The sequence below is a fragment of the Drosophila erecta genome, unplaced genomic scaffold, assembly GCF_003286155.1.
Source record: "Drosophila erecta strain 14021-0224.00,06,07 unplaced genomic scaffold, DereRS2 tig00000055-arrow-pilon, whole genome shotgun sequence".
NCBI classification, from domain to species: Eukaryota; Metazoa; Arthropoda; class Insecta; order Diptera; family Drosophilidae; genus Drosophila; species Drosophila erecta.
Window position 1 is genome coordinate 6,843,821 of NW_020825200.1, and position 264,317 is coordinate 7,108,137.

At 41.3% G+C, this 264,317-nt stretch overlaps 23 protein-coding genes across 42 annotated transcripts; 13 read left to right on the top strand and 10 right to left on the bottom strand.

Annotated features, from left to right (window-relative positions):
- Positions 1 to 13,566: 13,566 nt before the first annotated feature.
- LOC6541124 (neural cell adhesion molecule 1) lies at positions 13,567 to 83,195 on the bottom strand. Its single transcript, XM_001968885.3, has 20 exons — positions 82,423 to 83,195; positions 74,109 to 74,582; positions 52,951 to 53,077; positions 50,307 to 50,424; positions 48,109 to 48,202; positions 47,881 to 47,994; positions 47,291 to 47,494; positions 46,331 to 46,476; positions 43,802 to 43,946; positions 34,244 to 34,374; positions 33,213 to 33,372; positions 30,567 to 30,669; positions 28,649 to 28,760; positions 28,412 to 28,493; positions 27,136 to 27,277; positions 25,309 to 25,490; positions 24,028 to 24,215; positions 23,760 to 23,868; positions 22,852 to 23,096; positions 13,567 to 14,906 (listed from the first exon to the last, which is right to left on the bottom strand). The coding sequence occupies exons 2-20, from the start codon at positions 74,311 to 74,313 to the stop codon at positions 14,232 to 14,234; spliced, it is 3,282 nt and encodes a 1,093-aa protein (XP_001968921.2). The 5' UTR covers positions 74,314 to 74,582; positions 82,423 to 83,195; the 3' UTR covers positions 13,567 to 14,231.
- Positions 35,984 to 41,645, top strand: LOC6543014 (protein strawberry notch homolog 1). Its single transcript, XM_001968886.3, has 3 exons — positions 35,984 to 39,674; positions 39,729 to 40,911; positions 40,969 to 41,645. The coding sequence occupies exons 1-3, from the start codon at positions 35,984 to 35,986 to the stop codon at positions 41,501 to 41,503; spliced, it is 5,409 nt and encodes a 1,802-aa protein (XP_001968922.1). The 3' UTR covers positions 41,504 to 41,645.
- Positions 83,196 to 86,505: 3,310 nt separating the features above from the next.
- On the bottom strand, positions 86,506 to 100,663 carry LOC6541973 (dual oxidase maturation factor 1). 4 transcript variants are annotated; one of them, XM_026979109.1, is made up of 8 exons: positions 100,606 to 100,663; positions 96,952 to 97,084; positions 95,340 to 95,539; positions 94,745 to 94,802; positions 94,501 to 94,635; positions 87,929 to 88,360; positions 87,249 to 87,840; positions 86,506 to 87,119 (listed from the first exon to the last, which is right to left on the bottom strand). In XM_026979109.1, exons 3-8 carry the CDS (start codon positions 95,502 to 95,504, stop codon positions 87,077 to 87,079), a joined length of 1,425 nt encoding a protein of 474 aa, XP_026834910.1. In that variant the 5' UTR covers positions 95,505 to 95,539; positions 96,952 to 97,084; positions 100,606 to 100,663; the 3' UTR covers positions 86,506 to 87,076. The 4 variants fall into 4 exon arrangements, with proteins under 4 accessions (XP_026834910.1, XP_026834909.1, XP_001968923.1 ...); XM_026979108.1 differs by having other exon boundaries at positions 96,952 to 96,955; positions 100,352 to 100,657; XM_001968887.3 differs by having other exon boundaries at positions 100,352 to 100,657.
- An 8,659-nt stretch (positions 100,664 to 109,322) lies between these two features.
- Positions 109,323 to 110,347, top strand: LOC6541225 (dynactin subunit 5). 2 transcript variants are annotated; one of them, XM_026979267.1, is made up of 4 exons: positions 109,323 to 109,469; positions 109,559 to 109,858; positions 109,927 to 110,157; positions 110,245 to 110,302. In XM_026979267.1, exons 1-3 carry the CDS (start codon positions 109,422 to 109,424, stop codon positions 110,146 to 110,148), a joined length of 570 nt encoding a protein of 189 aa, XP_026835068.1. In that variant the 5' UTR covers positions 109,323 to 109,421; the 3' UTR covers positions 110,149 to 110,157; positions 110,245 to 110,302. The 2 variants fall into 2 exon arrangements, with proteins under 2 accessions (XP_026835068.1, XP_001968925.1); XM_001968889.3 differs by having other exon boundaries at positions 109,927 to 110,347.
- On the bottom strand, positions 110,292 to 111,199 carry LOC6541257 (ankyrin repeat domain-containing protein 49). The gene is made up of 2 exons (XM_001968890.3): positions 110,949 to 111,199; positions 110,292 to 110,884 (listed from the first exon to the last, which is right to left on the bottom strand). Exons 1-2 carry the CDS (start codon positions 111,082 to 111,084, stop codon positions 110,373 to 110,375), a joined length of 648 nt encoding a protein of 215 aa, XP_001968926.1. The 5' UTR covers positions 111,085 to 111,199; the 3' UTR covers positions 110,292 to 110,372.
- A 519-nt stretch (positions 111,200 to 111,718) lies between these two features.
- On the top strand, positions 111,719 to 112,482 carry LOC6543227 (protein Dr1). The gene has a single exon (XM_026978877.1). The coding sequence runs from the start codon at positions 111,856 to 111,858 to the stop codon at positions 112,405 to 112,407; it is 552 nt and encodes a 183-aa protein (XP_026834678.1). The 5' UTR covers positions 111,719 to 111,855; the 3' UTR covers positions 112,408 to 112,482.
- LOC6541952 (probable tRNA(His) guanylyltransferase) lies at positions 112,427 to 113,716 on the bottom strand. Its single transcript, XM_001968892.3, has 2 exons — positions 113,385 to 113,716; positions 112,427 to 113,335 (listed from the first exon to the last, which is right to left on the bottom strand). The coding sequence occupies exons 1-2, from the start codon at positions 113,608 to 113,610 to the stop codon at positions 112,620 to 112,622; spliced, it is 942 nt and encodes a 313-aa protein (XP_001968928.2). The 5' UTR covers positions 113,611 to 113,716; the 3' UTR covers positions 112,427 to 112,619.
- Positions 113,717 to 113,885: 169 nt separating this feature from the next.
- LOC6541296 (mRNA cap guanine-N7 methyltransferase) lies at positions 113,886 to 115,762 on the top strand. The gene is made up of 2 exons (XM_001968893.3): positions 113,886 to 115,172; positions 115,231 to 115,762. The coding sequence occupies exons 1-2, from the start codon at positions 113,972 to 113,974 to the stop codon at positions 115,311 to 115,313; spliced, it is 1,284 nt and encodes a 427-aa protein (XP_001968929.1). The 5' UTR covers positions 113,886 to 113,971; the 3' UTR covers positions 115,314 to 115,762.
- A 1,377-nt stretch (positions 115,763 to 117,139) lies between these two features.
- Positions 117,140 to 117,947, bottom strand: LOC113564106. The gene is made up of 2 exons (XM_026979063.1): positions 117,860 to 117,947; positions 117,140 to 117,804 (listed from the first exon to the last, which is right to left on the bottom strand). Exons 1-2 carry the CDS (start codon positions 117,899 to 117,901, stop codon positions 117,259 to 117,261), a joined length of 588 nt encoding a protein of 195 aa, XP_026834864.1. The 5' UTR covers positions 117,902 to 117,947; the 3' UTR covers positions 117,140 to 117,258.
- Positions 117,948 to 121,277: 3,330 nt separating this feature from the next.
- Positions 121,278 to 139,827, top strand: LOC6542139 (gamma-aminobutyric acid type B receptor subunit 1). Of its 3 annotated transcripts, none has more exons than XM_026978908.1 (17): positions 121,278 to 122,363; positions 126,363 to 126,617; positions 130,444 to 130,578; positions 130,655 to 130,825; positions 130,884 to 131,100; positions 131,158 to 131,323; positions 131,384 to 131,627; positions 131,692 to 131,841; positions 134,570 to 134,712; positions 134,774 to 134,897; positions 134,980 to 135,096; positions 135,161 to 135,368; positions 135,428 to 135,684; positions 135,745 to 135,882; positions 137,083 to 137,269; positions 137,396 to 137,462; positions 137,777 to 137,816. In XM_026978908.1, the coding sequence occupies exons 2-16, from the start codon at positions 126,366 to 126,368 to the stop codon at positions 137,434 to 137,436; spliced, it is 2,550 nt and encodes an 849-aa protein (XP_026834709.1). In that variant the 5' UTR covers positions 121,278 to 122,363; positions 126,363 to 126,365; the 3' UTR covers positions 137,437 to 137,462; positions 137,777 to 137,816. The 3 variants fall into 3 exon arrangements, with proteins under 3 accessions (XP_026834709.1, XP_015015362.1, XP_026834710.1); XM_026978909.1 differs by lacking the exon at positions 121,278 to 122,363 and adding an exon at positions 122,929 to 122,972; XM_015159876.2 differs by lacking the exon at positions 137,396 to 137,462 and having other exon boundaries at positions 121,290 to 122,363; positions 137,777 to 139,827.
- LOC26525990 lies at positions 131,848 to 134,563 on the top strand. Its single transcript, XM_015159939.2, has one exon. The coding sequence runs from the start codon at positions 131,886 to 131,888 to the stop codon at positions 134,511 to 134,513; it is 2,628 nt and encodes an 875-aa protein (XP_015015425.1). The 5' UTR covers positions 131,848 to 131,885; the 3' UTR covers positions 134,514 to 134,563.
- LOC6540746 (angiopoietin-related protein 6) lies at positions 135,891 to 136,871 on the bottom strand. The gene has a single exon (XM_001968895.3). It carries the CDS (start codon positions 136,761 to 136,763, stop codon positions 136,188 to 136,190), a length of 576 nt encoding a protein of 191 aa, XP_001968931.3. The 5' UTR covers positions 136,764 to 136,871; the 3' UTR covers positions 135,891 to 136,187.
- Positions 139,828 to 140,559: 732 nt separating the features above from the next.
- LOC6542438 (protein yellow) lies at positions 140,560 to 142,890 on the top strand. Its single transcript, XM_001968896.3, has 3 exons — positions 140,560 to 140,970; positions 141,641 to 142,046; positions 142,107 to 142,890. The coding sequence occupies exons 1-3, from the start codon at positions 140,738 to 140,740 to the stop codon at positions 142,782 to 142,784; spliced, it is 1,317 nt and encodes a 438-aa protein (XP_001968932.3). The 5' UTR covers positions 140,560 to 140,737; the 3' UTR covers positions 142,785 to 142,890.
- Positions 142,794 to 143,962, bottom strand: LOC6542294 (anamorsin homolog). The gene is made up of 3 exons (XM_001968897.3): positions 143,682 to 143,962; positions 143,096 to 143,592; positions 142,794 to 143,033 (listed from the first exon to the last, which is right to left on the bottom strand). The coding sequence occupies exons 1-3, from the start codon at positions 143,815 to 143,817 to the stop codon at positions 142,920 to 142,922; spliced, it is 747 nt and encodes a 248-aa protein (XP_001968933.1). The 5' UTR covers positions 143,818 to 143,962; the 3' UTR covers positions 142,794 to 142,919.
- A 541-nt stretch (positions 143,963 to 144,503) lies between these two features.
- LOC6543402 (suppressor of hairless protein) lies at positions 144,504 to 148,110 on the top strand. The gene is made up of 4 exons (XM_001968898.3): positions 144,504 to 145,400; positions 146,074 to 146,954; positions 147,012 to 147,219; positions 147,285 to 148,110. The coding sequence occupies exons 1-4, from the start codon at positions 145,011 to 145,013 to the stop codon at positions 147,597 to 147,599; spliced, it is 1,794 nt and encodes a 597-aa protein (XP_001968934.1). The 5' UTR covers positions 144,504 to 145,010; the 3' UTR covers positions 147,600 to 148,110.
- Positions 148,111 to 149,841: 1,731 nt separating this feature from the next.
- LOC6543016 (myosin-VIIa) lies at positions 149,842 to 162,910 on the bottom strand. 5 transcript variants are annotated; one of them, XM_026979796.1, is made up of 12 exons: positions 162,693 to 162,910; positions 158,403 to 158,504; positions 157,377 to 157,637; positions 156,671 to 157,020; positions 156,404 to 156,604; positions 153,945 to 156,339; positions 152,438 to 153,888; positions 151,585 to 152,371; positions 150,960 to 151,525; positions 150,757 to 150,903; positions 150,574 to 150,694; positions 149,842 to 150,498 (listed from the first exon to the last, which is right to left on the bottom strand). In XM_026979796.1, exons 2-12 carry the CDS (start codon positions 158,418 to 158,420, stop codon positions 150,292 to 150,294), a joined length of 6,504 nt encoding a protein of 2,167 aa, XP_026835597.1. In that variant the 5' UTR covers positions 158,421 to 158,504; positions 162,693 to 162,910; the 3' UTR covers positions 149,842 to 150,291. The 5 variants fall into 5 exon arrangements, with proteins under 5 accessions (XP_026835597.1, XP_001968935.1, XP_026835596.1 ...); XM_001968899.3 differs by having other exon boundaries at positions 158,403 to 158,507; XM_026979795.1 differs by having other exon boundaries at positions 162,530 to 162,910.
- A 469-nt stretch (positions 162,911 to 163,379) lies between these two features.
- Positions 163,380 to 163,965, top strand: LOC6541982. The gene is made up of 2 exons (XM_001968900.2): positions 163,380 to 163,745; positions 163,802 to 163,965. The coding sequence occupies exons 1-2, from the start codon at positions 163,380 to 163,382 to the stop codon at positions 163,955 to 163,957; spliced, it is 522 nt and encodes a 173-aa protein (XP_001968936.1). The 3' UTR covers positions 163,958 to 163,965.
- Positions 163,966 to 164,417: 452 nt separating this feature from the next.
- Positions 164,418 to 165,914, bottom strand: LOC6542602 (transcription elongation factor S-II). Its single transcript, XM_001968901.3, has 2 exons — positions 165,570 to 165,914; positions 164,418 to 165,507 (listed from the first exon to the last, which is right to left on the bottom strand). Exons 1-2 carry the CDS (start codon positions 165,633 to 165,635, stop codon positions 164,632 to 164,634), a joined length of 942 nt encoding a protein of 313 aa, XP_001968937.1. The 5' UTR covers positions 165,636 to 165,914; the 3' UTR covers positions 164,418 to 164,631.
- A 1,114-nt stretch (positions 165,915 to 167,028) lies between these two features.
- LOC6543085 (ATP-dependent RNA helicase vasa) lies at positions 167,029 to 179,329 on the top strand. Of its 2 annotated transcripts, XM_026978517.1 has the most exons (9): positions 167,029 to 167,194; positions 170,740 to 170,802; positions 173,801 to 173,841; positions 173,895 to 174,144; positions 177,496 to 177,752; positions 177,812 to 178,555; positions 178,635 to 178,848; positions 178,912 to 179,192; positions 179,261 to 179,329. In XM_026978517.1, exons 3-9 carry the CDS (start codon positions 173,821 to 173,823, stop codon positions 179,312 to 179,314), a joined length of 1,821 nt encoding a protein of 606 aa, XP_026834318.1. In that variant the 5' UTR covers positions 167,029 to 167,194; positions 170,740 to 170,802; positions 173,801 to 173,820; the 3' UTR covers positions 179,315 to 179,329. The 2 variants fall into 2 exon arrangements, with proteins under 2 accessions (XP_026834318.1, XP_001968940.3); XM_001968904.3 differs by lacking the exons at positions 167,029 to 167,194; positions 170,740 to 170,802 and adding an exon at positions 171,304 to 171,364.
- On the bottom strand, positions 169,128 to 173,489 carry LOC6541912 (plasminogen activator inhibitor 1 RNA-binding protein). 3 transcript variants are annotated; one of them, XM_026978518.1, is made up of 4 exons: positions 173,391 to 173,489; positions 172,316 to 173,081; positions 170,412 to 170,678; positions 169,128 to 170,198 (listed from the first exon to the last, which is right to left on the bottom strand). In XM_026978518.1, exons 2-4 carry the CDS (start codon positions 173,019 to 173,021, stop codon positions 169,681 to 169,683), a joined length of 1,491 nt encoding a protein of 496 aa, XP_026834319.1. In that variant the 5' UTR covers positions 173,022 to 173,081; positions 173,391 to 173,489; the 3' UTR covers positions 169,128 to 169,680. The 3 variants fall into 3 exon arrangements, with proteins under 3 accessions (XP_026834319.1, XP_001968938.1, XP_026834320.1); XM_001968902.3 differs by having other exon boundaries at positions 173,311 to 173,445; XM_026978519.1 differs by lacking the exon at positions 173,391 to 173,489 and adding an exon at positions 173,230 to 173,311.
- A 649-nt stretch (positions 179,330 to 179,978) lies between the features above and the next one.
- On the top strand, positions 179,979 to 202,832 carry LOC6541960 (anoctamin-8). 6 transcript variants are annotated; one of them, XM_026979025.1, is made up of 18 exons: positions 179,979 to 180,505; positions 180,708 to 181,099; positions 193,048 to 193,300; positions 193,420 to 193,790; positions 193,923 to 194,215; positions 194,281 to 194,436; positions 196,740 to 196,875; positions 196,939 to 197,069; positions 197,135 to 197,416; positions 197,475 to 197,804; positions 197,945 to 198,307; positions 198,375 to 198,466; positions 198,732 to 198,869; positions 199,224 to 199,485; positions 200,034 to 200,132; positions 200,590 to 201,103; positions 201,224 to 201,369; positions 201,429 to 202,798. In XM_026979025.1, the coding sequence occupies exons 2-18, from the start codon at positions 180,844 to 180,846 to the stop codon at positions 201,672 to 201,674; spliced, it is 4,068 nt and encodes a 1,355-aa protein (XP_026834826.1). In that variant the 5' UTR covers positions 179,979 to 180,505; positions 180,708 to 180,843; the 3' UTR covers positions 201,675 to 202,798. The 6 variants fall into 6 exon arrangements, with proteins under 6 accessions (XP_026834826.1, XP_026834827.1, XP_026834830.1 ...); XM_026979026.1 differs by having other exon boundaries at positions 179,979 to 180,104; XM_026979029.1 differs by lacking the exons at positions 198,732 to 198,869; positions 200,034 to 200,132 and adding an exon at positions 195,017 to 195,082 and having other exon boundaries at positions 179,979 to 181,099; positions 201,429 to 202,832.
- A 12,704-nt stretch (positions 202,833 to 215,536) lies between these two features.
- On the top strand, positions 215,537 to 219,281 carry LOC6542129 (zinc finger protein 362). The gene is made up of 2 exons (XM_001968907.3): positions 215,537 to 216,693; positions 218,312 to 219,281. Exons 1-2 carry the CDS (start codon positions 215,674 to 215,676, stop codon positions 219,137 to 219,139), a joined length of 1,848 nt encoding a protein of 615 aa, XP_001968943.2. The 5' UTR covers positions 215,537 to 215,673; the 3' UTR covers positions 219,140 to 219,281.
- Positions 219,282 to 219,806: 525 nt separating this feature from the next.
- Positions 219,807 to 224,384, top strand: LOC6541524 (protein shuttle craft). Of its 2 annotated transcripts, none has more exons than XM_026979071.1 (5): positions 219,807 to 220,538; positions 220,604 to 221,997; positions 222,309 to 223,376; positions 223,446 to 223,797; positions 223,860 to 224,384. In XM_026979071.1, exons 1-5 carry the CDS (start codon positions 220,215 to 220,217, stop codon positions 223,959 to 223,961), a joined length of 3,240 nt encoding a protein of 1,079 aa, XP_026834872.1. In that variant the 5' UTR covers positions 219,807 to 220,214; the 3' UTR covers positions 223,962 to 224,384. The 2 variants fall into 2 exon arrangements, with proteins under 2 accessions (XP_026834872.1, XP_001968944.1); XM_001968908.3 differs by having other exon boundaries at positions 220,607 to 221,997.
- The last annotated feature ends 39,933 nt before the right edge of the window (positions 224,385 to 264,317 follow it).

The window sequence follows — 264,317 nt, forward strand, 5'->3', positions numbered from 1 at the left end:
AAAGCGACTTATATATAGTGTCACTATTTTGTCACTTTGTTTTATTTTACAAACGTATTATTGAAAGGACTATGCAAATATATTACTTATCAATAAGTGATGATTTACACTTCTCCTACGCAATCACATCAATCTAAATACTTGGTCAACAAACAAAGCGATGAAGATGTCAAAGTGAAACGAGTTGAAGGATCTGCAGCCCCGTTTTCCGTCAGAAATTTACTTCTCACTCCATTTTCCACGAGGCCCTCTCGCATAACCCAGCGTTTTTATGACTGCAGTAACTTTGCGCCATAAAATAGGATTTCCTACTGAGCCTATTCACAACTTTTCGCATTAGACTTAAGCGCAAAGCCCGCTACCAGTTCGCCACATCTCCTCCAGCCCTCAGAGCTCCCCTTTCGACCCCCTTTTTTTGGCTTGAAAGCGCGAAGCGTTTGCCTCTTGGCCAACACAGCATTCAGGGCAATAAAAAACCTATACACATGTGAAATGTGAAATTCTGGCGGGATTTATGGATGCGGCGCCTTTCGCTTGGCTGTTTGTATTTTTTGTAATTTTCTGTTGCGCTTTTTCCCCATTTTTAATAACCAGTCAGACAAACCGACAAAGCCAAAAAACCAACACCCAGCTCCTCGCGTTCAGCTTTGCGGTTTTAAATAAAAGGAAATAAAACATTTTAGAAATATTATTTTAAAGAATTATAAATATGTTGATACTCTCGAAAATTAGATTGGAGTGGTTTTGAATTAAAATTGCCGTTTTTTTAGTGTGAAATTAGGATTTCGGTGCCATTCTCACCTTTACGAACGTCCAGAAACAACGCGGCATTTTAATTAAATAAAAAATTCGTGCGAAAACAATTTGAAGAAATAAATATTTTATGCTTCGAGGCGAGGGAAATAAAAACTCCAAACAGTTGAAACGTGTTGTGACCAGCAAATTGAGCGAAAGCCCGGTTAGGAAATCAAAGGCTTTAGCCCCAGATATCCTTTTAAACATTACCAGCCGTGGAGATGGGCCAACAACAGCAACAATACCAGGGAATTGAAGAGGCAGGCAAGCAAATAAATCAATTCTGATAATATCGTGCGTGTGGCTCCCCCACCCGTTTTATAATAAAAATGCTTTATATGTTTTGATGCCGAGGCCCTGGCGCTTGGCAACTTTCGCTTTTCCCCTTTGCTGCTGATGGCCTTCAAGAAAATCCCAATAAATTGAAAAACAAAATCATTCAATTCAATGGCGGCAAATCAGGCGAGTGGGCTTGGCATCTAAAAAAAAAAGTAAAATAAAGGGTTTCCGTTGGGGAATTGGGCGTGGAGCAAATAAGACATCAGCATTTTTGGGTTTCCGGTCGGTAATGCCAAGTGAAAAATTCGAGCATACATGCAACATTTCACGTTGATATTAATAGAGCCATTATATAAGTATGTGGTATTTGTTTTACAGCCTACAAGTTTTATGTATTGAGTGCAGTTATAGATCACTATTTATTTTTCGCATCTGGCAAAACATATATATTTATTTTTTGTGTACATGGGTTTACCGCATGTTAACCCATTTTTAACCCATCATCGAATTTTGGCTGAACATAACGTAATTAATTTTAAATCTTCAACAGGTGTCTGAAAACTTTTCCCTTTTCTTTTTATTTTTTGGGGATTTCCCATCATCGGGCCGCTGCGTAATGAGAGGTGAAGTCATAAATTAACGGCAAGCTCGAGAGGCTGTCACAACTTTGACCTTCGCCGGCTCCCCAGTTTTAATTTAGTTTTAAGCCCCAACAGGAGATGCTTTGGGTGCAAAGGTCATTGTTGTTGCTATGTTTGTTGCTGGCATTGCGAAAGTTTTCAACTTTGCCATAAAGTTAAGTGGCGAACATTTTAGGCGCTGTCGAAAACAACAAAGAAACTAATTGACTTGGATTAACGCTTTGTGTGTGTTGTTGCTATTCGGTAGTAGTGTAGTAGTGAGTGCTTCTGCCACTACTCCCATAAATCCATCAGCGAAAACTTTGGACACTAGACAATTTCGTCTCAAGGTTGTCGCGTGGTCGTTATCCTGGCAAATTCTCGATTCGTTGGCCTTGCTTGATAGTTGGCAATATTGCGCATACGCCATGTGAGCAGAGCTTGAAATCCCCATGCCACACTCATCTAGATTGTCTGACTATGAGCTTTAACTTGATCCAAAAGCCGAAAATCAATAAGCAAACCAGCACACTGACCACGCCCCAAATTGGCAACGCCTTCCGGAAAGCGTCTTCCGTTGATTCCTGCTGGCGTCGGCAAAAATTTATTGTGTGTGAAAATGTGTTGACTTCACTCAAAAGTTGCTAGCCCAATGCCAAGTTGGATTTATGTATATACAACACCCCCTTTTGTCGTTTCCCATCTCCTGGCCTCGCATGTGGCTGTGATGTTTGGTCAAGTTATAGTGTGCGGCTCTTCCGCCTTCTCGAATACCCCAATCCGCCCCTTATACATTGCAGTCGCACTTTCCTTGGATTTATTGCCTTTGATGTTCAAACTCCTTTGGTTGGCTGCCTCCTTTCGCTGACTGGGCTTTTGCAGAAAAATCTTAGATATGATTTTCTATCAAAACAAATGATGTAAATGGGAAACTTGAGCTGGGAAAATGTCGCCCGTTGGCTATTAAAAATCACTTTGAGCAGCCGGGCGGAAGGCAACAATTCACTCATGAAAAAATTATGATAAATTGTAGTTTAATCTGCGGAAAATTATGCAAATGTAAGAAATAAAACAAAAGGCAATACATTTCGAAAAAACTAAACTTTGAATGCTCTTTAGAAAACGTTAGATATAGAAACAATTATACAACTGACCGTCATTTAGCATTTATGTAGAATATAATTTGTAGTAGTGCTCTTGGCAATTATATCAAGCAGCATTAAGGCAAGAAATTATAGAAAACTTTGCGTACGATGTATGGTTTTATATACCCAGTATTTAGAAGAGTATTAATTCCACAAAAATGGGTTATGGCCAAACCCCAAAAAAAGTAAATTGCATAAAATGTCAGCGGCCTCCGAAAAGGGTTACCCAAAAAGCGGGTTTAGTCTCATTATTTGAATTTTTCATTTATCATTCTGGATTGATGTAAATGAAATGAAAGTGGGATTACGCCGTAATCATTAGGCTGGTATATTTTCCATAGCAGTAAAAATAGGAAATAAAATTAAAGACACCTAGTTAAAGATGAATTTGCTGTAAAACATAGCGACATATTACATTTTTTCAGACTTAAGAGCTGACCACAGGATGCTCACAAGGAGTTTTTCTCGCGACTGGCCGGTCTGTCAATAAATCAAGCGCCCAAATGAGGACCGAAAACAGGCGACCAACTGTGAGTCGGGTGGAAAATCTAATTGTAAAGTTTTCGAAAGCGGGCCAAGAATTAGTAAACTCCAACATGCCGCTCTGTCATTATAAACACAACGGGGTTTCCAGAACAAACTCACAACAAAACCGCCAGACATCGCCAGAGCCACAAAATTGCCAGGACCTTCTGTTCACGCTAATCCTGTCCACCGCACTGAAGTCCTTGCCCCATGTTTCCTCCTTGGACCCCTTGTTTGCTCGGCCGTTTCCCTGGCTGCCTTTGCTCTAATTTTAAAGCCATAAATTTGATGGCCTTTTGAGCGCTTAAAGTGTTCTCAGCAATGTCGAATATTTGATATAACAATTATATAAATGCCGGCTGCTTATATGCATCAATGGGCAAGCCAAAGTCCAAGTCAAGGCCCCAAAAAGGAGAAGTCAAGGCTCAGGGGGCAGTCTCAAGAAGAGATAATAGCTGCGGGCAACGGAAAACATGGCCAATTCCTTCAGAAAATTTTTATTATATTTTATAAGTCTATCAATGGGGCGGGTTAAAGCAACGCATTTCAGGGCTGAAGAAAAACTGTGGGCATTGAAGATTTTTAAGATTTGTTAAATAAAATTGGGAGTACGAATGTTTGGTAGTTCCTTAAAGTAATAAAAATGAAATAAAAAATTTAGATTATACGATTATTTAACTACAGAGAAGTACTACTTTGCAAACTTAAGTTAGCTATTTTACTATTAGATTCACATTTGCCTTATTCTCATATTGCATCCAATATATTTCATATTTAAATTGCACAGATTCTAATTTGTGGGTGCACATATTATGTGATGCCGATACGATTTGGCAGCCCTGAAAATGGGAGCAGGAATGCGTTAGTCGTGTCCGTGGTAACCGCCTGCTAAAAATGCGCAGCACAACAAATCCCCAAATCCCCGCCAGCAAATTTATTTTAATTCACTTTTGGACGCTGCCTGTCGCTCTGTTCTGTCCCGTTTCGGTTTGAATTCCCCTCTGTTTTTTTGGATCTTGTTATTTTATTTTTTTTTTTTTTCGTTCTTTGGTTTTGGCATTGCCAATTTCCTGAGCCCCAAAACTTTCCACGGCCAGTGGTCCGATGTGAATGCTGCCCACATCTTGGCATGACACTGGGCGACATTGAAATGAGCACTTTAGGCAAATAGGGCCGTGGGCCAGGGGAGTTTCTCCAGTATCGGGGATTAGGGAATTGTGGGTATTGCGGGTATTGCGGGGGAATTCGGGGAGCCGAGAGCCCACACAACGGACTAAACAGCGAAAACAGAAGTCGTCACTGTGTTATCAAATGTATTTTTATGCTCTTTTGATTTTTATGACCACAGCGGAGCAGAAGTTCTCCGGGCACTTGATAAGTGAGCTGGGGAATTGGTTGTGCCCCCGGGGCGATTATTTTGCCCGCCGCTTATGACCCAGTGGCAGTGGGAATAGTTTGTGCCAGGGGCTACTTAAAATTAAACAAATTACTTCGTCTGACGGTATTGTTTGTCCAAGTGCTGTCGTCGATTTGTCCCCGCCATCGTCATCGTTGTCAACGTTGTTTTTTTGGGGATATTCCATTGCCATTTCTCGTTGGCAGGCGCGTGCTGAAATTAAATGTGCCGTGAAATAAATCCACCAGCGACACACAGCCAGGCCCTCAGACCCAAAAAGCACTGCCAAATGTCCTTCACAGCGAGCGAGTCTGAGTGTCATGCTGTGTGTGTGTGTGTGTGTGTGTGTTGTGTATCTGTGTGTCATTAATAGAAACAAAAAGTGAATTGAATCCGAAACCAAACAAACCGGAGTCGGAGAATTGCTAACAAGCCGTCGCTCCCGAGGGTAAAAACAAAGATAGGAAACAAAGGCGATGCTGGTACAAGGAGAATTACAATTATGGCCGGCCTGAACATAACCGTTCTTTAATGGGGATTAGGTCCATTCAAATTATTCAACAGATGTGCTCCAGGATGTGCAGAAGTACAAAACGTTTTAATGCCAAATATCCATTGTGCCATGTAGCATTTATCATCCCGCAAGGCCATCGGTTTCAATGCGAAATTGTTTTCAATAAAAAAATTTAATATTTACTGTTAGCAAACAACTTTATTTTCAATTAGCACAATTTACGAAACATATTATGTTTTCAACTAGATATTCGTGCAAATGTTGTACTTGTCGCACACTTATTTGTAACATAAGACGTGGAAGTCAATTTTTCTCAATCGAAACATGAATTGTCTCATTAAAATAGGAGCTTTTGTCAGTCAGCTTTTTTTTGTTAGTAAATTAATTGAAGGGAGAACTAAGTTGTCCTGCCAACAACCGAACCCCCTCAATGGGCATCCCCCACCCGCTCACCATCCACTTAACCCATGAGTCCTGGCCAACCGCACTGAGAGCGGCTGGAAACCTTGGCAACAACTGCCAAGGAACTCGCCCAGCCACAAGGATAACAACATTTATGCGTGCGTGTGTGTGCGCCTTATTTATCTCAACACAAAGATGACATTTGTGTTGAAACAGGCAAATTAGTATTTATTGCTTTTTGCTGCTGCTGACATATTATTTTATTTGTTTAATTAATTTACCAAAAAATGACCACAAAGCAAAACCATCAGCATCCATGTGTGCTTAAGTGTATGTGTATCTGTGTGTCCTTGCCGCTTCGTTGTCTTTCCTCAACGCTGTTATGTCATATGGCATATGGCATTCGTAATAAATAAGCAACAGATAACCGAAAAGAACAATTAAAAGGGAGCCAAAAACTTGGGGGCTCGTAAATTCTGCTGCCTTAGCTTGAGTTGATTTAATGGTTTTGCTTCCCCTTCGCTTTTCTCTCACTTCATCACCATCACAGTCCCCCCTCACACACACACACACACACACACACACACAGAGTGTGTCCACATAATTAAATCAACTAAATATTTAACGGGGCATTTTGCTTGGCACCCCTCGTTCATCGTCCTTATCCATCGACTTGGATTTTTATTACATTCCAGGAACATTAAGTGGGCTAGGGCGGCGGAATTCCAGCAGTTCCTGCCCATAAATTAACAATCGCAACGACAAAATTATATTAAGTAAATCATGTGAGGACAAGCCCACTTGGGCATTCAGGCTCTGTTTAAGAATTTGGTTTTGGTTTGGCTTGCTTTCGATTGTCTTTCCAATTGTATTACCAAAATAATTAAGTGTGGACTTGGAGTTCTTAAAGCTTGTGTATTATATTATATTCAATGATCAGTTTTCGTGGACTGGAAAAAAAGAATCGAGGAGTTTACAGTTTCTAAAATCCCGATTTCGTAAGTGCATTATAGACCCAACTTTGTTTAAAAGCCATTTACCATGACCAATATTTTTATTGTAAGCGGGTTTGATTTTTTTTAAACATACCATACATTTCGGATTCTGTGAAAAGTGAACTTTAGTCCGAGTAATCGTGTTCCTAGACAATTACTAATCGCATCTAAGTGAAAACGAGCATTTTATATAAGGCCGTAACTTTGGCTGGCATTCTGGGCGTGGCAGCAATGTCAATTCTCGGAAGCCACTTGCAACTTTGTCACTTTATGGGTCACAACCGTTTGGCTGCATTCGCTGGCGGGAATGAGTGGTAGTTGGTGGCTTGTTGCCTTCTGTTATTGTTATGGCTAGTGTTGCTTACAGCTTCGCGATGTCCATAATAAAGCAAACATATGACAAGCAAGCAACGAGGGAATTCTTGGTAGAATCGCCAGTGTTTTGCCCGGCAGGCAAAAGCTGGATGAGCAGCCAATAAAGTCCAAGGAAGCCGAACAAAGTCATGAAAAATGTTGCCGAAAACACAAAAACATCCGTAGAGTGGCAGCCAGAGAGGGGCAAGGATTTTTGGTGGAAATGCCACAACGAGGCGGGAATGTACATATATCGGTGTTATTATTATTTTTACTGCAAGGCATTCGCATAAAGGACATAATCATATTTTTCATCAAAGTCAGCAGCAGCGATAAAAGCTACAAACATACTCAAATTCGCCGACATGCACACATACATACATTCTGCTCATCCTTTTCCCTCTCATATCTATTCTGCAGTTGCTGTCAACATTTTTCATATCATAAACACTTTTAGTGTTGATATTACCAACAATAACTTTCACGCTCCTCACAAACACACACACACTCACACACACGCGCACACAAGCTCAGCAGCAAGGATATTTGGCATGAGCGACACGCCCACCCGTCGTGTATCTGTGAAGGTTCATCCTTTCCCGGCTCGAATTTGGGTTCTTGTGCCCCTGACGCGACTCTTGCCCCAGATATTGCACAACGAAGTGTTGGACTTCTGTGGAAGCAACCAATAATGTGGTTGACTTTACGCTTGTACGTCCAGTCTCTTTAAGAGCATCTATAGATCTGCACTGTTTTTTGAAAATATGAAAAACCCAAGAATTGTTAAGCGTAGTAATGGACGGCCCATGTTACACAAAAGGCATTACAAAACATAATTTAATTTAATTGCCTTTCAGCATTTGTGACACAAAGTGAATTGCAGAACTAGAGAAGTCGGTACAAGAAACTAGATTTGGCCACATTTAAATGATAAACCCTTCAAGGAAAGACAGAGAATTGGGTTTATAGCAGTTATACCTCGTTATTTCTACTCTTGTACCTTTTTTATTCTTATCCTTGGCTTAACGTGCAGTAATGCGGTAACTTTATTTCGTCCTTGTCTGCCGGAGTGAAAAAATTATACTCTATCAAGGACTCAGTAAGCAATAAACACAATGAGCAATTGAAAAATTAATATAAAATATTGACATATATTTTACTTTTAGGATTATTATTATATTGCTCCACGTTCCTAAAATAATTTGTATTATGTTTAAATTTGATCAGGCTTTTGATTGAGTTAGAGCATTGAAGTTTGGCTTGGCAGCGGAAAATGTCCTTTTTTATTTGGTGTTTGCTCGCGTACTTTTCATTGTTGTTTTCAGTTTTTTTGGTTTTAGAGAGATAATTACGAAAAATGTTCTGCGTGCCTCGTTCATTGCGCGATGGGCCAGGCATAATTATGACTCCTGCCGGGGCTTTCCCACAGGATTCGTGGGGGAAAATGGCAATAAAGGGTTAGTGTGCGGCACACTTCTTTCCCCTTAACAGTTGGGAACAATTTTTATTTTTCGCCATCACTTGCTTCGTTTCGTTGCGTTTCGTTTTGCAGCTTGCTTTTTTATGTGTGGCGCGTGTGTTTTGTTTCGTGGAAAATTTGTAGCTTCTTTTCGCGAAGCAGTCCGCGTAGATAAGACATTAAAAAGTGGCAGCCACCGCGGAAGGAACTTTACAAGCAAGAGCCGAGATAAGTAGGGAAAATGAGAAAACCGAGCGGACCGAATAATAATGCAACACAGGACAATTGTCGAGCTGTGCGGCGGAAATCAGGGTTTATGGAAATTTTCAATTTGCTAAGCAAATAGCTAGCCGGAATCGATTTGTGCTGAATGGACAAACACATGTTGTTCCGCCTTTCCTGCAATCTACCCATCTAACCATCTATCCCATCCTGTCGCATATCCTTTGGGTTGCAGTTTTCGGTTTAGATACCGAAACAGAGGCAGTCCGTTCAGGTTCAGCATCAGCATCAGTTTCAGTTTCACTTCCCTCTGCCTTTGTGGCGCCTCCATACCTTTGATGGGTTGCCAAACAGTTGGAATATGATTTTTGCAATTTTCGCATGAACTCAACCAAAAAATTAAACTTGACTACACTGCACAAATTGTAAAGTTTTTAATACGTTCGGGGGCGCTACTCCCTGGTGAGGCAGTTGCTCCTGTCATGGTTGTCAATCTGTGCGGCACAGCCAGTCAATGGAAGGAAAAAAATGTTGTTGCTCCGCCGTCGTCGCTGCTGCCACTCCGCCACTCCGATTCGTTGATACTTGCAACGTTCCACTTCGGCCCATGTGTGCGTTAAAACTTTTTCGCCCAGCAAAATATTTGAAAATTATTTTAATTAAGGCATTTTAATTAACACATACACGAGCTCACCCACACACTGCCTTATTGCGTTGAAATATTTGTTTTCCCTTTTTTGTTTTCGCATAAATTGTGAGGTAAGGACGACTTGGCAACATCTCACCATGCCGCCTGTTGACACAAAATTTAAATTTATTTTTCTTGTCGCTTGCGTGATTATTTTCACAGTCTATTGAAATAAATTGGGTACATGTGCTTTCGCAGCGTCCTTGGCTTATTAATAATAATTATAAAACATTTTTATAGAATATTCCAAACAGCTTTAAAGTAACTCAAAATCAAGTCAAAATGAATATCCCAAAAATGCTATCCCAAAAAGTATACAACGTACAATTTTTGTAAGTCAGAGTAACAGCAAGTGAATGCAACTCTTAATTAGTTGATCGTATTAATAATAATATTTGCGTTTAACAAAAAAACTTCACTGATAGTTATAAAAATAATGAAATGCAAATATAAATACGGTTTCAATAAAAGGCCTTGTTGTTTTTGCTTAAATCGATACAAACAACTGATTCAGTGCTGAACACTGCGGCTTGAGATAATTTTTATTTTTAATTTATAAGTTTTATATAACAATATTGCTCCTCTGCCATTAGTTCAACTCCGGTAGGTCGACGAAACCGAGGCATGTAATTTATCGACATGGAAACCTACGTAACTGGTTTTTCCTTATATACTTTTATATATAAATATATGGACATATATACGTTTCTACTTTTAGGCCAAACGCAAGCGCTTAGCCATAAATTGTTGCGTTGAGCGACGCACGGAAAAGCGGAGAACGGCATGAAAAAAACGAAAATAAGGAGTGAGAGCCGCTCCGGAAAAGCCGAAAAACTCAAAAACAAAGAGCACATGGAAGGAGGCCGTTGCGCTAAATTTCATTTCATGCAGCGCTGCGTTTCCAACGACATCGAGTCGCCTCCGTTGGGGTCAAGTTGAAAGTGTAGGCCGAGATTTATGGCTTCGCCAGTGGGCCATCCCCATTGCCACCCACTGGGAGCAGCGCCTTTTGCTGCGATTGGGTTGACAAATTTGCAAAATTTGTGCGGTCGCGCGCGGGTTAATTGAGTTCAAATATGCAATTACATATGCATTTGTTTACGGCGATTATTGCGGCCTGTCAGATGATGCAATAAATCAAATAATAACCGTGCTGTTTTAATTAAAATGGCCATGCTAAAAAGCGCTTGCAAACAAGTAGCGCACACTTACGCGTCCTTGCCCATTAATTTAGCATGGCAAAAAGTGCGGTTGGTTTTAAATGAAAAGCCGCTAAAAAAGGCAAACCATCATTACAATTCAAATTATAATAAATTCTAAATGCCTTTATTATGAATGTGACCTTGGCCGCAGGGAAAGCGAAATATGTTTCAATCCTCCACCTTGCGCTGGACGCACTGAACGTGCGAAGTCATTTGAATGCTAAAAACAAAAACCAATATTAACTTTAAAACTTCCGTCTCGTTCGCGCTGCTAATTGCGTTGACAATGCCCGGAACAAAGAGGTCAGAGGGCAAAAAAAAAAAGAAGGAAATACGGGGAGGGCGCACTGCAAACGGAAAACGGTCGAACAAAGAAGGCGGCCGGGGCGTGACTCGCCTTCTGCTAATGAACATCGATTTGGCCTCAGCTGCTCGAAAAACGCTTTTCCCGTAATCGAAATCGGAATTTAAATTGACTCATTAAAACGGAGCAAAAAGCGGGTCGCACGACAATTAAACAAACGTCTCCCCGCCCCTCAAACTCCCAGTTTCCCCCGGCAACCGCCCGCCCAGTGGAAAACCCCCATCTCCACAACTTCGATCCTGTTCTTAGCCCCCTGTATCCCCCGACATGGGGTCATTAGTTAATTTGCCAAAGCGGCTTCCCTGCGGTAATACTCTGCTGGCGGCTTTGGCCCTGCAAGTGTTATAACGTTATAACGTCGGAAAGTTCGATAATGAACAAAGAAAGCATCCGGCGTGGAGATTGGGGATTACTGGACTTTCCCCTTGTCAATATTGCATTAATGCTGCCAGCGAATTTTATTTGCTCATGATGACCAAATGAAGCTGTTCGCTTAAGCTTATGTGTAATTTAAAACACATTTATTAAAATTAGGGCGTCTATGTCTGGCGGAGATACTATAAATAAATATTGTTTTCAGCTATATCTCATGAAAACTGGAATCAGTTTAATGGTTTATGGACATGCAAAAATCGATATATATATTAGAAAATGATTATGTTAAGGCCATGAAGTCCAGACTACCCCATTTACCCTACCAGTTTATTGAAAACTTTCTGAGTCAATCAGCGGAGAGATTTCTCAACGGGTTCAAGCTTCTCGCATCACTGACGTCAGCCTGCCACTTTTGTCATTTATAACGATGCCTATTAAATTTGGCCACTGTCAAGGACGAGCTTTGTCCCCGTCCAGTAATTTATGATTACCACCCCCAACCAGGACCACCTTCTCGTATTTTTTTTATATTTTTTTTCCATTTTTTTCCCCATTTTTTTTTCCTTTTTTGTTTATGTTGCCTTGGTGCGGTGCGTGCCGAGCCGCAATCTGCCGGGGCTATTAGATTTTATTGAGCCGCTGATTTACACAATGCGCTTCAATTCAATTCGCTGGTCGCCCCCAGGAGTTGGGGCACTGAAGCTCTGGGGCGCGGTGCTAATCGCTAATGGAGGGAAAACGGCAACTGTAAACGAGAATCTAATTTTCACACATAGTTGTGGCGGAAAAATCAATATGGCCACTATGGCGAGCAAGTCTGGTCGAGTACAACAGATAGCATAAGTCACATGCATAATTGAATCGAAGTTATTTGCTTAGATTTCACTCCTAAAGGCTTTCTCCATTCGAGGGCGGTGCATTTATTTATCTACATTCTCTGACCTCCGGGTCAGTTTTCTTTGCGTGGCTTTATTCTTTCGTCCCCTGTTATTATTGTTGTGTCTGGGTAATTTCTGACACGTGTGCAGAGATTTCTATTAGCCGGCGACATGAAAGCAAATACCAATCAAATACGATCAGAACAGTACTATCAGAACTACATGTTTGGTTATTCAAAGGTCCCTGCTTGTCAGGAGGTTAGCTTAAATAATTGTGAAATGGCTAACAACGTGAAGGACATGGCTTATTTTCTTTTTAATTTCTGTATTAGTTACTGGCATTATTAATAAACGTTTCAAACGCATTCATTATCATAGCTTACGCTCCATGCCATATATTTGTTAATTAATAATTAACCGAATACCTCTGAATTCGGGAAATCCTATATTAAAATGCCTATATACATACCATCTGCTACTATCTGCCGCTTTTTGTTTTCCCACTGAGGCCGTCGATTCAACTTGGCTACCACGTTCCATTCGGTTGACCACTTTAGTTGGCCAAATGGGTGGGTAGGCGTGTTTGGGCCGTCCAGCCAGCCAACCAACTACGTATAAATTTGATTTACTAATGAGGCAAGTCCGGTGATGGGGAAAACAAGGGACCAGGAGCATATGAAATTTTAAGTAGTTTTTTCGCTTGGCACTTGCGGTTTGTCTTGCGGGTGTTGGGAATTGTGGTTGGCATGCGAACCGCAGGAACGGGTTGAACCTCCCCGTTTGAGTGGCGATTTAAATTGGCCAAGTGGGGCTGGAAAAGATTTCGGACATGTGTCCACAGTGTATCCACAAAAAAGTGGAATTCAAATGAAAACCAACCATGTTGGTTTCAACTTCCAAATTAGATTTCAAACAAATAAGTTCCCACCGCACAGGGTTTTGCAAATAATTAATTAACTCTTTTGGTTTTTTGTTGTTTTTTTTGTAGTTGATCTATATTTACTTTTCGCCCTTTGTTTACATTCCAAATAGTCAATTTTGTTTTTGTCACACTATCTTTGGACTTAGCTTAACATATTTATTGATATTTACGCTTAATTCTGTTAGCCTAGCACAGTTTAAACTCTTTCAATTTCTTTGATCTAATTTATCTTAAATCTAGCGCTTTTCTCTCTAAACATTTAACTTCAGTATTTCTTGTAGCTCTAAGCAGGACTGTTTGCCGATTTAGACACCGACTCAAACATAAACTTTCATAAATTTACAATCATTCATATTTATATACAACAATAAATGATATTTAGGTGTGCTTTTTTTTCTTTTTATACATTTTTCCTATACTCTATGCCACGAATATATATATTTTATATACAAGTATGCCTATGCTGTTTACTTTTCATTCGAAAATATTTTAGCTATTAAATATTTCGCTACTAAATTGTTTGAGTCTTTTTGAAGTTTCCTTAAAATAGAGTGTGTGTAACTGCATGGTTAAATGATGTTAATCCAGTTAACCATATCCAATGTTTGTTCGAAAAGAAATCCACTCCTTGCACTTCAGTTATCAAGTTTCGTGTTAAAATGTTTTCAAATGCAAGGCATTGAGCCAATTTTAGCGTCTAAAATAATCGAAAAAACTCTCAAAATAAGCATTGATATTTCATTTTATCTGTCTTATTTTGATATAACAACGGATATGCTATTGAACCAGAAGATATGATGTAACTTGTCAGTTAATGACAACTACTCCCAGCATTTACATTGCACTTAAATTTAGGATTATATATGCACAGCACCTTAACGGATAAAAAACAGGCTTCATATTCCCAGAAAGGTCTTAACCTATAAGATCCTTTACTGAAGTAAATAATACAAGGTAGTTACATATTTTACACACTTTTCCATAAATAATCATGAGTTATTCCTTTTTTTTATTAAAATTAATCTGAAAATGTCCACAGTCCGGTTTGACATAGATCGATATTCCTGCAAAGTAAATACATATCCAATCCTCGAACTTAAACGCAACTCTCGGGCACTCGCTGCGTCATAAGGCAGTCCTTAATCGCATTTATATTGATGTTATCGTCCAGATCCTGCGAGGAGTTGCACGAGGTAGTCGCTGTTGTGGTGGATCCCACAACGCCCATCACGCTTCCAGCACTTCCCATCAAAAGACTTGAGCCGGAGTGGTGTGGCTGCTGGTGGTGCGGGTGGTGGTGGAGCTGCTGCTGCTGCTGGTGGTGATGCCTGTTCAGGGTGGCGGTGTGGGTCGCTCCGGCTGGTACCCCACCACCAGGTGGGTGGTGAAGCCGCCCGCTGGCGTAGGCGTTCAGTATGTAACCACCGCCGCTGCCGAGTCCCGGTGGCAGTGTGCCCACACCGCTACTGTGCACCGCCGGCTGCAGGTGGGCCGCCAATGTGGCCGTCGACGACAGCGAGGTGGGCGACCCGATGACCGTGCCACCCACTCCCATGCCCAAGCCCACGCCCACACCCATGCCCATACCCATGCCCATTCCCAGCGGCTTGCCAAGGCCGCCCAGGATGCTGCTGCTGGGCGAGATTACGGTGCTGCTGCATCCACCGCCCACTGCAGCCACCGCCGCCAGCAGCTGCGCCCGTTGCGCGTTGATTTGATTGTAGGTGACAGTTGCATTCACCGCATCGCCGGACAGCATCGTCGTCGTCACCTGCAAGGCAGAGAGGAGACATATATACACTCAGAAACAGCAATGTGACAACTGAATCTTAAGAAATATTCATATTTTAGATGTAGAATAAGAACATAGATGAATGGGAAAAATCAAATGCACAAATATATGACAGAGAAAAATTAAATGTAAAAATATAAAAATATGAAAAAATATAAAAAAGAAAAATCAAATACACAAATATACGAAAGAGAAAAAACAAATTTATAAATATATTATATTCAAGAGAAAAATCAAATGTACAAATATATTCAAGAGAAATATTAAAAATTGTATACTACCTAGGCTGTATTAAAATTTTCAGTTTTTCTGCAGTTTTCTTTAAAAGATACCATTTAATATATTTTCTCTTAGTGCAGCCATTCTTGAACTGAAAGTAATTCGAATGGAAGCAACTGCGCTTTACCAATCTAGAATTTTCCACGCGAATGGAATGAAATTCTTATGTTTCCCGATTCCCTGAACAATTCTCAACTCAAAGAAACTAAAAAAAAAAACAAGATACAATGCTATAGTCGAGTTCCCCGACTATCAGATACATTTTGTAACTTTTTTAATATCTACAACAGCATCACATCAAAAAAATTACAAAAAAATGTTAAAAAAATAAATTTTTAAATTTGAATGCAGTTTTATAGAGAATTGCACTAGAAACATTTAGAGGTATGCCACTTCAAAATCCGATGAGAATAAGTTGAGTTATGGAGTATAGAACTTAAGCCTTGTGGCATTTTTTAATTTTTTTGAATTTCTACAACATAATCAAAAAAATTACAAAAAAATTAAAAAAAAATAAATTTTTAAATTTGAATGCAGTTTGTTAGAGAATTGCACCAGAAACATTTAGAGGTATGCCACTTCAAAATCCGATGAGGATAAGTTGAGTTATGGAGTATAGAACTTTAGCCTTGGGGCATTTTTTAATTTTTTTGAATTTCTACAACAACATAATCAAAAAAATTACAAAAAAACTTAAAAAAAAGAAATTTTTAAATTTGAATGCAGTTTGTTAGAGAATTGCACCAGAAACATTTAGGGGTATGCCACTTCAAAATCCGATTAAAATATGCTGAGTTATGGAGTTTGGAACTTCAGCCTTGGGGCATTTTTTAATTTTGTTGAATTTCTACATCATCACATCAAAAAAATTACAAAAAAACTTAAAAAAAATAAATTTTTAAATTTGAATGCAGTTTGTTAGAGAATTGCACCAGAAACATTTAGAGGTATGCCACTTAAAAATCCGATGAGAACAAGTTGAGTTATGGAGTATAGAACTTTAGCCTTGGGGCATTTTTTAATTTTTTTGAATTTCTACAACAACATAATCAAAAAAATTACAAAAAAACTTAAAAAAAATAAATTTTTAAATTTGAATGCAGTTTGTTAGAGAATTGCACCAGAAACATTTAGAGGTATGCCACTTCAAAATCCGATTAAAATATGCTGAGTTATGGAGTTTGGAACTTCAGCCTTGGGGCATTTTTTAATTTTGTTGAATTTCTACATCATCACATCAAAAAAATTACAAAAAAACTTAAAAAAAATAAATTTTTAAATTTGAATGCAGTTTGTTAGAGAACTGCACCAGAAACATTTAGAGGTATGCCACTTAAAAATCCGATGAGAACAAGTTGAGTTATGGAGTATAGAACTTTAGCCTTGGGGCATTTTTTAATTTTTTTGAATTTCTACAACAACATAATCAAAAAAATTACAAAAAAACTTAAAAAAAATAAATTTTTAAATTTGAATGCAGTTTGTTAGAGAATTGCACCAGAAACATTTAGAGGTATGCCACTTCAAAATCCGATTAAAATATGCTGAGTTATGGAGTTTGGAACTTCAGCCTTGGGGCATTTTTTAATTTTGTTGAATTTCTACATCATCACATCAAAAAAATTACAAAAAAACTTAAAAAAAATAAATTTTTAAATTTGAATGCAGTTTGTTAGAGAACTGCACCAGAAACATTTAGAGGTATGCCACTTCAAAATCCGATGAGGATAAGTTGAGTTATGGAGTATAGAACTTTAGCCTTGGGGCATTTTTTAATTTTTTTGAATTTCTACAACAACATAATCAAAAAAATTACAAAAAAACTTAAAAAAAAGAAATTTTTAAATTTGAATGCAGTTTGTTAGAGAATTGCACCAGAAACATTTAGGGGTATGCCACTTCAAAATCCGATTAAAATATGCTGAGTTATGGAGTTTGGAACTTCAGCCTTGGGGCATTTTTTAATTTTGTTGAATTTCTACATCATCACATCAAAAAAATTACAAAAAAACTTAAAAAAAATAAATTTTTAAATTTGAATGCAGTTTGTTAGAGAATTGCACCAGAAACATTTAGAGGTATGCCACTTAAAAATCCGATGAGAACAAGTTGAGTTATGGAGTATAGAACTTTAGCCTTGGGGCATTTTTTAATTTTTTTGAATTTCTACAACAACATAATCAAAAAAATTACAAAAAAACTTAAAAAAAATAAATTTTTAAATTTGAATGCAGTTTGTTAGAGAATTGCACCAGAAACATTTAGAGGTATGCCACTTCAAAATCCGATTAAAATATGCTGAGTTATGGAGTTTGGAACTTCAGCCTTGGGGCATTTTTTAATTTTGTTGAATTTCTACATCATCACATCAAAAAAATTACAAAAAAACTTAAAAAAAATAAATTTTTAAATTTGAATGCAGTTTGTTAGAGAATTGCACCAGAAACATTTAGAGGTATGCCACTTAAAAATCCGATGAGAACAAGTTGAGTTATGGAGTATAGAACTTTAGCCTTGGTGCATTTTTTAATTTTTTTGAATTTCTACAACAACATAATCAAAAAAATTACAAAAAAACTTAAAAAAAATAAATTTTTAAATTTGAATGCAGTTTGTTAGAGAATTGCACCAGAAACATTTAGAGGTATGCCACTTCAAAATCCGATTAAAATATGCTGAGTTATGGAGTTTGGAACTTCAGCCTTGGGGCATTTTTTAATTTTGTTGAATTTCTACATCATCACATCAAAAAAATTACAAAAAAACTTAAAAAAAATAAATTTTTAAATTTGAATGCAGTTTGTTAGAGAATTGCACCAGAAACATTTAGGGGTATGCCACTTCAAAATCCGATGAGGATAAGTTGAGTTATGGAGTATAGAACTTTAGCCTTGGGGCATTTTTTAATTTTGTTGAATTTCTACATCATCACATCAAAAAAATTACAAAAAAACTTAAAAAAAATAAATTTTTAAATTTGAATGCAGTTTTATAGAGAATTGCACTAGAAACATTTAGAGGTATGCCACTTCAAAATCCGTTTAAAATATGCTGAGTTATGGAGTTTGGAACTTCAGCCTTGGGGCATTTTTTAATTTTGTTGAATTTCTACATCATCACATCAAAAAAATTACAAAAAAACTTAAAAAAAATAAATTTTTAAATTTGAATGCAGTTTGTTAGAGAATTGCACCAGAAACATTTAGAGGTATGCCACTTCAAAATCCGATGAGGATAAGTTGAGTTATGGAGTATAGAACTTTAGCCTTGGGGCATTTTTTAATTTTGTTGAATTTCTACAACAACATAATCAAAAAAATTACAAAAAAACTTAAAAAAAATAAATTTTTAAATTTGAATGCAGTTTGTTAGAGAATTGCACCAGAAACATTTAGAGGTATGCCACTTCAAAATCCGATTAAAATATGCTGAGTTATGGAGTTTGGAACTTCAGCCTTGGGGCATTTTTTAATTTTGTTGAATTTCTACATCATCACATCAAAAAAATTACAAAAAAACTTAAAAAAAATAAATTTTTAAATTTGAATGCAGTTTGTTAGAGAATTGCACCAGAAACATTTAGGGGTATGCCACTTCAAAATCCGATGAGGATAAGTTGAGTTATGGAGTATAGAACTTTAGCCTTGGGGCATTTTTTAATTTTGTTGAATTTCTACATCATCACATCAAAAAAATTACAAAAAAACTTAAAAAAAATAAATTTTTAAATTTGAATGCAGTTTTATAGAGAATTGCACTAGAAACATTTAGAGGTATGCCACTTCAAAATCCGTTTAAAATATGCTGAGTTATGGAGTTTGGAACTTCAGCCTTGGGGCATTTTTTAATTTTGTTGAATTTCTACATCATCACATCAAAAAAATTACAAAAAAACTTAAAAAAAATAAATTTTTAAATTTGAATGCAGTTTGTTAGAGAATTGCACCAGAAACATTTAGAGGTATGCCACTTCAAAATCCGATGAGGATAAGTTGAGTTATGGAGTATAGAACTTTAGCCTTGGGGCATTTTTTAATTTTGTTGAATTTCTACATCATCACATCAAAAAAATTACAAAAAAACTTAAAAAAAATAAATTTTTAAATTTGAATGCAGTTTGTTAGAGAATTGCACCAGAAACATTTAGAGGTATGCCACTTAAAAATCCGATGAGAACAAGTTGAGTTATGGAGTATAGAACTTTAGCCTTGGGGCATTTTTTAATTTTTTTGAATTTCTACAACAACATAATCAAAAAAATTACAAAAAAACTTAAAAAAAATAAATTTTTTAATTTGAATGCAGTTTTATAGAGAATTGCACCAGAAACATTTAGAGGTATGCCACTTCAAAATCCGTTTAAAATATGCTGAGTTATGGAGTTTGGAACTTCAGCCTTGGGGCATTTTTTAATTTTGTTGAATTTCTACATCATCACATCAAATAAATTACAAAAAAACTTAAAAAAAATAAATTTTTAAATTTGAATGCAGTTTGTTAGAGAATTGCACCAGAAACATTTAGAGGTATGCCACTTCAAAATCCGATGAGGATAAGTTGAGTTATGGAGTATAGAACTTTAGCCTTGGGGCATTTTTTAATTTTTTTAAATTTCTACAACAACATAATCAAAAAAATTACAAAAAAACTTTAAAAAAATAAATTTTTTAATTTGAATGCAGTTTTATAGAGAATTGCACCAGAAACATTTAGAGGTATGCCACTTCAAAATCCGTTTAAAATATGCTGAGTTATGGAGTTTGGAACTTCAGCCTTGGGGCATTTTTTAATTTTGTTGAATTTCTACATCATCACATCAAAAAAATTACAAAAAAACTTAAAAAAAATAAATTTTTAAATTTGAATGCAGTTTGTTAGAGAATTGCACCAGAAACATTTAGAGGTATGCCACTTCAAAATCCGATGAGGATAAGTTGAGTTATGGAGTATAGAACTTTAGCCTTGGGGCATTTTTTAATTTTTTTGAATTTCTACAACAACATAATCAAAAAAATTACAAAAAAACTTAAAAAAAATAAATTTTTAAATTTGAATGCAGTTTTATAGAGAATTGCACTAGAAACATTTAGAGGTATGCCACTTCAAAATCCGATTAAAATATGCTGAGTTATGGAGTTTGGAACTTCAGCCTTGGGGCATTTTTTAATTTTTTTGAATTTCTACAACAATTTGTATAACAACAGTGCCACATGGGTAAAAACAGATTTTTGCTTTACCGCAAACAGTTAGGCTATTATTTAAAAAAATAGCATGGATTCAATTTGAAATCCCCTTGACGCTTGAAAACGTATTCTGCAGATACATTTGTGAAATTTGATACAACGATGTTTTGATCTGCCTCTCACATCCGCCTCCGCAATCCAATTAGCTTAAATGATTATTCCGAAATGCTCGATTTTCGACTAGAACATCTAAAATGCCGACGACCAATACTTTGTTATTTTGCATTTTATTTTTACCGTCTGGCAAAGCGAAATGAAATTCTAATTGAAATCTCAATGCAATTTCCAGGTGTCGGGTGAGTGGGAGGCGAGTGTATGGCGAACACTGGCATGTTCGGCTGTTATGGTTCGCAATATTTAAAATTATTTAATTAACGAATTGAGTTATGCTGCGATTGCCCACTGGCCGCCATTGCCGCCCATCCAACCGCATTTTAAGCCTGCCTGGAATGGTAATTTAAATGTAATTGAAATCTGCACAGCAAATCCCATTTACAGAATGAAACAAAAATTCCCTTTCAGCCCGACTCCGTATCCGATTTGGGCCCGGAATCTGATACTTTGTTATCTGGTTCCGAATGCAATGCGGCACGGAGTGGGTGGAAAATAAAACAAAAAAAGAGAAACCGCAGAGTCGACTGATTTGCCAGCTACTTCTGTTTCGGCGTTTTTCTGCATTGCAAATTGGTTAGCGCCCAGTGGGAGCATCGGTTTTTCGGGCTAATGTTTTTGGCCAGATTAGTGAAATATAGTGAAATACTCGTACATATATTCGCGGACTGGCAGTCAATTGGTCATGGCCGATGCATATGGCCGTTTCCCGACTCTAATCTCGTTCGCACAGCTTATGGTAATGGCTTTCTGGGATCTCGACCGTTGTCAGCGCATAAAGTAGATATATGCATATACTCGTACACATTTACATTTGAATATTCATATGTGCGATATTCAGACTGGCGGGGGTTGGTTATAAATAAATTCTAATTGCGAACTTAATGAAATGAAAACAAATGTGTTTTTGGCCGACACTCTAATCTCGAATGAATGGTCTGGCAAAAAAAAAATAAAGTCAACGTGGTAATAATACAATTTATTATATGGCAACCAATTGGCATGGTAGGGATTTAATTTTTGGGGCAATAATTTACTAAATGATTCAAGAGCTATTCGAAATCTATTTACTGAATTAAATGAAATTGAAATGCATTTAACTCGATCGAAATCCCGTTTATATTTCCTGAGATTGCTTTCTTAAAAAAATGAGATTCCGTGTGCAACGCATACTTCAGCACACCTGTTGCCACTCTAAGAGCCACCCACATCCATCAGCTGGAAAAACAAGCTAAAAAATTGCAATAGCTCAGGCACTTCTCCTCACGGATTTGGCCATCCGACACAAAGTTTCATGCTCAATACAAATGCAGAGCAAAAATTGATTGATTACGGCCCTCTCAACATGATATATTGTGTTTTAAAAATCTCACAATTACCCCACAGCCCACCCTGACTAGTGTAGGTCGTAGCCACGTTGCACGTTATCCCCCGATTTAGCCAATGGATTTTTATTTATAACCTGAGTGGCAGTGGAGAGAGTGGGAATTTCGAAGGAGCCGTGACAGTTTAAAAGCTTTTTTTAATACAGTCGGGGGTGTTCGGGGAGTCCAAGATGAAGGGCCAACTGACTGCCGGTTGCCGGTTGCCGGTTGCCAGTTGCCCGGGATTCTGTTTAGCAATTTGACAATTTGAGTAGTTGATTGCTTTCAGTGCATCGCCCAGATTGCCAGGACAAAGGGACAAAGGGACAACGGGACCACGAAGTCTGGGCAATAGAAGCCCAGTTAATACGAACCGCAACTGACAACTGACAGACGTTAAACGGTCCAACTGGGCTGGCTTGGATTTTGGATTCGAGAGCCATCTGGACTACCTTTCTGCTCCGAAAGGCACTCACAGCCAGATTGTTGGCAACAAAACTTGCCAAATCAAATTGCATTACAGAGAATGAAGCAAAGCACAAACGGCAAAAGAGTTTGTCTAACTTTCAACTGCAGTTCTATGCCACAAGATTGAATGCGCCAAAGTTGTCACGTTTTCATTATTTCACAATCCATCTCTAGTGATGAGGTCCTGGTTGAATTTCTCGCTTAATAGCCACTACTATCAAACGAATTGGTTTTATTACATAATAATATAGGAACATAATTTAATGTTAAAAAGGAAAGAACACGGATGTAAAAAAGTCCACAAAATTACAGACTTTATAAAATTATATTATATTATATTATAAAATATCGAAATAACTTAGTTTTTATATAAGATACTATATAAAGGGATTTGACCCAGTTCCTTGTCCCCGAAAATACAATTTCACCAGTGGCACAATCGCTTGGTTGAGTACTTACGTTGCCATTGGGTGACCACTTGGAGGCACCGCCTCCTGCCGCCGCCGTGGCAGATGAAAACGGATGCCCATCTGTGGCAGATGCGGACGATGTGGCGCCTCCTGGTCCTGCCATCGCTGATGCGGCCGCCGCATTCGCGTTGGCCACCACCGCCGTGGAGGTGCTGCTCCCGGTGGCGGTGCCAGCGGTGGTGCTGCCCACGTTGGAGGCATTGCTGCCACTGCTGCCGGCGCTGCTGCCACCGACTGCTTGATTGAAATTTATTGATGAGCAGCCATGTTGCGGGGTCGTGGTGTCCATGTGTTAGATAGGCGGGCACCGTCGTTAAAAATATTTACGATTAAAAGAAAATTGCATTGGTTGATTGGATTGGATTGGTTTGGTTCGGTGTTATTTGGTTCAGTCGATGTGGGTTGGATGGGTCGAATTGTTGTTGTGTTGATGAGATTGATTACGATTGCGGGTCGCCAAAGAACAACGGATGCGCCGGATGTGCAGATAGCGTATTGCCATTGAGATTGCGGGTCACATGAAAGTAAATGTCGGAAAAGTGGCCATAAAATTTGATTAAAGTTTAATGCTCGAAGTGCACACTATAAAAAAGCTGCTTTATTCCCGGTTACTTCAGCGGACACTTGACTCGCGTGGGGTGACATTAAAAAGCAAACCGAAATTGAGCTATACGCGCAAGTGACTCCTACTTGCCCTACACTGCACAAAATCGATGAAAAAACGGCTTTACTTTCAAAATTATTTGTCAAGTTGTTAGCATTAAAAATTACTCTAACTTATAGTTATTTATAATCATAGAAATGATTATCTGCCTTCATTAATTATAATATATGTTCGTCACAAGCTCCGCACAAGTTGAGTGTCCCCAAAGTGGCAGCAACTGTTTATAATCTTACCGTATTGCGATGGTATTACGTCCGGATCACGTTCGTCCTCAACCAAATCCTCTGATGATTTCGTTTTTATGTCCGTGTGCTGCCACCGCGGCTTCTCCAGGTTGCCGCCCTACGGGGAAATAATACGTACATTAATTGCTCGAAAGCCGTCGGGAATGTGAATGCAAGTGATGGATGAGGGCATGGATGGTAAATGGTGAATGGTGAATGGTGAATGGTAAATGGTAGGTGCAAAGTGGCAAATCCTTCAACTAACTGCAAAACATACCTTGAAGACATCGCTGGGCTGGGCGGTCACTCCGGCGGCGGTGGCCTTGCTGCCATGATGACGATTCCTCCGCAAATTGTGCACAAATGTCACCACGAATATTCGTATCGCGATGGCCACACCAATAATTATGATGGTCAGGACACTGCCGACAATCACCGGCGACAATGTCAGTGTTACATCGTCGTCTGTTTGTTGTAATTCGCGTAATTACGGGTTGACAATCGTCGTTCATAAATCATCATCGCGTTTAGATAGATTCCCATCACAACAGGCCCACGTATATCAAATTGATTGGCGATGGAAGTGGTAGTTAAGGCATTCGATTCCACCAACGACCAGACGTTAAATTTGGCGACATGTGACGGTTTTATTTTTAGACAACGAAAAGAGCAAAGTGTGATAAAGCCATTAGAAGGGGACGTTCGATTTTGATTAATTGGTTAGGCGGCTAGTGGGCGTATCCCTATATAAGTCGCTATTTTTATTGCGCCATGGACCAAATGTTAATGTGTTGGCTAAACTGATTAAACGTGATTTACTATACATTTTAATTGCACTGATTTTCTGGGTAACTAGGTTAAAATGAAATTTTACAGAAACGCGAAGTAAGTGGCTTTCAAATGTGTGTAATTTAATAAATCCAAGAACAATTTCTGTGAAATGGCTCACTTCAGTGCGACATTTTCCAGAACACTGCTTTTGTGGAAACACATTCTTACACATTTCTTAAAATTTATATTAAAAAAAAAAAAGTATGCATGACTTTTTGGTGAGGGAAATCTGCGAAAACTGGTCGGCTGTTCAAAGTCTTGAAGGATCAGTTAACATGTTAAAAAGTAATTTTACACATGTTTCACGCCAAGGCTGATGGCAGCATGGCGTGTGTCCTTCAGGCAGGCATGTTGATTGGAGTAAGTACTGCAGATGACTGGCGGAGGAGCCCACCTGTCAGGTGTCACAGGCAGTGGGACTGAGGGCTTGGGCTTGGCCTATTGCCTGTATGGGATTAATGCAGGCAGGAAAATCAGAATATCAGGATATCAGGATATCAGGAAATCAGGAAATTTCAGGATAGGCCAAAGAGCCGATATAATTCTCTGCACCCAGTGTCCATCAGCTGCGAGCTGCTCACTTGTCAAAAGCATAAACCCGCCCACGTTCAATCTCCAATGCCAAGCGTGCCAGCCTTTCCAGCATCCTTGCATCATCCATCAATCATGGCAAATTGTGCTGCTCGTTTTTCGGTGGCGCCATCTGGCTGCTGGTAGTGCCACTCACCTGTCTTGTAAGCTGTTGAGCCAATTATGAAATCGGGCAGCAGATAAGCGGCACTGCGGCCCTTCTGGTTGTACGAATAGATGCGCAGCCGCAGCGAATTATTCTCCTGGACCATCATCGAGGTCAAAGTGTCCAGGTTCTCCAGCGAAAATAGTGCCTCCTCGGCGTTGCTCAAATTGAATCTGCAAAGATGGATCAGGCGGACAAAGGGTCGGTTATTGGCCGGAGGGGCTCGATATGATTGCGAATTAAATCAAACGAAATGGCCAGGAAATCAACGGCATTAAGCCCTTAATCAAATGTGCCAGTGTATGTGCGTTTGTGTGTGTGAGTGCGGCCTGAGTAAAATCCAATGCCACAAATACTTTTTGGCAGCCCTTTTCCTTTGGCATTTTTACGGCTTTTTCGCTGGCATGTTTTCCTAACCCCAAGCACTTTTGCTCCCCACCCCGCCACCTTCAATACTCCAGTCCTCATAAGATATGCGCTCTTTCCAATCATGACCTCAATTTGAATTTGATGCCTCGGCCAACGAATGCGGCTTTGACTTGTCTACCCTTCGATTCCCGGCAATCCTTTCCTCGCAAAAGTTCTGAAATATTAGGGTTCGATGTCTATATATATTTCTGCTAAACATTTTAACATTGATGACGATGTTTGCTGCGCTTCGTTGTGGGCTTCAATTTCCTTCCGTTTTCTTTTTATTTTTTATTTTTGTTTGCTTTGACGATGTCTTTGTTTTTAATAAGATATGTTTATTTGGCTTGCTTGAAACCCCAACGAAAATTTGGCATACATTTATGAGAAAGAAAAATGAAATGGAGACAACCCTCGCATAATGTTATGTGCGCATATGAATTTCATTTCCCTATTTACCATAAGCATGTATACTCATTTAATAACCACTATGAATGCAATAGCTCAAGGACCCATTTCAGGACAAACAGCCTGCCCAAGAGCGAACTGCTTCACGCCTAATTACACACCTATATGTATATGGAGTGCTATAAATGTGCACATATCTGGGAGGTGAAGGCACTTGAAACACATTTGCCCCATCTCTCACCCAAAACTATTATTGAATAAAATCATGCTGGTACATCTGTCCTTGTGAGGTGTCAAGACCAGATATCTTTCCACTTGGGGATGCGGTTGTGGAGCTGGAATGGCATTCAGCTAAGCATGGTCGTTATTATCAGCACTGCCACAAACTTAACTGGGCATTTAAGCCTATTATTCTCGAGCAGTTGTGCGGAGTTACTCGTTTGTCAAGCGCTGATTGCAGCAGTTGGCAATGTTTTTAAAAACACGTATCTTTTAGTAATCACAATAAAACAAAACCGAATTAAGTCACATAAAATTTTTCATTATAGTTAAGCTTTAATAAACTAAAAATCAAATCGATGTAACAAGTAACCTCAGCCCAGCCTTACGATAAATAAAATTATAACTAATATACGTGTACGTACAAGATAATTCTCAAAGCACCTTGTTGAGATTAGGGATCAGAATTATAATTGATATTCCCAGCAGGTAATTTCGCATATTTTTATTTGATTAAAGCTAGTGTTTCTATAGCAGCACAGAGGTCAAATGCCACGCACATACATGAATGCGAAATGTGCTTTACCGGAACGATATGGAGCCCCATTTGTTTGACATATGTTCCATATCTGGGCGCCGGGGTCAACTTGGACCGGACATAAGCGGCTTAAAATCAAGCCCCCGAGCGGAAGTGAAAGGGGGCGATGGGGGCAGTGGGGGCCAGTGGGGGTGGGGCATCCTGAGCCTCTGGCAGCTGTAGTTATAGTTGATTAATATGCTTACCTGGTGATGCCGGTGCGTGTTGAAAACATTTCGAGCACAAATATTTGCGGCAGTCCACCGTCATAGCCCGGTATGCACTGTATGTCAACACTCAGTTCAGTTCGGTTGAAGACGGTACAATTGCTGACGGCATTCGGCAGTGCTGGAATCGGAATGGCATTTGCAGTCCGCACACATTCGCATCCAAAAATCAGATTTATGTTGGTACCCGTTACGCAGGAAATTAACAAGCAGCAGCAGCAGCAGCAGCAGCAGCAACAGCAGCAGCATCGAGAAAAGTCAAAGCGTGGAGCATGAGCATTGGTTTTGGCTTTGTTGGTTTCCTTTTTTTTTTGCTTTTTTTGTGAATTGAATCCCAATCCCCAGGCTCCCAAAATGCACAATGGTCCACAACTCTGGTTTTGTTGGCTTTCGGTATGACTCTGCGCCGGCCGTCCGGTTATCCGGAGGCATGGATTGCCCTCCAGTTGGGAGTACTCTGTGTTTGGCTGTGTTTGCATGCGGCATTAACATGTTAAGGTCAAATTGCACGTAATGAAGCAATGGCAACAAACCAATGGCATAGGAAAAGCCGGCACTTGCCACTCGGAGTACATATGGGGATTTTGGCGCTGACACAAGGAGGCTTTGCACACTGTTGATTCTTTTGGCAGTGGCAAGAAATATGATACTTTTTCGGCATTATCCAAAAACAAAGCTAAAGCTTAGGCTTTTCAGGAAATTCTTCTTTTCTACAGTTCTTACAACTTTGATAGTTTTCCCTGGATATATCCTTAAGATATATCTGCATTATATAGGGTTATATATAGAAATATAATACTTTTTCGGCATTATCCAAAAACAAAGCTAAAGCTTAGGCTTTTCAGGAAATTCTCCTTTTCTACAGTTCTTACAACTTTTAGAGTTTTTCCTAAAGATATATCTGCAATATATAGGGTTTTGTATAGAAATATGATACTTTTTCGGCATTATCCAAAAACAAAGCTAAAGCTTAGGCTCTTCAGGAAATTCTTTTTTTCTACAGTTCTTACAACTTTTACAGTTTTTCCTGGATATATCCTTAAGATATATCTGCATTATTCAGGGTTATATATAGGGATATATAATAAGGACATGTAATAAGCATACATATGCTTTCCGATCTACAAATGTAAGTACAACCATTGCGATTTGGCTGCTACTAGTTGTGGTATAGGAATTCTTAGGCAACGTGCAACCAGAGCTTGTGAACCACTGACAGAGAGCACATTCTTACCAATCTGAATGCGAAACTTACCGGCTAGCACCACTTGGAAGAGGCAGGGATGCTGCTGGGTGCCCACCTCGTTGGAGGCCCAGCATGACAGTGTGCCATAATCCTGCGAATACATATTTATTTATTATTTAAAATGCGGCTCTTGCTTAATTGCCCGGAGCTGACTTCGGTCTCCACTGTGGACATAGCCAAATATATACATATACATATATACATGAAAGGGGGAAAGGGGGGAAAGGGGGGAAATGGCGTGTTTACCTGATCTGTGACTGGTGTGTACTTTAAAATGCTGCGGCTGCCGTTCACGCTGAATCGTTCGCTGCCCACGTCCAGAGTTTCGCCCGAGTTGTTGAATTTCCAGCGAAAAGTCCTGCAAAATGTTTGTGCACATGTGTGAGTAAGTTGCGTTGACATTTTGACAGTTGTATGCGTGTGTGTGTGTGTGTGTGTGTGCAGGAGGCAGGACGAGCGACAGCGACGGAAAAGGACAGGTAAAATGGGGAGCTGGAGCCGGCGAGTGAAACATGTTTGCGAAGTTTTTCATTTTTAAAATAGCTTGTTAAAATATTAAAGGTTAAGCGGACACACAGCGAATGGAGGCAGGCCCAGTCCTCGGACCGAAACTCACACATTTGGAAGCCTTTTAAAAGGTTAATTATCGCTGGCATATTCGGTCGGACGCTTTCGCATCTTGGCGGTGCCAAAATAAACGTAAATCAATAAAACAGAAATCCATTTAAAAAGCAGAAACATACAAGAGTGAAAAGGTGTATGACATCAATAAAAGACAGAAAATATGCGGGCCGATTGATGCAACACATAAATGCTCAATGTCAACAACAAGGCCAGTATTATTGATTTATTTCTGGTAATTAATCAAGTGAAATGTTCCATATAACTTCTCTTTGCGCAACAACTTTTAATTCCACACAATACTTCTGCTGATTGAAAAACAAAAAAAAAGCTTTACTATTATTTCGTAAGAAACTGATACATCTCAATGGCATCAATCTATATTAGTTTAATATTATTTCGTAAGAAACTGAAACTCAATGGCATTAATCTATATTAGTTTACTGATTTGGCTGTTGGGACAGAAAAGCTTTAATTCTTAGAGTTCCGCAACAGTTTCGATTAAATTTTAATACATTAATATGGTGTGGTAATACATTTTTTACCCCGCCGCTTGTCAGGCGCTTAAATGCTGATAAATTAACTTGTCGCCCTACTGTCGGTCCTACTTCCCTCGCCCCTCAAGCGCCTTGAAGCTGGCAGCAGCTTTTTAATGTTCACGCTCTGCTCCAGCCAGTTTGCTTCGATATTTTCCCGTTTTCCGACCATTTTCCCCCAGCCAGCCAGCCAGCCCGCCAGCAGCAGCCACAACAATTACACGGCGCCGCAGCTGCCTTGGCCTCGGCCTCGCATATTTTCCGCCGGCTAATGATTAATTATTTTAGCATAAAGCGTCAGCACAAGACGCAGCACAACAGCGCAGCGGCGAGGAATACATGCAAAAAATTTGAAATTAAATACAAGACAAGACAGTGACTGGGACTGGGATGGCCTCAGAAGTAATATACAGTGCACAGTATACAGCACAGAGATCTCGGACTGAGCAGGAGTGGCAGCTGGCCGGGCCTCGGTGGTGTGGCCTCATTAAAAAAACATTAAAGAGGGCCACATTCTCGCTGTCCAACTAAATCCAAGCTACGGCGAATGGCGATGTGGATGGCAAGCCAGTTGCACATTTAAAATGAATTAAAATAAACAATTTAAGGTCCGGAGAAACGAGTAACAAAAGGAAAAAAACAGGACGGCAAACAAAAAACCGAATTAAAAGGGAGAATCGCATGGAAAAACAACCAACAAAATACAACAAATGAAAATGGCAACAAAAAATTGTTAAATTTTCTCACATTTCCTACAAAATAAACAGCATTTTCCGCTACGCACACACGCGCCCGCACACACACACAATCACAATCATTTGTCAATTTTACCAACTTCCTTTCAACAGGAAACCGGAAGCAATCGCCTACAAACTCAGCAAAAAAAAACAACCTTTACGAGGAGGGGGGACTTAGGGCTGCAGGGGGAACAGGGGGAACAGGATAAGCTGGAAGCTTTTTTCTGATATTCTTGCTGTTGTTTTGCTTTGTTTTGTTTTTGAACTTACCGCGGCGGCGGATCGGCTTGAATTTCGCACACAACCTCGACGGTCTCGTCCTTGGAGGCGCCAATTAATATCACGCGGTCGGCGTGCTTGCACATGGGCGTGTCTGTAATAAGAAGATTAAGACAAGTCAGTCGAGAAAATAATGCGAAACGGCTCAATAAAGCACGTGGAAATGAACAAAGAAACTGTTTTAAACAATTATAAGATATAAAAGACAATTAGATATGTAATTCTGTTAGCTAATGAAAACTTGAAAGCATATATTAATCTAAGAGTTATCTCACAAACGCTGCGAAACAGCCAGCTCATCAATGCCAACCAAATACCAAATAGGCTCGTCAGAATATTCTGGCAATATAAATTCAAAATAAAACCAATCGCCGGAAGCTTTGTCTTTGTAAAATCACAGTCTCTTACTTTCGGTCGTGCACCTGTTGAGTAACCAGTCAGATGCCGCGTATCACCGGCAGGACATTAAAATGTCCCGAAAATCGTTTGGGAAATGAGCCGGAGTATTTGGCTTGTGTGGGCGTGGCAGGTGAAAAACGCACAAAAGTGATTTAGACAGCAGGGACCGACCGAATGAGCGACGCCTTCGCATCATCATGTCAGCCAGTCAGTTAAATGGAAGGGGGGGGTGAAAAAAGGGGTCGAAAGGTGGGAAAATGCCGATGGAAAAGCCTTCGAGTGGAGGCACCGGACCCTTTTCTCGTTTACGGAAAATTAATTAATGTGGCAACATGATTTAGTACTTGCCAGGTAAATAGGCGTTCCATAAATGTTAAAGGATTATTAGCTGACGGCACACGTGGCGTATGCGTAATTTGCTGTCGTCAACGTGCCAACTTTGTCGTTTTCTCTTTCGCTCCCAGTGTGGCACATCCGCTCGCACATTTTTGGAAGGCAACTTGAATTTCTGATGAATTGTTTATCTTCAAAAATGTACACAAAAACCGAGGGGCGTAATTAATTAGCCGGAAAATTACTTCCAATTCGAGTAACATTAGCTAATGTTGTTGTTGCCAACTTTGGTATTATACATATTTAAAGGGTGGGCAAAGTGTGTGAAGTGATTACTCAGTCGCTTTGCTAATTAAGCCGCACTTGAATGGCTGAAGGGCAGGACCCACCTACATAGAACTGACCGAAGTTATGAGCCAAATTCAATGGGATACTGGGTGGGAAAGCCACTTGGCTGAAAGGACGAAAGATATATAGCCAAAATGAAGCCGCATTAGGATTTCCATTTGGTCTATGGCTCAGTAATATCCCTTTCATTTATTTGAATCAATTATTATGTAACTCGTGTAATGTTTAATTATAACCTTATGCCTGTAGTGCCTCATCATCCAAGTTATGCATTCAACTGACTTGGAACTGCGCTCATGTGGCTCAATCAGCACGGAATTTAATCCCAAATTTATGATGCACTGCTAAAAAAAACCCAGTGTGCCAGGCACTGCACTTCCAACCAGTTCAAATGTTTCTTTCTTTTTGTTGTGTTTTATTTTTTAAAGTTTTCCATGCTCCTAAAGCGAAAGTCTTGATGAAAGCTGCATTCTTTTTACGCAGCCCAGGCAGCTATAATTGAATGATTTGAAGTTGCATTCTGCAGTGCACGTAGTGTACAAGAATCCTTGACGAAGACACTGGCAGGAGGCAAAATCCAGCTAGTGCGATGGCGGCGCACTCCATTTAATTTATGGCTCGCAGCAATGCGCCTGTCAAAATATGAGTGTCTGTGTGTGCAGTACTTGAGCTTGAGCGGCAATTTGTATGGCTCAGAGCTGGGGAAAAGCACTGCTACACAGCTACATGTGTTTCGCTCAGCACCAGAATCCGGCTAGACTAAGCCAGTAGCAGTGCCAGTACCAGGACCAGTACCAGCACCCGACTCATTACAATCATCCTCATCATCATCACCATCCCCATCAGGCCAGGCGTCTCTGTCAAATTGCTTAAATTTGGGGATGGATTTTTAGAGTGGAGCTGGGGGGAGGATTCAGGCTCCATAAGCTGCGAGGCAGCAGCAACTTTTCGCGGGCTGTTAAATTGAAGAATAATTCCGACTGCAGTTGCAGCTGCTATGAAATATGGCCAAAGCCAACGCATGTGGCAAGCATATGAAATTCGCAACAGCGCTCCAGACAAACGAAGCCAAGCAAAAATGTTGTATTTATGCAAAGAGCGGAATGAAAAATATTTTTTTTTTTTTTCCCCAGCCTTGACGTGCAACTGCGCCAAGACTCCTCGCCTGAGTTGTAAAACGAAAACGGACGGAGAACAGTACAAAACAGGATAAAAAAAAATACCAAATAAAAAAACAGGAAAAAATATAAATAAGAGCAGCCCTGGAGAAGAAAAAGGCAAATTGCAATACATCAAATGAGTCGTGGCTGTGGGGGAAAAAAGAGGGCTTAGTCGGGGTATGACAACTGCGACGGCTGCAGCCCTGACTTTATGATAAGAAACCAGAAAACAGACGAGCTCCGAGTGGCAGGAAAAGATGGGGCACGAAAATGCCAGCGTTTTCCAGATAGATGATGCATTCAAACAAAGTGCCGCCTGGCAAATTTATGATTAAAATCGCTGATGCATCACTGTTCCTGTTTAAAGGGTTGGGTGCAGGACTAAAGGACTACTCACATTTCACCCGCAGTGGCAACTGATTGCTGACCGTCTCGCCCTCGTCGTTTATGGCACTGCACGCATAGTTCCCGGCATAATGCTTCGTAATCTTCTGGAGCACCAGGCTCTGATTCGAGCGAATGACGCGGGCGGACGTATTGTGCTCCAGATGAATGCCCTGTAATCAAATGGTAACATTATGGTGAACTAGTATTGTATTATATAGTGGACTGGTTGAATCAATAACATGGCTACGCTGCTTAAATGGTTTTCCATGGTGTGTTCTGGCTATTTTCTGACAACTCTTTGCAGAGGGGCTCAAAGTAATTAGCACTCTGAAACAATATCTTAAAATATAAGAGGCTGTTGCTGGAGTTTCCGAGTCTGTAAGTCTATTAGCAAAACCGAACTAATGCAGTAATGGATTATTCAGCCAAAGTGCTGCCCAACAATAATCCGTTCTAAAGCCACTCGGGTTCGAATTTCAATTTGCCAAAATCCGCTAAGCGCATCCGAAAGGCAAAAATTCCACACACACACCCTGGTGCAAAACACACTTCCTCCCTGGGGAGAGGAAGTGGGTTGTTGGCCGTAGTTTGCCGTGGTAGTGACTGGGTGGGATGGGAACTTGGCCTGAGTGATTGCCAAGCGACTGCGGATTGCAGTTGAGCGACGGCAAAATCAATGCCGCAAATCCCAAAACTATTTTACCCAAAATGGCACCACCACCACCACCACCACCTATATAGCCCACAGCCGGGCCAAAGAAAACCACTAGAATGGAAATGAGCAAATGCAGATCCATGCATCAGGACATCGTCGGCGGTCGACACTAACGGAGGAGCAGCCACCTCAACGCATACGCAACCTGCCATGTTATTGGCACTTAACCAGAACCGAATGCAAGGAGCCAGCCAAGCAGACGCCTTTCAGGGATGCCACCCGTGGGCTGGGGATGGAGCCGGAGCCGGATCCAAGTGGATGGATGCCCGGGTAGGTGGCACTGCCCGGCTCACTCCTGGCCACTACTCGAACCCACTGCGACCTACATTATGCAACCACAACAGTTTCCGCCATTGAGGATTCGATTGTACGTGACACTCGAAGTAAACATCATCGCCTTCCTTGATATCATCCGGTGTCAAAGTTGAGCCCAGGCGCAGCGTCACCAGGGGAGGATCTGCAAAGGGGAGCAAGGGAGGAAGACAATTAGCCACTGGAAATCAAATAATAATATCCTTAGATGGTAATCTAGACTTGTACTTCGAACGGGTAAACACACTTTAGACAAAAAATACTTTGAAAATCAGTCATATAATATTTAACACTTATTTATATATCCTGCACAGAACATAGCCTTAGAAATACTAAATAAGTTTCGAAATAAAATATTAACTCAATGTCTTAAACCGAAATCTTTTGTTTTATTCATGCCCCCAAATTGTTGTGGCACACATTTTCCCGTTTTGCAACTGTCTTGTCATCGCCTGGAATCCCGCACACTGTCATGATCAAGCTTATTTAATAGTTTTTGCAAATATGAGCGATTTAGAGCAATAACTGGAACAAAGTGAAGCATCAGCCAAGAGTTATGAGGACATGGCAACGACAACCCGCCCATCGACCGCTGTTTGCGAACATGTGTTGCCGCTTAAGTCGTTTGAATTTGCTTAACGAGCCACAAACTTTGCGACAAACGGAGACCAGAAGCGGCAAGAACCCGGACCCAGACAAGGAGACCCAGTGCCTGGACTGGAACCGGGAACGGGAGCGGGACTAGGACCAGGGCCACGAGCAGGAGCAGGAGCAGGATCGGGGAAAAGGGGGACGCACGTGCCAACCTTAATATTGTTGAGTTATTGGCGGCCAAAACCAAACGTCGACAGTCAAGAGTTGGGCAAAACGGAACCCAAGACCAGACCCAAAACCAAACACCAAGCCAAAGCCAAAGCCAAGCCAAAAAGTTCCCTTCCGCCTTCCGCCTGGAAACTTTAGAATGGCCTGGAAAACTTTTGCCCAGCCCGTGTGCCGTTTCCCCGCCGCCCACTTATGTAGTCCTCCTTTGCCACAAGCCAGTCTGCCAATCAGGCAAAGTGCCCAAAGGGCTGTGAAAACTCTTTCGCTGGAAAAGTCGCGTCGCGCATTTCCGCACACATGTTGCAGGCCATTTTTGTGATTATCATTTACCGTTCCACCACGGATACCCTTGCCCCTTGCCCCTTGCCCCCTGACCCTTGCCACCGTCTTCCCTGCCGCAATCTTCCAGAGCCAGCAAACCCGTTCGTTTCCTTGGCCCAAAACGACCATCGATCGATGGCGAAACGGAAGTCAACGGTTGCTCAGAATTTATGTGCCATCGTGGGCTGTTGTGTTATGCCAACTGACTCACGGGATTTGCCACGGGCTGCAAATCTTAAAGATATTTTGGCTACGAAAGTCAAGAAAGTTCTTTCTACGATATTTGAATTGGTTGCAATACAATCAAAGGAGTACTTTTAAATTAGCGGCACATTCTTTTGGAAACATATTTGCATTCAAGTTCGACTTTTTCTTTCAAGCTAAAAAGGAAATAAAAACAAGTAAGCCCTGATTTTTTGTCCGATTAGTACTTAACCTAATAGGCTATGAGAAATTGGGAAAACTATAGTCGCTCGAAATAACACAATTTTCCTCAGTTGATGAGACTCCTTTCCCCAGTGCATATCGGCAATTGAAATAAATCGTAAAAATTAAAAAAAAAACGGAAAACGAATAAGTTTTCTAAAACCAGTGAGTGCGAAACTAACAAAATGCCTTGTACCAGAAGGTCGGCCAGTTCCCGACCACCACCTAACCAGGAGAACCAAGGGGCCCAGTTCAGACGTCGTCCCTATTCCCGCGCTAGGGCGACTCCATTGGACGAGGCCACCAATCGCGGCGCTTCGTATGCAGAAGGCAATACGAAATGCGAGACCAGTACGAATTCCAGAAATATTTCACAGAAGGGGCAAAAGCCACAGCTAATGACAGAAAGTGAGAAATTTGATCCGGGGCCGAATAGAAAACGGCAGGCAGCAGCCAGTGCTTCCAAAACCTCACTTCTGAACGCGTCAGCGGGCGGGCCAAATACCAAGGATGGCCCACAGGGTGTTAATTATAATAGGCCACTTCGAAATAATTCGCGTAGTACGACAAATAGTCAGTACTACACGGACGATGAACAAATGTTGCCTTCGCGTGCCAAATCAAACGTATCCAATCGTGCGAGATCCGTGCGTGAAAGTGCACCAAATAATGAAAATGTTGAACCGGATGAAAATAAAATTTTCAAGGTGCCGGAATGTTCCACCAATATGTTTTCGGCAAATCTTAAGCAGAGGACGTCAACGGCTCAAGAAAATCAAAATAAAGGTCAGAACCTAAATACACGCAAAGAAAGCTATGTTCCAACACATTTTGACAATAATGCTGCAAACTCTAGCCAAAATAATAGTGCCTGGTACTCGAAGTTGCCACAGCCCACTGCAGCAAGTATGCCGAAGAAGAAATTGGATCCGGAAACCTGCTACTTTTCGGAGTCGGAAGGAAACACGTATATATTAAGACGTCAGACTGAGAGGAATTTTTATTCCAAGCAAACCGGTTACCAATCGGAGACAGAAGGCACAAATGGCAGACTTATGCAGAATGCTAGAACTCAAGTCAACCCAAATGCACAAATACAATACACTTCCATGTACGGCCAGCCGGTGAATTTAGTTATGTCAGAGAAGGCCAACCAGCCCACTACAAAGATGGACATCGAACAAAATCTGCCGGCGAAGGTGGTGTACGTACATAAGCCGAGTGCAGATGCATCGCGTTATCATCCGGCTGAGTATAATCAGTTTAAGAAGCCAGAGCCGCCTCTTCCACCCACCAACTACACCTATCAGAGGGAAGAGGTCAGAAAGGAACCAAGTTACAGCTCCGTGCAGCAAAAGAAAAATCAGTTTGTAGATCAGCCGCCTATAAACAATCAAGCACAAACTAAAGCCGATCGTAATGTTTGGAGCAATGATATACGGCTTTTAGAAATACTTTCTCAAGCTAAGAAACAGCCAGCCAATAGAAGTTCCAACGATATTAGTAGCCCTAATGCCCAGAAAACCCATGATGCTGGTAACAAGGAGCAGGACGAGATCGACATACGCCTGAATGGTGAACTGGAATCTCTGTTTGCAACTAAAGAGCTGCCACGACCAGCTCCAACTCCACTGGCTAAGACTCCCACGGAGCTGAAGACAGTTGAAAGAGCACACACGCGGCCATTGAATGCCAAGAAAATGGAATCTGAAATTGATGCACGCCTCCAGGCGGAACTGGATTCCTTGCCCATGGTTGCGGCTGACGATACGAATGAATCCCCAAAGGAGACAGTATATAAAACTCATCCATACATCTCTGTGCCTACAGTCAAGTACTTGGCGGAGGATAAAGTACTTCTAAAACCGAATCCCGTGGGCATTTCTTCACAATCAGCAGCACCAACCAATTCAATGGCCAAAAATGCGATGGAAATGGGAAACGCAGGCGTTCAGTTGGTAAATAATCCGCTTGCTGCGCGTATTTCCATCGATCAGCAGCACAACTTGCAACAAGGACCGATAGTCACGCGACTTAAGAACTCACACGGTCAGGATATAGCCGTCAAATATACCACTGGTCCGAATGGATTAATCACCAATGTGCAAATGGTGCAACCAGCGATGGGAATTGGCCAACTGAAGGTGACCGAACTAGAGAGTTTCACGGCCAGCCAACTGCATCAGCTATTGCAGAGTGGTCATCCCTACATGGCCTTGCCCATGACATACTCGGGTTTTCCAGGTGCTATGCTACAGGATCCCTTGAAGACGAAAACACCCATATTTCCCCCGGAACAAGCGGTCGAGGATGAGGAGGTCGACTATGAGGAAATAGGCGTGGCGGACACCTTTGCAGCCTACTGGCCAAGCAAACTCAAGTTTGGTAGAGGCCATCCCGATGCCGTCGTGGAAACGGCCACTCTGTCATCCGTTGAGCTGCCCGATATAACCTACCAGCTGGCCCTGCCCTCGAAGACCACCGAGTGTTTGAGTGCCCTGCAGCTGGAGGCGGTGGTCTATGCCTGCCAGGCTCACGAGCAGATCCTGCCCAGCGGCGAGCGAGCTGGATTCCTGCTGGGCGATGGAGCTGGTGTGGGCAAGGGGCGCACCATTGCGGGCATCATTTTCGACAACTACGTGAAGGGACGAAAACGCGCCCTTTGGATCTCCGTCTCCAATGACCTCAAGTTCGATGCAGAGCGGGATCTCGCCGATATAGGAGCCCATGAAAAGATCCGTGTGGCGGCCATCAGCAAGTTTAAGTACAGCCGCATTGATTCCGAAGAAAATGAGAACTTCAGGCGCGGTGTGATATTCTGCACTTACACAGCTTTGATTGGAGAATCGCTGACGGCCAACTCGAAGTACAAGACTCGTCTGCGCCAGTTGGTCCATTGGCTTGGCAAAAAGTTCGAAGGCGTGATCGTCTTCGATGAGTGCCACAAGGCCAAGAACCTTAGCCTGATGAATGTTGGCAAGTCCACCAAGACGGGCACGACTGTTCTGGAGCTGCAGAAACTGTTGCCAAAAGCCAGAGTGGTCTATGCCTCGGCCACAGGAGCAAGTGAGCCCCGGAACATGGCCTATATGGTGAGACTGGGCCTATGGGGTCCAGGTACCGCCTATCCAGAGTTCTACGAATTTGTGAACGCCGTCGAGAAGCGCGGCATTGGAGCCATGGAAATCGTAGCCATGGATATGAAGCTCAGAGGTACCTACATAGCTCGTCAGCTGAGCTTCAAGGATGTGAGTTTTCGCATTGAGGAGGTGACCATGCCAAAGGAGTTTCGCAAGAGCTATAACCTGGCTGCCGAACTCTGGGCGGAGATAAACAAGAAGTTCCAGAAGGCCTGTCGCCTGATGTGCATCGAGAATAGGGTGCAGAAGATAATAACCTGCCAATTCTGGTGCGCCCATCAGCGTTTCTTCAAGAACCTGTGCATCGCCTCCAAAGTGAATCATGTGGTCAAGATGACGCGGCAAGCCACTCGAATGGGCAAGGCGGTGGTCATTGGCCTTCAATCGACAGGGGAATCGCGCACACTGGAGCACCTAGAACGTCATCATGGAAAGCTGGTCACCTTTGTCTCCACCTCCAAGATGATCATCCAGTCGTTCGTGGAGAAGCACTTCCCAGCACCCAAGCGCGACTCGTTTCACCATCTGCTGAATACGGGTGAATTCGAGCCGGAGGCACGTTGCCGCCCATCTAGACCTAAGAGGTCCAAAATGAATCCCGATTGGTTCGACGACGATATGGACGCCGAGGCGGGCGAGAGCGACATCGAGATGTACGAGAGCAGTTGGACTGCGGATGAAGAGCGTATCAAATCCGGACGAAAGCGTCGCGGACGACCGCCGAAGGCAGACAAAGGTATGTGGATTTAGAATAATTGATTATGATTATTATAATTATGCCTCGAAACAGTGGAGAAGATAACCATGCAGGAGCGCATTCTGCAGCATCTGTGCAGCAATATGCGGGCCCAGGATAACGAAGGCGAGCCCAGCTACACCTTCGACAATACCAAGCCCCAGAAGGCAAATATCACGGAGCGGGATGTGGAACGCTGCATCAATATGCGTGAAATGCTGCTGGAGAAAATCGAGATTCTGGGCAAGAGATTGCCGCCCAACACGCTGGACAAACTAATCTCCGAACTGGGTGGCACCAACTTGGTGGCAGAGATGACGGGCCGCCGCGGCAGAGTGGTGCGCTCCGAGTACGATGGCTACAAGTATGAGCCGCGCTGCGAGAACGACTCCTCAATGGACCTGGTCAATTATCGCGAGAAGCAGCGCTTCATGGATGGCAGCAAGCACGTCGCCATCATTTCGGAGGCGGCCTCCAGTGGAATATCCTTACAGAGTGACAAGCGGGTTTCCAATCAGCGGCGTCGTCTGCACATCACTTTGGAACTGCCATGGAGCGCGGATAGGGCCATCCAACAATTTGGCCGCACCCATCGCTCCAACCAGGTGAACTCGCCCGAGTACGTATTTGTGATCACGGATCTGGCCGGTGAACGCCGGTTCGCCTCCACGGTGGCCAAGAGGCTGGAGAGCCTGGGTGCCCTTACCCAAGGCGACCGTCGTGCCACCGATGCCCGCGACCTCTCCCAGTTCAATATCGACAATAGCATCGGTCGCAGTGCCCTGGAGAATGTGATGCAACTTCTGACCAGCGATAAGCCACTGGACCAGTCTCAAGTGCCACAATCCTACAAGGGTGACTTCCTCTACGACTGCTGTGTGGCAATGGCCGGCGTGGGTATGATCAATGTGCGGGAGGAGAACAAGGTCAAGGTGTTCAGCGTGGAGAAGGATAGTAATAATATATCCAAGTTCCTAAACCGCATCCTTGGCTGCCGTGTGGAGGTGCAGAATGCGCTATTTAAATTCTTTCTGGACAAGATGTACTCACTGATCATGCAAATGAAGCGCACAGGCCGCTTTGATCTGGGTATACTCGACCTGGATGCCCATGGGGCCAGTGTTAAATCCATCAAGCTGATGAGATTCATCAGGAATCACGCCACTGGAACGGCGGCCACCGAACTCCACACGGTGACAGTGGAACGTGGCATGTCATTTGAGACGGCACTTGCCAAGTAAGTTGAGCTTGACATGGGTACCAATTATTTCGCTAACCCCTAAAACACCAATAGATACCGAAAGGAGGTCCAGCACGAGCACGAAGGCTTCTATATTCTACAGCAGCTGCGCCAAAACAAGAACTCCTCAATTCTGTGCCTGCAGGCGCCGTCCAATTCATCGGATGTATCGAAGATCAATTTGCAAATCTACCGACCCAATACAGGTCCCCAAGTGCGTCTGGAGACGCACGGCTCCATCTCATCGCGCTATGTGAAGGTCAGCCCGGAAGAGGCCCAAAAATACTGGGTACAGCAGTACGACCTGTGCTTGAATATGTGCTCCCACGTCTACTGGAATCGCACCTGTCCCATGCCGACGGGCTGTGAGGTGGGACTCCGGATGCGCACCTACCATGTGCTCTCCGGATTGATGCTACCGATTTGGGACCGAATCGAGCTGATTATCGTCAAGAACGGACACAAGATCCAGATCATACGCGTGAAGACCGATGTGAACAAGAAGATTGTGGGTACGGTGGTGCCGCATGCCGTCTACGATGCCCTGGTGGCCGATTTGTCCACGGATTCCATTGTGGAGATACATTAAAATGACACCGCCCACTGCACGATGCCGCACACAGCACTTCTATTGCCACTTTAAAAATATCAACCCAAATTGTGGCATTCAATGCAATACATGTGGCGTAAGCTTTCGCTTTTTCTAAATTCCAGGCACGCTCCACCAGCTCCACCAGCTCCACCCAGGAGGAGCAATCCGCCCATGTTCCCGGCCATAAACAATGGCCACAGAAGCACATACGGGAAGACACTTACAGCTCGTCTGCGTGCGTATGTGATTCATATGTATTGTCTGTATGCTGCGGGGTCTGCCTCGCATACACTAAACAAAAAGATACAAAAAAAACACACAAATTTTTTTTTTTTTTTAAGATTTGGATATGTTTTGGTTATACAAGTATTAAGCAATTTTCAAAGCTGTCAATTGCAGACCATAGAACGGCATACATATTCCCAAAATCTGATTATAAATAAAACTACTTTGTATTTTATTTTGCCGCAGTGCCGTTTCCTTTCCAATCCTGCGCTCTTTGGGGAAGTCTGTGATTGCATTCCATGTTTTGTCTTGTTTCCATTGCTAGGAGACCAACTAAGGCTGCCCCGCTCGGTTACATTATAAATTTTAAAACGAGCCACTCGCTTGCACCATGCCGCACATGCGAGATATAAACAAAATTATACAAAGGCGGGGCATGAGATGGGCAACGCGTGGCATAAACCATGACCAAATGGCCTTGGCAAATGTCGTGCCTAAGGAGCCAAAACGCAGTTGGCATAATAACTCACGCGTGATGCAGATATCGTATTCCAACAGCACTGGCTACAAAAACACAGACATAAAGATGCCTAGGCATATAAATTCAGTCGTTATCTAAATAAGAACAAACTGGAATTTATCTGCTCATGTGTGCGGATGGAACTCTAATGAAGTTATGGCAAGTATTTAAAATATTTAATAATTTCAAGAGGAGCTTTACAATACTTAATTTTCCTTAAGTTTCTTTGTGGAATTAATTTTTATTATTATTATTTACGAACACACTCCGAAAACCTTTTTTCTAACGATACCATGTGGCCTTATATTACCATTTGATTTATCTTTTGGTGTACATCAAAGTCTAAGATACATGTGTGAATTTAAAGATATATTCGTGAGATTTCGCGAGCCTGCCCCAACAGCAGAATTTTTTCCAAAACACAAACATTTGGGCGCACATTTATGTGTATATGGCTACGTGCCGATCATAAAGTTTATTTGCGCCAACGTAGCAACAAACACAACACCGTCAATTGCCTTAACGTGAGCAAAAACAAACAAATAAAAAATAATATTCTAAAACATAAAATATGAGCCTGCAAAGTATGTGTGGGGCATAAAAAATATAATCATATTACGCCTATACACACATCCATATGCAAAAACACACAAGCGAATACTTTTTTTTTGGGGCGTAACCGAAACTGTTCCGCGGAGGCGTGGCAACCTCTTTCAGATTGAAGTAAAGAAAATATTCATATTTTAAGAAATGAAAAGCAAGGAAATGCTATTACGTGATGCCCTTGTGATGCCAAAAAAAGGAACGGAAAGGAGGACGAAAATGTTGACTGTGGCATACATGGCGTATACGGAACGCCATTGAGTTCGATTCGTTTTCCCCATCCGACACTTTTGTTTCACACTTTACGATGTCCGCAGTACTTTCCAGTTGTGTTTTTCGATGCTGTGGAATACGAATTAAAGTGGCTTAAAGTGGAAATTACAATTATTGGGAGATTTCGTTCAGCCTGCAGGTGAAATCCGTGGGCGGTAAAACCATTTCGGGCCCAGTTTCGGATTCCCACTTTAGGTCTACTTTGCAAAAGTTATTTTTTATTTATTTTTATTGAAACGGGGCCACAGGTAAAGTCCTTCATTTAATTTAAGCGACTGCCATACATTTTGTTAGCCCACATATTTCATTTGAGCCAGTGGAACCCCTCCTGGCCACCACGAACGCTACAGTGTTTTGGCCCTTTGGCAAATTATTCACAATTTGTCATTTGTCTTTGATTTATTTGCATTTTAAAGGCTTTCAACGGCAGCGATAGCGATGGCGACATCGCCGCCGTAATAAATTTCGGCCCGGTCTTGTTCGGAGCCCAGGACTGTCTACCTTTTGGTAGCTGTCGGCAATGCCCTTTCTTGCCCCTCATCCGGCTTTCATTCCTACGCTTTTGGCTTCTTCGGTTTTTGCCCAGCGCTTCCTTTTCTTTGGGGGGGAAAGCCTTCATTTGCCACATCCATTTCACTCATACTTTAGACTTAAGCACAATTTGTAATACTTACAAACGACATTCAATTTCCACATGGTCTCCAAATACAGGCCATTCACATTTGGATTTTCCGCACGGCATGTTATCGATTTGCCATCGTCGTCTGTGGTCGGCACAAAGCTCAGCTCGGAGCGTGTCGAGTTCTTTGATATGTCGTCCTGCAAAAAAAAAAGAAAAGGAAAATAAGGGAAATCACAAAAAATATAAGAAAATGTTGCTGCATTAATTAAGTTTTACCGCCAGCCAATGCCTAAGACCCTGGCTCAGACCTTGCCTTGAGGCAAAAGTTTGGTCTCCTTCGGTTTTTTGCGTGCAAATTTGTTGAAATATTTTATGTTTGCAATTTAAAATTTATTGGAATGTTTGTTCGGGTTTTATGTGTGTGCGCCACGTGTGTGGGTGTCTGCATGAGTGTTCTCTGTGTGTGTTCTCTCGGGGTATTATAAATTTAATGGCAGACAGGGACACCAACAAAAGGCGTCACACAATTAGTCGATGCTCCGCCCGCCGCCCTTTAGTTGGTATGGCCATAAAGTGTTTTTCCCCCATTCCTCGCCATGTGGCTCGCTTTGTTAGCACTTTGCACATGGCTAAAATCGCTCCAAGGCAAGGCATTTGCCAGATATGTGATTTGGTGTTCGGGTTATGTGGTGTTCGGGCTGGGGTGTTAAAGTGCTGACAGTTAGCGGGAATATAAATCCTTGCCTTTAGGGGGCGAAATATGATCGATTGGATTTAATTTGAAACGATTTGGGGTCACTTTTGCGGGGATAAGAACTATAAGAAATACAACAAATGTAACCAAAGCCTAATGGCCCGAATTGAGCATCCAATACCATTCAAATAAAAAAAACTTGGCTTAACTTTTTAATTGAGCCTTTTTGGGCATAGTCAGTAAATAGGGTTTTTTTGGTTGCTAACGGCGTTTTGAGAACCTCCACAAGCCGTATCAGTGTAATATTTAAAAAATTTCCATTTTGCAACATGCTCGTTGCCTGCTGCACAGGCTATTTCCATTCATGGGCCAAACTTCTCAATTAGACCGTCTGCGGAGCTTTGATTAATGCCTGAGGCATCCACAGCTAAAACACTCCGCCTGAGCCCACCCACAACCTGGCAAAGGGGAGCAGACACAGACATATATTAGAAACCCCAAAGTAGGGTACGAAAAGGCATGTAAAACATGTGGGATGGCAGGACCGAGGACATCGGACGGCGCGGTATTGGCAGGGGGTGTGGGTTTGGGACCTGTGCCGCATTACGGCAACTTTATGCTACATGAAAACTACTGAAAAACATTTCCGGTCTTTAAAACATTGGCTGGCTGGCCCAGGAGCTGGCCCAGTAGCTGGCCAAAACGGCAAAGCAATCAGCGTGTATGCATATAAGCGGATAGACATGGACATAAACAACGGCCCAGACCGTAGAGGCCCGGGTTAGGATATGGCTAACCAGGACTCGACTCAGCTCGAGGTTCCGACACACAAAAATGAATTGCAACAAAATTGCGCCAAAACTCCCATAAATTTGTCGAAAGTTGAAGAGAAAAAAAGCAGGGAAGGAAAACAACAAACAGAAAACTCCTACACAGCTCTAATGTTTGCGAATACCCTACAAATGCGTTTGATTCTGTAAGCTGAAGGGCTAGATATATGTTTCCTTAAAAAAAAGTGCCAAATATATAATTTCTATAAAAAAAATTTCTATGTTTCTATAAAAAAAGGTGCTAACTATATGTTCCTTAAAAAAAAAAGTGCTAAATATATGTTTCTTTTTAAAAAAAGTTGTTTTGTATGTACATGCCAAATCTAATTGAGGAATAAATAAAAAATAAAAGACACTAGATATGCAAATTTTCTGAATTTATTTAACTACCAGGAGATTTATACCATTTAACCAGCTTGGAAAACTTGGAAGCAACTCTTCTCTTTAGAGAAAAATCACTATGAAAACTAGGCTGAAACCTGAACCAGTTCAGTTGGCCGGACTGCAAGTCGTTGAAAGGGTACAAACAAAATAAAAAAAGTAAAGCAAAAGTGGGTGGGCCAAAGCAGAATGCAAAGCGGACTAGAATCGTTTGTGTATTGTCGAGTTTATATCACATTATCTGTGTTTATTCTAACCAAGTTGTGGGGCTGCCTTGGCTGGGGGCACAGGACTAGGACCCAGCTGCGAGTGTGAACCACGCCCAGGGACAACAAGTGGGTGGTGGGCGGTGGGTGGTGAGTAGTTCAGTTTCAGTTGCTGGTTCAGTTTCTGGTTCTGTCTGTATCTGCACTATGGCCATCCAACTGAGGACTGCGGACTGTGGACTGGGCACGTGGGTGGGTCAGGAGTTACGAGCTCCGTTTGTTTGGCATGACTGTGCAAACACAATAAGTTATCGAGCTGAACGTGAGTCAGTCAACAGCAGCATGGAACCGGCGGCAGAGACAGAAGCAGCCAACTAGCTGCGTCAATTGCGGTCACTCCACTCCATGGAGAGCCCCTCCACAGCTATTTATACAAATATATATATATACATATATATACTTCCACTCACCTTTGTGCGTCGTAATTGCCGCTTTCCCTTGTACCAGGTGATGATGGCATTTGGCCGAGAGCCGGAGGATTCGCAGGACACCTCGTAGCGGCGATCGGCAATCATCGAGCTGGGCGGCTCCAGGATTTTCACAACCAAAGGCTTCACTGCAATGGGACGGGAAGAACATTCGATTCAATGCAATTGTAATTAAAACTGTTTACCATAATATTTCATGGTCTCATAATTGCAGTTCGTTTTGTAAGGCAATCATTTTGGACACCCCCCTGCCGTTTACTCAGCACAATGGTAGGGCTGTGTGCTTGTGCCACACAGTATCAACAACAATTTGTGTCTATTACGACTCGACAGCTCTCAAGTGCTGCACTTCCTGGCAGGATTATGACTTTGTCCGGCCCTCCGATGCCGTGTCTGCCGCTCGTTGATGACTGGACTCCTTGAGCTCCTGCCGCATTGTGTTCCACCTGGCTGGATGTAGTGAACCGAGGGTTCTGCGAACACGAGGGCCTGACATTCGAGAGTCGACGCCCCCATCTGCTATGTTGCTTCCTCGTCAGTTGGCATATAATTATTAAATGGCCCTTATAATGCTACATTTAACATTATGGCAGCGTGCGTTGGCCCAGAAGTCATGCTAGAGGTTTTGGCCGTTTGAAATTTTCTATTTTCTCTGCTTTAAAATTAGAACATACATATCGATTTTTTCAAATAATTGCGCACTCCCTTGTTCAATTTAGTATTAAATTATATCAATGCAAAAGGGGAATATGTAGCATATAGAAATACCAAGGGTTTTAAGGAACATGTGCACCTTTTGTGTAAATAATCGCCCCATTCCACCCCTCTTCTAGTTGGCTACTAAAGTAGCGAAACGCAGATATTTTACGTGCTGTCCAATTTACCCGACTTTTGACAAATGTATTAAGGGCATAGAGCCCGACCACCATCAACGCTACTTACAGTGCATATCCAGTATGAAGCTCTTCTCCTTGGGCTTATCTAATTGCGTATTCAGTGCCTGACATGTGAATACGGAATTCAAATCGTTGCGCTGCACCGATGGCCACAACAGACGGTTCTCGATAACATCGCCGGAATTGTGCTCGTTTTGATTGTCGACAAGCAGTCCATTTACGAGCCAGCGGACTTGCGGTTGCGGCCGACCTATTGGCATACCAAAGACAAAACAGCAAAAAACGAGAAAAAAAAAATAGAGTGGGGGAACAAGAAGTTAGTAAACCGGTTGTAAAAACGAAAAATGGTGCAAATTAAAAAGTCAAGCTTGAAAAAATACCACAAGCCAAGCCGGCGAGCCGAAAATGTAGTGAAAGCCAAAGCAGAGCACAGACTTTGTGATATTTTCATTTGCAGTACACTTTCTTTGCTTTTTTGCCGGTCAAAGCTTTTAAGGAAATTAACAGGAAATTGTCTAGCCGAGCATACGGATATGGCTCGTATGGGTGTCTGTGTGTGTGTGTTTCTCTTGTGTATGTATGTGTATCGGGTATTGGGGTTAAGTTCGTCTTTTGTAGTCAGTCAGCTCGACTTACCGCCCACCACACGACAAGTGATAACGATATCATCGCCCTCCTGCTTGGGCCCCAATTGCGTCCCATTCAGCTGACGACCCCAACGGTCCAGGATGATTGGCTGCTCCGGAAGTACTAAGGGACAAACAGGATGGACGAAAGAACAACACAGATGGATGGGTTTTTCAATGAGAGACTCCACTCCTCATGCATACACTTCGAATGCTTCATTTTATGGCCAACACTCACTTATTACTGACAAATTGAAACGGAAACTTTGCGTTTGGCTGGTGCGAAAATCCACACGACAACGATAAATACCCTGATCATGTCGCTTGATATCCTGCAAAAATTGTAAGTTATTACTTGTGGTTATTTTGTGTTTGGATGCAAGTGGGTAAACGGGGAATTAGCATGCACACAGTCAACCAGAAAACCTGCTTTCCCAGCCATATAATTTTCAATTATTGCATGACACTTGAGTTTTTGCGGTTTTCCCTCGAGTGGGCTGCAAATGGCAGGAATAGAAGTTGTCGTTTGTCACTTATCCACAAGAGTCCTTGTGGGCTTTTGCAAAAACCTGTGTAGTGTTCAATATATTTTTCAGCACATTGTTCTCTCAGGAGCTTTGCTCTTTTTATTCGTATTCAATCACTTATTTAATAATTTAATTGAGCGAGGAAGGACTCTTTCCATTTTTATGTGCATTTCAGCCGCAATTTTTCCCTGCAGCTTAGAATCGAATCTCAAAATCTGTGGGTGTTAATCCGCTTCTCTAAATTTAATATTGCAGAACTGATACGGATTTCATGCACATTCAATGTGGATTATATGTGGACATTTTTCTGAGATGCAATCAGGTATGTGGAATTTCAAAAATTCTATTTATTCATTCTTCGGGTAATAATTTATATTCGAATTTTAAATAAAAATCTAGGCAATCAAATTATTGATTTAATGCTTAACAGCTTTCTAAGTGCTACTTTTTTTTAGTTAGAACACTTGCTTTTTGATCAAGTTGGTCATGTGTAAACTATTAATTACGAAATTTGCGAACTGATGACACCCAATGGAAATACTTATTCGTTCGTTGAGTTTGATTCACACATTGGTGTGAGCAGACTCTTTGACCTGTTTTAGCACGAAGTGAATCAGACGCTTTGAAAGCAGACTCTTTGAAGTGCCATTGATTATATGAGGAGTAAATAGCACCGGTTCCTACACGACAACCACTCATATATCCTTGACTCCTGTGTTCGCTGGCCGCTCATAAATTGCGGCAGGTTAATTGGCTCGCAATTGAAACGCAATTAAAATTCATTTATAAGCTCAGCCCCAAAGCCACGCCCCGCAATCACAGACCAATTTTAGCACATAATTCATAAATAACAATTTTTGCAAAGACTCCTTACATTTCGCTCACCCTGCTAAACATTACGAGGACTTTTCGCCTGGCGTATTTATGGTGGCTGACTCTTCGTGTGCATTTCACATTCATTTCGAAATGCAGCTTGTTAACGAAGCCCCTTCCCCCACCAAAACCCCCGCATTTCCGCCAAGCTGGCTGTTTATTACTTAACTCACTTAAGACCTTAACTAAGTTGGCCTTTAAAAAGTCAAATGCCAGGGCAGAGACAAGCCCAGGGCAAGGAAATCCAAGGCGAGACGATGCGATACAACGAATTGAAGTAGCAAACACATTGCATAAGGACGAAGTACGATGCTATGTTCGTTTGTTGGTATGTATCTACGTATTGCATGACAGAAACGCTAAATCAAGTTATCTGTAAACATGCAAGACATTAATAAACATTTCGCGTGCGCCAGGCAATTTAACAACTTTTGATATCTAAATTTGTTTTCCACATTCCATTCAGTTTCTCGGCGCTTCTTAGCCATGTTTTCGCCATTGCTGCTTCCGCTTGTTGGTTGATTCTCTGTTTTGGCCAAATCTGTGCTTCTCCTTTTTGATGTTTTTTGGTACGCATTTCAGATTTCCATTAACTGTAGAACACCACCGCTTTGTGGGAATTGTATCTCAAATTGCATTTGTCCGGCCAAAATAGAAGGTTATAAGCCCAAAATGCGCTATTCAAAAAATGAAAGTTTCACTTCCGATTTGTGCATGTATTTGTACTATGTTATTTCAATTCTTTTTCCCTACATTAATTTGCCATTTTCTGGTTGAACATTTATTTATTTAAATGCGCATCTATGCGAAAAGTTTATATATAGTCAAATAAGCATGCCCATTGGCCCATAGAAAGTCTGCAAGAATGCATCTTTTCAGATGCATTTCGATTAAATGCATTATTTAATTGCAGGTAATTTGAAATGTTTAAATCCCCGCATTTATTTCACTATCAAGCGACACCACATCCGCCCCGCCGTACACTGAGCCAAATTAATGGGTACGGGTATCCACGATTCCCACGGGTAAAACTCACCTTAATTTCCAAGGTTGCTGGCTGCGAGTCAAAATGGAATTTGGCACGTGAGCCAAAAACTTCCGGTGCTGACCAATGTCGGGGCTGGTCCCGGCTCTCCTTATCGCGGACATCGAAGCTGGGTGGGGGGGGGTGGTAAAAGAGAAACGAGATGGAAACACACACAAACACATTAAATAACATGAAAGCCTTGAAAAATGCCCCGCCCATGCCCCCATTAATATTTAATGTGGGCGGGCAATGCGAATTAAATCAAGCCCCAAAAATTTCATCCAGCTCGAAAATTAATGAAATCCATAGCCAATATAATTCAACTCCCCGCTCAATCCCGCGTTTTCCCGTTTTCCCGTTTTCCACACGCCTCTGAACTTTTCGCACGAAAATTAGCGTAATTTATTTTGGCTTGCTCATTAGGCAGCGTGGAAAATGCGATGGCGAACATTGTTTGTGTGTAAGGCCTTGCCAAAATGCAATTTATGTGCTGCAGATAAAAATTTCTTCTTTTTTTTTTGTTTTGCTTTTTAGGCATTTTGCTCCTCAAAATTGTTCTGCAGATTTAAGCCAGCGCTGCATTTAATGGCCTAAGTTTATGCCTCCTGAGAGTTTCGAACTTTCCAAGTGCTTTGCAATTTCAAAAGACAATAAACCTTGGAATGAGCGACGTTGAAAAAAAATATTTAAAAAAATGCAAATGAAAAGCAACTGATATGGAGCCAGAGTTTAGTTGGCTATTTTTCTTAATTAAAGTATTTGCGAAATTGTTTAAAGCAAATAAATAAACATGATAAAAAGAGCACTGTTGGCTAAAAATGCACACTCGCTCTCAACGATTTCAATTGTGATCGTATTCAATTAAAGCAAATGATTTTAAATGGAAATAATTAAAGTACGTGAATTATTTGCAACGTTACATTGGTTTACATTCAATTTCATTAAAGCCAACGCTGTCAATTAACGTTTTTCGTTTCGGCCATTTCGGGGCGAAAAAAATTCGTATCCTCAAATTTAAAACCAGACTGAGGTCTCTCAATCAGAAGAGGTCCTTTTCAGCCACTCTGACCCGCTGTCTCTCTCTCCTTTCTGAATGGCTCTTTCGCTTTCTACCAAATTGTTGCCACTGCTGTTGCCATTCCAGCTGCGATTGCAGCCACTTTTGAATATTTCTGCGGCGAGCTGAGCGTTAAGCGCCCCTTTGTATGCAACACACAATAATTTATGCGGGAAGCCGTCGAACTTGCACTCGTTGCAAATGCAACAACTTAATTGCGGCACGGCCAGCAGCCGACTCAAGAGCAGAATGAGGGCCAAAACCCCCTCTCCCCTCTGCCAACTTTAACCCAAATTTTAATCGCCGTTCCTTTTTTTTTTTGCATTTTTCGTCGTCCTCTGCGACGCCGTTTTAATTAAAAACTAAAAAACAGTTGCACTTTGCTTAAATGGCAGCAGAAGCGCGAAAGAAGGAGAGCGTGTGCGCAAGCGAAATGGCAAGCCAGTGCCCAAGTTAATAATAGTTCCACAGGAGCCTATGCAGCAAATGTTTATGCCCAAATAATACGCAACGGGAACTTGGCTGCCAGTGACGCGACTGCATGCAAATTGAGTGTATTAAAAATGCACCGGCGGCACCAGGAGGCGGTGATGAAAACTAAGGAAAAAGAACGTCGAGGACGGAACAGGATGTAAAGTGCACAGACTGATTGAATTTGGGAATACCCTGAAGGATAATCGAGTGGGGGTTGCGGCCAAAGTAGGAAATCTAATTCCAGTGGGCGGAAGACTTCGAAAGTAAATACAATTTTAGCACAGTAAACTATTCCAAATAGGCTGTTTTAGATTAGACCGTTCTATGGCTAAGGCATACTAATGCTTTATCAAAAAATTTATTTTAAAGTTGCATATCCTAATATGGCTCCCTTAGGCATTCTGGTAGGCATTTTATTGGTCTTCTGCACTGGGAGTAACAAATTATGCTACAAAATTCAAAGCGCTTCGACACAGCCTAAGCTACCCTAAGCGCGGGCAAAAGCAATTATGTAGAGCAAAAAATCTATGGTTGACAACCAAAGGGAGCAACGTGGCGTGAAATGCCGTGAATGCAATTAGAAGCTAACACAGTGCAGGTTCTCAGCCAAGAGCCGTCCATGGCACCGACTTTGGTTGACTGGCGATCTGACCAGCGTTTACTTGGCAATTTTACCATAATTTAATCTTCGCTGCCCGTCGACGCTCTACTTGAGTGTTTTCGCCCGCATTCCTGTGGTTTGTCATGGCCCGAGGTTAATCACTCTAAATTAGGTAAACATAATTAAGTTAATACCCAGGCGCAGACAGAGGAAAAACAAAAGTCAAACAAAAAAAACCGGGGGAAAAAATGAAACAAAAACAGGTGGGACGCTAAGCTAAATCACACATCCTTCAAACGCACACTGGCACACAGGCAAGCAAACACACACACACACACACGTACAGGCATACTTAAGAAGGGGGGAAATCATAGCATACTTATGTGCGCCAGCGCCCCAAACGATTTAAAAAAGGTACCAACTCTCGAGACTCTCGTTTGCATTTAATTATACTTGTATGTGTGCTCGCCCGCCCAGGCCGAGACAATGGCCCAATTGAGATGTCGTCCTGCAGGACTCACCTATACAGCGGTATGCCGGCATTATCGCGGAACCAGAGCACCATATACACATTATCCAGTGGCTCTGTGATGGGACAGGGCAGCGACACCGATTTACCCTCGACGGCATCAATGTCCTTCGTTTTCACTGCGGTTCCGGCCAAATTATGTTGTCACGATTTTGGTTCGTTATATGTTTTTGCATGCGGGGTTGGTCAGCATCAGCGTCGTTATGAAAATAGAAAATAAATGCGTAAAATTTGTTAATTAAATGCTCCATTTTTCCCAACTGCTCCCCATCGCATGCGTGGCTGCTTCGTTGCGAGTAAAGCTTTTAGCAATTAAATGTTGATGGCGGCTTAATTCCTACGTAATTACAAATGCGTAAATTTGAGCCGCCCTTTACGGCCCCCAAAACATTCCGCACCCATTGGCTTAGCAACTGCCTGCGGGCGGCAGCGGCCATGTTTATTTATTATGCATGTGCAAATGCGTGCACCAATGTTTTTTCCTCTTTTGGATTCGACAGGCTTTTAGGCCCTTTTATAGGATCAAAGCTGGCAAAGCTCAACAAGCAAAGTTAAAGTTTGCGTTGGATAGTCGGCAAAAAAACACCCACACACCAGCGAAATTAAAGCAAATAAGCATATTCCATTATAGTAATTAATTTTATCATTACAAACAATATAAAGTACCTAACTGTTTTCGATTAAAAAATAATATGCCATGTATATAAAATGTGTGCCAGAGGATTGTTTTATTGCCCATGTGCTTAAAACATGTTGCAAAAACGAAAATGTCCAAGTTTTCACAAACGAAACGTTTTAAGAACTAGTTGACATATCGCTGTATTTATTTATCTCGCTAAGTCAGCTGAAATTTAATTGTTTCTCTCTTAAATTCCCCTATTTTATGGCTCTATGCGGCGTTTTAGCTGCAACAACATTTTGGCATTGAATCAAGCCACACAAAAGCGGCAAAAACAACAATAGCTGTCACATGTGCTGCGGCTTTTGCTGCTACTCTTGTTGTTGCCGCTGTCGCACGTCATCTCGTATCAAATGTGTATAGATAAAAGTGTATATAAATATAAATAAAAATGTCTGCGCTGAAAATATTTCGCATCGTATCAAAAGCAAAAGAGGCCATAAAAAATCGCTGTAACATCCTTCACAAACGACATCCCCACACCCCGCTAAGCCTATCCCTTCCCGTTTCGCTTCCCTTTCTCCATTGACTTTATGTGTAAATATGAAAAAATGTCATTTTATTGCCACAATGCGTCGAAATTTTGTGAAAATTTATTGCGCATACGCAACGTTGTACAATAAATATGCGCTTAAATGCCCCCAAAATGTATGGGCATTGCTGTGGGTGTGAGATGCTGTGGGTGTGTGCGTGTGAATGCTTCAGTGTGTGCGTGTGTACGTATTATGCTTTCTCTGTTTGCTTAGCACTGCCGCACAGCATCACAACCAGCAGCGATTCAGTCTGAAATCCTTGAAAATCTTAAAACATTTGGCAGCTCTGAAGAATGTCAACGCTCACGGCAAAATTCTTCAAAATCTAAACAACATTTTACGCAAAATCGTTATTCTTAGGGCGTTTTTGGGTTGATGGTTATTAAAAGCAATTAATAAAACCCGATATTCCAGAAAATGTTGAATTTTTTCGTTTGCGCTTCCACTAGCTGAGTAACGGGTATCTGATAGTCGGGAAACTCGACTATTGTTTTATTAAAGTGCCAAGTACGTGAATTACTTAGAAAAGCCTAAATGTTTCAATGAGATAAAAATATTAAGTTTCAGAAAAATTCAACACCATTTGTACCCTGCCATTAGTCTGGCAATTCTATCTGCTTGCATTCCAATGCATTTTCTGGGCGATGGTGCATCAGAGAAATGGCAAGGTGAAATGCATATCGTTGGATGCATTGCTAAACGACTGGAAACTGCTCAACCCTTCTCTGGCAATTTTCAAAATTGTCTGCTTGGCTCTCGCCTTTTTTGGCTGCATTTTTGTGTCGCCTTTGGTTTTGGCCTTCACTTAACTACAGCAGCCAGCTCGACAGCTCGTGCATGTTAAAAGCTATTTAAATATGCTCTCTTTGAATGCCTTGATTGGCTTACTTGGGCTCTCTCGCATCTCGGGATGCCATGCCGCCTGACCTCTGACCCCTCTAGCCTGCCCGACTCTTTTGGCTTGACTGGCGTTCGGTTTGCGTTGGCTTTTGGCTTGCCTTGACTTGGCTGCTGACAAAAATGGAAAGAAAGCCAAATGAAATAACAACGAACGTAGATGGAGCAGTGAAGTGCTGGAGCTGCATAACCTTTTTGCATGAATTAACCCCATAACGACCAATGAGCATTGACGGCTAAAGTGATTTTGCTTATCGAGATCAAAGAAAGCGATTACCAAAGCCATTTGCTGGTACTTTTGCAAAAAAAAAAAATGGTATGCGTTTTAAAAGCAATCTTTTAAGCTTCATCGTTTTTATTTTCAAAAAAGTGTTTAAAAGTTTTTCATTTCATTTACTAGAATTCAGTTCATATACATTACATACATTTTAGTTTTTATTTATAACATTTCTAGAAAAATCTTTTATACATTTTATAGAAAATGCAAAATCGTTCATTGTCAAGCTATTAAAAATGGTTTATTATTACCCAAAGGCAGTTGAGATAGAATCACTTAGGACTTCATTGGTGTAGGCAAATTTATGTAAATTGAGCTCTTGCTGCCGCCTGTCAAATTGCAGCATTTCGTTGCAATTTGTAACCTCATCTCTTGCCATTAAAATCTGGCTAGTCTAGGGTTAAGCTAACCTCAATCAGTATCAGCTACCGCACATACAGACAACCACACACTGGCACAGTCAGTAGACACAACAACCACCACAATGCCACGCCCCATCGCATTCCACAACGCCCACTGCCACGCCCCATTGGCAACACCCGCACTCAGAAGCTTTCTGGTGATGCAATTTCAAATGCAAAACTTTAATGGAATTTTGTGCTGGCTGTGTGCATGTGTGACAATAGTTTTGCACAACTTGACGCTCCCGCAACTTTTATGTCAAATGCATTTCGCACATATTTTGTACCATATTTCGAAGTGCTGGGGCGGGGACAGCAGGACCTAGGCACAAGGATTAACTTCTTGTCATCCAGTCTAATTGATATTTAACAAGGAGTCTCCAAGCGCCCAGTTATTTCTAGTCATATAGACTTAATTGTCGAAGGACCTCGAGCCCTGCAATTACCATCAATGGTAAACTTTACCATGACGCAACTACTTTCTCCATCTCTACGGCTTAATATTCTTTTTACGGCTAAATATTCATTTTTTTTTTTTTGTTTTTAGCCATGTTTGGTGACATTAACACGTCACCCGACTGAAGCGCAGTTGTTTGCTGTGGCATTTTTCGATTAATCGTCGTCCTCATTAGTGGTGAAAATTTTTATGATGACCCATGGGGCTCGAAGGCAATTGCAGCAGAAGTGGGTGTGGACATGAAATTTATATCCCAGCGCAGTTTTCGTAGGCGTACGGTAAAAGGTGATAGGTAAATATCAAAGGAGCTTTGGTAGTTTATATAAATAGATTCAGCTAGAGCACTAAATAACATTATAAACTTGGTTGATTTAGCTGCAAGCTTTCACCTATTTAAATGGCAAATAAAATGAATCATATTCTTCTTAAATTAGATAAAACGCTACAAATTATGATTCACCCAGAAAAGGCTTTAAAATAAAAGTCCTTTAAGTTTTCCCTACTTGTTTTTCCCATAGCCTAATGAGCAATTTCCGACCACTTCTGTGTGCATGTCGGTTGACTTTTTGAGCCGCTTTTCTGTCTGCTCCACGTGGTCGGCATTATACAAATTACGAGTATTATGGTTGGGCATTAAGTACGCTGCTGAAAATTAACGTACATGGTGTGTGTCCTGCGGTCAGACAGTCAGTGGCAATCTTTTACGCAGAATTCCACGGTTTCTGGCCACCAAAAATCCCCCTCTTTCTCTCGACGTGAATGTATGTTTATTGTGACCTTTTTCATTGAGTTGGATTATCTGAAGGGATTGATGATATTTACTTATCCAATACCCTGGCTGTCTGTGACCCACTGAATGGCACATGATTGTCGTCTGCAGAAAACGCTGTTTTGCAAAACTAAATAAAATGCGAGGCAATAAAAAGGATGAATGGCAGACAGCCAGCCAGCCAGACAGCAGCAAGGAATAAAAAAGGTTTGCTTTTATTATATTATATTTCAAATTTAATCAAATTGAAATTTGGGTAGGACAAAGGATAACGACAAACTGGCAGACAGCCAACATGAAAAAATTTAAATAAATTTGCCAAAGGAAATAGTGACCAAAATACAACGCTGACTATCAGCTAAAAATATTCAAATCTAATGATATTTTGACATAAAATTCAATTAAACTTTGCAAAAACCTTTTATTGGATTTGTGGCTAAAAATGCAAATCGAAGTTGCTGCCGAGCTATTCGATTAAGAATTGAAATTTTTACGTTTAAACTTGAATAACAATAAAATAATATTTTCTGCACAATGCTTTTATACTAGCGAAAAATAACAAAAATTACTCAAAGCTGAGTTTACATGATTCTATTCTTATTTAATTAAAAGTAAACATTTTTCTTTTGTGATATTGTAGGACAATATTTCTACCGACTTATGTCCACAGGGGCAGAACCCAATAAGCCAAAAGACAAAACTGCCTGCTCAGTTTCTCTACGGATGTATCACAATAATCATTAAAAATCAGAGCCAGAAAAACTGGCCGATAGCAAATGTGATACGATTGAACATTGCGAAAATATTTGAAATATTTTCAGCAGGACACGAATGTTATATATAAACGATTGCAGCATTCACATCACTTTTGACCAAACTCAAAATGGCATCAAATGGAAAATGTTAGCCAAGAAAATCAATATAGCGAGCAGGGGGGGCAGCATCTGCATAAACAGCAGCAAGAGCAGCAACCCCAGGAGCAAAAGAAGCAATCGGGCAAACAAGTAAGCCCAGTTTTATAATAAAGTAACAGAAATCTGCTGGATCGCCTCCACTAGCCTCTCTGGCTTTTTGACCTGACCTGGACCAACAACTTTGAAACAAGGCTTTGGGGTTTCCTGTTGTTGGATAGTTGTGGGCAAATCAAGTCACTTGTCTGCTGGGGCGACAGGGGCGTTTTCAATTTTATGCTAAACGCTGGCAATGGGGCATTTCTGGCCAAAAGAGTAGAGTGCGGCCAGAAAGTTCAGAGGTGCTGACCGTGTTGGGGGCTAAAAAAGCATAGCGAATATTGAATTTGTTTTAAATGGCAGGCATAATGAGACGACAGGAGTTGGCAAAAAGTTTCCGTTGTCTATTTCCCCACCAACAGCCGACCAGCAATGTCCTGGGGTTCAGCAAAGGTCCTGGTTGTGGCCAGAACAGGGCAAGCCAGGCCTGAACGAACAAATTTATGGCTCCTAGGGGTGTTTTCAATGCTACCAAAATTTAAATATAATTTGTTTGGCTGACTTTTGAATCGAAAAGAAGAGATAAAATGTTTAATGGTACATTTATTAGAAATTGGGGGAGACTTTTTCCTTACCACAAATCGCAGTTAAATACCTAAATTTAATATCCAATGCAAACGATCGAAAAGGCTTAACTAAATCTAGGCTAAAGCAGTTATATAAAACTCGCTTGCCGCAAGATGCATTTCAAAACGAACGTTTTTAATTGGAATATTTGTGGAAAACAACCAATTCCCATTTCTTTGTAAAATGTTGTTAAATATACATTGTAGAGTAAGCCCCTTTGGTAAATTTTCAAAATATTTTGAACGAGATAAGCTTTTACTCGATTTTCTTCGGGCTTACCCAGCCCAGATACCTCTGTTGGATTTTCAATTGGGCCAATACAAATTTTATGTTTTCTTCGCCCCGTATGAGGGCAATAAAGTTGTACGAAACAAACTTAAGTCATCATGTGCTTGAGCTCGTATTCCATCTCAGTTGGACTTTGGAGAAAAGTCTTTAAGCTGGTCGTCCTGGCTGCAGGCTAAAGCAAAATCGACTTAATAACCCGAGCCACCTGCGACCTGTGCCCCCTGGAGAGGTTATGGAATGGGCCAGAGATTTACATACTAACATACTACAGTGGTGAGCCACAAAATTCAACCAGCTCATAATCTTAAATCTGGGCAATATGATGGGCGAGAGCAGGAAAGGCAATGTCGAAGGAGCACAGAGAGAGAATGGCTTCAAAACTATGCGAGTTCTGGATCGTAGATGGAGTAAAACGAGGCTTTCGGCCCGCTTTCTGTTCCTTTTGCCAAACGCACACATAATGATATGCAAATGCGAATGAATAAGTGTGCTGAAGTGTGCCAAGTGAGCAGACTAACGCTTATTCAAACATACACACTCAACCCCTGCACTGAGCAAAACTACTCTTTGTATTTTATACCAAATGTATGGTATACAATTTTTTAGGCAAATAGCAGTTAAAATATTTAATACTGCTGACCAATTCTTTTAAATGCAGTATGTAACCTGATTTGAAGAGTTATTAACAAACAATTAGTTATAGCTTGGTATTTATCTACTAAAAGTTGTATTTCAAATGTTAACAATTTTGAAGACTGTATTTTTAATATTTTTACGAGCATTCACGAATATTTACGAGCAAGGAATAGCATTATTTTTTTCCAGTGCACTCAGAACATCAAAGCAAAGGCGAAGGCCAACTCAGCTAGTTAGCAGCTAGTGGAATATGCGAAGGAACTCCTCCATTGGGTTCGACGTTAATGAAATGTGCAAATGTACCAATTGACCAAACCACCAGCCCCAAAAAACCTCCCCGAACAGCCAATGCCAATAGCCTCAAGACGCTCATTTAGTCATTTGCATATTAAAAGCTTTTGTCGCACAAAAGGTTAAATCAAAAGATAAAGCGTAATAATTTTTTGCGCCTTTTGGCTTCCTTTGCTTGCGTTTTTTGCTTTTTTTTTTGTTTTTGGTCTTGTTTTAGTCCTGTGGTCCTTGCCCCAGCCCCGCCCCTTTTCCGTGCGCCCCTATAGTTGTTAACATGCGAATCGAGTCGCGTTGGTGTAGATTGGCTGCAGGGGGTGCGATGCGGTTGATGAGATTGAGGGTGTCGGCATGTGCGTGTCGATAAAATATTTCGCTTTGACGCTATGTAAACACTTTTGTGGCATTTCTGTGAAGTTTTTTCTGCGGGCCAGCGCCAGTTATGATTGAAGTATAAATGGGGCGACTGGGCGGGTGAAATGTGGATTTCGAGGGCAAAAAGTGCCAGAAATGCGAATCAGAAGTTGCTGGAAGTTGATTGGGAATACGAGTATGTGGGTTGTAATGATTTGTGTGAACGCGAATTGCATAGAAATATTTTGAATAGTTTTTGACAAATCCCGAGTCTTAAAACATTCCGTTATACATATATATATCCCTAAATATAAACTAGGTAGAAGTAGGTGCCAACACAATGCTTGGCTAAATTGCTCTATTTATGCATCGGTGAAATTCAATGAAAGCAAACCAAACGTAGCAGCATTATTTAATATTTTCTACTATTTACTACCTGGCAAAAAAAATATGAGTCGTTATAAAAGTTGGCATTAATTCTACCAATCACTCATGGATTATTTCTTCGGGTCCATTTATCACAAGGCCAGCATAAGCTCTGAATGCTGTCAATATTATATCGATTTATTTGTATGTTCTTTTATGACCCAATAGGACGACCGCTGAGGTTTCAGAATATTACGAGTAGTGGCCGCAATTGTTATGTGTTAAATCTGGCGATGATCTGAGCAGACTTAAAATGCCACTACAATTGCAGACAGCTGCTGCCTCGAAATGTTTAGCTCAGCATAACACAGCGATTGTTAGCACAGAAGACATACAAATACAAATACACAGAGCCGTCTATATGTTTATATATACATATGTGTGTGTACATCCAATATCCATTCCATACACTTCCCGCTTTTATGGCCATAAAGTTCAATAGCGAACCCTGGCCGCAACAAAGCCCCACCCACAGGATTTTTGCCAGCAGCTGTGCGAGCTGACATGATGAGCGATTTTAACACTTGTGCGGCAATAGGTTTAAAGGGGCCGAGGCAGAAATATTGCAAATATTCAACCTACTTTCCTATGACCTTACCACACCAACAGCGACCATGCCAGCGGCAACCATCAGCAGTGGCATCAAAAAGAAAACCAACGCGAAACACCGATGTGTAGTTATTATGATGGCTTTTGTACCCCGAACGGCTTATGGCAGCTGGAAAGTATGGGAAATGCTGCGAAAATGCCAGGCTATATGAAATGGGACTACTCTTTAAGTTGGCAGCCTATGCTAACCCAACAGGAGTTACTGCTCATTTGAGTGGCTTACTGGCAGCGTATTACAATACTGACTATCATATTTAAGTTAAATATATATACATAACAATTAAAATTACAAATATGCAGCAAAAGAACGCTTTAATGATTAATTTTCGAATTGGATTGTGAATTCTTGGCTACCCGACTGCAGTTTAGAGTGCTTATCAAATAATAACAGAAATATAAACGCTTCTATTTTATTGTTATGTGTCAGCAATGTTGTTTCTTGCTGTCGCCGATGCCACCGATGGTTCTGCGGAGTCAAAAGCCACATAACCAACTGGCAATGACACTTGACAGCCCACACACACACGCACAACCCATACACAAGGATCCGCGTAAGGACATGTTTACATTTCCAACAGCGAACCACCGGCGTACGCGCATACATATAGCACATACATGATAAACATCAATAGCGAAAGTAAGGGAAAAAAATGAAACCAAACCGTCATAAAAAAAGATAACATGTTATGTTTTTGTTGTTCGAGTCCTTGGGGGGATCCTTCTCAGTGGGCCAATGCCTTTGCTGTGAGCGTTGATTTGTTTAGCTCTGCTGGCGCAGCGTATTTACACTGAGGACTCCCCAAACACAATTACTTTTAATTTATTTGCGAACCGTAAATGCGTGCTGGAAATCCTTATAAGCACTAGCACTCACATCTCTGCCAGGGAAATATACGCGAATAGCGAATTAAATTTAATTAACTGAGTCGGGAAGCTACAGCGGCAATAATTATAATGCTCTTAAAACTTTAAAGCCCAAGCTAAGTGCCAAGCTATAAAAGAAAGAGTCAAATTATATCGTAAAAAATGGGGTCATCTGTGTCTGGTCCATCTTCATCCGTGATCGTAATTGAATCCGCATTAACTGCTCCTCTTCTGCTCCAGCTCGTTTATCCTGTGGATGAGGTGCCGCACCATCAGGATATAATATAGTTGAGATGTCAGGACACTAAAGCCAAACTAGCCAGCAAGAGGACTCCGGCACTCTCACACACATGAGACGGCGACTAACGAGGTCAATTGTAAGTTATTTCCTCTCCGCCATCAACACAGGACGTCATATAAAGGAGCGGCAGGATACAAAAAAAAACAGAAAAAAAAACCAGGCGACAACAGAAAGACAAAACAAGAAAGCAGAGAGTAAGCTGAGGTCCAGACCAGGAAATAGCCCAGCATGAATATCATTAATGGCAAAAGAGCGTTAAAGGTCATTGTTCCTGTTAGCCTTCCGCTTTCTGCAAAGGCAGCAGAAGTCGAGGAGGTAAAGTCAGCTTAGGCCAGAGCGAAAAACTAACTCATTATTATGATTCTTCCTCTCCGCCTGGCTCCGAGATGTTTTGTGAGGATATATGTGTGCCGGGGACTTAGCAAGAGGGGATTAAGTTATGACATCCATGAAGAGTTATGCTAAAGGAGCGCATTTCCATGAAGCAGTAACGAACTGCACATGCTTTAAGTTTTCTCATAAGTTACATGCTGCAATCTTCAAGATACAAAACCCACAGTCTATGACTTCTAATCCTACATAATTTAAAGTTATTTTCTAAGCTCAAAACTTATAACCATCTAACCATCTGTGATGGCACAATTCCCGTTTCAAATGCCATCAGAAAGTGCAATTTAAATTGGCGCAAGACAAAAGCAAAACAAAAACGAAGCAAAACTATAAGCAGAGTGAAATTGTGTCACCTAATTTCACAACAGCTACGCACTTTTGCACAGCACAAATATCACACATACGCCCCGTATGACAATCCCTCAGACTCTGTTAAAGTGGAATAGGTATGGCAAGGGAGCTGCAGAACAAGAAGAGGAGCATTTGCATTGAATATGAGTTGCAGTTGAAGTTGTAGTTATGCCTGCTGTAACGAAAAATGGAATTTTCCCTGTGCTCAGACGAGACGGAGATATAATTGTATGCATATTTAATAATTCATAACTTTTTCTAGATCACCAGAACTATGAATATTCATGCATAAGAAGAGTTGACGAAAAGTAGGTTGCAATGGTGTGGAAGTACAGTAGTCACCCGAGTCGCAGACCACAAGAAATTTCCTTTTCCAAAAACTTACGAAGAATAAAAACAGCGGCAATTTGCAGTCTTATTTTTTGAGTTCTTTTCCGACGAACTTGTGGCAACCCAATTTTGTCACCCCATCTTCGTTCGCTGTTGTAAAGTTGGTTTTTAAAAAGTTTCCCTGTCGCCAACATTGTCGCTGCTCTTCTAGCCATATCTGCAGCCACTATAAAGCTATACTATTATTTTATTCTTTTTGAGATTCAATTGTTTAAATTTGGGTCAATGTGTGTGCTCCGAAAGTGAAATGGAAAACGGCTGACTGACAGAGATTCCTCTTAGCTTTGTCTCCGGGCGACAAACAAACGAGCAACAAAAGGACATACGGAAGGACAATGGCAACCGAAACATTTCACATACGTGCTCTGTGTATATCAGTGCCAGGTTGAGTCCTATTATGTATGGCTAGAAAAAACACACACACACTTGCACACACCCAAAAATACGTAAAGCCCACAACGACAAATTTTATTTTATGCAAAATAGTTATGTGTGCGCTCCGTTGTACAATATAAAATTTTGTTGTAAATGTTGCACGTTTTTGAGTGGGTTTTTTTCTTCAGTTGCTGATATATTGATTTTTGCATTTTTAGGTCGCACGATGTTGGCTGCTCTATGTGTGTGTGGGTGTGTGTGGAGCGGTAAAGTTAGGCGGAGGTGCTGTGCGCGCCACACACGTTTAATGAACACAGATTTATGATACGAGTCACCAAACTTGGCTCCAGCACGAACAACCCGTCCTGGGAATTTGGGTTAAGGTGACCTGCGCTCTGCCCAATTTGCCCTAAAATCTTTATAAGTTTAATGCTGCTGCCAGCCAGCCTCACGATTTCAATTGATATGTATTCCAATTCTCATACATATTACTCTACAAGCGCAGCGGCTAATTCGGATGCTTTGATCTTGTGGCCCCCGCAAAATGTTGTCTTAAAAACGCCCGTTGGCTTATCGAAACCTCCCTCTATAAGCAGAATAACCCCAAGCGTTGCCTACTTGTCGGCCTAACAACTCGACCCCAGGCTAATGCCGAACTTTAAAGCGTTAAGAGGCGAAAGCAGCAGGTCTGGCAAGCATTAAATAAATTTTTAATAAAGTTTTGCTCTAGAAATTGTTATTTTTAGCAGCGAACTGGGGCAGTGTCAGCGGGAGTAGTTGTGGGAGTAGATAAAATATGACATTTATAGCAGCCTGAATACGTAAAAGTTGAACGCACCCCAAGAGCTTGGATAGCCGGGAAATCAACAGCGAGCTGAGTTTTATGTGGCTTATGTAACCCAGCGGGCGGGTAGATGAATTTGATTGTGGTCCAATATACATATATATGCATGTATATATAAATATTTCATTCGGGACGGCGGTGGTGGGATGGATTGAACCAAGTTTGTTTTACGACGAGGTAGAGTAATACGATGATGTATCCTCTATGCCAATAGATGTAGCTGGGGGAGTGGAAGGGGGAAAACCAAATCATCGACTTCAATGCATATTCAGGTGAAGCCACTTATTTGCATAGCCAAGCTGGATTCACGCATATATAAATATATACCCCATTGGGCGAGAGCCCTCTGAAGTTTTATTAAATTTTTGCCACCTTGGAAACCCGGCACTTGGATATGTAAATTACACATGAACAAACAGCAGGAATATTACTCGGAGCTAACCATTCTACAGAGACAGAAAATTCTCAAATTTGCAGCCTGGAAAAATCGAATGTAACCCAAATCAAAGTTGGAAAACTAAACTCATAATTGAACAAAGATCAACTTCAAAGTAAGATTGAGTTGCTTGAATATATACAAAGTTAATATAATGTATCTTTCCTTAAGTGATCGTTGTTTTTGTAAGTGTACACAACGGCACAGACGTGGAGACAAAGGACATTTACGCCAACACCTTCTAATCAAGCAAAGAGCTTAAAATAAAGTAAAGCCAAAAAGAATGAAATGAAAGATATTATGAAATTTGAAAACACACCCTTGCACACACAAGTTCTACAAAAATAGCAAAAGGCACAAAGGATTTGTGTGCGAGTGTGTGAACATGTGTGCGAGCCTGGCGAGCCTGGCAAAATGGCAGCCCTTTTTGGCCAAAGCCGAGCACCAAGACAGAGGCAGATATGGTATAAATATATACAAAGCACACATAACTGTCAACCTATCCTTATCCGCCCAATACACCCCATCCCCACCCTCAACCAGCCTTTTGGTGCGTGTTTGTTAATGAAATGTTTGCCTTTCGCATTTAGTTACGCTACGTTAGACACTTTTGCTTATTAGTGCAAAGCGCAATTTAAACGTTGGCCAAAGAGACAAGAAGAAAAGTGCTGCAGGAGAACGTACAACTTGGAATGCCCTTAAATATAGCAGTTTATAAGGCCATTTGAAGGTAGTGTTCAATCGGGGACTAACTGAAAATTACATGAAGCAGAATTGCATTTTCACATCTATCCTATGCTTTTCAATAAAATCTCATATTTCATGTTTTAAGGTCAAGAAGGGTTAAAGTCGCAGAATAGCTCTCCGTAGAAGAGTATGTATTTATACATTACCAACGTTTAGGCGCCAACAGGCGACATCAGCAACGAACAAAAAGAGACGGAGACAATGTCCTTGTATTAAGTTACGACAAAGGCCAAAGGCTCTTGTTTATTTCCCTGCTCCTTCCTCTCCAACTTTTCCGACTTGTTCTTCTTGTTTTTCCCGACTAAGGTTCAAGGTTATAGACGTGTGGGTCCTTGAGTTCCTATTTTTTGTTTGTAGATTTGGCGCAGTGCGATAATTTCGCCAGAATACGTAAAGTGTTGTGTGTATGTGCACGTTTTTTGGGCAATTAAAAATTAAATTGCGCATACATCACGTACAAAAGGCAAGAGCAGTGGAAAGAGACGCCGTGCCTGGCAATGACTTTTAAAGTTTAATTGGACTTTGAAAGCCGCATTGGGAATCCGAACAATATATCTGAGGAGGCATTGAAAGTAATATTTGATAAGCTGAGTGAGCACGAAAAGATAGGAAAATTGTTTACATTGAAATAAACAAAAAAGAAAGGAGAAATGCATATTTCATTTGGCAGACATCGAAGGATTTGCTTCAAGTGGTAAAACAAAAGGCAAAGACTTCGTAAAATTTCAATCAAAAACTTCAACATAAATTTAGGCCACACTAGGAAATGTAAGTGGCAGAAACTTTCAAAATCATTTATGTAAGTCTTGGATCTTAGCTAAACAACGTAAAAGTAAGTTAGATAACTTTGGCAGAAGCATCCACTCATTCATCAATTTATATTTAATCCCAGGTCTGTCGCTGAATTGCCTTCGATGGCCACCACCATAATCCCTCAGGCTACCTTGGCAATTTCCAGTTTCCTTCGAGGTGGCACTAAAAACGTCTAAACGTCTTTGGTTGCACGGCTAAGCCGCAGCAGGTCGGAAACACCTGGACTGGCCCATAACCACAACAACCTCATAGAGCCGGCCCACTCTGCAGTTTATTTAAATTAAACCTTTTTTTTCACACAAGCATCCGCTTGGCTGGCTCTTCTTCGGTGTATTTTGCTCGCTTTTTTTTTTTCAATTAACTTTCTAGGCCAGCCGCAAAACAGCAACAAAATAAAGGCAGGCAGACAAGCAGCTGTTGATGATAATGATGATGACGACGATGTTGGCGACGACCGAGTAGAAGTCCAACAAATTGCGAAATCCCCTCCAAGCCACACCTTCAAGCATAGCACCTAGGGCAGGGCAAACATCTTTCTAGCCCTTTGGCCAGGTGAGCTCAACTTGACTATGCACTCGGTGCGTATACTTAACGTAGAACCGTAAACCACTAAAACCACCAAAGGAAAACATCGCTGCAGTACACAGTCTCGTCGTCATCGTCAAGAGCCATAGCCGTTTGGTTTGCGTAGTTTACTGGCCAACGTAGCATTTTATTTAAACTACAGTTAATTTTCGCTAAAACATTTTAATTGTATTTTTGCAATCTGTCTCTTACAAGTCTTCCGCAGGGTCGGCCAGTGTGGAAAGAATAACAAGTGGTAGCTAAAATGCTGAAGGGGCAACAGCAGTCAAGGCGAAAACGAAAGGGGAACATTGGGTAAAGGTTAAGGGTCAGCAGTTTAATATGCTTGTATTTGAATTTCCTATGAAATTGTTTAAACACTTAAAATATGCGCATTCTCTGTCAGTTAACTCATAACATAAATCACGAACATGATTTGCTAGCTGCGCCCCAGTAAGAGAGTTATATAAGCTGTCTTAACCACATTAGTCCAGTTCCCACCAACTTGGAACCACTGTGTTTGGGTTTTTCGGTTAAGACCAAACACCCTGAGGTCTGAGGTCGCAATGGCCAAAGCCACTACCATTTTTAATGCAATAAAAGTCAACTTAAAATATGCAAATTACGGTAGTTTCGGAAAATTTGTGCAGGCTCCGTTGGAACCGCGAGGGAGGGGCAAGCGAAATGGAAGGTTCAGAGTCGCCGACTCTGAGGCTTATACTAAACTTCTTGGTAGTCCACTCTGTGGCAGCCTGTTGTCATTAACATTTCTCTGGGCCATGGACTTTTAATTGTGTCTAGGACTGTGTCTGCAAACGACACGGTCTCCTTCATTTCTGCTACTGGGTTTTTTGGGGCTGGGTTGGACGACCGGGTGAATCGGTGACCTCAGGCCGTGTCACTCGGGGTGTCCTTTAGCAGTTGGCCCAAGACATTAATGTATATTAGTGTCGCAATAAATTAAAAGCATTTTCCTGTTCATATTTCATCAAATGCTAAAACTCGTTCTGCTAAATCTTTTAATGAGCCAGATAGCATTTACCTTATGGCAGGGGAATATTGTTGCTTGTAAATAACGCCTATCAATAAAAAGGTCGGCCAAAACGGGTGGCCAATCAGCCGAGGGTCGCCAACTCTTGACTCTGCGGCTCTCGACTAAGCTGCTTAGCCGGGCGAAGGTGTCAAGTTTAGGAATCAATTACTACAGAGTATGCAAATGTGTTAGCCCTGTCTCAGGGCCTTCTTAACAAACTTTTCACGCGGCTTACACATAATGAAACAGTAGTCCTTTGGCAGTTAAATCGATTTGCGAAGGCCAGCACTCGCAGATAGCATGGATTGCTAATGCTTGAAATCATTTTCCCTCGAATGGAAAAGCAGCCACATTTGCAATGCAATATGTATTTCGTTCCAGTGAACTATTTTCGTATGCTTTCTTTGATCTTATAGCCCTCCTACGAATCGAAGCTCGGGAATTTAAGCGAACAAACATTGCTCGAGCAAAAGCTTTGCTGGCATTTCCTGTTCCCCCTTCATTCCTTCCGAATAAAAATCCAATGAGCCATTAGAAACACATGCCGCAAGTGAATGTTTGTGGGGCACATTCAAAGCATATTTTTGAGGCTCCGGCGCGTGTTTTGCCCAAGTTCACAACTTAAATTACGCAGCTAGCACACGCACACTGGCACCCCAACTTTTTGCCCATTCCGCCGCAGTTCATAGCCTTTGATTGATGAAGAGGCAATTCGTTGGGAGAAGCTCGTCGGCCACGCCAGTGTTAAACACTAATGGCAGCTTAAATTAGATTACAGAAGTCTCGTTTTCCCCCAAAAACACGTTGGTTCAAATGGTGGAGTGCCCGAGCATGACCAACGCATTTGCAACAAAATCCCCCGCCTCCATTTCCACTAGCATTTGTATTTTATAGCGAGCGTTTTTCTTTTTTGGTTGGAGTGCCATTTATTTAAACTATTCTTGCTCGATTCCCGTAATTCGACAAAAGTGAACCCCGCCAAAATTCAGCTGGTATCAAAAATCAGCTCATAAAAATCGCACAAAAAGACATAAATAAGATTTATTGTTATAGTTTGCCACCCACCTCACACTAGCGCACCTCGAACAGACGGGCTTTCAATTGCCATTACGTATACGCAGCGTGTGCTGCCAAATGTCCAAACGAGTTTTCTGCTCGACCCCAGCTGTTTGGGCTTTTATATCGGTGTTAAATTTCACGTAAAAAGTGCACTAAAAATTAAATATAAATATTTGCTTAAGGCCATTGAAATACCCTACAACCAAGTTATATGAGTTTCCAATACAAGTTGGTTGCTTTTCTAAGCGGATTGTTTACCAACTTACTGACAATCCAGGACGAATGAAAACATGCCTAAAGAGTTAATCTATGAGGCCAGTTAATACTATATATGAAGTACAGCTGTAGATTCAGCGTATTAATTAGTCGTTGTAAATAAGTTAAGTGCTCTAAGATTTAGCTCTCATGTCGTGTTAAAGTCAAAACACGAACCTAAATCCTTTATTATGCAGATAGCACGGCAAAGTTGGGGGCTAGCAGCCCTGCGGAATTTCATGGTTACAAATAGTTAATGTACAGTTAATTATTACATAATCACTAACCAACACGAAATGAGGCGGAGTACCCCAATCTGAAATTCTACACAGTAGGTATGGTCAAGTCAAGTACATTGACTCGCCATATACATTTATTTGTGCTTCTCACATTTATATTGTTTTATTTCCAGCCTGATCTCCCTATCCCTCCACTTTGTCGTATGTTTGCTGGCCATAAATATTAATTATAAAACACGATATCCATTATATAGTTCCTCAGGCACGAATTCATCAACATCAAGAGTAGAGGCAACCTGAAGGGGTTGTTCGTATGGGCTTCCAGGTACTCAATTTGAGGGTAAATTACCTATTGCTGAAGCCCTAAATGGGCGAAGCTTTGTTTTGTATGGGTAAAAGTGTTGTCCTATTTTGAAATTGCCTTGCCTATATGGGAATTCAACGTAATTTTATTTATTCATCAATGGAATCAAATCCCAAACGTAAATGGTTCTTGGCTCAGGTAATTGAATTTCTTGGTAAACAGTAATTGATTTAGATTTTAAATAAATTACGGTTGAAGTTTTAAACAGGAAAAGTTTTATTCCAAAACACTCATAATTGTAATTACTTCTAAATGGTGGTCAATATTTGTATTCAAATAGTCACAATAATCATAAATACAAATAAAATGGTTCCAGATTAATAATTTTTGATTCAAGGTCTTGGAGTTCTTAATACTTTAAAATGTCCTTGCTTTTTTCCCAGCAGTTCATTAAATCGTGGCCACCTTAAATATACACATTTGGCGAACACCTTTAAAAATTCAAACAATATTTTTTATTTGGCTTGTTGCGCTACCAACGCAGCAGCGCTCTTGGCCAACATGGCTTTTCTCATTTTCTATGTATTATGTTGTAACACCGTAAAATAATTTATGGCAAATGAAAGTCACAAAAATGGGCGAACAGGCGGCAAGGCAACGGAACCAAAAGTTGGTTTCATGCGCCATTCAACAGCCAGCTTTCTATTACCTTTCCCCTTCGCTCTTTCGTAAACCCTTTTCCAAGGCGAATCTTTTGAAATGGTCGTAGTACATTTTTGGGCGAACTAAGACGAACAAATACAACCAAAAAGGCGCCTTGGCAGGACATGTAAACTTTCATTTTCTCCGCGCTTTTGGCCAGAATTTTCCTTTAACCGTGTCGAGAGAAGGTGCAAAAAGAATGTACGGTTTATACTTTTCATGTATCAAAGCTTTTGTGATCATTCGTCTAGCCTTGCTGCCACGCCCCTTCGCTCTACAGCCTTTTGCGCACAAAATGCTTTTAGCATTCTTTTTTTTTGGAAATTTTGGGCAGCCTTTGTTTTAAAAGCTTTTGTTGCGCATGCTTTGAATTTTTTGCCTCTGTTGCTGCTGCATTTTGATGTTTGGCGAAAATTGCGCGACAAAATTCACAAAGGAGCCAAAAATGCAGCGAGTCCTTCCCCCATCAAACCAACGTATTAGTTTCAACAAAGCCGGGAGAAATATTCGCGTATAAGCGTAACAAAAGTGTGCTTTGCTTTTGGGATCTTTTGAAAATCTTTGAATTTCACTTACAGCCAAAAGGAAGCTATCTTCAGAAAGCTGTAGCTTAAATGCCCTTGCAGTAATTACATATTTAGACAAGAAAGATAGCTAACTTCGGCTACAACAACCCATGTTTTCTTCTCCATTACCGATTACGCTTTTTCTACTGCTGCTATATGTTACATGTTTATATCTGAAGAAACTGATGCATGCCAAACTGAAACGCTGAATCAAAAGTGACGAAGATACATTTCCTCCCACATATTTCTCGACTGTTCCGATGGCAGCTATATGATATATATAGCAATCAATATACCCTCTGCTACGGTATAGGAGGGTAAATAAATCCCTTTTCAAATATTTACACCGCCCCCATATTAAAAGTGCCCAATATAGAAGTTCACTCCCCAATTTCTTAATTCATTAGGGCCCCAGAATCGTGGGCGTACTTCAATCCCATCTGTTCTATCAGTGAGCACCTGTCAACCTGCTGTCAATTCATCCCTGGAAGTTGCCTCCTGCACTGCGAACTTTACAACTTCCCCTCAACGGGGTTTGTCACTCACTTAAGCTCAAACTCCGAAATTTGATTGGCAAAAGTATTTTTCTAGAGCCTAATTTGTGGTTAGTGAAGCAAATACCTGGAAATGTTTTAGTTTTGCTACCCTAAGGGTGTAAATATAGAATCAAGTTTCATGAAAATGATTTCAAGCTTTAACCTTTCAAACTGAAAACCTCTTGATTATGCTAGTACACAGAACTGAATCAATAAAACTGTGCTCTGAAAAGGTGAGAACATTCCTATTTGTCAAGATTGTTGGACGAAAAATCATAAAACTTGTCAGCGGCCACTAAAACCTCACAACTGCATTGTGAAAATGCTACATGCTACAAGTCAACTATAAAAAACCAACTCAATTTCCAGCCACACAAAGCAATTTCAGCGGTTGGCTGGCTTGGACGCCCTATGAGGGGTTAATCCTTCAGCGTTCTCGAGGTTACAATTTCGCCAGAAAGCGTCAATCGTCAGATCCCTCGCTTGTTTGTTTTTGCTAAAGTTTTCTATTTTTCTCTTTTTTTTTTTGTTGTGGGGGGAGGCGTTTAAAACGTGCTGGAAAAGTTTAGCGCCCAAAAATACGGCAAAGGTGATGCCCCCTAAGCATTTGGCTACTGCTGCAACTGAAAGCGTTGACAAGTTTTTGGAAATCGTTGGCGCTGGCAGAAAGGACATTCGTCAGTTAGTCAGTGTGCCAGTCGAGTTTGCCAGTTCGTTGCATACTTTTGGCCGCCTGTTTAGCCGGAATGCATTAGCAGGCGGTGGTGAAGACAAAAGGAGTAGTAACAGGCGAAGGATTTCCCAGGCAGCTCCTTAAAGATTTATTATAGCCACTGTTGTTGCTGGCTACTTTCGGGTAGGTTCCGAGTGATAAAATGCTTGACACTTTTCTAAACGGCCAAACTTTTTGACTGCCAAGAGATTGTCCCTCTTCCCATTCTGTACTTTTTAATGCTCCATAATGCTTGTTCCCTTCAGCTTCAGCTACATGGCCAACCCAGGTATCTTAGCCCTTTCCCAGCTTTACTGGCCTTTTTTTTGCCACAGTTTGTTGACACTGTCTGGCTTAGAGAGCGCATAAAGTGGAAATGATTTACACAGTTCACCTTGCTGCTGTTCGGGGTGCGTGTGTGTTCCTACATCCTGTGGGCATAATAAATAGCCCCAGCTTTTGGTCTGGCAGTTTTGTCAAATAGCTCTTCGGAGCTCAAAACACCTAAAAGCTGTTGTTTTTTTCCCCCCTGCCGACCATGCTCAAGACCTTACCAAGAACTCCCCATGGAGGGGCTTAGCTCGCAATTCTACGCAGTGCAGAATGGAGCGCGTGTGACAAGTGCAAAAATCTTGGGAGTAAAGTTTTCAATCAACTGCGCAAGTTAGCATGGATTTGATTTGTGGCACTTTTTGTCCTTCTTCACAGCTTAAGAACGTGGTTTTTCTGACGTCACTAGCATATTTATTCCTCCTTTAGATTGTATATTTAGGTACTTAAGGGCGTTACAGGAATTGTGCTCAACTGTTACAAATACAGTGCCCTTTATAAATAGGCATAGTAATTATATAATAAGGCACACTAATTATTCAAAAATCATAGTCATTTTCATGGCTCAGCTCCCTAAAACGATTCCCTAATATGAATCAAATATGTCCAAACTTCCAGCATCGCTTTACATTAGCTTACATCGCATTACTTTAAAAGTAGGTGTTTTTTTGCTGTTTTTGATGCTGCCACCTTCATCTGGAGTTATAACTATTTGGCTGTCCCATCCTGTTCAAAATTCTATAAGCATTTGCTTGGGTGCTAATGGACAGTTTAGAGAGGCAACCAAACGAGAAGCTACTCGTACTGTGCAACTTCTAGCTGCACTCGGGGCGAAACTTACAACGGAGCGAAATGAAATCATAAATGCCAGGACACGTGCCAGGACAACGTGCCTCCAGTTGCAACGAGGTGTTAAAGTTTTTCCTCCCCAGAGTTCAACTCCTTTCTGCGCTCTTCTTTTCTTTTTTTTTGGCAACACCCGACGAGTCGCGAGTGGTTCGCAGTCCAAATGCTGGTTAGTTAAATATTTAAATTTATTTATTGGACTTGGCTTGGCCGCTCCCTGCAGCCACGGCCATTTAAAATAATCAAAGAAAACTATAAAAAAAAGAATGTGTAATAACTAAGAGGGATAGAGGTGGACTTACCGTGTGAATCCTTCGAGGATATGCCTCCGCCGCCGGCTCCTCCTCCGCCAGGACCCATGCTGCTGCCTCCGCCGGACATTCCTATGCCGGAAGTGGAATGCAGGCGCGCTAATGTGACCGGCATTAGCAGTGCCATCGCCAGAAGCAGGACCATAAAAATTTTCCACATTGTTAACGTGGCCATTTGACTTTTATTGCACTTCATTTTCCCCTTTCTCCGCTTCTCCCTTCTCTGTCTTTATATATATATACTTCTTATAATTTTTCCTTTTTGAATCTACGTTCTCCGTTCAACCTTCGCCCGGTTGTTGATTTTAATTTGATGTGACTTAAGTTGGATTTGGTTTGCAGATTTGGCGCTGCAGTTTTTCTTTCTTCTCGCCGAGTTCACCAGTTTCAGTTTCCCGTTCGTCCTTCTAATGGAAGCACATTTTCGATTTTCTCCTGTCTCGGTGCTTTTCTCGGTGGCAGCAGCTGCAATTGTGGAAAGAAAAAAAATTAAGAGGATGGGGTGAATCCATTGGTTCCATTGGCTTGAGTATTGAAAGTTTTTAGTTTGGAGGCTAGTTAAAAAGTTGAACAAGTTTCTTTGCTCTTTTATTCCACTCCCATTTCATATATATATATATGTATATATATATATGCCTTAATTTTTTTGGTTAAAGTCAAGTTGAAGCCGCAATTATCGAGTTGTAAGGCGACGCGCCCCGTTAAGACCTCACACAGATGTTCATGTTCACAGGGTGGGGAAAAACTCAATTTCGGCCGGGAAAGTTTCTCAAAGAGAGATGAGCAAGTTCGTCACCTTGCCGAAAAGTTTGGCCGTTTCTGGAGGTGAATCAAAAGGTGGTTTGACAACATTAGTCATGGAATTTAAAGAGAGTAATTATTGAAGCGAGAGCTTAGAGTGGAATAATAAAATATTACGAGTCCTAAACTTTTAATTTTGTTGGCAAAACCGGCGGCTTGCATAATAAGGTACATTTGGTTCTTTCAGGATTACAACTTATAACAGAGTGGAGATGGCTTATAATAGCTAATTTCCTGAAATCGACCTTGAATATTTAATAAAATGTGAAGAAAAAATAAATGCTTTGCTGGGTTAATGATAAGGCATTGAGCCAAAAAAAGTTCCCCTTGCCGTTCATCAAAACCTACCTCATTCCAACCCCTAGACTTGCCCTCTAACCATCCTTAGATTGGCAGCGAAAGATAAAATTCGCCATAAGCAACATTCAACAAAGGACAAGAAATATGGTATTTTACCTTGAGAAACAAAATAACTGACATAAAATAAAAGGTTCGGAAAGTGGCACACGACTGGAGAACAAAAAAGTCATCCCATGTATCTCCCTTTCGGAAAAGATGTCCCCAGCATATAATAATGATTTGCAAATATACATATAAAGCAAGGGGTATGGACGCAGCCCAGAGGTGAAATGCTGACAAAGGAGGAAAAGGTACCGCCAATAAACAGACACAAAAGGTAGCCAGAGAAGGCACACAAATAGATGATGATGGAAAAGATGTTGCTCCCAAAACAAAAAAAAAAAAAAACACACAAAAAAAGGCAAATCAATAGGCTGCAAAGCGGTGGGAAAATATCAACCCAAAGTTGGGTCGAAATTTTTCAAGTTTTTCCGTGCTAAGGAATCCCACACTTGGTATCCTGCCACTCCCACCATTTATACCATTGTCATTTTGTCAACGTGTCCGCTGAGTGTCGTGAACTTGGCCAAGTGAGGGTGGAACCTGCCCTTAATAATGATAAGAATGTAAGACAGCGCAATAAGCGACCAAAATTATGAGCCAGAGATAAGCAGCAAGAGGAAACTGCCGGGAAGGTGCCAATGTGAGGCAATATAATAATAATAAAAATAATTACAAAGGAACTGCAAGAAAAAAAGATTGCACCGCCCCCCTAGCAGGAGAAATAATAATGATAAAACTAATGGGCCGACTGGCAATTATAAACAAAAAAAAATTTGCTCATACTTTGCTTGTCAGAAAAAATGGTTGCAAATATATAAACTGTGAGAGGGGGCGAGGGCTCAACTTGAACTACACTTGAGCAATTTGCGCACAGTCGAGTGCGCACATTAACCCACACAAAGAACGCGCACATACAGTCCAAAACAAGCAGCAAAAACAACAATGGAAAATGGAAAATGGCAAAATCAACATGGCGTACAGTGAGCGGAAACGGAAACGTTGGCCGGCCGAGCTAGCGACCAGCAACAGAGCCATCCAACCAATAGACAAACATAGAGAGGCAAGTTGCGGGTCCAAGGGAAACCCAGGGAAGACCGAAAAAATAAATACAAAAACATGGCAATTCGGAAAATAGTCCGACTAAGGAACTCCCTTGCTGCATCTTAATGTACAAGATGATCAGATAATGAACAGCGCTGCCTTAGAAAGGGGTTCTTCCAATCAGATCATTAAAGTAACAAGCGATTTAAGCGTTCTAGAAGATTAAAGCTTTAAAGGCATTTTAAGTAAGCGAAGATTTTATAATATATTATATATGCATATCCATAAATGCGTGTTTAATCAGCACTTTTTCGCTATGCTTTTTTAATATTTAGTTTCACTTAACCAAGTAGATCTAAGGCCTGAGCGAAGTCAGCCAGCTACGGAAAGCAGGGAAAAGGGCATTAAACATAACGTTGGAGTTAGAATAAAGAGATACATTTGATGGACACATTTTATTGCATGCAGTGGCCTGTCGCTGTTTCCATTCAGTGGCTGACAGACTGGAGAACTGGGGAACTGAAGTGCCTGGGGCAAGGATCTGCTGAAGCCAAAGCGAACATACTCATACACAGACCATCTAGACGAAATACAATAGTTGTGGCACCATCACCCCTTCTGCCCTTCTGTCAATGGCTGCCTAGCACTTCCTGACCCTCGCGATTGCTCCCTCTCACTCTGTGGCCTGTTGTAGTTTATTATTCCCGCCAGCCTCATTCTTTTCTATTTGGTCTAAATAAATTTTTATCATGTGCAAAGGGCCATGGAGAACAAACAATTCCGTAGTGCCTTTATCTCGGACGGACTCTGGCTAGTCCGTCACTTCAATCTGACATGCACTTGCTACCTCATTCCGAACGCCAGTCACTCATTCAGTTATTCATTCATCCACTTCCTTCCGCAAACCCCATTTGATATACCCATCCACAGGATTCAGCCTGTTTCGCCTGTTTCTTATAGCCTTTGTGGTTATTGAAGCGATCATTCGGAACATGCACAGAGGTTTTTCCCTATTTTCTGCTTTATTCCTACCCCACAGCAGTGCCCAAAAAGTTATTAATGGCAAAAACGTTTAACATGCGAAAAATTTAAGAAATTGCTTTCATATTACGACATTAAAGGAGGCGCGAACGATGCGATACGATTGTACCATATCTGATTTTTAGTGCCGTTGAGATTAATGCTTCGGGATAAAAGTACATCTATAGAAATAAATCTATAGCCATTGCCATATACGAGTACGAGTATGTATGTAGGGACAAGCCTTGGTTGACACATGGCCAACACTTAAGCCACTGGCTTTATGCCTCAGCAACCGTTGAAATTTATGTCCTTGCACAGGAAATATCTTCTCATGTCGTACTTCCACGCACAAACGCACATTTATGTATAAATATTTATGGTTTATATGTACTTGCGGTCAGCCAGACGGCGTCAAATTGTTTTCGATGTTGTGGCCTAGTTCGATTAACTTTGATGGCTGAGTTAACGATAAATGTGAGCAACGTTTTTCTGTTATCACGCATATCCGGAAATTTCTTAATTTTATTTCCAATTCCTTGAGTTACATATAGAGTACAAGAAACAAAATTTGCGAAAGGCGAAAGGTCATGAAATGGATTTAAGCAAGGAAGAGCCTTCACAAATCAAACAGATGCCTCAAAACGGGGACAAAAAGACAGAATTAAGGCAAAGGAGATTCCTTCTATGTTTTCCTTCCCCTTTTCAAATATTACCCTACCCATGGCTGATTCAATAAACTTATGCAAATATTCAATTTGGGGAAGTTTTTTTTGACAAATGATAAGGCCAAACAAAAGGCAGCCAGACAAATAAAGTTTTCACACCCGAAAAAGGCGGTTGAATAGGGGATAAGGAAACAGATATCCGGCGGTTTGCTTAGGAAAATTAAAATGGTACGCACATATACGAGTGTATATGTATGTATGTAAGCATGTACGGGAATAGGGAAACGGAAGCCAAAGGAATGAGCGGAAGTGCAGAGTTCTAAACAACTTTTCACCGGGTTTTCCATCATGTAAGGCCCAACAATCCACCTAAACAACTTATTCCTGGCTCACAGAGCAACATTTCCCTGCCCATTTCCCTTGTATAAGTAAACCGAAGTAAATTTCAATTTAACCTTCATCGGGTAAAACTCATTTATATTTATAAATTCGCCGACAACGATGCAGGCAAAAAGAATAAAATAAAAAACAGTGAGAGACTGAGAAAGAGACGGAATATGTAACCAGTATAAATAAATGCCAGGCGATGGGTGCGGGGGCTTGGAGGGATAAAAGGGAAAAACACAATAAATAAAAATGCGTGTGTCTGTGGTGGCATAATAAAATTGCACCAAAAGCAGAAACAACCCAAGAAAACCTACACAGCAAAACGAACACGATCCACATTCAAAGAAAACCCAGAATATGGTACAGGATAAGGTTAAGGACGAGCTACATACGTAATAAAAGTGAGGCAGGCCCAAACGGAAGTGCGGCCAAAAGGGATAAAAATCCATCAAACTTGCAAATAAGCCACAAGACGAGCAAGATGAGTTTCTGACTTGCCTGTAGAAGTCCATATAGTATAACCGAAAATGGATGTACCACTGAGCTCTGCCCTCAAAGAATTCCCTTGGCTAAAGGCGGACATTGGCATCGTAAAAGGCAAAAAATATTGCGCAAAATAATGTTTCATTTCGGTAAAATAACATACTCATCATTGAATATATACAATATAAATGCAATGAGCCAGTCAAAGCAGTAAAGGCCGAAATGGGTAATATTCGACCTACGTTTCATGGCGAACTTGGGTGAAGAAAGCACTTTAACTGCTTAAATTATAACTGACCCGAAATTGCTATGATTAATTGCAGGCATTTATTAAAATTTTACGACATTAAGCAATCTATGAAAATTGTTTAATTATGCATATTTACACATTGATCATAATGTGCTTGGCATTTATGTGTGCCTCATGTATGCATTTATAATTGTTAATGGAATATTTAAATATTATATTGAAATTAGACTATAAATGCGAACGACTTTTTTTGAAAAATTATATTGCGGCGCAGGAATAAAAAAAAAATATATCACTTAAACTTAAAACACCTTTTAGGCGAATTCTTTTTTGGCACAAATCAATCATTTTAAGCAATGGCAGACTTCTTAGAAATGGCAACAACTGGATAAATTGCTCCGAACGACTCCAATTGCATTTGCTTTTCCAGGAACATAACAAAACTCCCAAAGGACTGTGCTACCTACTGAAAACATCTCCGGCAAAAGGTGAAAATTGTTTTGGAATCATCGCAGACACAGCCAAAGTCGGAAAATTTCAGCGCAGACATCTGTTTGCTTCTTTTCTGGAGCAATTTCGTTCCATGCCATGGTTTGTTTGCTGTTTGTTAATATACAATTTTTATGCCGTTTCATTCTCTTATTGTTCAGATCGATTACGGTTACAAGTGCCAGATACTTGAGCGTGAAATTCGGCGGAAACCGCACGTGTCTACCAGCTGCCTTTTATTCAAGTTGATATTTCTGCTTTCCTTTTGGATAGTCTGTCATTAGGAAGATTGATTTCAAAAGCGCGGAAAATTTCCCCAATAGCAGCAGCTTTTGTTATGTGAAAAGCTACTTATAAGTTACTACAGGAAATGGAATTTATGGAATTGGTCATTATGTGCTGGTTAGCTAGTTATACAATACAAGTTACAACAATACTCGACTGGATAAATCATATTTTTTTAGTTGTTAGTCGAACTTATTTCGAGCCTTTATTCTAAAATATCTTTACTTTAATACCAAAAAAAACATACTTTCCGAGACCCTTGTACACTTCAATTGAAAAATGTATCTTTCAATGCCAAAATTCAGCACAACAAAACTCGGAGCAAATACAAAGATTTTCATTTCAATTTGCATTAGTGCAGAAGGCAAAGAAAAACTTTCTTAATGCACGCATTAAAAAAGAATGATGAAATTGCATAAAACTTTAACTGAGTTGTAAGTTGTAAGCAAAACTGCGGTGGTTTGAAGGAGCAGTGGAAGGGTAAAAAGTACATTAAAATCACATTAACCCGTCAACGGTGAGGGTTGGGTATGCGTAACTTTTGTTTATACGTTTCGGCTTAATGCCTTTTTGAAGTAAGCACACACTCGTGGATAATGTAATACGTACTCCTGATAAGCCATATATACTATATGTATATATATGTATATATGCATGTCAACTAACCCCTAACCGCTTATCCCTTCGGGGAATATACATTTGCCCTTTCCCATTTTCGTTGGACCCATTGCACGTAATTGACTTTTCGCCATAAATTTGTACTCCAACAAATGCAGGCGGCATTCAACTCCACAGTTTTCCATTTCCCCCTCCCAGGGCAGCTCAATTAGCCATTAAGCTTTTCGGAATTGTCAAAAATGTTTTAAGGGGGCCAGTAGAGCCAGCGAGCCAATCAAAAATTCAGCCTACGCACTTGTATCTCCACATTTCTATCTCGGCATTTGTATCTGCCTGTGGCAGAGGACAACCAGAACTTGGTTCGAAAACGCACACCCCTTCATCGTTATCTCTATGTATTTTTGGGGGTAGCCGTGCGTGTCCATTTAGACGCTTTGCATTGGCTCGGCCGTTGGCTCATTTGCATATTTTAATTGTCCAAAAATGAGAGTGAAATTTGTAAAATCAGTGCCGGACTTAAATATTAACATTGCCAGCAGTTTTGTAATTTCTCACTCTTTCACTTCCATTTACTGAACTAATTTATTTATTTTCCCTGAAACTAAGCAGCAAATGTAAGCAAGTACTATGTCTTTGGAGGAGTTTGAAGGGGAAGGCCTGACGTTGTCACTTTTCTCTAATGAAAGACGGCATGCAAATTTAATAAACAGGCGAAAGGCATGAAATTTGGGTCCTCTTCAGGTGGGCTGTTCGCAACTTTAGTTGTCCTCAGTTCGGCGGAACTGCAACTTTGGGGCACTGGCAGTGACTGCTCTTCTTGGCAGTGCGCCAATATTTGAAAGAAAATGTAAGGAAATTTCAAATTAAAATTAATTTTCATTAATTATCTGGACGAAAATGTACCACTCATTTTTAGATGAGTATAAATAACATTCGCTTGAAGTGATACAATAATTTGCTTAAAGTCAAATAAGTAATGAACATATCTTACTTAATAAAACAAAATTAACTTACACTTTACTCGAGCGGCGAAGCTAAGTTCAAATATTGGTAAGAAGTGTTGATATTTTACTTCTACAAGAAATTATCAGAAGCATTTACTTATCTTTTTGAAAGTCTTTTTGTCCATTTTATACCACTACTTTATTTCGCATTGCTAGACAAAGGAATGGAAATAAAAAAGATGAGCAAGACGGACAAAAAAAAACAAGTAAATAAACTTTAGGCAAAAGTTTTTGGCAACTTTCTGGCAGTCAGTTGGCGCATTTTAAGTTACGGCAATCGACCCAGTGGCGTAGCGAAAAAGGGAAAAAGAGGGGTATCACGGGGGAATATAAGTTGCGAGCGACTAGGGGAAAAGTGAAGGGGCGGCTAAAGTGAAAAACTGGCGCAGCGAGACAAGAGCTTAAACCGCGAATTCCACAGCTTCAACACTGAGAAAATGCTTGCCATGTCTGCCATAAAATAAACCTTCAAAATTAAAAAAAAAAATAATATAATAATAATTTAATAATAAAAAATAATAAACCAAGTCACTGCCGATAAGTTTTCTTGTCTATGCACTGGTCTAAAAACAGGGCCCAAATAATTATCTCATGTACAATTTTTAAACTACAGAGCAATTTAAAAAAAAAGCCAACATTTCAGTTTTTAATGATACATGTACCACTGACAGTAAGAATGTAACAAGAATTTAATAAAATGACAAACGAAATTAATGAATTCCTAAAAAGTTGCAGGAAGCATAGTTTTTCTCTATATGCAGCAACTGCGAGGGCGGGTGGCAATTTCAACTTTAGTTAGTCAACTTTTGGGCAAAAAGTCACACTTAAAGAGCAAAAAGTGAGCTCGTCCAACTTACCTGGCGAGCAATTTAAATTTGTCCCACGCAGGATAATCCCTTATTGCAGTTGTTGCTATTTGTGTTTGCTGTTGCTGCTGCTGCTGCTGCTGCTGCTGCTGCTGCTGCTGCTACTAATATTGTTGCTACTGTTGCTGTTGCTGCTACTATTATTGTTGCTACTGTTGCTGGACTTTTGTCACGCACAAGAAGGCAGTAGTGGGCCAAGCCAACTTTGAACTGACCACGTGACCATCAAAACACAAACAAACACACGGTAACGAGAATACACACACACACACACGCCGGGCCACACGAACAACAAGAACGCACACACACAACGAAGACACTGGGACACTTGCAAATACTTAGTTGCTGGTTTTAATGTATGCCCCAAACGAGAACAGGGCAATTAAAGCGCCTAAGAGCAGCCGTAGTGTAGGAGCCTTTGTGTGTGCAACAATATCAGCTGATCGTTGAGTGAGTCGCATGATTTTATTTGCCTTTATTATTCGTAAACCAACAGCACGCAAACCCCAATGCAGTACAAAACCCCACCAAACCAAATTGGAGCAGGTATATTCTAATTAGCTCTTATTGATTTCGATAATTGGTCCTTGCTGGCGGTATGAGATTTAGATTTATTCGCGAAACAGCGCACCCGATTCTCTGTGTATGTGGGTGTGAGTGTGTGTGCAGGACGAGACCCGATAACTTCGCTAATTCGATGGATGCCGCTGCGAGCGTCAGCATCCCTGCAAAACCACGTTAAAACAGTCCGACGGCTGAGCTTCAACTGAATCGGCCTGGCCAGCTCAGAGCCCCACAAAGCCCCACAAGCCCCAAAAGCCCCCCTCCCCGCCGGAAGTCGGCCGCCCGAAGCTCCGCATCTCGGCAGCCGAACGCCGAAAACGAGCCCGATCCGAGCTGCAGGATAAGAGCCGAACGCAGCAAAGGATAACACGAGCGCGAAACACGAGCATCTCACAACAGCTCGCTCACAGCTGAGTAAAGAGAACGAAAGGAACTGTTAGCTCTCTGTGCTAACGAAATTAAATTATTAAAAATTCTATCGCGCACTTTTGCTAATATGCTTTGCTAATAATTTAAAGGAAAGGAAATGCATGTAGTAAGCACAGAAATAAATAAATATCTAAAGAACTTATTAGCAAGCCTAATAATAATTATTTTCGCCAAAATAAGCTAGGAATATATTATTTATTACTTTATGCACCGTCTACTTTTTTACTTTATGAATCTTACAAAGTTTTGCTGAAAAAAGCAATAAAATATGTATATTTTTATTTTATCTTCTCTCTCTTATCAACCGCTCATTATTTGAATTTTGATTTTTAGAAATTAGCGATAGGCATGGGAAATTTTATTTATTAGCTGAATTCAAAGTTCAAAATCGCGTTAACACAGAGTAACAATAAAAGAGTAAAACTCTTATACTTTCCTGAATTTTGGTATAAATATGGTTTCTGGTCTTGACTAAGCGCGGACTCCAACCACTATGTAAATATGTAGTGTAAGATGTAAGGATGTAAGACGTTGAACATTGTGTAAAATTTTTGTGCAGCCGATTTTGAAAAGTTTTCAGGCTAACTTACTGCTGAAATTAGAATTAGTAAGAACGTTAGTTAATAAAAAGCTAAAGAAAATGGTTACAGGAATTAATTGCTAGCAAGAAGCAAAGCCAATACTAAATAATTGAACTCTTGATTTGACTTTGATTTTTTCCTGTAGCTTTTACCTTTCCATCCGCCACCAATTACAGATACAACCCAATCAAAACTACAGACTACCAGCTAATTAACTGCAGAGTTACCTCATCCTTTTGCCGAATGCCTCCTTCCAGTTTTATCAGCCATCGCATCCCTTTTAACTGCAATCACTCAGAGTAAAAATTGTCGTCAAGATACGTACAAAACTCATACAAGACGCGTAAAAAATGGCAAGCGAAGGAGGCAGACACAGAAAATAAAACCCGAAAATGAATTGCAGCGAAATGTTCAAACACACTCTACGAAATTGACTTAAATAAATAAATGGCATAAAAACAAAGACAAAAAACATGCGCAGCAAGAAAGTGAATCGAGAAGCTGGGCACAACGACGTATCATAGAAACAAAGTGCATTCCCAGTAGGAAAATTGGGTGGGAAATTCCAAGAGAAGAGGCGGGGTGGTTAGGGGAGGGGGCGTGGCCGGGCTGGGTTGTTGTGTTAGCTTGTTGCAACATTTTCATTTCATTTTATTCAGTTCAGTTCAGTTCAGTCAATGCAATGCAATGCAACATTCGAATGCAACAATTGCGAGTGCAGCAAAGACAGCGCTTAGTAGCTCATCCATTTTCATTTGTATTAAGCAAAAGGCAAAGGACATGACCAAGTTGCCGAGGAAACTCGATCTCCTCGCGCACTCCGCTCGCGTGAAATAAAAGCGTTGACATTACTCAGCAAATACTTGTTTGCTTGTTGCCTTGACAAAAAGTCTATAACCCCCATAACCCCCTTTAAGCCCTCCCATAAGCCCCAAAAAACCCCCTTCATTTCACCATTTCATGCTTTCCCCGGGGCTGCTCGTTAGCACAGCTGCCAAGTGAATTTATCTTACTCTCCCACGAATGCAACTCGATTGCATTTTATTTTATTTTTGCCCTCATTGTTTCTGTGTGGCATATTGGACGTATTGTTAGCCCCACAATGATCGATGCAAATTGATGCGTATTGTTAATGGAATTTCTTCCATGCGCCAAACAGTATGGAAAAGTATGCAACACAAATTGGGAGGAAAACAATGGGCAAACCAAGAAAACATATTGACAAGCTCACATTCGGCTCACTCTCTAGAAATTTTGACATTGCTGTGATTTAAAAGACAAAATGTTGGCAGAAACTATAGCATTTCGATTTTCTTGATTTATTTATGCAGCTTTCAAGCATAATGTTGCAGGTTGCAGCATTTAGACGATTATTTAACCACCCAAAAATACCTTTCTGCGACCTTTCACACTTTGAATTCTTTCAAGGAAAATATAGGAAAGGGGAAGATGTCAAGGCGGTAGAGGAAAAAATGTCATAAATATGAACGTTTGCAATTTGTTTATATTAAAATTGAGAGTCAAGAAGCATCCCAAGGCGCTGGGTTGGACGGTGTTCTTGTATCCTGTGCCCAGATTCCCGTTGCATTTGCCTCTGCCAACTGCTCCATGCCCCTGCTCCATGCCCCTGATCCTCTGCCGCTTCAGTATCGCCTGCTGTTTTGTGAATTATGCGCCTTCCGTTGCATGCGGCGGCATTTCCCAGCCCGAGCCAGTGCACTGAGAGAAAACTCTCAGTATATGTTATAAATTAAAAAATCTAATCTTGCTGATTAATAAGAGGGTCGTTTCAGTTACGGATAGATATTATGCCTTCTGATGAGCGGGTAATGCCTATTATCACTAGGGCACTATATAAAATACATACACTACATATCCCTTAAAAGCGAATCCTTTTCGGCTGTTTGCCGTGTAGCTGCTGCCGCTGCTCCAAGGCCCAAGTCCAAATAATGGCTTGACGCGCCTGGCTGCATATTTTTGAAGTCAGCGTAGTGGCGGAATGTGTGGGCGTTGGAAAGCCAGTACGCCCACAACTAACTGCGCTCGTTTTTGCAATAAAAATGTCATAAATCTTGATTCCTTGAACTCTAAACCGAAAAGCGTGCGATAGCGACACAGGACATCGTCCTTCTGTCCTTCTCGCTTGCTCCCGCTGCCCGAAGTGGGTGGTCGATGTGGGGTGTGCAATATAACTGTCTATTTATGCTTGCATATGAAGTACATTTTATTTGTTTTTATTTATTTGCACTCCCTTGCAATGCTTTGTCGCTCCAAAGGGCAGGATTCACTGCTGGGATAATTGATTTATTTGACTAGTTTAAGTGGGAATAAAATCTGGTTAGGCGGCCGCTTAGAAATGCACACTTAAAACGGAATTTATGCTGGAAAACCCAAGGGAAAACTAGCAAACGTTTGCGGTTTTCAAGAGAATCAGAACTTTGGTAACGCCAACAGATTTCTTCCTTAAAATATTTCTCCCACGGAATAATTGAACTTGAAATGATTTACGTCATCGTGTTTTTTTTCCAACCTTATCGTTTTTAAACATGGTCAGCTTATACATACAAACTTAAGCGGATTTTTCACATATTGTTGTCAACTTATTCGTTATAGACACTGGCATTGAATTCAAATTACACATAATAAATTACTTTAGAAATAAACATTGTTCTTTTTTGTCAAAATTATTGCTCCTTGTATGTGTCGTTTTCTCTGTGCGCGTGTGGCAGGATTGTCTTATCACAAGTAAACATCACTAAAAACATTCTTATATCTAAATTTGATTCGTCGATTGTTATTACATGGTTAGCTTAACATTTAAAATAATTTAATTAAAAGTACAGTTAAGTTTAACATCGCTTTCGTTATTTATATTATCAAAGTTAAAAGTATGTGATCTTGTCAATTATAAAATATGTTGCATCCTAATTTGTGTTGATTCGTTTTGTTTAAATTAAGAAATTATCACAAATAGTTTTGTTTTACGTTTTCCTTTCAAATTATTTCCAATTAGTCAAGATTAAAGAAAGCCCAATAAAAATAGACGATTTTTATGGTTTGTCCAATGGCAATCACCAGTGATCCATGTCACGAATACGCTCCACGGGGGGATTACTGTAGGAAAAGAAATTATATATTATATACCACATTATTTCATATTTTAAGGTATTAGCCACGTAAATATATATCCATTTATTCCCCCTAATAATGAGAACGTGATTTTATGTAAAATTGTGAACTTACGGCAACATTCGCGCCAAAGCATGCTTGTGCAGCGGGGAGATTTGCACGGCTGCCGATGCAATGCTGGATCCTGAGTCCTGCGACATGGTGCGCTGCATGTGATGCATGGGATGCTGCACCACCGGACCGCCCACGAACTGCAGCTGCTGCTGATGGTGGTGCTGGTGGTGCTGATGGTGCTGCTGCAATGGATGCTGATGCAGTGGATGCGTGTGCTGCTGCGCCGCCATTTGCTGCGACCTTCGGAAGGGATATCTCCAAGGACTCTTTGGTGCATCCGACTGGAAGCCCTTGTTTTCCACTCCCCCGCTGCTGGACACTCCGGCAGGACTATCGCGACGCGTTGCAGTGCCCGGTTGCAGGTCACGTGCCTTGGAGCTTAGGCGACGCAGGATGCGGGAGCCCAGTCCTGGTGGATCCTCCAAGCTGCGACTGTTGCGCGGCTTGCGATACCGCACATCACTGGACTCCTCCAGTATCACATGGCGATCGTATGGCGTGCCGTAGTAAACCTCCAGCACAGTGGAGAAGGTGTGCGGCCAAACCAAGTCGATAATGGAGATCAGAACACCCGCAATGAAGCAAAGAATGCCTAAACGATCAGCGGAAAATTGAACAAGATACTCGTTAAATTGTATAAAACTTCACATTATGAAATCAAATTGATGCCAGCTACTCACCTGCCACCAAGACCAGCCAGTAGCACCATCCGAAATGAAACTCCAGACGTCCGCCTTCGAGGTGAATGGACAACGGCCGCTTCGGGAGCAGGCAATGATAGCCCACCGTGGTGCAGACCAGCAAGGCACCAGTCAAAGCCTTCATATAGGCCCCATATCGCGGTACCGCCAGCAGCAGCAGGTTCATCAGCAGCCACGAGGCCAGCGAAGCCCAGAGCATAATGCTCGCAAAATATCCAGCTGCCCGATACTGACCACCCCACGAGAATCCCTCGCGACCCAGACTAAAGTATTCGGCCACGGTCAGGATGGGAAAGGGGAGTCCGCGCTGTAGGGCGTGGCGGTAGTTGGCGCTCATGTCATTGGCGCCCTCCCAGGTGAAGCGCTCGTTGTAGTCTATGTCCGGTGGCGTCCAGTTTCCAATGGGAATCGCTGTTGATAAAAAGAAAAAACAATTATTTACACTATTATTTATTTCAGAGAGAAGAAAACGAATAAATAATTATTTGGAATTCAAAGTGTAACCCTTTTCAGTAATGTTGCAACGTTAACACTTAAATTTTTTTTCATTAAGCAGCACACCAAGGAAATCATTATCATTGGCACTTTTCCATATTTTTTCATTAAGCAGCACCCCAAGTAAATCATTTTCCATTTCATTATGCACTTAAACATGAGTGCACTTGGACAAAAAGTGAAGACAACCATTTGGCAGTCAGAACCGTTTATTGCAATCTAAAAAATGCCAACTGCCAACACCTTCAAATTGCACTCAATCAACTAACCTTCGCTGCAATTACAGGCAAAATTCAAATAAACATTTCCTGTTGCAGGCGGAAATGTCGGCTGCAGTTGCGCCCAAGCCCGCGCAACACTGCGTATGCGTAATATGTTGATTTTCCTGCCGCTCCTCTCGCTCGGCGAGCAATTCATTGTCAATGGCTTAAACGCGCTAACCTTACACAAACAGACTCAAGTGAGCGGCTTAAAAGTGCAACACCAACAACGAAATCGCATAATCAATGTGCAACAAGTGCACTTTTTCGTCTTTTTTTGTTTGCATAGTTTATTAGGATTTGTCAAAAAAAAAAAAAAAAAAAAATGTTTTTCCGGTTAGCAGCGCACGCGCTTTTGGCCCGTTTAGCAATTTGTTTATTTACTCGTATTTTGCACCACTCTTGAAGGAGAGTGAGCGAGATAAATGCTTAACAAATAGGCAAAATCATTTGAATAATTTATAGGCAACTTTGCACACCTCTCGTGCGGCCAAACAACTTAGCCATGTGATTCCGCATTGGTTGATTCCATTATAAAATACAACAACTGCAACCAAATATACACTAAGGTATTGAATTGTGTGACGCATGGGCATATACGAAACGAAATTTGACTAATGGGCTTTTGTTTGGAATTGTTTGTGAATGGAAGAGAAACACAAATCTGATTTCCTTTCCAAAATCTATAAAACATGAAAATGAACGAAATGCAAATTAAAGTTTCTGCCCACCAAAATCGTACGAATTGGCGACTTTAAATTCTAAAAGCTTTTTGAACATTTATGCAAAAATCATTAATCTTATTTATATATTTTTGCTTCGCCTAAAGCTAAAAGGGGTCTTCGTCGGCAAGAAATTAAAAATGATATATGATTGATACGCCATGGAGTTATCAATTGCCACCGTGTCTGGCACGGACTAACAAATATGCAAAACACAGCAGAAAAATTTATAAAATCTTGTGACTAAAGTGGTCTAAAAGGCTGCTCAACGTTTTTTAATTAGCGGCTAATGAATTAATATGCAAAAACCAGAATAAGCAAGCAAAGATTATGTTAATTTATAAAGCCCAGTAAAAATGATGTTACGAATAAAATTACAAATAATTCCTTACTTAAGCATTCTTGAATTTGAAAGAGAAAATGATAACGACTTAGTGTTAGACTTTAAAGAAATAATGACTCACATATACATACATTACATTATGTAATATGTATTAATTAATAAATGTTCTCAGTAATTTAATAATTGTGCACCGCACTTCCTTAATTATTTATTTTTTGCAATTTTAAAGACGTAAGAAACTAAAACCAGATTATTAATACAAATATTCCCACGCTCCATACTATTAACATAGTTTACCTAACTGAATGACTCACCAGAGAGACCTAAGCCGGCAAGCGGTCTTAATTTATGGCCAAAACTGGCTACCTACAGCCGAAGTAAGCTTACAAATTACAAACTCGGCGCTACGACAACAAAAAAAACCTATATAAATTACATAAATCGTCAAAAGTTGTCATATAATATATGCTTTGGGGCTTGGCCTTCGACGCGGGACAAGGTTTTGGCCTGTCCTCCGGTTTTCCCCTCTACATCGCGATTAAAACTGCACCGAAAATGGCAACCCCGATCTAAGCCAAGTTTACAAGTTCACAAGCCAGCAAGTCTATAAGTCTACGCACCGTCTACGCACCTTGTGGATCGATGGTGGAGTCATTAAACTGACAATCGTTATGATTTCCCAGTTTGTGGTGACCGGACTGACTTGTTTCACCTGGGGTCTGTTGAACGTGGAAATGCTGCAAGTTGAACCGGTTCAATTCATTTTGGCCATTTGAAATGGTAATTGCAGAGCTCTTTTGATTTAAACGTGGCTTATCGTAGCAGTGATTCGGATCTAACCAAGGTGGAAGTAAATCCCAGATTGAGCAACGCGGTGATAAAATATTTGCGCTCAGGCATGGGACATTTGACATAAGTATTACGTATATAAACTATTTTACTCAGTTTCTTAACATATGAATTTAACATATTCTGTAGTTGCAAGTTTTCTGCTCATCACTCGTTATACTAAGCAAGTATCATTAAAGCACTTGGATCATTAACAACTTACAATGCCCCATTGTTGTTAGCGCCCAGAACGAAAATCAGCTTCCGCAAACTTCAAACTTCTTTAATGGTGCCAAAAAGTTGTTGTATTGAAAATAAAGCGTTGAAACAACAATAGCAACATGAACAAAAATTACCATATCTACGTATACGAAATTGACGTTTCCCTACGAGATACGAGATACTTGAGACGAATGACGATGATGTTGGGTAGCTCGCGCTTAAGTATGGGCATCCGTGGCGGCAACAAAAAATATAAATAAATGTAAGCAATTTTATGCCTTTTCATAATTTTAAGTGATGATTATGCTGATTTTCGTGTTTACTTTTGCACACCGCATGAAGGAGCAGAGAGGAGAAGTTGTTGGGGCTAAAAACAATTTGGCCAGCAGTAGCGCAGCGTTAAGAAAAACCTAAATTAATCATGACTTAACAATAGACACAGGCACACGACACACAAGACACAAGACAGAGAGACAATGAATAAGCTAAATTGTATTTCTTATTTTTTTTCAAGTCGTTTACTCCTCAACCCCATCAACTTGAACAGCCGCCATGTGTCTGCACAAATATAAATAAATGTTCCATTTCTGTCATGTGCTGTGAAGAACGCTAGAGTGAGTAACCCATGTCCATCTTCATTAGGAAATAAGAAGAACTCTCTACAGCCGATTTGGAAAATCAATTCACAATTAATTTTGTTTATAAATAGCATGGATTTGGTATGCAAACATGTATCGGGATTGAGAACAGAGTGTCGGTGATATCTTAATATAATTTCAAGTGTATTTTGTAGGCTCCCTGTACTCATTTCTTGCGTATTTATTAATTGACCGTTTTTGTAGCATTTTCATATGCCCATAAAAATTCTTGATAACACAATAAATCATAAATAGCCATATCCTATCCAATCAAACGCTTTTAATGAGCTACAAAATGGAGAATTAAAACAAAGCTGATACTAACAAAGCCAATCGCAATTGGCTGCAACACCTGGTACCCTTAATTCCCCACTTCAATTGGTGTGGAAGCTTACTGCACACACCCACAATACAACTAGACATAAATGATTGAAGCATATGTGTACGAGTATAACCATAAATATGCCGCAACCTATTCGAGTCAAATAAATGCCAGACCGCAACGAACAAAAACTGCAACTCGAATGGAAGTGCACAAAAGTCATAATGATATATAATTAAGTGCACAAAAGTCACCGCAGATTGGACCAAAAAGTACAAAGTATAAAAAAGGCATGCCACAAGACACAAAAGAAGAGTAATCATTATTATAAAAAGATCATCATTATTGGGTTATTTGATGATTGGGCTGCGCATAAGCCACAGGTGCTCAAGTTTTGACACCCGAATTTGACATTTGCCTGACTTTGATTTGGCAATGGAAAATGCTTCAGATCGCAATTGAAAAGCCGCACGAAAAGTAACTTTTAGCAATGCTCATAACGAGTGCAACAATTAAGTTGTCAGGCAAAAGACTAAGCCGTATATTCAACTACCACTCAGCAATTGACATGCGCAATTATCATATTCAAAATCGAAACTTATACCAGGAAAAAGGCGTATGGCAGGCAAGAAATACTCGTAAAGCAGCAGCTGTCAACTTGGGGCTACATTTGCCCTTTTTACCATCAAACACAACCGCCCACCGGGCAACAATGGGGAATGAACACACGTGAAGCAGTTTTGGCAAACGTCATTGACTTAGCATTTGCCGGGGAGTATGAGTTTGGGATGGGGGGGCTGGGAAAATGCTACCGAATAACCGAGTAACACTCTCAGGATTCAGGGAAAAAGGGGCAGGCACTGCACAAATCTGTATTAGTCAAAACCAATATGGCAACCGACATAATGCCCACAGCCAACAGTTTAAGGGGCAAATATATATAATTGCATATACGTACATATGTGTACTTCTCAGAGTATCTGTACACAATTTTTCGTTTGCACTGAACACTTCAAAAAATATTACTCTTCAAGTCGCTTGTAATATCATTAAAAAAAAAAATTTGTTTAAATTTAAACTTACAATATAATAAATTTTATCAATATCCAATTATGTCATCATACACGGATATTCATACAAAGGTGTTTATGATTGACTATACGATGTGAGGTTTGGTTTTGGAAGCAGTAACTTGACAAATTATAATGAAATATTTCAAATAATGAAATATTCTGGAGATATTACCAAAATCTAAGCACTTTACAAATCCAATTACCCCACGACCAAAGTCACTGGCACTGCAAATATTTAGATTTCTATGCCGAAATCGTTTGCCCTCGAAGGGGCAACATTAAGTTTAATCTCCCAATATAGCAAACAAAAAATTATTGCTACCGGGCCAAACAATTTAAACCTTATTTGAATTCACCGCTTTTGTGCCCGGACTGGTGGCAAGTGGTGGGGGTGATGGGGGGTGGTGGGGGAATAGGATGTGATAGGATTGGATGGCTCGGATTATTCGTGCTCGAGTTGACTTGAAACTGGCATTCCAATTGATTCAGCTGGGGTCTAAGGTGGCCCCGGCTCAAACACAAAAGCATTTCACCTTTTCGATGAGCCAAGTAGTGAGTGAGTGAGTAAAACGAGCAAACAATCAAACAAGCCGGCGAATATATGTTTGGATAGATATGTACATAATACGTACGTAGCTACATACAAAACCTACAAACATACATACGTATGTGTGCACAGAGGCCTCCTCAACGAGCGTTTGCTATTGGAATCGAATATTTCCGCAGGTGTCGAGCTGAGCGCGAGTCGAGTGGCATTTCAATTTGTTGTTGCTGCTGTTGTTGGCCACTATTGTTGCCAAGAATCGTGACATGCAACTCGACTTGGCACTTGGCAGGAGCCAACAAACAAAGCGGCAGCAACACCCGCAGCTGACGTCACCGCCCACACTGCGTTTGATAGCCAAACAAAAGCGAACGGCACCGAAAATTATCGCAAAAAGATCTACGCCAAAGTTTCGAAATCAATTAGCCAGTAGCTTAAGTCAAGTCGAGCCCTAAACTGCAATTGCTCCCAAAAAAAAATGCAAAAAAGCCAGCGCTTTAATAATATTTATATATATATATATACCCATTTTTCTCAAATGAAAATTGCTCAATTGTTCACGTTGACGCTCATTTTTATCTCTCATCGGGGTTTGCCTCGAAAAATGGGGGCGTGCACGTTGCTGCCTCAAAAACTCAAAAATCAACAGACCAATTTAAAACCCTGTTGGACTTATATAATTATACAAAAAATTACTACAATAGCTGTTCAATCAACGATTCAGATAAAGGCTGGAAAAAGTTGTAATTAAAAACTTATTGAACATTAAATAAATGAAAATAATTTGTACATTTAAAAAAAATATAAAAACTTCAGTTAAGAAAATCCATTCTGCCTTTTAAGTAATGCCTCAGTCATTAATTAACTGGAAATTTAAGGAATAAACGTTAGGTATTATGATGTTATTCCCATTAATAAAATAAAACCATGTTTAACTGAAATTTAAAAACCTTTACGAGAACCGCATCGGTGATGCCGATATAATCAAAGATGACAACCCATTCACCCATGGCAGAAGTACCTACTTGTTGGCGAATTCGATTGGATCGGATCGGATCGGATTGTATTGTATTGGATGGGATTGGATTGGATTGGCAAACTTACCCGTCAACGTCACATTGACATGCATGAGGCCAATGTGGGTGCCAATGTGAGCTGGGAGCTTCTCGCGTGAGAAGGCTTTGTATGGCGCGATGATAGTTGCATGTGCCACATGCCACGCGGATCCCAAGCGAGTGACTGTTGGATAAAAATGTGGAACGTTAACGTTTTCCAGGTTGGGCATTCTTGTGATTGTTTTAAATGAAAAATATATTATTGTACCGATTGAAGGTCACTCTATACTCACTTAGTATGACTAGACCCACAAAAAGGCTCAATGTGACGGTCGAAAACGTGGTGAATTTCTGTGGACGGGATAATATTTAAGACAAATTAAAGTTAATTAAATTACAACACAGAATCCATTCAGTGTCTGCAACGCTCTAATAAAACGAACAATTCCATAGAGACCAATGGACAAGAAAAAGGGCGCGCCAATATAAAACTGGTTTGCTCTCATTAGAGTTTATATATATATATATATTGCTTTAAGATTTATCTGACTTCTGTTGGAAACGTGCCGTCGATTACGGCGACGCCGAGTAGTTGGCACAATTCAATTAAACAGACCAGCTGGGAACAGCGTGAGAAAATAGATTCCAGTCTGACTAGTACATGATAGGGTAATAAATACACAATAACTTTGCATTGTCACAATAAAATATATTTATTAAGTTGAACTAACGAGCTTTCTTGACTTTTATTAGCAATATTTCAGGTCAAATTAATTACAATTTGCTCGGATATGTACGATAAACAAGAGTGGTGCTCTTTTTCTTGTCAAATGCAAACTTGAAATATGAGCCTTATTATTAAATTTCTTCTAGGCACTCCATACTCACCTGTTTTCTGACGCCCGGAAAGATGACTAAAAATGCCACATAAAATGTGGCAAATAGCACTGAGACGGCTACGATTGAGACATCACCGGTGACGGGTGTTCGATTTGAGAAGGAATATAGCGTTGGTCCCCCATCGTCTCGAAACGCGTCGAACCAGCCTTTCATGCTGGTTGCTGTTGCTGGTGTCGGGGTTTTGGGATCTATGCGAACAAAAAAAAATTAAGATATTATATAAAAAGTATTGCGGCAAAAAATGCCAAAATTAATTTGACGGATATATCTGCGTGAGTATTTTGCAAGAGCACTTAATTTAAAAGATTTACATTGCAAAATCATGCGAAACTCGGCACAACTGATCTCATCGCATCTGGCAGATACCACGTATCTGCAATTCGTGACTAAGCTTTTAGGTAGCAGATACTTTAACTTCAAGTGGCAGGCACCTCAATGCAAAATTAGTTTGGTAAACAGACATAAAAAATATGCAAATATATTGGGTACGAGTATTCATGAGTACCACCCGGAAATGTAAAATGTATAAAAGTTAAGTAATCTACACGAGGTACGACATAATGTTCTTTAAAAAAAACAGAAACAAACCAATTTGATTTGGTCGCTCTACAAAAGTGTTTGAAAAGTTAACAAACCAGAAATGAGACCTAGAACCGGATCTAAAGACAAACAAATTACCAATAAAAAGCTACGTCGAAATCTTTAGATGCCATGTGGGGGCTTGAACAATTAAGAAACCAAAACAGCAACTGAAACCGGCGAGAAACCATCATCAGTTTCGACTGCTGATTTCTGCTTCTGAAGCAATGACGTAGGCAAAAGTTATAATTAAGTATCGATAAAATTGAATGGCTTAAGCACAATGGCTGCATGGTCGTAGTGATTTTATGAATACCCTAGCAAAAGTGAAAAATATATGCTAATGGCGGTCTAGAGAGCAGCTCATGTGTCACGAATATATCACAATATGTTGCTTATATGAATAAATAAATACAAATTGATCAAACTAAGGGAAAATACCCAAGAATGTATTACTACTTTTTGACTAATAATTTAACAATGTGAAGACCTTTAGCCATTTGTAAGCTGGGTAAATCTTTGATATTGCATGCCCTACGACTTGAAAAACCTACGGTATTTCCAAATTCGCTAACACATCTTCATATTTGATAAATAACTATTAGTGTTTCTGAGCGTAATAGTACCCTCAACAAATCTCTTGATCAAAGGAGTATGGGAATTGCGCATACGCAACGTGTTACGTGCTTAGGCACGCGGATGTAGGTATCTTATAGAGATACAGATACAGGTTGCCCTCAGTATACTTCAGCCGGGTTTTTCCCACTCAGCACGAGTTCTGACTTGTGAAAGTTGAGATGCTCGAGGGTAAGCCAGCACGAGGAATAAGAAAGAGAATTATACACAGATCGATGGCTTAAGGCTATGAAGTTGGCCAGTTCCGCAATGATTCTATTGTTCCTATTTTTCAATTTGTTTGCGAACCATTATTTCTTCATTAGCAGGCTTTATTGCGGCAACAAATCATCTAAGATTTATTTGATCATTCAGTCTCATTCATCACAGCTTAAAGTTCACTTACCAAACTTGTCAAGAAGAAACCGGCATACAAAATAATTGTTATTAACTTTTCGTGTTCACTTTGTTATATATTTTTTGTTTTAATCCAATTCTGATGTCCAATTTAAAGCTTTGAGTTAGCAGTAAAGCTGAATCTAAACAATCAAGAAATTTGCATTTATGATTAATGAATTAAATAATGTAGCCAGGCACAAATTTTACACACACATATCCATTATGGTTGTTGAAATATTTTGCCAAAAATATTCTTGTTTTCACAGCTGTGAACATGATATTAAGCGGTTTGATTTATTGTAGAAAAATTTGAGGAGTTATTTATAAACTACATGTTCTTCAGGCTGTTTATACATGGCACTTAGTAGATTTAATAGAAAAATATACATTTATATAATATATATATTTATATTTTATATTTTTACATTAAATATCTTGTAGATATTTACCGCCGCAATCTTTATTTTAAAGCATATATTTAGAATTTATTTAGAAGTTATCCTTCATTTTAAGGCGTTAAATTGAAGAAATAGGTTTTTCCTAGCAGCTGAATTTTACTGTTGCTGACTGCACCCCCATTGAGTCAATGGTTCTTTATTTCCATTTTTTGCTGCTGAGGCTGGCAGTCAACCGGTTTAACGAGTCAAGTCCGCCGCCACCAGACTTTGCACATAAATTGCATTTTATTTTAAAAACCCGGTAATAAATTGTTTCATTTATAATAAGAATTTTTGCCAAGCGGACAGGCCGTGAAATCATGTTTAAAGGTGTGAATTCCAAGCATACATCTATGAAAATCCATTTGCGGGAGTTCTCAACTTTTTTGTTATATGTTCGATTTTGTTGTTGTTGTTGGTGCTGCCTCTGGTTGACCTTCGCATATTTTCGGACAGGAATTTGTAAGGCGCTACGATTCGCGTCAGTTTATTGGCTCAATTGCCTGCAAAAACAATAAACGTCGACGTCGGCGATGGACTTGGCACCAAAACGTAAAGCGCGACGCATCGCATGTGGAAATCTTCAAGCACATTACGTTATTACGTTATAAGCGCAAAACAAAAGCGACAGCCAGCAACAATCGGACAATGGGAAAAACAGACATTACAGTTACAAAACGAAACGGAAAATATGCGACGAGCAGCACACAAAAGACGCCGGCGCACAGTGGTACAATTATTAAAATGATGGTAACGAAATAACCCTATTATAATAATAGCGCTATACCTTGCAACACTCATTATATTATTATTCTTAAACGAACAACTACGAGCTAAAACTTCAAGCAAAATTGTAAACTGGCAAAGTGAGAAATATTTATCTTTTTTTTAATCTCCTAACTTGTTTTTATTAGTTCTAATATTTCATATGTTCCATCATAATATTTCAGAAATCTTGAATAGAACATATACCATACATTACATATTACGTATACCCCTAGTTAGCCGGATTTTTTAAATATTTATCAAGATATTAAAGATTCCCAAATCGTATGTTTAAGAACCTTAAATAGTTTTAGCCCACGGTGCACCAACGCCCCACAAAGCAAGTGACGCAGCAGCAGCATCAGCATCCAAGTACCGTATGCAGCACACTTGCTGTGCGCACTCTCACTCTCACTTGCTCTCTTTCCCGAACTCCAACCTCCTCTATCTTGCTCCAATCTTGCTCTACCTCTCTCGCATTCACTCACACTCCTACAGAGATTGCAGCTTTTATTTTTCAAGTCCAACGAAAGTGAAATTGCTGGCGCACCTCTTTCCGCCCACTATTCCCCTCTCGCTCACACCTTTGCCGGTCGGTTGAGGAAATGAAGTAAACATGAAATTGACATAATCAACACGCAGCTGGAAACTCTGCAAATGTCTTTTGACGAGACAGGGACAGAGACAGCAAGAGAGGCACCAAGAGCTACAACAACAGGTTTCTGTGTCGCCCTGTTCCTTTTGCTCTTGTTGCTGTAATGCAGTGAGAGAAAAGAATTACATGCAATTGTATGAATTATTTGTTATATGAGGTTTTATAACAGATCAATTAATTCGAAACTAGTATTCTTTATATCAGTATTATAAAACGTTTTTGCTCGGCATTTTGTACACTATGGCACGAAAAATATAAATAAAATATTTTCGGTGTAAGCTTTGTTGTTGCTGCTGGCGGCGTGTGTTCAATGAGCGCTGGTGCGTGTAAATATGTAAGAGTTGCCTTCAACCGGCTTTTTCGTGCAACTTTTTTTCAGTTTTTTTTGTTTGTTAGCCGTAGTTTTTGTTTTCATTTTTGCGCTGGTCAGTTTGGTTTGAATCATCTGGCCATATAGGAAATGAAACGGGAGATGAAGTAATCCCAACGCCTGACATGGAAATTACATAGTCAAAACGCATCACAAAAATCAACCTGATGCAGACATGTCATACAAATACAACGACAACTAAAAGGGCAGGCAGGAAAATGCAGAGAAGTGGAGTGGGAGCTAATTCGAATTCGGTAAAAAATACGAAATTTATGTACCCTTTCGCTGAGTAGTAAATTTAAATAAAACTTTATGAACAGAGTTCACAAATTCATTCCTTCTACTATCTATGAATATAACGTTGTTAATGATTAAATGAATGTTTCAACTCTTTTTAAATTCAAGGTTATTAAATAAATACCAACATATTAAGTGTTTAAATAGCACTGGTACAACCTTTAAGTCAGATTTAAGTATTCTTAGTAAGGGTATTAAAACCGTGTGCTGAACAACACCAACGGGAAAATGCACATTAGAAATTACCAGCACGATTTTCCCGCTCCCACCCACACATACACTTAAGAAATGGCGGACACCCCCTTTTTAGATGTTTGAGAATTCTTAGTTTTTTTGTTTGCCTGATAGAATTGTATTTTTAGTTTTCGGTTTCTTTTAAGTCTTGGCAAATCAGTTTGAAGAATTTCTGACATTTTTGTTACCCAAAACTATAAATAATTTATTATCCATTGTTCACAGTTCTATTTTGGCTGCAGACAAGTATTGGGTAGAAAAATGTATTATTTATGTTATTGTATTTTTGATAATTTGAATTAATTTTTGCTTTATTTTTTTGCTATGGAGATACTTTTCTTTGTGTTGCTTCAGCGAAACTTATTTATTTATTATTGTATTGCACTGAATATTTCGCACTTTAGTTGCATAAAAAAAAAATAAATTGCAACATTTAATTGCAGCAGAGTTGATTAACTTTTTTATGTTTAAAGCAAAAATTTGCTGGCTTTAATTATATTTTATGTGCCCGCAAATTGTTAAGGTTTTTCGACACTGTTGTTTGTTTTAAGCTGTTGTTTATTTTGTTGTATTTTTTTATTATTTATGCAGACAAACACGAGGCGCAAAGCATAAATACAAATAACTAGATGAGCTTCAAACTTTATACCGTTATTTGCGTTATTATAACGCGGCTTTTGCGGTTTCTTTTTGTTTTGCCAAACTGAATTCGGCTTGAATTTTCGATTTTTGATTTTTCTCCACTTTTACGAACACGCTGGTTTTTTGTGCATGGCATAACAACACACAGGCAAAACAAAGGCAAACAAATAAAAACACAATTCGATTTCGTCTTCGCTGCCTCCTGCTTGTTTTTGTTGCAACTGATTTAAAATATGCGCATGCGCGGCGGCGGCGACTTACAAATATCTGCGTCCGTTTCGAAAGCTTGCCGTCGATCAACTGAACGCCCGAGAGCGGTGAGCGCAAGACAAAACCTTTTGCTTTTGGAGAGCCAAAGCTCCGACGGGAGCTTTTGGCGCGACCGCTAATTGCAGGCTTTAAGTGAGTGTGAATTTATGAAGCACATGTCGAAGTCAGAAAATCCAAAATAAAAAATTATAAAATCAACTAAAATAAAAATAATTATGTACATATTTCGCCAGGGCTATTCCTGATCAGGGACCTTGTCCGACTCTAGGCTGCCACACTTTCGAACCGCAAACTGGTTCATCTTGGGCCTGGCCTCACACTAAATTCACAGCCGGGCAGCGAATAATACATAAACTTTAATCAGCCGGTCGAGAATGGCAAGGCACCTGTCACGAGGAGAAAAAAATGACTATAAACAGCAACTTAGAAAATATTAGAATTTGCATTGTCACACAGAAAGGAAGCAAAAAAAAACTAAGTTCATGCAATTTAATCATCTAACTTTTTAAATGATTGTAGTAACACAATGCTCGTCATTAAAAACAACAGAATTATTTATAACTTATAGTATCGAAAAAGAAGCAATTTATTAGTAACATTTCATATGTAGCAAAATGTTTCGAAAAATAAGCAATTTATTAGTAACAATTCATATTTAGCAAAATGTACCTAAGACTTGTAATGAATGTATAGCCGGCAAAATGCATTGCATAGCCAAAAATAAACTAAAATGTTATAAGATCAAAATTCCAATTTTAAATACCAAGAAGGACAAATTTTCTTCATTTATCTATAAAATTATCGACAAATTTCGACATTATACACAATTCTGCAATCGAAACAATTATGCCAGCAAAAAAATTGTCAAATATTTTACATCAAAAATAAATCCCCGTTCCAACTAAATAGCCCCTATAGTTACTTGCAGCTGAGCAGCTGCTACTGTTGCTAATTGAATTAGCATAGAGACCCGTCTGGTAATTAATATTTAATTTGCTAATTGAATTTTAACTAGCGACTACCGTGCCACGCACCAGCGCCAAGCCAAATCACCAAGTTAGCCCCCATGATCTCTGTTTATGTCCAGTCAATCCATTCAGGCGGCAATCTCATCTCATCTCGGATCTCGACAGTTGCAAATTTGGCTGGTCAACACTAAAGTCACTTTTCAACCTCAGTATGCAACATTTTAGCTGTCTTTAGTGGCGAATTTTTTATGATGTGCTAAATTAGCCATAAAAACAAGCATAACCAAAAAAGTAAATATTGCTGTAAAATCAGTAATTCATTATACGTAAGGCACTAGAAGTTAAGCCGATGTAAAAAGTATTATATGATGGTTACAACAAATTAACGTGTTTAAATCTGATTGAAAACTTATGCAGTCATGTAACTATTTTTACAACATTCAATTTACAAAGGCAGCATTAAAAAGTACATAAACTACGAAAATGCTTACTTCATTACAGGCTAAAACTGTTTTGAATGAGACGTTTAAAACTGTGCTTAATTCCCCATTAATATAATCGATATTTTTTAGTCTAGTCTAAATTTGTAGTCTACTTTAGCCGCTATTATCAAATTCACTTCCGCTACGCAGTCCAGTGATTCATACCCATTAAAGTAAATATCTTGATTCATACCCATTAAAATAAATATCTTGATTCAAACCCATGAAAATAAATATCTTGGGGCTAACCAACTCGGTTAACTGTTCTCCCAGTGAATTCGGACACATGTTTAGTCACCTCGAGTTCGTCGCCAAAGTCTTTTGTTCTAGCGGCATTTATATGCAAACCTATCACCTTGATGGGCGATAAGAGGCAGAAAAATCTGAAAAACATCATCATCAGCAGCATCCCGGAGCAGTGCAGAGCGTCGACCACAAAGTTGAAATTAACGAAAATTCGCCAGACAAGGTCAGATCAAAGCGGTCAACGACTGCCGGCCAGCCGGGAATGGCCAACATGAAATGCCCTTTTGCGAACAACAAAAATTCTTGTCGGTCTCATTTGTTGATTTGCAAGCAGTTAACAAAAATTATTCAGCAATAAAAGCGAAATAAAAAATTAAAATTAATCGCTCGACAAGGGAAGATAACTTCTGAGCTACGCGTAAAGCAGCTACCGTTTAAGACATCATTGCTCACCCAAACCAAATTAAATGAAAATAAAAAATACACAGAAATCCGGATGTGTCGCGAAAACTACGAAGTTGGATTGCCTACATCGAGGACGGTCGTTGGTCCCTGGTCGAAAGAATCGCAAACGAAGTAGACCACAGAAAAAACGACGGATAAAGTACGTGTCCCATATCAGGAATGCAAACCACGCGGCGGTCACTTTCGGTTGGACTTATTATTTTTTTGGAACTGCTCGACTGACTCAGTTTCTGCGAACCTCCACTAAAAGCATTCATAACTCAACTGCCAGCTGTCAGCGGCAAAAAAATATATAAAATATCCCGCCGGTTCATACCCCGAAAAAGGGAAAGGGCAATGTAATGGAAAATTATAATGGAAATAAAGCGATTTGCCGACGAGTGATGCTGATGCTCTCGGAGTTACTTTGCAATCGCCTCAAGTTCAAGGTCGGTTTACTTGCCGTTCAGAGCGATGATAGTGCATTAAATGTGATGCGATGGGAGATTGTTGTCTGCCGATGGGAATGGTAATTGTAGTATAATTATAATGGGCTTAATGGTAGACCCAATGCTTGCGATGGCAAATGAGCAGATTGCTTTTAATTATCATTATTCACTGGATTGGCAGAACCAATGAATAAGCTTTGATTATTCCAATTTCCGAGCTTAGACTTTAATTCCAGCTGAGCTATTTTGATGTATTATAATTTCTTGATTTATTGACAGTAGTGACTAGTAGTAGAACAGCATTAACCCCCAAAAAAAATATGTTTTTACGCTCCAAAAGGCCTACTCTCGTAAAGCGAACTATGCGTCACTGAAATTTACTTAAAACCAAATAAGGAAGTAATCAACTTGAATGTCAGTTACAATTACATACGCACTCAGGCATGCGTCGTGTAATAAATTAATCAAGTTGCGCATACGCCATGTAAGCCGGCCAGTCTCCGAAATTGAATTCAGTCGATTCACTCGATTCAGTCGCCTTGATTTCAGCCCGACAAACTATAAACAAGCGAAATATACGTTACGCACAAATTAAATTCATGAAGTTCAAAATCAGAAATTCCAGCAAAAAACGATGGCTGACGAATTACGCGGCATGCATGCCGCCTTTCAGCCCCTCAAATTCCCACATTTTATACATTTCGGTTTTTGGTCCGGCCGCTCGCAATGCGGAAGGTCAAGTGCAAGCGCCAAATGTGTTTTATATTGTTTTTCACATTAGTCTCAGCTTTTTGTTTAATTAATTTTGAATACAATTTGGTCCGGTGGCTCGTTTTTTTGACGAGCGCGTTGATGATGTGACAGGCGGCACACACACTCAACTTGGGTGGTTCTGGAGGCTAATTGTGGCAGTTGATGGAAAGGGGCACTTAAAAGGTGTTTGGGCGCCAGTTGTGCGACCTCGACGAGGTGGCCATGTGAAAGAGCGCCGTGTATTTAATGGGGACTTTCAAATAAACATAAATACGATCACTGAAACTACAATCCATCAAACTTCTCTTGATAATCATAATATTAATGAGAATTTTCAAATAAAAATAAAGAAGATCACTGAAACTACAATCCCTTTAAGCTTCGCTTGATAATCACACATGCACTTATAAATCAAAATGAGGACAATTTCATGCTAAATGTATATGTAGTAATCCTTATAGAAAGTTGCTGACTTATATAAATTCTTAAAAATATCATACAAGTTGTGTGAGGTAATATGGTTTTGATTTTCCCTTACTGATTGACCTCGGTGCAATACCCTTGCAACTAGTTCACAGAACTCCCACAAAATAATTACATAGCAAGCGTTGACCGCCACTCTCGTTGTTATCGAATGGCTAAAATCGAATTTAATTACTTCCACCCACTAACAACTTCCGAGGCACACTTCGTGCGGAAGCCTTGGCCATAATAATAAGCCCAGCCACTGCACACGCCACCTATATGGAAATATACACTGGGTATATGGACAAACTGGAGTTTGATTGTCAATCATTGTCAATCAGCCGCCGAACAAACAGTGGCCACCCAGCATGAGAAGCAAACGTATGTGACACTGAGTCTTCGAGAGATCGTTGGAAAACCTTTAAAGTTCAATCAACTAGACAGACACAAGAGACTTAATCACCTGTTTTGTGCTAAGTGGGTTGGAGGGCTTATAAACCGATACCGATCAGCTATCATATTTTATCAAGCCCGCTGAAAGGCAAAAAGGAAGTGGAAACAAGCCGAGTCACAACAAAAAGCGAAAATTGAATCAAATTATACATGTTTAATACACAAAATCCAGCCCGATCCAAATACGAGACTGAATCTAAATCGTAGCTCGTGGCTTGTGGCTCGAGGTTAGCCTTGCCCATGGCATACAAAGCAGAAAATTGATTTTGGCTTATTTTTTAGGTCTCTCCTCAGGTTCAAAACTATTAGCGCCCGCATGCAAAAAAAAAAAGAGTAAGCCAAGTCCAATAGAGCAATCAAAATTGGAACAATGCAATAACGTAAAACAAATAAGCTTCGAGAAATGCCTTATGGCATGTATTTTAAATATACCTATGACATTATGAAACTATAATTTTGAATAAATCATAAATTATAAAGGATAATTTATAGCATTGCATTCTAGAATAAGTTGTCTAAAATCTGTTTATCACTGATCATTCAAGCCTCCCTAAAAGTTGTGTTAAATTGTCTACAACTGGTCAGCTGTCATTAGCCGAACAATGTGTCTTACAACTATGTTCCGCACTGTAGTTGCTGTTGTCAGCAATGTTGTTTCTGCCGTTGTCGTGCGTTGCTTTTTTGACAGTTAACTCTCTACTGGTTTTGATATTTACGTCTACCGAACGGGGGCCACTTGAAATTTGATTATGATCGATTTTGGCAAAAAAGAAGTAAAAAATAGAAAATAAAAAAGCAACAAAAGCACGGGCAATCGTTATTTAATGCGAATTCAGCCTCGGGGCAGAGTTAATGTTTTAATTAGCACAACTTGGGCAATCTGAGGTCGCTTGTTGGGGGCACAGCAACAAATTGCCACATGCCACGCCCATCCAAGCGTATCCAAACTGGGCTGTGGGTGGGAAATCGGTTATACACGTACGTACGTAACCATAATTTGTATTATAAATATACACCACATGAAAAGCGCATTCATTTGCTTCATTCACACAACTGCTCATTGCCCCAAGCATTGGCAACTCCGACAGATGTATGGAAACCCCGTCCCTCGCAACCGTTGTTGAGCTACTGTCATTGTCAGACAATCGTTAGTTAGTTAGTTCTTGAACTCGGCTTTTGAACTGGCTCTCAAACTTCGTAGCTAATCGCGAGCTACTCGTTTCGCGTTGGGGTCTTGACATGAGGAAGCCATTTGGTCACCGCATGGAATTGTAATGACTGTAATTAGTCGAAACCAAAATGTGTTTGCTCGCGGGAGAGACAGCACTCCAAATGCATATGGGTAATAGGCAATTCTAAGGCAGAACCGCAATATATCACACAATACGTTTATTCAAAATTGAATTTTTACACGCATGTAAATGAACGAAACTTATTTAATTATAGGTTACGAAAACAGGCTATACAATTATAGCTTCAATAAACTGTCTATATGATCCTCTAAAATGGTAGTACTGGGATATAACTTTATTACAAACAAAACAATTGAATAATTTATTAAGCACTAAGAGCAAAAAAGAGAATTTTCTGGGGAGCCTCAAACTCGGGTAACCATTTATAGACAGAAACGTGCATACTCAAAGATCCTTGAATTACTCACATTCCGAGAATCTGATAGTCACCTTTGTTCTGTCAATCTGAACATTTGTATACATTTATTATATATGTATATATATATATGTAACTGCACATGCGCAGCATACACACCAACATGGGCAATTATCTACTACTTGTCAATCGATTGAAACAAAAGACTTGAACAAAAAACTCGTTTCCCTTGCGGTACTTTATTTTACCCGACTCTCAGACTAAAAGGGTATACTAGTTCGATGTTGTAGAAATTCAAAAAAATTAAAAAATGCCCCAAGGCTGAAGTTCTATACTCCATAACTCAACTTATCCTCATCGGATTTTGAAGGGGCATACCTCTAAATGTTTCTGGTGCAATTCTCGGTAAAACTGCATTCAAATTTAGAAATTTATTTTTTTTTAATTTTTTTGTAATTTTTTTGATGTGATGTGTAGATATCAAAAAAGTTACAAAATGTCCCAAGGCTGAAGTTCTAAACTCCATAACTCAGCATATCTGAATCGGATTTTGAAGTGGCATACCTCTAAATGTTTCTGGTGCAATTATCTAAAATTCTGCATTCAAATTTAAAAAAAAAAATTCAAAGAAATTAGTAAATGTCCCAAGGCTGAATTTCTATACTCCATTTTTATTTCCCCAATTTCTACCGATATTCCAGAAAATTTTGAAATTTCCCGTTAGCACCTCCACGTAATAACGGGTATCTGATAGTCGGGGAGCTCGACTATAGCTTTCCATCTTGTTTTTTCTCTTTTCGCCACATTCTCAGACTACCTCTTTCACTCAGCTACACCTTGCGTGCGTATAAATAAATTCAATAAATATTTTCTCAATTTAGCTAATTGCAATTAATTTCATTGGTCGTTTCACCTTCATTGTTTGCACTATTGCAACTCCCATGTTCTTGGCCATATTACATATATGTATGAACAAATGTAAACCATTTGCAATTATTCAATTAAACACGACATGACTACAACTGGATAGCACTGGCATTGTTTTAGTTTCAGCGCAATTTCCATTCAATAATTATGTGATCTAGTGCCGCCGGTTTTCGGTCTCGGAGAAAACAATCCAAAAATGTTATGGCCACAAAGCATCAAGATCAATCCAATCATGAGCTATTGTTTTTGGGGGGGTTGGTAAGGGCCGAGATGGATATTTTCCGAGTGCGTGTTTCTTGATCTTGATTAGCTGGCCATTTAATAATGTTAATGGCTTCCAGCAACAGCAACACTTCATACAACAGAAACCAATCATCAAGGTCGCGGATGAGTTGGCTATTGTAAATATTTACATACATAGCTCGCGGCCCTCCTTCGTGGCTCCCCAAGGTCGAAATGTGGCAGAGGAGTTTATTCGATCGCTGTGGGTTTAGTGTAAGGCAAACACTTGACTACACGTTCTACGAAGAGTCAAGACCTTTGCGGCCATGGACTTCTAATTGCTGTTGGGGAAAGTTACGGGTTTTACAAAGTATTACCTTGAGGCTACAAGAATATGTAAGCTGATTTCCAATTTGAGATCTCCCCACCCCTAAGATATATTTATTTATCGCCTAGATTTACTTTAATCACCAGCATTAAAAAATGATCGGAGCTGCTTCGTATATTTAAGCAAACACTTAATTAATAACCGATTCATCTCGGTCTTGCCATGCTGAAAATCACACTCAACAATGAACACCATTTTAAAATCCAAAATGAAACAAATTGGAATAATTTGTTTGATCAACCGATTCAAGAGTTGTTTGTGTGCACAACTCAATTAATTTCCAAACATTATTCAAGTTCAAGTTTATTAACCTTAAGTTCAAAAGTGCAAACACCAAACAGATTAATAGATTGCGATGCGGTTTTTCATGCTGAAGGTTAAACGATTTCTGTTCTTTGCTTTTGGCGGATTCTTCAAAAGCTTTCAATAGACTGGCGCAATTGTTTGCGGTAATTGGCATAGAAAAGCAGTAATGGCAAAGTTCAGATAGTTCAAACTAACAAGGTCAAGTGGGGTAAAATGCAGTTTAGCTAAGAACAGAAGTGGATCTTAAAAGTTACAATACCCACACTTACCACACCACAAAACACTTGTATTTAATATCCCAAAGACCTCTTAACTTATACAATATTGTTTTTTCGTTGAGTTTACATTCCGTAAGCGTAGTATCATCATATATGGAAGCAAAGCAAATGCATGGGTTGGCTTCCATCTGCAGAAGGGTGGAGAACCAAACGATAAAAACATAAACAAATTAAAATGCTACCATGATTAGCCAGAGTTGCCGCCCCCGCCGCGTGAGGGCATTCGAGCGTGCCCCATGAAGGTTAAGCCAATGGGCTGGGCTTCGCGCTTATTAAATAGCATTAATTGGAACATTGGCGCATTAGTTGGAACCGCGGACCAGCGGGAAGTTGAACATTTTGGAAGGTCAGTGCGCTATGGATCTTACTGCGCTTTTTAGCCACCAGCTGTGCGGCCAATTCTGCACATTCTTTACGATCTGCCAGAAGATTTGCGGCTGAAGAGCAGCTGTCTAAATGTGCATCGTGATTGCTGCATTATAGCTGAAAGTTCAGGGTCAACACCGTGGGCTACACACCTGTGTTTTCCATGCACCCGCCAAGGCAGTTCGCAATTTTTAAGAGCTCGCGTGCGTCTAATTATTAATTTGATGTAATGCATTTGCTTTTCAATGGAAAATCAGTAGAACGCAACGAGTTTCGAATTCAAATTTGGCGGCTATGTGGTGTAAGTCTGGGCTAAGCGCGCTATCCGCACTTTTTGGTATTTCACCAACTGCACACTGTAGCCACACACAACAGCTGGTCAAAACATTTTCGCAACTGCAGTTTTCCATTTTATTAGCTTCAAAATTAGTTGATGAAACTGCGGCTTAATCATGGAGATTCCGGATACGTACTACAGCAAAGACGAATACGTGGAGACGGCAAGTGTTTGCACTGCCCACCGCTTGGCATTTCCTTTTTACCCAAAAAGATGACCTCATCATCATGACCAAAAACCGATTGTTTACAGGCCTCCGGGAACAAAGTCAGTCGCCACACGGTGCTCTGTGGATCGCAAAACATCGTTTTGAATGGCAAGGTGATCGTACAGAGCGGCGCCATCATACGCGGCGATCTGGCCAACGTACGGACGGGTAGATACTGTGTGATTGGCAGGGATTCCGTCATCCGGCCGCCGTACAAACAATTCAGCAAGGGCATCGCCTTCTTCCCCATGCACATCGGTGATCATGTGTTCGTGGGCGAGGGAGCCGTCGTCTCGGCGGCCACCATTGGTTCCTGTGTTTACATTGGCAAGAATGCGATTATCGTAAGATATGCCTATGACTATAGCTTTCACTTTATGCAAACACTTTTCCCATATTTTCCCCTTTTTAGGGACGTCGCTGTGTTTTAAAGGACTGCTGCGTGATTGAGGATGGCGCTGTCCTGCCGCCAGAAACCACTGTGTCCAGCTATATGCGCTACACGGCGAGGGGCACCATCGAGGGTGGGCAGGGCAATCCGTACTTTGTGCCCGCCGCCATGCAGGACGAGATGATCAACTACACAAAGTCATTCTACGAGCATTTCGTGCGTGCTCCAGCACCAGCCAGCTGAAAATCATAGGTATTAATATGGAAGGAATATATGCCCGCTGCTACGCATTTTGTAAATATTATTAACATAAACTAATGCACGCATTCATATTAACAGAAAGCTGCAGTGGTTGCTATCAATTCCATCGAGTTACCACGGAATCATCAGCCCGACAGTAAATATTATTTATGAAATAAACACATTAGGTATTCTATAAGTATGCGCATAGTTTGACTATTAAATGGCTAATCTATCAGTCCCGTTTCGCAGTCGTAGGCTTCATCACCGGCCTCAAAAATGGGGAAACTCATTCCGGTACGGCGGGCGATCACCGAGGCCAGTTCCTCGGAGTTGTTCTCCTTGCGCGGCAGGATGTATCGGTCCAGCAGGAGGACCGTGGCCGTATTCCGGCAATTGGACACAGTGGCGGTTATGTGAAGAGGCGTCTGCTTGCCGTCCGATTCTGCATTTACATCCGCGCCAAACTGCAGCAGCAAATGGGCGCAATCCGCATTGTTCCACTTGCAGGCGGAGTGCAATGGTGTCCAGCCCAGTTCCGTGCGGGCATTGGGATCGGCATGGTACTGCAGTAGCAGCTTGGCGATGTCAACAAAGTTATTATAGGCAGCTCGGTGCAGCGGAGTGTATCCGTCGTTATCCTTGGCATTCACCGTGTCCGCATCCAGTTGCAGGATTTCCCGCACCTCGCTGATGCGGTTCTCATTCACCGCCCAGAGAATCATGCGTTCAATGCTGCCTGCAATAACGAAACAACCATGTACATTCGTTAAATGAAACAACTTATTTTCAATGTAAACTACTTTGTGGGTTCTTGTCCTCCTCGATCAGTTCGTCGGCATCGTCGTCCCAGCCGCTCACGAACATTCCGCGTGGCACTTTAGCGTGCCGCAGCTTCTCCACTTGGGATTCTTCATCGTCGGAGTCGTAATCTCCCATTTTATGGTAATATTTCGATAATTTGCCGCAAATTGGTAAACTTAACTTTTTGTTTTCTATTTTGCAGAGTGACCGTTGCTAAGCCGCTTAAGTATTCTTTTGAAGAAAATACTAAACGAAATATCCATCTATTTAAATATACTGTTGGTATATATAAGAGGTGCATTTTAAAATAGCAGTACATTTGTTTTTTTAATTTAAAAATCATACCATTTAAATTGGTTAAATTTGGACTCATATACTCTGCTACTTTAAAATAATAAGCTAGATTATTTATTATTCACCTATAAATCAAACGAAAAAAATTAAAGATAAAAAGACTACAAGTAAGATAAAGATACAAAATATATAATTTTAAACTACGTCTATCGCGATAGCTAACTGACTTAAATCAATTAATGATATACTCGTATCAACCAATTTAAATACACAAACAGTAATTTAAAAATCATTCCTTTTAAATTGATTACATTTGCACTCATATACTAAAAAATGTCTGTACTTTAAAATAATACGCTACAGTATTTAAAGATTAAAAATAATATTAGGATATTAAATATATATTTGTAAGCTACCTCTATCGCGACAGATAACTAATTTATATCAATTAATGATTTCATTTATTTACAAACATAAGTTAACATTTCAACACATTTTGTTGTTAGCAAGGAACGGTCACACCAACTCCACACACTATACTACTTTAATATTGCAGTCGAAAGAAAAGGCATTCCTCGCAACTTTGTTTACGTTCGCTCAAGTCAAGACGCCATGCCGAATCCGCAGGAAGAACTGCTGCCACCCAGCGCCGAGGACGACGAGCTGACCCTCCCACGGGCCAGCATCAACAAGATCATCAAGGAGCTGGTGCCCACGGTACGGGTGGCCAACGAGAGTCGCGAGCTGATTCTCAACTGCTGCTCGGAGTTCATTCATCTGATCAGTTCGGAGGCGAACGAGGTGTGCAACATGCGCAACAAGAAGACTATCAATGCGGAACACGTGCTGGAGGCGTTGGAACGGTTGGGCTTCCACGACTACAAACAGGAGGCGGAGGCCGTTCTGCACGACTGCAAGGAGGTGGCCGCCAAGCGACGGCGCCAGAGTACGCGCCTGGAGAACCTGGGCATTCCGGAGGAGGAGCTGCTGCGACAGCAGCAAGAGCTGTTCGCCAAGGCACGTGAGGAGCAGGCGCGCGAGGAGCAGCAGCAATGGATGAGCATGCAGGCGGCGGCCATGGTGCAGCGGCCACCGCTGGCCGACGGCTCCGTTGCCAGCAAGCCAAGTGAGGATGATGAGGACGAGGACGACGACGACTACTAGTAGTAGAAAACAGTCTTTCTATGAGCTTAGTGTAGATTTAATCTTAAAATATATGCCATAAGTTGAACGTTCAACTATTAGCCACTCTCCATTACGGATCATCCGTTTGCCCTTAAATCCAGCAACCTAGGCATCGCATTCCCATTCTCCAAAACGACTTCCTTAGAAGTATCGTAAACTTTAATCTTAAAAACAATTCTTTCAGCATTACATCAGCTCGTATCGGCTAGATTTCGTGGCTCCTCCGCCTCATCGTCCAGTTGCTTGGCGTTTAGTTGCATCTCCACCAATCGGGGCAGTGTTTGTGGTGCGTTGTAAGTGCCCGGCACATATTTCCCCAATATCTCGGTGTGTTTTTTCCAGAACTGCGAAGATATCAGATCCTCGTGCAGCGGCACCACGGCCTGTCTGCTCTTCTCACCCAATATCACACGTTTTCTAAGCAGGATCGTTCCCTTTCTGTACATAGCCGGCAGATTGTTGTAGTTTATGCCAAATTCCTGGAACAGCAACTCGTTTTTGTCCGCCGAGAAGGTGCCACGCAGTTTCGCCTCGGCTTGCTGGTTCGTCAGACCTTTTTCCAAAACTAGTTTCCAAAAGGCGGTGTTGTACAGATTGTTGACATGCACATCGGCCTGTCGCCAGCTGAGATAGTCCTTCAGATTCTGCTCCGAAGGATACAGAACCACGCGACCATCGAAACAGGGAGCATATGCCAATGGCAGCTGCATCCACTTGGGCCATTGCATCACATAGCTGGAGGAGAACAAGCTGGTGACGTAGGTGAGCAGTTTGGCAGCTCGTCGCTTGAAGGCTGCCGTCTCTTTGCGAAAAACAAAGGAGTACTCATCACTTTGGCCGTAGGCCAGGACAATATCCCGAAACTCCTGCATCACCGCCGTGGCAGCAGCATTCATCACATTGAGAGCTAAAGCGAATATTTAGTGGGATCATTCATATAGTGTGTGTTTTATTACCATTTTCATCGTTTGGTTTTTCGAAATCGTGCGCCTTGGAGAACTTGTGGAACTTTTTGCCGTCTATTCGTATGACTATCCACACATTGGGCAGTATGCTGTCGTCCAGCTCAAAGGATTTAACGTACTCGAATCTGCTGCAGGCCATGCTGCGTTTTGGAAAATCCCGCCAAAGGGTATAATTCAATAATTTACCAAATTTATTCAAAGTTCCAAGCAACCGCATTTAAAATGTTTATGTTAAGAAAGGCATGAGTTGGTAACAGCTGATTGCTGTTTTCCATTAACAGCACTGTTAACTAGTGCTTGCCTAAAGATGGTACTTTTAGACTTATTACACCTTATCTGTGTGTAATATACGATAAATATACAATAAAGAATATTAACTTTAACTGAACCCAATTAACAGGTGATATAAATTGAAATCCAAAATTTATTTTTTACGAAAAACATGAAAACGCGACGCGCGAAATAACAGCGAGTTCCGATAGCACTCGTCCACCCATTCCTATCTGACCCGATAAATTCGATAGATAACGATAGATAACTGTTCTGTCATCCCGCAAAACAGAAAATTAGAAGAAGTTATGAGCCTTAATTACGAACAAAATGCGGCAGACGAGCAGTTCGCACGTGCACACAAGGCAGTCAGCCTGTCGGACGACGAGGAGAGCGAGGGTCCAGCGGAGTCCACGTCTGCCCGAAATCAGGAGCCGCATTTCAGTAAATCACCCAGGGAGTTCCTCGATGAGCCTGGCGGGAAGGCTGAAGGAAGTGGTGGAGATGACCGGGAGGAGCTGGAAATAGATGCTGCCGTCGGAGCGGCCAACACACATGTGGTGGCACACCACTACAACGAGCTGAAGGAGGCGGGGCGCAAGGATCGTCAGAAGTCCCCCATCTTCTTCTTGCGGAACTTCAACAACTGGATCAAGAGTCAACTGATCAACGAGTACATGTCGCAGATCAAGCAGAACAAACGCATGGGGGATGCTCTCAGAGTTCTGGACATGTGTTGCGGCAAGGGCGGTGACCTCCTCAAATGGGAGAAGGCTGCCATCTCCCACCTCATCTGCACGGACATTGCCGAGGTGTCCGTGGAGCAGTGCCAGCGGCGGTATCAGGACATCTTGCAGCGAGCGGAGAAATCGAAGTTTGCGAATAAGTTCACCGCGGAGTTCTTTGCCTGTGACTCCACATTGGTGCGTCTGCGGGAACGGTACAAGGATCCTTCGCTTCAGCTGAATCTCGTGTCCTGCCAGTTTGCCTTTCACTATTGCTTCGAGTCAATGGCGCAGGCGGATTGCATGATGCGGAATGCAGCCGAGTGTCTGAAACCGGGTGGCTTCTTCATAGCCACAATGCCGGATGCGTACGAGATCATACGGAGGCTTAGGGCAGCCGGTCCGGATGCTCGGCGTTTTGGTAACAATGTGTACAGCATTGAATTTGACTGCGAAACGGATCCTTTGCCCCTGTTTGGAGCCAAGTATCAGTTCCACCTGGAGGGCGTCGTCGATTGTCCCGAATTCCTGGTGCATTTCCCCACGCTGGTCAAGCTGGGTAGGAAATACGGTCTGCAGCTATTGAGGCGCTCCACATTTGCGGATTACTACAAGGAAAGTCTCCCCCACGGTCGACATCTTCTGCAGCGAATGTCCGGCTTGGAGGCGGTGCAGGCGCAGCGCTGCGAGAATGATGAACAGTTCGCCCACGTGCAAAACTTCCAGGGATCACAGCGAGGCCGGACGCTGGGTACCCTTTCAAAATCGGATTGGGAAGCAGCAAGTAAGCTTACTCCGAATCGAATTCTGAATTCAGTTCACTAACTGCTTCTTCATTTCAGCTCTTTATCTGGTTTGTGCCTTCAAGAAATGCAAAAACACGTGGGACACCAATGGCAAACCATTGTTTGAATTTGACGACTGAAAATTGCCAAAAAAAAAAAAAAGTTATAGATTATTTTTCTGTATCCGTGGCTTAGCACTTTTAAAGTTTATACTCGAAAGCATGAGCAGATTATTAATTTCTGAAAGGAATAGCTCGTAAGTTAATTTTTGTAAAACTAAGCTATGTTTGTTTGTGTTCATAGGTTTCAATTTAAACTTTACTGTCCAGTCTAGAAGCTATTTAACAAAGAAAGAGACAATTTTACAATTTCTATATAAATCGAGAATGCCAGGATCAATCATAAAGCTTTTGTATTTCTTAAAACTACAAATTTCCTTTTACTTATGAGTCAGTACCATAGTTAGAAGAAATGTATTTATAAAAATTGTCTGAATACATTTTACACGCATATAAATTCAAAGGTAGGCATTTTAACAGCTTACATAAGCTAATTAGTTGGAGATTAATAAAATAATTTCAATTGAAAAAATTATCAGTCAATTATTGTAAAGATACTAAGGAGCATGTATGTGGGTTATGACTCAAGTTAACTGGTTAACTTCTGAATGGCCCTCGCTTGAGCCGCCTTTCAATCCGCCTATATCGAAAGCTTTGATAAGAGGGCTTTGGCCAAATTCGAAACTGGAAGTGTGATATCGAAGGAAGCTTCGCAGGACGAAGCTCGCTGCCCGAGAGAGGGAGAGAGAGAGAGAGAGCGCACAGCTGTTGCTTTCACAGCGACGGCGCCTTTGAAGGACATCGGGCAAAGGTTAGTCCTGACGTTTACGTTGCCGGGTCGTGCCCGCCAGCGACCCAACCTGTTCAGCTCAGCTCCGGAGCGATTCCAACCAGTCGGTGGCGAAAGGAGAAAGCGTGTCGTGCCAGGCGCTCGATGCATCAATGAATTATTGTAGCTGAAGTGTAAATAAATATTTAATAACGGGCCGACTGTTGGTGGGTGCGATGTTGGCCTGGTTCGGTTTTGGTATGCTGATGTGCGAATGGGGCTGGAGCTGGTGGATGGAGCATGGGGCATGGAGCTTGGGGCTTGGAGAAAATAGCGGCATAAATTACAACATTGATTGGTTTCGAAGCGACTGCAAACTTTATATTGGCCCAATCAGTTAGCTCTTTCTTTCATTATCGCTTGCGGGGCTAAGCACTCTGGCCCGGTCTTCTGTGTGTTTTCCTTGGCCTCGTCTCTGGGCAACTTCTTGTCAGATAATTCCATTATTTAAAGTTTCGCTCATAAAAATCAACTTTGGGTGTAAAGTTTAAATTTGTTTCGCACACACACTGACGCACAACACTGGGTATGTCGAAGGCAGGACAGGCACGTGTACGTGGGTGGATGGGATATGGATGTGGAATGGGCTACTCCGCTTTTGTTTAAAGTAGAGCGTGCGTATTTATAAGGCAAACAACGGAGCCAGGGCTGGTGGCCGAGCTGTTTACGTTTACACACACGGCTTGGCCTGAACCACCTCGGCCCGCCCACCTGGAACGTAGTGAAACTACCTGAACCACCCAACCGTCCGTCAACCCGCCGCTTTTGGCCAGGTCCTCTCCGCATGTCCTTCGCCACGACTCGCTTTGCACTGATTGGCCCTAATGAATCTTTTTGTTACCTTCTCCATGCGGCCGCCTGCGCATTGTACCATGCGGTCTATGTAAATTAGTTCACTTTTAACCCAAACATTGGGGATTGGCAGATATCCCGCCCCCAAGCATCAAATTAACATTTTAAACTTTCATGCAACTCAATTTTAAAAGTTTTGCAGTCTTTAGGAATATGTTGGAGCTCATTGTAGAAAACAAATCAGAGTTCTTCTTAGTCAGAGTTCAGAATTTTAATTTTTGAAGCATTTTATTTGGATAAAGTATAATTTGTTTCTAACACATTATCTAAGGTCTGTAAGATAACAACTTAACAAATTCATTTAGGTTTGTTAGTTATTCAACAAAAATTATTTTTATTTTGACATTAAAGATAATATATCTCATAAGTACATTTGTAATCGGCCTTCGCCTTTTCCAGAAAGCGATTGAAAGTGCTGGAAGCAAACATTATCTTACGATCTAAGTAAGTTTTAAGAGCGTCATTGAACTTAAGTTTTGCAATTGATGTACTTTCCATGCTGTTAAGCATTTTTCTAGCTTTTTGCGCGATAGAAATATCGAATATGCTAGCGTCTGCATTGTTTTGCGCTTTGTAATCGTTGTAGATATTTCTGTATTCGGGATTGCTATTATATTTCCTATTGCATAGGATCATTTTCTTGTAGTTGCAACGGAAACTCGCAAGATACTTGGTCTGGGTCATGGGAGGGAAGCTAGCAACGTACATTTTTTCCCTGATGAACTGTGCAAAGTCGGAACCGTTTCCTAACATTTCCGAGACCTCCACACCGACCGAAATAGCTCTAGCTGTAATAGAGTTTGTGAAACGCGCTCGTTTGTTCTCCACTTCTTCAAGGTAATCGCAGATTTTCATGTTGTCAGCGTTGGTGGCCGATCCTCTGGTTAAAGCCTTTAGCAAAGGATTTATAAAATTACTTGGTAATATTTTGAATGGCGTGACTTACCACAAGAGCCAAAGTCAAAGCAGCTAGTAAGAAATAACGCATTTTGATCTGCAGTTGATGTCGTACTGTAGCTTTCTATGCTGTTTTCTTCGCTTTTTATAGGACTCGACTTCTCCGACGGCTTATAAGAAGGTTTCTTATCAGTGGCGCAAGACGGCGCTTTTATGATTCATCGAATATTCTTGATAATGCAATTCTATTCGTATTTCGATATCTTCGCATTACTTATTATTTTATATATTCAAAGGGAAATGACGTTAAACGACTGCTACTGATTACAAGTAGTCGTTCAATTTTTATTGGTATTAAATTAAATGTTATTTAAGAATATAAAACAGCATTTGTGATACAAAAAAAATTATTGAAATAAAAAAATGGATCTCGGACCTAAAAAGTATGCTACATAATCATATTTCAAATACATAAGAGCCATTTGCGGAACTAATGTGGGACCTTAATACCAATAATTATGTTTATAGTGAAATGTGCCAGCTGATCAAGGGTTAAGGACTCTGCCACAACTGCTGTCCAGGACGAGCTGAGTAATGTGCATACGTGACTGCAATGTGTTCGTGTGGAAGTGTGTCAGTGTGTTGGTGCTGCTGGGCACTGGCAAAGCGCAGGTAGGAAATGTAAGGACCATAGTACGTATACGCAGTGTGTGCAAACAGAAAACATGCCGCAATGTTTGTTTTGTAAGCCTGTCGAGGCAAGCGAGCGAATAAGTGTCTTTGCCTCTCTGCCCTCGCTCTCTTTCTCTCTTCGTCCTATTTGTGCAGATCATAAAATGCACGAGTGTGTGTGCGTGTGCGTGTGTGTGTGTGCTGGTTTGCATGTGTGCGTGCCTTTTGACGGTATGTGCGTCTGTGTGCGCGCCTCTGTTTATTCAACCGCATGAAACAATGTGAAAAACGCATGCCAGGCGTGCGGCAGTGTTGGTAGCTCTGTGTGAATGGCTGCGAGCATGTCTGCGTGCGCCTTCTGCTATGCTAAACTTTTTACAAGGATTGCCCCCGAAGCTGGTTGGCTTGGTTAACGCAACAATTTAACACAAAACCAAAAAGAAGGTAGAGCGAGACAAGAGACGAAAACTTGAGCGCAGGGGGGCAAAAAAAAATAATAATAATAATAAGAGATGTATAAAAAATGAAACGTTCCACACATATTTGTGCATACCGCACATGCATGCATATATACTCGTGCATATGTATGTGCCCAAGGACTTAGCGGCGCCCATTGAAAGGATGTGAAGATGATGAGCTGCAGCTCATCGCTCGGTAATCTTTTGTGGTTCTTTCCTGGCCAAAGAGAAACTTGAACCCTGCTCCTCAATGCCTGAGTGTTGCCACATTCGTTGTGGTAGTCTTGGTACTCCTGGCTCGGTCGGATGCATTTGTGCAGCTACAACAGTGGGGCATCTACATTGCCAAGTTGGGGCCGAATGTTGGCTCAGTAATTACATCTAATTCTATGGCTTGGCAAGGGTTTTTTGCTTAAATTCTATGCAGATTCATTGAATTGAAGTCAATATGAATGGGTAGTCAGGCCGTTACTTCCGCAATCTTATGCCTGCTTAACGAATTGCTTTACAGAGTATATTTCTTTATTTATTTTCCAATAAATAAATATCTATATTTGTTCTCTGTCGTAAGATTGTAAGCATTACTTGGAAATCAATATTAGTGCACATAGGAAAACCCCAAGCCAAATAGGCATTTATTTTATAAACAAGTAACTTGACAAGTACAATCTCCGCAATTAACATTATTACACAGCTCATGTCGATTGCAGAATTTGTTTGAGCTGTGGGGGCAAATGTTTTGAATTACCCATTTAATAATCATTTTAATTTTATGGAACATTTGTAGGGAATTAGCATAATATTAAATACATGACTAAATATTCAAAACAAATTCCCTTTACAATTTATCTGAAAACAAGCAACAATGCAAAACATTTATAATTTTAAGTAATTAAAACGCGAATTTAGAGTGCAGTACTAATCACGACAATCGCTTGTCTGTGCCCAAATAATATTGGAATAAAGCAAATTCATTATCGCAAATCATCAATTTATCAAGGCATTAAAATTGTTTGTGAGTGGATTTGATTTAATTGGTACCGCTACTGCTCTACCTGGCTATAAAATCAATTCAAATATCGAACAATAAATTTTGTAACCTTCAGGCCATAACCCATGCTCTTGCATTCACACATCTGAAAATTATTTAATCCGCTCAGCAGTTTGGGTTACCATTTAATTCACTGGCAGAGTTCAAGACAAGTGCATTTCAGCATGCCTGAATTCCACATGCGGCCATAAATATTTGAGTAATTGATTTCCCCAGACGGCAATGGGAAAACTTTCAATTTCTTGGCTTGACTACTTTTGGGCCAATGCAAATAGTTTATATTCGACCGCAGAATCCTTCGACTTGAGCGGACAATTGAGGTTCTCGAAACTAATTGCACGACTGTCAATGATTTATTCAACTGGCAATTAAGGTGCCAACTAACGGTGTGGCACGGCTATATCGATTTGAAAATATTCAATAATCCCGGAGCCTTGATAAGCTCATCAAACATGCACATGGCCATCCCCATGGGCAGGGGCAAGGGGGGCCAGGTTTGTATTTGGAGCCAGGTGGGGGGTGAGCGGAGTATTTCAGGGTTTCCCTCTTTTTTTCGAACGGCCTGGGGGCTTTCGTGGGGACACAGTGCGAGTACAAGTTGCTATGGATCAAGCTCAAGGCGTGGCAGTTGGGCATTAGCTGTGTAGTGGAGCACGACAACCAAAGCGAACAAAGGTCAACTCGACAAGTGAGTTAAATGACAAGGACCTCACCTTGCCTTCCTTGGGCTTGGGCTTGTGCTTGTGCTTGGGCCCGTGCGTGTTTGCATGTTTGGCTCGATTGAGGCGAGGCGACCCCAAAAATGAAACTCAACTTTGGCTTTGACTGCGGCTCTGGATTGTGGCGTGCAAGCATTATGGCCTTTCGCTTTCAAAACAATGCCCCTCCCGTTGCCCGGTTAGCCTAGTGGCACGTTCTTGTTGTTTTTGCATTGCCCTTGGCCAATTGCGAGTGAATTTTGATGTTTTGACTGGCCATTCCTGGGGGCCATTTGACAACTCTATAAAACCGGTGTCCTTAAGACCGCCCTCGTCCTTCCGCCCAGCCCCCCATTACCACCCAACTTTACAACCCCTCTGCCCCCACGTCCCCCTCTCCCCACCATAAAACCCCCGCTACACCGCCCACAAAGTAACCGTAATTGCCCGGAGAGTTTGGCGACTTTCGACTTGGCCAGCAAACTGAAAAAGCGAAACTTCAAAAAACCCGACTTGACTTGGCAACTGGAAAAGCGGAAGCACGAGCTTTCCCACCAAAAAAAGCTCTCGTGATTTAAGCTTTCGTCCTGGCGAGGCGAAAACGTAAATGTCAGTCATGGAGTTCCAGTCGTCGGATACATGTGGAACACAACGAACACAGCAGGAGCCTCTCGCGTCTCATCCCCCGAATACAATGCGAAAAAGTCTGTACAAAAAATAGACAAATAAAGAGCAGGAGCGAAAACACCATTCTGTGCATAAAATATAACTCCCGGAGAACTGAATACCTGCATAAAAAATCACGCGTTTAATGGAATTACGGTGCGTGAATTGATAACGTCAAGTGTGTTACAGGCTAGAAAGCAAGTGAAATAAAACGAATACATTAATAATTCATGCCCCTCAGTGTCAGAAGTAGCTTACTTACTAGTTTGATAAGGAATTCAACGTAAATCTGATATAATGTAGAAAAGTGGTACAAAGAAATATACAGAGCATATAGCACAGAACATAGAACACAGAACACACCGCAAACTCAAACAAAGTTGACAAAAAAGAAATAAAAAAGCTCACGCCCCTCACGTCTCAGTTTTTTCTCGAATTATTTGTGAAAGTGCAACAAACACACATAAAAAAAAGAAAAGGGAGGAGAGGGAACAGCAAAAAAGGCAGTGACAGCAGGAGCTGCAAAGGAATTGCCAACATTTGGGGATTACGGAATTATCGGGATCCGTTCTCATTAAAATGGATTTAAGGCAATGCCGATGTGCTGAGCTGCATTTGTGCATGGGATTATCGATTGTAATGCGCAGTCATCAAATTATGTTTGAACAACGCCGCCGCAACAGCGATATTAGCAACAACAACATCAACAAACAAATCAACAACAAACACTGAATTGAAAGCCCCTGACCCCCTTTGGCAGCGCCCTCCCCCCTCCATCTAACACCCCCTACGCCCCTGCCCACGCAAAAGGAGCAGCGAAAAAGAAGAAGCGTCTTATGAAACAATTGAAGCACCGGCCAAAGGAGCAAAGGAGCAGACAAAGACAGAGACAAAAACAACGGCAGAGGATAAAGCGGAGACCGAGGAGAAGAGGAAGCAGTAGTAGCAGAGCAGGAAACAACAACAACAACAACCGCAACATCGCATTTTTAAACGGCAATACGCAAAGTAAGTGAAGTGTAAAGTGAGCGAGATGGCAATAGAAAGGTGTAGAGTGCCGCGAAGAGAGGCGGAGAGAATACACTTGAACAAATCAAGCAGACATTTGCATGGGATGTTAAAAAAATAGATTGACAACCCTCATTGCTCAAAGATTCTAGTAGATGGATAGGTGTTTGTATACATATTTAAAGCAATTGAAATCAACATTTTTTGAGAAGTGAAAAAGAAAGTAAAAAATTAAGATGATAAAAGATTGTATGGAAACAACTTAGTGCTGTACTGGTTGACAATTTAATTTAATACTCCTGATTGGTGATCATTTCAATGATCGTACCATAAACTGCTCCCTAGTTAAATTTAAATTTTTAAACATTTTTTCAATGCAAATTTGATATATAAACTCAAATAAATGTACATATACATATATATTCGTTGAGCAGTAAATAATCATAGAAATTACATTTGCTTTTATATCTCTTTTTATCTTGGTTATAGAAAAAACAAGCCGATCATCAACTACGATCACTTGTTTTTGTTCTGTGTAGGGATGAAGAGCAGGTGAGAAGGCAGTGAAGTGAAGTGAAGCATTTGTCGCATTTGTGCAGAATTCTCGACGTAATTAATGTTTTAAGTCTGTGTGTGTGTGTGTGTGAGTGTTTGTGTGAGTGCGAAGGTTTGTAAACTAGGTCACTAGGAAGTTAGCCCCTTGACGACCATCCCCCCTCATCAGCGCCTCTTCAGCGGCACAACTCTACGTCAAAGGTGTCAACTCGCCAAATCTGCAACCACACCTTAGTTAAATGAGCCACCCTGTAGCCACCAAACCACCCACTCACCGCATCGCACCGCACCGCACCACCTCCTTATTCGTCCTTAACACACCGCAATGATTAACGCGCCTCACTGCGATTAACTGGCAAACAAAATTGGAGTGGTGCTGCGGTGGTGTTTGTTTGTGCCACGCCGACAGCATTTCCATTCAATAACACACGCCGCTCGTATGCAAACACTGTAAAAAGGTTTTATGCAAAAAACACACCGTATTTGTGCATGAAAAACTGTCATTCATCATCCAACCAACACAAATAACCGGTAATGGCATCGCCACATTATGGCTTTGTATTTTTTACATCCTCAAACACAAAATTTTATTTGATTTCTGACTTGCATCGCATTCATCACCCACTGAAGTCGAGCAATCAACCCACTAGTGACGTATACGCAATGTTTGATAAGTTGATTAATAAGCTAATTACGGTTAAGCCTGAACGGACATACTGAATAAATCCTTTAACAAATTAGAACAGAACACTTTTGTGCTATTGAAAACATTTAATATTTCTATAAATACAAAGCATCCATATGCTGTTTAAAAATTAACAAATATTTCAACTACAACTATGCTTTGTTACATTAGGATTTGAATTTTTTTAACTATAAAAGACTAATTTACATTTATTATACAATTGTGAAAGTCAAGTGGTTGAAGACAATAATATACATTTGTTACACAATTGAGAAAGTAAAATGGTTGAAGGTACCTTTCAGAAGTATGTATATACTATCTATTTTATATTCACTTACAGGCAGATTTCAATCAGGACCTTTCTTTAATGGGATATATTATGTCTAGAGCAGGCGAGAAGCAGTCTTAAATTAAATATTTTAGTACCGTCATAAATTATGAAACGTGCTGACGGTAAAATATATAATACAATTCATACTTTAAGTTATTTTTTGTTGTCCTATATGGTTTTATGCGACGGTGTGTATGTGTGTATATGTATGTATGTACCTCGCACTCGCAGGACACAGAGATAAAAAGGCTTCTCCTACATAAAAGTTCTATTCTTTTTTTATAGAAAAATATTGCTGGCAGGAGTTTAGAACATGGCCAAAAGGGGATGCGGACAGATGGTGCGGGGGTGTGCCGGGTAAAAGCCATAAAACTCAGGCGCCGAAGCGCAAAATGTCCTTGCCCTGTACAAAACGAAGGAATTGAACAGCAACAATCCACTGAGGGCAGAAAAAGAAAGGAGAACAACAGCAAATAAAATATAAACTGCTTATTTATTTATTTGTTTCGACAAATCTCAATTGAAACAAAGCTTAAAAGCTTCGAAATCAGAACTTAAATAGAAACCACACAGACATCCAGACGAATAAAACGAAAACGATAGAGCGCGGACAAAGAGACAATCACTATTAAATCCAAGTTCAATTCGGTTCGCAAACAATTGAATTTGTTGCAGATTTGATTTGGCTTCATGTGGCTTGCGATAACTATTTCCCTTGGATTAGTATGGGATTGGATTCATTGGCCCGACCGCAGTTTGCTTCCTAATGAGATTTGGATAATTAAAATAAAATTCTATAACTGCATTCCAATGAATTTAAATGTTAGGAGAGCTCTAATTCGACTTGTTTGGTTCGCATAATGGTTGGTGGACATAAAAAGCATTTGGCATTCGATTGGATATTTTTATTTCGCTTGATTAGTCAGCAAGGTCACATCGAAACTGACCTAAGCTAATGCAAATTGACTCCTCCTGCCAATCACAATTTATATTCTATTTAAGGGAAATCTTATACCAGATTCCTTCACTATAGCAGTAATCACAGTATCCATTAAAACAAATCAACACACAAAATTAAGCCAAAAGTACAATAAAAATGTAACTTGTTTCAATTTTAATAATGGATGTGCTGGCGGGATTATTGTGTTTCTAATTTGGTTATTTTCCTTAGAAATGCTTGCATACATTAAAAATTTGGTTATTTTCTTTAGAAATATTTGCATACATTAAGACGAACACAAAAACCAGCTTTGGCTCAAGCTCTTAAACCTTTAAAACGTTATACGCACATATTTATGTACGAACAAATGAAGGAAAATCTCCTTTTGCCTAATTCCGCATTAAGCTACAAGGAAACACATAACCCAGAAGTATGCAACAGAAATAAAATTTAAATCAGCACGTTTATGAAGTGGATTATTCGGACTGAAATGCTTACTCAACATTGTTATCCAGGATTTGTTGTGAGGAAAGCATATGCATTTGCGTTGTATTCTGGCAACTCAAGTTAGGGCAACTATAACAAATAAATCAGTTATCCTATCTATGCCAAATACTCATTGCAGACAAATAGTCTAACCTGGCTTAGTACCAATCAAACTGAACCTTAATCATCTTATCATCCAATGTCCTGGAACAGCGCATTCTAAGTTTGCGATAGTTGTTCAAAACGGCAATATTCATACAAATGATAAAAATATTTATAAATATAATGGTTTGCAATGGTTTCCAAGTTCTTATCAATTTCCAATTGCATTCGTATAACAACGAAAAGGCAATGCTTATGAATGAACGATAACAATATTTATAAAAATAAAGGCTTGCAATGGCTTTGCGAATTCTTATCAATTTTCAATTACGCATAACTTTTAATATATGCCAATCGAAGAAATACGCTTAGTTCGTAATTATAATTTATTAGGAATTTAAGCAACATGGAAAGCTTAAAAGGTTTCCCTTTAACTCTGCCAAAACGACGTGCACTTTATTTCTATAAAATTGTATTTCATAATTTTATTGTCATCCAATGGCGCATAATATCTCGTATACCCCAGCCGCAGGAACACACCAAAGTGTATAAATTGCTTACGTTTGCCCATGTAGTCATAAAAATTGCTTTGGCACATAAAACGAAGCTTGACGCTCGCTTTTGGTTTTGGTTTTGGTTTTGGTCCGGCTTGGTTTCATTTTGCCCCTTGCCATTTTTGTTTCGTTTTGGTTTCCATCGCTGGTGGGCTTGTTTTTTGCGAGGGTCCTGCCCGTGTCCTTCTTATATTTCTATTTCTATTTGTATTTCTATTTGTATTTGTGTTTGTATTTGTATTCCCCGATTTGTGCGCTCGCCAATTCGGTAATCACATTTCAAGCATTTTATTCGTCCTGATTCCAGTGCTGATTTACGTTTCTGTTTGTGGTCCCTGTCTTGCAGGATATGACAAGTGATGGTGCTGTTACGTTTTGGATATTTTTGCTTTGTTTGATCGCCTCGCCGCACCTGCAAGGGGGCGTGGCCGGTAGGCCCGATGAGCTGCACATCGGCGGCATCTTTCCGATAGCCGGCAAAGGAGGATGGCAGGGCGGCCAGGCGTGCATGCCTGCCGCAAGACTGGCGTTGGATGATGTCAACAAGCAGCCGAATCTGCTGCCGGGCTTCAAGCTCATCCTGCACAGCAACGACAGCGAGGTGAGTAGTCACTACACTGAACCATATTACCTTACCATATATACCAGTTATTTCGCATCAAATGTTACAACTAATATGGCAAATTATTGTACCATGTACGAGTATGAAATGATACCCACTGCAATTGTATTATCCACGCATATTCGCTCAGTGCATTTGTAAGTTGGAAAGCGATAAGCCCTACTTATATGCAGCCCAGCACCCCGTCTCCTCTGGTGCCTGCCACATACCCTTGGGTGCCACTTATTTTGTTTCGTTTTTGTTTCTGCTCACTGATGAGTGGAGTGCTGGCTGAGCACTGGCATTCATTAGCATATTTCTCCAGGGGATCAGGGGCTGGGTTCTGTTAACAAAGGACAAACAGTTTTATTATGCCGCATTAAAGGGTATTGCTACGCATGTGTTCCACAAATTGAATTCGCCCCACAATCCGCCATGTCCAACAAAATATTTTGGCAATGCCTCGGCTTAATGACCGCACATAAATTTCGATTGAGATTCGACACTGAAGCACGTTCGAAACATTGCCAACAGCAATTATATTGGCTGAATTCGGTTAATCGGGCTTTTATGTGCGTGATTCGTAATTGATAAAGGGTATTTAACATTAAGAAAAATGTGTGTATATTTCGAACGAGGTCGGCCCATAAATGTCGCTTAGTGTTCATTAAATCTTAAATAAATTTACTTTACTCTTGTAGTTCAACGCTGTATGTTTAATTATATTTCAATACGATTCACTGAGTCTTTAAGCGAAAATCTTTCTATTCCCTCAAAGTTTCTGTGAGATCAATAAGTAAAAGTTTTCCTATAAAGTTCGAACTTGCTTTTTGCAATCAAAAGTTTTACGCATTTTATCGTTAATGGCAGCAGCATGCATTAAACTTCTGTTCCAAGTTCTTCTTGTTAAAATTCGTATTATCTATTTAAACAGTATTGATCATTTCGTTTTTATTGATCGTTATTTAAAACTTGTACATTTTTGCCTTAAAGAGCAAAGTACTTATGTGATTTTCTCACTGGCACATTCCTTCTAAATAGAAAAAATAGGGAATGAAATGTACAAAAAAAACCCAATAAATCAACTTTTCAATGGTATCCATTTCTGCGGATTCTGTAACTTCTGTTGGCTTTTAGAGAAGCAGCTATTAAACAAATACCCGCCCTTCAAATGGTCATGCATCATAATAAATGGCCACTAACCGATGTAGTTTCCCTTTTTCCAGTTCCCAACTAAGTTGCGCGTATCAATGCCCCTTGGCGCGTATCTAATACATATACATATATATAAAAAAAAAACAGAAACAACTATCTTTATTCATTTTCATATTTTGCACATATTTTTTGGTGGATTTGCCATTTTAAGGGTCTGCGGTACAGTTGTTGCGGTTTCCACTACTTTGGCGGCTGTTTTTTGGGGCCTGCCTATTTTTAAGCGCGAACCTCATTAGTTTTAAGTGAGCGAAAGCTTAACTACTTGTTTTGAGTTTTGAATGAGGTCACTTTGCCCCGGCCGAGCCGTAGCTCATCATTTGAGTTATTTTTATTCAAGGCTGCCAGGAGAGACAGACACTACTATATGCTAGGCCCCACACAAACCTCTGTACATATGTACACAAATGCACGCCCATTTACGAGCCAGATCAGATACGGACATATAGATAGGAACAGAGTCCTGTCCCTGGTCATATCTGTTTATATCTGCTCCTGGTCTCTTCTGGTCTGGTCTGGTCTGGCCTGGTCTGGTTAGTTGAGTTGAGTTCAGTTGAGTTCAGTTCAGTTCGCTTCGCTGGACTGAGCCAGGCGCGTTATGTTTGTGGCTTAGGCAAACAGCTTCCGTTAAATGCTGCATAATTAGTTGCCATCTCCAGGTCCCACAGCCACCATCTCCTCTGCCACATTCACATTCACATCCACACCCACCGCCTCACCCACATCCACGTCACTTGGCAAGCGACAAGGGGCAAAGGTCGCACGCAATGTTTGCCTTTGCCGCTGCCTTTTGCTTGACCTACTTTGATGTGTGAAATGTCCCAAAGAATCCTGCACAAAAGCACTGAGAAGAGAACAAAAAGTGTATATAGTAAACAAGCCAGGATGGTTATCCTTTTAATAAGCGTAGCCCCCTGTGGTCCCCCTTAACTCCAGAATCACCCAGAACTAGTGCACAAATTTGAGCAAACTGCAAATCTAACTTTGATTTTATAATGCCCAAATAAGGTGTGAAAAATGGCATTATTTCACTTGCAAAGCTGTCACTTTCCGTCGGCTAAGTGCCTTCATGCGAACCACTGAAATGGCTTAAACCGGTTGTCAAGCTTTAGAAATAAGCCGGAAATTGATTTCAAAGCGGTGTGCTCCTAAAAGGTTTTGGTTTTGGTTCTTCTTTTTAAATTAATGTTTAATAAAACAAAAACACAGCATTCAGTGGTTTTAGTTCGACTTCAATTCAATTCAATTTCAATACTCAAAATAATAATAATATAATAAGAGTTATCTAGCAGGTTTGCATTTAAATTGCATATTTATTTGTTCACTATGTAATAAAGTCCTTCAGAGACTTGCATTATAATAGGGTAACAGGCATTCCATATATAAATCATTTAGCTGCCTTTTTGTTAATATTAAAGTATTACAAACATGTATATCAGTTTTGTCCTGCTTAGTTAGTCAACAAAGTAGGCTTGCCTCTGCCCACGAAAACCGAAAAGGGAAACTATTTAACTAGATCGTGGCATGCCTCGCCACCCAAAGCCCACACCTAAATCTAAATAGATGGATAGATGGAGTGGTACGAACAGGATAATACTTATGCATAAACAGGGACTGGACATGAAAAGGAAAAGAAAGAAAAACCAATTAGAATGGTTGTTTACACGCAAGCCAAGTAAGAAATATGAAAATTGTCGTCGGTAGCAGGAAGACAAGGGGGTTTGGGCCAAAGTAAAGGAAACGTTGAACAGTGAAACGAGTTTGCCATGTAAATGAATGAATGGGAGAATGAATAACTGAATGAATGAATCATTTATATGACCAGTGTGGATACACGTATGCACATGTATGTATATCACAGCTTCAGCACAAGGGAAAAGTGAGGGGGGGGGGGGGGGGCACACCCTCGTGAATTATTCATTGTCATGAATGAATCTTGTTTAATTGATAAATGCTATGACATGGGGATTAATAAAAAGCATAATGAAAAAATATCAGCCAGGTGGGACATAAATTAGCAAGTCTTGAATATGGAAATTTAACTAACTAATTTACTTGAAATTCGTATAATTAATCACGCATAACCTGGTTTGATCGCTTTTAAAATATACAATTAATATGCATTGTTTGATTATAGTTTTAATTTTCCCTATTAGCAAGTTTTTAATAGCGTTTGTTATTCAATAGAACTCACTGCGTGCAGTACAGTTTTTAATGAGCATGCATTGCATTGCATTGAATAATTTGCGTTTTTAATCACATTGGCGAAAATTGGGTGTTGATGAAATCTCCTTCTGGGCCAGTTATGTTCATTAAATTCAATTCAAAAGCCACACCAATGTCAAAAACGCGCCTCGCATGAATCACAAAAGTCAATTAATCATTTCAATAATTATCTTCCAATGAAGACAGACACATAAATAACAGGAAATTCGCTATTAATAACTCCTGAAGGGTCGTTGCTTAGCATAATCATAATCAATACATCGCGATGGCCATCAAGCGAAGCCTACATGTACATATATGTAGGAGTATATGAATACTTTGCCAAAGACTGATGGGTAGTAGAATTTTCTTGGCAACTGGCTAATTCCACTTCCCCATTTATCCACAGTGTGAGCCCGGTTTGGGCGCCAGTGTGATGTACAATCTGCTCTATAATAAGCCGCAAAAGCTGATGCTGCTGGCAGGATGCAGCACGGTCTGCACCACTGTGGCCGAGGCTGCCAAAATGTGGAATCTAATTGTGGTAAGTGAAATTTGCATAACGCCAGCACGGCATCGCTGCAATTTCGAGATACTTTACCTACTCCCACTGGCCACAGCTCTGCTATGGGGCCTCGAGTCCGGCTCTATCGGATCGCAAGCGTTTTCCCACTCTGTTCCGCACCCATCCATCGGCCACGGTGCACAATCCAACGCGCATCAAGCTGATGAAGAAGTTCGGCTGGTCACGGGTGGCCATTCTACAACAGGCCGAGGAGGTCTTTATATCGGTAGGCTCTTAAATACCTGTCAATGTTAATGGAATACACTCATGCATTTACCATACAGACCGTGGAGGATCTCGAGAATCGATGCATGGAGGCTGGCGTTGAAATCGTAACTAGACAATCATTTCTATCCGATCCAACAGACGCCGTGCGCAATTTGCGACGCCAGGATGCACGCATCATTGTGGGACTCTTCTACGTGGTGGCCGCCAGAAGGGTTCTCTGCGAAATGTACAAACAGCAGCTGTATGGGCGAGCCCATGTTTGGTTCTTCATTGGTGAGTCTAGAAATCAGTCACTAGTTAAATAGATAAGCATTTTTATTTTTTGCTCAGGCTGGTACGAAGACAACTGGTATGAGGTCAATCTGAAAGCAGAGGGCATCACCTGCACCGTTGAGCAAATGCGAATAGCTGCCGAGGGACATCTGACGACAGAAGCTCTCATGTGGAATCAGAACAATCAGACAACTATATCCGGAATGACTGCAGAGGAATTTCGGTAGGTTCTACATGATCCATTGCTAAGCCTATTGACTCAATATGCCTTTCTTCCACACAGACATCGACTGAATCAGGCGCTAATCGAAGAGGGCTACGATATCAATCACGATCGCTATCCGGAGGGCTATCAGGAGGCACCCCTTGCCTACGATGCAGTGTGGAGTGTGGCTTTGGCTTTCAACAAAACCATGGAACGCTTGACAACCGGCAAGAAATCTCTGAGGGACTTTACCTACACGGACAAGGAAATTGCCGATGAAATATACGCTGCCATGAACTCCACACAGTTTCTGGGTGTATCGGTATGTTTATAAATCTTGTTTCAAAATACTTATAATTTTACCCGCACATAATATTTATTTCAAGGGTGTGGTGGCATTCAGTTCTCAGGGCGATCGTATTGCTCTTACTCAGATCGAACAGATGATAGACGGCAAGTACGAGAAATTGGGATACTACGATACTCAGTTGGATAACCTATCCTGGTTGAATACTGAGCAGTGGATTGGTGGCAAGGTAAGCATGTCAGGCAGCTTTGAAAAATCAATCCTAAAAGCAAAATGTCGGACGATGATAAAAAGAAAAACATAGACAACAGAAAGCATGTATCTACTGAACCGGAACAGGAAACAAATCCGTCAAATGACGAAGCTAATACGGGAAGATCGTTAATCAGCTTTAGTCAGAAAGATGATCAATCCAGAGAGCCATTATCATCTGTAAGTCTTAAGCAAGGTCCTAAGATAGCAGCCAAACCGAAAAAGCCAGAGATAAGATCGTCAACTTCGCATACTGGTAAACCCACAGTACACCAGAGAAATTCAGACAATGAAAAGCCGGGCTTTTCTAAATCATTTAAAAGAGAATCTATTAGTACGAAAGCAAATAGAAACAGCGTTGCAGCAAAAGATGATCAAAAGATATTAGTCAAGACCGTACCCGGAAAATCACTTCTTAAAGATTCTGACGATGAAAATGTGGAGGCATCTAGCCGGCCAAAAAATTACACAGCAAAAAAAAAAGTGGCTGAGGGACCTTCAACGAGGCGAGTTCGCGAGCCATTTGACTCATTTGATAGGGAAAAATATCTGGCGGAATTGATCGATTATGATCGATCGTCCGAAGAAAAAAAACAAGATTCGGAACCAGACAGTACTCTTCGACGTCGTTTTCACACCAATAATGAATTTAATTCTACATCAAGTCTGGAATGGGAGGAGGAAGAGATCGATGAAGACTCTGCTGGATCTGCGACCATGCGAGGTAGCTATCGAATGACACAGAATGCCGATGACGAACGACCTGTTATCCTAGCGGAAATAATTAACATGGGCAAGTTAAAGGAGCTTAAGGACCAGCGCGATTCAAATAATGGATTCCTTAACAACCGTCGAGATGATAAAACCATTGATGAGGTGAAAGGTTCGAAGACCACAGGAACCGGCAGCCGTCACGTTGAAGAAGTTAAATATGGGGAAAACGCTGGTGATGATGATGATGACAATGCACAAGTGAAACACAGAAGCACAATCACAAAAATCTTTAGTATTGCCCAAAGAGTGGAACGGAAGAAAGACTCTAAAGAAAGTGAAAAAAACTCCAAAGAAAGTGAAAAAGACGAAAATAAAGACGATAAACCGAAACCGCCCCCAGAACCAGAAGTCCAGGAATTGGAGGCAAAGAAAACATGGGTTTTTCCGATCACAGAGACATCGCCTGATATCCCTGGAGAGGATCAGCCCCTGCAGGAAAACCGAAGGATTACAATCGGTAAAAGAAATAAAAAAATCAGAAATATCGGAATAAATACGGATATAAGCAGACAATCCAAAATCAAAACACTTCCCAGCAAGTCCGAAGGTGGTGACATAGAAGCAGACTATGCTGGTAAAGGATTGCGACATGTGGGGCAAACCACTGAAAATCGTCCAAATCAGCGAAAGAATTATAAACATAAAGTAGAACTAGACGATGTGCCCGTTGATATAGGATACAGCGATGGTCGGATAAGGGAAGTTGGAGTGAATACTAAAGTGCTACCAAAAACCAGAATTCCACCGATTGCCGAGATGATTGAGCACAAAAATGGTCAATTCAGGGACGTTGGGACCAACACAGATAAACCATTTTGGCCAATCGACGACGGAACCAATGTGATATACATGAAGCCGTTTAGAACTGATACGAAGAAAATGGATAAACAGATTGTGGATCCACCGCCGTACAGTGGACCCTACAAGATGCCAACGAAAGGTGAGAGACGATCTTACTACAAAGGCTGTGAATATCATTTTCCTGGCAGAACTGGATGGCGTCGACTTTTCTACAATAGAACCCATGGAAATTATGAATTACGCCGTCCAAGTTTCTGGATCTACACACTAGTTTTTTCCATTTTATATATTTTATTTGTCATTATTTTTTCAATGGCCTGGTTCGATTTCATCAAAGATGACGCATCTAGGAAGGCGCCCGTGATAAAGATGGCTCAACCATTTATTAGTTTCACTCCATTCGGACCACGAACAAATCCCAAGGCGGTATCATATGATCCTAGAAACAGTACGGAAATCATGGAAAAGTATGCTGGTATAATGGCTCTACTGGAAAAATATGGCGACCATGGTCAGAATCCGCGTTTCGGAACTTGTACTGCCGATGAAAAGTTTGGATATCCGAGCGGCGAACCGTGTGTTTTTCTAAAAGTTAATCGGATTATTGGATTCAAGACCGAGCCCTACATCAATTCCGATGACCTTGTCCATGCCAAGATCGACGAGGTTGAATTTACGACCCTGAAAAGGTTATTAGAAAACACCACATCGGAGGGTCGTCTAAATCGCACTTGGATCACTTGCCGGGCAGATAAAGATAAGAAGGTTTTAATTGAATTCCATCCAGAGCCGGCGATACGAACGGAGTACACCGATATTGATGAGAAAATCGAGTATGACGCGAACGAGGGTATAAGGTCATTTTTCGGCCCAAACGATCTCAACCGCATAGTAGCTCTCAAGATCAAAAAGCTAAAGGCAAACGATCGTGTTCATATAAATTGCAAAATGTGGGCACATAATATCCATCATAAGAAGGAGGGTTATGGTCAAGTTTCGTTTTTTGTGTTATTAGCTACAAACGAAAACCGTGAAAGGGTGGAAAAATTGCTCAGACACGGTGACTCATTATAAAAAATTTATATTTATGATTTTCTAATAAATTGATATTTATAACATCTATAATTTAGGTTCCTCAAGATCGCACAATTGTCACACATGTTCTACGCACTGTGTCCTTGCCATTATTTGTGTGCATGTGCACCATATCCAGTTGTGGCATATTCGTTGCCTTCGCCTTGATCATCTTTAATATATGGAATAAGCATAGAAGGTAGTTTCATTTCCGCAAGTAGTGTCCATCCAGAATTGACTTAGGTTTTATACAATTTTAGAGTAATACAATCCTCGCATCCCGTTTGCAATACGATCATGTTATTTGGTGTCATCATCTGTCTAATATCTGTCATCTTACTGGGTATCGACGGACGCTTTGTCAGCCCCGAGGAATATCCAAAGGTGGGCGTTCCTTACCCTAAAGCGTTATAATCTTTGATACCTAATATCTTGATTTCTTATCCATATTATCCTTATCCAACAGATATGCCAAGCGCGGGCTTGGTTACTATCCACCGGTTTTACACTAGCATACGGTGCTATGTTCAGCAAGGTCTGGCGTGTGCATCGATTTACAACAAAAGCAAAAACTGACCCAAAGGTGGGCTTAGATGAAAAAAATAATAACAATTTTATTCAGTTGCTAATCACCTGTGTAATTGCAGAAAAAAGTGGAACCTTGGAAGCTATACACCATGGTTTCGGGGCTCTTATCAATAGATTTAGTGATATTACTCTCATGGCAGATCTTTGATCCGCTTCAGCGTTATCTCGAAACATTCCCACTCGAAGATCCAGTATCTACTACTGATGATATTAAAATACGTCCAGAGCTTGAGCATTGTGAAAGTCAACGCAACTCCATGTGGTTGGGTATGTGGCCGCAATAGAACTAATACTAAAATATATTATATTATTGTATTACTTACCAGGTCTTGTATACGGCTTCAAGGGGCTAATTCTGGTGTTTGGTCTGTTTTTGGCCTACGAGACGCGTTCCATTAAAGTGAAACAGATCAACGATTCGCGTTATGTGGGCATGAGCATCTACAACGTGGTGGTCCTCTGCCTGATAACAGCTCCGGTGGGCATGGTCATTGCATCGCAACAGGACGCGTCCTTCGCCTTCGTTGCTCTAGCTGTGATATTCTGTTGTTTCCTAAGCATGCTGCTGATATTTGTGCCAAAGGTCAGCCACAACCACTAGCTTAACGTAGTCGCACATTCGTAACGCTCTCTATTCGCATAGGTCATTGAGGTTATACGTCATCCCAAGGATAAGGCCGAATCGAAATACAATCCCGATTCAGCCATATCGAAGGAGGATGAAGAACGCTATCAGAAACTTGTTACAGAGAACGAGGAATTGCAACGATTAATAACACAGGTATGTTAAATCATGGTTGATTATCTCTATGAAATGTACTTTTTTTTTTTATAAAACGAACAAATATTGAACGATTCCAAAATATAAGATTATACACTTCTTTAAACGTTAATCTAGAAGAATTTCGGTCTTATCATCATCTGAACAAAAGTTAAAGAGTGGAATTTCCAGCGACCCCAGTGAATTCCATTCAGAATGACGGTTTCCCCTTCTCTGAAATAAAGTCCATTTAGCGAGCTGTAATATGAAGTAATATGAATTATAAAGTAGAAACTTCTCACAAATCCAATTTTAATTTCATATCTTTACCTTGAAAAACACGAGTGAAACCACCAACCACCGCCATGGTCGGCTGCACAATTTCTACTAGACTCGTCATTATCACGATCAAAAGTGGAAAACCTTTTATCTATGTGGTATTTGAGGGAGTCGCCAGCTGTTCCAGAATATTGTCCCACCCGCTCCAGTTTATACAAATCATTTTCACTGCCCACTTGAAAGTCATCAAAGTGAGCATATACTGTAGTGCCAGTACCATGCTTCAATTGAATGAAAAGTTCGTGTGGCTGTTCCTTAGTCATCAGATGAAGTTTATGGAGACCGATAAAAAATTCTCCATTCGGATTGCCAAATCCATGTTTGTAATTAATCCACGATTGGTTGAAATTAACACTTCCATCAAGTCGTCTCTGAATGACAATCCAATCTCTTGTGGTCGTCTTGCACTGGGTCACTTGAAAAGGTTCTTCACCTGGCAGCTTCAGCTGGTCAATTCCATTTGGGCTGCCACTGGGACAGGTGTGTGTTGAACTCTGACCAATTTTGAAGTGCAAAATCCATAAAAGAAACACAACAATGAACGCTTTCATTTCGCCTAGCATGCGTACTGATACCTGTTCGCTGGTTTACTGATATATATTTAGACATATCTGCTATATAAATGGGCACTTCAAGACACAGTTTCGTGGTTTTAAATAGAAACTCAATTTACAACCTTTGACCGCATTGCTTGATATACATTTATTCCATTTAGGTCGTCATTTGAGCAAGTGTATTCCCAAATAGTGGATAGACACTTTATTTAGAATTCATTTTGTTTCTTTTTTTTTTTTTGTTTAATACGTATTGATTTAAGAACTTCCATATCTAAACCTTGAGTTCTGGTCGAACCTCCAATAAATGCGGTGTTTCCCCTTGCAGAAGGAGGAAAAGATACGAGTCCTGCGACAGCGGCTGGTGGAGCGGGGCGACGCCAAGGGCACAGAACTGAATGGTGCAACAGGTGCCGCCTCCGCCGCCGCCGCCGTTGCAACAACTTCGCAGCCCGCCTCCCTCATCAACTCATCCGCACATGCCACGCCCGCAGCCACACTCGCAATCACACAAGGTGAGTACATGGTGAAAGTATTCAAAGTATTCAAATGCCCCTTAGCCAAGTTGCATGTGGTGCTCGACGCTAGTGTCGTTGGTTTAGCTTGAGGTTCTTAATCGTTATGTTCTCGATTTTAACTAGAAATCTTAGCTCTATTCGTGGGCATTGACACAATTGATTAGGAACAACAAATGCATGGAGTTCAAAGGTTATTTGCTTATGTTAACGCTACGTAAACTCTATTCTCGCACTTCAACAAATGTTTTTTGTTTTGTAAACTTAAATGCAAACAATGCCAACTTATCAGTTTCGTGTATGTCTATAGCTTTTCTACATTTGTACTTCAGCACTTTTGTCTTGCTTATTTATATCTGCAGCACAACTGCACTATTTAAAAAGTAAACCTCACATTTTTTACATTCTAGCAAGATGATACAAATCACAGTTTTGAAAATTTTACACATCGTAACATGAAATACATCGTGAAATATATTATTAATTCTTTATATATTTATTTTGCAGATACTCATGAGCATCGTACATGAAAAAACTTGTCAATTTCCTTTGCGTGATAGGTGAATTATACAAAAGATATGAAATGCAAATAAGGATGCTAACGGAAGATGGATTAAAACAAACACGTACTTAAAGAACTTTGTATCAACTTTAAGCTGAGCTAAATAAGTGAATTGGTAGCAGCAATTTTGTAGAATAATGAAATATGTATTGTACCTTAAACGTGTTTAGCATTAATATTGAAAACGAAGTAATTTTAACTTTAAAGAAAACAAAAAATCGACATTAGCATCTAAACTAAGCGAATTGTTAGGCTTTAAAGTTGCAACTCAGAAACCAAAAATTCTAGCAAGTCAAGAAAAAGTTCTGTAAAAAAAGATCGTGTTAAAGTTAGTAATTTTTAAATGCAGAAAGGAAAGACAAATTGTTGTTTATTTGTTTTATTTTAGTAAATACTGTTCTTGGGTTAGACGAATTATCTTTTTGAACCTCATTTGCTCAGCGCTGTCTCCTAGAGCTCTCTACACTTAATTATAATTATAATAAATCTGCATAGATGAAAACTCCCCCAAAGGCGGCCTTCTCCTGATTCTTAGTTTTCATTTACGTGTCTTTTTCTAAACCAGGTCGCGGCAATACAAACCAAACTCCTAGACTCCGGGAATCAAACCATGGAACACTGTCCTTCTCGACAGGATAATCGGTTTGGTTCCCAATATGTTAGCTAAGTTAGCTTTAGGCACTTTAAATAGATCCATGTGTGTGTATGTGAGGTGTAAATGTGCACTCGATAAAAGTTTTAATAGTTTACATTTCAGCAAATCGTAAAAAAGCACAAATCGAATGAGAAGTCTAGCAAATATTAGATAATGAAAGGATATGTATACATTTAGCTTAGACTAGTGTAGCATCAAAAGTTAATATATTATATTATGGATGGGTTGAGTGCTCAAGAAACGTTTTAATTTTTATGTACTGTTATACATAGACAAATTAAATGGTAATGAGAAATTTTTGAACCTACTGTAAGTTCTAAAATCGCATTTATAAAGTATATATATTATACACTGAAATCGAGGAGAGACCGAGCATAATTGAGGACGTCGTTATATAGGAATTGACTTTATTTAAACTAAAACTAAACTGAACCCTATTGACAAATGATTAACTTACTCACTTGCATAACATACTATCACTCACTCGCCCCTCAACGAAATCGAATCTTTTCAACTCAACTCAATTCAATTCAAACTCACTCACATCCAAGTAAAACGGAATTATAAAAAAATCCATCACAAAAAGTGCTATAAGAAACATACATAGACAACATCAAATTCCTACGAAATGAAAGACTTTAAAATCTAAGCCGTTAAAAAAAGGGAAAACCAAGCAAAAGAAATGAATACTATACACACGATAAACAATGATTATATATAAATATTGAAATATATATATATGAAATTTACACATGGCAAAGAACATCTCTAGTACATTGATATTTGTTAAGAGTCGTTGGAATTTGTAGTTTAATTGGATTGTATTTCATACACATATAGGGAACGCTGTTAGGGTAGACGTGTAACTCGAGATCATGTATATTGTATATAGAGCATTTAGCTGCGCCTCCTAAACACACAGAAACATAGAACAGCCACAACGGCAATCAAATCTACAAATGCAACAAGTAATCGACTTTTAATTTTGAATCCGAATCAATTATTTGCTTTTGTCCTCAAATCACAGCCGAAAGAAGAACTTCTAGCAAAGTAAGACACAGTTTAGCCAAGCTAATTGTTGTATAAATACGAGTAAATAGAAAAAGCAAAGGTTAAATAAAACCAGAATTATTTCAATGGAAACACACAAGAAAGTGAAATTCTACTGTTAGTGACAAAATAAATATGAACCACGACAAATGGTAGCAATATGCAGGAAAAACAAATGGTCAAAGTAATGAAAAACTCGGTATGTTCTTATGAATGTAACACTAACGAATTAATTTAAAGTTTAATAAAACGGAATAAATGAGAATTTTACTGAATAAAAAATACAAAACAGAATTGAACAAATATATTACTTTTATTTATCGGGTTGGATTCTTAATGTTTACTAAATAATTCCCCATTTTCAGGCAAAATGTTTTCATATCTACTATAAATACAAATTGGCCATCTGAGTCTCAATTTGTTTTAATTTTGGGCTTAAACAATTGAAGTGCCTTTAAGGAAGTTAAATATTCTTCGGCTTAAATTAAAGGTAACATTTTTAAATTTCAAGTTCATTTGCTTTTAAAATTTCAGACTCAATTAGCATCGTCCACAAATTTGTCTCTTGAAATGCAAATCGTTCTTAAAGCAAACATTTACTTCGCACTGCATTATAAATGAGGGAATCAATAACCTTTATTCACAAATCAGAGTTTGAATTGTTTATGCAATTTAGTAATATTTTAATGAAAAATTCTTAAGATTTCTTTAAATATGTGCATTTATAAAAAAATTCACTGCTAATTTATATCCAAACATTTTTCTTAATTCGTTTTCATATAAAAAAAGCAACAATTGACCCATTAGTTACCAACTGAAAATGAGGTTCACTGTTCGATTGATTATATTCGAGGTGGGCTTAAGAGGCGAGTAAAAAGGTATTTTTAAAGTATTACCAAGTAAATTCCAGATCTTCCTTCCGGTTATGTTGCTAATTTTAAGTCCCAGCGCATCCAATCCAGCAATATCCAATAACGTGCAGCTGGGTATTTCGTATAACAGATTATAACACCACGGAATCCGATCTCTGAGTTCTGAGCTTAAAGCTTAGCTTGTTGTGGATCCAAGCCAGCATATTAAGCCCGACTCCGGTCTAAGCTCTTGCAGTTAGCGCACTCAACTCGAACTGAACGGAGGTCCCAAAAAAAGAAACGAGCAAACCAAAAAAGAAAAACGATCTATTGCAAACCACAGCTCCACAATGAACCCACTAGGAATGGTGAGTCTGGGCCTAATGCTGTGCCTCATCGGCGGTTTTGGCCGGATTGCATCGGCCAAGCTGGAGGAGAAGTTCTCGTGGAAACAGCTGGCCTTCGATTGGCCAACTCCGGAGGCCGAGGCGGAGGCCAAGTCGAATGGCCACTACATCGAGGAGAACAACCTGCCGCTGGGCGTGGAGCGTTGGCAAAACAGAATCTTTGTCACTGTGCCAAGGTAAGTTTCCAAATTCATAACCGAAAGAGACAACAAATTTACGATAACGTGTAGTTAAATTTTCCTTTTTTTCTTAATATTTACCTTTTTTTTGGTTGGCTTGGTTTGTAATTAAATGTCAAGCTAGACTTGCAAAATCATCGAGCGTCAAGAGTGGAAACCGGTTTTCTTGCTGGCTAGTTAACTTTATAATTTTTTTTCTTTTTTGTATGATCATTTTGCATTTTAAATTGTAGTTTCTAAATGCAAATCGTAACGTGAATTAATTATAAATTATTAAGAGTAAGCACCTGATCGGAAAATTCTATGGAATATTACAGTTCCAATTAAACGCTAACTAGATAACTAGTAAACAAAATCATTGTGACGTCACCCTGCTGGGTTTTATTGACTAAAAAGCCCCGAAAACCATTCGATTTTTGAAGCTATGAGTAACCAAAACAGGATTCAGTTTGCTTTTTACATTAATGAAACAATATTTTAATTAACAACATATTATAGTAGACAATATCCGATTAGTCATTATAATATTGCGAAAGTACTTGGCATTTTGTTATTTTATTAGTTATTCCTATGAAAATAATTTTAAAAAAATGTCTAAAATTTAAATTTCTGGCTTGAAAGTTTAATTTTCATATCCTCTCTATTAAATGATTTACTTTCTATTTAGATGGAAGGCTGGTGTGGCTGCCACTCTCAACTACATCGATATCAACTCGACCGAGAAGTCGCCAAAGCTGCACCCGTATCCCAGTTGGGAGGCCAACAAGCTGCCCATCGAGGTGCAGCCACAGGACCAAAAGACACCATCCGGTGGACGTCTGGATGCCGATAAGGCCCAAGATGCCGGCATTCAGCTGAAGGACAACTCGACTATCATATCCACCTTCCGAATCCAAGTGGACGTATGCGATCGCCTGTGGGTGCTCGATACTGGCTTGGCAGACATCCTGGGCAGTCCCAAGCAGATTACACCCAATTCTATCCTAGTATTCGATTTGAAAACGGATACCTTATTGCGTCGGTATACCATTCCCGCTGATCAGACCAAAGAGGACTCGTTCTTTGCTAATATTGTGAGTATGCATAAGCGCATTTTTCAAGTTTTGGAACTGATAAAGTAAATCAATATTTAGGTTGTGGATGCAGACCGCTCGGAGTGCCAAGATGCCTTTGCTTACATACCGGATTTGGGTGCCTACGGTGTGATTGTGTACTCCCTGAGGAACGACAAATCTTATCGCGTCAAGCACAACTTCTTCCACTTTGATCCACTGCACGGAGATTTCAATGTCGGCGGCGTGAACTTCCAGTGGACGGATGGCGTTTTCGGTTTAGCCGTGGGGCCAATGAATCCGGATCACTCCAAGGACATCTACTTCCATGCCCTGGCCAGTACCAAGGAGTTCAAGGTTTCGAACCGAGTGCTGCAGAACGAGTCGCACGTCACCGGTGGCGACTCGTACTACGATTTTAAATACGTTGGTGACCGTGGCATGAATGGCCAGTCCACCGCCGAGGTCTTTGATCCCGAGACCGGAATCATCTTCTATACGCAGGTGAACAAAGACGCCATCGCCTGCTGGAACATCAAGCGTCCATACACTCCGGACACCCAGGGGCTAATCGACTCTGATTCGCACACTCTCGTCTTTCCCAATGACATGAAAATCGACAATGAAGGCAACATTTGGGTGCTATCCGACAAGATGCCTACGTATTTGTACAAGGAACTCGATCCCTCGGCCGTCAACTATCGTATTTTGAAGGGCCAGAACCGCGATCTCATCAAGGGTACACCATGCGAAATGTGATCACTTGGATATTTAAATCCACATGCTGTGTGATGCGGTGCATTTTTGTATTTACATTATGACATTATTGTTTGTAAGTCAGCTTAATAAACTATTTGAAATGTGATTGATTGGGTGTATCATGGTGAGTCTAAGTTAAATGTCCGATTTTAGGAGGTTGTCGCCCAGTTGCACTTTCTCACCAGGCTTAAAGGCGGGCATGCCCAAATAGGGACAAGTGGAGCAGCGGAAGGCGTCGCCCAGATAACACTGTACATATAAGAAATCATTTGATATAACGACTAATCACGATAATCTATAAGAGAACTTACATTTCCACAGCTGGACTTGGCATTCTCGGTGGCCTTCTGGCTCTGTTTTTCAGTCTCTAACTCCTCAGCCAAACCGCAGGAGCAGTTTTTGCATGCCTTGCGCTTGCCCGTGGTGCTACAGACACGTAGACCAGCAGGATCCGGCTTCTGTTTGTCTTCCTCGTCCAGCAGCTCCTCCTCATCGATAAGTTCCTCATCGTCACCGCTAATCTTCCACACATTGATTGCACTGGCGTTCTTCTTGGCGAACGACAGCCTGGCTGAGGATCCCGTCTCGTAGCCAGGCTTCTCGGCGGTCAAAGCATCTGGAGAGTCCTCGCGACAGTTTATGAATCCGGATAACTTGATCTCCTGCAGCAAACTAGCCGCCGGTCCGATGAAGGACACCAAATGCAGTTTGCCACTCGGTTTCAGCATGTGCAGCAGTTTTACGTAACTGTCGGTCAACTGGGCGCACTCGATCACAATCAGGTCGAAACTGGAGTTGGCATAGGAAGCTGGAATGCATAAACAGCATTGGTTTTATTCTGCTGACTCACTGGCTAGACAAAACAGCACACACACACCGGCATCGCAGGCAACTTACAAAACGACAGGCGGTGCACATTTTCCAGGGCCACATCACCGCCGGTGGCCGACTTTAGTTGCTCCACCCGCTTGTCCAAGTCGGCGCTGTCCGTCCATATATACAAAGATTTCTGCAGACCCTTGAAGTTCTCCATTGTGGCTCTGTTTCTAGAATATCTAAAGAGTTCAAGCACCGAACGAAACCGATTTTTGATTTCACAAGTTAGATATGGCAGTGCAGCGAAAACCTAGCGGTGATATCGATTGTACCTGTCTATCGACTTTAAAGTGATATTCAGTGATTTAGATTTCTACACTAAACACTGGGACTGCTAAAAATAAATGCACTTTTAAATGTATTCCACCAGCTGACTTCGCTTTTTAATGAGATACAGAGTGCTTACTGATATATAATTCACAACTTTGGTTGCTAAGTGTGTGATTGCTAAGTGTGCCACTTAACTTTATTCATTGGTTACATTTAAGTTCGAAGTCGCGAATTGACTCTAAAATTCATCCATGTGTACATTCCCACGACCCCTTTTTAAATATGCATGGGTCGCTAAAAGAAGGTTAGTAGCGTGTACCTTGAATTTTAAATGTGGGCGCTCAAAATCGAAGTGCTCAATGAAAATCGATACCAGCTGCATGCACGGCAATTAACAGTAATGAAAAAGTATAAGGCAAATAAAAAGAAGAACTTCTTTTACAGTAATGTGAGGAGATCATATAAAAAAATGTATTCAGAATTTGCTAAATAGAAACGAAAAATATTAGCTTATCCAATTTGGCTATAATATAGCCAAGTGCCCATTGCAATCCAACACCATCATCAGTGCTGCAAAGCGCCGAACATATCGCCGGTAGGCAGCGACTATCATAAATAAGCGCCTATCGGAGTATCGATACAACATCAACATCCTCAGTCGCTTTTTTAGTTGTAGCATATTATAAATATAACTCGAGCGCTAGCTGCAGCCTTAAACAGAAGCCAGCCGCTACTACCGCTAGTCGCTAGTCAAGATCTGCTTAAAACGCTGAAATATGTGTGATTAGTCGGGAACCGCAGCTAGCCGCAAATCCCCAGCCAGAATTACAACAACAAAGCCAATCCGCGATTAAGAGGAAGAGAGTGCGTGAGAGAAACGACAGCTGCTCTGCGTGTGTGTTGGTGCAGCAGGATAACAAAATAGAAAACATACAGCAGCGGCAACAACAACAACCACAACAGCAGCAGCGAACAGTGTATAAAGTGCCAAACGAATTTGCCAAATAACCAACAACGAAATAAAAGAAAAACATATACACAAAATTCCAATCAGTTCAATGCTAGAAGACATGTGCATAAATGAAGAGCTACAGCCAATTTAATTTAAACGCCGCCACCGCCGCCCCGCCCGCCATCGCCTACGAAACTACGGTTGTAAATCCCAACGGTTCGCCCCTCGATCCTCACCAGCAGCAGCAGCAGCAACAACAGAGCCAGGATATGCCGCACTTTGGACTGCCCGGTCCGCAGCCGCCGTCGTCGCAGCAGCAGCAGCAACAACAATTGCAAGTGCACCACCAACAACAGCAGCAGCAACAACAACAGCAGCAGCACCAACAACAAATGCAGATGTCCTTGCTGCCGGGTCCTTATCGGCCACACATCGAGGAGAAGAAGCTCACGCGGGACGCCATGGAGAAGTACATGCGCGAGCGCAACGACATGGTCATCGTTATCCTGCATGCCAAGGTACGAAAGGACTTCCAATTGAATAGCCTTATTGAGATTATTAAACATTTAACAACCAAAACGTAGAAATGTAGGATAGCTTAAACCCTGATTTTAGTTAGAATCAACTTAAGTGGCAGCTTCTTTGTAGAAGCTAAGTCTGTAACATTCGCTTTGCCTAAATAATGGATTTTAAATAGGCATTAGATGCAAGTAAAGATGAATCCCTTTCTTGGAACTCCTTTACCCCTTTCTTGACTGCTCAGTTCTTTAAAAAACATTTCTTTTTTTTATTGAATTATAAACTAATCGGTCAGATTGCACCGCAGACCACACCCACTATTAAATGGTGCTAGTGTTTCTATTGTCCACTTTAAAGTGTTACATTTTTGCGGTTTTTGGCGAAGGCAGACCATAAAAATGGAATAAAATTGTCGCGGTTGCTTTTAGCGGTGGCGATCTTCAAGCGGCGACTGCCGCCAAACGCGAATCCTTCACACTCGACTGCCCGCAAATTGAGCAACGCGAGCCCGGTCCAGTCCGCAATGAAAATAATTGAAATTAATTACAGAAAATTAACAAAGCTGCATTGCTTGCGGTTTTTGATATGATTTTCCGATAATCTGGATGGCAATTTGTACTAATTGAATTTTCCCTGCACCACCGTGCACCGTCTGCCTGTGCCAATTTCCAGGTGGCCCAAAAGTCCTATGGCAATGAGAAGCGATTCTTTTGCCCACCGCCGTGCATTTATCTGTTTGGAAGTGGCTGGCGCCGGCGATACGAGGAGATGTTGCAGCAGGGCGAAGGCGAACAAGGAGCACAACTGTGCGCCTTCATCGGAATCGGGAGCAGTGACCAGGACATGCAGCAGCTGGATCTCAATGGCAAGCAGTACTGTGCGGCCAAAACGCTCTTCATCTCGGACTCGGACAAGCGAAAACACTTTATGCTGTCGGTGAAGATGTTTTACGGAAATGGTCATGACATCGGCGTTTTTAACTCGAAACGGATTAAGGTGATATCGAAGCCGTCCAAAAAGAAACAGTCGCTAAAGAATGCCGATCTGTGCATAGCCAGCGGCACCAATGTAGCCCTATTCAATCGCCTGCGTTCCCAGACCGTCTCCACCCGTTATCTTCACGTGGAGAACGGACACTTTCACGCATCGTCAACACAATGGGGAGCATTTACGATACACCTGCTGGACGACAATGAGTCTGAGTCGGAGGAGTTTCAGGTGCGCGATGGTTATATTCATTACGGAGCTACGGTCAAACTGGTGTGCTCTGTTACGGGCATGGCCCTGCCACGTCTGATCATCCGGAAGGTAGACAAGCAGATGGCATTGCTGGAAGCCGACGATCCCGTTTCCCAGCTGCACAAATGCGCCTTCTACATGAAGGACACGGATCGGATGTATCTCTGCTTGTCGCAGGAGAAAATCATACAGTTTCAGGCCACGCCCTGCCCCAAGGAGCCCAACAAAGAGATGATCAATGACGGGGCCTGTTGGACCATCATATCCACCGACAAGGCTGAGTACCAGTTTTACGAGGGCATGGGTCCTGTGGCGTAAGTATAGCTTGCTTACAACTCATTGATTAGTTTTCATGACGTGCTTCCTTTTAGTTCCCCCGTCACTCCAGTGCCAATCGTTAATTCCCTTAATCTCAATGGCGGCGGGGATGTGGCAATGCTAGAGCTTAGTGGCGACAACTTTACGCCGCATCTGCAGGTGTGGTTTGGCGATGTGGAGGCGGAAACCATGTACCGCTGCACGGAGACGTTGCTATGTGTGGTGCCTGAGATTTCACAGTTTCGAGGCGAATGGCTTTGGGTAGGTGTACCAATGTAAATCGTTATAATACCTACTATAAATTTTACTTTTAATGCTCTTTGCAGGTACGTCAACCCACGCAGGTGCCCATTTCGCTGGTGCGCAACGATGGAATAATTTATGCCACCGGTCTGACCTTCACGTACACACCTGAACCAGGTCCTCGACCGCACTGCAACACACAGGCCGAGGATGTGATGCGCGCGCGACAGAATAATAACAATAATAACATCACTAGCATTACCAACAATAATAACAGCAACAATGCGGGATCGCCGGCCGGCGGTGGTTTGCAACAACAACAACAACAGCAGCAGCATCAGGCTCTGCCCTCCATCTCAGAAGTGCAATGGAATAGCCATGGTAGCGGCTTATCCTGAGTGCAGGATTATTGCATCGCACATATATGTATCCTAAGTTATTTATAGTTTTTATTGAAGTCCTTAGTTTGTAGATTGACAATTTTTCTCATACTAATTTTCAACCCCTCATGACGTAAACCAAAATGTGTCCCCTCCTCTCTAAAGTGAATCATCCTATATACATGTATCTAGTGCTAGTTTGGAACCAATAGAATTGTAAATGCCACATAAAAACTCTGTACATAACTCAAAAAGCTCACTGACATATATACATTTGTATGTGCATGAATATACCTTTACACAAAACATGTAATTCTAGTTAAATATACAATTGATGTAAGTTTATAGACGATTTTTAGACGCGTTTGAAATATTTATGATTTTTTTTGCTATGAATTTCCAGAGACTAAAATGAAAAAAATACTGCGAAATACATCAGAAATCAAGCCAGTAGCCACGCTACAAAAAAACATTCCATTTGCCCCTTTAACTTTCTAGAAAGTCGATGACAAAGTCAAAAGGGAACAATTTCTTTCTGTACATACAGTTTTGTTGAATTTTTTTTTAACCAACTCTTTGGAAATTCGTAGCATTAAAAATAACGAAGAAATATTTTGTAAAATAAACTTGCAACAAGACAAAACAGCGATTTATTTAAGTGTAAACAAAATGCCTAACATAAATAAAAAAAAAGAAATCCGAAATTATGACAAAGAAAATTCAAATCATGGCCTAGCGTGATTCTTCTGGTTCACCATTTTTTGTTTAGTGTGGGGTGGAGCGCTGGGGAGGATTGGTTGCCTTAAATCGCTGTGGGAATATAACCCAGTATCGTGTGAATATTTTTAAACAAAACAAGTGCAGCTCTTCCCACGTTGGCTTGCCTCAACCCCCTTGGACGGGCCGACTTTAATTATAGTTTGGTCTGGAATTGCTGAACGCGAAGCTAAGAAGCAAATATACATACATAGATATATAACACTATTGTTTCCGTTTTGGCCAAGTTAAGGAGCAGAATATTCTCACAGCCCAAAACAGCCACTGCTTAGCTGGCGAGCTGCTGTGAGAATTTTTACTGCCTTTGTTGAATATTTATGCAGTCCGTTGCTGCTGTCTTTACAGATTTACAAATTAAGATTCGCAGTTTTGAATTAATTATCGCTTACTTCCGCTCAACGGATTCAGAAGGTGAGCGCTGGCCAAGCATTTAAACTCATCTTGCAGTTGGGAGACATATTTCTTATCAGAGTCAGCCAATAGGAACTCGGCTGCAACCCCTAAGATTTTACTGCACCAGGCTATGGGAACGAAAGACTTAAACGACGAACTTTGGTTGCGTGAGGAAAACTGGCCACCGTTCATTATGATGGAAAAACCACCACCAAAAGTTCTGGCACTGGCAGTTGGAACTGCAACCTCTTAAGGTCGTCGCCGTCTTATAAGAAGCTGAATATGAAATTAGTTTGGAATTTTTAATGAACAATTCCTTCACATTTCCCCCTCCCCTCCACTGTTTGGATAGGTGAGTGCGATGATTGTGGTCGTTTTTAGAAAGGGGGAGACAGCAATTTCTAAAAGTTCTCAGGATTGCTACACAACTTCATACCGTCTACTAAAAAAAGTTAATTATCTTGAAAAATCTAAGTCTACCTGCCGTCTTTAGTCGCTCGCCTGCCGACTGCTGCTGTTTTTCACACGCTGGGGAAAATGGAAATTCTCGCAAAATACAATGCGTGGGAAATCGGTGGCGTGAGAGCTAGCCAAGGAAATCAAGGGAAACTATATAATCCAGTACTATAAAAATTGGTATTCACAAGACTTTGGACACGTACTCTGTTCCATGCATGGTAAATCCGAAACCGTAGGTCAAGATTGGTTTATTGAATGCAAAATCATGTGGGGCGACCTGAACTCTTTTCAAAGTTTATGAATCGAGCGAAGATATTTTCATAAGATCAATATTTTATCAATGACTTTAATAAACTATTAACGCTTTGTCTAAAATGGATTTTACGTAAAATATGTTAGGCTAACTCACCAAAAAACGTATTACGCATGCATATGTAAATTATTTATGAAACTAGGCTTTACAAAATTAGAATGCGCAAGCACTAACACATTGTTCTATACGAACCAACTTAGGGCTAAATGGCCAAAGGGCATGGGCCTTTAACTACTTGTGTGCGCCCGACATCAAATTCGCATTAATTCAGGTCATTTAAATTACCTCTGCACCCACGCATTCAATTCAAACGCCGAATAATTTGTATATAATTTATTAAATAATTGAACATTTCTATGTATTTGATACAAAACGTCATCAGTACAGATATGCAGTTAGGATATACAAAGAGATAGGTGCAAAATGTGTAGATACAAATGCTTATCTAAAAATATGTAAGACCTCATCTTCATACAAAACATTGTATTAAATATTTTAACCGGAATGTGCCATAAGAATACCTAAGAGTGTAATTGCAAAATTTATACAAATACAAATACTAAAAACAAAAGTTGGAAATTGGTTTGGTATAATCGATAGCTGAACAAGACCAAGAATTGGAATGAGTTCTGTGAAAAGGGAATGCAATTAGAATAAAGGGAGGTGGGTATTAAGTAGGATTTAAATCTATAAAGTACTAGGCTTTTATAAGTTATTGCAATTGTAATTTATAATTATTATAAATATTTGCGGTATGTATAGGTTTTACTAGTTGGCTCGAATGGTTCGATTTTTGTTCATATTGGTCAACATCAACGAGATATATGAAGTCAGCAGATCGTCCATCTTGTAGCCGAGCGACGTTTCGCATAACAGTTTCGAGCCCCTTACCAGATTTCCGATGGTCATGTGGAAATATGTATTGCCCGATGACCAATTCGAGATGCGTGTAAATGGATGCGTGACCAAAATGTCCTGCAAATAAACATATTATTTGATATTTGAAGTTTCAAATTTATCAATCATTGTAATTAACTTATTAGTTCTTACCTTCGTCACTGGATGTATGAGACTCACGCCGTGCTTGTTAATGGCTATCAATAGCATTTCGGGATAATTCGGTTCGGTGGTTTGTTTCACCTCAAAGAAAGCGGAGCCAAAAGTTGGCCACCTGTGCAAATACAGAATATGTAATAAACACGTTTATAAATATGGTTACGTTTAGAAACCCACCTATATACAATCTTCAAGAAGGCCACCTTCGCGTCTTCGGAAGTCATGCCGCCATCCTGGTTATAAGATGCAACAATCGATCGTTTCCATTCGCTAGTGCTCTGCATTTTCATAATATCCGATGGAATAAGTTCCCTCAGCATTTGTCTGAAAAAGATTTTGTTTTTAGATGCTCTCTCAGTAGTGGAATGATCTGTGCTTACGGTATGGCCTGCAGTTCTTGTTTATTTTCACCAAAGCGCACACGGAAGACTAGAGCAGCTAGCTTAGCCGCCTCCTCCCTGGAACACTTGTGATAGCCGCGCAACAGCTTGGGCAACTCCTGATGATAGTGGAATATGAGATCGGCATTCCGATCCTTGCCTGGCACTGTGTTCGTCCACAGTTTCTTCATGAAGAAGACCTGGTAAGTGAACTGCGGATTCGCTCCATCTCGTATGGGGCGCGCTTTTTTTATCCAGTCGGTCAAATGGCGCACGAAATCGAAGAAGAAATCTCCTTCGGGTACAGAAATAACCTTATCGGCAATCTTCACAAACAAGGAGAAGCCCTCGCTGGTGCGCAGCGATAGGCGCTGCGAGATGTTGTTGCAGAAATCCTTCGCCCGAGTGGAGCTGTCCACTTCGAAGGCCTCGTCTGTGTCGTCCGGGAAGTAGACCTTGTGGAAGATCTGTGTGGTTTTGTGCTGTATGGCTTCCACCTCCACCTGATGCGGCGGATATTTGCGTTGTCCATGGCGTATAGTTTTCTGTAGTCGATGCATTGAGTCCTGTGATGTAAAATATAATTAGTATTAAGTAAAACTAAAAGTGTTGTCAATAATCTCACCTGCGAAATGGGATGACGCCTGGTGCGCAGGAATAATAGCAATTCCTTGAGCAATCCCTGCGAACAGGCAAACAGTCCCGTGGCCAACCACATAAGCTCCCAGCCCCTCTCCTCGGACATTCGGTTGCGGTTGTCCGTTAGCTGCTTCATCAGTTGACAGTAGATCTCGTCGCGCAGAATTTCGTGCTTCAGCGGTCCATCAAATATGTGATCCGTTATTTCGTTGCCCATCCGCGGACGCTTGGAGGGCAGATCTCCCATATACTTTAGTATGGCGGCAAAGGCGAAGCAGGCCTCCTCGGCAAACTCTTCCTTGCTTTGCAACTTGCGTAGCAGCGGTGCCTTTATGGGATCCCGGGAGTAGCGCCACAGTTCCTCACTTCGTTTTGAACCCAGCGTGAGTGTTTTCGACATTGTTCGCTTTGGTGGCAATCGGAAGTGATCCAGGGCATATTCCATCAGCGTATGAGGTCGATCCCTTGGTTCCACAGCACCACCATTGGAAGCCATGCTTAGACGACGTCCATGATGCGCCTCCTCGATGTTGAACAGGGCCAAAATATCCTGAGGCGGTTTGCTTAGGGTGGGCAGAACGTAGACGGTTTCGGCGGGGAAATCTCCTCGCTCTTGGGAACGATCGCAGCGTCCTATGCACCAGCCGTTGTTCAGTACCGATTCCCCACAGGATTCGTCCTCCAGTATGATCAGATCTCCCTTAAAGAAAGACAGAAAGCTGGTTCCATCTGAGGGCGCACGATAGTCCTGCAAAGCTATGACATATTTCGAGCTGCAAGCAAAGATATACATTGATCATTGGGGTTCGTACATAATGGATCTATAAAGGGATCCTTACCGTTTCTTCAGGCCATCTAAAAAGTAGACAACCAGATCTCGGATATCCTCAGCATTGGGACTCTGGAAGGTGAACTCCTCACCGCGAACAGTGGACAGACTGAAAGTCTGGGTGAACACCTTGTTGGTCTTCTGACTGGACACGGCAGTTATCTCGGGGAAGCTCAGTTCTAACAGGACCTGCTCCTGATCGTCCACCACATACACGCCGGTCCAGTTCACCGCAATGATGACATCGTTTTTGGGCAGATTCGGACCAGAGTTTCGATACGCTTCGTAGAAACGAGAGAAGAGCAGGGGCCACTTGTACTTGGCGTAGCTGACAATATCCTCCTTAATTTTCAAGGGTGCTATTTTGTCCTTGACATAATAGGATTTCTTATACGCCTGTAGAACCAAAGCAGCCCAACGTTCGATGGCTTTGTCCACACCGCTGAGACAAAAGTCGGGTATGAAGTTTGGCAGTAGAGTAAACAGCCTCTCCATAGACATATCGGTCGAGTATTCAATGAAATATTGCTGCGCAGCTATCATGGCCAAGTCCTCCTCCTTATCGCAGCGGTATTCGCCAAACTTAACGCCTCTCACCACCTGCTGGTAAATTAGGTTGGTTGCCACCTGATCGTGTGTGGGTTCGTGCCAAGGGGCAAAGATTTCCTTCCGGAAGAACAGACGCCACGGGGCATTTCGCTCCTGGGCGCCCTGCTCCTTTGCATACTGCTCACACTGCGAGATGGCGTCCATCACGTGGTCTCCGCCACTACCCAAAGAACTAACTTTGTCGAACAGAGCTATGTACAGGGAAAAACCGAACTGATCTTTGAGACTTATCTTGTCTGACAGTTGATTGCATAGTTCCCGGGCCGTGGTGGCGGAATCAGCCAACAGAGTCTTTGTATTTCCATCCATAAATGTAATGGGCAGCATGATGGGCTTTTTGGATTTGGTGGCCTGCAGCTCCAGCCACGAAGGCGGTTGGTTGCGAGTTCCATTGTTGAACGTTCGCTTCAGTCGCTCCTCGCAGTACGGCGCATATCCAGGAGGACCCTCACGGATGAAGGCCCTTAAGTAGTTAACAAACTTTTCCGATGGAGCAAAACATCCAACGCAGAGGGATAACAGAATCCATCCTCTGGCGTGTGAGGATTTCAGAGGATTGTTCGTCAGCTGCTTGCAAATCTGGCAGTATATTTCGTCACGCAGCTCTGCCCGCAGGATACCATGGCCAATGATAAAGTGCAACTTTTCCAGGTTGGAAGTTGGACGAGATTGGAGCCACGATTGGTAGCTATCCGCCGTGTATTCATCATCTTGAAGTCGCCGACGCACATCTTCGCCCAATTTGTTCTTTCGCTTTAACGTCAAGGATACGAGCTTGTGGCGGATCGATCGTGGCTTTTGCTTCAAGAAAGCATCTGGATCCAGGCCCATAAGCTGAGCCTCTTGGAATTCCTGAAAGAATAACAGTGAAGCGGACCACTAAAGTGCGGCTTAAAGCTTAAACTCACCTTACTCCGGATGAAATTGCGTCCCAAGGTAGCTGTGACCTTTGACATGACGGAAGTGGTGTCCATTCGATCCATTGTGTGATACTTTGGCTCCGGCATATCACCTGTAAACCTTAGTATAGTAATCCACAATGCCTGAGCAGCAAGTTGATCGCCTTGCGTATGGAGCGGTAGTAGGGGATGCTTCAATGCTTTCTTAGCATACTGATGATTGACATTGCCTTGGAAGTAGGTAGCGGCGAATTTTTGGAACTTGAATTCCGATAGATCCTCCTCATCCTCGGATATGTGTATGGGTGCTATGATATCGTCCTGGTTGACGTTTTGTGCGTGAGGCAGATCGTTGAACACGGACGTTTCACGTCCACCATGCGGAGTAGGGGCATCGCTGCTGGAATCGGGAAGGAAGTCAAACATGGCCTCCACCAGTTTGCCATCGTCCACCGGCTCCTCCTGCTTGCGGGCTGCATCATTGATGATATTCATATTGACCTCCACTCGACGACGATTCTCCAACTGCTCCTGAATTTCCCGACGCTCCAGCTCGTGCAATCGATCTCGATAATGCTGCTCGGCGATTTCTCGGGCATGCTTATTGCCGCGATGTAGCAGTTCCTGCTCCTCCAGTTTGCGCAGCTGAAGAACCTCGGCAAATTGTTTATGCTCCAAGCGAAGTTTCCGGTAGCGACGCATGGCAATCATTCGCCGCACATGGGACTGAATCTTAATGACGGCCCACATCTTGTGACCATACTCCCGCCTCACCAAATATCCTCGGGCATGGGCTTGCAGACCAACAATGTGACCCCTTAGATGACGGAAGCGATGTGACAGAACCCTAGAACGGATCAACGCCTGCAAACGCATGTAGCCCACTCGCATGTTTCTGTATCGTTTACGTTGGGCATAGCCCTTCCAGAATCTCTGCACAGTGATAGCAGCAGCTCTCAGGCGTAGAAACCTTCGTCGGTACACCCAACCACGAATGCTGCGCTGTAGGATGAGGATTTTACGCGTCAGCACGCGATCTCTCTCCTGCTCCAAAAACAGATCGTGGGCATCCTTGAGGAAGACCTTGGTGTGGCCTAGCTGATAGTCGGACTTGCCCAGCACAACGGCACAAATCCTCGAAGTGGCCGCCTGGCAATCCGTGCGATGAGCTGGTGGAACTCCCGGTATCAGGAAGCGATAACGTTCGACAAACTCCCTGAATCCATGCCGAATGGGATATCCAGCGCGACGAATGCGAATCGTTTCCATCATGCCGGAATATCGCAGCTGTCGGCAGCACAAGCCGCGGTCAAACATCATTGGCTTCTTCAGCTCGTTGGGCTTGATACAACGAATAAAGAAAGGCTGACAACTGCTGAGCGTCTTCATAAGCGCATCTAGGGATTTTCGAAACTGTGTGGAAAGGGTGGGTGTCCGCTTGCGTGTTTCTGCACCCATCTCTATGTCCTGAGCAAAGATTTGTCGGAGGAACTTGTTAGTACTCTGGCTAACCAAATGCAAAAGATCGGGACTGAAGGTGTCCCGATTTTTATCTAGAAATCCTCGTGTGTCGTAGAACACAACGCCGGCAAAGTGATTCAGTCCAAAGCTGGTGTTGATATCCGACTTGGGCTTCAAATAGTTCTTGTGCGATCCATGGGTTTTGTGTAGTTTGGCCAGCATCGTCTGATCGGTGCCCTTGGGAAAGCGGGCCTCCTCATCGATTAAAGCCATAATATTGAGCTGCTTAATAGCAATCAAATCGAGCGCATCCTGATTGTCAACGAACTCAATGTGTTGCCAGTTGATGGCCTCGTGGTTATACTCCTCCTGCTCAAGCTTGAATATATGCTGTACGAAGAACTGCTGCAGATTCTCATTGGCATAGTTAATGCAGAACTGCTCAAAGCTATTCTGATCAAAGTTCTCAAAACCGAAGATGTCCAGAACTCCGATGGCATTTCGGGATGTGCCGCGCGGCTTGAATATAGCCGTATTGATCTTGCGAACGATGTGCACGAACATACGTCCGTATATGCCTTTCACAAAGGCATCGCGCACATCCACGGATTGATCGCGCGATAATGTGGACACCACGGTTTCTCCATGAGCAAAAAGCGTTCGACGTGTTAGAGCATCAATAAGTGGCTGAATGGGAAGTCCAAGTAGGCCGGCAACACGCTCCACATTTATGGTGTCCGGTATTTCGGTGGCATCCAGATTATCCACCACCGTCGCCTTATATTTGATGTTGCCGCAATGGAGAAGGGCAGCCAGGAGCTTAATAATCTCCCAGATTTCCTGATCGGAGAAGAGCAAAACCTTCATGGCAGATCGAATATCGGAGAACTCGGCGGCATCATCGCGTCCCTCGCAGGTTATGCTATTGCCACCAGTTAGATATCTATTAAGTGGTAAATTGAATCCAAATCAGTGAGGGTCTTTGTTAGATAATGGCAATAACTCACTTGTAATCAGCAGCCATGCCAAGATCAAGGCGGCTCTTCTCATCTGACGATAGCCCGGCCAAGATGCAGTAAAACACATGATAATTGCGTTCGCTGTGATTTTGGGAAACGATTCGCGACTTCTCCAGCAGGTATTGCTCGATTTTGGCCCCCTCGATCACGCCATTAGCACTAAAGTGTATATCTATGTATTTGCCAAAGCTGCAAATAAATTAATATGATTATTGGCCGATCAGGTGATGAAGGTTCTATGCATATAGTATTTACCGCGATGAATTGTCATTTCGAATGGTTTTGGCATTTCCGAAAGCTTCCAAAATGGGATTGGCCTCGAGGATCTGCTGTTCGATCCACGAGTGTTTGCCACTAATCGCAGCCAGATACTGAAGGATTAACTTTGTGCTCTCCGTCTTTCCAGCTCCCGACTCTCCGGATATGACAATACACTGATCCTGGCGATATCGTTTCATATGCGCATACGCATTGTCGCCAATAGCAAAGATGTGCGGCGGTAGCTCTCCGATTTTTCGTTCCTTATAGAGCTTGATCTGATCGCCCGTGTAGATGGGCAGAATCTGGTAGGGATTAACGGCTACCAGTATGGAGCCGGTGTAAGTCTGAAAGCACGAAAGTTACAAACGTTCAATCTCATGTCGCTGTACAATTTTGGAACATATATATGTTTTTAGAAAGATAACGCCTGCCGTCGATTTAATTACTTTATTCTTTCAATTTCTTATGAATGGGAAACGATAAGGAAATGGAAGCAAAAACTGAAAATCACTTCATATTAAATGGGTAACGATGACGCAACATAATTGGATCTTAACGAGCTCATTTCCTTATGTTTACCCTCAATGGATTTAAGAAACATTTTTCTTTCTAGTTATCTAACTTTAAATTGGTATAGGTAAAATCCTATTAACTTAAATAAATGCAATCCTTAAATGGAATTTTGTAGAGGTCAACTTACGTATATCAGATTCTCCTTGTAGCGGATGAGCAGATTCCGCAAGATGCCAGCCTCGTGCAGATCACCCAGGGATATCATGTCCTCCACTCCCTGGACGGAGGACGCGTGCATGGCCTTGATGCGCCGCTCGGGGGCCAGCCACACCTCGTCGCCATCGTCATCGCGCACCTGGATGCGACGACCCTCAGCGGAGACGACACGTGCTCCAATGGCCACATCGAATTCTCGCCCAGAGGCGGGCTCTATCCAGATGTAGTCACCCTATCGATTACGAGCGTAATTACAAAGTTACCATTTTTTTGTTTAACCATTTTTAACAATTTTACGATTTTACAATTTGACATTCGGTTCTTTACGAGGCGGCTGCTGCATTCGGTTGCCATGGACATAGGTGCCATAAAGACTATGGGCTGTTTGTTGTAAGAGTCGCTTGAGCGGAACGCAACAAAAATAGTAATACCAGGGACAGACATGGCCAATGCACAGTGGTGGGCGCAATGGGATGAACATGCAAAGGCTTTCCGTAAAAACCTTACGGAGAAGGTCTACAGCTCGGAAGTTATTATAACATTGATAGTAAATAGCCAATTAACTCAGAACAATTTGAGGCAATTAGAAATTCAATATCGGCATTACATAAATTCAATTATCTGCGAATATTACAGAATGTAGAAGATCTGGATGCGTATCAAATGCAAATTGATTCACAAATAGATGGCCAGCAATCAATCAAATTAGTTAGGGAACTAAACAGAACAAGAATGAATAAGAACTTTGATGAGATTGCAATGATTTCTAAAATACGTTGAAACCATCAACCTGTTGCTCTACCCCATTCGAATATTTCCATCCACCACTGTGGAAGAGTGATGTGAGTTGAAGTGAGCCATGGCGTGGAACTTCCGCTTTTTGCTTCTGTTAGCTGGTGCTTGTGGCAGCAAGGGTGGGGGAAAGGTGAGACAGATGGAGTACCTCGATAAGGAGTGATATCCCCACTGCGGGCTAATAGGGAGTGAAAATACTTACACGTGTTACGATCACCATGTTCGTCGTCCTTCATTTACTGATCCTGGGTTGGCATCCAGGGACAAAGGCCCGTTCCTCAACGCTGCTGCCGCTTGGGTTATTCTTCTGTGCCGAAAGAGAACAAGTGGAAGAGTTGGCCGTGAACAACAATAACAAAATACGAGTTAGCGCCTGTGGCAACAAAAAACCGGCTTCGAATAGTAGAAAAAATTAAGGTGAAGTTTACGGTAAATTGAAAGAATTCACAACTTGTCGCTGACTTCGTTTGTGGTCCGCCGTCTCGTTTTGTTGTTCTTGCTATCAAATCGCTTTCCTAGCTCGAGGTAAACGTCTTTCTTTCCTCGATTTGGCCAACACACACACACACAAAACGCCAGCAAAAGTGGCAACTCATTAACAAAACAAAATCAACAGCGAATTAGTCATCAGACTTAAACGCATCCATAAAACTCATACTTTCGATACTTCTTTTCTTCTTAAACTAAGGGAAACCAGCCCAACCGACCCAAACGAACCGATACGTGACCGAAAATCCTATAAAAAAGTAAATAAACCTTTACACCTATAGACATGCAAAAAAGGCCATCGAGCTATTTTCACTTTTTAGCTTCAAGTCGCTTCGAACAATCAGATTTGACCACGAGAACCACCTGAAAAGGAGGGCCTAACCGAAATCGAAGGTCTCAATGAGCTGCGTTTGTTATGCAAATTACTTGGTTTTCATTGAAAGAATTTACTTTCATTACTTTGTACGGCTTGACAGTAGCTTAACAATGTTTTCGATTTAAGGCGATAGAAAACCGAACCATCTTCAATTAGATATTTACGAAAAGAAAATAGAAAGGTGTTGATACCGACAAGTTAGGGAGAATTAAACCTTTAAATATGATATGAGCTAAAGAAAATTAATAGCACAATTATAATAACCAGTTTTACCACTGCCATTAAAGTAATCGAACATACGGCGTATAAGTAAGCAAATTTGAGCTGATTATAGGCCTGATTACAACCATAATTCTTAAGTTTAATCATTTAATCTGGAGAACTCGCACTCCAATCAACTTGTAGATCAGCTTTTTAAGCCAACTACTTCATTTTCGAAGCCAGCCATGAATCAGAACTTTCAGGCTGGCGTCATTTCCCAGTCGGTTACCATCGAAACCGCCTTTCAATTGGACAACCCAGCCATCATTTAGCACATGGACTTAACGGCTGCCTCCGCACAGGTATGGTGTATGGTGTATGGTGTGGCATGGTATCAGCCGTAGTATAGTTACACATTGAGAGGCGTCTCTCCGCTCCACGGTAATTGCAACATGCCAGACAAAAAAGCAGCAACAGCTACGGAGCAACCAAATTTAGTGGCACACGGCGGCACGTACACTACTCGTACACATATACCAGTCTGGTTACGCTCTGGCGGTCAAAATACGAGTCTAGTGCACATAGGGAACCCATCTATCCGCGATCCACACTCGAACACAACGACCACCATATAGACGACCTGAATTGTCGGCTGGAGTTCAGGCATTTAACTGAGACATATGTACATATATTAAATAATATTGCTCAATACTCGTCGTCCTGTTATCAGCACCCAATCTAGTAGTTTAATGCCCACATTGCCTTGCAAAGCCCCACTATGCACAAATACTTAACTGTAGAACCCGGGAAAGATTTCATTTATTCGGAACTCTGTTAATTTGGTATTCATTTTGCCTTAAGAATTGATACTTAAATAAATGTTGCTTGGGGGCGATTGACTTTCCATCATATCTACCATATCATATCTGTAGGGTTTTCAATTTGAAGAGAGCACTTCAGCTAAGCACAGTCATGGCTGAATTATTTAAAAACGATTGCCTAATTGTCGTACCTGCTGTTATCATAATTTCCCCGCAGTGCAAGTAGAGATAAGCAGCGAAACATCAAACAAGGTGTAAATCGAGCTGTGAGGCAGACGTAACTCTGGGCATGACCAAAAAATGCTTAAAACTTATAAGAATCGAGCGAAGAGCTTCTAAGAATTTCCGGCTTTGCAGATTTAGCAGCGAATAGTGATGAATAGCCCTCAGTGACGAACGACGAGCACGTATCTAAGTGCATATCTTGCAACCGTGTGTATATGTGTACATATATATAAATATATATGTTTGTATAGGTAAGAGAGTGCGTTTTAGTAGTCTGAGTTGTGAGTGATCCAAAAGTTCATCGAGAGTCATTAGTGAAAGTTCGTGTGTGGCAGCCACGTACAATTACGGTTTATGCCATCTACTCTACATACAGACACTCGGCCATAAATTATCTACAAACATATATCTATGTACATATGTATGGCCAAGTGTTTAATATAACTACTTTTTGTTCACTTTGACTTTGACACTTGACATCATGTTGTCACTTTTGAGCAACTTGTGGCATAGAAACATTTCCCGAAAAATTCATGTTTGCATTAATTTAAAAAAAAAAGCAATAATAATCCTGTGTTTTCACATTATTTATAGGTTTATTGTAGCAATTTAGTTAAGCCCTTATTGTTTTATTGGAGAATTGAATAATTGTAATCTATGGAATAGGAACGGGTTCTTTGATTAAGAAGCAAATTCACTTTTGAATGCTCTTTTACATTATACGTACATATATGATTTTTCAAAATTTAATATAAGAAATAATATTTACCTATTCCTCTTTATACAATTTTTACTTAAATTTAATAATTGTTCGTTGTTAGTGTGCACCTTTAGCAATTTACATTTTAAAAACACCGTTAGTTGCCTAATTTTTCGTACTTTTTTTCTAGTGACTAACCATTTGCTATCAGAATTCTTTTTCGCGAAGCGTATTTTCTCACACAATTTGCTTCTGGTTTAACAACTAAAATCTTCTACAGAACTTAACGACTCACCAGCGACAGCAACAAAAAAGTGGGCAAAGTATTATGTTCATTTTTTTATTATGTATTTAGAGAAGACCTTAAAAAAGTTTCACCAAACAAACAGAAAGTCGCTGCGTGCGCGAAAGCCCCCAGCAACAACAACAACAAAAACTATCCAACAACCCAAATGGAAACGCAAAAAAAAAATAAAAAAAAGGTTGAGATGGGAGAGAAGAAACAAAAACCGGCTAATGAAAAGCGTTTATTTGAAAAAGGGTTTTCCAATTGTCCACACACGAAATGTCCCGTTGTGCAACAGCAAGAACAACAAACCGGACAAACAAGTGTGCCTGCGTTTTTGTTGTTATTGTCAATTATAGAACTCTTGACCGCTGCACTGCAAGAAAAGGCAAACGCCTTATGTCCAATTTGCATATATGTAAATGTAAATGCGTTGAATAAATAATGTACCTAATAATTATTTAAAATTTATTAACGATTGGGGCAAAAATAATTGACAGCTACAAATAATACAACTTGCTGATTAGATTAGATGTTAAAATATTTTCACAAATCTGAAGCATATTAGTTTTCATAGTTATAATCATGATAGACAATAAAAGAAAACGTTTTCAACAGATATATATGTAAAACACACTTTCTCACTTTTTAAGGTCACGAACTTCTAAAGTCTTTTCAAAAATCATTGAAATCAAATCATTTCGATTTGATATCGTTATTTCTTGCAGTGCGGAAGCCTGGTTCAAGCTCAAGGAAAAAGAGAGGGAGAGAGCGCGCTGGCGAGAGCGGGCGGGAAAGGGACGTGGCAGAGGGGGGAGCGGGAGCAGCACCCATGAATGTGTTGCACTGTGAGCCGCTCTTTACGCATCACTCCCTCTCGCTCGCTCTGCAGTTCTTCGGCAGGTGTACCTGTCCGTGTGTGCGTGCGAGAGAGTGGGACTGCGCGCTTGTAGTGTGCATGTTAGTACCGTTCTAGCCAACGAAACCTGAAGCGTAGCTATTTAATTTGGTCACTCGCCTAAAGCAATAAAAATGCAATGCAGCCACGTCTCCGTCTTGAAATGCAATAAAATCGATGAAGTTACACTGAACTGATGCTGCGGTGACCCTTGTCATTTTCCCCACTGGCTTTTCTAGCCACAAGCAGACACACAATTACACACACCGATTGCCAGGGTTAATGCACTCTTTTCATTTCGTTTCGTTTCTTTTCTTTCCAATCACTCTCTACCTTAAATAGCCGCCTCAGAATTTGCACTCTCCGCTTTTCGGTCACCGAATTCGAATTCTAATTGGAATCGCTCTCGCCACAACCGTTTAATTAACACTTTTCCGGACCCGTCGAAAGCGGGATATGCTTTTTCAAAAACAGGTTACATAAATAGGTCACGCACCAGCAGTCGCAGGAGAAGAGCAGCGCGCCGAAAGTCCGCTATTCCAGCACAGTTAAGCCGAGCAACAGGTGGATACCAGTCCTACAGAGCACTGATCATTTTAGGGCTGCGCGATTTGTTTATTTTTTTTTGACCGAGAGGACAAGACTTGGAGCGAAAAATAACAACCGATAAACTGATCAATAAGAGTGACCAGGTGGTGGGGCCAGTTCCGAATGGCCTAAAAAATCCGCGGATAACAAATCTTGTTATGCTAACGAGTTAACATTAGCAGGGAAACTGAAAAAGGCGTATCTGGTCACACTGTCGCATTAACAGTGCGATCGATAACCATTCGATAGCATCGATACCAAGATGCGTGAAAATCGATAAGTCTTATCGACCAAACTGTTCTAGGCGCGAATTTCGAAATGACTGCCACTAGCTTTTTCATTTTTCAAGAAATTTCTGTTTTGTTTGTCAACAAATTGAAAATGGCGTCAACAACCTTTATTAGCTCGTTGAAACGGATTGTTGATTACCTCATATATACGAATTGCGATAAGTAGTTAGTATATTATTGTTTTATAATTTTGTAATTAAAATCAAATTACGACGCCCCATTAATTGCAATTCGGGCAACAACTAATCCATTAAATTGGGCCACCATCGCATTGAGTGGTTAGTGCATCCAGACTATTAGCCCCGATGAAGTACCTCTTGTGGATCTGCTTCCTTTTCACCGGCGAATCCCACGGATACGTGCGCCTTACAAACTTGGAGTGCAAAAGCTATGACAAAACATTCATCGACTTTCCCGCATGCCGACTGAAAGTGCTTGGCAGGGGAATCATCGGCGCCAACATTCATGTAAAGTTTCTAAAACTGCCAATAAATAGAATGGTCGTGAGACTCGCCACTTATCGGAAGCTATCCGGATACCATCCGTTTCTATTTAATGTTACCGAGGAAATCTGTCGCGCCCTAAAGTACCCCAATCGTCTGAGAGTCTTCTACTACTTCTACACCGCCTTTTTGCCCTATTCCAATCTGAATCATACATGTCCTTACAACGTGAGTACTTTGGCCAACATGATAATCAATCATATCTATATAAACATTTATTTTAGAATGATGTCTTCATAAGGAACTGCACCCTGAATGATCGTATGTTTGCAAAGGTTCCATTGCCAAAGGGCATCTATAAGTTAACCCTCGAGATGGATGATGGTGTCATGAACTGGGTTTCCATCATAAACGTCCACTTTGAAATTGATGTTGACTAAGGGGAACACAGAGGCGCATTCAATATGGCAATATATGATGTTTTTCAACTTGAATTGCATGTGGTATCTATAGGTATGCACTCGGTATCGAACTGATTGGCTTTAACACAAATGAGCTCATTTTATTTTCCCACAGGGTCTTTTTAAAGATATTTGTTTGTATGCACACATTAACCGGAAAGCTTAATCAATTTAAAACCAAAAATATATATTGTCTTAAAACTGATTTATACCAAATACAACGAAGATATATTTATTTCCCATTCATTTTTCAATTAGTTCTATGGCAGAGGTCCGACCCGACTAATATACTACAAATAAGTGCTAGTCCATACTAAGTTATACAAGTATTCATATTTAAATACCACACTGCCCGCAAGTATCGGCGTTATCAGCCGCGTGGTTGTTATCACCGGTGTTTTCTCAAAAACAAAAAAACAGATTGCGTCGACAAGACGTCTGCGTTTTATCAATAGTTAATGTTTATTGAAACTTCGCTTCTTCTCGTTTAGGTTTGGTGGTCAAAGTAAGCGCCTCTACGCATTGGGGCAGCAGATATAAAATGTGTTCTCGCGTGTCTCGTGTCTTTACAATGTTTCATTTAAGCATATGAAGGATGTGTGTGTGTGCTGTTTTGGGATTGATTGATTTATTATTTGGAACAATCATGGGAGTTAGCAGAACTTCCATCGGTTGCCGCACTCGTTGCACATGACGAAGGTGGTCATAGGTTCATCGGCGGAACGGGTCTGCAGCTGATTGTAGGTGCAGTTGCGCTTCTTGCACTTGGCGCACTTGAGGAGATCGGTCTTGGTGCCCTGCACGGTGGCCAGCTGGGCATCGTTGATCGCCTCCTTGACGAACTTCTCGCGCAGCTTCTTCATCTCATCGCTGGCCATCTCCTCGGGCGTCATTTTGGCCAGCTGCTTGGCAGTGACGGCGCCGCACATAAAGTTCCCGCGCAATCCCGGATTCTTGGGGTCCTTCAGATTGGCCACGCGCGATCGAATGCGATTCTTGTACTTCATATCCGTGTTCTTGAACTCGGAGTAAATGGCATCCTCCAGTTCGGCGGCCATTTCTTCTGGCTCCCCGCAACCCTCGGGCACTTCGCCAATCTTCAGTGCGGCGGCCAGCATTTCGCGGCATTTGATGCGGACCGCATCTGTCATGCCGCCGGAGGGAAACGAGGACTGTGACGTGGACGATGAGCCTTTCTTCTCCTTATCCTTGGATGAGCTGGATGAACTGGACTTGTCCTTGCCGGACGATGACGTCGACGACTTGGCGCCGCTCGTTGACTTCGATGCACTGCTGTTGTTGGTGGAGCCCTCCTTCGCGGAGCTGTGGTTCGGAGTGGTCGGCGCCGGGCTGGCCAGGAAGCGCTTCCAGTTCTTGATCAGGGTCTTGGCCAGCGCGATCACCTCGTCGTCCTTGCTACTCTTGCGCAGCTCGTTCACGGTCATGCCGATGCGCGTTTTGGTCAGAATGTCCAGGTTGATGTTCAGCGTTTGCAGGGCCTTGAGCAGGTCCAGTGCCTGATCCTGTCCCTGTATGGCGGATATGCGTTTGTCACCAGGTAAGCGGATTGTTAGCTAATCTCGATACTCACTGTGCCGTCGCTGGCCATCTTGCTCATCTTCTTTTGGATTCGAAACACTTCCTCCTCCACGCTCATTTTGGCCCAACTCAATCTGTATCGGAGGTTAGGTTAACTGACGTCGGCTACCGGCTATATGGTCAGTGCTGTGGGGCTGCGACAGATGTTTATGGGGATGCCGGGCTATTACCTTTTTTTCCCTCCAATAAATGTTGTTTACTATTTTTTTCGTTTCTGTATTCGCAGAACGAGTTGAAAGAATACTCTAAGGCGTTTTAGTAGTACCGGGCGGCGGCTTGTCAAGAAATACCTACCCATGGCTACGGCAGGCGATTTCCAACTGGAAGTTGTTTGAGTTTCCGAAGTCATCGGGAGTGTTGCTGTATTTTAATATACATATGGGTTTTTAGCGAATGCACACACCATTTCGCGGTTCTTCCAAAGACTCTAGAATAACAAGATGCGTAACGCCATACGATTTTTGTTCTCGAATTTTTGTTCAAAAGCCGGTGAGAGAGCGTTCTAGAGACAGCAGCTCTCTTGTACGCATACAGGGACAGTCAACCACTGTATGTGTGCACACATGCTCAGGTATTGTAAACTGGACAAAATATGCCCTTCACTTTACAAGTTTATGGGCTTATTATCTATATTATTTTTGATCGATTGCCAATGTACATAATAATACCTAATTAATAACATAAATTACTTTATCCTATAATAATAAAGTAATATTAAAGTATTCAGCTTGCGACGTGAAAAAAAGTTTGAAGTTAGTGATTCTTAGGTTATTACATATGTCCTGCCTCAATAATAAGCTAATGGTCAAACTACATGGTCTCTACACATTTTTAAGTCAGATGACGATGTTATGTTGCCAATAGATTCGATTCAATTATATATCAGCGTTGCCTTAAAAAAAAGAAGCAAGAATATTTTGTATAATTTTCAGATATTCTACAGGGCAATGAGAGGGACTTTGACCAAAATATAAATGATTTTTTGTACCACGATGTACCCATTGAATTAACTTCCAGTAGATATTTTGTTAGATATATTGCTAAGGAATCCAGTTGCGATAAATGCAGATCGTTGATTTTTAAAGAAAGCGAGCTCTACCAGATCTTTTCATACATGAGAAAAACTACACGATAGAATCGGAATTTGAAAAACTAAAGGCACTGTATTTTTTTTATTTTTTATTTATTTTATTTTTGCCGCCAACAAAAATGTATGGCCGTTACGCATCTAGTTATTTGAGTTTTCTAGCCTGCACTGCTTGCAAGCAGTGCTACCTTGTATTGCTGTGAACAGCGGTAAAAGCGCTAAAATAATCGTTTTCGAATTAAAATCATAATTAGAATAACAGTTCTTATTTAAATCTGAGATGGTTTCAGTATTAGTATTTCGTTAAAAGCTTAGTCATATTCCATTTGTCAATGGACCACAGTTTTATATAGAGACTATCGATATTTTTAAAGTGATGCGATAGCCGCATTGGTTATTCCATCGTTAGCTCTCACGCTCACGCACACTTTTCTCCGATCCTTCTTAGTGTTGCGTTTGCGCCAAGTGCTGTTGTTAAAAGTTGAATTTCTAAAGTGATATCTAACTTAAACAGCATCTCAAAGAGCACGGTAAGTAGCAAGAGGACTATCTTAGCAATTTGCAAGAAGTTTTAACCTTTTTTTTTAAGTTTGGGACTTAAAAATTAAATTCACATTAAAACTTTTTCAATCATTTTAAAGTTTTTCAAAGTGCGGTTGTAATCATAATAATTCTTCTTTTTTTATAATAAACACTTAAGTTTTACCCCCAATGCCGTCTTACATTTTGCATATGCTTCATAAATTACTTCTATTAAGCTCCTTTTGACCTTATTCGTCCATTTTCGGTTTTTCTTGTGTTATGTTTCCGTTATGTTTCAGGGTTGTCGAAGCGCCATTATGTAGTTGCCACGGAATTTCTTTCTATTTGACTGAAGCAATTCGGGAGCTTGGCAGCCCTGTAGCAAGAATTCTTCATTTCGTTTCCTTTTTGCGTTTGATTCTAACGGGATCTCGAAACGTCAAAAATAAAAAAGAAGTCCGCGTGTGAAAACGTAATTCATTTTTATAAATGTTTACGTTTGATTTACGTTTTGAACATAGAACCTATTCAGCTTTTTCTATCGGCCAAACATTTTTAAAGAGAAATTTTCTGATATATTGCTTTTAGTGTTTGATCTTATATTTATTCGTTTTTCTGTTCTGGCTATTCCCTTTTGAGGCGTCATTCTCCTGGCGTTTGTTTGCAACTCTCTTTTCGGTGCGTTACTTTGTTACATTTTTGCATTCCATCTCAAACATTCCCATTGAAAGTACTAGAAGAAGCATAATAAACACTTCATTCATTGTAGGGTTCACATTTTTAATTTTTCTGAATTTGAAATTCTCAAGAGAAAGCATTTGTTGCAACAAATCTAAAGAAATTTAAAACTTATGTGCACATTAAATCTTTTCGTTCGTCGTCAATTACCATTCGCTTGTTGATCTTTTATGTGTAGCTCCTCAAATTACATCCCGCTCCTTCATGGTTTTTCTTTCCTCTCCTTTGCCCAAAAATTCTGTAACTGATAAATATTTTTTTTTTTCGTTTCTTTATTTATATCAAATAAATGTTCTTGTTTTATGTTTAAACGAGTTGCTCAACATTTGTTGAATGGTTTCTTTGGGTCAAAATACAATACAATATTTCAAAAAATGTATTTTCTTTTTCATCTACGTTTTTCTTCATCTTTGCTTTGTGTGTTTGTTTTGCCGTCATAAAATTGATTTTACCATGTACGAATATATATCTCATATAATTTATACAGTTTCTAGTTAATATAGGCAAACGATTTTACAGGGATCTTCAAATTAGCGATTTCGGGAGTGGTTTTTTCTCATCTGAATTTTTCTCATTTCCTCGAAAGCTTCCCTCCAACTATAATCTACTTATTAAAGGTTTCTAATTTGCTCCAATAGTTAATCAATATTTTTTGTTTTTATTTCTTTAATAATGCTTAAATTAATATTGTTTTATTTTGTATTTCAGTGTGTGTGTTGTGTTCAGTTAGGTATTTATAATTAAAAGTAGTATATATGATGCATAGTCCGCTTTATAATTATTAAATTTAAATGTTTAATCATAGAATTTGCATCCAAGAAACACAGTTACAAAGGTTTTAACACTTACTATTCTTTCGGTTTAGGGTTTCTTTCTCTCGATCTACTGATTTTAATATTTCTCCATTTTGTTTTTCTTTATTTTAAATAAAAGTTAACATAGTAAAAAATAATAAAACGTACATTTCTCTACGAAAATGTGATTCGTAATTGAACAAAAAATTTATGAGTAATGAAAATGCTTTTCTGTTCTCTCGATGAAAACAAACTATTGTAATGTAATTAGTGTATTTTGCTTCTTTTCATAGAAGATTTTATCAGGCCGTGATGTTGTATATTATATATTTTATCTTTATTTTATTCGCCTTGTTCACTGGTTAGCGACTGTATTTGTTTTTGTTTTATTAGGTATGATGATTTTTTGATTAAATGAGTGGTAATAACAAAAAAAAAAAACAACTACATCAGGTTCTGGTTGATGCAAAAAAAACAACTTCTATGACCGCCCCTGCCGTTTTAGAAAAAATCTCGAAATAAATCTCGTATCGTGAACAGCAGTTACTAGATATAAAATCCATAATGAGGATGACTTAGCCTGACACTGACTAGTTTACACGAGGTCACTTGCTTGATCGCGATTTTATCGGGTAAAATCTGATTAGTTGGCCGCGTATAAACTAAAATTGCTTTTCTTTCGTGTGTTCTCTTTTCATATATTTTTAAACATATGTATAATTTATTATCCATTTTTTGCTTAGCTTGTTGGTTGGTATTTTTTGTTGCTTTTGGCTTATATGGCGGCTACAATTGTTTCGTAATTTCCCCCTTTTTTTTGTTTTAGGTTTTTTAAAAAGTTTCTTGTCTGTGATATACGTAATTTATAAGATTTCATTTTGGTAACTTGCTGCTGCATTCATTCTCCATCGTCAGTCACCAAAACTGCAATTTGAGGAACTACTCCTGCTCAAACAATCGATTTAAGCCAGAGTGGGGAACTGAAGCTCATCGTTGACCTTGGGAGCGGTATTCTGTTGTCGCTCAAAACGCTTATTCTGCCCTGGACCGCTGTTCTGATTGTTGTTTTGGTTGTTTCCCGGCCCGCGACGATCGATGGGTGGCCTCTGATTTTGAGCGGTTGAAGCACCACCCTCGTTATTATGCTGCTGGCCATCCCGTGGGCCACGGTTTCCACCACCCTCACGGTTGTCTCGGCCACCCTCACGGTTGCCGCCATCGCGATTGCCGCCCTCGCTGCGTGGTCCGCGATCAAATCCGCCGGGTCTTGGACCTCCACGGCCACCGCGACCTCCGAAACCGCCTGGTCCGCCACGGCGACCATCATTGAAGTTAAACTGAATGTCCAGGACGCGCTGCTGCCTGCCCACACGCTGTGGATAAAGGGCAGGATCGTACTCGAGCTCCTCTTCGCTGTCGTTCTCCTTCTTCTTGTTGCTGGTTAAGACGACCATTTTCTTCCATTGTGTGGTGTCCTCACCTGCGGGAAAAAATTGATTGTAGATTGTTTTCATAAGACTTTAGTTTACTATTGTTAAGCTAAGATCCGTTTGGAATCTAAACAATTTCCTGTGATTTTACTTTATAAACGAATTTTAGCTCAACATGATTTTTAAGTTTAATTTAATGGTTAGTCGCAAAGGTATCGAATTTGTATGATTAGCTATATGAAATGATGCATTGCACCACCCACCTTCTCCAGCCTTGCGGATGTTAAAGGTCGGCTTAATGCGCTGTCCTTGCTGTGCCTTCCACTCGTCCAAGGTCAGCTCTTTGGCCTCCTCCTCGGCAACAGCCTGCTCGCTCTGTGGTTCAGTGCCCGATTCCTCGGCCTTGGCGCCAGCCTCAGCATTGGTCACATTGGTCTCGCTTTCGTTCTTGTTCACATCATCAATAGCCTCTTTGACCGATCCCCAGTTGTGGGAACCAGCTCCTTCGCGTTTGTCAATTGACTTCACACCTGTAGATATAGTACGAAATGTTGCATTAATTAATATTAATCTACTTCTACTTCTTTTCAGTAACGCCAACAGAAAGGAAAAGCAGAGCTCTAAGATACATTGGAACTTGCGTTCAAGCGGAAAGTAAGTCTTTCTGCTTAATTCAATTAATCAATTTAATATTTAAGTTATTAAACGGATATATGTATGTATTTCTAGCAGTAGCAACTTTATCAATACCCCCACTAATTAGGTCAATTGTAGTTGCCCATAGAAATCTAACCACGATAGGACTTTTTACTGCCCTCGCCTAGTGACAGATAAGCCGACAGCCCCCGTTCACTGTAATCAGATTCAGTGGGGCTGGGGGAACTATTCCATCCCCATTCCCATCCCCGTTCCCTTGTCCCCCAATGAGTATGCCTGCAAAGGCCTCCTACAAGCACTTGCGTTAGACGGGAATGCCGCCAAGAAGATGGGCGAACTATTTTTAAAACATTTTCTCTTTCAATTTGTGCCGCAGTGCCTTCTTGTTTCTGTTGCTGCCGCTGTGATTATAATTTTGGATATTCCAAAAACGAAACGGTCTAAGCAGAGCAGGCGGAAAATGTGAGGAAATAGATTTCATTCAATGGGTAGAAGTGTGTTGTAGCTTGTTGAATGTTCTGTCCGACTATTAGTATTGATTTGACTGATCATCCCCCACGTGAGTGGCAGATTTGCCTCCCTTCCTTAAATAATGCCCATAAGCTTACTGAGGTTTTGTGTGCCACAATTGGTTTAAACCGAGCTGCCGCTTTTTTCCTCCATTTGCCTGGCATGTACCATATCTAACTATTAAATCATTTTGAAAGCGCTTATAATCCAACTAAATATAAATGACATATATTTGCAATCGCCCAACAGTCTGCTCTCAGAGCAAGCTCATAAATATTAATACAATATGTATCGTTATAGTTTGACATTAAATCAATGATCTTGATTAGAGGTACGATGAAAAGTTCACATTATTTATTTAAAGGAATTCTATTTCAGTTACCCAATACGAGTTTCGTTCTTTTAGATATTTGTTGGGTACACAGAAGATTTGAGGCATGTTGCCTAAAGGCGGCTAATAATTTCTCATGACCATAAACATGGTAATTGGTTACGTGTAAACTGTGGATGGAATGTGCTTTTCCTGCGTTGCCCTGCTGAGTTTGATTTTCTGGTTGTCATGGAGTGTTGTTTTTGGTTTATTTGTTCTGTTCATTTTTTCTTATGGGTGGGCGGGCGCGCTCATTTTGTGGTTATGTCTACCGTGCCCCTTGGTGGTTCAACTTAGGTTTCGATCTGATCAACAGAAACATTTTCACATTTTAAAATGCTCGAATGCGAGTGATGGAATGAGCTAAAAAACATACACATTCATTTTCCAGGGGTGTGCTTCCCATAATTTGGATAGATTTACTCCCAAAGTCCAATCTTCAAACGTTTTAAACTGTAAACAAGCGAGTTTACCTTGCTTTGTGAGAATGTAGAGACAATTGCATAGCTCATACTCTTAGATATCCGATCTAAATAGTATCTGGTGATCTAAACTGTATCTATTAGACCTGACCTAAGCCTTTTGTACTGCTATTTTGCATTAATGACTTAATGGAATAAGCACACTCACCAGTTCTATCGGAACCCGACTGGCGATCGAATTCGCGCTTCCTGTTCTGGCCATCGTAGTTGCGGTTCTGGCGCTGGGGACGATCTCCGCCAGCACCTTGACCGCCGCCTGGGCCGCGGTAAGGTCGCGACTGCTGGCCGCCATCGGGTGCTCCACCGTTTTCGCGAACATTGCGGCGATTGTTGCGCTGCTCACGAGTCTCGGCATTGCCATTCTGTTGACGGAAGTTAACGCTGCGCTGCTGCTGGCCACCACCTTGTCCTTGTCCTTGACCCTGTCCTTGACCCTGTCCTTGACCGCTGCCAAATTCACGTGTACGGTTGGCGCCACCTCCTTGCCGTGGAGCACCCGGTTGTCTGTTGTTGCTGGCATTATTGTTGAACTGTTTGTCGGCTGATGATGGGTTGAACTTCTTGCCATCGGTCTTGTTTAAAGCATTGTTGGGCTTGTTCTCCTTTTCGGCCTGATTTGGTTTCTTGGCATTGGGTCCACCGATATTGGATCCTGCGGTCGCCTTATTATTGTTGCTGTTGGCCACCTTGGCGGTCGTTTTGGTGGCCGCTGCAGCAGCTGACGTCTGCTTCTTCTTGCCAGCTGCTGCTGCTGCAGCAGCGGCGGCCGTCGGCGCCACAAGATTATCTAATGGATCGCTGACATCGTCGTCCATGAACAAAAGTTCATAACGATTTTTACCGGCGCTGTCCATGATTTTGTGGGTGGGTGTGCTTTTCGTTGCTAGCTGGCTGCCGCTTTAATTGCCTGTTTTCTGTAAAAAAGATAGATTTACACACAGTTTTAGTGGGAATTGATTGATTTTCCTTTTTCGCCCGCCGTCTCTCACACCCATTGATATTCGATAGGTATTTCATTTTCGTATCACAAACTATGGTCTAATATGCCCCAAATTCGCATACATTAATGATTTACAGCATAAACTCGTGGACTAACGTGAATTTTTGCAATTTATTTAGGCCTTTTTGGTGGATTTTTCTTACTTTTCTGCTGGCTGTTTGGTGGCTGCTGCTCTCTAACCTTAATTTTCAGTGTTTCTTCTTCGCCTCGCTGCTAGTATTACCTACACACACTGCCTCACGCGATTCCACACGCACATGGGCCAAATCACGCACACAGCCAGCACGAACCGAGCGCCCCACATGTGTTCTTGGTATACATAGAAAAACAGAAACTCACGTTTTCCACGCGTTTCGCTGCGAATGCCGACAATCGACTCGAATGGCAGCTGTGTTTAGCGTTCTCTCGATTTGGCGGGCACCTTTTAGTTTGAACCAGTCATGGCATCGGCTGGAAAATATGCGGAAAAAGCAGTACATTAAATCAAATGAATTAAATATTTTATGAGTACCCAGATTTTAATAGTTCAGAAATGGCCAGAATAAGTCATTGGCTGTTTTCTGTTGCCCCCCTTGTACGCATGGAAATAAATTCATTCAATACTTATTTAGAAATTTATTTTATTTATTTTAGCCAAATTAAAAACCACCAAAATGTCAGACTGGGACGATGAGGTTCGTATCGCTTCGTGCTAAGATTATATGCTTATTAAACTCGGAAATTTTAGCCCTCTGCGCAAACTAGTCGCGGCGGTGGAGATTGGGATGGTGCCGCGTCTAACAAGCCTGGGGAAGAAGTATCCGAATGGAGCGATGATGAGCACAAGGGCAAGAGCTTCGGCGGCGGAGGCAGAGGAGGAGATGGAGCAGGCTATCGAGGAGGAAATCGAGATGGGGATAGAGATGGAGGGGGTTTCCGCGGAGGACGTCACGAAGGAGGCGGCGGATTTCGTGGTCGTCGCGACGACAATGAGGATGGTAAGTAAATCATTTGCAGACAGACACGTTAGTCAATGTTTGGGTTATGGTCATTTAAGTTATTCCTGCTGAAATCTATGTGTGTGCATTGTTTTGTCATGTAGTTTGTTTTTTTTTTTTCGTTTTGTGTATGCGTATTTGCCCAATACGTGGCAAATTGGCCAACATTTTAGCTACGGAACTGCCGCCGATCCCAACGAATTGTGATAAGGATGAAGTCGCCGCATTCATCGATCAGCTGGACCTGAGCAAGTACACGACCAGTCTACCATTGATTCGGAAATTGCGTGACTACTTGATGACTGCCTTTAAGACATTGTTAACTCAAGCAAGGGCTTCCCTCGAGAAATTAGCTCAGGAAAAGCGTGCTCAAAAGGCACATCAGATACGCGAAACAAGTGATATGATGAATCGCCTTATGGAGGACATGAACCGATTGCTTCACGAAGGCGAGCATGAGGAGGCAAATGGGATTGGACAGTTTCTAAACATTGATGTGGATTGCACAGCTGATTTGTCGCAATGGAGGAACTTACAGCAAATTGTGGTACCACAACCTTCGGAGGTCGCAGATAGACAAGTTCAGAGGACAAGCGGTCCAGACGGCGGTTTAAGACAAGGCAATGACATGACCGAAATACAAAACGCCGCATACAAAGTGTATCATCAGGTTGTGATCCGAGGTTACCAAACAGGTCAACGGCTGTATGATGAGAATCAAGGAGCCGTGAGAGAAGATTCTATTCCAACAGAAGACCAAGAACACCCAGGAAATTGTCAAGTGGACGGCTCTACTTATGGCGTGGCTAGATTTGTGCACTGGTTAAGTGAGGACTTCATCTCTCGGCATGAAATAAGGGCAGTACGATTTGGCAATCCGGATATGGTGTTTCAATCCTATGCCTGGCCAGATGCACCAAAGCCGCATATTTCGACGGTCTGTCAAAAAAGCATTTGCTATTCTCCGCCATTAATTAGGACACGCATAACATCGACTGTTGTAACCGAGCCAAGCAATTCGAGTAGTACGCAGGTCAGTAGTATGGTGAACCTGGCACGCCATCAGCGGTCGCAAAATCAGGAAACGCCAGATGCAGTTTACGTTAGTCGCTACAATGCCACTGGCGATGAGGGAACTCCCTGTTCCGCAACTGCCGTCCCGGGCAGACTAATGGCTATGAGGGCTTCGAGCACCCCAAATGAACATAACAGCGATCCAGGGTACTTAAACCAAATAAATAGTACTACTAGCTTTTCTTGCTTACCCTCTATGGATACTCTTTAGTTCCTTTTACCAATAAGCGGCTGTGTAGAAAAGGGCAGAATTCGAACATTTAAAGCTTACAACACCAAATTTAGCCAGTCACCGAAACATTTAATTGGAAATTTGATTTGACAGTACCCTAATCCAATATAAATTCAGCTTACTTTTCTATATGTATTTTCCATCCCATCCCTTATCTTCGTTTCCTTCTCTTCACCTTAAATGAATACATAAGCTAAGTAATGTCCGTTTCACAGCTTGTCTTTTATACCCAATTTGACCTACGAAGATGGCACCATACCATTATTGGCAACAGGCGGCTCTGCATCGACATCGTTGGGTCCATCACTGCCGGGGGAGCATTCATTGGGATTAGAACTGGATAGCGGCACTTTGGTGCTACCAGCTGATGCAGATGAAACCCGCGTAATCGGTCTCCCTGGATCAACAATGGCGCGTTCTAGGCTTGGGGGTCCTCCAGCATCAACTCCCTTACTATTATTCCGACCAAGACTGGCGGTCATTGACGAAGAGCATCATCCACGTCTTACCAGAGCGTCACGCGAGCTGCAGATGATCCCGTCGGAAGATACAACACTAAGCCAGCAACGTGAGTGGGGCTCGATTTTCCGTCCACGTGATCAAATCGTTAACTACGCCGAAGGTCCCCCACCTCGGCAAGCGCAGAGGGCTCGTCGCCCCTTGCGTTCACGCAGACGAGGTCCACGTAACCCTGCAGTTGCCAGTCCGCCGCTAACACCGGAACGAATTATCCGTCGCGAGGAAGCACTCCGAAGCAGCCGGCACATTGCAGCCACTTTTATGTCTAGCTTGCTACAGAACGCAGCTGGAAAAGTGGCGACTTCACGTCTGACAATGGTTCGTTCAGTGGAAGTGATAACGACCTCAATCGATATCAGCCGCAATGGACTACCGCAGATACAACCGACCACAGGAGCAACCAGCTCTCTAGAAGTTCCTCAGGCACCAAGATTATCGGATTTTGGGACTTATACGCAATCTGCAGCTTTCTCGCAGGAACTTGTAGCAGATCCCTTGGACATTTCTGCAAATGCATCAATTGATCAAGCAGCATTTGATCAAGTTTTGGCTATATCACCTCCCATAAATTCCACTCCAATAAGTCAGCATCCAATAGATATTTTTTGTCCTAAAAGCGGCTTTGAAATTGAAGCCCATATAATGGACAACTCAACTTCGATTCCACCTATGCCAATGGACGTTGACGAGGTCCCGATGGAGGTATCAAACCTTTTGGCTAATATGAGCGATAACGCTTATGTGACTGATGTACAGATGCTACCGGCTTTGCAATTCAATTCTTTGAATCTTGCCAGCACAGATATTATCAGCAATGCAGTAAGTCCCGCCGCATCGGCGTCTACAAATGATTTGCAAACGCTCAATAAGCGCAGAACATCAATGCAAAATCAACTGTATCGAGTGTCCATGAAGGATTTGGGATATATTTCACAGCACGCTAATGTGGTTCGTCTGATGGTAGATCGTCAAGAGGAACTTGGTCTACAGGGCAACTCACTGGGAAATTTAACGGAAAATATACGAGGGTCATTAAATTATAATACTATGCCCGCTGTCAAAGTGTACAATCCACAGATAATTCAGAGCATCCAGATGGACAAAATCAGAGTAGTTCATGGGCTCTTTGGAGCTCTAATCAGGCAGTCCCAGGTTGATATGCACAATGCACCCTTCATCCGGAACCGCCAAGATGCGGTGATGGCATATCGCTTTATACTTGAGCTTAAGACTGCAAATGTTATAAGTCTTAGCCCGGACGGTAGATTCTTCGGTCTTCTCTAAATGAAATAAAAAGCATTAAATATGATGATCATTTGATAATATTTTACTTAAATATTCGAATTAAGTTGTACATGTTATTAGAATTATATCCATTTTATTTTTCGAATCCGTTTTTAATCTTTATAATAAAATTAAAAATACATTCAAATAAATTTTGGGTTTCATTAATAATTATTACTAACTGTATTTTGTCTTCAAAGTTGCACAAATTCATGTTTATCAAAAATCAACATGTTTTCTAGGTGAAGAACGTCGTGGAGGACGCGGAGGAGGCTTCAATCGGGAGCGCGGTGAACGTGGCGAGAAAGGAGAAGGTGGTTTTGAGAGGCGCCGTCGAAATGATGATGATGTTAACAATAACAATGATATTATCGAAGACGGCGAGAAGAAGCGAGAATTTTACATTCCCCCAGAGCCGACTAACGATGCAACTGAGATCTTCAGCAGTGGCATTACTTCAGGCATTAATTTTTCTAAATATGACAACATTCCCGTTAAGGTAACAATACAATTTTAGTTAATAGATATTCAATGGGTTTATAACTGATTCTTCTTTAGGTGAGCGGCGAGAATGTTCCCAAAGCCATTAGGAACTTTGAACATGCTCAATTACGTGATATTATCAGAGAGAATGTTACGAAATCGGGCTACAAGGTTCCGACTCCAATTCAGAAAGTTTCAATACCGGTGATTGTCGCTGGCCGTGATTTAATGGCTTGTGCCCAGACTGGATCTGGAAAAACGGCTGCTTTCTTGGTGCCGATCCTGAGCAAATTGTTGGATGATCCACAAGATCTGGAAATCGGAAAACCGCAGGCGGTGATTGTATCCCCAACTAGGGAGCTGGCAATTCAGATCTTTAGCGAAGCGAGGAAGTTTGCTTTCGAGTCATACCTAAAGATCAATATTGTTTACGGTGGCACCTCGTTCAAACATCAAAACGAGTGCATTACCAAAGGCTGCCATGTGCTAATCGCCACTCCGGGACGGCTTTTGGACTTTGTTGACCGCGCTTTTATTACGTTTGAAGATACTCGTTTCGTTGTGTTGGACGAGGCCGATCGAATGCTAGACATGGGCTTTTCGGAAAGCATGCGGAAATTTATGACCCATCCGACAATGCGTCCGGAACACCAAACATTGATGTTCTCTGCCACGTTTCCAGAGGAAATCCAGCGTCTGGCTGGTGAATTCTTGAATAATTATGTCTTCGTTACTATTGGCGTAGTGGGCGGAGCTTGCTCGGATGTGCAGCAGACCATTTACGAAGTTAATAAGTTCGCCAAGCGATCCAAGCTAATGGTATGTGGACCTTATAATATTACATATATTATTATAATTTATTATTATTATTATTATTATTATTATTATATTACTTAAGGAAATCCTTCGCGAGCAAGCAGATGGTACCATTGTCTTTGTAGAGACAAAGCGTGGCGCCGACTTTTTAGCTTCGTTCCTGTCAGAAACAGAATTTCCAACGACCTCGATTCATGGCGATCGTCTCCAGAGTCAACGCGAGCAGGCCTTGCGTGACTTCAAGAACGGCTCTATGAAGGTTATCATAGCTACTTCGGTGGCGGCTCGTGGACTTGGTGAGTGAGAGGACGCTTACTTTCCTAAATCGAATTTCCTACAATTGTGTTTCATCTTGCTAGATATCAAGAACATCAATCATGTGGTCAACTTTGATATGCCCAACAACATCGATGACTACGTGCATCGCATTGGACGCACAGGTCGTGTAGGCAACAATGGACGGGCCACATCATTCTTTGATCCTGACCACGATCAAGCTCTTGCAGGAGACTTGATAAAAATCTTGGAGGGATCTGGCCAGACTGTTCCGGAGTTTCTACGTGACCTAGGTGGTGGTGGTGGCGGCGGCGGTGGAGGTTACTCCAACAAAAAGTTCGGTGGCGTGGATGTGCGTGGCAGGGTGAGTAAACATGGAAAACTTTTGGGTTTGCACTTTCAGCTTACTGAATGAATATTTGTATCATTCAGGGAAATGCCGTGGCCGAAGCTACCTACGCTGAGGCTGACGAGGAGTGGGATTAATTAAAAACCTTTGGACACAGGTGTTAAAATACTTGAACCTTAGCCACTAAAATAGACGGCTAAATCCATAGGCGATATATAATCACTATATAGTAGCCTAATAGAAAACACATTTAGGATATGCAAGCAAAAAATAACAAGCCGTCAGAATTTTCTATTTTTAATTTCCTTTTGCGACTCAATGTATAATAAAATTTAATTTGAAGAACATGTTCTAGTTCGAACTTTTTGTAATATTTGATCAACATCAATTTCGATTTGCACCAATTATTTTTATGAATGTATTAGTTGATTGCGTTTGATAATTAGCGATTGCTGGTAATATGCAAAATTTAACAGCAACTTGCAATTTGACCTCATCTAATACCATGTACTAGCATGTGTGTTTGGTTTTAAGTACTCATCCTTCGTGTTTCGTTGTTTGTTGTTTGCCTAGCCGTCCACTTGGCCCTTACGCTCTCTCGCTCTCCGTTGGAGCCGGCTTTTTGAATGCATGATGCCTCGCCCCGCCCTGCGTGCGCTCAGTCCGCCCCCAAAAGGCAAGGCGACCAACAAATGTTGCCCTTTTGCGTTTGCTGTCTTTGCAGAAGCAAAATCAATAACTGAGAAACCCACCACACTGCGCTGCTCTTCGTGTTGGGTTTTTAACTTCCGCAGCGAAGTGAAAGACATTTCAGTCTCTGACGGCATTTCGCAGCGCGCAAACACTTTCTTCGCGTCGCGCTCCGCATGACACATTTCCAAATAAAAGGAAAAAGCTGTAAAAGTAATACTGGTTAATTGCTTTCAAGTAAACGAATTATTACGATTAATGCGTATGGTTTGTGGCGTACGATAGTGTTCTTTCGATTAGTGATAAATGAAAACAGTGCCTCTTTGTTAATCTACAGATAGTTAACCTAAATGCAAAAAGCGATTATGAAATAAGCAAGCCATTTGGATTTTGTCTTTGTTTTCACAAGGGTTATTCGATTCATTGCTGTTCACGCAATTTGGCTGCAAAAAAAACCGCCTTGGTAGTTTCGCTTTCCGAAACGCATTTTGGATCGGTCCTTGTGGCTGTGCGTAATGTCTGAACCCACCCCATTTTACTCGGCAATGCTCCAACAACAGCGACCAACCCACTTTTACTAGCCACCACATACAGCAGCAGCAGTGGCAACAACAAAAGCGTCATTTTAGCCGGCAAAGGTTGGCATTCTTTCTTATTTTTAACACATTTCTCTGCGAATGGCGTGATGCTTCTGTCCGCCGTAACTTTTCCTCGAATCACGCACTAAATTCAAGCATTAACTTACTCTTCGAGATTGTTGTTAAGATCTTGTACCATGTCAAATATGGCTTTCTGTTGCCTACTTTTTGGGGTCATCGGATTCATTTCGTTTTATTGTAGTTCATGAGCAAACATGCTAAGCCTGTTGACGTGTGCCAATTGGTAAACAAAGAGTAAAACATTGAGAGCGGTGAAATAATCAAGCAAAGTAAACTAATTAAATATAAAATAAATCAGCAACGCATTTTGGCACAGAATGAGCCAAACTTTTAAAACTTTAATGCACGGCATCGAAGGAGACAGGGATGGAGTTTCGTACTCGGAGCAGCAGTCATCGGAGGATGTGCCGGACTCCACAGCGACAACAACGGCGACTTCAACAGCCGGCGACATTGGAGGCGGACCAAGGGATGGCGGCGAGGATGATTTCACCGATGACAACAACTTCGAATCAAATCTGCGACGTCGCAAAGGCAAAATAATATCCTGTGCCAAGGAGACCATCGAAAATGGTGAGTGCCAAATTCAGACCGAAAAACAAACTCCACAAAATTCGATTTCGATGTATATATATTTGAAGTCGTGTCCCACAACTTTTACCTACTATTTGTTTACGACTGCCAACGACTCCGGCAGATGAATATTTGAGTTTACCGCCTTTCCATCGTAGTCATGTGAAAAACAAACTTTCAACCTGTTCATTTGTCATTGGTAGACAATTGGAAATTGCTGGTTGTGAAATGAATGTGTAAATTTGGGACACGGCATTTTAACGTCTACAAAGCATGCACTATACAATTTTAATCGGCAGAGTTGTTTTGTTTAATGCAAAATATTAAAACCAAACAAAATGGGCTTATATATATATTTTTTTGCAATTTAAAAAAAAGTAAAATTTAAAGATAGATAAATCAAACAAAAAGGTGCGCATCAGTTTAACATGTGATTTTGAAGTAAAAGACACATGATATATGAAAGCTTTCTATTATTCTCACTAGAAGGTGAAATGGATTTTCCATCAATATGCTTAACCGTGTGCAAGTCGGTTAATAATTCAACATTTCCGTGCGTTTGTTCTCCCATGGGACTGACATCAAAGTTTTTAAATGGGCTGTGTTTTCGCACGACCCGAGCAACTATCCAATTACGCTGAAATTACTTTCAGATTGGCGCACATCCTGTCAGCAATAGACAAATAAAAGAAACTTTTGCATGCATTTTACTCAGACGTCGGTGTGCATGTAGATGGAGGGTAAAGACGCCCCATTGCCATTGTGCCACTTGAGTCCTTTGTGCAGCGGAGCTATTGAAAAGCTCCGCCGTCTGAGGGAATGCGCTGTTTGAATTATTTATGCGAAGATGACAAAGGAAATGCGCTTCGAGCCATGCATATCATTCATCGCCTACTGAACTGTCGGGTATTCCCCATTGGATTACTCTTTAATTGATTGGGCTGGCTAATTTTGAGCCAGCTTTCCTTGTCTTTTCCTGGCTTGTGGCACTACATTAGAAGCCAGCGGAGTGTGTGACTGGATAACCTAGTCTACTTCAAGTGCTTGCCTTTATTGCCACGTATGTGAGGAGTCCTGCACTCTTCTTCGCTTCTGTTTACTTGCTGTGACTAGCTTGAGGGTAGTTAATTAAATGCATTAGCCTTTATGGGTCAAGGTTGCGTGCTTGTAATGTGTGGGGTGTCTATATTGGATTGATGTCTGAACGGCATTTGTTATGATACAAAAAATATCTTCTAGTATAAGGGTTGGTTTTATTCATGTTTTCATTCCGTGACTTCCGTGACAATCAAGAAACAATGAGTTCAAGAAAATGTGTAACACCTAAAGTTGTTTGCTAACTTTAAAGCCATATAGATGACTTCATCATAGTTATACATTAAGTTGGCTTTAAACATATGTAATCATTAATCTTGTAAAATAATTCTTGCAATTTGCTGCGCTGACAAGTAGCATGTCCGTTTGAATTTCTAATGGAATCACACGGTCTCCCACTTCGTTAGCTGTGAAAATTGCACAACAAATTTAGCAGCATGTTGTGGCGTTTTTCGCGTAAGCTCATGGAGACTATATCCCAACCTCCCCATGATTGCTGGCCTCAATTGGCTCCTCATCAGCCACCCACTTGGTGTGCGAGTGTTAGGGTTCAGGAAGTACGCGGATTTACGTGTTGCCAAAATGTCAGACCTGACTTTTAAACTTTACTGGCAATCTGGGACGACCGAGTGACGTGGCCAACTTGCACACGCTGCTCCTCCCACGACGACCAACTAACTACCGCGAGTGTTCCATTAGCCGGCAAAACCATTTCACTGAAAATGCATTGCGTGCGCTAGGAATTAAAAGAAATTTTGGCCAACATCGTTGGAAGTTCATCGATTTTATTACGAGAGCTCACTGTGCTGCAAAGCGGTCTTCTGCTAATGGAATTGAACCATACTCATACTCACTCGCATATCTAACGTTGGCTTTTGTGTGCCCCATTTCTTTGCTCTTGGCTCTGTTGTCTAACTGTCTGCATTTGTATTCGCATTTTTTGTTTGCCTCTGCTAAAGATTGTTTTGTTGTCATTTTTATTTGCGTTATCTTCAGGGCATTGCCTGTAAATTTGTTGGTTTGGCTGCCATCGGCATCGACAGCTAGCTCCCCTGAATGTTGGGGGCATGGAGTAGGTGGCATTCAATAGATGCGCCATGATTCTGACAGTTAACCCCTTTTATGGCATTGTTGTCAGGGGTTCAAGTGGGAATTCGATTTGTTGTGCCCGCCATCGTTTTCAAATATTGTAGAATATTTAGTTTCATTGTGTGCTATAAAATAATAAACATAGTTCTGAAGCATAGTTGGGTTAATAGTTAAATTTTAAAGCATTTTGCGGTAGTTAACATTTTTTGACTTGTCTTCGTATATAAACTGCATTCATTCACTTTTGGTTCCTAGGGCAGTTAAGATAGTTTTAAATTAAGCTTTACTAAGAATGTTTACACATTTTAGATGTATATTTCGAGCAAAACAGCAGCTCATAAACAAAAAACCCGGCTAAATGTTTATTTAGTCGACTTTTTCTAGGGTTTTTCCTTCGACTTTATATAAATGGTTTTTTTTTCTAAGGAAGCTTATGGCTCAGCAAGGAGCACATACATTAAACCATGGATATAAAAGCTTTATTTGTGTCAGATTTGCAGTTTTCTTTCTCGGCTTTTGCAAAAAGAGACGCTAAAGGGGAATAAAGACATTCTTTGTGCTCGCTATCAGTTGCACTTGAACTTTGTGGCATATTCAAAAAAAAGGAGGTCGTTGCAAGCCCGACAATATCAGACCTTCCATAAAGCGTACAATATGCTTAACCATTATTTTTCCATTTACTTTGCCGGGATGAGAAAACTGATTTCAAAAACCAAAATAAAAATTTAATGACACTTTCATTGTTTGTGCTGCATACTTAATGGCGCTCAAGTGCGCATTGCACCAAAATTTCCTTTCTTCCGTTTCCTCAGAAAAATTGATGGCTGTTGCTTTTGCTTTTGCTATGCCGAAGAAATTAAATAGAACTGAGTGCTTAAGAAATACATGTGACCGACAATTCTAAAAGCGTGTTAATATATAAAAATATATGTATATATAGCTAAAGTCTATTATCTAGAACTTTTCCCCGACAACTTGGATAAAAGCAAGGCAAATTTCGCAATCTACTTATCAGCCGTATCTGGCATTGCAGTTTGTTTTTAGCGAAACCACAGTGCAGCTGAGAATCTTGATATGTAAATGCGTGGCAAGATGTGTGCACTTGTGGCAACTGAGCTACATATAGCCATTATACCAGCCAGGTTCTCTTGATTCGTGCCTGCCGGCTGTGTGCAGTTTTCCCGGGCGATGCAAGTTACAGGCAAACCGGATGTTTCTGGGTTTGTTGCCATCCGATGCATGGCTACAATATGCTTGGGCAAATCCTGCCTAAAACGCAGCTGACTGACACCCGATGTGGGATACTTACAGGTAAAGAAGTTGAGCTTGTCGGATTGCCGGCGAATGGCAATCCCAGCCATAATTCGGTTTTTCGGTTTGGATCCCTCTGTGTGTGTGTGTGGTGATGTTTTAAATTGTTAAATTCACCGTGGGCTTCTGTTACGATGGCATCGAGAGCAGCTCAATTTCCGTGGAAATCCCCACGTTGTTAGTTGGGTTTCAGCTGAATCGGGTAGCATTTTCATTTGCGTAGCAGTGCCTCGGTTATGGCATATAGCTTTGATTGGCTGCTAATCTGATTGGATTCTGTCGACGTTTTTCACTTTTTATGCAGAACGAGCTTAACAGTTTTTACAACAATAGGTTTGGTTATAAATAGACATTTTGGGTTCAATAAATTTTAAAGTCTGGTCAGCCAGCAATTGATGAGTTCTAGGTTTAAAGAGCAGTTGTATTACATCTATCGGTGCTTTCGTCTTAGTAAACTAGCACCTATTCAATCTGCATAACGTCTAACGACTTTTAAACTACATTTTCACGAGCACTGACCAAAGCTTGGGTTTCCAAACAAAGTATGAAAAGGTCTAGGAACGGTTACTGTCAGGGAGTTGGCATACATGGGTGGGCTGACTGAAAAGCCAGGCAATCTGACAATCTTACCTGCATTCCCGATGCGCATAACATTGTTGTCTTGATGATGCTCATGTCCGGATGGCTTGGCCGAAGCCGTAACCTGCTTTGCAGGAAACAATAGACGGTATAGACGGTGCACAAAACCCAATTCCATGGCAAAGGAAATCGCTCCTGCTCCAGCTATTTTCTGACAGACCTTCCTAGCACCTGAATCGCCCACGGCCCACGGCATTGCTCTTCGTTTGCTACTCAGCCAAAAAAAGCCACTTGCAAAGAGGAAAATGACTGTAAAGAAAAAGAAAAGCGTTGTCTGTATTTATATTGCATATGGTGGGGTTTTCCGCCGCGGGACTACTTGGCTGTAGTCCAAAATCGCAAATCCTTGAATTGCACGTCACTTGACATGTGTTCCCCAAAACTGAAAGTTTTCCAAACACCATTTCTATGCTCGAAACAGCACCAATAAAAACATTTCATAAATATATATTAAGTATGTGTACATACCAATTGAATATATTTTTCTAAGTGAAAGTTTGTCGCAGTGTAGGTATATATATGTATATTTAAAAGTCGTGCCGCAAGTGCACTTTGAAATTCTGCCGAAAACGGCAAAAATAGAAATTGAAAAATCAATGGGGGCAAGTTGAAGTTGAATGTGTTTACTGTCTGCGGAAGAACTTTATTAGATCCAGTTCGAAACTGTAAGAAGCCTTTAATATTGGCATTTTGGGTTATTTTCGTTTTTTATTTATTGGACCAAAAAAGTTTCTATGTGATGTAAAATTTCAATACACTCTTAAATTTATCTTCATACATTCGAGTGCTCTTGCCATGCGATGAACCCCAATAAGTATGCTGTAATTTCAATCAACTTATGGCCTAAAAACGAATAAATATTATTTTACCCTCTATTTATTTAAACTTTACCGTGTTTTTGCTATTTTCAATATATTTAAATTAATTTCCGTGAAATGGAGAGTTTGCTGGAAATCTGTGATAAAATGTATTTGCATATTCTTATCATATATTTAACGGTTGGTTGCAAATCCTGTCCTGTTGATGTGCGCAATTTTGTTATTTAATTTACATCAGTGCAAAATCAATTTCCGTTTGCTGTGATGTGAGTACGTTGGGCAGGCGAAGGAGCGGAAAATTGCTGTCAGAGTCAGGCGAGTCATAATGTTTATTTAATAAAATGTCGGATAGTTTCAGACAGTTATGAGGATTCTCTATAGTGGCAATGCCAGACAACTTTTCGAATAGAATGGTATTTGTGAACACATAATTGAAATTTAATGCATGTCATATAACTGTAAAATATTACTTTATTATGTTTATATAACCAAATGGTTTTAACGCACAAAACTTAAATTTTATACATAAAAAGCATATTGTATTCATATGTAAAAAAGAAAAAGGATATACTTCATATCACTTAGCGGGTCAACTTATCCATGTCTGTCCGTCTATTTGTCCGTATGCACATCTTCTTTTCGGGAACTATAAACTAAATAAAATGTGTAGTCCAGCTAATATTTTAATCCTAAAGCCGTTTTTTACGAAGTTGCACTGTAGCGTGTTTTCTCTTTATCCGCCATCTACTGCTTCTTAAGTGTTTTTTCTTTGCGTGTCCTCGTATACATCTTGTTTGCCTTTTTGCTGTTTAGCAGATGTCTAAGTACCAGTAAATCAATTATGTTGCTAAATCTGGGAAGTAAATATATGACCTTATCACTGATTTCCGTAGGCCTACCTTAAGTGCTTGGAGCTAAAGCAGGTATCCTGTCAGTCTCGTTTGACAGGACCCTTTTGACGCTTTTAATGGGTTTTTATATTGATGGGGCTTTTGGCCAGTTTGTACATATGTACGTGTGTGGCTAATCTGGCAACATTTGCTATGGTATGCAATGCTCTTTATTTTCATTGCTCTAAATAGAAAAAATTAAGCTAGCTAGCATTTGCCCTTCTCCTTACGTACGTGATTTATTGGTCGTTAAAAATCATAAATCATATTTTTTATTTCAGCAGCACTTATTTTCATTTCCCATATAAAGAAAGTATGAAAAATATGCCAAATATGAATATTTATGTCACGTTCAGCAATTAATCAAAAATCTCCATAGTGGGTTTTTAGTCATTGGAAAATTAGGTTTCTTTTAGTATAAGGATTTAGATTGCCATTAGTTTTACTTAAGATTTTTTCTTCAATCGAGGGGGCTATTAACTCAACTCACATTTTTCTAAGCCTCTTTACGTATGCGTTATGGGGAGAGAGAAATGATGTCTAACCACAATTTACATTTACCAAAGACACTAGAATAATAAGATGAGTAACGGCATACATTGGTTTTGCACTATGCAGCCACTTTTTTGGTGGCGTTGTCACAGATTATATTTATCACCATTACGCACCTAAGAATCACTAAGATCAAATATATTTTCCACGTCGCAGGCGGAATACTCTGTATGTATGTATGTATGCATCTATGTATGTATGTATGTATATGTATGTATATATATATTGTGTAGTGTATGTGTTACTTGCACAAAGTAGTAAGAGAGAGCCTGGAGCCAGCTCTAGAGTCAGCCCGAAAAAATCGTGTGCAAAAAAATCGCATGGCGTTACGCATCGTATTATTCTAGTGTCTTTGCATTTACCTTGTCACAGATTGAATTACAAGCAAATACGATTTTCCCGTCCTCAATGCAGTTTAAACCAATTAAAATTATTAAAGTCGCGACAAGTGCTTCCTGCATCGTTAGAAAAGCCATTAATATGTTGCATATTATCCTGACAGCTTGTCCGTTGTTATGTGTATGTGGCTGGGTCTTCGCGTTAAAACATGGCAGCGCTGACAACCAAACGGTGTTCGACATGGGAAAACTTTACCACCCACCCACCCACTCACGTGTCCTTGGAATTTGCTGGTTGTCTGGCTTCCTACCTGCTTGCCTGTTGTTATCTCGCATCCGGCTGTTTCATCCTTGCCTGATTTTGGTTTGACCTAAGTGGATTTTCATTATAAACGTAAGAAAGATTTATTATTTCATTTTCTCACTTAATGTGTAATTATGTCCGCGAGCATTTTGCTTTTTGGGCACACTTGTACCCTATTAGCGGTATAATTAAACTGACTTAAATATTAGGCACCAAAGGGGAACATGAAAATGTAGGACAATGTATAACCAAGATTAAAGTATGTGATCCTTATAAAATGTATTATTATTGAGGGCAATTTTAAGAACTCACTGCTAAATAAGAAAAACCAAATTGTTGAGTTTTGAAAATACGTAGTAGAATCCTTCGCTGCCAAAATGCTTTCACAGTTGTCAATTAAGTCTTAAGGGAATGGGAAAAGTAAGTTGGGAACTTTTCAAGTTGTCGCCGTTAGCCCTCATTAACTTTTTCGTTAGTCAACTGTGCGGAACACAAGCGCTTTACTGTGACATCCTTTAGCTATTTCTCTTTAAGTCTGACATATTTAAACCCAAAACATGTAACTTAAATGGTAGACTATTTTTTTATTGAATAGAATGACACAAAATCGCTACTCACAAGTTGCCTCTCACTTATTTTAATAAATTATGTTTTGCTGCCGTCGAAACGTTTTGATTTTGAATCGTTCGCTGTCAATTATATATGCAGATTCAATCAATATAGTCGTAGCCTGCTCAAGAGCTCGTTTTGCTGAAGAGTCCCTAACATTTATCCCCTTTTTTCGTTTCCCTCTTGTCGTTTTGGGTGGTCATTTTGACAGTTTGAGTGGTTTTGGTTGTTAGTTATAGCATTTGAGAGCAAAAAGGATGGGAAAAGCTTGTCTAAAAAATACTTGTGCATTAAAAATTATCACAGACTGTTTGGGAAAATATATAGAGATAGATTATGTCTGTAAGTGATCTTCTACATATATCTTTTAAAAGCCTTCATCTGCCTTGAAACTGCTTAATATAACAGTGAGCCGCTTTAAGCCGCTTTGCTGACTTATTGCATTAGATTGACTACTGACCACTTTCACTTAACATGATTAAAACTCAATTAAGGACTTTGCACTCTGGTGTCCATAAGGCACATATTCATGCCGACGATAACGTTCTACTGGCTTTACTGCTATATAATCCGTTGCTCGTGTCCCATACACAAATGCAATTAATTTATGCTGACCAAGCTGAGGTCCTTGAATGTTCACTGTCCTGCCAACCACTTGGGCAGCAAAAGTTGCAGATTAACTACCCAAAGGGAGGCGGCTGGATAAATGGAGGCTGTCGGAAAGGAAGTGTGCACGATTAAGGGGAACTCAGTTTGGGAACTCATTAATCACAACAAGGACTCGGTGCATCAATAAAAATGTGTCCCACAAAACATGGACACATCCTGTTGTGCAGCAGGATATCATGGCACTTAAACCCCAAACGGGAAAAAACATTTCGTACTTTCGATTCTTAGTGCAACGGTGTGTTAAATTGCCGCTATTAAATATTTTATAACAAAGGATTTTATCCAGCACACGCATGTCAGGCATATTAACTCTATTTAAGCGTATGTCATTAAGAGCAATTTGATGCGGGTGGAAAGTACAATTAAACTGCATATTGAAGAGAATCCATTCGAGGTCATTAAGCATTTGCCTGTAGTTGGGTCTTCAAAACAATTAGGTGGTTAATTGCAGAGAATATTCCGATAGGAGACTCGGATTTTAGCTTGACCCCATTATATATAATTAACAAGTATATATATTGATGCAATGCAATCTTATGAAATTCAACTTACTTTCTCGAAATTTAATGGGGATACTTTCAGTGTTCACCTTTAAAGCCAAGCTAACCATCTCTCACATCGTGTCAACTATAATAGTAAAGTGTTTACTCCCTCGAACGACTACCTGATTGGACTGAGTGATGATTAGATGATGGTGGTGATGAAGGCAGGATGTGCTCCCTTTGCGATGATGCAGCTGAATTGATGGAATGGTGGGATGGTCGTGGTGGGTCATCATCAAAATAACATCATCTAGTTTCAATTAGACGCAATTCAAGCTGGAGCCAATTAAGTCAAGCGTTTAGCAGTGAGTGCTGAAGGTTTGCTAATGAGCTTTTCCAGCTCCTCTTTGGCCCTCGTCACCATCAAGGTTAATTAAAACATAAACTGTTTTAACTGAATGCTCGTTGGGAATGCTGGCGAGGCTGCAGCAGCCATCAGCTGAGCACGAATCAGCTGATTAAATTTGAGCCATCACACTCCTTCATCCCGCTTATGCAACAAATTATGCGTTACTGTGGCTCTACTCGGTTTCTGGTTTCCTTTTTGCCGCCCATCAGAAGGCGTGGGTGGTGCGCCCAAAGCCGATTTCATTAATTATTCAAGGCACAGTCCTCCGCCCCTTAAGGGCTCGGGGTCCCAGTGCTGCTGATTTAACAGCCGAAAGCATTAGTTGGCACTTCCTTCTCTGGCTTGACTGACTTGCTCCTCCAAGTGGAGTCGTCCTCGTCCTTGGTGTCAACTTAAGCATGTGCGGACTGTATAATGAATTGTGTGGTTCATGCTGATGGAGGAGATTTCTGCTGGCCAGCTCTTGCTGTCGTGTATTACTCACCAAAATTGGTTTGGTTTAAATTGGATTGGTTTAGGAAGTGTGGCCTGATTGCACTTTTACTTTCCTTTTTTTTTTGGTGATAATGAAAGGGAACATTTATTCGCTTTGGTGATAGCTTCAATTAATATTACTTGAAATTTTTACAGATTCAATGTGTTTAAATAATTTATATTATATATAAGGCTCAAGTGCTATAGATTTTATATCGATTTTTAAACGCCGCCAACTTTCTTTATTAACCCAAATTACGTGAACCAAACATTTGAGTAGCCCACAAATTTTCTCCTTTAAGGACGCTCAATTTTGTATGGTGTGTGTAACCCGTATTAGCATATGCCGTCCCTGACCGGCAATAAAGTGATTTCTAGCCCCTAGCTAGTTTTTTATTTACTCGCGATGCTTTAGATTTCATTCCCAAATCCCACAGGACATAGCAACTATGCACAACGCGTGCTCTTTTTTTCGCATAGGTCCTTCTGGCTGTGATCCATCCTTTTGTCACAATTTTATGAGCTGAGCGTGAGGTTGCGATGTCTGAAACCCATTTGTGTGTTTTGCATATCAAAATGGCAATCGTACAGCGGTTACATTGATTGCGTCTGAGTTTATATTCCATCGGGATGTTGCTATTTCGGTTATGGGGGACTGGTTTATGCTGAAATTTACCACAGACAAATTCACAGTTCATTTGCAATGCAACAGCATCCCATTCGATCCATTCGACGCTGGCTAAGGGTTTGCATTTGCGTTGTTCCTGTTTTATTTATGGTATTAATTACGAAATTCCGCATTACGTGATTTATTCTGTTGCCCAAAATGTGCAGACATCAGTTCGTGCTGCTCTTCCGGTTTGTTCATGTCGCTTATAATTAGTTTTATACGTGTATCGACACACAAAGCGTTCTAAATATATATACTCGTATATTTACAATTTACTTGCTCTAAGCCTTACTCCTCGCGTGCACCCTAATTAAATTCGCGTTTGTTCCCAAATAGGAGGAAAAGCTGAGTTTAAGCCGCATAATTGAGTTTGTTACATAAATATCTAAATATTCTAATGAGTGCGGATTGAGGCTTAGTAAAATGTTACGATGTGTAATTAATGATGGGAAATCTCGCTTGTGCAGAACCAGGCTGAATAAGTAATTACGAAGTGTGGTCTATTTGAGTTGACGAAAGCTTTTTGCGAACTAAGGGATGTTGAACCGTTCAGTTTAATTCAATTCAAATATTTATAATGAACGTTAAGCTACTTCAAATCTTAATGGAAATGGGTTTGGGTATGTCCCAATTGAAACTTAAATACCCGATTATTTCCAGCGAGCAAATATTTAGAGAGTATTCTACCAAAAGTACTTTTTCACAACCTTATCGTTTAATGGCGAAAACATTCTGACCTTCGTAATGAGCTCGGCGAACTTAGAACGAACCAAACTATTATTATTATTCTTATCGAAAGCAAACATTGGCAAGGAACCAACCACCCAACGCTTGAGGTCACTGCAAGTGGCATTTGTCATTAGCAAAATTTAAGTGAAAGCTGTTGATAGTCACAAGGACATTAATGGTGGCAGAGTGTCCTCGTCCGCTATCAATTTTAGTGCAGCTTTGACTTTTTCCTTTTGCTCCATGCTTTTTCCTCTACTCATTGAAATATTACTTTTCCATGGGCTAAAATAAGTTCATCATTAATTACGACCCCGAGAAACTGTTTAAAAACTTCGGAAACAATTAACAGCTTGAAATAAAATGCAGTTTTCTCATTTATACTTTTCCTTGGGTATAGTAGTAATTGAAAGCTTTCATCAAGCTGGTTTTTATTAAGGTGTAAATTTTCAGTAAAGTTCGCCCTATGGTACTAAAAATGTAATTTGCTATTATTTAAACAGTCTATTTTTTCTTTGATATTTTGTTCTTTAGGGAAGAAATTTCTTGTCTGAATTCCCTTTCACCAGTTGCCTTTTGCATTGGTTGATGCTGCTATCTTTTCTAATTAAAAGTTCCGGCATTTTTGGTTGTCCGTGTTTTAACCATGTCAGGTTAGCTTATTTGCGGTTTTTATTCTTTTTCTTTGAGCTGTTTTGGTCTGTGTGTATTTGATACCCGTTATTTTTCCCCTTGCTGCAATGTTATGCAATCCATTTTTTGTACAACTATATTTAGGATAGAGTGGATTATTTTCAACTTGTCTGTACATTTATTTCCAACTTGTCTGTAAATTTAATGGGTTTCTCAACTACTTTGCTTTACCTTTTCCAGCATCCCGCCAATTACGCCGCAAAGTGCCCTACGCAGGTCATCTGATGACTCCTCGTCGCCTTTGGCTCAATAAAATACCCACCCAATGTGATGTGGTTATTGAGTTTCCTGAAGATGCACCAGACGAAGCGCTCCGCTGGCTCCTAGCCCGTATCCGCTCGCAGCCGCCGGCTGGTCTGGGTCTTTTGGTCCAGGTCAAGGCGCACGAGAGTACGCGGCGCAATGCCTTCTATGTCAGTGCACCCGTTAATGTGTAAGTGGAACCCCTTGTCCCACTACTGTGAATATAATATACATATATATATGAAAACAGAGTGTGGGAAAGTAGTAAACTAAATCGAGTTTGAAAAGTAAATAATCCATTGTTTTCAGACTGTTTAAAGCCGCCGAAGAAGCCCGCCTGCCAAAGCGTCTGCGTCCGGATTTGGGCGGTGCATTAAGGGAGTTCACCACCCGCGAGAGTCATTGTTTCCAACAATTGCGTGGCGATGTCGGTAGCACGGCACTATTCACCTCCCAGGAGCGTCAGTGGCTGGTCCTCCAGGTGCTGCAGGGTCTGCGGGCCGGCTGCAGTGACATCGATGCCCTTCATGGTCGAGCGGCTGTCGCCGAGGGTCAGAGCATCGTGGCCACCTGGCAGGAGTCCGGCCTGATCACCCAGGTTTTTCCGCTGCACGAGCCCAGTTCGCTGACCCAGCTCCAGACGCATTGGGTCAAGCAGATATTTGCACCGCAGCCTTTGGGTAAGATTGATTCTCCAACGGATCCAACTAAAATATTTTTGACTCAGTATCATCACACTATTCGTATCATATCACATTGTAAAAGCTCTTTGTATGAATCATCTTTGAATGAAACGTCGAACCTCTTTGCAGATGACATTGCTGCCTATTTTGGCGTAAAGGTTGCCCTGTACTTTGCCTGGCTAGGTCATTACACCTGCGCCTTGGGCGTACCAGCTGTGTTTGGCACAATACTCTACTGCATTCTATGGGGCAAGGGTCAAACGGCCCAGGACATGGGCCATGTGCTCTTCTCCTTGTTTAACGTAGCCTGGGCCTCACTGTATCTGGAGGCCTGGAAGCGCTATTCCGTTGAATTGGCCTTCCGATGGGGCACTTTATCAACGCCGCCAGAGCTTTTGGAACCACCGAGGCCCCTGTACAAGGTAAGCGTAACAGAAGTTATTGACAATTTCGTTGATTAATCGTATATCTCGGATGATTGCTCCAGGGTCCATTGGAGGAGAACAACGTGACGGGTCGTTTGGAGCCCAAGGAGGCGCCTGCATGGCAGCGTCGTGCGTTTCGCTACCTGGTCAGCTTTCCCATTATTGGATGTTGTCTGTGCGTTGTCTTTGCTGTGATGTTCCTCATGCTGCGTTTTCAGGTGAGGCTTTAACTGAACCAACCTTCTACATGTCCACAAATGTGTTTGCTTTAAAACTACCCGAATGACCTTACAAATATCGAGATTTATGGCAAGCAGACTTGGCAGAATCTAATTGGTTTAAGTCTTACTGAAGATTTCTAAATTTTTAATATTTAAAGTCTGAAATATGTATAAAGCCTGATTTGCAAGGGAATTCGAAGCACTTTCTGATCACGACACTCGTATACTTAATGTGGTTTTTACGCTAAGCGTGATACCAATTTGAGTGCGCACGTGTGAATGAGTTTGTGTGCCTGCTTATCAGTTTTTATAAGCTTAACAATGATCATATCAAACATTCGACTGCCTTGCAAACACACATATATGTACACTTGCCTGGCTTCCGGTTGACCCATTAACTTTTCTAATTTGGTCTTAATTCTTTAAGATATTTTTACGCAACTGAAACATCCATAGAGATAAGGCCAAAGTAAAATAAGTCTATCAACCATCACACATCATTGAATTGTTTTCACATTTTCCTTTTCATTTATGCTTTCGTTTTATGTTGTTTTTTCTATTTTTGTATACTTCACAGGATTGGCTGGATCACCATAACATACCAGATAAAGGAATTGCTCAATGCATGTATAATTTGCACAAGGTTCTTATTCATTTTCAATTGCATTTCAATAATTTAGTATGAGTAATGTATGATCGAACAATCCACGCATTTGTGTTGTAGTTGTCATTTGCCATCATTCAAAAACGGAAATATTGCAATAATATTAAATGCTCGGTATTGATAAATAATTAAGTATCTGCCCCATTGTGTAAGTGAACATGTACTCAATCCAAATATTTTGTATCCATATTTTGTATTTCATCCAAACAGTTTCGATAAAAGGTCCGCGGTAGTAAAGAATTGAGGAACTGCCGGGTTTTTTTTTCATTAAAACTTTTTCACACACATGCACTTTGGTAGAAGTATTTTTGCAGTGGCTTCAGGCCATCATTTTGCATACGCAATTTTTTTTATTTTGCCGTCCCAAGCTGACGTTAATTAAAATGCTCAGCTGGCGAAAGTAAAAAAACTGCCTTTGGAAAACTGAAAATAGATACAGAAAGGGGAAAATTAAGGGGGCTGGCGAACGCAACCTCAACGTTGATAAAATACTTGTACTGCAAAACTTTGGTTAGCATTAGAAAGTGTTACGCATAATTGAAAGTCCTCTCTACTTCCATAAAATTTGCATTAACATTTTTGCTGAAATATATTCCAAGGTTTCTATAAGTTGAGTATCTCCGCCCTAAATGGTAATTTCCATAACATATTAAATTGCTTAAAAAACTTAATTAATTTTTCATGCACTACACATAATTAATCACTCTGGTGACTGCTGAAAAGCTTGTTTTGCTAGCCTGTTGATAAAACCGTTTAACCTTCACCAGCGCGTATTTACGAACTCCCATCTGTTCGTGTCATTAAAAAAGTTAGAAAGCTGCCACACATCTCACTAATCTGAGAATGGACCATTTGGTGGTTGTTGGCCACTATTCGGTGTTTGCTGGTAGTTCGTGTGGCTTAATGCGCACCAGGAGCCACAGGACAATATCCTTATTCGTACTGTTCTCTTTAGTGTTCAACCGAGCAACTAAATGTTGTCCTAATGAAGCGTACACAGGCGAGGTGGTGCGACTATGGCGCTATTTGTCAAAAGCACACATTTATGGTTAAGAGACTACCTGGTTAGCTGGAACATCTCAGGAATAAAAATAATGTTGTGCGCTTCAAATGGGCTGCGAAACTGGTCAATTGGTTATCTATTCAACATGTTACTCAAATTAGTTAAACAGCATAAACGAAAAAGTTAAACATTAAATTAGTCCAACTACCAAATTAGTTGGCTGCAATATGTGGTTAATTAGTTGAAATGTACAACATAAAAGAATGCTTAAAAGAGGCACGTTCTCCTGTGTAGTTGTTAAACAATAGGGAAAGCGGCGGATGATGTGGTAAATGTATGGCAGGACATCGTCGACAAAATTGCAGTTAATGCTCGGAAATGATTTTTAATTTAATCAAAGTGCGTAAACACTCAATGAGCTCTTCATTAGCCAGGAAGAGATGGGTGAGGTTGGTAACAGGTCACTGGAGGAATGAGTAATAATGGCGGGCGATTTAAGGGAAAGTAAGGCGGGTGTAAGGGAAAGAGTAGCTATGCCAATTAATATTGATGCTATGCGTGTGCCAGCTATTAAAAGACGATCAATTATGAATTTGTAACATTTATAAGTTTATGTATATTTAACCCCTACAGGACTGGTGGGACTCCAAGTTGCCCGAGGAAAGTGTATTATGTTGTCTGAGTGTTATACCGAAAGTTTTGCTGGCAGGAGCAATTACCTTGATGGACGAGGCGTATTTCAAGTTGGCCGTTTGGTTGAACGACCGCGGTAAAGTGCTTGAATGTGATCAGTGTTAGTTGAAATCTTTAACATCACTCATTTCTTATACAGAAAACTACCGCCTGCAGTCGAAATATGAGAACCACTTGATAGCTAAAGTGGCACTTTTCCAGTTTGTTAACTCCTTCCTATCGCTCTTTTATATAGCGTTCTATTTGAGGGATGAGGAGAAACTTAAAGAGGTAAGTAGCTGGATTATTATATATATCAATGCTATATATCAAATATTTTATTTATATTTCGACAGCAACTGGCTGGCCTGCTCATCTCCCGCCAAATCATTGGGAATCTAAGAGAGTCTGCGATTCCCTACTTTCTCGAACAATGGAAACTGGCCAAATTGAGCTTCAATATGTGGGGTGCTCTTAGCCCAACCCAGAATGTGACCCGTAGTCTAGCCGAGGAGCTGGCCACTGCCGAAGCGGAACTGAAGGCAGAGTCCACTGGAACGCCCACCAAATCCCATCAGCCGGAATCGGCGAGTAAACGGAATATTGGACAGGCTGAAATAGAGAGCTCGTTGTACAAGGTGATTGACACATTTCAAGTAGGGAATTCTTTGTGAACGAACTTTTCGATTTATACAGTACGATGGCACTTTTTCGGACCACTTGGAGATGCTCGTTCAAATGGGCTATGTGGTGCTCTTTTCGGCCGCCTTTCCATTAGCTGGAGTTTGCGCTCTGATCAATAACCTGATGGAGATACGTTCGGATGCCTTCAAACTGGCCCACGTTCATCAGCGTCCCTTTGGGCAACGTGTGGCCAACATTGGAACCTGGCAGAATGCCCTGAGCATCCTTTCCCTCGCCGCTGTTATAGTGAACTGCGCCTTGATTGGCCTTTCTGGACAGGTGTCGCGGCTGTGGCCTGGATTGACCACGGCCCAGACAATTATTCTAATTGTTACCCTAGAGGTGAGTTCTGTCCCTGGAAGGGGACCTCCATAATTGGGACAAAACTTAGATTAGCTGATGTTATATGGTATTTAATTATTTAGCCACTAATTAGCGCATTATTAGTTGTAACCTATGAAAATACATTGTTCACTTGACAGCACATCATGTTGGGTCTGCGGCAAGCACTTACCTGGCTGCTACCGGAGTTGCCCTCGTGGCTGGCAGCGGAAATCGCACGGGCCGAGCATTGCCGCCGGGAAATGCAGTGCAAGGGCACCTCGCCACGACCCACACCACCCACTCCGCAGTCGACCACGTCCACCCAGCCGGAACAGGAGTGCACGGGCGGATCGCAGATGGAGAGCGGCACGAATACCACACGAGACCAGTCCATTGAGAGCCAGGTGGCCGAGGATATACTGCTCTACGGACAAGAGTTCGCTGGCTACGGGCGTAGCATCGAGGCGGATGTCAATATTTATGAGAATCGTGATTCATCACCCGATTCGCCGCCCTCGCAGGTGAGTTAATGCGCTGTATGGGTGCGGAATTGAAGTCCACAATTATATTTTGTACTCTACTTTGTAGACCAGCACCATACTGATTAGACCGCTGCATGAGTCAACGCCACCACATGGTGGTGCCTCCCTAGCCAGTCTGCATCAGGACGGTAATGGCGGGTGAGTGCCTTTTCCATTAAAATAATAATAAAGGCGTAAGGGACTGGAAAACTTGAGTATTTCTAACACGCCAAAGGGCCGGGGAAACCCCTAATGGCCACTCATCGCTCCATGAACTTTATGAACATGCACCAAACATTCTTTTTTACATTCGATTCTAGATTCTACTCTTTACTTTATATGTATATGTTATCTGTTTTTTTTAAATTCTCCAAAAATCCTCTTGGTCTTTTGAATTAAGCTAAATAAATTTGTATTTTACTAGAGCTTATCAGAGTTGTGTTAGAAAATCGAAAATATTTATACCGGAAATTCCACCATACCTGGGATATTCAGTGCGAAATTTAACAACTTTCGCCGGTAACAATCGAAACATGCAACAACATCAGAAGCTGCAGAGCGGGTAAATTATGTTTGGATAGTTGGTTGGATAGATCGATGTGTGTTTCGAAACATGTATTAAATGTTTTCGACGCTGTACATTTATGGGACTAATACTGGCTTCAGATGGCTCATTCAAGTATATTATAGTATATATTATGCCATGAGCAGCTGAAATCAGCATTAGGTGTGCTTTCTTTACTTTCCTCGTGTTCCTCCGAGCTTCCAACATTTTTGCAATGCGAACTTCTAAAATTGGCTGACCTGCTCTATCTTAGTGACCTACTTAGTGTAACAAAACAATATCTATATCCTTTTATTCCATATGCTTACACTACTTACTTTTTGTACTTCTCGCTTTATGTGGGGCACACAGAGCTTCCGCCAGCACGCTAGCGCTGAACTCGGCGGCATATGCAGCTCGCATGCAATCTATGCATATACAAGAAATACCGCCCTTCCGAAAGAAATCAACCGATTCAGCCGATCACACAGGCAGCAGCGCCAATAGCAGTCCCCAGCGAACTACGATGCGACAACTATCTGCGCAACGGGAGCCGCAGCAGACGATCCCTGAGATACCGCCGTACAAGACGCGCAAGATATCCGCGGAGAGTGCCATGCATCTGAATATGAGCGTAAGATCTGGGGGTAGACATTGTGGTCTCATAACTTATAAATAGGAACTTACCCCCCGTCCCACTCACAAGAATTTACCTTAGTTCTCCAAATGACCTACTGTGTCTGTGTAGCTGCTCAATGTATTTATTGTGTCTGTAGACTCTTGCATCAACTATCAAAAGCCTCGATACTGGTTACCTTACTAACAACTTGTAGAGCCACCAAATCACCAGCCTACCTGACCTAACTATCAACACTTCAGAATTATACTGGATACGTTTCAGATTACATTACTATACAGTTCCGAAGAAGTTAACTTTACAATTGGCATGCTGCATAGGTATCCAAATTTCAGGCGTATTTTAACAGTTTTGAAGATAGCCTAATTAAAGGTATAGGTAACTTAACCACGGATTATCTTAGTTAAGGAGCAAGGAATAGTTTTCCTATATAGCACTGGCCTATTATACCCCAACAATAGAGTTTATACCACTTTTAACCAAACCGAATAGCAAATGAAATACTCACCTAACCAACAACCTCGCTCGAATTTCGCCTTTTAAAGGACAAGCTACACATAAAACTTCATGCACCAGAATGGATGTCACGTTTGAAAGTCAACGACAATGCTAATCTGCATAGAAGCATAGATTGTATTTCAAAGGTAGTGGATAGATAAATACTATATAACATATATATCAAACCGGAAGCATATAGTACCTAAGAATACTGTGTTTGTTACTCAATGTGTGTTGTTTTGGTGTTTTGTATTCTTGAGCATCGCAGGATCAGTAGAAATGTACACCATATTAGTAAAACATACTGTTGAACCTGTGTTATATATCGCTTTTATTGGAATTCAAGTTGGGCAGAGGGAGAATGAAATAACAAAATTTGATTGGCATGGCAGATGCTTTCGTACACACAAATCCACGCTAGCTTCCCCCTAATCACTCACATATCCACTCACAAACAGATGGCATGGATTACTAGCATCATACATACAGATCATAGTGTTATCTCCATAAGCTTTTGATGTTGATAGATCCTAAGATCTTGATGTTTTCTTTTTGAAAATACAATGCTAATAAATTTGGTTTACATTTTTGATACTACTCAAGGAACTCGGAAACAGCGCAGATACAGCAGATATTTTAAAGCCAGCTCCATCCTGGTGCAATGTGGCCATGCGGTCGGGTGCACCTGGCAGCAATTTGGCCACGCCACCAGCTTCACAGCACCAGCAGCAAATAGTGGCCTCCTCATCCTCGTCCTCCGGCGGCGGTGGCAGCGTCTTTAGCCCCAGTGGCCCTGGACCAGCTGGAGCTTCCGGTGGCGGCGGCATCAGCAATTCCCAGTCAAGACCTAGTGTCGGCGCACTATCAAACTCTTCATCTGGCTCATCCCATAAACAGCAATTGAAGCAGCAGGCCAAGGAGGAAAAGGAGCGGGCCAAGGAGGAAAAGGAGCGGGCTAAGGAGGAAAAGGAGCGGGTTAAGGAGAAGGAGAAAGAAAAGGAGAAGGAACGACTGAAGGAAAAGGAAATCGAAAAAGGAAAGGAGAAGGAGAAAGAAAAGGATGCTCAGGGAGCAGCAGCATCCACATCTACGGCCCCCACTGATGACGAGGCTAAGGGTAAGCTATGTATACATTGCAACATAAAATAGTTCGATTTTCATTTTTGGTTTTATTCGTCGTTGGGGCTTAATTGTAAAAAGTCTCCCTCCACTTATAGTAATTTTCATTAATTTTCAGCTGCCGAATTGGCCGCCAAGAAGTCTCGTCTCAAGCAGAAGCTGGTAAAGAGTGCAAGGTCAGTGGCAATCTTCTCACTGAAGCTCAAGGAGCGCAGGCAACGGGAGGCGGAGAAGGCAGCCACCATAGCAGTGGAGCATGCCAAGGTAGGGCTAAGGTTATGCTTAAAGCCAAATAATAATTCCTGGTAACTTCGTCTTTGCAGGCTCTGGCAAAGCTGCCCATGCCGCAGCCCGTGGGCGGCGAATTGTCGCTTATACCCATCGAACAACTTATACAAATTGAGGATATCATACCTGCCATGAAAGCTGCAAGCTCCTCGGGTGCACCCACATCGTCCACTCAAGCCGGCCCATCGACGTATCATCAACAGCAGCAGCAGCAGCAACAGCAGCATTACCACCCACCTTCACATCCGCATCCACATCCACATCCGCACACAGATAATTAGGCTTATAAATACCAAGATTGATGGCCACCCTATCGCACACTTTGTAAATAGTTTTCTATGCACCCGCCCCCATCGAGCCGAGATTTTATCAAAGTTACTGATGGTATATGAGCAAATTTGCTGAATGTGTGTCTTGTCCAGAGTTGGAAGAAACTTATTAACTATATATAGTGGTTACCATATAGAACACTAAGTTACTAAAACAATAGGTCGACAAGATTCGAATTTTATTCGGTCCAATGCTAAACGATACAGAACTTGAAAGAAATTTACCTGCAGTTTAACACCGCTAGTAATTCCATTCAGATTTCTAAGGTTTAGTTATGGTCTGATTTTTGGTTTCCCATTGTAAGCCGAGCAAATTATTCCAAAACCATTCACATACAAAAGTTTATCAAGTTTTGTATGAATGGAGTTTATATGAATACAAAGTAAATAATGTTTATGGCAATTTAGAATTTCGGGTACAGTGCAATAGCAATGCATCAATAGAAATTGTAGTAAGCGAACAAAACAATAATTTTTAAGAGTTGTGAAACGAATTTTGTGTTAGCGTTTTAGCTGTTAATGTGTTTTCGTAGTCATTGTTGCTTAGCGTTTAGTCGTACAAATCACTTTGTTACATCAAAAATGTTGAAAATGTTAATATTGCATTTATGTTGCCAGCGAACGAATACTAAATAATTACGTAATTGCAAACACTCACTCTCACATGAAAATCGAAATCACACAACACAACGACACGCATAACTGTGAGATAATATCGTCCATTGTTCCTTCCATATAGAGGATAACGCCTTCGCACTTGCTTTTAGCTATGGTACAACAGATCTGATGAAACTATTACTAAATGCAGCTGCTATTAAACTGCTGAAAACTACATATTACTTGCTGCAAAGTTTTTCCTCGTTTTTCAAGCTTGATCAAAGACAAAACGAAACAAAAGTTGCACACTTTATCGACAGAAGTCTAGTCGGAAGATCTATACTTAAACATAGATGCACCCAAAACACAACTGCTATTTGTAAATATATTGTAGGGAATAAGTGTAATTTTAATGAGGTATACAAATTATATTAATGTAATAATTTAACGTGCTCTTGTGTTGAACAAAAATTTCAAGTAAAGCCATTCAATAAAGAAGTTATATTTAACTGGAAGGGATGGGTGCTGAACTTTGCTAAGGCATCGTGGAAATATTAGGAAGCATACTTTTGGGATCAACGAATTATGATCAGGCATGAACATTTAATTTGAGTTTTAAAGGATTTATGTATGTGCAAAGGAAAATTGTTTCTTTTTTGAGTATAGAAATTCATATTTATATTGAATTAGTATTTCAAGAAATTCATATTTATATTAAATTATTATTTTGTTAAGCCTCAGCTCCTTTTATTATTGATTAAGTTCTGTATAGAAGGCATTTCAAGACAACTATTTCTTTCTTTAGACAGATTGGGCTTGACAATCGAATGACTGCTTAGTTTATGAAGTATTAGTAATAACATTTTGAATGTCGGTTTCCATAAATGATACCATTTATCACTTTCATGGCCATAAAAATACCTTGGCATCAGCAAATATTTTATCATTCCTTTCCATTACTATGTTACTGAGTAAGCCTGTAAGATATGTAAATCTTGTACACGTCGCAGATAGAGCACTCACTTTAATTAAACGGGTCAAGGATAATGGCGGGTCAGCTGTGAAACTTTTCCAGAACTGATTACACTGCCACTTGCATCTGCTGCCGGCTGTGGTTTAATCATTACGTTTAAATCAGATAGAACCACTGCCCTCACCACAGACAGCACTCGATGGGTACAAGTGTTTCGGAGTACGATTTCCTCTGCCTGCTTGCTTTTTTTGCAACAACATTTTTCATTTTGTTTTATAGCTAAAGCTTAACGAATGGTGGACACGGGTCAAGTCAAGTCTCGACACACATGGGTCTCGCAATTCCACGTACAAATCTCCAACCTCAGACCCCATACCCCATACCTCGTTCATCGTCATCGTCACCGTCATCCGCATCGCCATCAACACTTGTCATTGTTGCAGGTGAGCTGTGAGCTGTGAGCAGTGAGCAGTGAACTGATTTCAGTTGGCTGATAAAATTTCTGAGCCGGAGCAGTCGGCTGGCCATTTGCCTGCTTGACAAACGCACTCCTCACGTACGGCTAATTAACGCGCGTTTTAAGGCCTCGCTCCCGTAATCCCCAGCCCTCTCACCCCCACACCCTTGCCCCATCCGATATCACGGCTCCCCATCTGGCTGACTCCCTCCTTTGTCCCACGGGGCACGAGTCGCATTACGAATGCATTGTGCTGCGACGCTCTGGATCTGGCCAGAATGTCCTACCAGCTCAGATTGAGGGCCATATGTGTTAGAAGTTCAGATACTCAGAGAATTAAATATTTATGTTTGATTTGGTGGAAGTGCAAGCAGATAATTTGATTTGTCGGTAGACCCCATAAGCTTTAATCGCAGAAAAAATAAATTAAGGACATATAATAAACCAGTGCAGCTAAGTTTTGAAAGTATGCTTTAACATTTTTCAAAATATTTTAAAGCATTTGATTTATCAGGCAATATACCTCTACCTACATTTGCAAAGTTATTCCAAAGGGATTCAAAACAGATAAATCAAAATATATCTCTTATGCGGAAATAACAGCGTCTTGAAAATCGCACAGACATCTTAAATTGTCGAATCTTTGACAAATTGCATCTTATAGTAAAGTTTTAAAATTTTATTTATGTATATAAGTGCGAAGCTGACCAATCAAGACATCCGATTTGGCCATCAATCTGCGCAACACCCAAACGAAATGAACACAACACTAATGGCACAATGGCGGTCTGAGGAAATAGGTGGTTATGCAGGAAACCACAACGAGCTACAGTTGCTATATGTACAAGTGCTCAGTGGAGATCGCGAAGGTTGGCCAGATACTGATGATGATGGGATGGGATGCGAACAAGATAGCCACCAAACTGAAAACAGACAACGCTTTATGGGCGATATTACCGTAAGATAGTGGACCACCAGTCAGAGCCAAAAACTTTTGGCGTCTTGTCCGCCAGATACAGGTTGGTGAAATCTCGTCGGATTTGGATTCGGATTCGGAGTCTGGGACTGGGTATGGGCATGGGTCTGGGTCTGGGTCTGGGATTGGGTTTGGGTTTGGGACTGCTTCTCTGCACCTGACCCGAAAATGTTTCACATTGCGCGACTTACAGTCAAACGCCATCTTTTCCATTGAATTTTGGCTGTTACTTTCGTGAAGATCTCTTGTTACGGCGAGAAAGCAAGGTGCAAAAGGTTTTGAGACTCGGACGCAACTCCCAATCCCATACCATACCATGCCATCCCATCCGATCCCATCCCATCCCATCCAGTAGCCGGCAATTTGTTTGTCCAAAATGGCTGGTTGGGCCATTAATATGGGTAGAAAACACGGTTGCCGGAGGATGGCCCCAAAAATAAAATGAAACGAAAGAAACGGCCACGCCTCGAGGGCGCAACGGTAAATGGCCCCCAAGACTGAGTTTATTATTTTTTTTTTTTTTGTGTTTCGGGGGTAGCGTTTATTTTCTCGAAATTTTTCTGTAGTTTAGTCAGAGTTGCGAGTCGGATCTGACCCATGGTTTATTCACCTGTGCTGCTCATAGCCACTGTGTGCTTAAATTAAAATTTAAATTGCTATAACATTCGGCTGTGGCTGCGACGGAGTGAAGTGTTCGTTGTTGTTTATCTTAATGAAACTTTTTAAATCACTTTTAAGAGCGTCAGTCGCTTTTTGTTGGTCGGCGACTATTAAAGCATACGCTATATACGAGTATGTACATATAAAGCTCACACTCCCTCGGAACTCTTTGATTTAAATGCATTTATTTTGAGGCATGTGAAAATTAATTACATTTAATTAGCCTGGCCCCCATCCCGTTTCATTCCGTTACGTACCCCAAAATACAAGTTGCCGTTGCTTGCTTTTAATGGTTTGATAATTTCAATTTTCGTTTAACCAATACTGAAAACACCCGGCAACGTGGAAACTAATAAAACTCTAAACTCATCCAGTAGCACCGACTTTATGGCCTCTTCTCGAAACAGAAAAAACCGAAGGAGTGTAGAACGATCTTGAGTTTGCATGTGGGAAGGTCGCACGATTCTTTAATTGAATTTCAAACGAAATGTACTTGGGATTCTGCCAGCGAGTCGGTTTCTTTTTCAAAGCTAATCAAATTAAACGGAAGCAACGTCCTATTTGTTTCTGTTTATAAGCATTTAAATCTCATTTCAACGCAAATCAATTTGTATTTAACTCAATTAGGGTCAACTTTTAGGGTGGCAGACCTCCTAATCTGAATCAATCTGCTTTTGGTAGAACCTTTCAAATAGCCAGTAAAGTTTAGGAGATTCATTTGAACCAAGAAATTGCTATTACGTTTAATGAAATTGAAACCTCTTTAATTCAGCCCTTTATTGAGCTTTAATGAGATCTTTCCAATAAGTCGAAGCCCACATTTTCGGTGTTGGGCGCAATCCTAGTGCTAAACCTCATTTACTCGTAGAGTAAAAGGGTATACTAGATTCGGTGAAAAGTATGTAACAGGCAGAAGGAAGCGTTTCCGACCATATAAAGTATATACAGTATACAGCTTCCATGTTGCCATGCCCACACTCCTACTCCCACAAACTGCCTAAAACTGTCACGCCCACACTTTTGAAAAATGTTGTGGTACTTTTCACTTTTTTATATATCTTGTAAATTTCTATAGATTTGCAAAAAAAAATGTAATTTTTTTTTTTCATTTTATCATTTTTTTCCCAAAATTCCAGAAAATGTTGAAGTTTCTCGTTCGCACTTCCACTAGCTGAGTAACGGGTAACCGATAGTCGGGGAACTCGACTATAGCATTTTATCTTGTCTTCATTTTAAGGATTTTGTTTTTAAGTGCTGCAAAGTTACCTTTCAGCATTAATTTATTAATGTATTTACGTTAAGTGAAATCATTTCCACTGGCCCAGTGTAAAGTCGCAAGTGGCAAATTATTTTTTATAAAAAACTATAAAGTCGTTTCGTTCATTATAATGTCCCCATAAGATCTTCCCATGTATTTGCTGTTTTGACACCTGCCACTCGCCATTTAGACGGCGATTCTATTCTGAATGTGACCACACAGAAATCTTGCCCCCTGGGTTAATGTCTATCATCTGACTTTTGGCCAAATGACAATTACTTTTTTGTTCTCGAACACTTCAAATGGAACTTGTTTGGGTTCTGAAAGCCAGTAAGAACTACACCGAATGGCGAAAAGCAAGAATGTTTTAATGTGCAATTAACGTAAATTTAATTAAACAGCAAAACGGTGAACAGTGAGTGCAAGTCTAGTGGTCTAGAGATCTCTCATCTAGTGACAATTTATTACGGCACAGTTCGGCATTCGTATAACCAAAATGTGGTACAACCGGGCGATTGGAGTGTAAAGATCGCCAACAGCGCCGAGATCTCTTCATTTGTGGCACGCTGAAAACTGTCAACAATTTTGATGAAAATAATTGGCCAGCAGCTGTGGGCGACGACGGACCCAATTATGGTTACTGGGGGCGATAAAATGCGTACGTGTTCATAAATATTGTCAATTAGCAAAAGGGGCCCGATCGATGGGCCAAAAGGTATAGCAGAACCGCGAGGAGCCAGGGCTAATTGCAAACAGCAACTGCAACTGCAACTGCAACTGGAAACAAGTTACGCAACAATCATCAATGGGGATTGAGTTACATTTACGATCGGTGGACCGCTCGAGATGCCCCCAGATGCGGCGGCTGGTTTGATTGATCAAACGGTGACAATATGGCACTTACGGGTGCAATCAAAAGCGAGGATGGATTGGATTGATGGGATGCGCCCGCAATACTCGATCTCGATCCGAATCCGATCATTATTTTATAAAGCGTGCTGACTGCATAGCAAAGCGTTGCCATTGCTCGAATGCCGCTTGATTAGCTCCCGGCTATAGCTCCCAATTGGTTTTTACTCGCGATTGATGAGCACCTCTGGCTGCCAGCAACTCACATTCCTTCCACTTGGACATTTTCGGTCTCGCCAGTTAATCCTTGAGTTAATTAAATTTATTAAATGTGGCCATTTGCTGCTCGGGGATTTGAATGGCGATAGTGTAAGTGAGTTATTGCTGTTGGTAGTGCATAAAATTGGCTGGAGTGCTTCGTTGTTTATAAGGAAGCTGGAGCGAAAGTTGGTTAGCAAATGGGGAATCCCTATTTTATGCAGGTCAGCATATTTACTGGAAATTTAGTGTAATTCGGAGTGATTTCAAAAACCAAACCAATTTAGTTAAATTCAAAATGAACTAAAAACAAAAAAAGGAGATGTCTTACATAAGCCCTTCTGAAAGTGTGGGCCATAAGTGCACCGTGCATGGAGGACAGTTTTAGTTCCGGCTACTCAGGCGGCAAAAGCGTATTAAATAACTAAGCCAAATAACAGAACCATAAACGAGATCTCAGGATGGGTGTTAATCAATTATACGTCACTGGAAACTCGGCATTCAAACACTCGATGACAGCGACAATGGGCCAGCTTTGTGCCCAAACAGACCATGGCTTTTTGTTTTGTGTGGAGAAACGGTAGCTTTGCTTCGATCAAATGAAATATTGCTACACAATATTCGAATATCTTTTGGATGTTTTCAGTTTTATGGGTGCGCTAATGAAAACGTCGATTGCATTGTTCGCTCAAGAGAGGGCCGTAAAACATGAATAAATAAATTTGAGACTCGTGACATTTGTAAAATATTTTAGCGGCCCAATAAACCCAATTTCACAGCTACTAGTGCGACACGTTGGACCACCACGTCGACTTTTAAAAATGTTTTGTCTGTAGATATTCAGCTATAGATTCGAAACGATAATTACTGGCTTATTGCGCCAATGGCTTGGAGAGGACCGCGATTTGTGGACTTTTTGTCGGTTCCGCATTTTTCTGTGGCGTTTTTCTGGGCAGGCGCCCGCTGATTGATGGTGAAAATGTAACCGTAACCGTCACTGGCTACATATGAGGAGCTGCGATTGAAACTGACTGACTGACTGGCGGCCCAGAGCCTCGGCTCCTCCGGATGTGGAGCCGTGAGGATGTTGACGTTTAACTGTGTCGCTAATTGGGCGGTTTTTGTTTTGTCTTCTCGTGGCAGTCCACGTCCTCCCCAACCTGGTGACAAATGACAATCAGCCGTGAGACATGGCCATCCATGTCCGCCAGACAGAAGTTGACTTCCTCTGGCACTGGAGATTCGCGTTGGCTGGCCTAGCGGTTCAATAGGAATGTAGGTCGCATTAAACAGCACTAATTAATGTCGAAACGCATTAAACTCGCGGCATTAGCGGTTTCAGCTTATTAAAATTCTCTGGTAAATGTGCTTTATTGGAAAAATGACGGACTGCAACGGTTAAGGGACTTGCATTATATGCGAAACAATATTTTTAATTGTAAAGAACTATAAACCATAGACATTACTAAATGTATATGAATATGAATACATCGTGTCTTCAAACTATCCTCTGGCATCCCTTCCATTCACTCACAAACTGTGTACTTACTTAACTTATTCATACGAACGTCTGCAAAGAATTCAGCAACCGCATACCCAACTAAATGGCTTCCAGAAATAGCCAAAAGCAAAAACCTTTTCCTTTCATTAAGCTGTGGCCTTCTTTGAGCTCGATGATTGACATGAAAATGCTTAAAGTTTACTTTAAAGCAATGATAGAAATGTTGACCAGATTTCAGCGTCACTTTTGCAAAGAGACATAGTCTTCGTCAGGGGTCTATAACCCAGAGTTATCCAGCACCTGCTCTGTCCTCAGTGCTCCACGTTCATTACACGAAATCTCGGCTTCTGGGTAAAACATTTTTTCATAAATATTATAAAATGGAAGCTGTCGGTGGCGGTAAAGGAAAAAATAAAACAAACACTTTACAACAAAATTCATTTACTAGAAAAACAATTAAGCAAAAAAAAAAAGGTAAAACAAAGGAACGCAGTTAAAGACCCTAAAAAATGTCAACTGTTTTTTTGTTTCTGCTTGCCCCTCTTGGAAGCTGGAAGTCGTCTGTGATTTTGAGTCGGATTCAATCCCCGCAACCTGTCATCCATGGGCTACACAGACCGATACCGAGATGGAGTGGGACTTGCGTTCACCACCTCCTTGCCAGGCGGTCCAGGCCCGTCATAAAACAATTAAGTTTAATTTTGTCACCGTGCCCCAAGTAGCCCCAAGTAGCACCCATATATCCCCAAGTCTCTTGGCAATTAACGCATGTTTCATAGTTGTTATTGTCGTTGTTGCCCGGGTAATTGTGCACCTGTCGCCGCCTTTCGTTGCAACCGCTGTGGTCGAGCTGCCACATCAAAGCAGTATGCCACTATTTTGCCCCACGAAATCCTTCTTTACATATGCTTCTAAGACTCTGCCAAATATAAGACCATTTGGTTATTATATATATTATATACGGAATGAAAAACTAATGATGGACAATGATCAAAATATCTATTTCCTTCAAATCTCAGTCAAAAATACTTAACAGCTACAAAACAAGTAACAAAGACTCACGGATTTGCAGATTCTACTTAATATAATATAGCTATAAGTATTTAAATAGTTGGGAAATTATGGTATTGCTTTAACAGCTTATTTCAGGAGCAATATTTAACAATTCCAGCTAATTTTGGTTTGTGCTAACATTTAACATACTACGGAGCATTATTTTTTTCGATCTTCCTTTCTCTGGGGGAAAGACTACCTGACAATACCTCGAGTCGCCTATTAACTTTTTATGATCCTTTTTTAGCTGGGTCTTTTTATCATTTGTTGATAATAATTATGGTCATTTGTGATAATTGTGGGCTATTGTGTCATGTCTTGCAGGAGCCACTGGTTTATTTCACTTTTTTCGTCTGTCCCGACGCGCACTTCAGTAATAATTGTCATTAAGATAATTAGTTAACTGGTATGTGGCCAGGGCCCCTGGTCATTCAAAGAGTTTTCAGTTTATTAAATGAAAAGCTATGACGAAACACGAAGGCAGCAGCGATCCAAAGATTTACTATGCCAGATTAAATGGTGTTTGGCCTGAGAAAAGTGAAAATCCTTTTCGGAAAAGGTCGTAAAAGTTGGCCACCAACATACCCGCGGATCGTAAAAACGGATTTGCTGAATGAAAATGCGTTTTTAATTGTGTGAAAATGGGGAAATTATGAAACAGATCGCCTTGCTGCTGGAATCATTCGTTGCCCACTCTAGATACGATTTCTTCCGAGAATCGCCAACATGGAGAGAACAAAGAGAAGGAATGACAACTTCCTGATGAATGGCAATTTGTGAGCTATAAATCGCGATTGAAATGCTCGTTTATCTTATCGCGATTGAGCCGAGCACCACCCAAATAGTTTCCACAAAGAACTCTCATAATTAAATTATGCAAATTTCGCACTCTCCGTTCGTCGGCGCCATCAAAGCCGAGCAATAAAGCACCAAAAACCAAATCAAGACTACATAGATATGTGCATATATGTATCTAGATTGTTTTTGGCCAGGTGATCACCGCTTTTGGGCGTTTTCCTTTCGGCAGTGAGGGAGACTTGTTAACCTGTCACATCGTTAAAGATTTGATTGACTTTGCTCAGGAAGCCAAAAAAATCTGGGCGGTCGCCACAAGATCTTAATGAGAAAATAATGTAGCGTATTTAAATGTGTGGCGGGGCCACTAAAGTTTATTGCGAAAAAATGTCTGCTTTGTGGTTGAGAGCCTGCACTTCAAGAAATTATGTGTGCTATTTTATTTTCCTCTGCTAGTAAAAAGGATATTACATACATACAACTTGTCAGACCATTCAAAATGTACAACGTTGGAGAAATATTCTTGACTACATCTGATTTGAAAAACCTCAATAATTGCATAGCAATCTTCTTCGAAGGAAGCTTTTCTTTCAGTGTCATCCTAGTTTAATCTATGCTCAAATTTGTAGTTAATCGTTCAATTTCGGATACACACCACCACCAACAACAACAACAACAACAACGAAATCAACCAGTTTGCGTTGGCGACAACTTTGCATTCCCCTCGACGAAGAAACATTTTTTCCAGTTGGGTTCGTTGCTGGTTTCAAGATTTATCACCATTCTTCACACAATTTCTCAATAAGCAGATCAATCGGTGCTCTCGCTCGCACATTTGTATGGCCATCTCGCTCAGCCATGGGATTTCAATGAAATGTGTTTTCGAATAAAAATGGTCCATGCGATGCGATCGAATTTAAATTGAAAAATTTGATTTTAATTCTTGCATTCGAAATGTGTTTTCATTAACATAATTAACGTCCGATTAAATGTTTAGTATCGCCCTCCCTCTCACTTTTCAGCCCCATCCCCCTCGCTCGCGCCGTATACTTGTACATTTTCGTTTGAATTGTTGTTAAAATAAAATAAATTACATTTTAAGAGCAAAGAAAGTTCCCTTCAAAGACGTTGACAGCTATTCGTCAGTCCATTAAATTAGGGTTTTTTTGTTTATTTTTGTTGGTTTCTGGGGGCTTGTATTATTTGTTTATTGGTTGCATTAAAAGTCAAACGATCTCGGGCGTGTTTGTTTCATCACTTTCGTGGGTTTTTCAATATGGGGGGTCCATGGGGGATCCAAGATGTTCAAGCTGGGGGTTGGAAGGGGGCAGGTGGCTTCCCCATTGATTTATGTTTGTCGCTCATTTATATTGAAATTTGATATATGCGAGCGCAAGCTGTTCATTTTGCAAAAGCCGCCGTCTCCACTTCGTATTTTATATTCGAATTAATTGAAATGATTGTGATCTACAACATTGCCCAGCCATACGCCTCGCATATTCATATGCACATATGTATGTATATAGTTTAGCCACTTTGGATCTGTATATACAAACATACATGTGTATATATGTACGTGCATATATAATTCACGAATATCGCTTTGTTCGCGCTCTACTCTCCTTTGTCTCTGTCTCGTTTTCAGCGAACTTTTATTTCATCCATATAAATTATATCTCGGGCAGACAATAGTATAACACCTCCTAAATGCTGTTGTTAGGGCCCTGTTTTAGTTTTATAGCCAAGGCCTGACATATGCATAAGTGATGTGGGGCTTTTGGATCATTGGAAGTGATTGGGAATTATAAGGTGGGCGTTACTTCAGAATTTGCATGCACATCTTTGACCATTTACAAGAACTTTCAAGTTGCCGACAAGCATAAACTGTTAAGACTAAAACTATATTAAATTGTCAATTTTATATATAATTTGTTTATATTTATTTTGTTAGTGTATGTATTTATATACCTCACTTTTTTTACCTGGAAACTCAGAACTTGAAACTTTTGCGCTCTTTGGCCGCCTTGAAAAATCAGAAAGCCCAAAAAGGTCGTTCAATCTTATTGCCAAAATGTTGGACCCACCATCGCTGGAAATAAACTTGGCAAATCAACACATTTGTCAAGCTACACATAACAAGGCGCAGACAAGAAGGCCCAAAGAGCCAAGCAAAAGCAGCAAAAACAAAAGTCCAGCCAACCAAGGAAATTAAACGGAATCCGAAAGGAGGACAAAACCCGCACCGGAGTTGAAGATCGGAGGGGAAATCCAAGGCAAAGTTGATCACCCGCTGACAGAAAATCACTTGGCAACGCGGCTGATCATTAACCGATAACACATGACATTAAAGAGTTCCACAAAGAAGTTTTAAACGCACACAAAACAAGATAAATGCCGACCACCCCAATGTGGGGGAACCCAGTCGACTGAACGAACTCCGAATCCCGACAATAACGAGCGGAAAATTAATAGTGTGAACAATGAAGAAGAACCGTGGGGAGATCCAGGAGGAGATCGGGGGGATCGGTGGATGGGGCATGGGGAAAGGGGATCTCTGGGCATCTGAGATAGGTATCAGCTTACATTGGAGACGGCCCCATAACGACGACGGTAGTAAGGAGTTGGAAATTTGTCAAAATGTCAACGGGTGAAACAGTTTTGGAGCGCACACGGAGTCACCTGGACGCGATGGGATGCTACGGATGGAGATGGCGGTTGGAGGGACTTTGCATGGGGCAACCACGTAGCTTTTGTAAAACAAACCATTAGCGGCTAATAAACATTAGTCATGCGACAAAAACCAAGTCTCCTGCAGTCCGCAGAGGCCCGATGATTTAGTGAGTGTAATTAAAACTTAAGTTTCCATCGCTTCGCATATGTAAATAAATCTGACGGAATTCCACGAACTGCCAACCGAATTGAAAAAAGAACGAAATACGAAATACGAAAAAGAGTTTTTCAACTAAGGTTGAACAAGTTTTATGGTGTTTGGCTCTCCCCCACCTCCGCCCCGTTCTCATATGTATAATTATAACGAATCGCCTGTTTAATCCAAATTTATGCAGATCGTGGCCAACCAAAGCGAGCAGCGCGTGTTGACAGTCAAACCATTATCAATCACTGCAAGGAGCATCGGTAGTCGGTAGTTGGCTAGCTGGCCACTGTTCCCGGAGCATTTCAGGGGGGGATTCTCCGACAGCCAGTCCTGATAAGATCGTTTTGTAAGCGATCGCGGACAAAATGCTGTACAAGATTGCGCCATGTGCATTAGAGGCTCTATTCGCTAATTACCAATTGGGTGTGCGACTTTCATCCAGTCGTTGGGATTCAGAAATTGACCAGAATTTCACCGGATCCCATTCCATGTAGCTGTAAATGTATACCACTTCATTTGTATCTGAAGCTTCCTTGAATTCTGCTGGTGTGTCACCAGCTGACTCCACCTGTGTGCATCCTCAGAGTCCTCGGCCTGGATACCTGGTGATTTATGTGCGCTTCGTCCAATCACAAATCACTTGGGCAGCATTTTGTTTTGCACATTTTTATGGCCGCTACTGATGCTATGCAAGTCGAGGAAGTGGTCACAGTCCCGATGGGAACTGGATTTAATGGTTGAAGTTAATGCTTCAGCTTGCAGTATTTGTAGGGTTTGGATTAGATTCTTTGCCCAAAATAATATTACAAATTAAATTGATATTAAATCTTTAATAAAAGATATAGAGGCTTTTGGTCAACACTTTTTAGCTCGCAAGAAAAATACCCGACATCCTGCACACCATTTTGGCCATCGTGCCAGTTATGTCATCGCCATAGCCCATAGCTTCAGTTCCTTCCCACACTCGCACGCGGCCAGGACTGCGCAGCCGTGACCAACCGAGTCACCTCAAAAGATGATCGCTGCGCATGCGCGTAACCGTAAGATTCACACATGCCTGGGAATCGGATTCGGAATCGGGCGAGGATGTGGATGTGGATGTGGATGTGGATATGGATGAGAATGTGAATGTGTGTGGGGATGAGGATGAGGAACAAGAGAAATACATTTTGAAAATTTAACGATGCGCACATTTTATTACCGCAATTAATTACAAAAACAACGCGGCCAAAACGAAATCTTAGTCACTTTATCAGTGAGGTCCAGTGGAAAAAGAGAAAGAGCGAGGAGCGAGAGGGAGAGGGAGAGCGATCTGAAAGGAGCGATAAGCTTTATGATAGATGTGACTAGTAGAACGCTACTACCAAATGGTTCTGGGTCTGCAGATTGCAGCTACTCTCGTAATTGGAGGCGCGACAGTTTGTCTCCAGCAGTCAAACGTGGTTAATTGGAGAGACTCCCGGTCTATGAGAGCGATGCGGAGCGAGACCTGTGCGGCGAAACCTGTTTCTCGACCAATTAAATGCGAGAGCGGGAGCGTAAGCCAGGCTTTAGGCCCGGCCAAAAGACGATGACGGCTGCTGTGGGCTGTGAGCCCAAGACATTTCGTGTTTCGACGCGTAACGCGACAGTACCCCCTGGCTACAAAGCGCCTCCGCCTCAGAAAACAGCCATCGGAAACGGCTAACGCCAGCGGTCTATGAGTGATTCTTCGGCGTGGAGAAGAATGGGTTTCAAGCACGCCATGCTGCAGCGCAGTTATGACCTCTCGCCCTCGCCGGCGCGTACATCACCCACCAATGGAATCCAGCACTTGGGTGCTGCCAACCAGTTGCCACCGGCTCAAGTCACTGACTTTAGCATTAGTAAGATTCTGGGCAAGGAGCGTAAAACCGCTCAGGATACGACCACGAATATCCTGGATCTCTCCAAGAGCAGTGGCAATAGTATTAGGAGCCCGCAGCCTGTTGCAGTACTGCCAGTACCATCATCTCACTATGGCACTGCCTACTCCATGTTGCCGCCAGACTTGGTGGCCATGGCCAATGCCACCAAGTTCTATGCCCAGTTCTTTCCGCACTTATTGCCCGCCTACGCGGCTGCTGCAGCAGCAGCCGGCTTGAGTACTCCACCCACATCGCCCTACCAAACGCATCAGCATCAGCAGCAGTTGCAGCAGCAGCAGCAGCAGCATTTGCCAAATCCGCAGAAACGCTTCTTTGCACCCTATGTGATCAATGGCTCGGTGCCGCCACCACCAGCACCACCACCACTGCAGCAACCTCTCCTCCGCACCAAGAGCACCGCATGCACTCGCCCGGATTGCCCCGAGTGCCTGGACTACTACCAAAGATTGCAGACTGGGGGTGGCTACAAGCAGACCACACCTCTCATTTCACCCGCCGCCTCCTCGGTGGGCAGCTCCAGCGGCTCAGTGCGTCCGGTGAGGGATCTGATCATGAGCGCCGCTGGAGGAGCCGCCGGCACAAACATCTCGCTGACCACCGTGACCAATCTGAGCCTGAGTTCGGTCCAGGCAACGGCCGTCGGAATGATGCCCAAGATGGCCGGAGGACTGATCTCCACAGCCGTCGGCAGCGCCAGCAGACCAATCGGGGGTATCGGTGGTATCGGTGGATACAACGCCACATCCGCCGAGGAAATCAGCTACAAGTGCAGGATTTGCGAGAAGGTGTTCGGATGCTCCGAAACTCTGCAGGTGAGCTTATATTATTATTATTATCTAATTTATACCAGGATGGTGTCCTGCTGAAAGTAAATTATATATTTTATCTACTTTTAGTTAGTTATTAGCCTTAGTAAGGATATACAACCTATTCCAGCTAAAACCCACAGATTCAATAAAATATTGTAATCTTTGAAAGACGGGTTATTTAAAAAACACAAATTTTATTTAAAAGCCTTTTAGACGGCATTTAAATATTTCTGGAGAAGTATTTATAGAGTACAAAGTGTGCAAAGTTTTTATTTTATGACTTTTAAAATTTTTTTAAAAATTAATCACAAAAGAAACGAAAGATTTAGATTGGTTGATTATATTTTTTTGTACTTTGTTGGTGTTTAATCATATGAATGCCAATCACAATAAATTAATCTATAAAATTTGCTTATAAATAAAGTAACACTAACAACCGTATACGTATAACCATTTAAGAATCCTTAAAATCAATTTTCTACTTACACACAGGCACATGTATTTTATCCCCCCATTTTAAGTGACAAAATATTTAATGATTATATTCGAACCAGCGGGTTTCTATGCATGCAATGTGTTTCTGGGCAATCTTAAATGATTGAGCATTATTATTGCCAAGCCATTTAAATATCTTTAGGAATTTAACTCCTTTCAAAACATCCAAGCCAAGAACAGCATTAACCTTTCCTATGGCCATACATCACATCAGATATTGTTTGCCCGGTCCTCAAAGTCAAGTGGCACACGAGATCCTCCCAAAACGGGTTTCTTCACCAACTGAGATACCACCTGGAATGGGGCGGGGCCTAAAATACAGGCAAACAGTAGTCCAATTGGTAGGCGGAGCTCCCGAGAGAAGAGCTGAGATTCAAGTGGAGTGGGGAAGAGAGAGCCAGCGAAGAATTGAGTGCCTTATGCAAATCTCGCAAGCAGCCCGTTCAAAATGGAGTCGGCCGAAAACAGAAGCGGGCAAAAAAGAAAAGAGAGAACTGGTTTTACGCATGGGTGCAGCTACGAGATACGTTAGAAAGAGCAAGCCGCCGAGCGAGCGAGAGGTATTCACAAAATGGCCCCTTGGAGAAAGAACAGCAACTCAAATTGAATAATTGCAAGTTTCAGTTTTTGAAGTTGCTTACAGAATGATTAACACGAACAAGAAACACTTGTCTGTACAAACGTCCTATACCCTGCATTCCTGGCTTACTTTGTATAGGCATATACGATATCTATATCTATACGTTATCGTTTATCTAACGTTCGGTTTTCTGAACTTCATACTTATTTTTTAAAAGAAATTCGCAAAATGCTTATAAACTTTCAGTGCAAAACTGTACTGAACCCACCTCTGTAATACATGTGATATTAGGAAAAAATTAACAAGCGTAATTCCCTTGCTAAGCATGTTAATCCTAAAATCTTTGTATAAAAATTTATTTTGGCTTGTAGAACATCCTTGTTTTATGATCTAAGCAACCAACTTTAACTATTTAGGACTTGGTCAAGACTTATTAATCTCTTCATTCTAATAAAAAGGGTAATCTTAATGAAAATATCACTATTGTTAAGCAAATTGCTTCAAATGCATGTTTATTAAATTTCATTTTTTATGAATTTATTTCAGGCTCATGAAAAGACTCACAAATCGCCGCGCTACGAGTGTGCGGATTGTGGAAAGGGTTTCTCCCAGCTGCGAAACTACAAGTATCACCTGTCCGTTCACCGTGGAACCAAGGAGTTTGCGGCCGAGTGTCCCGAATGTGGCAAGACATTCAACGACAAGGGCTACTTGAGCAGTCACCTGAAGATACACCGCAACCGGAAGGAGTACGAGTGTCCCTACTGTCCCAAATCGTTCAATCAGCGTGTGGCCTTCAATATGCATGTGCGTATCCATACGGGTGTGAAACCCCACAAATGCAACGAGTGCGGAAAGAGATTTTCGCGTAAAATGCTGCTCAAACAGCACATGCGAACGCACAGTGGTGAGAAACCGTATCAGTGCTCCGTGTGTGGCAAGTCCTTTGCGGATCGCAGCAACATGACCCTGCACCATCGCCTCCACTCGGGAATCAAGCCCTTCAGCTGCCCCCTGTGCCCCAAAGCCTTCACCAAAAAGCATCACCTGAAGACGCACCTCAATTACCATACCGGCTGCAAGCCGTATGTCTGCCCACATCCCAACTGCAACCAGGCATTCACCCAGTCGAGCAATATGCGCACCCACGCCAAGAAGTGCCAGTACCGTCCACTGGATGGACTCACCGTCACAGCATCCGCACTCCCAGTGCCAGGAAAACAGCAGCAAATTGCACCACCACCCACTTTGGCAATGGCCATGGCTCAAACTTTTCAAATGCCGCCACCACCTGGAGCTCTGGTAGCTGGATCTGGTCCTCAATCCCAACCGCCGACCCAGCAAACCCTGCTCAGCAATCTCAGGACATTCTAAGCCGATGGAATCGTAGTGTCCTGGCCAGTATCAACCAAATTTTGTGGCAATTACAAAGATCAGTACTTCCACTGTTGTTATTCATTTTACACTTATTTTCAAGCAACGATTTTGCTAAAGTTAAATTAGGACTAGACTTAAATTTAGGGTATCAATACATAACAAACATTTTATTTCGATAAAAAATAAAAAGATAATCGCCAGTCAATAAAGTAAAAAATAAAAAACAAAAAAACTAAGCAGCTTCTAATTTTTGTTCACTTTGCAATTCAGTTTGGATTGCAAATATAATTGAGTGCGGTTTTCGTTGGTGTCTGGGTCCAACTTTTCATATATAGTCTCTACTCTGATAATGCAGTCTTATTTAAGTCAAATTTGACGATGAAAAATTCAAAATAGAATTTAGAAGGCCACTACTTGTTTTTCTTATGAAACTAATGCACGAACCGTTGCTGTACATTTAACATATTTAAAAGTGCACTTGCAGTCAGCCAGATGGCGCCACCTGATAGCTTAACACCACTGTAAGTGCTGCTTATGTCAAATTTTATGCTGTTATGTTACATATGTTGCTGTTCAATTTTATTAGCAGCGGTCCCAAATTCGAGTTGGCAATTCTTCACCACAAATATCGATAGGTCGATTGCTGTCGATATGCGACCTACCGATATCAGTGGGACCAGTGTGTCCGGTATGACCGTATTGGGTAGTTTTGTTAGCAATATCATTTTAGCAAGCAGAAAATACGCAGGAAAAGCGCATAAAAGTCAGTGAAAAGTGCCTGCGGACCCAGGCTGCGGTCTATCTAGTTGGCCGGAGAAAGCCCTTCACCAAATTCAATAGATCTGAGAATTGGATTTGGTTAACATCGCCAGTTGGCTCAATTTCACCATTGCACACGTGTCTGGAGCTTCGCTGTGGTTCGGTCACCTCCTCCGCGGATTGCAGACGATCCCGCGGTAGCGCTGGGAAATGCCCAGCAGACAGCGCCGGCCAGTTAGAGATTTTTCCGGCGGCAAGGAAGCGTTTGCAACAGCAGCAGGCGCTGGTGACCAACGGAAGCAACGGACTGTCCATGGCTGAGTACTGGCAGCAGTTGACCAACGGCGCCGGAGAACCGGGACCCGGGAATGAGTCACCCGCCATGGCCGCCTGCAACGGAGGTCACGAATCGGCGGCAATTGGTGGCTCCAACAACATGCATGGCAACAACAATTACGTGAACTTCAATCAGTTTATAATGCAGCACAATCTGGGTGGTGGAGCGCCCACCAATGCCACAAGCACTATGCAACATCCGCTGGGCAGCAGCGACACAAACTACTCCCTTGGCGGCGGCGGGGGAGCCTTTGGACTGAATCCACCAGTGGCATCTGCGAACACCAACGACTTTGCAAATGTGAGTCATCAATCTCCGACGGTTGAAAATCAGTTATCTAGAATGTATTCTATCTATTCCTTAAGCAGTTTTACTCGCAGCCCATATTTCCATCTTATCAAAATGGCGATGGCATCGCTAGCGGCGCCTTCACCAACAGTTATGGATCGGGCAATCCGAGCAGCAGCAATTTTTCGAGTCTTTACACACCGTTTGGCAATAATCCGTTTGACTTCAGCGCTTCCAAGCTGCAGGCCTCGGCTCCGGAATTCGTGCCCAATTTGGCCAAGCTGAGTCTGGAAGAGACCCCGCCAGCCACTACGAACGGAAACAGCACTGCCAGCCTAGAGACTGCCATTAATGAGACGAGGCCTAGGACTCTTCGGGCCCAAGAACCAGCTGAACGAGGAGCTAACAACCACCGCTCGAACCACAATTACGAACGGGACCGTGAGCGGGAGCGGGAGCGAGAGCGTGACAGGGACTCCAGGCCCGGAAGTACGCGTCAGCAACGCCGCTCCGACTATCGTGACGATCGGGAGGACCGGTATGAACGAAGCGATCGTAGGAGGCCGCAGAAGCAGCAACGCTACGACAATCATCGCAGCAACAAACGGAGGGATGACTGGAATCGCAACAGGGACCGCATCAACGGCTTTCCAAGGGCCGTTGACGATCTGGATACGAGCAATGAGAGCGCCCATCCATCGCCCGAAAAGCAGTCGCAACAGCAGCAAATCTCTCCAAGGAGAGGTCCACCGCCACCACCGGCGGATAACGAAAAACTATCGCAGCGAGAGAAACTAATTCGCGACATCGAACAGCGCCGTTTGGAGTGCCTTGTATGCGTGGAGGCGATCAAGGCGCACCAGCCAACCTGGTCGTGCCAAAACTGCTATCACTTGCTCCACCTCAAGTGCACCATCACTTGGGCGAGCAGCTCCAAGTCCGAGGTGGGCTGGCGTTGTCCAGCTTGCCAGAATGTGCTGCAGGAGCTGCCACGCGAGTATCTCTGCTTCTGTGGCAAACTGAAGAACCCGCCGGTATCACGGACCGAATTGGCCCACAGCTGTGGCGAAGTCTGTTGCCGAATTGAGGGTTGTAGCCACGCCTGCACTCTGCTCTGCCACCCGGGCCCTTGTCCGCCGTGCCAGGCGAACGTGGTGCGTAGCTGTGGATGTGGGCGCAGCTCAAAAACGATGCAGTGCGCCATGAAGGAAGAGCTGCTCTGCGGCGAGATATGCGACAAGCCGCTCAACTGTGGCGAGCATCGCTGCCAGGCGGAGTGCCACTCGGGCAAGTGCGCAGCGTGTCCCGAACAAGTGGAGCAGCATTGCCACTGCGGCAAGCAGGAGCGCCAGGTGCAGTGCACTCGCGAAAGCCAGGACAAACGCAGCTATTCCTGCAAGGACAGTTGTGGTAAACCGCTTCCCTGCGGCAACCACAAGTGCAAGGACTCGTGCCACGCTGGAAGTTGTAGGTAAGGTCAAAGTCATTTCTCAGAGGCATTTCTTATACCAACTCAAAAATATAGAAACAAATTGCAATCTCTATTGTTGTAAATCGATAACAACAAAGCGGTTTAAACTCGAAACTCGTCTTACGTTTCTAAAATATGTGCATTAAACATTAACCAAAGAAACAAAAACAAATCCTGCTAAACTTTAGAATTGAATTTTATATGAACCAATTTTATGGTAAATTATTCAGCGTAAATCGTTTGCAATCGGGTCTTTGTGTAGATTACTGTGAAACAAATGCCCGATAAACTGATAAAATCAATCGTTTCAGACCCTGTAAGCTGAGTCCCGAGCAGATAACCAGTTGTCCTTGCGGCAAAATGCCTGTACCGGCTGCCCAGCGTTCCAGCTGCCTGGACCCGATTCCCACTTGCGAGGGCATCTGCTCCAGGACGTTACGTTGCGGGAAGCCGGCGCATCCACACCAATGCGGCAGCAAGTGTCACCTGGGCCAGTGCCCTCCGTGTCCCAAGCAGACGGCTGTGAAGTGTCGCTGCGGTCACATGGACCAAATGATCAAGTGCCGGCAGCTATCCAGCAGAGCGGACGATGCCCGCTGCAAGCGACGGTGCACCAAGAAGCGCAGCTGTGGAAAGCACAAGTGCAACGCCGAGTGCTGCATCGATATAGATCACGCTTGTCCACTGCCCTGCAATCGCACCCTCAGCTGTGGCAAACACAAGTGCGATCAGCCGTGCCACCGGGGCAATTGTCCGCCATGCTATCGCAGCAGTTTCGAGGAGCTCTACTGCGAGTGTGGTGCCGAGGTGATCTATCCACCAGTGCCGTGCGGCACCAAGAAACCAGTCTGCAAGCGCCCTTGCTCGCGCTCTCATCCATGCGAGCATCCGCCGCAGCACAACTGCCATTCGGCGGCCAACTGTCCGCCCTGCATGATGTTCACCACGAAATTCTGTCACGGCAACCACGAGCAGCGGAAGACCATTCCATGCTCGCAGCCCAACTTCAGCTGTGGCCTGGCCTGTGGCAAGCCGTTGCCATGTGGCGGGCACAAGTGTGTAAAGCCGTGTCACGAGGGCGCCTGCCAGTCTGCGGGTGAGATCTGTCGCCAGAGCTGCACCAAGCCACGAGCAAACTGTGGCCATAAGTGTGCCTCTGTCTGTCACGAGGGAGCCTGTCCGGAAACGCCTTGCAAGGAGCTGGTGGAGGTGCAGTGCGAGTGCGGCCACCGCAAGCAGAACCGCAGCTGCCAGGAACTAGCCAGGGAGCACAGTCGTATAGCCACCATCCAGCTGGCCTCATCCATGGCCGAGATGTCGCGCGGCAATTACATGGAGCTCAGCGAAATCTTGGCTCCAGGCAAAAAATCGAATAGAACGTGAGTGGTTTCTTTTCGGGCAGATTTAAGTTGTTATGGGTATTAATATTCGTACCGTTTTGTCTTTAGTTTGGATTGCAACGACGAGTGTCGTTTGCTGGAGAGGAATCGTCGACTGGCTGTGGCCCTGTCTTCTGGAAATCCCGATACAAAGCAAAAGTCCCTTACCAAGTACTCGGAGTTTGTTCGTGGGTTCGCTAAGAGGAACCCAGCGCTGACCAAGAGCGTTTACGAGACGCTGACCGACTTGGTAAAGTTGGCGAAGGAAAGCAAGCAGAGGTCGAGGAGCCACTCCTTCCCCACGATGAATCGCGAAAAGAGGCAGCTAGTGCACGAGTTGTGCGAGATATTTGGGATTGAATCGGTTTCCTATGACAAGGAGCCAAATCGCAATGTTGTGGCCACGGCTCACAAGGATAGGGTGAGTTCAAGCTTGTTTAGCACCAACTAAATCACATGCTCATTTGGATTAACTATTCGCAGTGCTGGTTTCCCGCAACAAGCATCATGGAAGTGCTGGCTCGCGAGTCCGGGCAACGCCGTGTCCCGGTGCCCAGTAACAATGCTTGGGGCTTGAAGAAGTAGAGCAAATCCTTGTGGATATTTGTATACAAAGATATTCTATATATTTAATCGTTGGCGCTGGAATACAATACTTTAAAATGGATAAATGATGTGGTAGGGAGCCTGGATGAGTTATTGATTGATCCTACATGAAGGAACGTTGAATGCGCGGCGAGGACAATACAGAAGGATTATTGCCGTTACCACGTATATTTTTTAAATTATAACAAATGTTAGTTGAACCCCCTAGAATGCTAAATGTTGAATACTTGAATATGGAGTGGAGTGAACTGGATAAGCTGGCACAAATGTGAAGAATCATGTTAACCAATCTGTTGTACGAATTTATCCAAAGTCGAAACCTTCTCACCACGTTGCATCTAAATAGAATGAAAAGATATAGATCAGAAGGATAAATAAATGAGTAAATAGAGCAGAGGACAATTCTTGCCTTTTTTTTTGGATGAATGGTTTATAACCAATTCATTTCATGGTGTCAAAGAAAGAAATTAAATGCATTTCTTCTCAAATTGAAACCTCAATGTTGCAGCAAACATCTTTAGTATGGAGCCCAATTTCTATAATCTCGCATCAATTAGCTTTTATCAGTGCTCATTGCGCAGTGATGTAAATCGTTGTTATTTAACGGTCGCGCGTTTAAATCGGAAACTAAAGTAATTTGGGATTTCCTTCGTTGCGAACAGCAGTAATTTGTTATTTAAAAGAATAGCGGATTAAGTGTGTAGGACATACGAGGTACCTCGTGCTTCACCATTAGATAATTAAAGTCGCACGAAAATGGAAATAGGCCAAGTGGAGGTGCTCAAGGGATATCCACCTGCTGATGATTCCTGGTAGCCGAGGAAACTAGAAAATACCCCCCGGACTGCCCACAAGCCGAACTCGTTGCCATCTCGTTTCGGGCAATGGGCACAGGCCTCTAATTTGTTGCCATTGCCGTTGCCATTTTCACGAAAAACAATAAGCGGCGCCTGGGGAATAATGCCAAAATAAAGATGAAATGTTACGACAAGTCAGAGTGGCGAGGGATGCGAACTCACGCACTCCACCGGAACGCAATGGATGCGGGGGCTTGGGCCGGATCCGAAGGCAAAACGCAAGTCGTATATGAATATAGACCTGACATAATGAGCAGCCTATAAGCGAAATGGCTGCCAGCCAGCCACCCACCACCCCCAATCCTCTCAAGATGTGTGCGTAATTTGAATTTAGTCTGCCGGGGAGTTTATTAACAAATACAAGGCAATCCCGCCGTCAAGGAGGGCCGAGATGAGCGAAAAAGAAAGAACGCTTTCAAGGAGAAACAGCCGCTTTGGATGCGGCTGGGGGAAAAATAATTCCAGGGAGATTAAATTGTGGTTGGCATCTGGGGGGCAGGAGCATTGTTGCTCCAAAAGCGCGCGAGATTGCAGGGGAAAGAGTTCATTTTGGGTCAATTGTAACCACTGGGTGTGCGTGTGCGTGTGGGTTAGATTTTATGTGTATAAAATGTGTGTGTAATTTTAATTATGTGTTATGGCAAGAGAAAAAATGTAAAAAGCAAAAAAAGAGAAAAAAAACAAGTTGAATACAACTGAAATGGCAAATGTGCGGGCGTATATCCTATTATCGAATGATACTTGAGCCATTCAACATTCCAGCAATTTCAAAATGAATGCTGGTATTTATTTATCATATATAATTTAAAACCAACACCAAATTGTAATTGTTTGAAATTACTTTCTGCGGTTAGTTAAGTGTGGATTTAAATGATTTTCGTAAGCTAACTTTGATGGCATTTTAAAATATGGAATTGTGTGCTATTATTTACTGCCAATTTCGAGTGGTTGTATAACACCAATTAATTAACGAAACCGCTTTAAAATGGCGCACATGTGCAAATTAAATTATTAAATTATTGCAAAGCGATAGCTACTTGTTTATGCTTAAGTATGCTTAGATTAGCAGCTTATTAGTTATTATTTATTATTCAAATATACAGACATCATTTGCACTTTAGCTCACATTCAGGCACTCCAGTGGGCACCTTTGGCATTTTCGGTTGCCCAAAAATAGTAACTTCACACACATTTGATGTCCATTTGTGACATTTGAGCTGGGCAAGCTAGCATATCACATATAGCATATGCAGTGGTATGTAATATGAAAGCTGTCCCTAAAATATTCATTAAGTCTGAGTGCAGTGGTTGAAATTATGCCTGCGTGTGGCCCAGTATCCTACTGCTTCTCACCACCTACCGCGCTCCAAAAGAATGTCCTGCGTCCTGCGAGGACGTGACCCAAGCGAAAAGCAGGCGACCGCAGAACTGAAGGAGGGGCCTAGTGCAAAGAATGGGTGTCGAGTGGCGCTGAGCGGTTGGCTTGGGTCGTCGGCGCGTTGCTTTCAATTTGCGCATTTTGGCATTTTTAAAAATGCATTAAAGGAGCCCCAGCCCCGAACACCGAACATCCCCATTCCCCATCAAGGAGCACAAATAACGTGCCCAAAAAGATCTGCAGACAGACACTGAAAAAGTTGCGATGAAAGCGCGAAAATTACTTCCTAAATAGCCGCCTGACTGCCTGCCAAGACTACTCGACAAGCGGCGGCTCTCAGGAGTGGGAAATGCTGAAGAAAATGGCCTCCAAGCCGAGACGACGACGACCATGTCCTGGGCTCAATAAAAGCGACACAGGCACACAAGCGCACATAGGTATGGTATGGTATGCAAAGGGCCAGGAGTTAGGAGCCGGGAGGCGGGAGCCAGGAGCCAGGAGGCAAAGGGCAGGAAAGGGTCGCAGAGTCGAATTCAAATTGCAAATTCGCCGCAGATTTTTTATGCACTTTTCCCTAGTCAAAATTAAGCCAAGCGAACGCTGCGCTCCGGAACGATTTCCAGACGGGTACCAAGACCAGGAACAGGACTACGGCCAGGAGCGGCAGGATCGGGATGAGGTCGAGGCCCAGGACGAGAGTAAGAGACGACATTGCTGACGTTTTGACAGCGAAATAAAAAAAAGCAAAAAATGAAAATAGACTGCAACTGGAATGGTAATGGTGGGCGGGAGTTTGAGGAAAGGAGGCCCAACTGAATGCAAATATTATCGTATCTACATGGGAAGATGGAGCTCAAGGGGAATATCGAGGTAATCGCAGAGACAGAGAGAAATAGCTGCCAAGTTTGAAATCTATAATAAAAGAAAAATGGTTTACTATAAGACATGCTTACATGCTTGAAAGAAGTTCAGTTAGCAGACCATTTTTCTAGAACCCATGGATTGATTTTTTAATTTAAATAAAAAATGGGGAATTTCCTCAAGGCAGTGATGAGTCAGTTTAATAATAGGAGAAACGGGTGTAATAAATATATTCCATTTAATCATAAAATAATATTTATGAACCAACTATTATGTTCAGTGTTTGCGGGCTGCACGGAAAAGAGAAAAACCCGAGAACGACTGCAGCGACTAGTCTCGTCTTTCCATAAGACCATTTCTATAGCGAAAAGGTGACAAACTGGTCGAGCCACTTGTGAGTAACTGGAGAATGGGAACTGCGAAGGCCAAAGCCCGACACAAACCCCACCCAAGCCCAACCCACCAGCACCACCCACCGTCTATCTGTCGCAGTAACCCCACCTTAGACGCCCTTCCGCCATCCAACTAAATGCATTTCGGTTTTTATTCATATTTTATTCAAATGTGGCAACCAAAATGGCACAAACACAGCGCAGTTATTTATGTAATTCGTTCTTTTTCCCGCAGACATCCTTGTTGCATTGGAGATGCAATAAGAGAACTTGGAAATGAACCAAATACGAAGTACGTACATTTTTCCAGCAGGAGAACTGCAGGACAGTTTGCTGGGTCACCAAACCGATTCCTGTTGTGCTTTAGGTTCGGTTTTGCTATTCTGGGCTAAAACATTTAAATTTGGCCAGTTCCTCGAACTGACTTGTTTGTGAATTATTTTTGTAATCATTCCTTGATGATATAAGCGAACCAAGCAATGTTATAATTACCATTTTTCAGGGCAGTGGGCGGTAACTGAATGGGTTGCTTATAAATAAAGCCGCGAGACATCAGCTTTCCATGAATTGCATTTTCGCTTCGCCTTCAGCCATCTGTTTTTCCTTTTTCCCCTTTTTTTCTCCAATATTCCGGTGCTGCCTCGCCTGACGAAGCCTTTGCCTTTTTGCCATAAACTTGTCATCATTTTAATATTGGCAGCTTATAAAGCCACGATAGAAAGGGGTGGAGCGGGGCTCGAACCTCGTACAACCCGATTCGAACCTCATAAAATGGAGCGGAGCGGTACGACGACCCAAAGCCAATGTCAAGCCAAGTCAAGACAAGCCAACTCAGCAGCGGATTATCTGCGACAGCAGCATGGAAAGCGTCGACATGGCTGGAAGGTCAAAGGATGTGGGTGGTGGCTGGTGGGTGGGTGATTTCCCTTTGGCTGGTTTACAGGACAGAGCGACAGGTCTAGCCCGCTTGCTAGCTAGCCAGCTAGTTTGTGTGCTGCAGAAATTTACTGTAAAATACAATTTCCCGTTTTTATAGCTCATTTCCAACAACATTTGCTTAGCCGCCGTCACCAGCGTCTATGGGAAAACAATTTTTATTGCATTTCACTGGCAATAAGGAAAATGAGCGGCGAGGAAAATTCAGTGCGATGGCGTGGAGTGCCTACCAAGGCAGCCATATCCTGCAGTAGTGGGTGGTTTAAGCGGTGAATGGCGAATGGTGAATGGCGAATGGTGAATGGCGAATGGCGAATGTCGAACGGTGAGGTAGTAAGTAAATATTACTTCTTTTCTTTTCACTTCCTCCCCCATCTGCCCTCCATCGCCTTTTTAAACACTTGGCATTAAGTGCAACAGCTGGGACGGGAAACGGTGGCCAGTCAGCCAACGTTTCCTGCGTTAGTTGTGCGCTCCAAGATTCAATTATAATGCAATAAAGCGCGAATCAGAGCTACTCGTACAGCAAAAAAAACAGAAATGGGGCATCTCCAACGGGGCGCGCACGAATGGAAAATGGAGATACAGTAGTGCATACATACATATATACATATACTAACTGATTGTGGGGACTCTCAACCCCATATGCATGTCGATTACTGAGGGTGTTCTGGTTAATATGATTTTTAATCATTGTTTTAATAATTGGGTTTTTTTGCGGAATGAAACCAATCAAATATCTGTTACAATCTATTAAGCAAAACAATTTCGGGAATGGAAGTGAAAGGGATATTAAATAAAATTTTAATGTGCTTTTATCACAGAAAAAACACATTTAAAATAGTATTCATTAATCATTCCAACAAAACATAGTCTTATACCTGTTAAAAACGAACTCAGCTTAATAGTGCGCGAAACTGAAAATTTGAAGTTGCGGAAACACGATTTTAGATAAATAATGTTAATTTGTCTCTTTAAAACCGGGAAAATCTTAAAAAATCATTCGATTAGTGGACTTTGTGTACACAAACTTAATTAAAATCCCATCGGCAATTTCCAAGGCACAGTCGAGGCTAAAACAAATGGGTAAATGAAGAACAGACTAGGAAAATTGATAAAACGAAGACCTTAAGCGATTTCTAGCTTCGGGTGGGAAATTCCAAGGAATCGCTTTTCTGGAACGTGCTCGGAATATGCAACAAAAAGAAAATCGGACGGGGATGATAACCCCACCGCGGTGGCAATCGAGGGGTAGATGTTGGGGGATAGTGGATGGGGGCTGGCTAAGTGCTTAAGTGTTCTAATGTTGTTCCCGTTCTCTTTCATTTGCGCAGCCATCCCCCTGCACTCGAGTTGCAATTTGCAAGGCGCGCCGAGCTTTTTACATAATTTCCATCCTCCCCCTGCAGAATCCCCATGCCAGCCTCATTTTAATGCAATTATTGTTGCTGTCTGACGCTTATTATGACCATTATCAACTTGATGCCATACCGCCGAAAACAAACTTTAAATGGAAAAACCCAAAACAGGCTTTATTCAAATTTCCACTAAAAACAATCAAGCGATGAAAGAATTTGAATGTTTTCAAGAAAAAAAAAACATAATATATGCCATGAAATTGACTTGGGGCGCTTTAATTATCCAGCATAAGGGAAGGGAAAGCCAACAAAATGCTAAGCAGCAACGGCAACAATAATGCCCAACAGAATTCAATTAAAAATGGAATCCCCGGAAATTCCTTGTAGTCGCCCAAAATGTCGAAAAGCCATATTGTCAAAAAATATAATAATAAAAAAAAAAAAACAAAAACCTACTTAAAACGGAAAGGCAGGCACAAATTGTTCAACTCACGAAGGTGGCTGGCAAAACATGTGGCCAATAAATTTTTTGGCAAGACCGGGCCTAAAAAAAAATAGAATCAACAAAACGGATGGCGGGGGAAAAAGAGAAGACAAATCTGCTCCCCCGTAATCCCAACTTAAGTATGTAAATTGCCGCACGTTCATTTTTTGATTTTCCAGCATGAAATCAGTATAATCTGTTTTTCCGACCCCCCGAATTCCTCTTGCCTCTCAACTGAACTGAGCTGACCAGTTGGGGAAATGTCAATGTTGTCGCTGGAGAGCAAAATCAACTGGCTCCGTCGCATACACAATAAAAATTATTTGTTGTTATTCATTGTTTTCGCTAAGCTCAACTGGGACATTAAAGTATCTAAGAAAAGTAATAGGTTCGCAGGCAGATATACATATACATTTTATTACATTATTGCTGCACATTAAAAAAAACATAGTTCGTAAATCTTCACTTTTAATATTTAAATTGTAATAAATGTACAAGCTTGATAAAATAACTTGAATTCCTAACCAATATTTCTGCCTAAATTGATTTTTATGCAGTGTTTATTTTAGTTAAAAGAACAAAAGCTTTGCTTTCACTTAAAACAACTATTTTTTGAGTTGGTGCCAGATCAGCAGTGCAATGCATTGTTTTTTAGTAAACAGGACCAAGCTAACAAGTTTTTTCTCGTGCACTCCCAGCAGAGATGTCCTTTGGTCCTGCCGTCCTGCCCAGGAGCGCTGATTAACGCACTCGAGCGCAATCTGCCTCACTTCACTTTTATGTAAACACAAAACAGAAATATAAAGGCATGAAGCAAAAATAAAATAGAGCTCGTGGCTCCCCACACTGTCTGCCTTTCTTTTCGGGCCTATCTAGATGGCAGCGTGAAAAACTCGGCCTGCTCCCCCTCCCACCCCTTGCCCGTCTCTGTTTGACTGTCTGCCTTTTCACATTAAAGGTAATTTTCATATTTCTGCAAATGGCAGCCAGACTCAATCTCTTTCTGACTGTTCTGTTCCGTCTGTTTGTTCTGGCCGCTCATCTTTCGCCTTGGCACACGGCAATTCAATCATTTAAATTCAAAAATATACATAAATATATATATAAATGATGTGCATGTACATAAGTATGAAAAGTGGGCTGCGTCGGCAGCGGCGGGAATATATTGCCAACATAAGCCAACCGACCACCGTTTGAGTGCGGAAAGTGAAATAGGTGAAACAGGACGAGCATGAAAAGCCTATTGAACAGGTGATGAAATACCTGATACTCTTGTTATTTTCCGGGCATTTTTACACCCACTACTGGTTTGCTGGGGCAGCTCTAGTCACTTGGAAAAACAAGGGGAAACTGCTGGGGTTTCAAGTGAACTTATAGATTTAATTGGCCATAGTCTATACATGGAAATAAGCGAACAAGTCCTATTGACCTTGTTAATTATATCAAGTGATTTTTGTTCGCATTTACCTTCATACTCACAAATTAAAAATAATTCTATGATAAATTATAAACACTTCAAAGTTTTTTTCGGAGAATTTGTAATAATATTATTTTTCCATAAATACCAATCATTAGTTCATATCCACATGAAATGAAACAGATTTTTTATTTGAACTCGAACGAACTCTCCACTAAGATAAGGCTACCCATTCCACTGCACAGAGCATCTGAGTAATAAAAATGGCAAAGAAACTAAGAAAAAATCGTTGGAAAAGCGACGAATAAAAAAGGAGAATGTGTTTTTTTTATGCTGAAGCAGCTAAAGTGGCGCAGCAAAAAATATTTATTACTTTCTCCGGACTGCATATAGTTGGCTATATAAGTGTGTATGTGCGGGTGTGCCTAGTGGGAAATTGTTTGCCCTCAAGGTGAAAATATGCTAAGTAACAAATAAAAGCAGGATCTCTATCACAGCCGCCCCTCAACCTCCATCCCCGCTCCCTTTGCCGCCATTTTGGTGCTGCAAATGTTGCAAACGACTCGACGAGTCTTTGGCTTTTTACATATTTTTGAGGTTTTCCAAAACCAGCACACAGGATGGCGGAGGCGGTGGGTGGTGGGCGGTGGGTGGCGGGCGGTGGGCGGTGGGCGATGGGCGGCGGTAAGCGAGAAAGATGAACGGCCAAAGGAAAAGCCGAAAGCAGAGCTTGTAAACAAATTAAGAGATTGCTTTTGGGCAGGCGACCGTCAAAAGCGTTGAGCTTGAAGGCCGAACAAATGGCCAGAACAGAACCGAGCGGAAAAGTCAGACCAGTTTGAAGAGGCGTTACAAGTTTACTAAAGATTTGAAAGGGGCGTTTCTAATCAAATCAGCTTGCCTGCATCCAATAAATTCTCCAACTGGGGGTACAAAAAAAATATATACAAGCAACATTGGAAAACTTTGTGTTTGATGGGACGACTTTTTGTGTTTCGAAATATTTATGCACAAGTCTTGCTTATTTATCTCAGCAGAGAAATAGATTGAATAGTCTCAAATCGCCCGAAGCAAAGGAATATTTAGTTTCTCGGCGTTGCTCTCTCTAATCAATATGTACAATTCGTTCAGCTATAAATTTAGACACAAATATCTGCAGACCTCAATAAATATTATTGCTTTCGTCAGTATTTGGCTTGCATAAGTTCTGTTGAATTTACTGAGTGCTACAAAAGGCACAAAGTTAAGCATTAAATTAGCCAGCGTAATGAACAAGCATTAAAATTATAGATAAAGATTTTTTTGGATTTATTTGAGCACAGCACACTTCGTCACAAATTTGGTAAATTCTATTTATCAAAAACAATAATACAAACAATATTCATGGCGTGGCCTGGGAAAATTCTAATTAAATGAGACTCGACTCCAAGTTTTCGAGCTGGGCAGAAGTTCAAAAGTTGAGAAAGCGGCGCCGCTCGCGGAATAGTTTTCTAATTAACTGTGAACTATGCGTTACGAACTGAGCAACTGAATAGCGAGTGAGATAGAGATAGCGACAGGAAGGCAGAAAGAGAAAGAGAAGGGAACAATGCAGTCCAGGTGGGAAGAAAGCGAAGCCGGTGAGATAAACCGTGAAATCTCATGAATTAACTGAGCCAACTTGTGACTCGGCGCTGCGAAAGAAACAAATAGAGAATGGAGAAGCGAAAACTATTTGGAAACAAAAGACAATTGCAGCACAGTCCCAACGTTGCAACGTGGGAATCGTCGGCGTGGCAAGGGGGCATGGAATTGGCTGCGGGGTAAGGGGTGCAATGGGTGGTGGTGAAACGATTTAGCCAGGACGGAAAGCGGAACGTCGCCAGCAAACAACTTGGAGTGCGGGGCCATACCTCCATTGTTACCGCCATTGTACCGGAAATGCCGCACAAATGAGAAGTGGAAGGAAGTTGACAAGCCAGCGGGAAACGCAGGCGGAAGGGAGTTAGTTTGGCCCTGCCAAGTGTGAAGGCAGTTGACTGCAGGGCAACTGCAGCAGCAACGTGCAACACCAATGTGCAACAGCAACTTGCAACAGCAGTGGGCAACAGCAACGTGCGAGGCGTCAGCACAGAGTACCGTACACATGACAGGCCGGAGGAGCGACTACGGATGCGGGATGTCTGGTGTTAAAGGCGCTGGAGATGGCGAAGGCGTCACTGGGGTCACTCCTCTAATTAGCTGCAGTAATGGTGTGTCAACAAGGGAAGGAACGGGTGACAGCACAAGCTGCAGCCTCAACCAGCAGCATCACCAACTTGGGTCCCTAAGACAACAGTGGTCCTGTATAAACTAAGCAGTCTCTACGGTAACTATACCAACTATACCACTGCTGCAACCAGAGCCCAAGGAAGTGCATGGGATGGCGAACAGCTCCTGGTCACGTGGGACAGGACGACAACCCGGCCGAGATGAACCAGAGTAAACGCCGTGCCGAGAGTGCAGCCAAGTCTCTTAACCCATTTAACCCAGACAGTGAATGGTCGCGTACCGAGCTTAAATGTGGCATTTGAAAGCATTGCAGTTTGGCGCCTCTCGAATTTCTTTCAATCGCTGGCATTGGCTTTCAGCGACTTTGGCTGCCTTGACTTATTTCTTGGCAGTGGGCGATCTGATCTCAGTTAGCCGACCTTTGGGCGCGAGGACCTATGAAACTTATCAATTCATGGTGGCTGTTCCTCACCTAAGTGTATTTCTAGTAATTTCTAGCCTAAAAAACATAACTAGAGCTTATTGCATGTTCGACATGGACTTAGCTACCATCAAATATAATATTTCCCCCTGCCATAAGATATTTTTACGTGTTTTATTATTATATTCCCCCTGCCATATGACAATTTTACGTGTTTTATTATTATATTCCCCCTGCCTTATGACAATTTTACGTGTTTTAAATGTATAAAAATCGCTTATATTCACAGGCAAATTTTTAGATCCAATAACAACTGAGATTTGAATCAACAATTATGTTCTCCGGGTTCAGTACCCGTTCGGCTTTGGGTATTCGAGGAATTATCCATGCAAAATCTGTGCCAAGCATTCAACGTCTTTTCTACCGGCAAACGGCTGAGTCTTGGCCCAATTCTAATTTGGCTGACTTTTACATTTTTTTCCTTGCCTGACACAAATAATTGGCGCATAATGAGCATAACTTAAGGAAAATTACGAGTGCGGAGCGTGTGCTTCGAACCCTGATGGGGCGGAGTGGGCGGCGTGGGCGGCGTGGGCGGCGTGGGCGGAGTGGGCGTGCCCTTGGGGCTGAGCTCGGTGGTCGTGGTACCGCTTTGCACACTGGACTTGTGCATATTTCAGAGCAAACTTTAGAAAATATGTCCCGTCGCCGGTTTCTGCAGCGCTGCGGTTTTCATTCCATTTCGTCTGGTCCCTTTTCGGATCGTACAACGTTTTTCTTTAATTATTCAAAAGATAATTACACTAAAAAATTGTTTGTCGCTAACTGGCAGCGAGCAGCCCAATACCAACCTATAGACTTCGGTGCCATAGCCAAGGCAGGAAAAACTTTGAATTTGCTTCTTTTTTTTTCTTTTTGGTTGCTTGGGAGGTAAAGGAAACTGGCTGCTAAAAATGTTATTTTTATTTTGCTGCTCCTCATAATTGGCCGCCAAGTAAGCCGAGCATACGCACGAGCAACCGGATGCAAGCGAAAAGTTACGGGAAACACAGCCCAGATACGAAACACAAGCGGTTTGGCACATAAGCAGATAGCCGAGCTGCAGATACAGATACAGGACAACATACTCGGAACTGGCAGGCACATATGCCATGTTGCCAGGAGGCCAGGATGCCAGGATGCCAGGAAGCCAGAAAGCGAGTATGAAGTAGGGGTAAAAATGGAGCGAGGAGATGCAAATCGGACGGATGGAAGACTGCCAGATACACGCCCACTTTTTAAAAGCGTCTTGAACGCTTTGTTTTATTTTCCAGCCGTCGCATCCTTTTTGGTTGCCCTAATTAATTCAATTTATTTTAAGAGATGCAATAAAACGACACGATCTGCAGATGTGCAGGACGCACGAAAAACAGAATCAGTATTGATTTTTCCAACTCAGCCAGAAGCCACTATCTTTATTAATTATTGGAAATACATGCAAAGCTACATGCAAAGATTGGCACTGTAGATTGAATCAATATATTGCATATTTATTTATTACCTATAAATGGGTTAACATGGCTTAGAGTCTAAAGGTCACTGGCGAGGTGTTAAGGATATTTTTTTTGTCCCATTCAATCAATTAAATGAGGAGATGATAAATTAACTGAAATATTTACCTCTGTAAAAGCAGAAATATATTTTTAATCAATATTTAAATCTTTCTCGATGATGCCACGGTATGCACGTTTGGTTTTATGGCCGCCGTCTGCCTACAAAAAAGGCATCTGCACTCGTATATTGACCGTTTCGATTTGGCCCACTCAATGTGCATTTAAGCATCTGGCCAACCGAACTGGCGACCACAGCCAGTTGGGCTTAAACGGTCAATGCAGGCCGAGACGGAGTTCGATAATTATCGAGACATATTTAATAATAACAAATAATAATAAAGGACCCACAGACAGTCCGCGGCAATTTCGTGTGGTCCGTCCCATATACGTACTCGTATATTTATCGCCCTTAGTACGTTTCATAAATAAATGTGAAACGCGCATAATTGCCAGAAATTAACGTAACCATACAATCAATATTTATCGTATCTATATATGCATATACTATATGTGAACTTTATGCGTTTATGGCCGTAAAACGCGGGATATGTGCAGCCATTTGCCTTGCGCTGCGTTGGCATTTTAATTTAAATTCAAGTTGGCAACTGCAAAAGTGCTCAATATTTTTTTTGCTCTGCTCGTTTGTTGATTTTGTCCATCAACATACAAAAATGGCACGCAAATTATGAACCGCAAATGTGCGTGCCACTGAAAATGGTGAAGTAGCACTGCCTTTTTCTTTTTTCGTTGTGGGCGGTAAGGCCCACCACCCGGTGGGCGTGGCGATTGAAGGGTGGCGCACTGAACTGCACATTTGCATGTCCAACTGACTGGCCCACAACGGCCACACATCTATTTTTAATGGACATATTTTCATGTGCCGGACCATATCTTTTTTTGCACACCCACTTATTTTCGCCATTTTCATATCCGTTACTCGTAGAGTGGAAGGGTATACTAAATTCGTAGTAAAGGATGTAACAGGTACGCGCGTTTCCGGCTCTATAAGGTACATATATATTCCAGCCAATCGATCTGGCTATGTCCGTCCATATAAACGTCGAGATCCTTGAGCAAAACATTTTGACAAATACCAATCTAAACCCATAATCCGCCCAAAGCAGACGTACATTTGTTTGATTTTATAACTTTTCCTGCCAATTTCCGATGCTGAAACATGGTGGACGTCAAAAATGTAGAAAACCCTGTAAAATATGGTAGCAATACTCACTCAGATATAACAGATATCTGATAGTCGAGGACCACGACTGCAGCGTTCTTACTTTTCATTTTGCTAGTGTGGGATAACAACGCGAAATGCAAAAAAGAAGATGCAATTTATTTACGCAAACATTGCGGAGCTTATCTATGGCCATGGTTGGTTTAATGGCTGGGATATGGTCGTGGGTTGATGATTTTTTTATTGATGCCTATTTCGAGGTCGCGATTCGCTGATCTTTGTCAAGTTTACCACCGTTTGGTCTTGCGAATGTCAAATCAGAACCGAAACATAGCAAAGTAAAATAATGATGATAAAAATAGAGCGTTATAATTAACTGACGGATCATATTTCCAATTTACCATTTAGCCAAGTCTTTTTTATTAATCGTCAATTAATTAGTACGCAAATATGACAAACTCAGCATTGATTAAATGTTAAAATGTTAATGCTCATATGTACAAGCTTGAATAATAAAATGAAAAGCTTGCGTTTAACTTGTGTTAATGAGTGTATAATCCTATATAATCATTATTAATAGGTCAAACTTTTATAAAGAATTATTCCATTGATGTGCTTATTGCTAACAGGGGTATAAAGGGCATAGAAGATAAAAAAATTATTCGATGCCACAAAATTACAAACGAAAATTGCTAGGTTTGGCAACCCACTTTTAAAGTTAATTTTGGATGCTTAATAAGCTAAATTTTATGATAAAAATTATGATAAAAAATTGAAATGTTATCTTTTGTAAGTAACAGTTGCAAGGAGATTCATATATGTACGTAGTAAACTTTCACATTTTTAGGATTATTGTTTTAAAGATATTTTATAAACAATTATACAACTGAAAAAGATGCAAACGTCAACTGAACAATGCGACGCAGCATAAATCCAAGCTCAACAGCCAACAAAATCCACAAATGGAAGTTGAATCAAATTACTGCCTCACACAGGTGAAACTTTGCCTGGCTTACTTTCCAACACTAATTGCTTTATACTTCAATGAACTTTATATCCTACAAATGTGTGCCCCATGTCCTCCAACCCATATTCGGTTGGTTGGCAGTGCTGCAGTTTTATCTAAGGGCTGCGTCAACTATTTGACCAGGAACTTCAGCAACTTGGCAGTAACTCATCAACGGCAACTGAAGAGGCAGCAGTTGCAGCCACTGCACCACCGAAACCTACCGACCACCACACATGTCAGTTGTTGCCAGTGGAAAGTGGCAAGTGGCAAGTGGCAAGAGGCAAGTTGAATGTGGCAAGTGGCAGACGCAACTGGTGGCCTTTGCGTGCCTATTTGCACTTGCCAAGTGCAAAGTGGGCAAGTTTACATTAAATACAATAAATACCTGCCACAATTTATGCAACGCCAATAGGGTGGCGCACGTTGCGCTGCGATAATGTGGCTGGCAGAGGTGATATACATATTTTATGGCCTCCGGAAGCAATTCAAACTGCATACAAGATTCAGTTCAATCTATCTTAGATCCAAGGGATTATGCTAAATATTCTGACGGCAGAGCGCGGTTCGCTTGAATTCCTCTTCATAGTGCCGCTTTAATTCGTGTATGTATGCTATATATATTAATTAAATATGGAATTTTGGTTTACCTAGGCGACTTTTTAAAGTCAAATTTATTCACTTGTTTGAGTAACACTTGATCTCAAATACTCATATTGGTGGTTTAAACGGTGTTGCAGTTCAGAGTTACGAAAGCGAATTAATTCCTTTGATGAATTCACCTTTCGCCAGAAAAGTACAAAAAAGCAAAGCCGAAAATTGAAAATAAATTCGAAATATGTACATAAATAAAGCGCATGCAATATTCATAGAGTCCTTAACAACTTTACGCTTTGGCAAAGGACTCAACTCACATATCATAAACATGTTTCACACGTTCTCTGGCCCAAATTCCCCTCCCCCTGTCTGCTGCTAACCATTTACGTTGGCATTTTGGGGCGGCCACAAAAACCAGCCCGTCATCGTTGACTGTTTATCGATGATGTGCAAATTAAATTTTCCAGTGCAGAGGCGGCATTGGAAATCGAAGGGCGTGGCCGTCCGTCCGGAAAGGACAGCCAACAGCCGACAGCCGACAGCCAACAGCAGTATTGATGGATACGATGCGCACGTGTTCTAGACCGCAATCGAAAATATTTTTACACTTCAAAATTATGGAGACTGGCGGTGGACACGCAAACAAATAAATAAATAGAGCTAACGGAAAATTGTGGCTGCCACACAAGGCTTGTGGCCAGAGGTCGGATGGTTCGAGGACCATGAGTTGGCAAATTTACTGAAAGTTGTCTAAATTTATAAAGCTGCAAAATAGCAAGCTGGCGCATTGGTATATGCACCTTTTCGAAAACCAGTAGCCAAAGCCAAACGAAGCAAACAGCACCCTTACAAATATAAAACTAAAATGCAACTAATTTTTAAGGCCACATATGGGGGCGGTTATGCCAGAAAGGGCTTGCTAAGTGTTTGTTAAATGCAACTAATGTTTTTCTTGTGGAGCTCTTGTTGTTCGCCTGATGCTCACTTTGACACATGTACACTGACCAAATATGAGTTGTTGGCAGTTAGAATTAGCACTTAATTAATAACTTCAACTTGATATGCAACTTTTAATATCAAGCCATAAATACTGACTGTAAATAAGATTTAATTATATTTAATTGGAACACAAATGCATTATTTATTTACATTTATAATATACCTACGTAGGTATTCAAAGAACCATTCTGATTAAAGTTTATAGTTGATACTAAATCCTACTGGTTCCAACTGCAGCGCACTTGTATCTCAAAAACGTCAATTTTTTTCAATCTGCGAGTTATTTTAGTTTATTTTTCAAAATAGGGAAGAATATGAATATCCACTTTCCATGATCACGACCAGGTCATTGTAGTTTCTATCTAGATCACACTTTTTCTAAGGACCAGAGGGAATTTAAAACAAATGATATAAAATATTTAAATACTGCTAGCACTTGTTTTAAATCTTAAATTTTTTTTAACAATTTTGGAAATATTTATAGGTAAGCACCTAATGTTTTGCTTAGAAATTCATGGATCTGAACTGAAAGAAAGCCAAAGCCTTCACATGTATAATTCAACAGTTTTACATTTTGATGTTTGCCGTTCTCGAGATAAAGCTGAATCGTGAGAACCAGATCGCTAGCCATTATGCTGTTGACTGGCTGCCCCTCAGATCTTTCATGCGTAACTTTTGTTTGACTAAGCCACGCTTAAGCATTTGGCCAGTGCGTGTGGCAAGGCAGTATTAGCATCCGTTGCCGGGCTTCTGGGTTTTCCAGTATGTGTTGGCTGGTTGGCTGGCTTGCTGGTGCGTTTGTTTGTGGCTGGCTAAATCCTTTCATTTTCATAACTCGTCATAGAATGTAAACAAGATTAAGTTAGTTTTCTGTGCTGCTCAAGTGGCTTTGGTCGCCCCAAGTGCCTGGCAGTTGCCTGGTGATGTTGTCGAGACATAGGGATATGCAATATGCCCGGCTTGGGGCACCGGACCCAACTGCGGCTGTCGTCCTGCCCACAACAAGTCCACCAAGTGACTGTTGCAATTGCTTTCGGAGCTCGGAACTCGGAGCTGGGAGCTCGGAGCTCTCCAGCTGTTGTTGTCCTTGCCGCTGCTGTTGTTGCCATTCTACTAAGCTTGGTAAAAGTTTTCGTATTAAAAAGTTGGACGTAGGGATTTCACAAAAGCTTCCGCCGCATTATATTGAGAGCTGATTTTGAGGATGCCCTTGCCCACTGCTGAACCGCTAGCCAACACTCATTCCCATTCCCATTTCCCTTCAACCCTTCAACCCACCAACTATCCAGCCATCCAACTTGCAACGCCTTTCCTTTGCCTTCGTCTTAGCCTTGGTTTTCTCGTTTGATTGCCCAAAGTGACATTGCAGTTGTTGTTTGTTTGTCGTTCGCACTAATAGTAATTAAAGTTATAGCAAACATAAATTAATATGCAGATTGGTGGTTCGCAGGCGGTGTCCCCACTCCAGCCATCAATAGCCAAATAAAGTTGCCAAGTGCTGGCTTGGACTTAACCAATTAGTTCATAGTAATTAAGTAATGCGAATTTAATAGTATCAAAAAGATTTTGAGTGCTGTATATGTTGAAAAATAATGTCAAATAATTATAAAGTCATATTTTTTTCACTGCTGCAAATAAACAAAGATTTATTTTATTCCCTTTATTACATTTTATTTTCATTACATTTTATTTTATTGGAATTGTAAGAGCCAAAGGGATCATAGCTTGTAATTTTATCGAATGCCACCCGTATTCCCAAACAGAACTTATTCGGTTAACACCTCTGCCCCCCCCTCATACGTACTTATTATGAAATCAGCCGCTTGCTTCAAAGTCAAAATTGTAATTAAACTTATTAGAATTTCATTTTAAGCGCATTCGTGCCCAAGTTGCAGGTTGCAGTTAATCAATAAATTAAACATTCGGCAGGCAAGGAAATCTTTGCAACAGCTCTTGCATAATTGCGTAGGCGTAATGTTTGTTTAGTTCAATTCACAAAATACGTAGACCTGAATGTTTAAACAGGGATATTTAATGCAAATCCTGGCATAAGTGAACGGAGAGCCAACTGTGCAAAACCTCGCACATAGACCGCACCAAATAATCAAGTTTTGTTTAGCCGCTCGATTGCGATTTACCGCAGGGACCAGGGCTTGGCTAACCCCATTCCCATTCCCATTCTCAGTATCAATCCCAAACCCAATCCCAATCCCGTCGTAAAGCCCCATTTCCAAGCTCATCATCTGCGTAAGTCGGTGCTGCCACGCCCACTTACAGCAATTTGTGCACATCGCCATACATATGTGAATTTCCTGTAATAGATCTTGCGGCAAACATAAACTGCATGTTAAATGCTTTTGCCTCCAGGACAACTAAGCTCAGAATGGAGGGGCCCGTGGTGGGGCATGTATCCTCCTGATGAGCTCAATGGTTTAATGCATTTGAATATATGCATGTGGTGGGTGGGGCTGGGCGGAGTGCGTGCGTCATGCTCAAATGATAAATTGCTTCCACCAAGGAGGAGGAGGAGTGGGGCCGAGAAAGAGAATGAGGTGTGGATGCGGCAGTGGGAGCTGGGCGCTGGGAGCTGGGAGTTGTGATAGCCAGGGATAACACACAGTGCACAGTTGATGCCACACAATTTACACATATTAAGTAATGCTGCCGGTAACTAGTCTATCAGTGCGTATATCAGCTGGAGATGCCACTGAAGTGGGCGGTGTGCCTGGTGCGCCATTGACGGCAGGGCATTGTGCTTGTGCACATGGACAAATTGCAACAAGATGGCTGAAATATCTATGGCGAGGCAAAAGATATACTCGCATATCTTCAAAGTCCCAAAATTGGTCACTGGCGTGCAGCAAATTAGTAGGCACATCGGTTAGCTGGGAGGCATTTCAAGTGTTTTTGATTAAACATTGCAGCACATAATCGCATCTTGCCGATTTCTGAGCTTATGGCAAACGAAATTGTTGTTTTAAGGCCCTAAATACGAGTATGCTGCAATTATATGCACTGTATCTGGCAATTTTCGACTCTGTGCTCAAATTATTCTGGCTTCTATTGCACTTACTTAGCCTGATTAACAAACGGACAACTAAAACTTATTAAACTTTACTTAATTACAATTTGAGGACTTAGATGTGTTAATAAATGGCGAACATTTCTAAATGCTGACAATGCAATTTCGCTAATTTTTGTTTCAGCATAAAATAGAAAGTTTACAGTCCCGATTTACGATTTCGCTTTTAAGTGTATGCAAAGTGATTGGTGCAAAATCAATTAAAAAGGCCGCAAAGGAAGTGCAACTTTGGTATCAACCCATCTTACAGAGACGGCCCACCTTTCGTTTCAGTTTTTATTTTGCATATGCCTCGAGTGCACGTCCTGCACTCTTATTTGCTACCTATAAATTGTGGCATTCTTTTGTGGGGCAGCCGGAAATGTATTTTTGATTTAAAATGCGTAAAGCACTGGCCACGTTGCGTATACGCAATGCGTGTGTGTGTGCGTCCTACTTTGTCTGGTCCTTTAAAATTTCAATCCTGCTCAGTTGCACACATCCCACAAGTGGGAGTTCAGCCCAGTGGGGTTTCTTCGTCCTGTCGACGTTCCTGGGGCGATTCATGTCAAGTGGAAAATTAAGATTGATTACGGGAGATAAGCCGTTGAATTTACAACGAATTTAATTGATTGCATGTTCACCCGCCTGTGCTCGGCAATATGTGTGTTTGTATGTATGTACGACACGTCAGCCATCAAGTGCGAACTGTCAATTGCTTAGATGCAATCTACTGGAAGCAATGCCAGTGCAATTTAATTGCATCGCCATTGAAAATCAAACACCAATCTTATTTTTCCCACTTCAAAGCCAGTTGACATGGCGGCATTAGTTCCCTAGCAAAAACTCTAGCTCGCTACTGACAACGCAACTCACAATGAAGGGGTTGCGGTAATAAGCCGAAGATGATGATGGTGTGCCAGCCAAGCATCGACAAGCTGAAGTTTCCCCTTTCCCCAGCTGAAACTCGAAACTGCCAACTTTCGTTGCGGCGGAAAATGTTGCAAAAACAGCACCAGCAAAAGTAGTATCATTCTAAGGAGCATTTTCAGCAGCATCGGCAATGCGCAGCTACAAAATTTGCGGCTTCAAATGCGGTTTTTGTGCTCTGAAGACTACTAGAGGTGCTTGCAGGGTTCATAAGGATTGCAAAAATACTCTATTCAATTCTTCTGAAACTTAAGCTATTCAAAATGTTGCATTTCGAAGGCATCGAAATTCAAAACCGTTCGCTTGTCAGGGTCATGCTCGTTGAATATTAATCAGTGTCCAGTAATAATGAAACATCTATAGTACAGTGCCCAATTATTACGGAAACATTACCATCAATTCGTTGCCATTATCTGTGTGCAATTCATACAATTGGAACTCTATCATACGAAAAAAGTGTAATAAGGCGAGCAATAAAAAATGATAGAAATGTCTGCGAATTTGGCATTCGAGTGCAATGTTACGAGGTGCTCATCATTGAGCCCGATTGTATTCCGTTCCTAATTAACTGATTTGCAAGCTAATAGGGTATTGTTGAATTCCATATATTTGGCATATCGGTGCTTCTGTGAAGAAGTGCTCGGCAACTTCCCCACTTCCAAACAGCTGGATGTCGTTGCTTTTGTGTGGTTTGCTGCTTGTTATGCCATTTCATACTTGGCGTGTTGGAGCAAATGTTTATGTTTGTTTACTTATGCATGCGTGCGAGTGTCAACCTCGCCCTCATCGTCATGCACTTGCGCTATCAGCACTTGTATCTTTCTATCTTTGTATCTATGTGTATCTGCGTGTGTGCGCGCTTGTGGCTCATTTCAATAACAAAACCAGCTCAACTCACTTGTTACCACAACTGACGCACTAAACTGAAAATATTATGCAGAAGACAAAACAAGGCGGAAACTGGGAATTGCGACCACAATTGTTTGCTTCAGGACCTCCCAAAGTTTCCAGCCGCATTTCCGCCCATTTCACTCAAGTGCACAATGACAGCTAATCAGGGCTGTTATAGGCCTTCCATCGCCCATTGACAGGTTAATGCAAATATTGTGCTACCATCTCGAATCAATTGGTATTAAAACTCACACAGGGGGCAGTTTAAAGTTCGGAATTTGTGTTTGAGCAGGCCGTAAAGGTGCTGTTTGCCATCCCAGACGACGAATGCTGAGGGGAGAAATGGACTTTCAGTCTTATCTTGGCCAGCAAAAGTTGGCCCCATGGAAAGCACTTTGTACCTGCATTTGTCACACAATTTATGACGTTCGTGTGCGCTCTGCGGGGCGGCAGAAAGGGACCAAAGGACGAAAGGACTTCCAGAAGTTGTAAGGCAGGCGGATGTTGAATGGTATAGGAACGACAAACGATGGCGCTGCAAAATTTTGTTCGTTTGCTGCTCACTGGACTTTATCTAATAAAATCTAAAGTGTTTAATCCTTTGCACTCGGCTGCCGTCGTTAGATGTTCAGAATGGCCGCAATCTGAATTTTGGCCACTACTTTCACAGCCCCGTTTATAGCTATTCCCTGGCTCCATGGGCCGTTCGTTCTAATCGCCATTGCAGATGCATTCGAAAGTCCTGTGGAATGTCCTAAATTGGGCATACTAGCTTGTAGAATGCAGAAAATAATATAGTGGAATAGTAATACGAGGAAATATGTTTCCAAACAGTGCTTGTATAAACTTATATTACTTTTATTTTTAACAGCACAAAACAGTTTTTGACTGAATATAAAGGAATAGTTATTTAGTGTTAAAATCTTTTGCTTTTTAAATTAGGGTATACAACTATGTTCCATCTTTGTCCGAGAACCTCACCATCGTCTAGAGAAATGCTAAGGCACTTTCATTAAATATTTTCCCCATCAATATCATTACTCAAACATCATCCTAATTACGCATTCATCTTTCCAAGAGTGCTCTCCTTATAAGCTTACCATCAAGTAGTCCCCTTGAGCCTCGTTGTCAGTTTATCGTTCTTCATGACAGTGGTTTCCGATCAAAAATCTCTTGGGCTCAAGTCCCCTTCAGCCCGACTGCTGATAACCCCAGCAATGGCTTGGCTTACAGCCGTCTTGGCGGAGCTGCAATTCAAGTTCAGTCAGTGCCAAGTCCACAAGAGCATTTGGTCCTCTCCTGCCCCACCGGCCACCGTGAAATTTCTGCAATTCGGACTACTTTGTGCCACCGCCAAGCTCTAAAAATTCATTTCGCCCATCTACAAAGAATTGCACAAAGAGAATACCAGTCGCAGCTGGAAAACGGTTTCTCAAATGCAAGTCCTAGCCCACTCGATCAAATTACTTATTGTAGCTGCGCCGCAGGATGCAAAAGTGCCATTAATACAAATAGAGTGACGCAGGAACAGGGAGCCCAGTACAGTGAGTCCACGGGTATCGCCTTTGGCCAGGTGGAAAAGGTGGCTATCGCCTCGCTCGGTCGCCTGCCGCGCTTTGTATTCCACTGCCTTCAGCTCTCGAATGCCATAACTTTGGCGCCCGGCAATGCTGCAGATTTGGCCAAGTGGAAGACTAATCTGCGAGTCCATGCTCGCGGGGCATGCGGAGGTGTGAGCGATGGGTGGTGGCTGGGAAAACTTTGAACAATGGGCTGGAAAAGTTGTTTTCTTTTTTTTTTGCGCTTCCTTTTCCAGAAACTAGTTCTTTGCTGGCGAGCTTGTCAACTGTGAGTAAGAACAATGAAAGGCATTTCGCTAGCCAGCGGGTGTCCTGGTGTCCTGGTGTCCCGGTGTCCTGGTGTCCCGGTGTCCTTGTGCCGCCGCCCCCATTTTATACCTCAGTCTCAGCAGTGAGGCGTGAAAACAGCAGGCCAGAAATAGAATTACGTGAAAGTCTCTCTCGTTGATAGATTTTCTGGCTTTTCCGTACGATTTGCATTTCAGAGTTTAAAGGACTTCCTTGACCAGACAAATAGACGCGCGTATAGCCATTGCGAAGGTCAAACAGGGGCGTGTGAACTTTGGGCCCAGCTCAGCCGAAATGCCAGTTGCCCTTGGATGGTGGTCGAGATGAGTTCACTCGGCGGCCCATAAAGTGTCTGAAGAGGGTAGATTAACCAAAGTCTGGCTGCGATACTAGACTTTGGGGCACTAGTTTGGCTGAGCCAGCCAAATTAAAGCAGCTGAATGCTGAGGCATGCAATCGTTTTAAAAGGGTTCCACAAAGCTGACAGATAAGTAAGTATATTAAATAACTGGTTTATAGACTTGAGCATTTTACTGCGGCGCAAATTAATATCATTTACCCAGGTTGGCCGAAATACATTGCAAAGTTATTTTATTCGTTTGTAACTTTACAATAATTACAAACATACTTTTGCCATTTTAACTATTTGAAAAGAAATTGTTCAGCAATATTTATTGCTTTTCTTTCCGTTCAAACGTATTTTTAGGGCAATCACAATAAGAACGCTCATGTGTAGGCAACATTTTGTATTGTATTATTGTATTATTTTCCTCATTTCACTTGCCTGCGGGACTAACCGTATAGCCGTCGAAGTCGTAATCGCAATTCGCCATCCCATCGCCATATCCTGATTGCCCCATCTGCACATGTCACCCAGCAGGCTCAGCAGAGACTGCAGTGCCCCGTGCCCCTTGCCCTTTGGACCCTGACCTCAGCCCCAATCCGCAGCTCAGCCCTGCAAAGGCCCCCGCAACGATGTCCTCAATCCAATAAATTTACAATATGCTGGCATTTAAGTTTGTTTTGTACCCTAACCGCAGGAGAGACACACGGGTGCCACTGATTTCGCATGATTTTCGCTTTGCCTTTTGACGGCAAATGAAGTGGAAAGCTACTAACAGTTGTGTGAGATAGTTAATTAGATTCTGTTGGAGATAACTAAGAATTATTTTTATTTCATGCTTCATTTATCTTCATATGGGACTTCATAAAAGTAATAGCAAATGAAATAATTTAGGCTTTCGCTTCTTTAAGCTTGTTCGTTTTGGATGGAAGATGGCTTATGAAGATGTTAAGCCAACAGAAACTTGAGTTACAATTTTTTAAATATTTATTTACGGCATATACATATAAGTGATCGAAGATGAAAAAGGTAAATGTAAGCTTTTTTAACTTCTTTACGAATATGAAGCTCTGATAGTGAATTATAAGGGTATAATGCGTTCGTTAAGGTCATTAATATTTTTCGATTTTCATGTTGTTACTTTTGCTCTACCGCCGCTGTCGATATTTTACAGCCCGTGGCGCAGAAATTTATGTTTGCGCCTTTGCGCCAAGTCAATGAATTGCAACAAATTTCGCTCGGCTCCCCTTAACTACCATTGGACCCCCCCCTTCGTCCGGCCGCCCCCTGATCCACCTTTCAGCTTGTTAGGCGGCATTTATTTATTTATTTATCGCGCGTTGCCTTGACAGTGTAATAAAGACACAAATGTGGGGTTTGCTGGGGAGGTCAGGTGTCGCCTGTTTGTTCCTTGGAGCTCTCCTCCAACCTCCCCCCACCCCCCTGTATGTGGTTAAAATTTTTAACTCTATAGGCGAGAGGAGAGAACGAAGCGCTGGCTCATTCGGATTTATGTTGTGTTACGGATTTTTGTGGCCTATAAATCGTAATTACTTTAACGCGGCTAAATGAGTTTGGGCCAGAAGGCATTAGGCTACGTTCTTGCCATTATTGTAGCTGCTTTTGTTTTTGCTGTAATGGGCGTAATTAAAATTGGTTGCCTTCATAATGTGATTGGCTTGGCTGCACGGCAATGAGAGCGCACAGTTGTATTTTAATAAAATGCCATATATCAAGAAGAAAAACCGTCGAACGTCTTGCGATTTATAGCCCTCGCCAGCTGTTCGTTGGCAAGTGGTTGGGTTATTGGGGGGCAACGGAAAACTGGGTATTGGCCCGGTCAACAACGCAGGTGAGTGAGCTGGAAAAACTTTTGCTCCACTGCTCTTTGCCAAACTGCCATCCGCACCCGCCCCCTTGGATCCACTTGCCACTAAACAAATTCACACGACACGAAACATTGCACACGCCAGGGGCTCAAAAGGGGGGTTCTAAGGGTGTATCTATGCATATATGTATATGATTCTGGGCTGTGGGATGCCCGGGATGGGGAAACACTTGAAACCACTCAACTCGTCATAGACTAAATACTTGTGAAGCCGTTCGGCGGTGGGGCTCAGATGAGTGGCGTTCGAGGGGAGTGCTCGGTCGGGAGGTGGCGCCCATGGCAAATAACATTTTGCAAAATCGGCCGCAATTGCCAAACTAGCCAAATTAGAGAATATGCAAATGCAAGCAACATTCACACGATGTCACTGGCTGATGGCTGTTTGCCGGCCGGAGTGAGAGGCGGTTACATTTTGGGGCTGGAAGGACCAGTGATGGCCAACAGTAAGAAGTCGTGCCCAGGGTGACTTTACTGCCTAATTGCATATAAAAGTATTTCCACAAAACGAATTTAGGAACTCAAGGAGAGAAGGCAACTTATCCAGTTCAAGCAAATCATTTCTTTTTCTGATTTCATTAACTATTTTATGTGTTTATAACATGCGCTGATAAGACATCATATTTCTTTCACTCTTCTAGGTGTTTTGAGTAATCAGAAGCTCCAGACTTAGCACTGCTCTGATTGAGCTCATCTCTATCCGGCAGATTGAGTATTGTTGCTGTCGTAATCATAGTCACAGTCGTCCGAGTCCACACCATCGTCGCCATAATCATCATCACCAGCCATCGTAATCGACAGACGGCATCTCATCGACCTTTCCCCTTGGCCGACAAACTGGACAAATAGTTGCCAGCTCAGAGGAGCAGCACCATGCAGATGGACTGACAGACACAGGAAGGATGGTGAGTTGGCAGGGATGTCGACTCGAATTGAATGAAAGGATTGGGGGCGCTGGTTCAGCTCAGTCCGGTAGAGGAACCGTCATTAAAATGCGCACATGGACCAAAAGGTTTATAACTGGCTGCAGTGGTCCGTTTGTCGTCTTGGTCGAGGGACGGCAAACCGAGTGAACTTTTCCTGTCCAACATCCGATTCGGTTGACTCCTTTCTGCTATTGACGTGTCGGCCAACCGAGACTAACTAAAACAGCAAACATATCGACTAATCATTAAATTGAAACATCGTCACCAAAATTCTGCAATTAATACCGAATTGAGTTGGCCGTATTTAGGCAAGACAAATTTGACCGAAATTGTTGCCAGACCAAATTACGAAATTGTTGCACTTCTAAATAGAAAAGATATTAATAGGTGTCAAATCGATTTTGGAGCCACTTGAACTGAATTTGAACTTTAAACGGAAGAATATTAGTGTTACTTTTGTTAAAAGGAAATGGAACAGACAAATAGAAACTGAGCTAGAAGATAAAGCGAATATGGTTCTGTGGCATTTTGTGAAATATAAACAGGATAGAATGCTGTAGTCAAGTTCCCCGACTATCAGATACCCGCTCAGCTAGTAGAAAAAAATTAAATTACAAACATTTTCTTGAATGCCAATTTTTAGAGAATTGCGTCAGAAACATTTAAAAATATGTCATTATGTTCAAAAGGCGATGGAGTTTGGGACTTCATTGGGTTATTTTTTAATTTTCTTGAATTTCTACAACAGAAAAATTACAAAAAAATTTAAAAAAAATAAATTTTTAAATTTGAATGCAGATTTTTAGAGAATTGCTCCAGAAACATTTAGAGGTATACCACTTCAAAATCCGATGAGTATAAGTTGAGTTATGGAGTATAGAACTTCAGCCTTGGGACATTTTTTAATTTTTTTGAATTTCTACATCAGAAAAATTACAAAAAAATTAAAAAAAAATAAATTTTTAAATTTGAATGCAGATTTTTAGAGAATTGCTCCAGAAACATTTAGAGGTATACCACTTCAAAATCCGATGAGTATAAGTTGAGTTATGGAGTATAGAACTTCAGCCTTGGGACATTTTTTAATTTTTTTGAATTTCTACATCAGAAAAATTACAAAAAAATTAAAAAAAAATAAATTTTTAAATTTGAATGCAGATTTTTAGAGAATTGCTCCAGAAACATTTAGAGGTATACCACTTCAAAATCCGATGAGTATAAGTTGAGTTATGGAGTATAGAACTTCAGCCTTGGGACATTTTTTAATTTTTTTGAATTTCTACATCAGAAAAATTACAAAAAAATTAAAAAAAAATAAATTTTTAAATTTGAATGCAGATTTTTAGAGAATTGCTCCAGAAACATTTAGAGGTATGCCACTTCAAAATCCGATGGGTATAAGTTGAGTTATGGAGTATAAAACTTCAGCCTTGGGACATTTTTTAATTTTTTTGAATTTCTACATCAGAAAAATTACAAAAAAAGTAAAAAAAAATACATTTCTAAATTTGAATGCAGATTTTTAGAGAATTGCTCCAGAAACATTTAGAGGTATGCCACTTCAAAATCCGATGAGTATAAGTGGAGTTATGGAGTATAGAACTTCAGCCTTGGGACATTTTATTGAATTTCTACATCAGAAAAATGACAAAAAAGTAAAAAAAAATAAATTTCTAAATTTTTATGCAGATTTTTAGAGAATTGCTCCAGAAACATTTAGAGGTATTCCACTTCAAAATCCGATGAGTATAAGTTGAGTTATGGAGTATAGACCTTCAGCCTTGGGGCATTTTTTAATTTTTTTGAATTTCTAAAACAAAATACATCAGAAAAAATTACAAAAAAATTGAAAAAAAATAAATTTCTAAATTTAAATGCAGTTTTTTAGAAAATTCCTCCAGAAACATTTAGAGATATGCCACTTCAAAATCCGATGAGTATAAGTGGAGTTATGGAGTATAGAACTTCAGCCTTGTGTAATTTTTTAATTTTTTTGAATTTCTACATCAGAAAAATTACAAAAAAATTGAAAAAAAATAAATTTCTAAATTTGAATGCAGATTTTTAGAGAATTACTTCAGAAACATTTAAAGGTATGCCACTTCAAAATCCGATGAGGATAAGTGGAGTTATGGAGTATAGAACTTTAGCCTTGGGCCATTTTTTTATTTTTTTGAATTTCTACATCAGAAAAATTACAAAAAAAGTAAAAAAAATACATTTCTAAATTTGAATGCAGATTTTTAGAGAATTGCTCCAGAAACATTTAGAGGTATGCCACTTCAAAATCCGATGAGTATAAGTGGAGTTATGGAGTATAGAACTTCAGCCTTGGGACATTTTATTGAATTTCTACATCAGAAAAATGACAAAAAAGTAAAAAAAAAAAATTTCTAAATTTTTATGCAGATTTTTAGAGAATTGCTCCAGAAACATTTAGAGGTATGCCACTTCAAAATCCGATGAGTATAAGTTGAGTTATGGAGTATAGACCTTCAGCCTTGGGGCATTTTTTAATTTTTTTGAATTTCTACAACAAAATACATCAGAAAAAATTACAAAAAAATTGAAAAAAAATAAATTTCTAAATTTAAATGCAGTTTTTTAGGAAATTCCTCCAGAAACATTTAGAGATATGCCACTTCAAAATCCGATGAGTATAAGTGGAGTTATGGAGTATAGAACTTCAGCCTTGGGTAATTTTTTAATTTTTTTGAATTTCTACATCAGAAAAATTACAAAAAAAGTAAAAAAAAATACATTTCTAAATTTGAATGCAGATTTTTAGAGAATTACTTCAGAAACATTTAAAGGTATGCCACTTACAAATCCGATGAGGATAAGTGGAGTTATGGAGTATAGAACTTCAGCCTTGGGACCTTTTTTAATTTTTTTGAATTTCTACATCAGAAAAATTACAACAAAATTTAAAAAAAAATAAATTTTTAAATTTGAATGCAGATTTTTAGAGAATTACTTCAGAAACATTTAAAGGTATGCCACTTCAAAATCCGATGAGTATAAGTTGAGTTATGGAGTATAGACCTTCAGCCTTGGGGCATTTTTTAATTTTTTTGAATTTCTACAACAAAATACATCAGAAAAAATTACAAAAAAATTGAAAAAAAATAAATTTCTAAATTTAAATGCAGTTTTTTAGGAAATTCCTTCAGAAACATTTAGAGATATGCCACTTCAAAATCCGATGAGTATAAGTGGAGTTATGGAGTATAGAACTTCAGCCTTGGCGCATTTTTAAATTTTTTTGAATTTCTACAACATTATACATCAGAAAAATTACAAAAAAATTGAAAAAAAATAAATTTCTAAATTTAAATGCAGTTTTTTAGAAAATTCCTCCAGAAACATTTAGAGATATGCCACTTCAAAATCCGATGAGTATAAGTTGAGTTATGGAGTATAGAACTTCAGCCTTGGGACCTTTTTTAATTTTTTTGAATTTCTACATCAGAAAAATTACAACAAAATTTAAAAAAAATAAATTTTTAAATTTGAATGCAGATTTTTAGAGAATTGCTCCAGAAACATTTAGAGGTATGCCACTTCAAAATCCGATGAGTATAAGTTGAGTTATGGAGTATAGACCTTCAGCCTTGGGGCATTTTTTAATTTTTTTGAATTTCTACAACAAAATACATCAGAAAAAATTACAAAAAAATTGAAAAAAATAAATTTCTAAATTGAAATGCAGTTTTTTAGGAAATTCCTTCAGAAACATTTAGAGATATGCCACTTCAAAATCCGATGAGTATAAGTGGAGTTATGGAGTATAGAACTTCAGCCTTGGCGCATTTTTAAATTTTTTTGAATTTCTACAACATTATACATCAGAAAAATTACAAAAAAATTGAAAAAAAATAAATTTCTAAATTTAAATGCAGTTTTTTAGAAAATTCCTCCAGAAACATTTAGAGATATGCCACTTCAAAATCCGATGAGTATAAGTTGAGTTATGGAGTATAGAACTTCAGCCTTGGGACCTTTTTTAATTTTTTTGAATTTCTACATCAGAAAAATTACAACAAAATTAAAAAAAAATAAATTTTTAAATTTGAATGCAGATTTTTAGAGAATTGCTCCAGAAACATTTAGAGGTATGCCACTTCAAAATCCGATGAGTATAAGTTGAGTTATGGAGTATAGACCTTCAGCCTTGGGGCATTTTTTAATTTTTTTGAATTTCTACAACAAAATACATCAGAAAAAATTACAAAAAAATTGAAAAAAAATAAATTTCTAAATTTAAATGCAGTTTTTTAGGAAATTCCTTCAGAAACATTTAGAGATATGCCACTTCAAAATCCGATGAGTATAAGTGGAGTTATGGAGTATAGAACTTCAGCCTTGGCGCATTTTTAAATTTTTTTGAATTTCTACAACATTATACATCAGAAAAATTACAAAAAAATTGAAAAAAAATAAATTTCTAAATTTAAATGCAGTTTTTTAGAAAATTCCTCCAGAAACATTTAGAGATATGCCACTTCAAAATCCGATGAGTATAAGTTGAGTTATGGAGTATAGAACTTCAGCCTTGGGACCTTTTTTAATTTTTTTGAATTTCTACATCAGAAAAATTACAACAAAATTTAAAAAAAAATAAATTTTTAAATTTGAATGCAGATTTTTAGAGAATTGCTCCAGAAACATTTAGAGGTATGCCACTTCAAAATCCGATGAGGATAAGTGGAGTTATGGAGTATTTGTAGTTCCTGAGATCGAGGCGCTCATAGGGACAGACGAACAGACGGGCGGACTCGGCTGTTGATCCTGATCAAGAATATATATACTTTATATGGTCGGAAACGCCTCCTTCTGCGTGTTACATGTTTTCAACGAATCTAGTATACCCTTTTACTTTACGAGTAACGGGTATAAAATTTGGGTTTCCTTAAATTGCGGCATACACCTATGCTAATTTGATTCTCGAGCATTCTACTTTGTCCAAATGGTTTTCGACACTGCAACTGAAATCTCTTTAATTGCCAGTTGCAACATTTCTTCACCAGTTCTGTATCCGCACTCGGCTCGCTTCTTTTTTCCATCTTTAACCAGCTTGCGGCGTTGCGGCTTAAACAAAAGACTTGGGGACAGTTGTAGGGCTGCATATGTATGTGCATTGGGGGGTTGGTTGTTCAGGGTAAATCGGTTTACCCCCCACATAAATCCCTGACCCGTGGCCGTGGCCTTTGGGGTTCCGCCCCATGGTTTTTGGAGGGAACACAACCACCAGCAGACAGGCGATTGCATTTGGGTATTGGGGATTAACGTTGCTGAAAATGTTAAAACGAAATCCGTTCGCATGCTGCCGCCATACTCGTTGAGACCCATGTTCAAACTGTCGCTGCTTACAAAACCAAAAACAGATGGCAAAAAGCGGCATAAGGAGGATGGAGAAGGGGGCACGAAGTCCCGTGAAACACACAGAGTGTAAAAAATGACAAAAAGGCATTTGTAGCCATAAAAACACTGCAATTTGTATTTGAAATTGCCGCAAAATCCCAACAGCAGCAGCCTCAACGGTGGTGGCAAATCGCAGGAAAAGTCCTGGCCCAGGATTCAGCCCCTTCCCAATCCCAATCGCAATCCCAATCCCAATCGCAATCGCAGGCCCAGTCGGCACATCAGTTCACTTGAGTTCCAGGCAGTTGAATATGTATGGGGGCATTGTCGTTGTCGTAACTGCAGCATCAGCCACATCAGCAAATCCACTGGGCGCTGTTTTTCGACGAGACGGTTGCTCCAATTGGGAAATGGTGGCACGCGTTTTGGAGCTGCAATGCATGCGTGCTCGGATTTCAGAGGTGAGAAAGCAGGAGGTTTCTCCACTTAATCCCAGGGTGCCATCGTCGATCGTTTGAGGCCAACCCATCTTAATAATAAAAAGCCATGGCGCGACATGTAAATTCTTGTTATTTATCTAAATTATTTTGCAAGGAACTGGGAATGAGCAATACCACATTACAGTTACAGGGGAATTTTTAAGCCCTCTCAACCGCACAAGGGTTAATCGCACAATATCTGATTGTTGCCATCCAAATTTGAGTTGGGTTTGACGCTTCGGTGGCCCAGCTGCTGATGTTTTTGGGGCTGCATCTCGATGCTGCTGCAACTGTGGCTGTTGTTCGAGAATAAAAACCGCAAACAATAAGCTGATCCATTGCAGCGAACGAGGATTGGAGTGGAACGTGGAAAGGGGGATGGAAAATGGGTATGGGGATGGTGACGGAAGCCTGACACGCATGTTGAGCATTAGAAAGCGCACAGAGTTGGTGGGGGCAGACCGCAATCAATATTTTATCAAAGCGAAAGATGCTGTGAAAGCTCAAAGTGCAGAGAGGCTCTTCCTCAACAGATTTCAACGTGCCACAATTCTTGTGCTCCGCGAGCGAGCAGTGAAAAATAGTATCTCGCTCTTAAGCCAAAACAAGAAAATGTTATCTTCAGATATGACATCGGCTCCACCAGACCACATTTTAGAATTTTTGAATAGAAATAAGTTATGTTAAGGTTTCAACTTTCCATTGAATTGTTTTTACCTAAATAGGGACAGTATAGCGTTCAATCCAAGAGAACCGTTTGTATCTCGAGACTGACCACTGGGTATTTGTAAGTCGCTCACTTGATTTGAGTTGTTTCTCCACTCAAGTCGGTGCTATTTACTATTCATGCTAAGCCATGGCGTGTGGAAAAGAAAAAGTGCAAACAATGGAAAGCAGAGGAGGCAAAGGAAAAACCATAGAACTGGAGCTCGAACAGGCAGCATGAATAATACAAAAATCAAAGCGCGTCCCTGAAAACCGAGCTAAAAGTCATAAACGGATTCAGACTTGGGCAGATCCTGGAAACGGGTATCTCGTAAAAATAGCACCAAAGCGATGAGCTTGAAGTCCGAGGCAGACATGGAGAAGACGGAATCGTTGGGCAAACTCTCATTAAGCTGCTTGAGCAGATTCGTTAATAAATGATGGCGAAACGCAGTCTGGCAATGTCATCAATCATATTGCAATCAATTAATTGGCCTGCGGCATGTATCCTGCCAGGACATCGATGGGGTAGCCCAGCATTCGAATTTCCCATGCACGTCCAAGTCAATTGCATTGATTCGTTTCTAATTCGGGTTCGTGTTTTCTGCTACACAAGCTTCAGAGCAAACCAGTTCGGCAAAATGTCCCCAATAGAACCCCCAAGCCCACCCAAAAAAAAGTAGTAAGGGAAACAATAAAGGAAAAGAGGAAAACTGAGAGCAGGAAAACCCGGCATCAGGCGACTGAAGTCTGGAGTCTGGGAGTCTGGGAGTCTGGACACTCTCGCCTGTCATTTGCAGCACATAACAAAGCGTCAATAAACAACTTTGACAAAAAAGCCGAGAACCGGAGTTCGAGATGCAGATACTGGCACCGAAAACAGTGCTCTATGTGCAATATATTGCCCGATTCAGTAGCATCATTCCCGTTCCGTTCCCATGGATACCTATGCACGTGAACGGGGCGGGGGGTGTAGTTGATTAAGTCGTTGGACCAAAAGGTGTTGTACTCCCTGCTAGCAACTGCTTATTCAGGACTAGAATCCGTCCTCCAGAGGCAATTCACATCTGGCCCAGAATCACAGAGTGATTCTGATTTTCCGCCCTAACAGATCGAGTCTGGGTAAGCGACCAGCTCTCCATTTACCGAGCTCCAATTTGGTCTACATCATGGCAACTTTTAATTGGCAATGGGAAGCCGTACGAGAACATTTGATTAGTTCGCATTTTGAAAATAGATAATTCAGTATTTGAGAAGGGAACATGCGTTTTCTAAAAGGCATCTTAGGAGGGAGTGGAGCTACAAAGGGCAAAACATGTATTGTTGGCAAGACAGCTCAGTAATATTCATGGAAAAGGTTGCACCAATTACCATTCTGAATTAGAAATATTTTATTTTGTGTGTGATGAAATCGGCTTATTGAATTTCCTGCCCAAACTAAAAATACACTTTCAAAAGGAACATACATACATCGTAAAATGGCCAGCATCAAGTAAACTCACCTAATTAGCAGGAAATGTGGCAGCTAGATAAGGGGCAGGGGGGTAAACTTTTTCCCCACGATAGCTAAACTTTATCATTGCGCAAATCAGATTTGAAAACTGTGACTGCCCGATAATCCGCTCCAGCATCCGCACTTGATTTCAACCACAACCATTGCATTACCCCGCTCACCTCACTGCAATTTCTGTTGGGTGGAACCACTGACCAATTCGCCGGCTTGTTGACCTGTCCGCTTTTGTTTAGCCCCCCAAAAGCCAGGGCCACTCGCCTCGCCGAGAACCGCAAAAGTTTTAAAGCCCAGTTTTGGCTGTAAAAATTATAACTGCCCGACTGACTGCTGAACTGCCACAACGTCCTCATCGCTGCAGCGCTGGCTAAGCCGCAGTACAAGCACACACACATGCACATACACACACATGAGTACTTGGAGGCCGAAAATTTAGAGAGGAACCCTACTCGTAACCAAAAAAAGTAGGCTAATGCCACTTTCGAGTAGTTCGGCCGCAGAGTCTAGCTTGTGAAGTGTGTTGGCTGCAAGTGCACTTGTTACCAATTAAGCTAATCCGTCAGATAATTAGTAACATAACACACAAACACACAAGCACACACACACGCACACACACACAGAGCACGGGAAGAAGGACCCTCCTCGTGGTCCTGCCAGTCCTGCCGCCCCTCCTGCCCCTCACTCCTGCACTCACTTCCTCTGCAGCCTCGGCACATGCAATTTATAGCCGCACGTGGTTGTTGCATGTATCACGTGACACTTGATTTCCGGCGCAGTTGGCTTGCCCCGCCATCCGCCATCCGCCATCCGCCTTTCCCCGACCACGCCCTTTTCGCCAGCTTCTCCAGCTCCTGCTCCTGTGTGCTTTGCTTTTCTTTGCGACTTTTCTAATTTGGACGTTGGCACAACATGCAATGCAATGCCATCGTCAACGTCGTCGCGAAAATTTGTGGCTGCCACCTTATTAAAAGCGCCCAGCAGCTGAGGCTCAGTCTCCGCCAGACAGCACACAGGGCCGAAGACACTGAAAAAAATATGTGTTAGTCATGTTTTAGTAGTCTGTTTTCCCAGCAAGCGCAATACCAAAATGTTTCAATTCGGAATCCGCGCTTGTATTACATATTTCGATTTTTAATTTTAAGGTAAGCATGTAGAATTGTAAGAAATATCTACTATAAATCCCGTATTGTAAAAAACTTAGAAAAAACTGTAACCGGTAAGTTGTTTAGTTGTTTTCTCTATGTGTGCACGATTTCCGGCCCTCTTGTTACCCAGTGCTACCAATATTACCCATCCCGTCAGCCAGCCTCTATGTGTTCCAGGGCCACTTTTCGTCTTCGTCAACCGCCAGTGCCACTGCTGTTGCAGCAGTTGCAAATTGGCTGGCAAATGTCGTTGGCTGCTTTTAGGCTGGCTTATTAAAATTTCAACGTGTTCATTTGCCTGCAAGTCAACGGCTGCAGGTCCTTGGGATTACACTTGCAACAACTAGTTAATGTTTGATTTGCAGTATGCCACACTTGGTGAATTTCATGGTGGGGGCTATACACCAATCCTGCATCCAATCCTATTCCTTTCGAGCGCTCTGAGTGCACCGCTCGTCTCGAATTCGCAATTTGTCAACCTGAGCAGTTTGTCGCCACATGAAAAGGATGCATCAAATTATGGTGGATGCAATCCCTCTCGGTGAAATAATGAAAACTCTTGACAAGTTGGGATGGCTGCAAAGCATGCTGAAACTTTACAACGCGTCTCACTAGAAAATATAAAAAAGAGGGTATACCAAATGTATAATAGTTTGAAAAGGATCAAAACCTTAAAGTTACTTAAAGCATTAAAACAAAAGTATTTAGGGGATTGGAAGACAATTAGTAAACAATAAACTTTCCGCCTTCATTTGTTGCACCAAGTTGACAATACTTGTTTAACCCTCGCTGTAATTACCTTAAATGTTTTAACTCTGACTTATACCTCCTCACTTAGGCACTCAGAGAGCATTGCTCTAATTTGTTTATAAGTGGGCCCACCGCTTGGCCCCATCTTCACATAATGGCTAATTAAATCGCTTGAATTACAAGCCAACAATATTAAAATATTACAATATAAACTTTTCTTCCTCGAACAGATTTTGGCCCCAACCGAACAACAATGAAAATTAGACTGCTGCTTGGGGAATGAGACGATGGGCATTTCACAATTGAGGACGGGCCCGCAAAATATTTCCAGCAGAAACTTTTCACATTAAATAAAATACAAAATGCCCATTAACAGTTCGAGTGGATAAACTCGGTTTTGCATTTCGACACACACACCGATATGTACGGATATGTACAGATACACACAAATATACAACCGGAAAAGTCCCAAACAAAAATTGAATTTTCGGTTGGAGGCTCAAACTCAAAAACTCGCGCATGGAGCTTGGCGGGAAAATTGGGGAAAATGTTTGGGGGGGTGAAAGCGTCGAAGGCGAATGCCACAAGAGCATTGTTGGAATTGCCTGTTATTGTTGCTTTTGTTGTTAGCTGGTTGGCATACAATAAAATACGAACGAACGACAACAAAGAAGTACAAATTAAATCCCAATTGGAGTTGACCGCAAAATGGAAAGGACCACAAAATTATAACCACAACGATGTGGACGAAGAAGCAGGGGAGCAGTGGAGCAGCGGAGTAGGGGCGTCCTGGGAACATTGCCAACGGGGGGCAGAGGAGGGCATATCGTTTTTGGGGGAATTTGGGGAGCCTGCATCGCACCCTCCGGCAAATCGAAGCTGTAGATAAGCAGCTGTGGTGGCAGGAGAAGCTTTCAGCTTGTTTTGTATGTGGGCGTTGTGGCCTGAAGTGGTTGTGGGTGGCTGGGGGTGGTTGTGGGTGGTTGTTGGTGGTTCGCAACACATAGTTACCGCGCTTCGTTTCATTTGGGCAATTGATCTGGCAATCGACGTGGCTGCCATTTAGTTTTGGCCCTTTATTTCCCTTCCTGCCCGCCCGAAATTGATATTTATATATTTAACCCAGAGCCCACAATAAGCTCATAGGCCATGGTAGGGTACACCGATAGCCACACAGGGCGTATGCTTAATGTGGCTAAATGACGTTGCGGATTTCAATTGATTGGGTGGAAGCGGAACTGGATGCGGGTGCTCTCCAGTAGGCGGCAATGCTTAAATTGAGTTGTTTGCCTATTTTTAGATTACAGACAGTAAGTCAACCGAGAACTTTGCCTCAGGAAGTGATTATACCACCGAGCTGGAGCGGAAATTGCCTTAAGTATGATTTTATCTGAAGCCATCCCCCAGGGAGAGAAGATGCCTTAGATGGTCTTACATGGAAAACTGTGACGCAAATGTATGACAACTTAAAAGGGACTCAATAACTACATTATGGATATTAAAGAAGATAATGCCGTGTATATTTATATCATGTATACACAAGAATAGGCACAACATTGCTCCTTCAAACATAAAATGTGCACTTAAGATGGAGTTTTTGCGGTCTTCGTGTTACTACCTAGTTCTTCATCAGAAGGAAATAATTATTAAATACATCACGTACACGCTGGAACACTTTACATCACTTTATGGTCCTTCAAGCGTGCTGTTAAGTGATAAATGAGTTCCTATAAATAGCCATCAATCCGGAACCGAATGCATCTATGCTAATAATCTGCGTAAAAAATGGCGTTATCAAGAGCATATTTAATGCTGAGTCGGCAATTAGTATTGTGAAGAGTACCGCCCACCCTCTGAGCCAGCTCCCCCTCCCCCTCACCCTCACGAATGGCACAATCCGAAAGCGTCGGTTGCGTGCTCCACATTTATAATTAGCCAACAATAACAATGGCAGCAGGCAGAGCAATTGCAATACAGACAAGTGCGACGCCTCGTATGGCAGCGTCAAACTTTGGCCTATAAATCGTGGCGCCAAAATTTAAATTAAAACCAAATAAATTAAACGCCTTTCATTGAAGATTAATGGCCTTAAGGCGGGTCGCGCTTTGTTCGCATTCGGAAGTGGTCATGGCAGTGGGGCTAGTTTTTGGGGAACTGTGAGGGGGTAGGGGGTAGGGGTGGGGAGCTTAGGGGCCCCCTTTTGCAGCCTCTTAACGCTTGACTGCGAATTTCACGGCTGATGGATTTTCAGTTTTAGATCCTGAGCCACCGACTTTGGTCTTTAATGCTTCGAGAATGGCTTTCTTCGTGTCCTTCGGCTCGGAACAAATGCTTTAAGATTGAAGCTGCCATCGGCAATTACCACACGTACTCAATTCAATTTTATTCTTTAGTGAATACAAACGGCTTTCCTTGATCACGTCCTGGTAATCGGGCCGACACACGAACTTCAAGCCAAAGACATTTATGGTGCTGCTGTTATAGAGGCAAGAGTCTATCTCCAAATGAAGTGAAGCTGTAGCCAAATTCAGAAGATCGTGACAGTGAAGTTGAACAGAAAAACCAGAAACTAAAAGTGGTTTACTATGTAAAATTTATCTAATTCTTGTCATACTTTTTATAATTTCTAAATCATGCAGTTAGGTGGAAATCTTTTGAACTCGTTGTCAAATGGAAATCATGCACTCCACAAAGTTAACAAACATCGTGCTATTATTTAATGCAATTGAAAATGAGTCAATTAAAGTGTTTTAAACAGATCACATGTAGTGCTAGTTTACAACATTTTATTCATTCAACAGCCCGGGGGAAACATACCGACACAAATGCGCTAACAAATTTTTGCAGATTTTCAACAAGAATTCCCTTGCCAATTTTGGTTTATCTGAAATGCGAACAAAACGACCACCGAGAAGTGCAGTGCAATTGTGAATTCCCATTAAATGAAAAAATGTATTGTGTGGTGCTCTTAAAAGTGTAACATTTAATATAAATTCAATTTGCATACAGCATGTTTAAGTTTTGTTTGATTTCGAACATTTAGCCCCACGGATTTGCGTCGAGTCTTCGTTTTATTGTGAGTTTTTGAAAAATTCGAAAGAACCACACAAACTCTGTTCGAACTAATCTCTTAAGCAAACCTACTTTCCTGTGGTATCAATATTCAAAGAACAATGTACTTCTTAAAAATAGATTGCCAAGCCATTAAGTTCTGCATCCGAGCTGGGTATATAATCCATCCACCCCCACCTCCCCTTGAAGTTGGTGGGTGTGGAAAATTCGCTCAACTTTTCCACAGAGTTATGTGTGCGAAAAAGTACCGAAAATCTTTAGCGACTTTTGCCTCTGAGGAGCAGCTGCCGTTGCCGTTGCCGTTGCTTTTGCTGTTTTTGGCTGCAAGCAAATTGTCAAGTTGCGGTTGCGCCTTTGAATTATGCAGTGAGCAGGCGGAAAACAGGGGAAAACAGGGGGGGTGGGCCGCCCAAGGAGGCTGGTGGCACCGGCATCTTTTAACACAACAGGGAGGGGAGCCTGGGCCTCCCAGAGTGTGCTAAATTTATATGCAGCTTAGTTGCAACCCAAAAATTCTACAAATTTTAATAATAATGAGCTGCTGTACCCTCGCGTGTGTGTGCGAGTGCAAGTGTGTAGACATGTGCTGCTAAAATAATAAAGCACCGGCGCACACACACACACCCACTCACACTCTGACATTGTTCAAACTGGAAATTGGATTGCAGCAGATGGCGCCCAGGCGGAAAAACCCGCCCACCTCCTCCAACTCCAGCAACTCCCTGCTTTTCCTACCAGGCTCACCTCATAATAATATTATGTTGCAGCTGCCAAGGCGCAGAGCGAGATCACTGCAGCAACTGTTTGCACAGTCCAAAGGAGAAGGATGGCGAAGGACGCAGGACGCAGGGCGGGGCGAATGTGGCGACGTGTGGTCGCAAATGATATTAACAATTCATTAATTAACCTCATTTCGTTAGGGTTATGATGAGGCAGGACCAAACCCAGGCACAGTGACAACACAGAGATTGTCCGGACCGCACAAAATGGGCACCAGCATCCACAATCCGGTGGCCAGAGAAAGAAGTGAGGTTCTCGCATATCCGGTGCCGGTTCCAGTCATTGTTCCTGTTCCGGCATCAAATTCTAGGAGCGCACGGCTTAGCCAGTCAGTCCATGTGCATATTAAGATAGTTAGTAAAGTTGATCCAATTCCTTCATCCCGGCTCTTGCCAGTTAACTTCATTTTAAGCTGGTCATAAAACCCATATGCGCGCTGCATTCCAGTCGGAATTGTTCTTTAACCTGTTAGGTTTCTAATATTTGTTGTACTTTTTAAAATTTATGACATACTTTTTCTACATTTAGATTGGTATTTTGTAAAGTCGTGGAAATAAAACCTTAGCAAACTCAATTCCGCTTTTAAAGGACATGCATACATTATTTTCAAGGACGACAAAATATCAACAACAACTGAGACCCAAATCAATGGTCTGAAGTACGAACAAATTGAGATGAAACCATTTCAGATTTCAGCCGAAACGTCGCTTTGTTATTCCAACTGCCATTTGCCCACTAAAATTATTCCCCCACTCCGGCGCCTTCGGCCTGCCCTCCATGGATCCTGCCCCCATTCTCATCATCTTCCTGCCTAGCTGCTACACTGACATTTTAAATAATTAATGTATAATGCATACCAGATGGCATGGGCAGTGGGGGAGGGCGGGGAGCTGCCACC

Excerpts from the sequence above, each read along its gene's own strand:
- LOC6541257 (XM_001968890.3), bottom strand. The coding sequence starts at position 111,084 with ATGGGAGATTACGACTCCGACGATGAAGAATCCCAAGTGGAGAAGCTG. Across the intron at positions 110,885-110,948 it reads GGAGGACAAGAACCCACAAA|GCAGCATTGAACGCATGATT; the intron begins GTAGTTTACATT and ends TCGTTATTGCAG.
- LOC6541960 (XM_026979025.1), top strand. The coding sequence starts at position 180,844 with ATGAGCCAAACTTTTAAAACTTTAATGCACGGCATCGAAGGAGACAGG. Across the intron at positions 194,437-196,739 it reads TCCTCATGCTGCGTTTTCAG|GACTGGTGGGACTCCAAGTT; the intron begins GTGAGGCTTTAA and ends TAACCCCTACAG. Across the intron at positions 198,308-198,374 it reads CCGATTCGCCGCCCTCGCAG|ACCAGCACCATACTGATTAG; the intron begins GTGAGTTAATGC and ends TCTACTTTGTAG.
- LOC6543402 (XM_001968898.3), top strand. The coding sequence starts at position 145,011 with ATGAAGAGCTACAGCCAATTTAATTTAAACGCCGCCACCGCCGCCCCG. Across the intron at positions 145,401-146,073 it reads TCGTTATCCTGCATGCCAAG|GTGGCCCAAAAGTCCTATGG; the intron begins GTACGAAAGGAC and ends GCCAATTTCCAG. Across the intron at positions 146,955-147,011 it reads GAGGGCATGGGTCCTGTGGC|TTCCCCCGTCACTCCAGTGC; the intron begins GTAAGTATAGCT and ends GCTTCCTTTTAG.
- LOC6541296 (XM_001968893.3), top strand. The coding sequence starts at position 113,972 with ATGAGCCTTAATTACGAACAAAATGCGGCAGACGAGCAGTTCGCACGT. Across the intron at positions 115,173-115,230 it reads ATCGGATTGGGAAGCAGCAA|CTCTTTATCTGGTTTGTGCC; the intron begins GTAAGCTTACTC and ends TCTTCATTTCAG.
- LOC6542438 (XM_001968896.3), top strand. The coding sequence starts at position 140,738 with ATGAACCCACTAGGAATGGTGAGTCTGGGCCTAATGCTGTGCCTCATC. Across the intron at positions 140,971-141,640 it reads ATCTTTGTCACTGTGCCAAG|ATGGAAGGCTGGTGTGGCTG; the intron begins GTAAGTTTCCAA and ends CTTTCTATTTAG. Across the intron at positions 142,047-142,106 it reads ACTCGTTCTTTGCTAATATT|GTTGTGGATGCAGACCGCTC; the intron begins GTGAGTATGCAT and ends ATCAATATTTAG.
- LOC6542129 (XM_001968907.3), top strand. The coding sequence starts at position 215,674 with ATGAGTGATTCTTCGGCGTGGAGAAGAATGGGTTTCAAGCACGCCATG. Across the intron at positions 216,694-218,311 it reads GATGCTCCGAAACTCTGCAG|GCTCATGAAAAGACTCACAA; the intron begins GTGAGCTTATAT and ends AATTTATTTCAG.
- LOC6542139 (XM_026978908.1), top strand. The coding sequence starts at position 126,366 with ATGACAAGTGATGGTGCTGTTACGTTTTGGATATTTTTGCTTTGTTTG. Across the intron at positions 130,826-130,883 it reads CCGAGGAGGTCTTTATATCG|ACCGTGGAGGATCTCGAGAA; the intron begins GTAGGCTCTTAA and ends TTTACCATACAG. Across the intron at positions 135,097-135,160 it reads AAGCAAAAACTGACCCAAAG|AAAAAAGTGGAACCTTGGAA; the intron begins GTGGGCTTAGAT and ends GTGTAATTGCAG.
- LOC6543014 (XM_001968886.3), top strand. The coding sequence starts at position 35,984 with ATGCCTTGTACCAGAAGGTCGGCCAGTTCCCGACCACCACCTAACCAG. Across the intron at positions 39,675-39,728 it reads ACCGCCGAAGGCAGACAAAG|TGGAGAAGATAACCATGCAG; the intron begins GTATGTGGATTT and ends GCCTCGAAACAG. Across the intron at positions 40,912-40,968 it reads TTTGAGACGGCACTTGCCAA|ATACCGAAAGGAGGTCCAGC; the intron begins GTAAGTTGAGCT and ends AAACACCAATAG.
- LOC113564106 (XM_026979063.1), bottom strand. The coding sequence starts at position 117,901 with ATGCGTTATTTCTTACTAGCTGCTTTGACTTTGGCTCTTGTG. Across the intron at positions 117,805-117,859 it reads CTTTGACTTTGGCTCTTGTG|GCTTTAACCAGAGGATCGGC; the intron begins GTAAGTCACGCC and ends CCTTTGCTAAAG.
- LOC6541952 (XM_001968892.3), bottom strand. The coding sequence starts at position 113,610 with ATGCGGTTGCTTGGAACTTTGAATAAATTTGGTAAATTATTGAATTAT. Across the intron at positions 113,336-113,384 it reads AAAACCAAACGATGAAAATG|CTCTCAATGTGATGAATGCT; the intron begins GTAATAAAACAC and ends TATTCGCTTTAG.
- LOC6541124 (XM_001968885.3), bottom strand. The coding sequence starts at position 74,313 with ATGAAGTGCAATAAAAGTCAAATGGCCACGTTAACAATGTGGAAAATT. Across the intron at positions 48,203-50,306 it reads CAGCAACCTTGGAAATTAAG|GATATCAAGCGACATGATCA; the intron begins GTGAGTTTTACC and ends CAATTTTTGCAG. Across the intron at positions 33,373-34,243 it reads AACTGTTGTGGTTGCATAAT|GGCATTCATCTGGAGCACAA; the intron begins GTAGGTCGCAGT and ends ATTTGATTACAG.
- LOC6541912 (XM_026978518.1), bottom strand. The coding sequence starts at position 173,021 with ATGGACAGCGCCGGTAAAAATCGTTATGAACTTTTGTTCATGGACGAC. Across the intron at positions 170,679-172,315 it reads GTCGGGTTCCGATAGAACTG|GTGTGAAGTCAATTGACAAA; the intron begins GTGAGTGTGCTT and ends CTATATCTACAG. Across the intron at positions 170,199-170,411 it reads CATCCGCAAGGCTGGAGAAG|GTGAGGACACCACACAATGG; the intron begins GTGGGTGGTGCA and ends TTTTTCCCGCAG.
- LOC26525990 (XM_015159939.2), top strand. The coding sequence starts at position 131,886 with ATGTCGGACGATGATAAAAAGAAAAACATAGACAACAGAAAGCATGTA.
- LOC6541982 (XM_001968900.2), top strand. The coding sequence starts at position 163,380 with ATGAAGTACCTCTTGTGGATCTGCTTCCTTTTCACCGGCGAATCCCAC. Across the intron at positions 163,746-163,801 it reads ATCATACATGTCCTTACAAC|AATGATGTCTTCATAAGGAA; the intron begins GTGAGTACTTTG and ends CATTTATTTTAG.
- LOC6543085 (XM_001968904.3), top strand. The coding sequence starts at position 171,319 with ATGTTCTGTCCGACTATTAGTATTGATTTGACTGATCATCCCCCAC. Across the intron at positions 173,842-173,894 it reads TGTCAGACTGGGACGATGAG|CCCTCTGCGCAAACTAGTCG; the intron begins GTTCGTATCGCT and ends CGGAAATTTTAG. Across the intron at positions 177,753-177,811 it reads ATGACAACATTCCCGTTAAG|GTGAGCGGCGAGAATGTTCC; the intron begins GTAACAATACAA and ends ATTCTTCTTTAG.
- LOC6540746 (XM_001968895.3), bottom strand. The coding sequence starts at position 136,763 with ATGCTAGGCGAAATGAAAGCGTTCATTGTTGTGTTTCTTTTATGGATT.
- LOC6543227 (XM_026978877.1), top strand. The coding sequence starts at position 111,856 with ATGCCGAATCCGCAGGAAGAACTGCTGCCACCCAGCGCCGAGGACGAC.
- LOC6543016 (XM_026979796.1), bottom strand. Across the intron at positions 150,695-150,756 it reads TTCTTGAAGATTGTATATAG|GTGGCCAACTTTTGGCTCCG; the intron begins GTGGGTTTCTAA and ends GTATTTGCACAG. Across the intron at positions 150,499-150,573 it reads TCATACATCCAGTGACGAAG|GACATTTTGGTCACGCATCC; the intron begins GTAAGAACTAAT and ends GTTTATTTGCAG.
- LOC6541973 (XM_026979108.1), bottom strand. The coding sequence starts at position 100,480 with ATGCCATGCACAAAAAACCAGCGTGTTCGTAAAAGTGGAGAAAAATCA. Across the intron at positions 88,361-94,500 it reads TGTCAATGTGACGTTGACGG|CGATTCCCATTGGAAACTGG; the intron begins GTAAGTTTGCCA and ends TTTTATCAACAG. Across the intron at positions 87,841-87,928 it reads CTGGCTGGTCTTGGTGGCAG|GCATTCTTTGCTTCATTGCG; the intron begins GTGAGTAGCTGG and ends CTGATCGTTTAG.
- LOC6541225 (XM_001968889.3), top strand. The coding sequence starts at position 109,422 with ATGGAGATTCCGGATACGTACTACAGCAAAGACGAATACGTGGAGACG. Across the intron at positions 109,470-109,558 it reads AAGACGAATACGTGGAGACG|GCCTCCGGGAACAAAGTCAG; the intron begins GCAAGTGTTTGC and ends GATTGTTTACAG. Across the intron at positions 109,859-109,926 it reads TTGGCAAGAATGCGATTATC|GGACGTCGCTGTGTTTTAAA; the intron begins GTAAGATATGCC and ends TCCCCTTTTTAG.
- LOC6542602 (XM_001968901.3), bottom strand. The coding sequence starts at position 165,635 with ATGAGCGTGGAGGAGGAAGTGTTTCGAATCCAAAAGAAGATGAGCAAG. Across the intron at positions 165,508-165,569 it reads AGATGGCCAGCGACGGCACA|GGACAGGATCAGGCACTGGA; the intron begins GTGAGTATCGAG and ends TCCGCCATACAG.
- LOC6542294 (XM_001968897.3), bottom strand. The coding sequence starts at position 143,817 with ATGGAGAACTTCAAGGGTCTGCAGAAATCTTTGTATATATGGACGGAC. Across the intron at positions 143,593-143,681 it reads TGTGCACCGCCTGTCGTTTT|CTTCCTATGCCAACTCCAGT; the intron begins GTAAGTTGCCTG and ends TATGCATTCCAG. Across the intron at positions 143,034-143,095 it reads CCAAGTCCAGCTGTGGAAAT|TGTTATCTGGGCGACGCCTT; the intron begins GTAAGTTCTCTT and ends TTATATGTACAG.
- LOC6541524 (XM_026979071.1), top strand. The coding sequence starts at position 220,215 with ATGGCTGAGTACTGGCAGCAGTTGACCAACGGCGCCGGAGAACCGGGA. Across the intron at positions 220,539-220,603 it reads ACACCAACGACTTTGCAAAT|CAGTTTTACTCGCAGCCCAT; the intron begins GTGAGTCATCAA and ends CTATTCCTTAAG. Across the intron at positions 223,798-223,859 it reads CCACGGCTCACAAGGATAGG|TGCTGGTTTCCCGCAACAAG; the intron begins GTGAGTTCAAGC and ends AACTATTCGCAG.